Source organism: Pseudophryne corroboree, chromosome 1, assembly GCF_028390025.1.
Source record: "Pseudophryne corroboree isolate aPseCor3 chromosome 1, aPseCor3.hap2, whole genome shotgun sequence".
NCBI classification, from domain to species: Eukaryota; Metazoa; Chordata; class Amphibia; order Anura; family Myobatrachidae; genus Pseudophryne; species Pseudophryne corroboree.
In genome coordinates, this window is record NC_086444.1 from 389,414,290 (window position 1) to 389,702,647 (window position 288,358).

At 42.4% G+C, this 288,358-nt stretch overlaps 1 pseudogene; it reads left to right on the forward strand.

Annotated features, from left to right (window-relative positions):
* The first annotated feature begins 245,768 nt into the window (after positions 1 to 245,768).
* LOC134938991 (5S ribosomal RNA) lies at positions 245,769 to 245,888 on the forward strand (annotated as a pseudogene).
* The last annotated feature ends 42,470 nt before the right edge of the window (positions 245,889 to 288,358 follow it).

Here is a 288,358-nt window from a genome sequence, read left to right on the forward strand (position 1 = left end):
TTATCCTGTATGAGGGCCTGTATAAGCACCACCCCTTGTCTAAGGGATTGATTTCCCAACTTTATGCCCTGCTTCTAGACGCCACCCTTCCCTCTTTGAGGCCCCATCAAGTTGCATGATAACAGGATCCAGGCCTCCAGATGATGAGACCTGGGACGACAAGAGAATGGGGACCGCTAAAAGCTTTATTGCAACCAAATTAAAAGAGACATACAGAATTTACTATTGTTGGTATTATAGCCCTGAGTGACTTAATAGTCACTTGATTGCTGGTGGGGGTGTGGCTGCAGGGTTACTATTATTCATATATGGTGGACCTGCCTGAATATTGTCTCCTTCTGGGACTTGGTGCATGGCCTCCGGGCTTTAGAAAATTTTCCAGAACTGGCTGCACTTGCTTTGGCAGTGTCAAAATCCCTGATTGCTTTAAAAGGTACACTATTGTCCCGGGCTCCAGGAAACCCTCTATCACGAACCTGAACAACTACAAGCCAATAGCACTGTCATATGTGGTCATGAAAACGTTTGAGCATCTGGTTTTGAATCACCTGAAAACTGTGACTGGCCCCCAACTGCTCTCCCTACAGTTTGCCTATTGATCAAATCGGTGTGTCGAGGATGCAGTTAACCAGGGCCTGCACTACATTCTACAGCACCTAGACATTCCCGGTACCTATGCGTGGTCCTGTTTGTCGATTTCAGCTCGGCCTTCAATACAATCATCCCCAGCATCCTCCACCCCAAATTACTTTGTGTAGGGGTCCCAGAAGCTACCTGTTCCTGGATAGTAGACTTCCTTTATGCCCTCCTTCTAGATGCCACCCTTCCCTCTGTTAGGCCCCATCAAGTTGCATGATAACAGGATCCAGGCCTCCAGATGATGAGGCCTGGGATGACAAGAGATTGGGGACTGCTAAAAGCTTTATTGCAACCAAATTAAAAGAGACATACACAATTTATTATTGTTGGTATTATAGCCCTGAGAGACTTAATAGTCACTTGATTGCTGGTGGGGGTTTGGCTGCAGGGGTACTATGATTCATATATGGTGGACCTGCCCGAATATTGTCTCCTTCTGGTACTTGGTGCATGGCCTCCTGAATTCCCTCCTAAAGGCTCTGGTATCAAAAGATTCCTGGATATTTTTGATGTGCTATTCCCCTCCAGGCCTTAGCAAATTTTCCAGAATTGGCTGCACTTGTTTTGGCAGTGGCAAAATCCCTTCCTGCCTCAGAAGGTAAAAGATTGCTCTAAATTAGAAGAAGACCTCTTCCCGCCTTTTTCTCTGTACTTAAGACCCAGACTTGTCATGTTGCAGCCATGGAGGAGATAACACATTACCTGAATGATTGAGGACATGTTTTTACCCAAGTTTGGGCTCCCTGGTTGTTTGAGGAGCCCCCCATCCCCTTCCTCTTGAGTTCTTACCTCAAGCGTGGACCCATTGGTGGTGACTGACATTCCCTCTTCACTTCTTTGTTTGCAACTTCTATGTTGCTGTTCTTTGTTTATTTTTTTTATGCTAGCTGTATATTAATCCCTATGGCCCCCCTCCCCTTAACCCCTTTTATTCTCCTCTCTCTTCTGTTAACTATTTGACTTTTTGTTTTCATTTTGCTTATTACTGTTTTAAAAAAATCTAACCCATTTTTTGGATAAACTATCCACCGCTAAATGATTGTTATTCAGGTCACATTCCAAAAGTAGTACAAATTCATACATTAGTATAAAGGTGCAAGCAATTTCTAAGTATTTGAATGTTAGTTTAATTATCATGAAATGGAAGCTACAACAAATTACCCAGATGCTGCCAAAAAAGGTAAAATCACATCAGAAGCATCACAAAAAGTTTTAGAGTGACCCAGTTGCAAAATTGTTTAATCTTCAAATGAGACCATGAGAAGGATTTTTTTACCAAAGTTCGAAGCAATATTTGTATAAAAAATGTAAAACTATCCATACCAAAGGTAACATTTGGGGCTGTGTTTCATCAAGTGGAACTGGGCATATTGTTACAATAGAAGGAAGAATAGAATAGCATTTGTGTTTGCAAAACAGATAATGTAGAGTATATTTTTTAAGATAGAATGCAGAGATATGTCATTTCATCTTAAAATTAACTTAAATTGGTTAAAACAAATAATTAGTTACTGTATATAGTTAAACAGAATTGTTCCTTTTTTACAATAAAATGTTATAACCTCAGTCTCCACTACACGTTTTAGCTGACCCCTTCCCCTATTCACTGTTCCATTCCCCCCACACTTTGTTTTGGCTCCTACACAACTCCCCATCACTTCACCCTGAGCCCCCAGCCCCCCCAACCCTCCCCTTTTGCTTCATACTTATACTTAGTTGGGCAGCTAGTGGTCCTCTACTAAGGTTGCACCTACTCCCTTGCAGTGTTAGCCATTGGGGTGTGTGCCAAGAATTTCACCGCCCCTGCATGGAAGAGATGGGACAGACCTTCTTCAATTATATAAATTATAAGCATTGAACGGTATCTAAATGCATGGCAAAGGTGATACTATTAGATGATGATGATGATGATGATGATGACGATGATGATGAAGATTAGCATTGCCATACATTGAAAGGGCACCAACAAAAATGACATATAATGAAATAAAAGCTGTCCAACTGAGCATACAATCTAAGAGATGTGGGGTACTCCTGATACATGGGGTAGTAAAATAATTCTTCATGGATATATTATCTATATATATATATATATATATATATATATATAGGCACTGTGTGAGTTACTGGCTCCAAACATTTCATGGTTACAGCTACAGTGTTAATTCAGGCAATTGGTGATTGCAGATATAGTGGATGATTTATCAAGCAGTGAAAATATTGCTGCTACTGACAACTTCTGCACTGGCACACTTCTCCACTACTTTCACAGCTTGATGCATTGATCCCAAAGTACTAGTTCTCAGTTCCAAAAAGTTAATGATAAGAACTATACACAGTGGCAAATGCAAGATTACTAGACAGGGGTTTCCAACTGCTTGATAGCATGCATCATACAAAGTGCAATGTACTTTATGTCATAATTCCCACATACACAGGGTTCGCGAACACATTAAGCCATTAAATGTGTCAGTAGGGACATACTGCCTGAGCTGAATGCTTTATATCAGATGCGCACACCAATACAGAGCATTGAAGCATGGCAGGGATAGCGCCAGAAGAAAATAGAAACTGCCCTCGACATATATGTACACATTACAGTATTAATAATTAACCCTATAGAAGGTCTACAGCAGAGAACCCCTAACAGTGCATGGTTTACAGATCTCCTAGTTGGTGCACACATGTGTATTAATTACTGGCAGACACATTTAAAAAGATACTGTGAAAAGAAGCTGATTTGATTCTGCACTGGTTGTAATGATTTAGGAATAAGTAGTATAAACTAGAGATGTGCGGGTTCGGTTTAACTCGGATTTACTCGGGGCTCGAAACGGCATCTTATTGGATCACGGATGTCACGCGTTTTGGATAGCCAATAAGCAAAACCCGAAATACCCAAGTAAATCCGAGTAAAACCGAACCCGCACATCTCTAGTATAAACTAACATTTGTAGCGTAAAAATGGCACCAATCCCTACATTCCCACTGTTGGTGGTGCACCTAGAAGTCAGTAATTACTGTATGCAAAGATCAAAGAAAAAAATAAAGAGGACTCCTTTTTTGGGTGCACTCTTTTGAAAAAACAATATGATATATCTAGTTGAGAATGTTAATACATAACTTTTACTAGTCATTAAAAATAATGTCTGCTAACGAACAAAAAATGAATAAAAACTAATCGGCAGTTAGCGAAATAATTATTTTACAATAAAATATATCATATTCTTATTATGTATTTATTATTTATTTATTAACACAGTTTCTTATATAGCACAGCAAATTCTGTTGCGCTTTACAATTGGAAATAACAATGATATAACAATACTGGGTAATGACAAACAGTCATAGAGGTAGGAAGGCCCTGCTCGCAAGCTTACAATCTATATGGAAATATAGGCATGGATACACAAGGATAGGTGCTATCTATTGCATAGTTGTCCACTAGATTGCAAAGGTTCTTGGTGGGCTGTATGATATGGTCATACAGCAATGATGAACCAGGGTTGAGAGGAATGATGAGAAGACATGCGAGGATATGTGTGGACTGTGCAGAGTGGATGCAATTTGATAGGAAGGTTTATGAAAGTTATGTGGGCGTTTCTGGAATTTGATACACTTGTCTGAAGAGGTGAGTTTTCAGGGAATACTTGAATGTTTGGAGACTAGAGGAGAGTCGTATTGTACGTGGTAGGGCATTCCGATTAAAGTCCTGCAATCATGAGTGGGAGCTAGTAATGAGTGTGGACGAGAGATGCAGATCTTGTGAAGAGTGAAAAGATTGGGTTCGGAGATATTTTGAGATAAGCAAAGTGATGTACGTTGGTGTAGTTTGGTTAATGGCCTTGTGTGTGAGTAAAAGTATTAACCAATGGAGGGACTGACAGAGTGGATCTGCAGACAATGAACATCTAGCTAGGAAGATTAGCTTTGCAGCTTCATTCGGAATGGATTGTAGTGGTGAGAGTCTCGTTTTGGGAAGACCAGTCAGGAGACTATTGCAATAATCAATGTGGGAGATAATGAAAGCATGGATTAGAGTTTTAGCAGTGTTTGTGTAAGGTATGGTCATATTTTGGATATGTTTTTAGATGCATGTAACATGATTTTGAGACAGATTGAATGTGGGGAACAAAGGACAGATCAGAGTCAAGGATGACACGTAGGCAGCGAGCTTGTGGGGTAGGCTAGATTATCGAGTTTTCAACAGTGATAGAGATATCAGGTTGGTACCTACTATTGGGCGGTGGAAATATAATTAACTCTGTCTTTGAAATATTAAGTTTGAGGTGGCGAGATGACATCCAAGATGAAATGGCAGATAGGCCTTCAGTGACATGGCCCAGTACAGATAGGGACAAATCTGGGGAGGATAGGTAGATTTGAGTATCACACGCTTATGCCCCTCATTATGTAATAATCAGAAGGAAGATCTAAATAGATCATTTACCATACCCTGTGCTGTCATAGTAAGCATTAGTGCACAGTGTGTAACACTCATATACTCCCAAACGAAAATGCAGCTGATGAACGTAGCCTAATGTTGACAGCAGATTCACTCTTTGGTTCTATTCTTTTTTCTATTATTATCCACTCTAGGCTACGTTCATCAGCTGCATTTTTTGTTTGGGAGTATATGAGTGTTACACACTGTGCACTAATGCTTACTATGACAGCACATCTGATATGAAATATAGCATTTGCAGAGTATCGTAAAAGGATCTATTTAGATCTTCCCCCTAATGAGGGGCATTAGAATCTGATATATTTTATTCTAAAATAATTCTTTCGCTAACTGCCTGATTTGTTTTTATTCATTTTTTGTTCGTTAGGAGATATTATTTCAAATGACTAGTAAAAGTTATGTTTTAACATTCTCAACTAGACATATCATATTGTTTTTTCAAAAGAGAGTGCCAAAAAAGGAGTCTTCTTTCTCTTTTTGTTTGACATTTAAAAAGACCCAGTGTTGCTAATTATTTTATTTGTAATACTGAGGAGATCTTTAAGACTTGCAGCTATAGCAAAATTGTATTATATATAATCCAGGCAAACGGAGCCCCCCCCCCCTCCCCCTTCCCCCTGCATTTGCCTGCCTATGATACAGTACAAGTTCCCGGCTATAAAGAGTTGATGATTATTGACACTCTGTTTCTTGGTTTAAATGAATTGCTGACTACAGGACACTGTAGATTACATCACTGATTTTCAAACTCAGTGCTAAAAGCTCCTTTACAGTCCGGGTATTTAACGCTATCCATTCTTTAATACAGAATGTTAAATTGAAATGACAAAGATTTTAATCCACCTGTGCTCAAGCATGGATATCTTTAAAACTAGAACTCTTATCATGGTTTTAGGACCTCATTTGGGAAACACTGGTTTACATAAATAACTTTTCTAAATACTTATAAAAATGTAGATGGTATAGTGGACTATAAATGTATTTAAATTCTAACAAATTCACCTTGTTTGTTACTTGTGAACATTTAAAGAGGATATTCAGCATGTGTAACAATTTGTTAAAAATACACTTATGTGGTGGATGTTGGCAGCTGAGGATGACCATACGGAGGGAAAAAATGATATAATTAATAAAATAATCCTTTAAGAGTTAATTATTTATTTATTATTTATTACCAGTTATTTATATAGCGCACACATATTCCGCTGCGCTTTACAGAGAATACTTGTCCATGCACATCCTCAGTCCCTGCCCAAGTGGAGCTTACAATCTATATACTGTATTTATACATTTTAAAAAACAATGAAGAAATAGCTATAGAATAAATGTGTTTTGTGTTTATATTCTCTGTAATATCATAAAATTATGATATAAATATGTTGATTTATTATTATTTGAATTAAACAACAATGTTAACATTATTATCCCGTTGGAGTTTCAGGTGCAATATTAAATTGTAGACCTTAAATGTTGTAAGAGAAATAAAGATTATCGTACTTGGTTAGGATACAATGAGCTATTTTGAGATTGTTGAACAGTCACAGAAAGCATATTTCAATATGCTGGGATGCATTGAGGAATGCTTTCTACAATTCAGTATGCTCATCTGTTGGGAATGAATGCACGGTCTACACTTCACAAAGATACGCTTGAATGAGGAAAAGAGCACCACATGACTGTAGGAACTGCCAAGGGAAATATAAGACAGAGCGGTCAGAGGTCAGTGCTTCTTGTTCCAGAAATGTTGTTTGTTTGTATGTATGCTTTACAGAAGAACAAAGAGTTTCCCCTGTGATTCCAAATAGTAAATCAAACAAATACACAATTATCATTTATTTAATATACTGTAAGTAGTTGCTTAATTATACTCTATAAAGTTTTTCACTAATACTGTGTACAGTATATTACATTTAAAAATTGGTCTCCACCACACCGCATCAGGCACTGGTAAATTATAACTTCCCATTTTCAAAAAATTATACATTTGCCAACTGGTCACTAAACAAATCTAGAAGGGGACTCTAATAATAATCTAAATGAAAAGCACTACAATATGAACCTATTATTTATAAAAGGTGACACTAATAATAGAGCAAACTTGCTCTTCAAGTTTTCTTAGTCTAAAATTCTCTCACATTGTTTTATTTTATTTCAGATTATGGTACATGCAATAGGGAATAACACAAATATTATATCTGAGTTATTACAATTTCTTATAGTCTAATATAATTTGCAGGATTATAGAGATTCAGAATTAAAATTCATATGCAAGCTATCTTTATGGGCTATGTTACACAGTGACAGTTGAAAATATCAGCAGCCAGAAGAAGACCCTTTTACTGAACATATAAACTCTTCTTTTTGAACTTTGCTCCTTTATTTTACTTGCCATTTGTTTTTGTGTATTCACTTTGCGCCACCTTTGTAAGGATCTATTTGACTGACTGCATTGAGAAGGAATCTTGTTCTGAATTTCAGCTCACTGAAGCTTAGAAATTGTTTTCAACAGTAACTTGAAGTTAATTTCAAAAGTGTAATCTACAATCTATTTTTACCCACTACCTATTTATATAGGCTTCCAAAATATGCATGATTTCACTTTCATTGCCCACCAATTTGGAATATGTAACCAGCAGTAATGTAATTTTGGATAATGTAGTTTGGGATTGCAATGAATTCTTAATTTAAATCTGGTAGATTTAAATGAACAATGAATTGAAAGTGCATAGCCATATGTTCATTTTGGATTATGAGCATCATTGCTTATTATATTTTGCAGAACATTATTTACATTTATAAATGTATTGATCACTTGTCGGGGGTGGTTATGAAATCAAGAACCTGATTTGTATTTACGGTACTGTACGTCTTTTTTTTTTGCATATGAATGTTGATTGTGGTAAATATGTGTTGCATATGCTGTAATTTTTTTAAGCAAACAGAAATGTAACATTTTCAGAGGATTCAGTGATCTGTTAACCCTTTTGATAAGGCTGATCATATTCCAACATCAACATAAGTAAAAAAAAATTATGAAAATTATACCTTATTTATTTCAGAAGGCTTTCCCTGTGCGATGGGAAAGGAGGTGGGCCAGCCGGACCTGGGACCCCTCCAACAGGCCCGGGTAAAGAGAATCCTTCCTCTTGAAACCATGGAGCACTGGAGCAGGATACTAGGAAACAATAGTGGAGCAGATACTAAACCAGGAACCATGGTACTGCATCTTAGAGAGTGATGCTGTTCAGGCAATGAGCATTCAGTAGTTGCTGACTTGAATACAGTAGGGTGCCCTTAGTACTGGTAGGCTGGCTGAAATATGTGACTCGAGTTGGTTTTCCAGCATGTGACACTATCCAAGATGGCAGAACAGCAGGAACTACAAGTTTACAGATGAATGACTACAGATCTCAGGAATGTCATAGGCAGCCTGTGATGTTATAGATAGCAATAAGGTGACAACATCATACCCCATAATGGGAACCCTGAATATGACACAAACTGGTCTTGCCTTTTAAATGATTGACCCTTTAAAACATCAGGCAGACTCACCAGAAACTTATTACCTTGCACAGGCTATTATATTTACTCCATAGGCACTAGACTTCTCCATCTCTAGATTTATTAACACTGGGCACCAGGATAATAAAAAGTAGGCACTTATAGCACATTCCCATTTACAGGCTCTACTCTGGCTTGAGTACTGCAGAATGCTATAGTCTGATGAATACATGTAACAATAACTGTGGGCCACTTAATCTGAACTAGGAAACTACTGTTACCCTTAAATGCCAGGAGGGGGTCCATTTGAATTATATCTGCAGTGTTGAGGGCTCTTCTCTGGTGGCCAGCCAGTCCTTGCTCCCATACAGTATCTTACCTCAATAAAAAAATATTACAGATTCACCCCTTTTTTTGATGTGTAATTAAGGGCCTCTTCATGAGACCATTTCTCAGGGTTGGCTCTTTTGTAATAACTTGCCACTATTTCTTACTTGTTTATATAACCACTTTTGTACCAGTATGGAATTGTGGATTCAAGACCAGACCATCTAGTTTTTGTCTCTTTTAGGTTAAGTTTCTTTTCTGCAAGTCAATTAGCTTTTTACCTTCATTAAGCAGTGACAAATAGTTTCACTGGAGTAGCCCATTTCATGGAAACAATTATTTATCTCATCCAGTTGCATGTTAGCCTTTGTCATATCTTTAATAATTCTCAGTATCCTGAAAAGATTTTTTCAGGTATTTATTTCAGATAATTTCCAATAAAGTGTGGTATTCAGTCTCATCCCTAAATTTGATACTTTCACATCCAAGTAGTAAATAGTGGTTGTATCCATCTTATAGGTAAAGCTGATAGGGAAGTCAATATCATTCAGAGCTTGCACCATATTAAGAAAATCTTCCTTTGTCCTACCCTATAGAAGGAACACATCATCTATATGTCTCCTAAAGTACAAGATGAGGGTACCATATGTGGGCATAATATGTCTTGCTTCATAATACACCATATACAGATTTACATATGTCAGTACTATATTTGATCCTATTACCATGCCTACATCCTGCATGTAGCAATTGTCATTAAATCTGAAGCAGTTACATGTGAGCACCAATTCTAGAACCTCTACAGGCAGACCAGTGTATGAAATTGCAATTATTCATTTATTTATCTTAGGTAAAAAGTACTGCAAATAAATGGGCACATAGGGTAGTCCCTAGTTAAGAAATACATTTTTTTTCAATCTATGCAGATTCATAACCTCTAGGTAAAGCATCATCTACAGTATAACAATTATATATGAGAGCGCATAATAAATTAAAATTAATTATATGTTTAATTCATACATAACATGATACATAAATGTAAAAATTGGTTATTAATCACCACCCATGGAGAGTACACAGTTCTTTGTAGGTTTACAATACGTGGGAAGAACCACTCATACAATGAACATTAGATTTCTGGAACACAGACGTAACATGTTAAAGGGTTCTTGTCAGCACAACATATCTCAACATGTACATACCAGACATTAGGGGAATGTCAATGCCCTGCACCTTTGGGGCATAAAAAACATTAAGGTGACAACTAGAGGAGGTGATAAATGTAATACTCTTTGTAAAAGGGAAGCATTTTGGATTTTTTCACTGGGTACTCCTTTTCCTGTGGGATTAAATTAATCCATTGATCTTAATAATATTTAATAATGTCAATATATATCATCTTACTGAGGTCCCCTCTCCTCTTCTTGCTGTCATCCTTTTTCTGGTTGCACAGCATTGATCCTTTCAGATTTCTATTATGCTCGGTTATATTCCTTTGTGGTTTAATCTTTAATATTACATTTAATTTATAACCATAATATAGGTGGTTCTTTATCTATTTCGAATAACTGATGTCCACCATTAATATGTGTTGCCTCTATTTTAGTGCCTGCTTCCTAGTACATGGATTGTGCCAATTGTCTTACATGGCCTGATTTTTGGTAGTCGCTTTAGAGCCTTATATTAGAAATCAAGTTCATCTTTTCAATTTCTGCTCAATCAGTGATCCATTGTGTGCGGTCGGTCTGGACCCATGAGCATGCATGTGTGTGTTCTGATAGATATATATATATATATATATATATATATCTATCTATCACATACACAAAAAAGAAAAATATACCCTTCATGTGCTGAAAGCTAGCAGCCCAACTGAAAGAACCCCTGTTAGTCACCAAGAGAATAGATCATCCAAAAATAATTGAATCAGTTGAATAAAAACGTTTTTAATCAATGGTTATACAATTGTATATAACATGACATAGTAATGTTAAAAAATAATATATAGCAAAAATTGAACACACACCAAATGCTTAGTTGACACAGCGTAAATATCACCCTCACCTTGGCAGGGGTGAGCTCTAGGGTGGATATTCTTGGAGAGGGATAGTGTACAATAATTAATAAACCCTATGCATTTTGTCCAAGTGATTTCTAAATAAAAAATAGGGGCTTATTTAGTCGATTTTAAGTGAAGGGAATGGAGTAATAGTAATCCAAACACATTTTTAAGTGGAAGATGTGGAGTGAGAGTCAAAGAATTTAGGTACATACCTTAAAAAATCAGGCTCTATCCCTCAGAAAAGGCCATCAACTTGAGCCTAGCTCGTTAGACAACGACATGCCATGTGTATCAAAAAGAGTTGGTTCTAATGGTTCAAAATTAGTTTAATTAGGCATGTGCTTACGTTAAAAGATAAATCAATAATAACAATAATTTGAGTGGTACTACCTAAAATAAAGGTTCAGCTGATTCTAGATAAAAGACAATCAGTGCTTTATTGAGCCCGCAAGGGGCGTTATAACACATAAAGTATGTGATAAAAAGAAAGTTATAACCACATTATTATGAAAAGTGCTGAAAATATTTCTTATGGGGATAAAGGTTGGATTTCTTAAACCTACCTTTATAGATGGATGAAGGATCCTCAATAGTTGAAAACAATTGGGTTCAGGAATAAATCTAAGTATAAGTAATCTGAAACCTTCTGGTCTCTAGAACAAATGGAGAGAGGAATGTAAGAATATAGGCGCAAGGTTTATCAATATATCATAAACTAGTGTGTATATTAAATACAGATGATTACATACATACCACAATTTGATAAAATGAATAGTGTAGAAAGCCACAAAAGAGTTGGTGATATGTATTGGAATCCAGCCACATACACCTTAACTGTCAAAAATGATATTTTTTCAGTTATACAAAATACAGATACAATTACACAATGCTAGAAAAAGGGCATTTCCAACCCATAAGTCTACAATTTATCTGCAATTGTTGCAGCATTATTTAAAATTATACAATACTTGATAACCATGGTAATTTAAACTGACATAGTGAGCTCAAAGGTAACTAGGTCTGAGATTGAGTGGGGAAGCAGGAGATGATAGAGAAAGCCAAACTACTTGCTAGATAGTACTTTTGTTCATCTAGACCAGTAAACCGTTTGATTGCAGCAACCAGGAAGGGAGACAGGATCTAAGGGCTCAAGAGGCTCCTTATAACAGTCCCAGGGTGTTACATCACTTCCTGTTCATTAAATTTATAAAGTTTATTTTTAGACGGAAATGTGTCCCTCCAATTTCTATGATCAGTCTTATAAAATGTGGGACAGAACTTACTTTAAAGTTGCAAATCTATAATGTACAAATTGTGACTGTTATTGATTCTAATTACAATAATACACATAATGCCTTTCTTTACTCTATCAGCGGGTACTTACAGAGAATGCCAAGGCCCCACTAATACGTGTCTCAGTGCTTCCTGTTTGCGTTCCAGCCACGGTGGATGCGTGCATTTCGGCTGCGGTGGAAGGCATGCATCATAACTGGAAGCTTCACTCAATATTGAAGCAAGCAGGAAGCATGGGACCACGCTTCATGTAAGTAATCCAGCCACGATGGGCACGTGCGCTCCAACCACGGTGGAACACACATGTCATAACCAGAAACATCACTCAATAGTGTGTATTCCCGAAATTGCCTGTATACAAGCTTTATTTGGACAGAACCCTGTCCTATACTGTGGAATGCCTGCTTTCTGAATGTGTTTCACAATACCCTATAAAGCTTTGTGTTTAAAAAAAGGGGGACATATACTTCCTGTGTGTGATCCGCTGCCTAGCAACCATATCCAATGTCCACATTAAAAGCATGCTTTAATACCTTTTTGTTATTATGATTGAATGGGTTTTAGATTTTAAATTTACAATTAGAAACCATAACAATAATACACTCCACTGCTTGACATCCCTAAAATGAATTTTTGACTTTATCACTGGGGGTAATGTGTTCCATTGTTTCTGTTGCTTAGCAACCATGTTGCCAATCTCCATACTTAGAATCTTTAACAAAGTAACATTTGGATATGTTTTTATTTGTTTATTTTAATTTACATTTATTTAATAGAGATAGTTTACCTTTGGAAAAACCTCCAGATAGGTGAAGAATATAATACTCCCCGGCCCGGCTCCAGAGATTCCTTTGTAGCCTGAGCCAGGCACTACTGGCAATGGGTATTTCTGAATAAGTTATTCTAACTGACCATTTACACACCAGATTTTATGGTGTTGGCAAATGTGTATTAAGAGGCCCTTCCCAGGAACTTGATCTCACCCCTAATTTTACACTTCCAAAACATTCTAAATAAAAAAAAGAGGATGTACAAGTAATACAGGTGGTATAAAATCGGGCCCAACAATATAAAAAATATACAAAGAGGCAAAGTTACCATACCGATCCATATTAAACGATCCACAAATCGCATACAGAGATAAATTTACATCACAATTTCATAACGATTTTTGTTACACTATAAGAAGGAGACAATATCGATGTTTTCATTTAAACCTTTGGGAGAAAGGGTATCCAATGTGAAAATCCAAAAGGATTCTCTATTGGACAGAGCTAATTCCCTATCCCCTTCTCTAGGATTAGGTTTACTTTGTTCAATAATCGTAAATGAGAAGTTGTTGACTTCAGATTTCTGACACTCTGCAAAATATCTGGGTACAGTAGGGTATGGGTCTCAACTTTGTTTTTAATATTTTGTAGATGCTCCTGTATGTGAAATTTCACATTTATTTTAGTTTTCCCGATATATGACAATTTACACCCTCAGGTGATTTTATACACTACAAAGTTTGAATTACAGTTGACATCTATTAATTTAAAGGTATAGCCGTTGTCTAAATTGAACATAAAAGATGGTTTCTCCATGTATCTAAAACATATACATTTATTGCAGGAGCGGCAACCTACTTTTGGTTTCAGAAAGGACTCTACTGTATTATGTTCTGCTTGCCCTGATTTAGGCTTCAATCTACTCGTTGCTAGAATGCTCTTTAGGTTACTAGCTCTTATAAATACTATCTGTGGTTTTAGGGGTAAGTTAGGACCCAAAATAGGATCATTAAGTAGGATATTTCAGTGTCGTTTAATGACTTTTTTTATCCTCAGATTATCCTTGTTATACTGTGTAATGAAGGGCCTGCTCCGACTCCTTAATTGGTCTAGGAGTCGGAGTCAAAAGGTCCTCCCTATTTTTAATTGAGGCTTTAGTTAGTGCTTTATCGATCTTTGCTGAATTGTAACCCCTTGCAAAAAAATTATCTTGTAGTACTGATGCCTGAGAATTAATGTTTTCCACATTGCTACAATTTTAATGTAATCACAAAACTGTGCATAGGGGACACTGTTCAGCCAGGTGCGATGATGGCAGCTTGTAGAGGGTATAAATCTGTTTGCATCAACCTCCTTGAAAAGCTTGAGGTTCTAACCTAATCCAATTGGCTGGGAGGAGGATTCTTGCCCACTTGGACTGTTACCTGCACGGCGGGGGAAAGGTACGACCCTCTTAATTCACTTTTAAGCCCCATTGGTACCAGACTTTTTGGACTGTATTTTGATGGTCCTGCAGGTTCCCCTGCCCGGCAGCTCCCCTTCCTCATGGCCAACACTCCCCCTGTGTGTAAATCTTTTACTTGTTTTTATCCAATAAATCCCTTTTTTATATATAGGTGGCTATATAAGAATGCTGTTTGGATAAAGATACCTTGATGTGCAGACGGAATACGCTTCTACCAGTGAGTACCGTTACGCAGCTCAGCTCACAAAGATACCTTGATGTGTTTTTACCTCTATCTTTTATTGTAAGTTAGGTACGCTAACAAATTCAGCACGTGCATGCAAAAGAAACCTTTATATGTTTTAAACCTCGCTCACTTTTTGTAAGTGAGGTATGATTACCTTACCTGAAATCTATCTATACATTCATTATTACAAAACGTCCACTGTATTCATCTTAAGATTTCCTACTCAAAAAACCCTTTAATTTGTGTTTTTCATACCATCACGTCGTATGACCCCACTGTTTTCTGGAGGAAAAACATCTCTCTTTTAAGAACCAGGATTTTATCAAAAATCACTCAGATAAGTATCCATTTTTCATCACTTTAAACCATAATCTCCCAACTAAATCATCAGTTCCACTCCCCCACCCCCTTTCCAGCGCCAACTCCCTGCACCCGCACACCTCTTTTAATCCAATTGGGTGCTCTCCAATTTCAAATCCAAATAATAAATAGTTGTCTCATTAATTTAAAGGTACATTTCAAATTAAAAGTGTTTTTGTGAATGTCTTCCATAAAGAGTTCAATATCAGAGCTGTCTCCATTCCATATAAAGATTAAATCGTCTATATACCTGCGATCAAACTTTATATGTTTAGATCTAAACTTAAGGCCTGTACACACTGGCTGATATATCGGCCGTTCTCTTGAACGGCCGATATATCATGGGTCCGTCGGCCAGTGTGTATGGCCAATACATCTGTGAACTCCGTCGTTCACAGACGTATCGCGTAGCCCCGCAGCACAGCCGATGGCCAATATATCTACCGATATATTGGCGCATTGCTGCGGTGGCCGGCGGTGATTGACAGCTAAACTGCGCCGGCATGTGTACACGCCCGCCCAGTTCATGACGTCAGTCCCCGATGGATCGGGCAGTGTGTATGCTCAACACACTGCCCGATCCGTCCATAGATATATCTGCCGCTCAATTGATCGGCAGATATATCTTCCAGTGTGTACCCACCTTTAGAGCCATAAAAGAATGATTCCTCCCACTCTCCCATCAGCAGGTCCACGTATGATGGGGCACACTTAGTCCCCATAGCCGTTCCCTGCTGCTGGAGATAGAAGACCACTTCAAACAGGAAAAAGTTATGTTGTAAAATAAACTTTATACTGTTTAGGATGAAGGAAATTTCCGCACGGGACTTGCTGCTGTCAAGATGTAATACTTTACATACTGCCTCCAAACCCACATCATGTGGGATGGAAGAGTATAAAGCCTGTACATAACTGGTTAGCCATTTATCACCTTGTATCCATATGTAATCTTTAAGTTATTGTAATAAACTAATGGAATCTCTCAAGTATGAAGGTTATCTTTTGACATATGGTTGTAATTTTAAATCTATGAAATGGGAAAGGTTGGCCATTAAGGAATCAACTCCTGAAATTATTGGCCTCTCAGGTGAACAGTTTCTGTCTTTATGAACTTTGGGGAGGTGGTAAAAAATGGCTATCGTGGGATGCTTGACAAAAAGATAATCATATTCACTTCCACAAATGACATTCTGTTGTTTTGCATCATAAAGTAAAACTTGAAGTTCATCCTGAAAGACCGAAGGGGGTTACTGACAGTTTCTTATAAATTGTGAATTTAGAATATTATAGGCTTCAGCTAGATAAGAAGATCTATCCTGATTAACTACTGCTCCACCTTTGTTGGCACTTCTAATAATGAGGTTGTCATATCTTTTTAGTAGTTTAAGAACTCTCTTCTATAGAGGATCAATATTGTTATTATATTTATTATTATTATGTATTATTTTTTTCCTAAAGTCTTCTTACCGAATTGTAGAAAATATCCACAAAGCTTCCTCTTGACTCAACTGGATAGAATTTTGAAGGAGGTGCCACTAAAGGTTAAGTGTTGCCAGAAACTGTGGGATCGGATTTTTCAAAAAGTGTCACTGAAATGTAAGGTTTCTCACAAACTTATTTAAATCAATAAACAGGTCAAAGTTATTTACTGTATGTGCTGATGCGGGGCAAATTTCAAACCCTTATCTAAAACTTTGATCTGTGAGTTGGATAATTCTCTCTCTGTGAGATTGATGATGGCTGTTTCAGACTGTCCTGTTGATGAAACAGTGGTCTCCTTTTTGGGGGGGATTTTTCTCCCCCCTCTCTTTCCTCGTCTACGTGTAAACCCTCTTTTAGCCATGTGGGGATTCTGGATTGGTTCTAAAAAATGTTGATGTTGGCGTCTAAAGGGAGGAGATGGTGATCTGAACACCTCTTATCTATTTTGATATTTTCAAACTTAGTTATCGTTACTTCCAATTTTCCCAATTCCTCCTCCAGTTTAGTTAATTCTTTCTTAAGTTCTGTAATTAGTAGTCCCCTCTCCTCCTCTTGCTGTCACCCTTTTTTCTGGTTGCGCAGCATTGATCCTTTCAGATTTCTATTATGCTTGGTTATATTCCTTTGTGGTTTAATCTTTAATATTACATTTAATGTATAACCACAATATAGGTGGTTCTTTATCTATTTTGAATAACTGATTTACACCATTAATATGTGTTGCCTCTATTTTAGTGCCTGCTTCCTAGTACATGGATTGTGCCTATTGTCTTACATGGACTGATTCTTGGTAGTTGCTTTAGAGCCTTATATTAGAAATCAAGTTCATCTTTTCAATTTCTGATCAGTCAGTGATCCATTGTGTGTGGTCGCTCTGGACCAATGAGCATGCATGTGTGTGTTCCGATATATATATATATATATATATATATATATATAAGTTTTTCAATTAGCTACTCAAGTCCACCTGATTCTTCCTCCTTAGTCCACCTGGTCCTCTCTTCTTTCCTTATCTTTTATAAGATTCTTATTAAAACCTTTATCTGTATCATCTATATATGGGTAATTTTGTGAACACCTAATACTATTATATAAAATTATCATTCTCTGCATTGATTTCATTTATTGAGTCACAGTATATGCATATGGGTACATATTTACAGTGAGGTTTATGAATACAGGCTGTGCTTGTACATCTATGATGCCACTAATTGGGTATAGTTTGTATTCATGAAATCACATATATATATACATTTCATAATTGTAAAAACCAATAATTACAAGCATAAAATAAATAAATAAAATAGAAATAAACATAAATAGAAATAAAAATATAAATGAAAATGAAGTGTATTCCAAGCTGGGATCGAACCTGGGTCCCATTGTATACCTGTTCCATGCATTAGTCTGGTGAGCCACAGCTCCTATCTATTGATATTGGTGATTATACTGATCTATGAAGCAGGTCTAGCACTCCAAATTATACTTCTGAGCCCTTATGATTCCGCTATTGTACCAAAATGATGGTTTATTATTTTTATTTTTATTTGTATCCTTTGTATATTGTATTTAAGTCCAACATTAGTGGAACAATCATTATGTTATATTGTATTTAAAATGTTAAATAGTAATGTTTGTACTGCTGTTTTTTTTCTAAAGATGAATATTGAGCCCTAGTTTTAATTATGGTTGCACACCTGGAGTACATAATTAATGAACTCTGTGGATTGGTCGGTGGACCCTTTAAATATCTATCCTTCTTGAGATTCAATAATTCATACCTTCTGCAGAAACCGCTTCACCTTAAACAGCGTAGAAACGTGTAAAGGGCGTTTCCCATGGAGTCAATGATTGTTATCTGAAACACGCCAGCATTTATGCACCACAGCCTACCTTCTCCGATTTCCAGTAGCTGCAGTTTGCACCGCTCTTGTGCCTTCACCCTGCTTGTCCTGTACCACCTATCTGCTGCATTGGATTTAGCAGTTGCTTTACACCAGGGGTGGTGAAGCTTTTTTCTACCAAGGGCCATTTGGATATTTATAAAATCCTTCGGGGGCCATACAAAAATTATCAACTTAAAAATGAGCCTGTCCCCAGTAGATATGCCTCAGTAGATATGCCCCCAGTCAGTAGTTATGCCCCCAGTCAGTAGTTATGCCCCCAGTAAATATACCCCCAGTCAGTTATTATGCCCCAGTGGATATGCCCCCAGTAAATATGCCCCCAGTCACTTATGCCCCATTAGATATGCCCCGTCACTTGTTATGACCCATTAGATATGCCACCAGTCAGTTGTTGTACCCTATTAGATATGCCCCCTAGTAGCGATGCTTACACACACACACACATACATTAAAAGAAAAAAAAAACACAATACTCACCAGCCCCGCTCCTGCTTCTGGACCGTTGCCCTCCACCTGGCCATTCGCTCCTCAGAACTATGGGAGAGAAGTCATGACATCTCTCCCATAACACTGCACAGCAGCACACGCATACTGCCAGAGCCGGAAGCCGGAGCTCAGGAGTGAGCTCCTGCCTCCGGCTGCTACTGAGGGTAAGAAGCCAGGTGCCCACTAGTAACAAAATCTCAGCGGGCGCCCGGCTAGGTGAGCCTGGCTGGGCCGGATCAAGTGGGTCTGCGGGCCTTATACGGCCCTCGGGCCTGAGGTTCCCCACCTCTGCTTTACACTGATGAACACCACTGATCTGCCTTTTGTAGTTTTAGAAAGGAACCCCTACAGCGGTTAGCATAGACTTGCAACTACTGGGTGAAGCTGTTACAGTGTCCAAATTGTTACACTGTGTGACTTTGTGTTACATTAATTGCTGTGGCCTATAATAGACCTTATACTGGATATACAGATATACTATGCCTGGGCAATTTGCATGGCTCCATCTGTGCCTTGGCGCACCCACCTGGGCATGCCTATCGCTGTGTCTGGGGCATGCGTGTGTCCATTATGTGCGTGCGCCCCATTCACTAGAATGGGAGCGTTTCTGTGCACTCCCGGCTTGACTAGGCAGACGGATCGCCTAGTCACACTGGGAGTGCACGTATGCGATGGAGACGCACTGGACAAGTGTGGCTTTATCTGTGTCAGGTCTGAGTTTGTGTCTGTTCCCGAAGGGATCACTAGCGGGTCAGTGGTGGTGCGAGGAATCGAGGAGGCTGAAGTAAGTTCCTGTGCATGTGCGCAAATGGTATTTATTGAGTACACACAGGAAATATAAGTAACTGGAGCAATGTAAATGTAAATGTATGATTCAGCAGGGAAGCTGATAGAGTCTCTGAAATAAACAGTCACTTAGAGATAGTTCAGTCTGGGTACCAATGGTAACTGGGAGCAACCGATGACCGGTCTGGGACTGACAGTGACTTGGAGTTACCAGTGATCTTTCTGAGAACCAATGGAGACTAGGAGCAAATGATGGTCAGCCTGAGAATCGATGATGAACAGGAACAGATGACTATCGGCCTAGGAACCGATGGTGAACAAGAACAGATGACTATCAGCCTAGGAACCGATGATGAACAAGAACAAATGACTATCGGCCTGGGAACCAATGGTGAACAGGAACAGATTGCTATTGGCTTGGGAACCGATGGTGACAACTTGGAATAAACAATGGTTTGCCTGGAAGCTGATGATGACTTGAAACAGCGCTTACACAGATACTTGGCAATATTGATGATCGGCCTGGAAAATGATAGTAACTTGAAACAGGATTTGTAAAGGCAATTGGTAATGCAGATGATCGGCCTGTAAACCGATAGTAACTTGAAACAGGATTTGTATATGTAATGCAGATCATCGGCCTGGAAACCGATAGAAACTTGAAACATAATTTGTATATGTAATGCAGATGATCGTCCTAGAAACTGATAAGAACTTGAAACAGAGGTACACAGTCAATAGGCAATGCTTGAATACAACAACAGAACCAGGTTAGGTTATTGCATGAGACAGCTTTAACTTTAAGCTGGATGCTTCTTAAGTGCAGGTTGAATAGCACAGTGCTGATGCAGAGTAATAACAAACAGGTGAGAGTGATATGCAGCACCTGGAGAGAGTCTCTTTCTGCAAGTGATTGTAGGAGCAGTGTAACTGAAGCTGAAGACAAACTGGAAGGCTGGTACCTGTAGTTCCACGGAGCACTGATACAGGAGACTGCTAATGAATGCTGGATCAGAATGCAGATGGAGCTGCAACTGAACTGGATGGCTGGTGCCTGTAGTTCCACGGACCACTGACACAGGGGAATCTCTGGAGACAGGCGCCAGGAGACTCTTGTTCAGAGGATGTGAAGCGTTGTTCAAGCCATGATACTGAGCAGGAACTCTGGCTATATACCCCCTGGTCAGCAGGGCTTGGAGAATCAAGTCATGTGAGCGCTCCAGTGCTCAGGAGTGGACAGCACAAAGTCAGCTGACTGCAGGTGTCATGGTGGCACCCATACTTCGGAGATGGTCGGAATACATCGGGGGACACGCTGTATGGTAAGCGGGGTACACATTGGAGAGAGTCTCTGCACATTGCAGGCAATCATGGAACATGCTGCCAGGCTGAGGATGTGACCTCTGGAGACCCAGCACATCAGAGCTCCGGTAAGTGACATGAAGCAAATGCAGATTCCAGACAATCTGTACATATTCACAATTAACACTTCTCCTCCGTAACTACATAGAACTGTGTAATCTCCATGGGTGCTGATTAGTAACCAATTTTTACATTTTTGTATCATGTTATGTATGAATTAAACATATATTTAATTTTAATTTGGTATGCGCTCTCATATATAATTGTTATAGTGTTCTTTAGTGTGTTGATAATTCCTATCACATGTTGGGAGCTGCATACATTTATTATATATTTATAAGTGCTCATTTTATAAGTACTTTTATATTACTTGTATGTTAGTTGTGCCCAATAAGTATTTAATTGATCATCTACAGTGCCTTGTTTTTTAATCCATGGTAAGGGATCTCCACTTGCTCTTACATATGTATTAGTATTGTATCAGAGATCAGAAATATTACTAACATACAGTACACTTACCTGGACTGCTTTTTTTTTTTTTTTTTTTTTACAGTTTTTTTCCTAATTTTCTTTGTCTTGTGTTTTAATCCCTTTTATTTCCAGTAATAAAGCTCTTCTCATACTTTTTTGCTTCTGCTTTTCCCCTGTTTGTTTTTCTGTTCCTTCCAGGGTGCAGTCAGAGGCTGTCTTTCCATGGCCTTGCCTATATAGGAATATTATATTGAAAGAGGCTTCAATCACTAGTTACTCAACTATATTTTAATATCAATACATAAGGGAGCCTTCTATTAGGAATGAGGCATACATGTATTCTATTTTTAATATTATATCTAGGGGAGTCACTGGGGACACCAGAAATCTCTAGTGGGGGGTCCTGGGTATTACTGTGGCTAACTGCAGTGTGGCCATGTCACTAATATTTCTACTGCCACTGCTGACCTTGCTTGTTGTGCACTGCCTCTAGCTGTCAGCTGTGGCTCATTGAGTACAGTGGCTGCTGCACAAAAGCAGTCTCCAGTGGTTATACAGCCGGCTATGCACAACAGTATCACAAACTGTTCTGTTATTTTGGACCTATGGGGCTTCTGTAGACCTGTGGGACATAAAATAACAAAAATATGTAGTATGAGATGATGCCAAATGCCAGCACTTGGATCTTGACAGCATCAACCACTGGACCATCAGAGCTATTACTGCTGAATGTATATGGTTGGGATCCCATCTGTTGGGATCCCGGCAGTTGAAATACTGATGCAGAATCCTAACAGCCGTCAGAACACTAACACCAGAATCCCGACCAAGTCAGCATCCCAATGCCAGGATACTGTTGGCTGAGATGCTGAAGGTAAGCAAAGCTGGGATTGTTAGGATTTGGCTGTGTGTTAGGTTTAGGGATCACCCAGGAGGTTGGGGTTAGGATACGGAAAGGGGGAGTTAGGGTTAGGCACCATCGGGGGGGGGGGGAGGGTTAGGTTTAGGCACTAAGGTGGGAGGGTTAGAGTTAGGCTGTGGAAAGTGAGGGGTTAGGTTTAGGTACTAAGGGGGGGATTAGGGTTAGGCACTAAGGGGGAGGTTAGGGATATGCTGTGGTAAGAGAGGGTTATGTGAAGTAGGGGAGTTTGAACGCTAACCTCACCCCTGTCAGGATCATGACCATTGGGATGCCGGTGCCGGCATCCCGTCCGCAAGGATCACATACCGGTCCCCTGCGGAGAAGGCAGCTAGGGACACTAGGTGGTGGTGTGGACCGGGGGAACATCTGGCACCCAGCACCCTGGCCTAGGCCTCCCCTGCTTCATGTTGTCACCATGTGTATGTTTCTGTCACAATCAGCACTTTTGTAAAGTACAAATAAATAAATAAATACTGAAACTGAATTTGAAGCTAAATCTATGCCTTTTTGTTAGATTTTAAGAGAAAATTAATCTGGAATATACATTATTTTTAAAATAAAACAATTGTTCACATTTACATATATTTGTAAAGGTTTCCATGCTGTTAATATACAGATGTATCTTCATACATCTTTGCTGTAGTCATGCCAAACAGCCCCTTTTGGCACACCAGGTCACATGACAATCTTTTAGCATCAGGTGACATATTTGCTTCTCTTTAACAGAAAATGCATCTTAGTAGCAACACAATGTGACTAAGATGCACAAGGAGACTGTGCTGCCTAATTTGATATATGAAACTTGTATATCTGTGTGTGACTGAGTCTCTGAATCTGTATATGAAGTGCTACAATGTAGCAGCAGCAGCTTTTTTCCAATACAAGTTGTTTTGCTCCACCACAGAATCAATCACACACAATACAAGTGTCATATATCAAATTGATCAGCACAGTCCCCTCGTGTGTCCTAGTCACATTGCGGTGCGACTAAGATGCATTTACGGCAAAAAAAAATGCCTGACATTAGCAGAGTTGCACGCGACATGGCAGCTTACTAATGCCAGGCATCTCGAGCTGCATGGAGTATTAAGGCTAGATGTATGAGGACGCGTCTGTAAAAATGTTTAATGTTTCTTTGTCAAACAAAATCAGGAATTAATGTGTCATACTGAAATTGTTAAACAGGAAGCCACAGATTGCGTTAATCAGGCTAAATTAATTAATTGCTTTTATTACCCTGAGTTCTCTTCTAGGTTTTAATATTTTAGGATTCAGCTAGAAATCAAATACTTTTACAAAGCATTTAGCCAAATACAGAAACTAATTTGACCCTTCATTTGCATAATAAATGTAAGCAGGTGGTGCATGAATTATAAAATATTAGGTCAATTTAGTTCATGAAAGCAATTAATCTGTGTTTTGTGTACAAAAGCATTGCACATATGAGGATTTGGTCCACTAGATTCAGAGAAAAATCTAATACACATTTATTTTCAGCAATATTTGAATGGTGATTGCTGCTCTATGCTAAATTTATAAGGCAGGTTTTATTTCAGAGTTAGTAGTCCTTTCACTGTGTGCAAGGGATTTACCTGTCATTTAATGTCCATGCATAAATTGTTAAATTACCTTTAAAAATAACTGCTGCCATTGTGTACTCTTGTAACGTATACAATTATGATTTATACATATTTCAATAAACTGTTAACATTAATTCTCTAGGGACCTTTAGGATATAAGAACAACTGCTTATACCTGAGAAATTGATGTACTTTCAGATAAACATTTCTCTTGAGTTCCAATGAGGTGTATATTGAAGTTGATATAGATTTTGGTCAGGATAAATCTCTGTAGGAGGCACAACTTGTTGGCTTCCAGCTGATTGCAACTTCTCTGTATGTTTTTTGCTATTGCTTCACAAAATTGACATTATTTTTATCTTTCCCATTTTTTACTGACCCCAGCTACTGCAATACTACCTAACCTTAAGCTGGCAGGGGTGCAGGCAAATTCCATCATTTAGACAGATACAATACACAAGTACAGATTTTCTTGCAGAACTTGCTGTCAAATCCCCAGTAGGTCACTTTTCCATTGTACTATTTTTAACCACTACCTGTATTAGGCACTTCTAAACCATTTTCTGCATTGTTCCAAAATGTATTCCCATTTAAGCACCAGGCAGTCTTTTCAGATGACACATTTGAGTAGTAGATGAATAGCTTTATGGGTAAAGTACTGTATGAGTAATTCTTTCTTAATGTTAGGATATTATAAATAAAAGGATGGGTTAGATTCATATAGGAGTATTTTCTTTTAGCACAGAAATAATATTAATGTACTTCAGTTTTTCTTTCATGTTAAAATGCTGTATCATTTGAACTATTTTAACACTATGTATTTATAATAAATATAATACTGATTATTTGCAATATACTGTATGATTGCTGTCCATTATATCAATAGAAACAGTTTATAGATGATATAATAATATCATCATGTGTGTGTGTGTGTGTGTGTATATATATATATATATATATATATATATATATCATAAGAAATAAAAACTATACATCAATATATACACAGAATATGGCATAGCATATATTTTGTGGTGGCATTAAGAAAACATAAAGTCTTAGGATATTCTTATATTATTTTCCAAAGTCCTTTTGGTACAGTACATAAGGGGCTCATTAGAAACTTGTTCCAGGGGGTTATGTCCATATAAAAGAAGCAACATTCATTTGAAACATATACTGTACCACTAAGGTGGATGACATGCACATTTCTATAAGGAGATGTTTTGTATAATTCTTTCCGACAGTATAACACCAAGCAGTTAATGTGCATACGGAGAGACCAGTGTTCAGTATCCTGCAACACTATAAATGTGATGGTGCCTTTTTTTTCTCTATCTCATTATTTATTATTATTCATGAAGGAAAAACAAACATGAAATGACTAGGTAGTGATCACATGCGTGCATGCAAACCAGTATCAACAATACGGACATGAACAAGCAGTGTGTAAGCAGCATGAAGTGCTTCACTCATCAACAATTGTCAGTGCAACATGAGATTCATAATTAGATCATTTCAATGCAGCATAAATAACCAAATACTGTACCTGTGTATTAGAAAGAAGAAATACAGGGAAAAGAAGAAAAGAAGAAAAAGTTGTAGATAGGAAGTAGGACATTAGGAGATTGAGAAGGGGACATAGTAGGGGAGCGATCATGAGTCATCATCATGGGTTTTGGACGTTATTGTGAGGGTTGAAGTCACATAGGTTTTATAATCAGAGGACTCCTTAAATGCAAGCCATTCCAACCAGGTGGTGACAAATCGGGAGGTGGACATTTGTGGGTAAACTCCTCCATGGCCATGTAAAAATCAACCCTATGAAAACCAATGGAATATTAAAGGTTGCAGTTTAGATCTCCAGAAACAAGGTACTGTAGCCCTAGACACATTCACAGGATGCCTTAGCAGTGAACTTTTATATTGGGAGAGGGTTACATTCATCAAGCTGAGAATCCAGAATTCAGGAGTCTCAGGGACCGGATACCCAGTTATTTAATGAGTGATCTTCTGGACCTGATGCCAGAAGTCAGTCAGTACACGACAATGCTACCATATATGAATGGGGGTACCAAGCCAATGTCCAAATCGCCAACATAGAGCGGACACAGTCGGAAACATCTGGTGGATCCATTCAGGGCAGAGAGACCATCTAGATAGAATTTTATACTGGGCTTCTGAGCCCTGAATGGAAGGAGAGCTACCAAATGTGTAGCGGTGTATACGAGACCATTGGTCATCAGAGAGCTCTTTTTTTTGAGGTCTCTATGCCAGCCGATCACAAAGGAGGGAGCTGAGAGTGAGAGACTAGTTAAGCACTTTTGATATAACTGGGAGATGTCCATGCACAGAGTCAGACAAACAGAGGGTCTCAAAGGAGGTTGGGTGCCACCCACCATTGCAGGCAGGCAAAGAAGCTACATAATGCCAAAGCTGCATGTAGATGCAAAAATTACTATACTGTAGATCATAAGTTTGTGTCAGCTCTGTGAGAGAACTGAAACCAGTGGGGCTAACCAGGTGGACCAACCTAAAGATACCGGCTGCAGCCCTGGTAGATAAGAGGCCTTGGGAGAAATTATTCAGAGGCAGATCTGGGTGGTGTAAGAAAGGCATAAGCAAGAAGGGTCTTGGGCTAAAGACCAGTAAATTTCAGAATTTATTCCGGCAGTGTAATATGGGGTCCAAGGTGGAGTGTCGGAATTGTGGGATTTTACAACGCCATGGGAGAACATGTTAAGGGTACTCATGGTGGATCCTGCAATCAATGGCCATTGTTTGCTGGTGGGGTACAAGGACATCTAAACTACCCTAGCTAAATGTACAGCATGGTAATAACTAAGGAAGTGTAGAAGTTGGGTGATGGTGCCTTACCACTAAAGTGAATGTATGTGTACTGTACTGTCCTTCTAAGTTTAGTATGGACTGTTAGTAGCAAATATGCAATGGTTTTGAGCAATCTTTAATCCTATGCTACTACTGTTCACTTCTCATATTCAGTGTCGAACTGGTCCAGTGTTTCTCAAGGAAATAAATTGTGGCTGTATATCACTTTGCTCAATCAAAGGTGTCCTCTTGTGTGGGTCCTTGATGTCTGTACTAGTAAGAACTGCTGTATTGATGTTGGTACAGAAATGTAACACTTATGTGTATACTGAGAGACTGAGAGAGTATTTATACTGTTGGTCCACTCCCAGTGCAGGATGAATTGGTGTCAGGGACATGGAGCAGGTGTGAGGATGGAGTATATAAAGCAGATGCTGGTCTTCATTTGCATATGATTTGATCAAGTGATTACAAAGTTCATCAGGGTTAAAGTTCAATGGCTGTATGAACTTTGTATTTCACTTGCAAAAACATATGCAGACATATTATTATTATTATTATTATTATTATTATTATTATTAGTGACAGATTTAACCATCTATATTTGCTAATATTGTCAATTTTCTTTTTTAGGTAGTGAGTTCCCAAATCATTCAAAATAACAAAGTTATATTTTAGAAGCTTTAGCAAGTCCTCCATGAAACTTACAGTATTGTAATAAATATATATATTAGAGATGTGCACCGGACATTTTTCGGGTTTTGTGTTTTGGTTTTGGATTCTGTTCCGCGGCCGTGTTTTTTTTTTATTCGGACGCGTTTTGGCAAAACCTCCCTTAAAATTTTTTGTCGGATTCGGGTGTGTTTTAGATTCGGGTGTTTTTTTTCAAAACCCCCTCAAAAACAGCTTAAATCATAGAATTTGGGGGTAATTTTGATCCTATAGTATTATTAACCTCAATAACCATAATTTTCACTTATTTCCAGTCTATTCTGAACACCTCACACCTCACAATATTATTTATAGTCCTAAAATTTGCACCGAGGTCGCTGGATGATTAAGCTAAGCGACCCATGTGGCCGGCACAAACACCTGGCCCATCTAGGATTGGCACTGCAGTGTCAGACAAGATGGCACTTATAAAAATTGGCCCCAAACATCACATGATGCAAAGATAAATAAAAAAATAGGTGCAAGATGGAATTGTACTTGGGCCCTCCCACCCACCCTTATGTTGTATAAACAGGACATGCACACTTTAACAAACCCATAATTTCAGCCACAAGGTCTGCCACACGACTGTGGCTGAAAAGACTGGTTGGTTTGGGCCCCCACCAAAAAAAGTAGCAATAAATCTCTCCTTGCTCAATTGGCTCTACAGAGGCAAGATGTCAACCTCATCATCATCCTCCAATTCCTCACACCTTTCACTGTGTACATCCCCCTCCTCACAGAGTATTAATTCGTCCCCACTGAAATCCACCATCACAGGTCCCTGTGTATTTTCTGGAGGCAATTGCTGGTAAATGTCTCCATGGAGGAATTGATTATAATTCATTTTGATGAACATCATCTTCTCCACATTTTGTGGAAGTAACCTCGTACGCCAATCGCTGACAAGGTGACTGGCTGCACTAAACACTGTTTTGGAGTACACATTGGAGGGGGGGCAACTTAGGTAAAATAAAGCAAGTTTGTGCAAGGGCCTCCAAACTGCCTCTTTTTCCTGCCAGTATACGTACGGACTGTCTGACGTGCCTACTTGGATGCGGAGACTTATATAATTCTCCACCATTCTTTCAATGGTGACAGAATCATATGCAGTGACAGTAGACGACATGTCAGTAATCGTTGGCAGGTCCTTCAGGCCAGACCAGATGTCAGCACTCGCTCCTGACTGCCCTACATCACTGCCAGCGGGTGGGCTCGAAATTCTTATCCTTTTCCTCGCAGCCCCAGTTGTGGGAGAATGTGAAGGAGGAGCTGTTGACAGGTCACGTTCCGCTTGACTTGACAATTTTCTCACCAGCAGGTCTTTGAACCTCTGCAGACTTGTGTCTGCCGGAAAGAGAGATACAACGTAGGCTTTAAACTTAGGATCGAGCACGGTGGCCAAAATGTAGTGCTCTGATTTCAACAGATTGACCACTCCTGAATCCTGGTTAAGCGAATTAAGGGCTCCATCCACAAGTTCCACATGCCTAGCGGAATCGCTCCACTTTAGCTCCTCCTTCAATCTCTCCAGCTGTTTCTGCAAAAGCCTGATAAAGAGAATGACCTGACTCAGGCTGGCAGTGTCTGAACTGACTTCACGTGTGGCAAGTTCAAAGGGTTGCAGAACCTTAAACAATGTTGAAATCATTCTCCACTGCGCTTGAGTCAGGTGCATTCCCCCTCCTTTACCTATATCATAGGCAGATGTATGGGCTTGAATGGCCTTTTGCTGCTCCTCCATCCTCTGAAGCATATAGAGGGTTGAATTCCACCTCATTACCACCTCTTGCTTCAGCTGATGGAGCGGCAGGTTCAGGAGTGTTTGCTGGTGCTCCAGTCTTCGGCAGGCGGTGGCTGAATGCCGAAAGTGGCCCGCAATTCTTCGGGCCACCGACAGCATCTCTTGCACGCCCCTGTCATTTTTAAAAAAATTCTTCACCACCAAATTAATTGTATGTGCAAAACATGGGATGTGCTGGAATTTGCCCACATGTAACGCACGCACAATATTGGTGGCGTTGTTCGATGTCACAAATCCCCAGGAGAGTCCAATTGGGGTAAGCCAATCTGCGATGATGTTCCTCAGTTTCGTAAGAGGTTGTCAGCTGTGTGCCTCTTATGGAAAGAGGTGATACAAAGCGTAGCCTGCCTAGGAACGAGTTGGTGTTTGCAAGATGCTGCTACTGGTGCCGCTGCTGCTGTTGTTGCTGCGGGAGGCAATACATCTACCCAGTGGGCTGTCACAGTCATATAGTCCTGAGTCTGCCCTGCTCCACTTGTCCACATGTCCGTGGTTAAGTGGACATTGGGTTCAACTGAATTTTTTAGGACACTGGTGACTTTTTCTGACGTCTGTGTACATTCTCGGTATCGCCTGCCTAGAGAAGTGGAACCTAGATGGGATTTGGTACCAGGGACACACTACCTCAAGAAATTCTCTAAGTCCCTGGGAATTAACGGTGGATACCAGACACACGTCTAACACCAACACAGCTGCCAAGGCATGAGTTATCCGCTTTGCGACAGGATGACTGCTGTGATATTTCATCTTCCTGCAAAGGACTGTTGGACAGTCAATTGCTTACTGGAATTAGTACAAGTGGTCTTCCGACTACCCCTCTGGGATGACGATCGACTCCCAGCTGCAACAACAGCATCACCAGCAGCAGTAGGCGTTACACTCAAGGATCCATCGGAGGAATCCCAGTCAGGAGAGGACTCGTCAGACTTGCCAGTGACATGGCCTGCAGGACTATTGGCGTTACTGTCTAAGGAGGATATTGACACTGAGGGAGTTGGTAGTGTGGTTTGCAGGAGCTTGGGTACAAGAGGAAGAAGGGATTTAGTGGTCAGTGGACTGCTTCCGCTGTCACCCAAAGTTTTTGAACTTGTCAATGACTTCTGATGAATGCACTCCAGGTGACGTATAAGGGAGGATGTTCCTAGGTGGTTAACGTCCTTACCCCTTCTTATTACAGCTTGACAAAGGCAACACATGGCTTGACACCTAATGTCTGCATTTCTGTTAAAATAATTCCACACTGAAGAGGTGATTTTTTTTTGTAATTTGACCAGGCATGTCAATGACCATATTGATCCCATGGATAACAGGTGTCTCCCCGGGAGCCTGACTTAAACAAACCACCTCACCATCAGAATTCTCCTTGTCAATTTCCTCCTCAGCGCCAGCAACACCCATATTCTCATACTGGTGTACTTCAACAGTGACATCTTCAATTTGACTATCAGGAACTGGACTGTGGGTGCTCCTTCCAGCACTTGCAGGAGGCGTGCAAATGGTGAAAGGAGCCACCTCTTCCCGTCCATTGTTGGGAAGGTCAGGCATTGCAACCGCCGACACAATTAGACTCTTCTTGGGGATTTGTGATTTAGAAGAACGCACAATTCTTTGTTGTGCTTTTGCCATCTTAACTCTTTTCAGTTTTCTAGCGGGAGGATGAGTACTTCCATCCTCAGGTGAAGCTGAACCTTTAACCATGAACATAGGCCAGGGCCCCAGCCGTTCCTTGCCACTCCGTGTCGTAAATGGCATACTGGCAAGTTTACGCTTCTCCTCAGACGCTTTTAATTTAGATTTTTGGGTCATTTTACTGAACTTTTGTTTTTTGGATTTTACATGCTCTCTACTATGACATTGGGCATCGGCCTTGGCAGACGATGTTGATGGCATTTCATCGTCTCGGCCATGACTAGTGGCAGCAGCTTCAGCACGAGGTGGAAGTGGATCTTGATCTTTCCCTATTTTACCCTCCACATTTTTGTTCTCCATTTTTTAATGTGTGGGATTATATGCCAGTAATATTATTATATCAATAGCAATGGACTACTGTACTGTAAAACTATATACTGTTGGTCACCAAAATGCTGCTCTGTACTACTATATATACCGCTCAAAACAATGCAGCACAGATATGGATACTTGCAGTGACACGGAGCTGCAAGATACAGCAATGGACTACTGTACTGTACAACTATATACTGTTGGGCACCAAAATGCTGCACTTTACTACTATATTTACTGCTCACAACAATGCAACACATTTATGGATACTTGCAGTGACACAGAGCTGCAAGATGCAGCAATGGCCTACTGTACTGTACAACTACATACTGATGGTCACCAAAATGCTGCACTGTACTACTATATATACTGCTCACAACAATGCAGCACAGATATGGATACTTGCAATGACACAGAGCTGCAAGATACAGTAATGGACTACTGTACTGTACAACTATATACTGTTGGTCACCAAAATGCTGCACTGTACTACTATATATACTGCTCACAACAATGCAGCACAGATATGGATACTTGCAATGACACGGAGCTGCAAGATACAGCAATGGACTACTGTACTGTACAACTATATACTGTTGGTCACCAAAATGCTGCACTGTACTACTATATATATACTGCTCACAACAATGCAGCACAGATATGGATTCTTGCAGTGACACGGAGCTGCAAGATACAGAAATGGCCTACTGTACTGTACAACTATATACTGTTGGTCACCAAAATGCTGCACTGTACTACTATATATACTGCTCACAACAATGCAGCACAGATATGGATACTTGCAGTGACACGGAGCTGCAAGATACAGCAATGGACTACTGTACTCTACAACTGTATACTGTTAGTCACCAAAATGCTGCACTGTGCTACTATATATACTGCTCACAACAATGCAGCACAGATAAGGATACTTGCAGTGACACAGAGCTGCAAGATACAGCAATGGACTACTGTACTGTACAACTATATACTGTTGGTCACCAAAATGCTGCACTGTACTACTATATATACTGCTCACAACAATGTAGCATAGATATGGATACTTGCAGTAACACAGAGCTGCAAGACACAGCAATGGACTACTGTACTGTACAAATATATACTGTTGGTCACCAAAATGCTGCACTGTGCTACTATATATACTGATCACAACAATGCAGCACAGATCTAGATAATTGAAGTGACACGGAGCTGCAAGATACAGCAATGGACAATGTACTGTACTACTATACTGGTGGTCACCAAAATGCTGCACTGTACTACTATATATAATATATATATATATATATATATATATATATATAATATACTGGTCACACAACAATGCAGCAGATATTGAGCACTGATGATCAGGATACTGTCTAGTACTGAGTCTGACACGGAGCTGCAAGATACAGCAATGGCCTACTGTACTGTACTACCTTATTTATATACTGTTTGTCCCCACAATGCAGCACACTGAGCACAGATATTTGCAGCACACTGAGCACAGATATTTGCAGCACACAGAGCACAGATTTGGAGCTTTTCAGGCAGAGAACGTAGATATTTGGAGCACACTGAGCACAGATATGGAGCTCTTCAGGCAGAGAACGTAGATATTCGCAGCACACTGAGCACAGATATTTGCAGCACATTGAGCACAGATATTTGCAGCACACTGAGCACAGATACAGAGCTTTTCAGGGAGAGAACGTAGCCACATCCTCTCCGTTCAATCTCCAATGCACGAGTGAAAATGGTGGCGACGCGCGGCTCTTTATATGGAATATGAATCTCGCGAGAATCCGACAGCGGGATGATGACGTTCGGCCTCGTTCGGGTTAACCGAGCAGGGCGGGAACATCCGAGGCTGCCTCAGACCCGTGTAAAATAGGTGAAGTTCGGGGGGGGGGGTTGGATCTCGACGAACCGAACCCGCTCATCTCTAATATATATATATACATATATATATATATATACATATACTGTCACTACAACACTTTGTTATATGCAATACATCACTTTGTTATATGCAAGCCTCCAGTGCCGTTTGTCATGGACTTTAATTTATATATATATATTGGAAAAAGTGGATGAGATCCAAGCGACCTTAGGTGGTATAAAATCTAAGTGACTATGCAGAAGATTTCTCAAAACAGAGAGATTTATTACAAAGAACGTTTAGGACAATTGTACATATAAAAAAAGGATTTAAACATAAAAATATACCATATAAGAATGTTTTAAAAACTGTTTTCAAATTGTTTAAAAAACATTCTAAAAGGCATGTAAAAGACAAGGTACAATAGTGCTAAAAATATTTTTTTTGCTAAAAATGAGTAATAAAAGAGGCTAAAATTATACAGAAAAATTCATATATATAAAAATTCGGTATAGCAAAAAAAAAGGCAGCTTATCTGAGGATATCAATAGTAGCAGGAATCACCCAACGCGTTTCGTCTGGTCTGACTTCATCAAGGGCTAGCCCTTGATGAAGTCAGACCAGACGAAACGCGTTGGGTGATTCCTGCTACTATTGATATCCTCAGATAAGCTGCCTTTTTTTTTGCTATGCCGAATTTTTATATATATGAATTTTTCTGTATAATTTTAGCCTCTTTTATTACTCATTTTTAGCAAAAAAATATTTTTAGCACTATTGTACCTTGTCTTTTACATGCCTTTTAGAATGTTTTTTAAACAATTTGAAAACAGTTTTTAAAACATTCTTATATGGTATATTTTTATGTTTAAATACTTTTTTTATATATGTACAATTGTCCTAAACGTTCTTTGTAATAAATCTCTCTGTTTTGAGAAATCTTCTGCATAGTCACTTAGATTTTATACCACCTAAGGTCGCTTGGATCTCATCCACTTTTTCCAATTTTTACTCTTACTGCACACGTACAAGTGCGGGTCGTATTTAAGATCTAGCAGACGCCCCATATATAGAGAGGAGTGGTTTATAGTGACTAGATGTGTTTTTTTGGGGCACATCCATAAAAGACATACTAAGTATTTCTGCTGTATCTCTGGCGCTGTTGGTTCACACTATACACACATTATATATATATATATATATATATATAGTATTGCAGTTGGCGGCACTCACGGCTCCATCAAAGGATGACACAGACGCAGTCTGAACAGACTGTTCAGACCACATATGTGTCATCCTTTGATGGAGCCGTGAGTGCTGCCGACTGCTATACTATATGCCTGGTTAGTATTTGGTTACCTGTGGAGGGCACCGGTCGTTTCATGCATTTTATGTAAATCTGTGCTGCTCTCACTGCTATGGTGTATGTATATATATATATATATATATATATATATATATATTTCCAAATATAAAACCACAGCACTCGCCACCCCAGAAGCAGGGTGCAGTGTCTGCACTCACCACTCATAGGGTGGGGTGCATGTAGACCATGGGCAACCTACTTAAATATATACAAACAGAAATAAATGATGGGGGTTTAGTTAGTGACTTGGCCAATGCATGGAAGCCTGTGTCAGCTGTTCCTTAGAAATTTATCACCCAGTGTCAGGTGACTAGTGTAACTTTAAAAGCCGTGCATTGGCCAATTCACTAACTAAACCCCCATCATTTATTTATTAATGTTGTGAGGATAAGTGAGCTTGCTATGGTGAGTGCTGAATTTTCTGTTTGTATATATTTAAGTAGGTGGCCATGGGCTACATGCACCCCACCCTATGAGTGGTGAGTGCAGACACTGCACTTCGCTTCTGGGGTGGCGAGTGCTGTGGTTTTATATTTGGTTGTATATTGCAGGGTTAATCTTTGGTTAACTCTTTTATAAACTGTGGCCACAAGCTTTTTCATGCATCCCTATGTAAACTCAATTGTCCTAAACCGGTGTCAGCTGTTCCTTAGTAATTTATCAGCCAGTGTCAGGTGACTAGTGTGCCTTTAAAAGCCATAAGGTATGTGGTAGGTGCACATTAAATCTATATATATTTATCTATAAAAGCTGTGTCTGGAACCTGATTAAGCACCTACACATTGCACCAATAAACCTCCGCAACCGAGCTAATTACCCCATATCACTACAGAAAATATATATATATTAGAGATGAGCGGGTTTGGTTCTCAGCGAACCGAACCCGCCTGAATGTCACCACCCGAGCCCAGATCCGAGTCAGGCTCGGGTTTTTCCGCATGATTCGGAAACCAGAACGATGCAAAATGTCATCATCCTGGTGTCGGGTTCTCACGGGGTTTGGATTCCATATAAGTTGCCGCCATTTTCACTCCGGCATTGGAGAGTGTAGAGAGAGGACGTGTCTCCATCCTCAGTGTCCTGCATCAATTCAGTGTTAGTGTCTTGTGCTGCATCAGGCCAGTCACAGTGGTTGTGTCCTCTGCTGCCATATGTCCAGTGCTGCTGTATAAGTCCAGTCCAGTGGTACTGTGTTGTGCTGCATCAATCCAGTGGTGGTGTCTTGTGCTGCATCAGTCCAGTCACAGTGGTGGTGTCCTCTGCTGCCATATGTCCAGTGCTGCTGTATAAGTTCAGTCCAGTGGTGCTGTGTTGTGCTGCATCTGTTCAGTGGTGGTGTATTGTGTGTGTGTGTGTGTGTGTGTGTGTGTGTGTGTGTGTATATGTATTTATATATATACTGTATATAACAGATGTTAAATAGGCACTCCTTTAAAAATTCAATGACCAAGTTGCCATCCCAATAAATTACATATGTCCTGGGGGTTCTCTGGGTGAAGGCTGGCCTGTCCACCAAAAACTGACAGGAACCAGGCGGCACTCAATGGATTTGCATACAAGAAATATATTTAAATAAAAGAAGGCATAGTGAAACACCAACATTTCAACGCCATGCAGGGCATTTTTCTCAAGGAGCTATGTAGTGCTATGCACTGATCTATGCAAGATACATCACTGGCGTGAGTTGTGGCGTTTCAACACAGCACATGGCATTTTTCTCAAGGTGCTATGAGAAAAATTTCCTACATTGCGTTGAAACATTGGTGTTTCACTATGCCTTCATTTATTTAAATTTATTACATTTATATTTCTTGTTTAAAAATCCATTGAGTGCCACCTGGTTCCTGCCAACTTTTGGGGGACAAGCCAGGCCAGGTTTAAGAAGTTTCCGGTAATGTGTTTGATGAAGTGTTGAGCTTGCTATGATTGCCTATCCAGATACAAATCATGACTTTGATGTACCTTACCTAGAGCAGTATGACCTGTATATGTTGGTTGTTGCTGAAGATGGTACAGGTTCACATAACTGTTCAAGATTAGTTCCCAATGCGGCCCTGTGAACCTGTTGCATTTATCTTCAAACCAGAAATAACTTAGGATGAATTCAATGGTGTTGATGATGAAATTTTTCTGCTTTTCTGTTTCTTAGAATTTCCACTTCTGTATAGAAGATTTTTATGACTGAATGAAATCCTGCTGTATGTGCTGTGAAAGAGAATAAGGATGTAACATTGCATGTCATCAAAGTATAGTTGCAATTCCATTTAAAATTTTGTAAAGTTTTGATAATTTGAGTGGTGCGTTTAATGTAGATTTTCTGTTTGCTCCCCAATGGCTACAGAAAAGTATTGCTATATTTGAATTAGAGAATAGCGGGTTCGGTTCTCTGAGAACCGAACCCTACTGAACATCATGTCCCAAACCCGGATCCGAGTCCGGCTCGGGACTTCCCACCAGACTCGGAAACAAGAACGAGGCAAAATGTCATCATCCCGCTGTCGGATTCTCGCAGGTTTTGGATTCCATATAAGGAGCTGCGCATTGTCGCCATTTTCACTCCTGTCTTGGAGAGCTTAGCGAGAGTACATGTCTCCTCAGTGTGCGGGAAAGTGGTGTGGCGTGTGGGGTGGTGACCTGCTCTTATGTGTCATTCCAGTGCTGTGTTGTGCTGCATCAGTCCAGTGGTGGTGTCTTGTGCTGTCATAAGTCCACTGGTGGTGTCCTGTGCTGCCATAAGTCCAGTGCAGTGGTGGTGTTCTGTGCTGCTATAAGTCCAGTGCTGTTGATGTATAAGTACAAAGGTACTGCCGTATAATTCCAGTCCAGTGGTGCAGCCGTATAAGTCATGGGGTACTGCCGTATAAGTCCAGGGGTACTGCCGTATAAGTCCAGGGGTACTGCTTTATAAGTCCAGTCCAGTGGTGTAGCCGTATAAGTCCAGGGGTACTGCCGTATAAGTCCATGGGTAATGCCATATAAGTCCTTTTCAGTGGTGCAGCCATATAAGTTCAGGGGTACTGCCGTATAAGTTCAGGGGTACTTCTGTATAAGTCCAGGGGTACTGCTGTATAATTCCAGTACAGCGGTGCAGCCATATAAGTCCAGGGGTACTGCCGTATAAGTCCAGGGGTACTGCCGTATAAGTCAATTTCAGTGGTGCAGCCATATAAGTTCAGGGGTACTGCCGTATAAGTTCAGGGGTACTTCTGAATAAGTTCATGGGTACTGCCATATAAGTACAGGGGTACTGCCGTATAAGTTCAGTGGTACTGCCGTATAAATCCAGTTATTGGGTACTGCCGTATATGTCCAGGGGTACTGCCATATAAGTCCATGGGTACTGCCGTATAAGTCCATTCCAGTGGTGCAGCTGTATAAGTACAGGGGTACTGCCGTATAAGTCCAGTGGTACTGCCGTATATATCCAGTTCAGGGGTACTGCTGTATAAATCCAGTGGTACTGCCGTATAAGTCCATGGGTACTGCCGTATAAGTCCATTCCAGTGGTGCAGCTGTATAAGTTAAGGGTTACTGCCGTATAAGTACAGGGGTACTGCTGTATTAGTCCAGTGGTACTGCCGTATAAGTCCAGTCCAGTGGTGCAGCTGTATATGTCCAGGGGTACTGCCGTATAAGTACACCAATATTGTGCGTGTATTACATCTGGGCAAATTCCAGCACGTCCCATGTTTTGCACATACAGTTATTTGGTGGTGCAGATTTTTTTGAAAAATGGCGGGGGCATGCAGGAGATGCTGTTGGTGGCTCGAAAAATTGCGAACCACTTTCAACATTCAGCCACTGCGTGACACTCCTAGATGGGCCAGGTGTTGGTGCTGCACACTTGTGTCACTTAGCAAAGTCATCCAGCTACCTCATTGCACCTCTTTTTCTTCTTTGCATGATGTGCTGTTTGGGGCCTATTTTTTAAAATTGACATCCTGTCTGCCACTGCAGTGCCACTCCTAGATGGGTCAGGTGTTTGTGCTGCACACTTGTGTTGCTTAGCTTAGCCATCCAGCTACCTCATTGCACCTCTTTTTCTTCTTTGCATGATGAGCTGTTGTGCTTCTGGCCTAAAAACAATATTGTGAGGTGTGAGGTGTTCAGAATAGACTAGGAATGAGTGGAAATGAATGTTATTGATGTTAATAATACTGTAGGATCAAAATTACCCCCAAATTCGGTGATTTTAGCTGTTTTTGTGTATTTAAAAAATCATCCAGCTCCAAAACCAAAACCCGAAAGGGTGGTTTTGGCAAAACCAATCCAGATCTAAAACACGAGTAAGGATCTAGATCCAAAACCAAAACACAAAACACGAAAAGTGCCTGCCGCACATCTCTAATTTGATGAAACTTTATATAGAGTTTTACCATGCATAATGGGTCCTTCTGCATAGACATCATCAACACATACAACCCTAAGAAAATATGCTTGCAATGTTCATGACAATCAGAAACCTCCAGAATACATTATGTGTTTGGCACTGTATATTGTCATACGTATAAAAGGCAGTGTAAATAACATTTACTTGACATACAGTAGGACCACTGTTACACACAGTCTATAATTATTGCCAGATGCTTTCATAAAGCATATCAGCACTCACAAATTGGGAACGGAGTGCTTACACAACCTACTGTGTCAAGAACAAAAACAGAATGTACACATCAGGTTTTCCGAGGAGATTATACTCAAGTATTAAGTGTCTATGTGTCAATAGCGTAAAATGTTATTGTACCTAATAATTACTGTATGTCATTTTTCTCCCAGATTAAGTTCTCAGCACTAGAAGGAGGTTACTGAAAGGGTATAAATATCAAAACAAATAATTAGCTTGTAATTTTCTGTAGGGTCTCGGAGGGTATAATAAATTGTTTATTCTTGTCAATAGAAATCTAATAAATTGCAAAATGATACCAGTTAATGACTTTTCATGGACACGTCCAATGAATTTAAACTGCTCTCAATCTCAAAACTAAAGATTTTGCGAAATAATATTTTTATATATTTAACACTTTTTTGCACATAGATTTGATTCCAAGCCAAATTTGCATATTATGTGCAATCTTTTCACATTAATAACCAAAATTATGCGTACATACATATAAATATTTTTGCATATTTTTGACTTGTGTCTCTCTATGCCTGGAGAATTAAACAGGAGAGAAAGGTAGAACAAGCACAAGGAGAATATAGTAAGAACATGTGTCATGATCTGATGCAGTACCACTTTTCTACAAGTGGTGCTGCTCTCCCCAGTAGTACAACTGATCAAGTTTTAGGGGGTAATTCTGAGTTGATCGCAGCAGCAAGTTTGTTAGCAATTGGGCAAAACCATGGTGGTCATTCCGAGTTGTTCGCTCGCAAGCTGCTTTTAGCAGCTTTGCACACGCTAAGCCGCCGCCTACTGGGAGTGAATCTTAGCTTATCAAAATTGCGAACGAAAGATTAGCAAAATAGCGAATAGACACTTCTTAGCAGTTTCTGAGTAGCTCCACACTTACTCGGCATCTGCGATCAGTTCAGTGCTTGTCGTTCCTGGTTTGACGTCACAAACACACCCAGCGTTCTCCCAGACACTCCTCCGTTTCTCCAGCCACTCCCGCGTTTTTCACAGAAACGGTAGCGTTTTTTCGCACACACCCATAAAACGGACTGTTTCCGCCCAGAAACACCCACTTCCTGTCAATCACATTACGATCACCAGAACGAAGAAAAAACCTTGTAATGCCGTGAGTAAAATACCTAACTGCATAGCAAATTTACTTGGCGCAGTCGCACTGCGGGCATTGCGCATTAGCGACTAATCGCTCCGTTGCGAGAAAAAAATACAGAGCGAACAACTCGGAATGACCCCACATGTGCGCTGCAGGGGGGGGGGCAGATATAACATTTGCTGAGAGAGTTAGATTTGGGTGGGTTATTTTGTTTCTGTGCAGGGTAAATACTGGCTGCTTTATTTTTACACTGCAATTTAGATTTCAGTTTGAATTCACCCCACCCAAATCTAACTCTCTCTCCACATGTTACATCTGCCCCTCCATCAGTGCACATGGTTTTGCCCAACTGCTAACAAATTTTCTGCTGCGATCAACTCAGAATTAGGTCCTTAGTCCATCTGTTCTGATTATGTGAGCCTGCAGCCTAGTTTGATTATCTAATCCAGCAGCTACCATATGAGCGATCCCTGAGACTGTCCTACTTAGTACTAATGCTCATTCCTGTATAAGATGGTTCATCAAGTCAGAAGCCTATGTCTGTTCTCCAAGTCTGGTATCCTGTGCCTGATTGCTATTGCATCTGTTCCTGTATTCTACAGCAGGGTCAGACTGGCCCACTGGGGTACAGGGGAAACCACCAGTGGGCCCCACTGCCTGGAGGCCCACTCATTCCTTTAGGGATTAGGTTCCAGACTGTGCACTTGTATTATACATGGTATATATGTTGCACTACACTGCACAAGTCTATTGTGTATTTCAAGCCTCTGTGGGGGTTGGCCACACCCCTTTGTTGGCTGACCACACCCCTAAGTATTGGCCCCTATCACTGCATTCCCTCGATGGGCCCTTCATGCCCCAGTCCGACTCTGTTCTACAGTACCTGCACGTTCTGTCCTGCTCTGGTACACACAGATGCATCCTTCCTCATCTAGCCTCCGTACGTAATGAGATGTGGCACACAGGGTGCATTAGAGACGTCAGTTCATGTGCCAGCGCTGATCATCTTTTTCCCCAAAAAAATGCATCTTATTGGCATAGCAGATAATCAGACTGTGCTGATTAAAATTATATGTGGCATGTGTATATTCTATGTGCAAATGCAACTAGCTGCATATGAAATGCTAAATTACAGTGTTTTCCAATAAAATATGTAACTTAGCATTTCGTATGCAGATTCTGTCACATAAAGAATATACTCATGCTGCAGATCATTTTAATCACTCAAATAAGATGCATTTCCAGGGAAAAAGATGCACATAAAGATGCTTGACATTAGTATATGTGCTCGGGGCTAGGAGTAACTAGAAGGGCTGTTTAATGTGACTGGGAATAGATGTGCTGGTTGCCTTACCTAACACTGTGAGTTTTACAGTCTGCCGCAGATGCATACAGTACCTCCCAATTGTCCCGATTCGGACACTGTCCCGCTGACCAACCCGCGGGTCGCAGGGTCCAGCGGGTGGGTGGGTGGGGGGAGTTGGGAGATCCTGTGATCACTGCTGCTCTGCAAGCCTCCTTCTGATGAGACCCGCCCCTTCTGATGAGGCCCCACGCCTTTCCACCCGCGGCCACGCCTCTGGCATGGCAGATCCCTATTTCACAAATTCAAATGTTGGGAGGTATGCATATGTTACATTAGAGATGAGCGGGTTCGGTTCCTCGGAATCCGAACCCCCCCGAACTTCACCCATTTTACACGGGTCCGAGGCATACTCGGATTCTCCCGTATGGCTCGGTTAATCCGAGCGCGCCCGAACGTCATCATCCCGCTGTCGGATTCTTGCGAGATTCGGATTCTATATAAGGAGCCGCGCGTCGCCGCCATTTTCACTCGTGCATTGGAAATGTTAGGGAGAGGACGTGGCTGGCGTCCTCTCCGTTTATTAATGTTGCTGCAAATATTTGTGTTTATTGCTTAATTGTGGGGACTGGGGAGCAGCTGTATTAAATAGGAGGAGTACAGTGCAGAGTTTTGCTGATCAGTGACCACCAGTTTTATCCGTTCTCTGCCTGAAAAACGCTCCATATCTGTGCTCAGTGTGCTGCATATATCTCTGCTCACATTGCTTTATTATGGGGACTGGGGACCAGCAGCATTATATAGGAGGAGTACAGTGCAGAGTTTTGCTGACCAGTGACCACCAGTAATATACGTTGTCTGCCTGAAAAACGCTCCATATCTGTGCTCAGTGTGCTGCATGTACTGTATCTGTGCTCACACTGCTTTATTGTGGGGGCTGGGGACCAGCAGTATTATAAAGGAGGAGTACAGTACAGAGTTTTGCTGACCAGTGACCACCAGTATTATACGTTGTCTGCCTGAAAAACGCTCCATATCTGTGCTCAGTGTGCTGCATATATCTGTGCTCACACTGCTTTATTGTGGGGACTGGGTTCCAGCAGTATTATATAGGATGAGTACAGTTCAGAGTTTTGCTGACAGTGACCACCAGTATATATAGCAGTACGGTACGGAAGGCCACTGCTCTACCTACCTCTGTGTCGTCAAGTATACTATCCATCTAGATTCTATACCTGTGGTGCATTTTAGTTTTGCAGTTTGCTGACAGTGACCACCAGTATATATAGCAGTATGGTACGGAAGGCCACTGCTCTACCTACCTTTGTGTCGTCAAGTATACTATCCATCTAGATTCTATACCTGTGGTGCATTTTAGTTTTGCAGTTTGCTGTCAGTGACCACCAGTATATATAGCAGTAGGCCATTGCTATTGATGCTGGCATATAATTCCACACATTAAAAAATGGAGATCAAAAATGTGGAGGTTAAAATAGGGAAAGATCAAGATCCACTTCCACCTCGTGCTGAAGCTGCTGCCACTAGTCATGGCCGAGACAATGAAATGCCATCAATGTCGTCTGCCAAGGCCAATGCCCAATATCATAGTAGAGAGCATGTAAAATCCAAAAAATAAAATTCAGTAAAATGACCCAACAATCAAAATTTAAAGCGTCTGATGAGAAGCGTAAACTTGCCAATATGCCATTTACGACACAGAGTGGCAAGGATGTTCATGGCTATGTTCATTGCTAGTGGTTCAGATTCACATGAGGATGGAAGCACTCATCCTCTCGCTAGAAAAATGAAAACACTTAAGCTGGCAAAAGCACAGCAAAGAACTGTGCGTTCTTCTAAATCACAAATCCCCAAGGAGAGTCCAATTGTGTCGGTTGCGATGCCTGACCTTCCCAACACTGGACGGGAAGAGCTTGCGCCTTCCACCATTTGCATGCCCCCTGCAAGTGCTGGAAGAAGCACCCGCAGTCCAGTTCCTGACAGTCAAATTGAAGATGTCACTGTTGAAGTACACCAGGATGAGGATATGGGTGTTGCTGGCGCTGGGGAGGAAATTGACAAGGAGGATTCTGATGGTGAGGTGGTCTGTTTAAGTCAGGCACCAGGGGAGACACCTGTTGTCCGTGGGACGAATATGGCCATTGACATGCCTGGTCAAAATACAAAAAAAATCACCTCTTCGGTGTGGAATTATTTCAACACAAATGCGGACAACAGGTGTCAAGCCGTGTGTTGCCTTTGTCAAGCTGTAATAAGTAGGGGTAAGGATGTTAACCACCTAGGAACATCCTCCCTTATAAGTCACCTGGACCGCATTCATCAGAAGTCAGTGACAAGTTCAAAAACTTTGGATGACAGCGGAAGCAGTCCACTGACCACTAAATCCCTTCCTCTTGTAACCAAGCTCCTGCAAACCACACCACCAACTCCCTCAGTGTCAATTTCCACCTTACACAGGAAAGCCAATAGTCCTGCAGGCCATGTCACTGGCAAGTCTGACGAGTCCTCTCCTGCCTTGGATTCCTCCGATGCATCCTTGAGTGTAACGCCTACTGCTGTTGGCGCTGCTGTTGTAGCTGCTGGGAGTCGATCGTCATCCCAGAGGGGAAGTCGGAAGACCACTTGTACTACTTCCAGTAAGCAATTGACTGTCCAACAGTCCTTTGCGAGGAAGATGAAATATCACAGCAGTCATCCTGCTGCAAAGCGGATAACTCAGGTCTTCTCAGCCTGGGTGGTGAGAAACGTGTGTCCGGTATCCACCGTTTATTCACAGGCAACTAGAGACTTGATTGAGGTACTGTGTCCCCGGTACCAAATACCATCTAGGTTCCATTTTTCTAGGCAGGCGATACTGAAAATGTACACAGACGTCAGAAAAAGAGTCACCAGTGTCCTAAAAAATGCAGTTGTACCCAATGTCCACTTAACCACGGACATGTGGACAAGTGGAGCAGGGCAGACTCAGGAGTATATGACTGTGACAGCCAACTGGGTAGATGTATTGCCTCCCGCAGCAAGAACAGCAGTGGTGGCACCAGTACCAGCATCTCGCAAATGCCATCTCGTTCCTAGGCAGGCTACGCTTTGTATCACCGCTTTCCATAAGAGGCACACAGCTGACAACCTCTTACGGAAACTGAGGAACATCATCGCAGAATGGCTTACCCCAATTGGACTCTCCTGGGGATTTGTGACATCGGACAACGCCAGCAATATTGTGTGTGCATTACATCTGGGCAAATTCCAGCACGTCCCATGTTTTGCACATACATTGAATTTGGTGGTGCAGAATTATTTAAAAAACGACAGGGGCGTGCAAGAGATGCTGTCGGTGGCCCGAAGAATTGCGGGCCACTTTCGGCATTCAGCCACCGCGTGCCGAAGACTGGAGCACCAGCAAACAGTCCTGAACCTGCCCTGCCATCATCTGAAGCAAGAGGTGGTAACGAGGTGGAATTCAACCCTCTATATGCTTCAGAGGATGGAGGAGCAGCAAAAGGTCATTCAAGCCTATACATCTGCCCACGATATAGGCAAAGGAGGGGGAATGCACCTGACTCAGGCGCAGTGGAGAATGATTTCAACGTTGTGCAAGGTTCTGCAACCCTTTGAACTTGCCACACGTGAAGTCAGTTCAGACACTGCCAGCCTGAGTCAGGTCATTCCCCTCATCAGGCTTTTGCAGAAGAAGCTGGAGACATTGAAGGAGGAGCTAAAACAGAGCGATTCCGCTAGGCATGTGGGACTTGTGGATGGAGCCCTTAATTCGCTTAACCAGGATTCAGGGGTGGTCAATCTGTTGAAATCAGAGCACTACATTTTGGCCACCGTGCTCGATCCTAGATTTAAAACCTACGTTGTATCTCTCTTTCCAGCAGACACAAGTCTGCAGAGGTTTAAAGACCTGCTGGTGAGAAAATTGTCAAGTCAAGCGGAACGTGACCCGTCAACAGCTCCTCCTTCACATTCTCCCGCAACTGGGGGTGCGAGGAAAAGGCTAAGAATTCCGAGCCCACCGGCGGTGATGCAGTGCAGTCTGGAGCGAGTGCTGACATCTGGTCTGGACTGAAGGACCTGCCAACGATTACTGACATGTCGTCTACTGTCACTGCATATGATTCTGTCACCATTGAAAGAATGGTGGAGGATTATATGAGTGACCGCTTCCAAGTAGGCACGTCAGACAGTCCATACATATACTGGCAGGAAAAAGAGGCAATTTGGAGGCCCTTGCACAAACTGGCTTTATTCTACCTAAGTTGCCCTCCCTCCAGTGTGTACTCCGAAAGAGTGTTTAGTGCAGCCACTCACCTTGTCAGCAATCGGCGTATGAGGTTACTTCCAGATATTGTGGAGAAGATGATGTTCATCAAAATTAATTATAATCAATTCCTCCGTGGAGACATTCACCAGCAGTTGCCTCCAGAAAGTACACAGGGATCTGAGATGGTGGATTCCAGTGGGGACGAATTAATAATCTGTGAGGAGGGGGATGTACACAGTGAAAGGGGTGAGGAATCGGAGGATGATGATGAGGTGGACATTTTGCCTCTGTAGAGCCAGTTTGTGCAAGTAGAGATTGATTGCTTCTTTTTTGGTGGGGGCCCAAACCAACCAGTCATTTCAGTCACAGTCGTGTGGCAGACCCTGTCGCTGAAATGATGGGTTTGTTAAAGTGTGCATGTCCTGTTTATACAACATAAGGGTGGGTGGGAGGGCCCAAGGACAATTCCATTTTGCACCTCCTTTTTCTTTCATTTTTCTTTGCATCATGTGCTGTTTGGGGACTATTTTTTTAAGTGCCATCCTGTCTGACACTGCAGTGCCACTCCTAGATGGGCCAGGTGTTTGTGTCAGCCACTTGTGTCGCTTAGCTTAGTCACACAGCGACCTTGGTGCGCCTCTTTTTTTCTTTGCATCATGTGCTGTTTAGGGACAATTTTTTTGAAGTGCCATCCTGTCTGACACTGCAGTGCCACTCCTAGATGGGCCAGGTGTTTGTGTCGGCCACTTGTGTCGCTTAACTTAGTCACACAGCGACCTTGGTGCGCCTCTTTGTTTCTTTGCATCATGTGCTGTTTGGGGACTATTTTTTTGTAGTGCCATCCTGCCTGACACTGCAGTGATACTCCTAGATGGGCCAGGTGTTTGTGTCGGCCACTTGTGTCGCTTAGCTTAGCCATCCAGCGACCTCGGTGCAAATTTTAGGACTAAAAATAATATTGTGAGGTGTGAGGTGTTCAGAATAGACTGAAAATGAGTGGAAATTATGGTTATTGAGGTTAATAATACTATGGGATCAAAATGACCCCCAAATTCTATGATTTAAGCTGTTTTTGAGGGTTTTTTATAATAAAAACACCCGAATCCAAAACACACCCGAATCCGATAAAAAAATTTCAGGGAGGTTTTGGCAAAACGCGTCCAAATCCAAAACACGGCAGTGGATCCGAATCCAAAACCAAAACACAAAACCCAAAAAATTTCCGGTGCACATCTCTATGTTACATTCAACATTACATGTATGTTTATATTTGCTCCCCTCTCTGTACAATGTGTGCTTGTGGTCTGCACTGCATCCCATGGGTAGCAGCTGCCACTGATCTTGGTACATACTGGTAAGCTATAATTTGTTCAGTTTCAAGACTTCTGGTTCAAACCTACAGTACATTCTGACATGTGTTCAAATATTTTGTTTAAACTAACATCATCACACCTCTGTTTACCTGCAATAACAGTGCACTCCTGGACAATGGGCCTGACTCCGAGATAAATGCAATGCCGGTGTTCCATGCAACTGAGTGATTTTCAGCAGACTGTGCATGTGTCACAATTGCATTGTACATGCATTAAGGTGCAACTGCAATCCCACTTTCAAAGAAGAATTCATTGCAAAGTAATTGGCAGGAAGTGACCATTTGGAGGTTTTAATGGGTAGTGGTTGGCCATTTTAAGGGCATAAATCTGCTGCCAGTTGCAGCTCTTAGGTACAGAAACATGGTGCCTACGTCACTACTGCCGTGGCAAGTCTGCGTACCCATAGGGTTACCCTTAAGCGAATGTTCCTTGTTCTTGTGTATAGACTGCAAATGTGAACGCAGTAGCAAATGAGTTGTGAAAGCTCTGGTGGGTGTCTCTTTTTATTTCTGGGTGGCAACTTTACTTGTGAATATCGGGGGTCATTCCGAGTTGATTGCTTGCTAGCAGTTTTTAGCAGCCGTACAAACACATTGTCGCCGCCCACCGGGGAGTGTATTTTCGCTTTGCAGAAGTGCGTATGCCTGTGCAGCAGATCGCCTGCAAAAACATTTTGTGCAAAACAAGACCAGCCGTGTAGTTACATATCCTGTGCGTTGATTCTACTGACGGAGGGACGGATTTTGACGTCACACACCCGCCCAGCGAACGCCCAGCCACGCCTGCATTTTCCCCGACACGCCTGCATTTTTCTAAGCACTCCCTGAAAACGGTCAGTTGACACCCAGAAATGCCCTCTTTCTGTCAATCACCTTGCGGCCGTCTGTGTGATTGGAATCGTCGCTAGAACCAGTGCAAAACCACAATGGACTTTGTACCCGTACAACGCGCGTGTGCATTGCGGCGCATATGCATGCACAAATTAGCCATTTTTTACACTGATCGCTATGCAGCGAACAATGGCAGCTAGAAATCAACTCAGAATGACCCCCATCAGCAGTTGCAAAGCCGAGAACATTGCACTTATTGGCAGAAGCATGTGCTGTCTGCTAATAATCGATTAGTTGCGACACATCTGAATCAGGACCAATATCACTATTTGCATTTCTTATTTACCTGAATTAAGCAGTACACTCCTGAACAATGGCCCTCATTCCGAGTTGATCGCTCGTTATTTTTCATCGCATCGCAGTGAAATTTCGCTTAGTGCGCATGCGCAATAGTCGCACTGCGACTGCGCCAAGTAACTTTGCTATGAAGATAGGATTTTTACTCATGGCTTTTTCTTCGCTCCGGCGATCGTAGTGTGATTGACAGGAAATGGGTGTTACTGGGCGGAAACACGGCGTTTTAGGGGCGTGTGGATGAAAACGCTACCGTTTCCGGAAAAAACGCAGGAGTGGCCGGAGAAACGGGGGAGTGTCTGAGCGAACGCTGGGTGTGTTTCTGACGTCAATCCAGGAACGACAAGCACTGAACTGATCGCACAGGCAGAGAAAGTGTGGAGCTACTCTAAAACTGCTAAGTAGTTTTTGATCGCAATAATGCGAATACATCGGTCGCAATTTTAGGATGCTAAGATACACTCCCAGTAGGCGTAGGCTTAGCGTGTGTAACTCTGCTAAATTCGCCTTGCGACCGATCAACTCGGAATGAGGGCCAATAACCCTATTTTGTGTACATTCCTGTTTTTACCTACTTTAAGCATTGCACCCCGTACAATATCATTGTTGCAATTCCTATTTACCTGCATTCACCAGTATATTCCTGAGCATGGTTATTACTAGTATTCCAAATTTACTGTCATTTAGTTAACCTGTGTCTACAGCATGCGACCACTAGCTTGCTTGCATTGTATCCTGTATGTGTTATAATAAACCTGACTAGGTGGTACATTAGTGGTATTATAGCATTCTGGTAAATGCACACAGGCAGGGTCATATTGGGATAGAAAACCAGCTCGGGAAATCTATGGAACAGCCCTAATAGGGGTGCGGTCTGATGATGGGGTGGGGTCTGCTGAGGAGGCAGGATCTCTCCTTATAGGGACCGATTGTACGCAATTGTGGCCTTCCTTGAGTCAGTTGCTGCAGTTGTGTCTGAGACCAGGGGCGGATTAGGAACTAAAAATGGCCCTGTAAAATTTTGTAGAAGTGGCCCGACATGGGCAGCACAAGAGATATAACATACTGTGTAGCCATGGCAGTATCACTGGATGGCAGAGTTGCCGTACTGCAGAGATGGAATAACACAATGAATGGGGACACTGCACTGCAGTGTACTGAGTGTGGTGGGCTGCCTGGGGCCACATGACAACACACAGAACAGGCACCACAGACACGTCAGCCTACCAGGAATTTTCATGGTGAGCTCTATGGCCAATCCATCCCTGCAGACAGTACAATACTTAGTAAACCGTGACAGAATGCTAATGTAATTACTGTACTACAAAAATAAGAGGTTTAAACATCAGCAAATACACCTGCCACATTGTGTATTTTTTGTGGATGCTTGAATCCTGGAGTAGAAATTATCACCTCTGATCTTTTGTGGGATTTAAAAAATTAAATAGATACTTTTATAAAAGCATGCACCCCCAAAAGTGATTTTAGCATCAGCAATTATGTGGTGGAAGTTGAGTACAAAAATAAATTTTACCCAATGTGCAAAGTGATTTAAGAGTCAAAACATACAGTATGTACTTATAAATGACAGTTAAAAGGAAGGTGCAAAAAAATCCAATGAAAAACCACCCAAATAATCGACCTTTGCCAGGGGAGTTGATGTGAAGCACTGTACACATCAGTATGATCTGTGCAGGCTCTGTTGTTTCAAAAAAGCTTTACAAGTCTTAAAATGTAGTGTGGGGGTCCCAGCCATCACCAGCCATGGGCCTAGTATTGAAAAATAGAGGTGTTATGGGCTCCCCCCTTTTTTTCAATGACCAGAACTAGGTTAAACCCTATTTACCTAGGGAGTTTAGCTCTGGGCCATTGTGGCAGGAGGACCCTACATAATTTTTTTAGACCTTTTTACGTTTTCATAAAACAGAAAAGCCTGCATAGATATGTATGATACAGTATGTGCTTAAATACACCACAGATTAATGGCGGATTGTCATCAGGTTTACAGTAAAATAGAGATGTGAATTCCAATGAAGGCAGATGAAAAATGACAGTCAAAACCACTGCAAAATATATATACTTTATGGTAAGAACTTACCGTTGATAACGGTATTTCTCCTAAGTCCACAAAATCCACAGGATAACATTGGGATATGATGAAGCGACAGTGGATTTACACCAATCGGTCAAAGCTTTTTGGCCTCCCAGCAAGCAACGGCCCGTCCATATTTCCCCACTTCCTGGCTCAGGGAAATCAGTTTTATTCCCAAAGCTCAAGGCAGGAGCATGATAGATAGCCGTAATCAAGCAAGAAGAACACACATGCACTTCCGTACAAGAAATAAGAGGTTAGTGAGTAAAAGGATCCTCAAATCAGGTGTGTCATGGTGGGATCCCTGTGGATCCTGTGGACTTAGGAGAAATACCGTTATGAACGGTATGTTCTTACCATAACGTATATTTCTCCGGCAGGGTCCACAGGTTATCCACAGATTAACATTGGGATTTCCCAAAGCAATTTATAGATGGGGACGCGTCTGATTGGACAGGAGAATCCTTCGCCTAAATTCAGCATCATGAGAGACAAGGGTATCCATGGCATAATGTCTAATGAATGTGTTAATGGAAGACCATGTGGCTGCCTTACATATCTGTTCTGCGGAAGCACCACGTTGTGCTGCCCATGATGGACCTACCTTACGAGTAGAGTGAGCAGAGACATTAGCCGGAACAGGGAGATCAGCTTGTGAATATGCTTCTGAAATCATCATCTGAAGCCACCTTGCCAGTGTCTGCTTATCAGCAGGCCATCCTCTCTTCTGAAATCTGTAGAGAATGGAGAGAGAATTTGTCTTTCTGATGGCACTGGTATGATCCCCTTAGATCCTTAAGGCATTGACCACGTCCAGAGATGCATCTCCCGCAGAAAGGCCTGGCTCCTGGAATGCGAGGACTACAATTTCATCGTTAAGGTGTAATTTAGACACCACCTTGGGAAGATACCCAAATTAAGTTCTAAGAACTGCTCTATCTGGATAAAAGATCAGATATAGAGGACGACATAACAATGCCCCTAAATCTGGTACTCTTCTAGCTGTCGCCACGGCCAATAGAAAGAGAACTTTAGCTGTCAACCATTTAAGATCCACTTTATTAAGTGGTTCAAATGGGGCAACTTGAAGGGCCTTTAGGAATAAACTTAAATCCCAAAGGCACTGTAGGAGGAACAAAAGGAGGTTGAATGCGCAGCATTCCCTGGAAAAAAGTATGCACATCCTGTAAATTGGCAATTTTCTTTTGGAACCATACAGTCAAAGCTGACACTTGCACTCTCAAGGAAGCCACCTTCAAACCATTATCCATTCCTGCCGAAAGTAATGCTAAGACCCTGAAAACAGAAAGACCTAGGCTCCATTTTCCATTCACTGCACCAATGAATATATGTTTGCCATATTCGGTGCGAAATGTGAGCTGAGGAAGGATTCCTTGCTCTAATCATTGTTTGATATATCTGTTTTTAGAATCCTCTTAACTTTATGATAGAGTTTTCAAGGGGTGTGGTATGGAAGGTAGATAGTAACTAGGTCAACAGTGTCTAGGTCGACCACTGTTGATCGACAGTAACTATGTCGACAGGGTCTTTAGGTCGACATGGTCTAGGTCGACAGGTCAAAAGGTTGACATGAGTTTTTTATGATTTTTTTGGTGTTGTTTTCTTCATAGAGTGACCGGGAACCCCAATTAGTGCACCGTGTCCACTCGCTCTGCTACCGCTTCACTCGGCACAGATTACTATTCCAATCGTAGTCCACATGGATCGTTAAGTATGAAAAGGTTAAAAAAAAGAAAAAATCATGAAAAACTCATGTAGACCTTTTGACCTGTTGACCTAGAACATGTCGACCTAGAGACCCTGTTGACCTAGAAACCCTGTTGACCTACTTACTGTCGACCAATAGTGTTAACCTAGTTACTGTTGACCTAGAGACCAGATCCCGGTTTCAAGAGCCACGCCGTCAAAGACAGTTGATCCAGATGTCTGTGATAACAAGGACCCTCCATCAGCAGATATGGACATTGAGGGAGCAGGGGTGGAGCATCCATCGACATTCTGTGCAGATCTGTGTACCAATATCTTCTGGGCCAAACCAGAGCTATTAGTATCATGGCACCCTTTCCTTGCTTTATCTTTCTCACCACCCTGAGTAATAAGGTGATTTGAGGAAACACATAGGCCAGATGAAAGTCCCATCTCACCAACAGGGCATCCACAAAGATCGCTCAGGGATCTTTTGTTCTTGACCCGTATGCAAGAACATTGTTGTTCTGATGGGACGCCATGAGATCTATCTCTGGTAACCCCAACTTGTCTACTAGAGTTTGGAAGACCTCCGTGTGTAGAGCTCATTTGCTTGCCTGAATGTTGTGTCGACTGAGAAAATCCTGGAACGAATACAGTGGACAAGGCTGAATGAGGAATTTCTACCCACTTTAGTGTGTGACTTACCTTCTTCATAGCTTTTTGGATGTGAGTTCCTCCCTGATGGTTGAGGTATGCTTCTGTTGTTGCATTGTCTGAGCGGATCTGAACCGGTTTTCCCCAAAGTATGTCCTTTTCCTGAATCAGTGCCAAGTATATGTCCCGAAGTTCCAATATATTTATTGGCAGGCTACCTTTTTCCTTGGTCCATTGCCCCTGGAAATTAAACCTTCCTGACACTGCTCCCCAGCCCTGGAGACTGGCATCCGTTGTCATAATTTTCCAATCTGATATCCAAAAGGTTCTCCCCTTGTCCAGATGGGATGTCTGTAGCCACTAAGCAGATGACCTTCTTACTTCCATTGTAAGGACCATAGTCTGAGTTTTTATTATCTGATGCAACCCATTCCATTTGGCAAGGATCAGATGCTGCAGAGGCCTCGAGTGGAACTGTGCATACTCCACCATGGCGAATGTTAACACCATCAATCCCATCACACGCATTGCTGCATGAATGGATACCTTTTGACTGTGTAGCAACTCCTGAATCCTTGACTGAACTTTGGATATCTCATTTAGAGGTAACATTACTCTCTGGAGGCTTGAATCCACTACAGCCCCCAAGTGAGTCATCCGCTGAGAGATGATTTTGCCCAATTTATAAGCCACCCGTGCCTTTGCAGACATGTTATTGTCTGTTCCAGATGACATAGAGTAGGAGCAATTCTTGCGACTGTGCCAGGATTAAAAGATCATCGAGGTATGGAAAAATTCTTATCACCTGCTGGCGGAGATAAGCTGCCAATACCACCATAATTTTGGTAAATACTCAGAGGGCTGTGCCTAACCCAAAAGGTTGGACCTGGAACTGAAAATGCTGTTGGAGGATAGCGAACCTTAGATAGCACTGATGGGACAGTGCTATAGGAACATATAGCTAAGCATCCTGGATATCCAGGGATACCATATAATATCCTGGCTCCATGGCCAAAATGATAGAACATAAAGTCTCCATATGTAACCAAGGTAGCAAAATGTACTTGTTCAGCACTTTGAGATTGAGTATGGGCCGGAATGACCCATTTGGCTTCTGAACTAGAAAAATCCCTCACTGTGCGGGAGGAACTGTAATGATTACTCCTGACTGAAGCAATTTCTGAACTGCCTCTTGCAAAGCCCTGGCCTTTGTCTCTACCCAAGATGGGCTGCTACAAAAAAAACTTTGAGGAGGGTGCTTCTTGAAGGCAAAAGCATAATCCAGAGATTCTGTTTCCTGTAACCAGACATCTGTTGTAGACTGCTGCCAGATCAGTGCAAACTGAAGAAGTCACCCCCCCACCTTGGGATCCCCCAGGTGGAGGCCCGCACCATCAGGCTGATGGCTTATTTTCTGTTTTACCAACAACAATGGTCCTCTGGTAGCCCAATGCTTTTTAGTCTTACCAGAGTTGTTGTATTGGGGCTGCCTGCCATTACTTTTTCCTTTAGCTTTTACTTGAGACCAAAAGGGCAGAAAAGCTGGAACTTTAGGTTTGAATTTGTATGTGGAAGGAAACTTTACCTTCTTGGAGTCTGCTTCTGACTCCAAAATATCTGTCAACTCTTTACCAAAAAGAATATCGCCAGAAAAATGGAAAAGTTTCCAAAACCTTCTTAGATTCTGAATCAGCTTTCCACATACGTAGCCAAACTTCTCTGCAAGCAGCTATTGTTGAAGCTAATGCCCTGGAGGCAATAGTACCTATATCCAATGCTGCTTCTCCCAAGAACATTGCAGCCTGTTTTATATGTGCTATATGGGATTTTTGCTCTCTAGATGCCATTGAAAAATCCTGCTCCAATGCATCAGCCCAGGCAGCCACTTCCTTTGCCATCCAAGCTGAAGCCATGGCTGGTCTTACGACTGCCTCAGACAGGGAAAAAATGGTTTTCAAAAAAACCATCCACTCTCCTATATGTGACATCATTTATTATTATTATCCTTTATTTATATGGCGCCACAAGGGTTCCACAGCGCCCAATTACAGAGTACATAAACAAATAATCAAGCAGGAAAACAGAAACTTACCGTTGACGACAATATAGGACAAGTACAGGGTAAATAAACATAGCTACATCAGCAGATGACACTGGAATAAGTATCAGGTGGCAGAAGACTGCTGGATTTGGTGCAGTTGAATATTATTAGAGCAAGAAAAGGATAAGCACATGAGGGAAGAGGGCCCTGCTCGTGAGAGCTTACATTCTAAAGGGGAGGGGTAGACAGACAGGGGTGATACAGATGGGGTACATAGAGAGCATGGAACAGAGGTTTGGGATGAGATTTGGCTGGGTTTTGAGAAGAAGTGGGTCTTGAGAGCCCGTTTGAAGTTTTGTAGAGAGGTGGAGAGTCTGAGGGGGAGAGGTAGGGAATTCAAGAGAAGTGGTGCAGCACATGAAAAATCTTGGAGGTAGGAGTGGGAGGAAGTAATCCGTAGGCAGGAGAGTCGGCGTGCATTAGCAGAGACAAGAGGACCTGTGGGAGTGTAAAGGGATATAAGGTCAGAGATGTAGATGGGAGAGGAGTGGGTGAGGGCTTTGTAAGCAAGTGTGAGAAGCTTGAAATGGATTCTGAAAGGGAAGGGGAGCCAATGAAGGTCTAGTAAGAGAGGAGAGGTGGACGTAGTGCGTTTGGTGAGGAAAATGAGCCGGGCAGCAGCATTGAGGATAGATTGGAGTGGAGAGAGGTATTTGTCAGGAATGCTAGTCAGGAGGAGATTACAGTAGTCCAGTCTGGAGATGACCAGTGAGTGGATAAAAGTCTTAGTAGCATCCTGGGTCAGAAAGGGTCTGATCCTGGAAATATTTTTTAGATGAAAACGGCAGGTTTGTGAGAGGTGCTGAATGTGTGGTTTGAAGGAGAGGGAGGAGTCAAGGATTACTCCAAGACAGCGCACTTGGAGGCTAGAGGAGATAGTAGTGCCATCAATAGATAATGAGATTGTAGGAGGTGAGGTTATGCGGGAGGGAGGGAAGATGATCAGCTTGGTCTTAGACATGTTAAGTTTAAGAAAGCGCTGGGACATCCAGGAAGAGGTAGCAGAGAGACAGTTGGAGATATGAGTGAGGAGAGCAGGGAAGAGGTCTGGAGAGGAAAGATAGATTTGAGTGTCATCAGCATAGAAATGATATTGGAAACCAAAAGAACTAATGAGCTTACCTAGTGAGGATGTATAGAGAGAGAAGAGGACCAAGGACAGAACCTTAGGGTACCCCTAAAGTTAGTGGAAGTGAGGGGGAGGTGGAGTCATGAGAGGAGACAGAGAATGAATGGTCAGAAAGGTAGGAAGACAGCCAAGAGAGGGCAGTGTCACGCAGACCAATGGAGTGAAGGATTTGCAGTAGGAGAGGATGGTCCACAGTGTCAAAAGCAGCAGAGAGATCAAGTAGAATAAGTATAGAGTAGTGTCCCTTAGATTTAGCAACATGGAGGTCATTGCATACTTTTGTAAGGGCAGTTTCAGTGGAGTGGAGAGGACGGAAGCCAGACTGGAATGGGTCAAGCAGTGAGTGTGAGGAAAGAAAGGAAGTAAGGCGGTTGTAGACAATACGCTCAAGGAGTTTGGAGGCAAAAGAGAGGAGAGAGATGGGTCGGTAGTTGGAGAGAGTGTTTGGATCAAGGGTAGGTTTTGTAAGAATAGGAGGGATGAGTGCATGCTTGAAGGCAGAGGGGACAGTGCCTGATGAGAGGGAGAGATTGAGAAGATGGGAAAGATGGGAACAAGCAGAAGGAGAGAGGTAGCAGAGGAGGCGAGAGGGGAAAGGGTCAAGTGGGGAGGTGGTGAGGGGACAGGAACGAATGAGGGCCATGACTTCCTCTCCAGATGCATGGGAGAAAGAAGTCAGAGTTGGTGCGAGGGATGGGGAGGGTTGGTAAGGGATGGGAGAAGGCTGGTTCCTAATGGTCTGTTGTGATGTGATGTCCTGACGTATGGAGTCAATTTTGGATGTGAAGTACGTGGCAAAGTCAAAAGCAGAGAGTGAGGAAGGGAGACAAGGTGGAGGTGGGCAGAGGAGTGAGTTGAGAGTGGCAAAGAGGCACCGGGGGTTGGAAGACTGGGAGGAGATGAGGTTCTTGAAGTATGACTGTTTAGCAAGAGACAGGGCAGCACTGAAGTATGAGAGCATAAGTTTGAAATGGAGGAAGTCCTCCTTAGAGCGTGATTTCTTCCAGTGTCGCTCAGCAGTACGTGAGCATTTTTGCAGATATCTGGTGCATTTGGTGTGCCAGGGTTGAGGTGTTAATTTGCGAGGGTGAATAGTGGTTGGTGGAGCAACAGAGTCAAGAGAAGAAGTAAGGGATGCATTGTATGTGGAAGTGGCTTGTTCAGGGCATGAGTGAGAGAGAATAGGAGAGAGAAGTGAGTCAAACAGGGAGGAAAGGAATGTGGTGTCAATAGCTTCAATGTTACGCTTAGTGATGGTAGCCTTAGGAGGTAGAGATGGGGTAGTCGAGAGAGATAGGTTAAACGAAAGCAGGTGGTGGTCAGAGAGTGGAAATGGGGAGTTTGAAAAATCAGAAATATCACAGCGGTGAGTGAAGACCAGATCCAGTGAGCTCCCATTCACATGGGAGGGTGAGGAGGTCCACTGGGAGAGACCAAGTGAAGAGGTGAGGTTAAGGAGTTTAGAGGTCGCGGATTGTGTGGGGATGTCAATAGGGATGTTGAAATCGCCTAGGATAATGGAGGGAATGTCAGAAGAGAGGAAGTGAGGAAGCCAGGAAGCAAAGTTGTCGATAAATTTGGAAGCAGTGCCAGGGGGGGGGCGGTAAATGACAGCTACTCTAAGATGTACTGGTTGGAAGAGGCGTATGGCATGGACCTCAAATGTAGAGAATGTATGGGATGGTTCTGGTGGTATGAGTTGGTAGGAGTAACTAGAAGGTAAAAGGACCCCAACACCACCCCCATGGCGACCCCCAGGTCGGGGTGTGTGTGTGAATGTGAGGCCCCCAGCAGAGAGAGCAGCAGGAGAAGTAATGTCAGAGGGCGTAATGCAAGTTTCAGTAATGGCTAGTATGTGTAGGGAGTTGGAAGTGAAAAGGTCATGAGTGGGGACCAGTTTGTTACAAACAGATCTGGCATTCCAGAGGGCACAGGAAAGGGGGTATGAGTTTGTGGGAGAGATGTGAATGAGATTATCAGGGTTGCTGTAGCGATGAGGTGAGATTAACTTTGAGGGCAGGGATGAAGAGAGAGTAGTGATGGTACGGGTGCCTGAGCTAGGGGGGGAAACTGCAGGAGGTGGGCAGGGAGGGAGGTCAGTGTGATGTGAATGGGGGTGTGGGGAGGTGACAGGGAAGGGAGAGAGGGAGCAGGGCTGAGTTGTGGGGTAGCAGGACCATGGAGCAGAGGTGAATGAAAGTGGGGTAACAGGAAAGGAGGTGGAAGGAAACAGAGGGATGGAGGGGAGACAGAGGAGGGGAGAGAGGAGGAGGTGTAAGAGACTAGGGGGGAAGGATAAAGATACATTATTAGGTAGACACTGAGTGATGTGGGGAGCATAAGAAAGCCTTGACATAGTGTTAAGTAGGTAAATAGCTTGAGAGAAAGTGGAAGTAGGAGTGGAGGCTGTAAGGGAATCCGAGCAGAATAATTGCAGAAATGCAGATGAGAAAAGCAGTGTAGGCTCAATGGGTGTAGATTTAGTATGAAATGAGTCAAAAGCGTAGATAAAGTGGGTGCAGAAATGTATTTGGAGTGTAAGAAATGAAAGGATTGTGAGAGGTTTAAGAAGCGATGGTAATTATGTTAGATGTTTTAAGTGTTTGCAGGTAAAATTGCATTGGTGCAGCTGTGCTTCAAAAAACAAAATTACAATAATACAGATACAAGCATTTGTAGGTGAAATGGATGGTTTTTGAATTGACCAAGTAAGGTAGTTCCGTGCTATTTAATCAGATGCAACAATCAGAAGGTGTGTGATTTGAGAAGTGACTCACATTTGTTATTAGTTCTTCAGTTTTCTTTGTTTTGTTAGATTGGTGTGTTTCTGTTTTCCTTCAATTAACGCTGATGGAACGCTGCTGTTATGTGATAATTTTATCACGCTTTGATAAAAATGCACGCTTAGATATTAAATGCACAGCCAAACGGCTTTGCACAGCCTACACCATTGAACTTAAGAAGAAGACTACTACAAGTGAAACCAATAATTGAAATCTGTAGCCACATCTCACCCCCTCAAATGCCAAGCAATAAATTACCTTACAAAAACAACCAGGCATTCCACAAACATTAAACTGGGTCTATATCCTTCAAAACTAAAAAAAAAAAACTACTTCAGAATCACATACTATGCAATAATGTTTCAGTTCTAGTTACCTATCAGAAAAAGCTTTGCATATACAGATATAGTACAGCAGAATATGTTGGTGGTTGTAGTCAATTGTAATTACCTATCAGAATTAGCTTTGCATATACAGATATAGTACAGCAGAATATGTTGGTGGTTGTAGTCAATTGTAATTACCTGTAGGTGACAAGAAGAGATGAAACATCAATTCACAATCGATATCAGCTGAAGATAAAGTAACGCCGATGGAACGCTGCTGTTATGTGACAATTTTATCACGCTTTGATAAAAATGCACGCTTAGATATTAAATGCACAGCCAAACGGCTTTGCACAGCCTACACCATTGAACTTGAGAAGAAGACTACTACAAGTGAAACCAATAATTGAAATCTGTAGCCACACCCCACCCCCTCAAATGCCAAGCAATAAATTACCTTACAAAAACATCCAGGCATTCCACAAACATTAAACTGGGTCTATATCCTTCAAAACTAAAAAAAAAAAAACTACTTCAGAATCACATACTATGCAATAATGTTTCAGTTCTAGTTACCTATCAGAATTAGCTTTGCATATACAGATATAGTACAGCAGAATATGTTGGTGGTTGTAGTCAATTGTAATTACCTATCAGAATTAGCTTTGCATATACAGATATAGTACAGCAGAATATGTTGGTGGTTGTAGTCAATTGTAATTACCTATCAGAATTAGCTTTGCATATACAGATATAGTACAGCAGAATATGTTGGTGGTTGTAGTCAATTGTAATTACCTGTAGGTGACAAGAAGAGAAGAAACGTCAATTCACAATCGATATCAGCTGAAGATAAATTAATGCCGATGGAACGCTGCTGTTATGTGACATTTTTATCACGCTTTGATAAAAATGCACGCTTAGATATTAAATGTACAGCCAAACGGCTTTGCACAGCCTACACCATTGAACTTAAGAAGAAGACTACTACAAGTGAAACCAATAATTGAAATCTGTAGCCACACCCCTCCCCCTCAAATGCCAAGCAATAAATTACCTTACAAAAACAACCAGGCATACCACAAACATTAAACTGGGTCTATATCCTTCAAAATTAAAGAAAAAAAAAAGCTACTTCAGAATCACATACTATATACAGATATAGTACAGCAGAATATGTTGGTGGTTGTAGTCAATTGTAATTACCTGTAGGTGACAAGAAGAGAAGAAACGTCAATTCACAATCGATATCAGCTGAAGATAAATTAATGCCGATGGAACGCTGCTGTTATGTGACATTTTTATCACGCTTTGATAAAAATGCACGCTTAGATATTAAATGTACAGCCAAACGGCTTTGCACAGCCTACACCATTGAACTTAAGAAGAAGACTACTACAAGTGAAACCAATAATTGAAATCTGTAGCCACACCCCACCCCCTCAAATGCCAAGCAATAAATTACCTTACAAAAACAACCAGGCATACCACAAACATTAAACTGGGTCTATATCCTTCAAAATAAAAAAATAAAAAAAAGCTACTTCAGAATCACATACTATGCAATAATGTTTCAGTTCTAGTTACCTATCAGAATTAGCTTTGCATATACAGATATAGTAGAGCAGAATTTGTTGGTGGTTGTAGTCAATTGTAATTACCTATCAAAATTAGCTTTGCATATACAGATATAGTACAGCAGAATATGTTGGTGGTTGTAGTCAATTGTAATTACCTATCAGAATTAGCTTTGCATATACAGATATAGTACAGCAGAATATGTTGGTGGTTGTAGTTAATTGTAATTACCTATCAGAATTAGCTTTGCATATACAGATATAGTACAGCAGAATATGTTGGTGGTTGTAGTCAATTGTAATTACCTATCAGAATTAGCTTTGCATATACAGATATAGTACATCAGAATATGTTGGTGGTTGTAATCAATTGTAATTACCTGTGGGTGACAAGAAGAGAAGAAACGTCAATTCGCAATCAATATCAGCTGAAGATAAATTAAAGCTGATGGAACGCTGCTGTTATGTGACAATTTTATCATGCTTTGATAAAAATGCACGCTTAGATATTATATGCACAGCCAAACGGCTTTGCACAGCCTACACCATTGAACTTAAGATCATTGAATTTAATGACGTTGAAGGTAGAGGTAATGTATATTATCGCACTAATCAAATCACATGCTTATCTACCTTGGGAGCCACCTCCCTTTTTAAACAATCCCCAGCTGGAAGAGGATAATTAGAATTCCATTTCCTAGGAATTCTAAACTTCTTATTTGGTATAGCCCAAGCCTCTTCCATGATTTCCGTCAGCTGATCTGACCCCGAAAACTCTGTCTTAACTGTTTTGGGACATTTAAACACAGGTACCTTGGTTTTTAACAAAGGCTCTGCTGAATCCTCTAAGGATAGAATGGCTTTCATTGCTTTAATTAACTCAGCTATATCCACTGAGCTGAGACCTTCCTCCTCCTCTTCATATGCCAAACCAGAGTTTATTGAGCTTTCATCCTCCGATTAATCCTCATCTGAAACATGTGTAGCCTGTGAGGATGAAGATTTACTTACCACTGCTTATCAGCTTGTTTATTTTGAGAGGCTGCTGCTGAAAGTTATAAATCATAGGTGAGAAGCTGCATGTAAAGGTTAATTGTGTAACCTATCCCTGATACAGGAGTTGGGCTTGTCTGTGCAAACATAGCCCAAGGTGGATTAACCTGCACCTGAATCTGCCTTGTATTTTTCAAAATGCCATGGTGAAATCTAAAACAATTTGCACACAAACCATCCTGAACCAGATCCTGAGAGGTTAACCCAGCTTTGCAAGACAAACATGATATGAGTGTTGGTGTTGCTGTGAGTGTATCTTCCTCACCTTTGCCACTCTTAGACATGATAAATAATCAACACTTCCACAGTGTCCTACACAATTTGTGACTGTAATCAGTTTAAGCTTTTTAAAGTGACATACAATCTGACTGTAACCAGCATTGAGGATCGGAATAAAAAAAACTGAGAGATTATATAGTAAAGTTAGCAATCACACTAGCAGTCAGTCACATGTTGTACATTAGTATAATAAGCAATATGAGCACATCATCAACCTCAAATATATTTCAAGTATGTAGGAGAACATACTGTATTACTGAATCATGTTTAAACAGATCTACCATATTCAGACACATAGCAAAAGAATCAACAGTAATAGTATACAGACTCTTATGCAATAGGCACTTATCTAAATATTTATACTGAAAAGGTAGATAGAGACTTAGTGCTGTATTACACATACTCAGTTGAGTGGGATACAGTGAGACCCAGCCCGCTTCCAGGACCGATCAATATGTTTGCAAACGCTGAGTGGATCCAGACACTACACTGATGCTCCATGAACCTATAGTGAACACAGACACTCAGTGAACACAGACGCACCAGTCACACAGCCACCTATGCTGCAACTGGGTCCTGTTCGTATACAACGTCTCAGACGGAAGCTGGAAAACAGTTCATGGCGGGAGACTTGGAGGAAACAAGTCCTGAACCGGGGGAAGGGGGTGACCAGGAGAGCGTCTGACTCCCCATTGCTGACATCAACCCTAGGGATCTCAGCCTCATACTATTCCTGGAGCCTATGATCCCTAAGGCCTAGCGCTGGTGCACCCAAGGTGGAAGCCGTGGCAGCGACTGTTTGGTAGTCTCCTCCCCAAAACAGTGTGGCTGTGTCCGTATACCCCTTCTAAGCAGAACTGATGCCTTACCTTACCCCCGTGCTCCGGCCACAGCCTGGTAACGTCTGCTGGACCTGCTAGTATATCCAACACAGACAGCCGCCGAAATAGCACTGTACTCGTGGGTAAGCATTGTCATGACCCGGCAGAGAGTTGTTGGAGTGACTCTTTCTAAGGTACGTATAAGACGCTTTTTAGAAAGATCACTCAAGAAAAAATAATAATACTATAAAAATAAAATAAGAAAGCTTAGGGCTGCTAAAAACCAGCAGCCCTCTGACCATGGTCCAGCTCCTGCCACACCAAATAAAAAACTGATTTGCCTGAGCCAGAAGACAGGCATATATGGACGGGCCCATTGCATGCTGGGAGGCAAAAAAGCTTTGACTGATTGGTGCAAATCCGCTGTCGCTTCATTATTTCCCAATGTTATCCTGTGGTTAACCTGTGGACCCTGCCGGAGAAAAATACTTTTTTTTAATGCTGTAATCCAAATTCATTTTTGTTGGTTTCAAATTGACAGCTAAACCAAAACTTAGTAAATTTACCCCTAAGAATGTACCTTTAGAATTCTAGCACATTTCTAAAAAATGAGAAAAATAATGTCACTGCAATTTAGGAGTCATGAGGATATGCAATGTTTAATAAACCTCATTCTGATGTTTATTGTAATATGTATGTAATTTTTTTCTTCATCTGCATTTGAAAATATTATTTTGCCTACACTTTAAAAAGTATACTTTCTAAAGGTTTATTCCTATATATGTATGCTTCACTGAGTCAGTTTTGCTAATTCAATAAAAACAAGGGGGCTAATTCAGACCTGATCGCTGCTGTGCATTTTTGCACAGCAGGTGATTAGGCCTGAACTGCATATGCACCGGTGCCGTAGTGCGCCAGAGCATGCCAGAGATGCTATCGGCATCTCAGCCCAGTGATCGCCTCTGCCTGATTGACAGGCAGAGTCGTTCGCTGAGCGGAAGGGGCCAGGCCGGCGGCATTTGGCTGCCATTTTGGCGGCGCAGTCTGGGCAAAACAGGCATGCCCGGACCATGCAGGGGGCAGACCGTGGTAGCTGCGTGACATCACACGCAGCCGCTGTGACCCGGAGAGCGATGGGTAGCTCCCTGCCAGCGCGCAGGAGCTGCACAAGTAGGGAGCTACTCTTCAGTAGTGATGTGCACCGGACATTTTTTGGGTTTTGTGTTTTGGTTTTGGATTTGGTTCCGCGGCCGTGTTTTGGATTCGGACGCGTTTTGGCAAGACCTCCCTGAAATTTTTTTGTTGGATTCGGGTGTGTTTTGGATTCAGGTGTTTTTTTTACAAAAAACCCTCAAAAACAGCTTAAATCATAGAATTTGGGGGTCATTTTGATCCCATAGTATTATTGACCTCAATAACCATAATTTCCACTCATTTCCAGTCTATTCTGAACACCTCACACCTCACAATATTATTTTTAGTCCTAAAATTTGCACCGAGGTCGCTGAATGACTAAGCTAAGCGACCCAAGTGGCCGACACAAACACCTGGCCCATCTAGGAGAGGCACTGCAGTGTCAGACAGGATGGAACTTAAAAAAATAGTACCAAAACAGCACATGATGCAAAGAAAAAAAAGAGGTGCACCAAGGTCGCTGTGTGACTAAGCTAAGCGACCCAAGTGGCCGACACAAACACCTGGCCCATCTAGGAGTGGCACTGCAGTGTCAGACAGGATGCCAGATTTAAAAAATAATCCCCAAACAGCACATGATGCAAAGAAAAAAAGAGATGCAATGAGGTAGCTGTGTGGATAAGCTAAGCGACCCAAGTGGCCAACAAAAACACCTGGCCCATCTAGGAGAGGCACTGCAGTGTCAGACAGGATGGAACTTAAAAAAATAGTACCCAAACAGCACATGATGCAAAGAAAAAAAAGAGGTGCACCAAGGTCGCTGTGTAAAAAAAGAACAAACGGCTGCGCTGAATATCAGGAACGAAACATAATGTACAGAGAGCCAACGTAAAAAATAACAATGTTTATTAATAAAACATATAAAAAGATTAATTATCAAATAACCGGTGAATAATATATATAAATATATATAAGAACAATCACTAGATGTGAACTAGTGGTATATTGTAATAACTCAGCTTATTGGGGTGAAAAGTTCCGTGATTCACTTGTTAGATAGTTGATAAATACCAGGTGTGTTGGTAGGATCCTAATGAATTAAAAGTCCCTCAGTTGAAATTGATATTCAATACCTTTCCAAAATGGGCTGGTAAGAGCCGAGCGTCCTCGGCTTCAATGTCCTGCAATGCCCATATACGCTGTGCAGCGGAAAGGAATGGACCGTCTCTCTCACAACCCGGTCGTGGCGGCGTGTGCGCTGAAGCCGCTGATGTCGGATGCTGTAGACGGAGGGTGCAGCGGGGACCAAGGAACACCTGGAAGATTTCACCTGAGCTGAGTGTGGATAGTGGCGGGTCCTGACGCGTTTCGTCACGTTCACGTGACTTTCTCAAAGGTAGATACCTGCCTCCTAGGTCATCCGGTATTTAAAGGCTGAGTTGATTAGTGTGGACAGGTGAATGTCATCAGCAATGTTAAAAGCAATAAAAATGCATAAAACGAAGGCTCTCATGTACTAACCCATAACATTATATATAGTTGGCAGAAATGACTAGAGAAAGATACATTTATAATAGACTTATTGGTGTCAGAGAAAGGTGTAAATTTAATGTGGTTATACTTTATATTGTAGTAAATAGTAAGCCATTGCAGATCATGGTTTCAGTTCAGGTGTCATGACAGGTGTATTGATTCACCACAAATTAGATCACCTAATAGCTTCACCTATAATGAGTAGCAGACATTTAACACAAGGTTCACTGGACAAATGTTATTATCCGTGTATATACTAGTGGTGCCGTTTTAGGTTAAGAGAAGTTTAATCAAAGGGAAAAAAAGTATATCTATTTATATAAATCACCTCTGCATAAAAAATCGGACCAAGAGGGAAAACTTTTTAAATGTTGGTATAGACATGATTCGAACTCTAGGATTCAAAACTAATGCTGGTCTGTCCTCTAACCTGATGCGCCACTGAGTCTGATGATTATATAGAGGACAGACTGAGAGATAAACACAGTAATTAGCTTGTTTCAATATATTGTAACAAGGGTAAGAGTAGTCTAACAAATGGATATCTCATATAGAAGGACATATTCCTAATTCTATAGATGAATCTGATTAGTGATTAGAACATCCTTTGTATGCAACATCGTTATTAGATATAATAAAAATATCTTCTTTGTTGTGTTATGATAAAACTAAAAAATAAAAGATAAATAAAACAAAAACAAAAAAAGGAAAAAATATATAAACATATAAACAAAAAATGGGAAAAAAAGAAGAACAGTCCTACATATGATGATGATAATGTATTGCAGATGGACTTCCTTCATCAACCTCTAGATATTTCAGGGAATCATCACCAGTCAGATGATACCAAAGTATGTATTCATAATACAGATGTTTTATTTCATTTAAATATGCACTATAGGGTTGGGAAAGGGGGGGGAGGGGGGGGGAGATAGTTTCTATACTTGGAATTATTGGACAATCTGCACAGATGTTACTCAGATGTAATATAAGGAGAGTCGGAATAGAAATGAATTTTCATGAAAGATCAAATTCTATACTTTCATTGAGCCCTTCCGGTGTAAGTGTTCTTAATTTATGTATCCAATAATTTTCCCTAAGACATAGTTTTCTATATCTATCTCCCCCCCGTATTGTGGGTTTAATGGTCTCTATACCCACTAGTTGGATGTCATCCGGATCTTTATGATGCTTTTCTAAAAAATGTCTGGAGACACTATGAAATATTAGGCCCTTTTGGATGTTACGTCTATGCTCAAGAAACCTCGTCCTGAGTTTACGAGTTGTTCTACCTACATACATTAAATTACATTTACAAACCAATATATAAATCACAAAGGAACTATTGCAATTGATATGAGAACATATCTCAAATTCAGATGAATCTGAGGCACCAAAGCTTTTTGTATTATTCTGAATATATGAACATGTGATACATTTTTTAGCACCACATTTGAAACACCCTACTATTTTCGGGAGCCACTGTATATTGCCAGCTGATGTTGAACTCTCATTATGTGAGTCTTCTATCAACAAAGAGGCTTGGAGCTAGTTGTTGTTGTAAATTATTTGATTTTCTAAATATCACTGAGGGGGTATCTTTAAGTTCAGATCGAAGGATCTTATCTGTAAGGAGAATAGAGTGATTATTGTAGATGATGTTTCTAATCTTAGAAGAAGCACAGTTGAACTGTGACATGAAATGTGGCTGGTCTTGTGCAAATTTACATATGTGGGTTTTTGTTTTCAGAAGATCCCTTCTATCTAAAGCATCCGTTCTCTCCCGTGCTGTTTCAATCAATCTTGCTGGATAGCCACGATTATAGAAGGATTTAGATAATTCATCCGCTTGTAATTGAAAGTCCACTCTATTGCTGCAATTACGTTTTATGCGTCTAAATTGTCCATAAGGGACATTGTTCAACCATGATTTGTGGTGTGAACTACTATAATGGATAAAGTTTAAAGTGTCTACCTCCTTGCGAAACGTTTTTGTGGATATTTTGCCCTCAATAATATCAAGTGAAATATCCAAAAAAGTGATGGATGATTGGTGCGCAGTACCAGTGAAAATTAAATTATAACTGTTGTTATTCAAAGAAGTGATGAGATCAGAAGATGAGGATATGTCACCATCAAGGATAAAAAACATGTCATCTATGTAACGGCCATAGTAGACGAGGTCCGCGCCGCAGCTCCGCCCCCACACATGCTCCTCCTCGAAGGCACCCATGTATAGGTTAGCGAAGCTCGGCGCGAACCTCGTCCCCATGGCCGTCCCAAGTATCTGTAAATAATATTCCTTATTAAATACAAAAAAATTGTGAGATAATATAAAATTGATTGAGTCCAGTATGAATTTTTGTAACTCTGAATCAATCGTACTAGTTTTAGAGAGAGATTCTGCTATCGTAGATAGACCTCTCTTATGCGGAATATTAGAGTATAATGCCTGCACATCGCAGGTCATAAAGAAATAGGAGCTTTTCCAATTAATGTTTGAAATATCATTTAGAAAACATGTAGTATCCCTGATGTGAGAGCGTAAAGAGGAGGCGAGTGGCTGTAAAAAATAATCAACAAAGTGTGATAAATTAGAAGTGAGGGACCCAACACCAGAAATAATTGGCCGACCAGGGGGTGCAGTGAGGGATTTGTGAATTTTGGGTAAATGATAATAAGTGGGAGTGACAGGGTGTGTGGGAATCAGATATCTAGATTCTTCCTTGGATATGGTGCCTTTATCCAAGGCATCTTTAACTATAATAGTTAGTGATCTATGAAAATCATGTGCAGGATTGGATGATAATTTAACATATGTATTCCTATCATTAAGTTGTCTGAAAGCCTCTGTCAGATAATCCTCAGTGTTTTGAATGACAATGCCTCCTCCCTTGTCTGCCGACTTAATGACAAGGGAGGGATCATTGGCAAGTTTTTGTAAAGCCAATCTCTCCTGAACTGTTAGATTATGTCTATATTTGAATCTTTTTGATTCTTTCTTACATAGACTATTAAAGTCATCCAATGTTTTCTTGTAGAATATATCAATGGCTGGGCTCCTATAATGTAGTGGGTAGAATTGCGATTTATTTCTAAATTTAAGATTACGTTCATTGGTACGACTTTGATTATAGATCTGTACCCCAGAATCTACAGTATTGTTTTCAAGAAGTAGGGATTCCAGCATATCTATGCCTACTCTATCTTGATCATCTAACAGAATCGGTGTGCCATCAAGTTTACGTTTAGTCAAATTCTTAGTTGCAAAGTACCTTTTGCGTGCTAAAGTGCGTGTATAGGTATTGAGTTCCACAAATAAATTAAAAAATGTAGGTGGTTTAGAAGGGGCAAATTTAAGGCCCTTAGCTAAAAGTGTAGACTCTGCTGGAGAAATGTGGGTGGAGGACAAATTATAGATATTGGTCTGATTTATAGTCTCATGTCTCGCTTTTTTTCTTTGTAACCTCCTGCCTCCTCTGCATCCTCTCTGCCTTCTTCCCTTGGTCTTTTTGGGGAGTCTATTCTTAATATGTCGTAGTGATTGTGCATATGATATGGGAGTTTTTGTTTTAGAATCCTCTGATCCCTCTCTAAAAAATTACTAGAGTTAGGGAGACTGGTTTCACAGGAGGGATTGATGTGTGTAGTGTTCTTTGGTCTCACTGAGGGATCTGTCCCGGACATATTACTAGAAGGGATCTGTCCAGGATCCTGTCTATTGATATTTGGAGGGTATGAGTATTTATCTGTCTGATACTGCTGAGTTGGGTTTAACCCTTTCTTAGCATTATTTTTAAAGTTATTATGATAACTCCTATCTCTTTTCAATCTTTGATTTGAAAAGCTCCTGGATCTCCCCCTAATAAAAGAATGAGTTCTCTTATTAAAACTCCGGACTTTGTCCTGATTGTAGTCCTCAGTGTCTCTCGTAAATTTCCTATTTTTCCCATCTATCACCTCCTTCTCATATAACTCAATTTTATGATTTAATTTGGAGTCATTATGTTGAAATTGAGGATGATCAGAATATATACTTAAACGTTTCCTTGTTTCCTCAATTTCCTGCGATAGTATGAGGGTCTTCTCTCTGCGATAATTAATCAGAAGTTCCATTAGTGAATAGGAACAGTCATCTAATAAGGAGTCCCATTTGGTTTTTAATGAGGGATCATCCACAAAGGATAACGTTTTGAATATCCTCAGACCTCTGGGGATTTTTTTATTCTTAATGTATTTCTGTAACGTAATCATATACCACCAGTGGCGGGTTTCAGTTTTCATCAGATCCTCCAATTTATAAAAGAGAATGTTAAATTCCTTCTCATAATCATTCTGAGTTACAGAGGGGGAGGTGATTGTGGGATCTTCATTGAAATTAGCCTCATAACACCGTCTCCTCCTAGCACATTCAGATAAACAAGTCAGATCTGCCATAATCAACACTAACTATTATTATCTAGGATTTATTAAATACCGATTCAAAGATAAGAGAAAACAATGGATGATAGGGCAGCTAGCAGGATATCCACAGATATCTACAATAGAAGACCAAAACAAAAAACTGCAACAAACGAGCGCCTAATCATCAAAATAAAAAGTGAAAACCAATACGTGTTTCATAGAATTAAATAATCACAATTTTATGTTCCCGATAGTCTGCGCTTGCCGGAATACTATGTGTAGTATTGTGGTGATAGCATAGAAAAAGAACAAACGGCTGCGCTGAATATCAGGAACGAAACATAATGTACAGAGAGCCAACGTAAAAAATAACAATGTTTATTAATAAAAGGTCGCTGTGTGACTAAGCTAAGCGACCCAAGTGGCCGACACAAACACCTGGCCCTTCTAGGAGAGGCACTGCAGTGTCAGACAGTATGGAACTTAAAAAAATAGTACCCAAACAGCACATGATGCAAAGAAAAAAAAGAGGTGCACCAAGGTCGCTGTGTGACTAAGCTAAGCGACCCAAGTGGCCGACACAAACACCTGGCCCATCTAGGAGAGGCACTGCAGTGTCAGACAGGATGGAACTTAAAAAAATAGTACCCAAACAGCACATGATGCAAAGAAAAAAAAGAGGTGCACCAAGGTCGCTGTGTGACTAAGCTAAGCGACCCAAGTGGCCGACACAAACACCTGGCCCATCTAGGAGTGGCACTGCAGTGTCAGACAGGATGCCAGATTTAAAAAATAATCCCCAAACAGCACATGATGCAAAGAAAAAAAGAGGTGCAATGAGGTAGCTGTGTGAATAAGCTAAGCGACCCAAGTTGCCGACAAAAACACCTGGCCCATCTAGGAGTGGCACTGCAGTGTCAGACAGGATGGCACTTAAAAAAATAGTCCCCAAACAGCACATGATGCAAAGAAAAAAAGAGGTGCACCAAGGTCGCTGTGTGACTAAGCTAAGCGACCCAAGTGGCCGACACAAACATCTGGCCCATCTAGGAGTGGCACTGCAGTGTCAGACAGGATGGCAGATTTAAAAAATAGTCCCCAAACAGCACATGATGAAAAGAAAAAAAGAGGTGCACCAAGGTCGCTGTGTGACTAAGCTAAGCGACCCTAGTGGCCGGCACAAACACCTGGCACTGCAGTGTCAGACAGGATGGCAGATTTAAAAAATAGTCCACAAACAGCACATGATGCAAAGAAAAAAAGAGGTGCACCAAGGTCGCTGGATGGCTAAGCTAAGCGACCCAAGTGGCCGACACAAACACCTGGCCCATCTAGGAGTGGCACTGCAGTTTTCTAACGAGAGGATGAGTGCTTCCATCCTCATGTGAATCTGAACCACTAGCCATGAACATAGGCCAGGGCCTCAGCCGTTCCTTGCCACTCCGTGTCGTAAATGGCATATTGGCAAGTTTACGCTTCTCATCAGATGCTTTTAATTTTGATTTTTGGGTCATTTTACTGAACTTTTGTTTTTTGGATTTTACATGCTCTGTACTATGACATTGGGCATCGGCCTTGGCAGACGACATTGATGGCATTTCAACGTCTCGGTCATGACTAGTGGCAGCAGCTTCAGCACGAGGTGGAAGTGGATCTTGATCTTTCCCTATTTTACCCTCCACATTTTTGTTCTCCATTTTTTAATGTGTGGAATTATATGCCAGTAATATATCAATAGCAATGGCCTACTGTACCGTACTGCTATATATTATATACTGGTGGTCAGCAAAATGATGCACTGTCCTCCTACTATATATACTGCGCACAACAACTAAAATGCACCACAGGTATGGATGGATAGTATACTTGACGACACAGAGGTAGGTAGAGCAGTGGACTACAGTACCGTACTGCTATATATTATATACTGGTGGTCAGCAAAATTATGCACTGTCCTCCTACTATATATACTGCGCAAAACTTATATGCACCACAGGTATGGATGGATAGTATACTTGATGACACAGAGGTAGGTAGAGCAGTGGACTACTGTACCGTACTGCTATATATTATATACTGGTGGTCAGCAAAATTATGCACTGTCCTCCTACTACTGCGCAAAACTTAAATGCACGACAGGTATGGATGAATAGTATACCTGACGACACAGAGGTAGGTAGAGCAGTGGACTACTGTATCGTACTGCTATATATTATATACTGGTGGTCAGCAAAATTATGCACTGTCTTCCTACTACTGCGCAAAACTTAAATGCATCACAGGTATGGATGGATAGTATACTTGACGAAACAGAGGTACGTAGAGCACTGGACTACAGTACCGTACTGCTATATATTATATACTGGTGGTCAGCAAAATTATGCACTGTCCTCCTACTATATATACTGCGTAAAACTTAAATGCACCACAGGTATGGATGGATAGTATACTTGATGACACAGAGGTAAGTAGAGCAGTGGACTACTGTACCATACTGCTATATATTATATACTGGTGGTCAGCAAAATTCTGCACTATCCTCCTACTACTGTATATAAACTGCGCACAACAACTAAAATGCACCATAGGTATGGATGGATAGTATACTTGACGACACAGAGGTAGGTAGAGCAGTGGACTACTGCACCGTACTGCTATATATTATATACTGGTGGTCAGAAAAATTATGCACTGTCCTCCTACTATATATACTGCGAACAACAACTAAAATGCACCACAGATATGGATGGATAGTATACTTGACGACACAGAGGTAGGTAGAGCAGTGGACTACTGTACCGTACTGCTATATATTATATACTGGTGGTCAGCAAAATTATGCACTGTACTCCTACTACTGCGCAAAACTTAAATGCACCACAGGTATAGATGGATAGTATACTTGACGACACAGAGGTAGGTAGAGCAGTGGACTACTGTATCATACTGCTATATATTATATACTGGTGGTCAGCAAAATTATGCACTTTCCTCCTACTACTGCGCAAAACTTAAATGCACCACAGGTATGGATGGATAGTAAACTTGACGACACAGAGGTAGGTAGAGTAGTGGACAACTGTATCGTACTGCTATATATTATATAATGGTGCTCAGCAAAATTATGCACTGTCCTCGTACTACTGCGCAAAACTTAAATACATCACAGGTATGGATGGATAGTATACTTGACGAAACAGAGGTACGTAGAGCTGTGGACTCCAGTACCATACTGCTATATATTATATACTGGTGGTCAGCAAAATTATGCACTGTCCTCCTACTCTATATATTGCGCACAACAACTAAAATGCACCACAGGTATGGATGGATAATATACTTGACGACACAGAGGTAGGTAGAGCTGTGGACTACTGTACCGTACTGCTATATATTATATACTGGTGGTCAGCAAAATTCTGCACTGTCCTCCTACTATATATACTGCGCACAACAACTAAAATGCACCACAGGTATGGATGGATAGTATACTTGACGACACAGAGGTAGAGCAGTGGACTACTGTACCGTACTGCTATATATTATATACTGGTGGTCAGCAAAATTATGCACTGTCCTCCTACTACTGCGCAAAACTTAAATGCACCACAGGTATGGATGGAGAGTATACTTGACGACACAGAGGTAGGTAGAGCAGTGGACTCCAGTACCATACTGCTATATATTATATACTGGTGGTCAGCAAAATTATGCAATGTCCTCCTACTACTGCGCAAAACTTAAATGCACTACAGGTATGGATGGATAGTATAGTTGACGAAATAGAGGTAGGTAGAGCAGTGGACTCCAGTACCATACTGCTATATATTATATACTGGTGGTCAGCAAAATTATTCACTGTCGTCGTACTACTGCGCAAATCTTAAATGCATCACAGGTATGGATGGATAGTATACTTGACGAAACAGAGGTACATAGAGCAGTGGACTACAGTATCGTACTGCTATATATTATATACTGGTGGTCAGCAAAATTATGCACTGTCCTCCTACTATATATACTGCGTAAAACTTAGATGCACCACAGGTATGGATGGATAGTATACTTGATGACACAGAGGTAGGTAGAGCAGTGGACTACTGTACCGTACTGCTATATATTATAACTGGTGGTCAGAAAAATTATGCACTGTCCTCCTACTATATATACTGCGCACAACAACTAAAATGCACCACAGGTATGGATGGATAGTATACTTGACGACACAGAGGTAGGTAGAGCAGTGGACTACTGTACCGTACTGCTATATATTATATACTGGTGGTCAGAAAAATTATGCACTGTCCTCCTACTATAAATACTGCGCACAACAACTAAAATGCACCACAGGTATGGATGGATAGTATACTTGACGACACAGAGGTAGGTAGAGCAGTGGACTACTTTACCGTACTGCTATATATTATATACTGGTGGTCAGCAAAATTATGCACTGTCCTCCTACTACTGCGCAAAACTTAAATGCACCACAGATATGGATGGAGAGTATACTTGACGACACAGAGGTAGGTAGAGTTGTGGACTACTGTATCGTACTGCATTATATTATATACTGGTGGTCAGCAAAATTATGCACTGTCCTCCTACTACTGCGCAAAACTTAAATGCACCACAGGTATGGATGGATAGTATAGTTGACGAAACAGAGGTAGGTAGAGCTGTGGACTCCATTACCGTACTGCTATATATTATATACTGGTGGTCAAAAAAATTATGCACTGTCCTCCTACTATATATACTGCACAAAACTTAAATGCACCACAGGTATGGATGAATAGTATACTTGATGACACAGAGGTAGGTAGAGCAGTGGACTACAGTACCGTACTGCTATATATTATATACTGGTGGTCAGCAAGATTATGCACTGTCCTCCTACTATATATACTGCGCACAACAACTAAAATGCACCACAGGTATGGATGGATAGTATACTTGACGACACAGAGGTAGGTAGAGCAGTGGACTACTGTACCGTACTGCTGTATATTATATACTGGTGGTCAGCAAAATTATTCACTGTCCTCCTACTACTGCGCAAAACTTAAATGCACCACAGGTATGGATGGATAGTATACTTGACGACACAGAGGTGGGTAGAGCAGTCGACTACTGTACCGTACTGCTATATATTATATATTGGTGGTCAGCAAAATTATGCACTGTCCTCCTACTACTGCGCAAAACTTAAATGCACCACAGGTATGGATGGATAGTATACTTGACGACACAGAGGTAGGTAGAGCAGTGGACTACTGTAACGTACTGCTATATATTATATACTGGTGGTCAGCAAAATTATGCACTGTCCTCCTACTATATTACTGCGCACAACAACTAAAATGCACCACAGGTATGGATGGATAGTATAGTTGACGACACATAGGTATGTAGAGCAGTGGACTACTGTACCGTTCTGCTATATATTATATACTGGTGGTCAGCAAAATTATGCACTGTCCTCCTACTACTGCGCACAACTAAAATGCACCACAGGTATGGATGGATAGTATACTTGACGACACAGAGGTAGGTAGAGCAGTGGACTACTGTACCGTTCTGATATAATACTGGTGGTCACTGGTCAGCAAAATTCTGCACTGTCCTCCTACTATATACTACAATGCAGCACAGATATTGAGCGTTTTTCAGGCAGAGAACGTAGATATTTTCAGCACACTGAGCACAGATATTTGCAAGCACACTGAGCACAGATATTTGCAGCACACTGAGCACAGATATTTGCAGCACACTGAACACAACTGAGAGAACGCTGCACACGTCCTCTCCCTATCATCTCCAATGCACGAGTGAAAATGGCGGCGACGCGCGGCTCCTTATATAGAATACGAATTTCACGAGAATCCGACAGCAGGATAATGACGTTCGGGCGCGCTCGGGTTAACCGAGCAAGGCGGGAAGATTCGAGTCCGCCTCGGAACCGTGTAAAATGGGTGAAGTTCGGGGGGGTTTGGATTCCAAGGAACCGAACCCGTTCATCACTACTCTTCAGGTACAAAAGCATCGCCGGTGTGCGATGCTTTTGTATCTGTGCGGCGGGGGGAGGGCCAGACATGCAGGGCGGACTATCCATGTGCTGGGCATCCCCCCACCTGTCAGGGTGGCTGATCGTAGCTGTGCAAAATTTTGCTCGGCTATGATCAGGTCTGAATTAGGCCCAATGTGAAGAGGACCGGTACAACAAGGTCTGTCTGCTCATGTATGACATGTGGGTGTGAGAGTTCATTAACACAAAATCACCAGGTTTTGTTTAAAAATTACAAAAATTTACCAAGTGATATCACACTCATGATCAATACTAAATATTCTTTTGTAACTAATATTTAATTCAAGAGCTGACATTTTGGAGGGTATCTAATTAGCACTAATGCCGTTTTGGCCAATAAAAATGGACAGTTATCGTAATTAATGACTGATGGTCCTATTGCAGGCCATTTTCATCAGCCGAAAACGGTCTCGGATTGCGCAAAAACACATACGATCGGGGATTAGTTCCGACCCCATGTGTTATCACTGCAACAGCTGCTCGCTTATCAAGGAATATGCTTTGGGTGCTTCGAGAGGGAGTAGCACACCGCATTGGGGCTAATAGGATAACCCCCGGCGATACAATTACCTGCAGTCATAATTGGATACCCCCTTACTGTCTATATGCAATCACGACCTAAGTTATCAGATGTACTATAAACCAGAGGTTACCAAAATTATTTGGTCTACCACCACCTCTTTAGAAATCTGCCTTCTTTAAGCAAACAAACAGAAAGATGCAGTGACAAATTTGCGTTCTTTTATGTATCTATGTTTCTACCAAAGTCCTAAAACATAGTAAAGAAAGATGTTGAAAATAAGACACCTTGAAGCTTGAAATGATAATAGAATTTTTAAAATTGACCATAGTAACATTTGTTTTGCACACAGTAAATTAAGATAATAAGGTATAATAATAAAATAAAAATCACAAATAACATTAAAAATAATCCTAATGAGAAGGATGAACCTGGTGCATTGCTACCAATTTATTAATGTTCAGCTTTATTTTTGTCAGCAGCATTCTTAAATCACCGCAATTACAGTAGCTATTTGCAATTGGTTTCTTTTTTTTTGTTAACTACTGAGTGTGACTGCATTGAACCCACATTCCACTGAATATGATGAAGTAAATGCAATTAAAAACTTCTGTACTACATACAAATGGGCACCAGTGAATGCTTGCAACAGTTACACACAAGCAAGCATTTCTCAAGACAAAAACTTACCTTATACCTCCCAACTGTCCCGATTTATGTGGGACAGTCACGGTTTTTTTGTCACCATCTCACTGTCCCACCAGAGAGCCGCAATATCCCGTGATGTTGCGGGGGCAGTTGGGAGGCCCTCTGTAACCCACTACTCTGTTTGCCAGAGCAGCAGTAAATACACGTAGTGCGTACAGCATCTTTGCACTGAGGACAGAGGGGCTGGAGGCATGAATTTGCGACTGCATCATTCTCGTGTAGCCATGCCCCTTTTAATGAAGACATGTCCCCTTTTTAGCTGTGTGCGCTCAGTAGTCCCATCTTGGTTATCTTAAATGTTGGGAGGTATGTTACCTTAAAATTATTACTCTCATCACTCTTATTATTACTCTTCAGCACTCATCTTAGAATATCCATCCTTCTTGGCAGACTCCTATTCATTGACAGCCACATTGTTAACAGCCACAGCGCTTTAGTGAGGAGGGGAGCTGGCTGGGTTGTGTTATGTGGAGTAGAACCCTTAGGCTGTTGCATTGACTCTGTCACATAGTGCAGCTGAAGGCCAACGATCTTAGGTGGCCCAATATGCCACCCACCAAGGTGGTAGATACTTCTTGGCAAAGCCCGCTCCTGCAATAGAGGGAGGAGGAGCAGAGTGGAACAGCGCAGTACCACTCTCAGCATGTAGTGAATGGTGCAGATATTATGGCGTGCCTGTGTACACTCGGCAACCCCCTCCATGCGCCATGTGAGAGGAGGGAATGAAGCCTAGCCAATTTCACCCCCCGGGGTACTAATCACAATATTAAGACCTTCTTGGGGTTAGTACAGGATACATGGGAGCCCATGTGGTCAGCATTCAGTGGTTACGATAATTTAAAAATAGAACAGAGATTGGCTATTGAATTTAAAAATAAAAACTAAATTGTAATATGTTACTCTGACAAGTGCAGGGCAGTGGTGGTCCTTCTTTACTCTGATTATGATAATGATGTACGTAACCAGATAGACAATTCTAAGACATTATCGCAAGATTACTATTTACTTGATTAAACAAAAGGTTGATTCGTTTTTTGAACAAGTGATTAATGCAGGCTGCATTGATGAAAAATTGTAAACACTTTTGCTGGTTGTGTACCCCATTTGTCTTATATTGTACACCATTTCCGAAAATACCTAAAAGGTTGCACAGGCCTACTTGTCATGATTGGACGCCATTCTGACGCCAGCATGTGCATAACTGCAAATAATATTGTATTGATCAATCTCTGCAAAAGTCCTGTGTGTGTTTATGTATAAATCCTGTGTGAAAAGGTCATAGGAGACTTCGGCCTGATCTGCCACTGCTCCCATGCTGATCTTAAAGAGGGAGGTGTCGTGTTCCAGGCTATTTCAAGTAGGAATAGGCCTGTTAATAAGTAGTGTGTGTTAGGCGCCGGGGTCCGCTCGTCGGTGCGGCCCGGCGCCTAGCAACCAGGGACGCCGTGCGCGTACAGCCGCCGGCTCCCTGGCAACGCTAGAAGCCGGGCGCACGGAGCCGCACGGACCCTAGCAACGGGGACGCCACTTACGGACTGCATTTCCCCGTTGCTGGGTTCAATTTAATTAATAGATATCTGTTTTCCTGGCCATGCAGCTTGGCAGCTGTATGGCATCTAATCCAATCAGCCTCCAAACAGCTGATTGGAGGACTCCCTGTTAAATACACTTCCTGGGCTTCTCACAGACGCCGGTAATAGCTTCCTGCATGCTGAATCTGTTTGCTGTGAGTGTTTCCAGTCCTGCTTTATCCGGTCGTTCCTGTTCTCAGTTGTCCTGTACTCGGAAGTCGTCATCTGTTCCTGGAGTCCTGACTGAGCACCTTTTGAACATCCAGTGGTGTTCGTGAGTCACGGCGTAGCCGTGTGTTGCGGCTTGGGCCGCTTTATTATTTGTCATTTATTATTTGTGTTTCGGAGCTTTTGCGGAGGATTCCGCTCCCACAGATCCACTCTGGTATCCAGCGGTGCTGGGTAGGAGTACGGACTAGTGGATTTTGGTTGTCCTTTTCCCTGGCGGGTTACCGCACATACCTCAGGTTTAGTCAGTTAGTTTGTAGCCCCTGGCCTGGCTGTTTAGTCAGAGGGCCCCTTGTTATCACCCTGTCTCGGATTTCCCTTTGTCTCCCATTAAGACCTGAGGGGGCATCGGAGTTGGGTAGACATAATCCGCCCTTCAAACGCGGCTGCCATGGGCTCAAGCAACCATAGTCTCGCAGGGGATTTCTGACAACACGGGCGAGACAACGGAGTTAGGGCGCCAGGGGCTACTTTCTATTCCCGCTCCCTTCCCCAGCATTCCGTTCCAGTGCTCCGGTCTTGCAATAGGACCACCTCAGACCAGAGTACTGGAATCATAACATTATTACCGGCCAAACCAAAACTTAAAATTAAACAGGGTTTGATTTTTTCCCTTATTCAGTTTTTTAAGAATTGTCGGCCCCATGAATCCCACTGGTTTAGGGCCAAATCCTGGCCAGCTTCTAGTTAGCCAGATTCAAGAACTTACTCAAATGGTTCAGGATCTTTCCCTTCGGGTGAAGTCGCAGGAAGATCTTTTACGAACTTTCCCGAGGGTAGTCCCTGAACCAAAAATGCACTTGCCTGACCGTTTTTCTGGTGATAGGAAGCAGTTTTTTTAATTTTAAAGAGTCCTGTAAACTTTATTTTCGTTTAAGACCAATCTCCTCAGGTACTGAATCTCAGCGGGTCGGAATTATTATTTCTTTGCTCCAGGGGGATCCCCAGACCTGGGCTTTTGGTTTAAAAGCAGAGGATCCGGCATTGTTGTCAGTAGACGCCTTTCTGGGGTCTTTAGGGCTTTTGTATGATGACCCTGATAGGGAGGCATCCGCCGAGAGTCAGTTACGCGCTCTCAGACAAGGTAGAGATCCTGCAGAGGTTTATTGTACAGAGTTTCGCCGTTGGTCGAACGACTGTGGCTGGAATGACCCAGCTCTGCGCAGTCAGTTTCGCCTCGGCTTATCTGAGTCTATAAAAGACAGTCTCCTTCAGTATCCCGCTCCTGAGACGCTCGATAAACTCATGGAGCTTTCTATTAAGATTGATCGTCGTCTCAGAGAGCGGAGGGCTGAAAAAGGAGCACCTGTCAGGTCTACTCCTTGTGTATTTTCCATTCCTGAAGACATAGAGGAGCCCATGCAGATGGGTCTCTCCAGGCTGTCTCCAGAAGAAAGAGCCAGAAGGCAAAACTCTGGTCTTTGTTTGTACTGTGGGGGTAAGGGACATTTTTCCCGTAATTGTCAGAACAAGTCGGGAAACGCCTCGACCAAGTGAATTGTGAGGGGGTTCACTTTGGTCTGCAGCTTATCTCCTCGAGTAACTCCCTGTTAGTCCCAGCTAAAGTTTCCTTTGGCAGCCTCAGTTCTTCGGTGTCGGCTTTTGTTGACAGTGGAGCTGCAGGGAACTTTATGGACTTAACGTGGGCCAAGGCCTTAGGTATTCCTCAGTTAACCTTGGGTAGGTGTATCACCATGCATGGTTTAGATGGGAGTCCCTTGTCCAATGGGGTTATTTCCCTCTGTACACCCCCTGTACTACTTACGGTAGGAGCTCTTCATTCCGAAAAGATTGAGTTTTTCCTTACCCATTGCCCAGCAGTTCCAGTGGTTCTGGGTCACCCTTGGCTGGCCTTTCATAATCCCATCATTGATTGGCAGTCGGGGGAGATCTCACAATGGGGTACCATCTGTAATAAGGAATGTATTACGTTTCCCGTCAGAATAGCTGCTGCCATTCCTGAACCCATTCCCGTGGAATACCAGGACTTTGTTGATGTATTTTCCAAGGGCAATGCGGACATTCTGCCTCCCCATCGGCCTTATGATTGTGCTATTGAGCTAATTCCTGGTGCCACATTGCCAAAGGGAAGGTTATATGCATTGTCCGGACCAGAAACTGCGGCCATGAATGAGTATGTTAAGGAGAGCCTAGGGAAAGGATTTATCAGGCCATCTAAATCCCCTTTAAGTGCAGGCTTCTTCTTTGTGGAGAAGAAAGATGGATCACTCAGACCTTGCATTGACTTTAGAGCTCTGAATAAGATCTCAATTAAAAATACTTACCCTCTGCCGCTGATTTCTGTCCTCTTTGACCAGCTGCGTTCGGCTGTGATTTTTTCTAAGATTGACCTGAGGGGAGCGTATAACCTCATCCGAATCAAGTCAGGAGATGAGTGGAAAACGGCGTTCAGTACTCAGTCGGGTCACTACGAGTATCTGGTGATGCCGTTCGGCTTGTCTAATGCTCCGGCAGTTTTCCAGGATCTCATTAACGATGTGCTCCGTGATTTTCTTGGAAGATTCGTGGTCGTTTACTTAGACGATATCCTGATCTATTCTGACTCTATAGAACAACATGTTACCCAGGTGCGTCAGGTTCTTCAAAAATTACGTGAAAATCACCTTTATGCCAAGCTGGAGAAGTGTGAGTTTCATGTCACGGAGGTATCCTTTTTAGGGTACATTATTTCCCCTCGGGGATTCTGTATGGAACCAAAGAAGCTCCAAGCCATCCTTAGTTGGGCGCAACCCACCAACTTAAAAGCAATTCAGCGCTTTTTAGGGTTTGCGAATTATTATAGAAGATTTATTCATTCTTTTTCCGACCTGGTTGCTCCCATTGTGGCACTGACTAGGAAGGGAGCGGATCCTACCAACTGGTCACGTGAAGCTGAGTTATCATTTCAGGCCTTGAAACAAGCTTTCGTCTCAGCCCCAGTCCTCAGACATCCCAACCCAGAATTGCCCTTCATTGTTGAGGTTGATGCCTCGGAGGTTGGAGTGGGGGCTATCCTATCTCAGAAGGATCCGGACTCTCTAGAATTACATCCTTGTGCCTTTATGTCCAGGAAATTCTCTTCCGCTGAATCCAACTACGATGTTGGTAACCGGGAGTTACTGGCTATTAAATGGGCTTTCGAGGAGTGGAGGCATTGGCTTGAGGGAGCAACACATACCATTTCAGTATTGACTGACCACAAAAATCTTCAGTACATCGAATCAGCTAAACGGCTGAATGCCCGGCAGGCTCGCTGGGCTTTATTTTTTACTCGTTTCAAGTTTATTATCACCTTCAGGCCAGGTTCCAAGAATACCAAGGCGGATGCCCTGTCACGCAGTTTTCTTCCAGTTCATAATAACAGTCCTGTTACTCCCATACTTCCGTCTTCAGTCATTTGGGCAGGCCTCACACAAGATTTATTTACCCAGTTAAAGCAGCTTCAACATCAAGCTCCTGGAAATACTCCTGCTGGTCGTCTTTATGTCCCTGAGTTTTTGAGAGCTACTGTTTTGACTGAGTTTCATGATAGCAAAGTTGCCGGGCATCCGGGGACCTCTAAGACTTTGGAATTAGTCTCCCGCTCAGTATGGTGGCCTGGTCTTTCTAAAGACATTAAGGAGTTTGTTTTTTCTTGTCAGGTCTGTGCACAGCATAAAGTTCCCCGTTCCTTACCCATCGGGCAACTTATGCCCTTAAATGTTCCTCTCAGGCCATGGTCTCATATTTCCATGGATTTTGTGGTAGACCTCCCTCTGTCAGCCGGATTCCGAGTCATATGGGTGGTAGTGGACCGTTTTAGCAAGATGGCCCATTTCATTGCTCTTCCCCGACTGCCATCTGCCCAGGAATTGGCAGTTTTGTTTCTCCGCCATGTTTTCAGACTTCATGGGTTACCCACTGATATTGTTTCTGATCGGGGTCCACAATTCATTGCACAATTTTGGAAGTCTTTTTGTGCCTCATTAAAGATGAAATTGTCTTTAACGTCCGGCTACCATCCCCAATCCAACGGGCAGACCGAGCGAGTTAATCAATCATTAAAACAGTATTTGCGTTTGTACTCAGCCAAACTCCAGAATGATTGGTCCGAGTTTCTTCCTTTGGCGGAGTTTGCTTACAACAATTCTTGTCATTCCTCCACTAATGTGTCTCCATTCTTTTCAGTTTTTGGTTTTCACCCCAGAGCTAATTCTTTTTTTCAACATTCCTCTGTCTCCTCGCTAACCTTAACCTCTCATCTCAGACTCATTTGGAGAAAAGTGCACCTTGCTCTCAGAAAAGCGGCATTTCGAGAGAAAAATTTTTCTGACAGGCTCCGGCGGCCTTGCACTTTTAAGGTGGGAGATAGGGTATGGTTGTCGACTCGTAACATTAAACTTTGACAAACCTCAGCTAGATTGGGCCCCAAATTTATTGGACCATTTTATATTATTAAAAAAATCAATCCAGTTGCTTTCCGGTTACGTTTACCAAGAGCTCTCCGGATCGGAAATACGTTCCATTGCTCCTTGTTGAAACCATACGTTTCTTCCAGTAGATTTCCTCGGAAGATCTCTCAGGGGAAATCACCAGTAGATGTACAGGGTCATCAGGAGTTCTTGGTGGAGAAGGTTCTCGATTCCAAATTGTCCCGGGGTCGGCTTTATTTTCTGGTGCACTGGAGAGGCTATTTTCCAGAGGAAAGGTCTTGGGTCCTGGATAAGGATCTCCATGCCCCGAGGCTCAAGAGGGCATTTTTTCGGGAATTTCCTCGGAAACCTGGCTTTAGGGGTTCCTTGACCCCTCCTCAAGGGGGGGGGTACTGTTAGGCGCCGGGGTCCGCTCGTCGGTGCGGCCCGGCGCCTAGCAACCAGGGACGCCGTGCGCGTACAGCTGCCGGCTCCCTGGCAACGCTAGACGCCGGGCGCATGGAGCCGCACGGACCCTAGCAACGGGGACGCCACTTACGGACTGCGTTTCCCCGTTGCTGGGTTCAATTTAATTAATAGATATCTGTTTTCCTGGCCATGCAGCTTGGCAGCTGTATGGCATCTAATCCAATCAGCCTCCAAACAGCTGATTGGAGGACTCCCTGTTAAATACACTTCCTGGGCTTCTCACAGACGCCGGTAATAGCTTCCTGCATGCTGAATCTGTTTGCTGTGAGTGTTTCCAGTCCTGCTGTATCCGGTCGTTCCTGTTCTCAGTTGTCCTGTACTCGGAAGTCGTCATCTGTTCCTGGAGTCCTGACTGAGCACCTTTTGAACATCCAGTGGTGTTCGTGAGTCACGGCGTAGCCGTGTGTTGCGGCTTGGGCCGCTTTATTATTTGTCATTTATTATTTGTGTTTCGGAGCTTTTGCGGAGGATTCCGCTCCCACAGATCCACTCTGGTATCCAGCGGTGCTGGGTAGGAGTACGGACTAGTGGATTTTGGTTGTCCTTTTCCCTGGCGGGTTACCGCACATACCTCAGGATTAGTCAGTTAGTTTGTAGCCCCTGGCCTGGTTGTTTAGTCAGAGGGCCCCTTGTTATCACCCTGTCTCGGATTTCCCTTTGTCTCCCATTAAGACCTGAGGGGGCATCGGAGTTGGGCAGACATAATCCGCCCTTCAAACGCGGCTGCCATGGGCTCAAGCAACCATAGTCTCGCAGGGGATTTCTGACAACACGGGCGAGACAACGGAGTTAGGGCGCCAGGGGCTACTTTCTATTCCCGCTCCCTTCCCCAGCATTCCGTTCCAGTGCTCCGGTCCTTGCAATAGGACCACCTCAGACCAGGGTGCTGGAATCATAACAGTGTGATATCCATATAGATGATACCAGGATTTCCAAGTAACGTATCAATGGATGTGATGCCAATGCATCTGGGTTATATCGAAATGGGCATGATTGAAATTTATATTATTCCAATTGCATGTCAAATGGTTGAAGCATGATTGATTTGCTGGCATTTCATTGTAGCCACAGAACTCAGAGACACACTGACTGACTTAGGCGTGAAATTCCTCGTGACCAGAACTAGTTTAATTACCCCAGAACCAGAGTTAGGGCCGGAAAGATGTTAAGCCCTTCCTGGTCTGTGTCCTCTTAGAACTAGCCATTTGTTTACACAAGAACCATGGCCAGAGCTTCAAACAAGCAATTAAAAGATAAGGCAGTTTGGACTGCTAGTACTTCTAAGAGACCCCACAGTATAAGTTTTAACAGTGTCTTAGCATGATTGATAAATCTTATTGCCTAGCTTCAAAAGAAAGGGGAAGAGTAATTAGCCAGCCCCTGTGTATATGATGAAGAGACCCCATGTTACAGTTAAATTTACACAATTAACTCTGATCTGGAAAAGGTTAAAATGAACTCTCCAGGGGGGGAGGGGGGTGCTGAATGGGCAACCTGAGTTTTAAATAGGAGAAACACAGGCTGCAAAGTGTCCATTATCAAAGAAGCGAGTCAGGAGGAGAAGCGTTCTGGCTCTGCAATGTTCCGATATATCTGAAGAGGCTTCACTTCCTCCCATCGTCCCATGCTCCATGTGCTAGGATCGGTGGGTTTTTCATCTCCCTATTTTTATTTTCTTGAAGTTGTCTTTTCTGCTGTGACTTTGACTTTTTATCATTATATTCTTGTAACTTTCTTTTTTCTGTAACATAAGCTTTGAAGTGTTTTACTTGAATTAAATAATCAATTTTAGATCTGGTTTCTGTTGTGTATCCAGCCCAACTCTCTGAAAGAGGCGTTACCAAAATATTAATAATTCTAGGTGCGGGAAAAAGCAATAAGTTTGCCTTGGGTCATACCCTAAGCGTTTGTACTTTGGCTGGTGGCAGTGATTGTGTGAAATTAACGCATGCGCTCAGGTATCCAGTAGCGGTGTCATGTGGCAGGGATTAGCAGATTGGCGTATCTGTGGAATCACCGTGCCTAGGATCGTGACACTCCTGGTAGACCAATCATATCAGCCAGGGTCTTGCAATCGATATCACAGCTGGTTGATCATATTCTGCAACCTGTGTTTGTGAATTTCCCTAGTTATGTGAAAGATTCAGCACACATTTTGTCTCTGGTCTGGTCCTTGTCTGAAATTCCAGACTTTCTGTTACTTGCCACAATGGATATTTCTTTATTGTACGTTGTGATACCTCATGAATTGGGTATAGTGGCTGTATGAAAATGACTTATTAAAGGGCTGTATAATTGTTCACCTGTTGTTTGTATATGTGCAATTATTGAATTGATTTTCACTAATAATAATGTCTGCTATGGTGATGGGTACTACTGTGTATGAATTATGCTGGGGCTGCAATGGCTTCAAATTTGATATCATCATACACCAATATCTTTATGGCTGAAAGTAAGAGCACATATTTCACAGATACGGTTCCAGCTGTACATTGATGACATCTGTCTTCTGTGGATTAATACCAAAGAAGCATTTGAACAAATGGTTGCAGATTTAAATGAACTGGATACACAAATTCAGTTAACATCACCCATACTCATGGAGAATACACTATATAAAAAAAACACTGTCCGTGATACCACACTGTGTGCCAAAAGTCATCATCCAGCAGCGCTCAAAGATGGACTGCCCATTTCACAGTTCCGACAAGTGTTGCATATTGATAGTGATACTGAACAAGCTAATACAGTATACAACTGAATAAGGTGGCGTTAAGGTTCAAAGAAAGAGGGCAGTGACCAGCAGTGAAAAAAGTGAGGACAATCACCAGCAGTGAGAAATGCCTCAGCAGGGCTAGATCTAAAGTTGGCAACATAAGGAGAAGAGAATTATGGATGATAATGTGATCATTACTACCACTCATGACACTAACTCAACCCATTTCAGTGGGGCCATTCACAAACATTGGAATGTAGTAGGCTCTGACTCCAAACCCTATGATTTCACATACTGTAATATGGGACCTAATTTACAAGACCTCTTGATGAGACATATGCTAACTTTCAACCAAAGGTGGGATACACGTGGATGTGATGAACTAAGAATGGTTGTTTTTAATGTACCGGATGTAATACTTGCTAAGTAATGATTACTGGAACACATTAAAGACATCCACAATTGAGATCAAAGATTGATATTAAGCATCACATGAAATGTACTACATAAGTTGTAGTTTATCTATTACATTGACTATGTGGACTGGCATATGTAGGGAAAACTAGCAGCATGTTAACCACAGATCTTCGATCAGATGGGCACTATTGGATGGAACATAGAACAAGCCTGTGGCACGTGACTTTATATTTGCTAAGCATGACCTTATAAGTCTGTTTTACATGATAATTGACCATAGGGTAAATTTACTAAGATTCGTAATTTCCGAAAAAAGGTCAAAGTTCAATCACGAATGACATCGACAGTGTAAAACTGCAACTTTTTGAATTGATTACGATGGATTTACTAAGCTGTCGTATTCGGGTTTTTCTTTTCTTCCGATGTCGATGTCATTCGTGGTTTTTTACCTATTTTTACGGCAGTGATTAGCAAAACACTGCCGAATTTTTTTACAATCAATCTCGGCCGGATCTGTGTGATCCGTGCTGGGGTTTTTTTTTTTTTTTTTTAAATGAAACACTGTAAAATAATAAAAAAAAATGCGTGGGGTCCCCCCTCCTAAGCATAACCAGCCTCGGGCTCTTTGAGCCGATCCTGGTTGCAGAAATATGGGGAAAAAAATGACAGGGGTTCCCCCATATTTAAGCAACCAGCATCGGGCTCTGCGCCTGGTCCTGGTCCCAAAAATACGGGGGACAAAAAGAGTAGGGGTCCCCCGTATTTTTAAAACCAGCACCGGGCTCCACTAGCTGGACAGATAATGCCACAGCCGGGGGTCACTTTTATATAGTGCCCTGCGGCCGTGGCATCAAAAATCCAACTAGTGACCCCTGGCCGGGGTACCCTGGGGGAGTGGGGACCCCTTCAATCAAGGGGTCCCCCCCCCAGCCACCCAAGGGCCAGGGGTGAAGCCCGAGGCTGTCCCCCACCCATCCAATGGGCTGCGGATGGGAGGGCTGATAGCCTTTGTTGTAAAAGAAAAGATATTGTTTTTAGTAGCAGTACTACAAGTCCCAGCAAGCCTCCCCCGCATGCTGGTACTTGGAGAACCACAAGTACCAGCATGCGACGGAAAAACGGGCCCGTATATGGGTCGGTAGCATTGACCCAATTTTTAGAGATATCTATACTGTAGTACATATACAGTATGTATTATTGGTGGGTTATACTGTATTTTGCCTACCTCTGGGATACAGTCGAGATTATAACTTAATATTTTATTAATACCCACTTTTAAATGCCACTGTATAATTTAGGGCATTTAATATTAGTAAACTAAGATTTTGCAGAATTAGACAATGAGAGAATGATAGAAGAATACTGACACTTGTATCGGATTTGCTGTATGGATGTGATGCCTGTGGTGGCTGTTTTTTTTTTTTTTTTTACCTCTAACAGCTTTAGTGTATTTGGTAAGCTATTTATACTTACCAAATTTATACTGAGTTGCCAGACAGGTACAGTAAATTACATTTGGAATGGTGGTGCATAGTTCATAGTTAAGACCCCTGTGGAAGGTCAAAACATAGATCTGTGTGTTGACAAGGCGTAGCCCATGAAGCAGTGACGTTGCCATGAAGTACATCATGTGTTGTGCGCTGGCTTGGTGGGTATATAAGGTATGCGATAGGCCATCTGCACACATATCACAGTTTGTGAACTTTTCGTGTGCTGCTGTGGTGAAGGTGTATCGTGACTGGACAAATAGCACCATTGCGAATAAGCAACGTGGAGCTCCATGTGCCATTGATGTGAGAGGTGAATGTCAGCTATGAAGGTGTGTGAGGGCCGACTGACACACTACACTGGAGCAGCTCATCATCAAAAAAACCTGGGGCCTACCAGACAAGTGTCTAAAGCAACAGTTTGACAATGTACTGTATATTATATAAACCCTTATGATGAAATAAACCTTTGAAACGTTGGTATACTTATCTGCTGGTTGCTGTCATTCATTATCTGAATGCCACCATCTCTGTTTGCTGTGTTGGAGTCCTCGCTGTGGAAGTACCTACCGAGAGCACCGGGCTGATTTACAGTATATACTGACATGTGTGCTGTCTAAATAGACTAGGTACAGTATATATATATATATATATATATATATATATATTAGAGATGAGCAGGATCGGTTCTCAGAGAACCGAACCCAACCAGACTTCACTACCCGAGCCCAGATCCGAGTCAGGCTCGGGTTTTCCCGCCTGACTCGGAAACCAGAACGAGGCAAAGCGTCATCATCCAGCTGTTGAATTCTCGTGGGGTTTGAATTCCATATAAGTCGCTGTGCGTCACCGCCATTTCCAATCTGGCATGGGAGAGTGTAGACAGAGGAAGTGTCTCCGTCCTCAGTGTTCTGCATCAGTTCAGTTAGAGCCTTGTGCTGCATCAGTCCAGTCACAGTGGTTGTGTTTTCTGCTACCATATGCCTAGTGCTGCTGTATAAGTCCAGTGCAGTGGTGCTGTGTTGTGCTGCATCATTCCAGTAGTGGTGTCTTGTGCTGCATCAGTTCAGTCACAGTGGCGGTGTCCTCTGCTGCCATATGTCCAGTGATGCTGTATAAGTCCAGTCCATTGAAGTGGTGCTGTGTTGTCCTGAATCAGTCCAGAGGTGGTGTCCCTGTGCTGCTGTATATGTCCAGTGGTACTGCCGTATATGTCCATTGATACTGCCGTATACATGTCCAGCGATACTGCCGTATAAATCCAGTGATCCTGTCGTATAATTCCAGTGATCCTGCCATATAATTCCAGTGGAACTAGCGTATACGTCCATTGATCCTGCCGTATAATTCCAGTGGTACTCGCGTATAAATCCAGTGATCCTGCCATATAATTCCAGTGATCCTGTCATGTAATTCCAGTGGTTCTGGCGTATTAGTCCGATCCAGTGATACTGCCATATATGTACAGTGGTACTGCCATATAATTCCAGTGTTTCTGTCGTATAATTCCAGTGATCCTGCCATATAATTCTAGTGGTACTGGCGTATAAATCCAGTGGTACTGGCGTATAAATCCGGTCCAGTGATACTGCTGATTATGTCCAGTGGTACTGCCGTATCAGTCCAGTGGTACTGCCGTATAATTCCAGTGATCCTGCCGTATAATTCTAGTGGTACTGGCATATAAATCCAGTGGTACTGGTGTATAAATCCAGTCCAGTGATACTGCCGATTATGTCCAGTGGTACTGCTGTATAAATCCAGTGGTAATGCCGTATAATTCCAGTGATCCTGCTGTATAATTGCTGTGATCCTGCTGTATAATTGCAGTGATCCTGCCGTATAAGTCCAAAAATCCTGACGTATAATTCCAGTGGTAATGGCGTATAAGTCCAGTCCAGTGATACTGCCGTATATGTCCAGTAGTACTGCCGTACAAGTCCAGTGGTACTGCTGTATAATTCTAGTGATACTGCCGTATAATTCCAGTGGTATTGGTGTATAAGTCCAGTGATCCTGCCGTATAATTCCAGTGATCCTGCCGTATAATTGCAGTGAACCTGCCGTATAAGTCCAGTGATCCTGCTGTATAATTCCAGTGATACTGGCATATAAATCTAGTCCAGTGATACTGCCGTATATGTCCAGTGGTACTGCCGTCTAAGTCCAGTGGTACTGCCGTATAATTCCAGTGATCCTGCCGTATAATTTAAGTGATCCTGCCATATAATTCCAGTGGTACTGGCTTATAGGCCCAGTCCAGTGATACTACCATTAATGACCAGTGATCCTGCCACATAATTCCTGTGGTACTGGCATATAAATCCAGTCCAGTGATACTGCTGTATATGTCCAGTGGTACTGCCGTATATGTCTAAGGATACTAGTGATGAGCGGGTTCGGTTCCTCGGAAACCGAACCACCCCGAACTTCACCCATTTTGCACGGGTCCGAGGCATACTCGGATTCTCCCGTATGGCTCGGTTAACCCGAGCGCGCCCGAACATCATCATCCCGCTGTCGGATTCTCGCGAGATTCGGATTCTATATAAGCAGCCGCGCGTCGCCGCCATTTTCACTCATGCATTGGAAATGTTAGGGAGAGGACGTGGCTGGCGTCCTCTCCATTTATTAATCTTGAATTCTTGATGCAAAAATATTTGTGCTTATTGCTTAATTGTGGGGACTGGGGAGCAGCTGTATTATATAGGAGGAGTACAGTGCAGAGTTTTGCTGACAGTGACCACCAGTATACGTTGTCTGCCTGAAAAACACTCCATATCTGTGCTCAGTGTGCTGCATATATCTGTGCTCACACTGCTTAATTGTGGGGACTGGGGAGCAGCTGTATTATATAGGAGGAGTACAGTGCAGAGTTTTGCTGACAGTGACCACCAGTATACGTTGTCTGCCTGAAAAACACTCCATATCTGTGCTCAGTGTGCTGCATATATCTATGCTCACACTGCTTTATTGTGGGGACTGGGGACCACCAGTATATTATATAGGAGGAGTACAGTGCATAGTTTTGCTGACCAGTGACCACCAGTATACGTTGTCTGCCTGAAAAACACTCCATATCTATGCTCAGTGTGCTGCATATATCTGTGCTCACACTGCTTTATTGTGGGGACTGGGGACCAGCAGTATTATTAGGAGGAGTATAGTGCAGAGTTTTGCTGACAGTGACCACCAGTATATATAGCAGTACGGTACGGAAGGCCACTGCTCTACCTACCTCTGTGTCATCAAGTATACTATCCATCTAGATTCTATACCTGTGGTGCATTTTAGTTTTGCAGTTTGCTGACAGTGACCACTAGTATATATAGCAGTACGGTACGGAAGGCCACTGCTCTACCTACCTCTGTGTCGTCAAGTATACTATCCATCTAGATTCTATACCTGTGGTGCATTTTAGTTCTGCAGTTTGCTGACAGTGACCACCAGTATATATAGCAGTACGGTACGGTAGGCCACTGCTCTACCTACCTCTGTGTCGTCAAGTATACTATTCATCCATACCTGTGGTGCATTTCAGTTGTGCGCAGTATATATATTAGTAGGCCATTGCTATTGATACTGGCATATAATTCCACACATTAAAAAATGGAGAACAAAAATGTGGAGGTTAAAATAGGGAAAGATCAAGATCCACTTCCACCTCGTGCTGAAGCTCCTGCCACTAGTCATGGCCGAGACGATGAAATGCCATCAACGTCGTCTGCCAAGGCCGATGCCCAATGTCATAGTAGAGAGCATGTAAAATCCAAAAATCAAAAGTTCATTAAAATGACCCAAAAATCAAAATTGAAAGCGTTTGATGAGAAGCGTAAACTTGCCAATATGCCATTTACGACACGGAGTGGCAAGGAACGGCTGAGGCCCTGGCCTATGTTCATGGCTAGTGGTTCAGATTCACATGAGGATGGAAGCACTCATCCTCTCACTAGAAAAATGAAAAGACTTAAGCTGGCAAAAGCACAGCAAAGAACTGTGCATTCTTCTAAATCACAAATCCCCAAGGAGAGTCCAATTGTGTCGGTTGCGATGCCTGACCTTCCCAACACTTGACGGGAAGAGCTTGCACCTTCCACCATTTGCACGCCCCCTGCAAGTGCTGGAAGGAGCACCCGCAGTCCAGTTCCTGATAGTCAAATTGAAGATGTCACTGTTGAAGTACACAAGGATGAGGATATGGGTGTTGCTGGCGCTGGGGAGGAAATTGACAAGGAGGATTCTGATGGTAAGGTGTTTTGTTTAAGCCAGGCACTCGGGGAGACAACTATTGTCCATGGGACGAATATGGCCATTGACATGCCTGGTCAAAAAAAAAGAAAAAGAAATCACCTCTTCGGTGTGGAATTATTTCAACAGAATGCTGACAACTGGTGTCAAGCCATGTGTTGCCTTTGTCAAGCTGTAATAAGTAGGGGTAAGGACGTTAACCACCTAGGAACATCCTCCCTTATACGTCACCTGGACCGCATTCATCAGAAGTCAGTGACAAGTTCAAAAACTTTGGATGACAGCGGAAGCAGTCCACTGACCACTAAATCCCTTCCTCTTCTAACCAAGCTCCTGCAAACCACACCACCAACTCCCTTAGTGTCAATTTCCTCCTTAGACAGTAAAGCCAATAGTCCTGCAGGCCATGTCACTGTCAAGTCTGACGAGTCCTCTCCTGCCTGGGATTCCTCCGATGCATCCTTGAGTGTAACACCTACTGCTGCTGGCGCTGCACCACCTGAGATGGTGGATTCCAGTGGGGATAAATTAATAATCTGTGAGGAGTGGGATGTACACAGTGAAAGGGGTGAGGAATCGGAGGATGATGATGAGGTGGACATCATGCCTCTGATGAGCCAGTTTGTGCAAGGAGAGATTGATTGTTTCTTTTTTGGTGGGGGCCCAAACCAACCAGTCATTTCAGTCACATTCGTGTGGCAGACTCTGTCGCTGAAATGATGGGTTCGTTAAAGTGTGCATGTCCTGTTTATACAACATAAGGGTGGGTGGGAGGGCTGGGTGGGAGGGCCCAAGGACAATTCCATCTTACACCTCTTTTTTCTTTCATTTTTCTTTGCATCATGTGCTGTTTGGGGACAATTTTTTTGAAGTGCCATCCTGCCTGACACTGCAGTGCCACTCCTAGATGGGCCAGGTGTTTGTGTCGGCCACTTGTGTCGCTTAGCTTAGTCACACAGCGACCTTGGTGCACCTCTTTTTTTCTTTGCATCATGTGCTGTTTGGGGACAATTTTTTTGAAGTGCCATCCTGCCTGACATTGCAATGCCACTCCTAGATGGGCCAGGTGTTTGTGTCGGCCACTTGTGTCGCTTAGCTTAGTCACACAGCGACCTTGGTGCGCCTCTTTTTTTCTTTGCATCATGTGCTGTTTGGGGACTTTTTTTTTGAAGTGCCATCCTGTCTGACACTGCAGTGCCACTCCTAGATGGGCCAGGTGTTTGTGTCGGCCACTTGTGTCGCTTAGCTTAGTCACACAGCGACCTTGGTGCGCCTCTTTTTTTCTTTGCATCATGTGCTGTTTGGGGACTTTTTTTTTGAAGTGCCATCCTGTCTGACACTGCAGTGCCACTCCTAGATGGGCCAGGTGTTTGTGTCGGCCACTTGTGTCGCTTAGCTTAGTCACACAGCGACCTTGGTGCGCCTCTTTTTTTCTTTGCATCATGTGCTGTTTGGGGACTTTTTGTTTGAAGTGCCATCCTGTCTGACACTGCAGTGCCACTCCTAGATGGGCCAGGTGTTTGTGTCGGCCACTTGTGTCGCTTAGCTTAGTCACACAGCGACCTTGGTGCGCCTCTTTTTTTCTTTGCATCATGTGCTGTTTGGGGACTTTTTTTTTTAAGTGCCATCCTGCCTGACACTGCAGTGCCACTCCTAGATGGGCCAGGTCTTTGTGTCGGCCACTTGTGTCACTTAGCTTAGCCATCCAGCGACCTCGGTGCAAATTTTAGGACTAAAAATAATATTGTGAGGTATGAGGTGTTCAGAATAGACTGGAAATGAGTTGAAATTATGGTTATTGAGGTCAATAATACTATGGGATCAAAATGACCCCCAAATTCTATGATTTAAGCTGTTTTTGAGGGTTTTTTGTAAAAAAAAACACCCGAATCCAAAACACACCCGAATCCAACAAAAACATTTCAGGGAGGTCTTGCCAAAACGCGTCCGAATCCAAAACACGGCCATGGAACCAAATCCAAAACCAAAACACAAAACCCGAAAAATGTCCGGTGCACATCACTAAGGGATACTGCCACATATGTCCAGCGGTACTGCTGTATAAATCCAGTGTTCCTGCTGTATAATTCCAGTGATCCTGCTGTATAATTCATGTGGTACTGGTGTATTAATCCAGTGATCCTGCCGTATAATTCCATATAAATCCATATAATTCCATATAAATCCAGTTCAGTGGTGCTGCCATATAAATTCAGTGGTGCTGTCCTGTGCTGTATATTATTCACTCCAAATAAAGGGGTTATTAATATTTAATCCAAATAATTTTCACAGGGTTTGCCCTGTGTGGTGTAGAGGTACGCGCTTTCTGTACCGCATATTGTTATATAACTCCAGAAAAATAATGGAGAACAAAAATTTCGAGGATAAAATAGGGAAAGATCAATAACCTCTTCCTCCTAGTGCTGAAGCTGCTGCCAATAGTCATGACATAGATGATGAAATCCCATCAACGTCATCTGCCAAGGCCGATGCCCAATGAGGTAGTAGAGGGCATGTAAATACCAAAAGCCAACGTTCAGTAAAAGATTCAAAAAAAGAAATTTAAATGGTCTGAGGAGAAACATAAACTTGCCAATATGCCATTTACGACACGGTGTGGCAAAGAACAGCGAAGGCCCTGGCCTATGTTCATTACTAGTGGTTCAGCTTCACATGACGATGGAAGCCCTCATCCTCCCGCTAAAAAAATGATAAGAGCAAAGAAATGTGCGTTCTAAGATGGTATCACATATCCCCAAGGAGAGTCCAAGTGCGTCGGCTGTTGCGATGCCTGACCTTCCCAACACTGGACAGGAAGAGGTGGCTCCTTCCATCATTTGCCCGCCCTCTGCATGTGCTGGAAGTAGCACCCACGGTCCAGTTTCTGATATTCAAATTGAAGATATCACTATTGAAGTACACCAGGATGAGGATATGGGTGTTGCTGGCGCTGAGGAGGAAGTTGACCATGAGGATTCTGATGGTGATGTGGTTTGTTTAAATCAGGAACTGGGGTAGACAGCTGGTGTCCATGGGATAAATTAGCCCATTGTGATGCCTGGGCAAAATACCAAAAAAGCCACCTCTTCGGTGTGGAATTATTTCTCCACAAATCCAGACAACAGGTGTCAAGCCGCGTGTTGCCTCTGTAAATTTGTATTTTGTAGGGGTAAGGATGTTAACCACCTAGGAACATCCTCCCTAATACGTCACCTACTGCGCATTCATCAGAAGTCAGTGTCAGGTTGTGAAACTTTGGGTAAGAGTGTAAGCAGTCCACTGACACCTAAATCCCTTCTTCCTCTTGTACCCAAGCTCCTGCAAGCAACACCACCAACTCCCTCAACGTCAACTTCCTCCTCAGTCAGGAACGTCAGTAATCCTGCAGGCCATGTCACTGGCAAGAGTGAGGAGTACTCTCCTAACCGGGATTCCTCTGGAGGATCCTTGAGTGGTCCGCCTGCTGTTGCTGCTGCTGTTGTTGCTGCTGCAAGTCGATCGTCATCCCAGAGGGGAAGACGGAAGACCACTTGTACTACTTCAACTAAGCAATTGACTGACTAACAGTCCTTTGTGAGGAAGATGAAATATGAGAGCAGTCACCCTTTTGCAAAGCGAATAACTGAGGCCTTGACAGCTATGTTGGTGTTAAACGTGTTTCCGGTATCCGCCATTAGTTCAGTGGGACTTAGAGAATCGTTTGAGGTACTGTGTCCCGTTATCAAATCCCATCTAGGTTCCACTTCACTAGGCAGGCAATACCAAGAATGTACAGAGATGTCAGAAAAAGTGTCCTCAGTGTCCTAAAAAATGCCGTTGTACCAACTGTCCATTTAACCACGGACATGTGGACAAGTGGAACAGGGCAGACTAAGGACTATATGACTGTGACAGCCCACTGGGTAGATGTATTGCCTCCCGCAGCAACAACAGCAGCAGCACCAGTAGCAGCATCTTGCAAACGCCAACTTATTCCTAGGCAGGATACGCTATGTATCACTGCTTTCCGTAAGAGGTACACTGCTGACAATCTCTTATGGAAACTGAGGGACATCATTGCACAATGGCTTACCCCAATTAGACTCTCCTGGGGATTTGTGATATCGGACAATGCCACCAATATTGTACGTGCATTACATCTGCCCAAATTCCAGCACGTCCCATGTTTTGCACATACAATTAATTTGGTGGTGCAGAATTTTTTGAAAAATGACAGGGGTGTGCAGGAGATGCTGTCGGTGGCCCAAAAAATAGCGGGCCATTTTCAGCATTCAGACACCACGTGCCGAAGGCTGGAGTGCCATCAAACACTCCTGAACCTGCCCTGACATCAACTGAAGCAAGAGGTGGTAACGAAGTGGAATTCAACACTCTATATGCTTCAGAGAATAGAGGAGCAGCAAAAGGCCATTCAAGCCTATACATCCACCTACGATATAGTCAAAGCAGGGGAATGCACCTGACTCAAGTGCAGTGGAGAATGATTTCCGTCTTGTGCAAGGTTCTCCAACCCTTCGAACTTGCCACACGTGAAGTCAGTTCAGACACTGCTAACTTGATTCAGGTCATTCCCCTCATCAGGCTTTTGCAGAAGCAGCTGGAGAAATTGAAGGAGGAGCTAAGACGGAGCAATTCCGCAAAGTATTTGGGACTTGTGGATGGAACCCTTCATTCGTTTTGACAGGATTCAAGGCTGGTCAATCTGTTGAAATCAGAGCACTACATTTCGGCCACAGTGCTCAATCCTAGGTTTAAAGCCTATGTTGTTTCTCTCTTTCTGGCAGACACAAGTCTGCAGAGGTTCAAAGACCTGCTGGTGAGAAAATTGTCAACTCAAGTGGAACATAACCCATCAACAGCTCCTCCTTTGTTTTCTCCTGCAACTGGGGCTGCGAGGAAAAGGATAAGAGTTCCTAGCCCACCCGCTGGCGGTGATGCAGGGAAGTCAGGAGTGAGTGCTGACATCTGGTCTGGACTAAAGGACCTGCCTAAGATTACTGACATGTCTACTGTCACTGCATATGATTCTGTCACCATTGAAAGAATGGTGGAGGATTATATGAGTGACAGCATCCAAGTAGGCATGTCAGATTGTCGTACAGTCGTATACTGGCAGGAAAAAGAGACAATTTGGATGCCCTTGCACAAACTGACTTTATTTTACCTAAGTTGCCCCCCCCCCCCCTCCAGTGTGTACTCCAAAAGAGTGTTTAGTGCAGCCGGTAACTTTGTCAGCGATCGGCGTAGGAGGTTAATTCCACAAAATGTGGAGAAGATGATGTTCATCAAAATGAATTATAATTTCCTCGGGGAAGACCTTTACCAGCAATTGCCTCCAGAAAGTACACAGGGACCTGTGATGGTGGATTCCATTGTGGATGAATTAATACTCTGTGAGGAGGAGGATGTACACAATAAAAGGGGTGAGGTATCGGAGGATGAGGATGAGGTCGACATCTTGCCTCTGTAGAGCCAGTTTGTGCAAGGAGAGATTGATTGCTTTTTTTTTGGTGGGGGCCCAAACAAACCAGTCATTTCAGCCACAGTTGTGTGGCAGACTCTGTCGCTGAAATGATTGGTTTGTTAAAGTGTGCATGTCCTGTTTATACAACATAAGGGTGGGTGGGAGGGCCCAAGGACAATTCCATCTTGCACCTCTTTTTCTTTCATGTGCTGTTTAGGGCCTAGTTTTTTTAAGTGCCACCCTGTATGCCACTGCAGTGCCACTCCTAGATGGGCCAGGTGTTTGAGCCGCACACTTGTGTCGCTTAGCTTAGTCATACAGCTACCTCATTGCCCCTCTTTTACTTCTTTGCACGATGTGCTGTTTGGGGCCTAGTTTTTTTAAGTGCCATCCTGTCTGCAACTTCAGTGACACTCCTACATGGGCCAGGTGTTTGTGCCGCACACTTGTGTAGCTTAGCTTAGTCATACAGCCACCTCGGCACAAACTTTTGGCCTAGAAACAATATTGTGAGATGTAATGTGTTCATAATAGACTGTAAATGAATGTTATTGAGGTTAATAATACCGTAGGATCAAAATTACCCCCAAATACTGTGATTTTAGCTATTTTTATGTTTTTTTCAAAAATCATCCAGATGCAAAACCAAAACACAGTTTTTGTTTTGGCAAAACCAATCTAAAACTAAAACATGAGTGGGGAATTAGAACCAAAACCAAAACACAAAACACGAAAAGTGCCCGCTGCACATCTCAACAATAGATTCCCTGTCAGGCCTTCATTAAACCATGCTTTGGGCCAGGGGGATGCACACCACCTGCCCTCCAAGTAAGCCCCAAAACCCAAAGAACCAGCCGCATCAGTGAACAACTGCATTTCAATGTTGGGTCTGGGTTCAATCTGCCAAATGCGAATACCTTTGAAATCTGACAAAAACTTTTCCCAAATATGCAAATCTCTACAAATTTCTTTAGATAAACAAATAAAATGGCCTGGCCTCTTAAAACCGGCTGTTGCTCTTTCTAATGTCCTGCAAAAAAACTTGCCCATAAGGATAACCCTGCAAGCAAAATTAAGCAAACTCTATGATGATTGAGTCTGCTTCAACGTCACTTTACCATTAGCCAATGCCACCATTATATCCTCTCTTAAACGCCCTACTTTCTCCATATGCAAATGACAGCAACCCATAACCGTATCAATTTCAATAACTAAGAAGGTCAAAACCGATAAACGGCTAACTGTCTTTTCATCAGCCACCGGAACCCAAAACTCGGAAAACAATGACAAGGTATTCAGTAAAATATTACCACAACTATCAGACTCAGCTGGGCCCATGAACAAAAAACATCCAAGTAGTGGATTATTCCAGACTTGCCTCAATATTTTGCAATACACCAATTTCAAAATATGAACAAGATATAGAACAACCCATAGGAAGACATATGTTCACATAAAAACCATCTGCACGTCAAAAACCCTAATAGCGGACAAATTCCAGATCAATAGGCAACAGATGGAAAGCCAACTCTATGTCGATCTTACTCATCAAGGCTCCTCTACCAAATGACATAACCTTTGCCAATGCATCCTCAAAAGACTGATAAACTACATATACATATACTTGATTATGTTCATATGCTCCTATGGACTTGTCTCCAAGTAACAAGCTGCAAAACCAACATACCTTTTTGCTAATTCTAACATGACTTGTACGCCTCCTCACCTATACCCGATTACTTTTTGGCTGCAGCTAATGCCTTCTTAGCTTTGCTCATTAACGCAAACGTGTTAACATACCTGCCCTTTCATATGCGATCTTTCATTCTGGGCTGAACTTCCCTTAAAACAGCTGTGTTAGCACATTGCAGCGAATCCTCAGGACTCTCCTCCGAAGACTTGCTAGAATTGCTGTGTTAGCGCTTCCTTTTATGTTTCTTCATACAGCCACTGCAATCACTATCCTCCAAATCTGAGGACTTCGAGGAAGATGTGGATGAACCACTCTCCTTCCTACACCTGCGCCTACACTTACGTTTATCCATAGCTTTCTGCTTGCATGATTTCTCTGTAACCAATGAGTTATTAAAGGAGCTGGCTACCGCACCCTCCTGATGTGCCTCAAGATCATAATCAGATTCACCAAAACGCCTTCTGCCATCATCCTGAGCGGACTTGACCACAGCCGTCGAATCTTCTGAATTCTCCTGTAGATCAGGAACAATCACAGACTCTGCAGGAGAAATGCAAGAGGACACATCCACTAAACACTCATCAAGAACCTCTTGACCATCCTTTTTCCTGCACTTGAGACAGCAGCCACTGTTTCCCTCACACTATTCACATTAGCCCCTGTGGTCATATGCCCCCTCAAATCTTTCCCCCCTGTACTGCTGGCTGCAAGAATGGGGACGAGTGCTGATATCATTGAGGTGTATATAGACGCCACCTCAGATGAATTGCAGCCAGCAGCTTTGCGCCCCCTAGCCTAGCGACCGCATCCTGAACGCACAGCATCTGTCCCCTCAGAAACAACACTTCTGCCCCTCACACTTCAGTTCAAAGGCTCAACACTCAGCAGTGCACCAGCCTTAGCTCGGCCATATGTAACTGCGCACTGACCCATGCCCCTTGTACCTTCATTGCAACCTCTTAGACTAGCCTTTTCCCTACTACCAACTCCATGCAATGCTTCCGATCCTTGCACCACTATTTGATTACATGCCCCCCCGAGCTTCCCATCCAGACTGCTCACCTCTAGAAAGTCCGGACCTGCCACGAGCACCTCTGGCCGCCACTGTCCCCCATGGGCCCGCAGGGTGACTAAGATGAACCTATGGAACATGCAATCATGAGGTGACCCCTCTTGTGGCTAATGCACCACGGATCACCAAACTCCATGAATCAGCCAAAGCGCCAATACTGCAAGACATTACACTGTCCGGTTGTTCTTTAACTGCAGTAACACTCTCTCCGCTATGTCTGCCACCTGAGCGTGTCACAGACATATTGGTCACCCGACCCCTGTGTGAAGCAGCACCGCCCGTCACCAAAGCTCTGTCTGGAGGTTGAGCCCAACCCCTGGCGGTGATCCTACCACCCTTATTAGATACACTCAGCCTTTTTCCCTGCACAGTCCTACCCTGCGACAATGGCTCCGCAGTACCCATTCCCCAATTTTCCATAAACCGGAGAGGGGGACCCGCAACACAGCTGGGCCTCGGCATGTTAAGCAAAGAACAGATTAGATAAAGGAAAGATTAGAGGAGAAGGAGGAAAATAGAAAAAAACTAAAGTATGAAAGGAAATTGAAAAGACAATACAATAAATTCACAATTGTAAGCAATTCAGACAGCACAAACATAGAGCACTTCACTGTTCAATTTTCCTGAGGAAAAGATGGAGCATCTAATCAATCCTCGCCTCATAAGTACTAAGCCCCTCCCATCGCCTGATCCATCTGCATGCTCATAGGTCAACCTGTTACCATAATAACACTTACACCTGTTGCCGCTGCTTCATGCAGCATACTATTCAAAATGTTATATCACTATGGACACACTATGGACATATGAAATGTCCTCCATTCTCCTTCTCTTGAAGTTTACAATTAATATGCAGATGTAGCTACGCTAATCGTGGCTTCGCCAACACAATACCTGCAGATGAGGCACACCTAGTCATACCTGTGCCTGGCAGCGCTTAGCTGCGCCAGTTGCCGCTCAATGCATTCTCAGTGAGTTGTTGGCGCACCAGGCGTGCATGTAATCACAGCCAATGAAGCGCAATCGCACCTAGCTGTAGCCACGAAGAGCATTACTACATCTGTATCTAAAATTGCTATTCTGCATTTCATATTTTTTTTGCTTTTGAGTAACCTTATTTGAGCTGTTTTATTTATACTGTATATATACATATACATACTGTATATATGTACGCACACACACAATTCCTTTTTAGTACATTATAAACATAATTTTTTAATTAAACTTTTCTTAAGCCTTTTAAAAACCACAATACGGTAGCAAATTAAAAGATGTGGTCTAAACTCCTAATTGATTCTATTCCCTCAACAGCACTTAAAAGAGCTATTAATTAGTTCTAATGAGATAGATGGTAACAGTAACTAATTATGTGAAGAAAATGGGCCTTATAAAATGGTCTGATAGCTACTTCGTATTCCTATACAAATACACACAAAACATATTGTCTGAAGAATCGAGAACAGTATATTTTATTACCCTGTTCATTCTGCAGAATAGGTGACAATAAATCATCCTTTAACTGTAATTAAATATTTTTTTCAAGTTATTAAAAGTAGGTATCAAGACTGAATTGCCATCAGCTAAATATTCTATAGGTTGTTTTAAGCTATATCCTTGACCCCGTCATAATTATTTTGCTTAGGTCATTAAACAAAGATCTTTTACTAAGGTCCTTCCTGGTTGCTGACAAGCTTTGTAAATATATTTTATTGACTAGGCATGAGGAAGGAGTCCCTAAGCGGGTTTCCTGAATTTAAATTAGGTTATTGAAGTTTTTGCAATCAATATGATAGTTAACAGTGAATCACTGAATAAATAATGTACAGAAAAATTATTGAAATGTTTAATTTATTATTTACTATATTGGGATCCATGTGAAACAATATGTGCTTCAAAAACTTTTACATAGTGAGAATAAATAAATATATATATATATATATATATATATATATATATATGGGACAATTGTACAGTACTCCAAGGAACTCACTCAGGCAACCTTAGTATATTCCTTGCAGTGCTGTACCATTGTTCTACATATATACTGTGGATTATTGTATATATAAACATATCCAAGATAGGCGGCACTTGGAGACTGAATTATCATTAAACAACTAAGTATATTCAACATTTTGGGGACATGCTCCCCTTGATGAAAATAAAAATAAGTGGTACAAACAGTAAAATTTAAATGCACTTACCCTATCCCCCATCTGTGATTGTCACAGCCACACTGCCCTCCGCTCCACCCAACTCACTTCCTGGGACGGTTCACACTTCCTGTGGAAGTGATGTCACCTGCCCTGCTATGTCACAATTGAACAATATAAACAAAACAAACTACTAAAGCAACCCCACAGGCTGTCATATCTGTTAAACATTTTTAAACATTGAAAAACAAGAAAAAATATAAACTGTGCAAAAATCTTTCAATGTGTGGCAGTGAATGCAATGTAAACACCAGAAAAGCACAAGTGAAAATGAAATGAAAATGTTACAAAAATATATAAAGTATATGTGTGTGTGTATATATATATATATATATATATAGAGAGAGAGAGAGAGAGATAGAGAGAAAGAGAGAATGTGGCACTCAGGATATTAAAAGAAGTCACAGCACACCCACATTGTCTGTGACTTCTTTTAATATCCTAAGTGCCGCATTCTCTATCGGCTACATTCTTCTCTATGAGGGCACCGGGAGCAGCTGACTATCGTTATATGGAGTGCCGGTCCCACAATTGTGGATATATATATTTTCAACAAATTCTTCATTATCTCTTAATTCAGATAAGATTTAGACCAGAAAAAAACATTTTGATTAATCTGTTGTTAGCCAAAGTCAGTAGCGATAGGAAGATAGCCATTGCCTTTGCTTCCTCAGGAATCATTGTAACTTTACTTGATGGTGGCAAGATGGCTCAATCTGCCTTTAAGTTGCCTCTCAATCTGAACCACTGTAGTCAGAGCTCTGCAACATCTCTAAACAAAGTGACATGGTTCAGGTAGTTCGAGAGGTCAAGCTCATCGTGTGGGACGAGTGCACCATGGGCAAAAAGGGGGGCATTGAGGCTCTTAACTGGATGCTTCAAGACATCAGGAGCTGTACCCATCTGATGGGTGGGGTGATAGTGCTGCTGTCCATAGACTTTGGACAGACCTTACCTAACGAGGTCAAGGCATGTCTCAAGTCATCCTACTTATCGCCAAGAGTCAACATCCATTCCTTGACGGTCAACATCTGAGTGCACCTTAAAGGCAACTTGAAAACAGAGGAGTTTTCTGAAATACTACTGAAAATAGGGGATAGCAAGTTGCTAGAGGAGGGGGTAAGAGTCTGTCTTTCAGAAAACCTCTGTGATTTAGTCAGACTTGAATGCTTTGACTGAGAGGATCTATCCGGCCTTGAATGAGAATAAAGCTAAAAGTGTCTCTTGGCTGTGGGAGAGAGCTATTCTCACTCCAACAAATGACTCAGCAGTTAACATCAACAGCACTCTGTTGAAGAAGTTGGCTACTAATATGGTTAGGTATGAGTTGGTTGATTCTGTGGTGGAGGCGGAGGACACCATTCATTATCCTTTAGAGTTTTTGAATACTCTGAACCCACCCGAAATACCACTTTATGTACTCTGTCTCAAGGTTGATTCCCCCATAATGCTTTTACGCAACTTCAATCCACCCAAACTGTACAATGTTACCAGGTTGCAGGTGAAGACACTGCACAAACATGTAACTGAAGTGATAATATTCACAGGCATTGGCCAGAGAAACTGTCTTTATTATAAGAATTCCTCTGATCTCCTCACAGTACCATTTCCAGTTCAAATGGCTGCAGTTCCTGGTAAAGGTCTGTTACACCATGACAATTAACAAAGCTCTGGGCAGAATTTGAAAGTGGTTGGGGTGAATCTGAGGAGTGACTGCTTCTCCCAATGCCATTTGTATGTTGCTTGTTCCAGAGTCAGCTCTTCTGACAGCCTGGCCAGTCTCCACCCTGAAGAAAAGACTAAAAATGTAGGCTACCATGAAGTCCTTCATAATGAAAGTTAAACGCACAGAGATAATTAAAATTCTTAGCGAATAATGCGTATATACACTTTAGATTCTATTTCAGAGATGTGGCTTGTGGACAAATCAAAAATAAGTTGCGTCTCCCCCTTGGTGGTTTGGTGCCTGAATTTTCTCCTCGACTGACGCCTTTTTTACCCCTTCGTCTCGTTGGGGCATTTCTCTTCCAGCCGCTATCGCCTGGGTACGTACCCCTAAAGGGATCTCCCTCCTGCTCTGTGGGGTGCCCTGAGCAATCTCCTCTGTCTCGCTGGCTGATGTGCTAGAGTATTGCGGGCGTTGGACCCTCCGCCTGTACGATGCCGATTGTCCGCTACGAGGTTGTGTAGCCTGGTTTCCCAACCACGAATAAACCTTATGTTGATCGTAATCTTGCTGGACTCGCACTCTCTTTTGTTTCTTGATCTTGATCAAGTTTACTTTATACTGTTCAACATCATCAGAGAGCTTGCTCAGCCAGTCTGATCGACACTTGATCAGTATTTGCTGTCACTTATATAACCATACAATGCACAGAGACTTGATTGGTTGTTTCAATATTGTTTGACTGTCTCCATGGTTACCTTTTCCCAGCCCCAGAGTGCCAGCCAGACGGACCGGAGCCGCATCATTTCCTGTGGGCGGAGTGACATCAGGACCGGAACCCGGGCAGCGTGGCTGGAGGCGGCAATGTGGACCTCTGCTTACTAAGGTATTTATACACTGTATTTTGCACTGTTTTGTATCCTGACGAAGGGGCTGCGACCCCAAAACATTGAATCTACAGTAATAAAGCACGTTTTATTCACTATACTGTACAAGTCCTCCAGTGCCGCCCGCATTGCTATTGCTATATATATATATATATATATATATATATACATGGATTGTCCTGCACTCACATCTCAAAACTTTTGATGAACAAGCGGGTGCTCCTAATGGGCAATATAGGTCCACTAATAATATGCAAACAAATCCCACAACGTGGACGTGCACTCTCGCAATAATGGAGTCATTCAATATGTAAAAATCAATCGTCACCAAGGCTTTATTCGTGTCAACGTTTCGGTCCGTGACCGGACCTTTCTCAAGACAGGTGACACATCAGTTCAGTCGAGTCGGCAGTAAATACAAATACATCTGAAAGGACAATGTTCATAATTACGATCACAAGCCTCACCGGTCCCTGGAAAGCCCAGCACCAACAGGAAAAACACCACCAACAAAGATAGATGCATAGTACAAAAAGAATATCCCCAGTGTGCTAAAGAACAAATTAACAGACTCTCACTCTCCCGTACCTGTGACGTTCAATGCATCGTCAACAGATACCTTGTCATTGTTCACTATAATCGGCTGTTATAGAGGATTCACAGTCTATCAGGCTGTTATACAAAAAAAGGGGGGACATGGAGTCATATAAACTAGCAATCACCACAGTAATAGGCACAGCCAGTTATAATGGCAATCACCCCCACACAGTGCAAGATACCTGTATACGGGACAACCTCAAGTACTGATGCAGCCACTGGTGTAATGCACACACATTTTATTTTATGCTGCCAGAAGAAAAATATATAATCCATTATCAATAAAGCGCATAAAAACCTTAAGCATGCAATAAAATATCCAAAAATGTTACTTACTCAGTGTGGAAGAAGCTGTGCATGTGGCTGCATAGCTCTCCTGTCCACTGAGTGTAAGTTAAATACTGCGCCGGCCGGAAGTGCCCGCGAAACCGGAAGTCTGCCACAAACTGTACTATACCAAACCACAAGGCATACACTACACATACCACAAGAGCCTAAAGCAGGGGGTTTAGCAGTGTGTAAAACACTGCAACCGCACACAAGTCCCCAAGTCCTGCCGCGGCCGCAATTCACCACATGCGGTCCACGGACCGGAAGTGACGCCGGTTTGCATTCCACCGTCCAGGAAATAGCGCTGGACCACAAAACCGCAACTATACAACACATATACTGTGAAGAATTTTAACCAAATTACACAATGCCTAACAAAACACTGCATAGACACTACTAATTGGCCTATACTATTATACAGTGAAAGGAGAGAGAGTCCACATTTCAATTTAAAACTAACCGATGAACCGCCCCCCTTGTACCAGTAGCCCAAATATCCACTGAACAGAAAGGGGCACAAATCATCATAAACAATACCAACAATGTTCTCATCATACATGCCATAAATGGCAACGCTCACAAATCTAAGAGGCGTACATAGTATACATAAAAACTATGACTAATGAAAAAACCTGTTTAGATACATGTGCACATACATACAGACAATGTTGGTATGTACACATATATTAAATCTACATCTTCAGGTGCCAGGTGAACCAGAGACCGGTAAGTTCACAGGAGGCGTGGACTCTGCCACAAACAGTAAATGGTAAGATCTGAAACAAATCAACCAATACAGCACTCAAACTACTAATTGATATGTACATAAATCTAGAGAGAAATAACACAATGATAATCAGCAACACCAAGATCTACAAAGGTTGCTACACAGTAACCCGGAACCATACACAGACCTCCAACAATCACCCCTACTGAACCCAGGGATGAAATACTGACGCCACACTCATAGCGGTCTACAGAAACAAATTGAGAGGATTGCCCTCATTAAGGCCTCTCGGGGTAATTGTGTCTAGTGTTTGGATCCAGTAGCTTTCACGCCGTTTCAACGCTAAGGTCCTATCACCACCCGTTGGTTTGGGTGGAATCCAATCAATCAGTCTACACTTCAGGCTAGCCACCTGATGACTAGCTTGTAAGAAATGGCGAGCCACTGGCTTATCAGTATTTCCGGTCAATAATGCCGTGTGGATCGAGGACCTGTGATTAGCCATACGATCACGAAATGCCCATGTGGTCAGTCCTACATAACATAGTCCACATGGGCATTTGAGGATATAGATCACATAGTCGAGACGGCAGTGTAGATGGTAATTAATTTTAATGGTTCTCCCTGTGTGTGGATGATTGAAAGTCGCACCAGTCAACATAGATCGACACGTGGTGCAGCTTCCACAAGAAAAACAGCCAGGTTTGGCCTGCATCAAAGAGGAGGTGGTTTTGGTTGTAGACTCAATCGGGAACAGGGTCGGACGCATCAGTAGCTGTTTCAGGTTAGCCCCTCTCCTATAGGCCATCATGGGTGCTTTAACCTGTGTAAAAGGTAAGTCCTTATCTGTCGAGAGAATTGGCCAATGGCGGCGTACCGCTTTACTAATCTTCGAGGAGCTCCCATCATATTGAGTACAGAAAATCATCCTATTGTCCGTCTTCTTTTTAGGGATGGTTCCAGAGAATATACCCGTTGCTTTATCAAGACATTTCTTAAGTGTCATGGCAGAATATCCTCTCTCTAGGAAATGAGAATTGATCTCAGTACATTGTTCATGTCTACGATCTACTTAAGAATTAATCCTCATAGCCCTCAAGTACTGGGAGATAGGCAAGCTATCTTTTAAGGCTGGAGGATGGTTACTAGAGGCTAATAATAGGGAGTTACGATCAGTGGATTTGCGATAGAGTGTAGTCAATAGTCTAGAGCCCGAAACTATTACAGTGACGTCCAAAAAATTAATCTCAGATCCAGAGCAGGTGGCTGTAAAGCGAATAGGGCTAGAAAGAGTGTTAAGTTCCGCCACCATGCTATCAAACTCCTCCTTTGTTCCCTACCAAAATCAAAAAGATGTCATCAATGAATCTACGAAAAAATGTGATCTTATGCCCAAAGCGAGGTTGCATATAGGTTTTCTCATACCATGCCATAAAAAGATTGGCATACGATGGGGCCAAATTTGACCCCATCGCAGTGCCAGATAACTGCAGGAAAAAAATCATATTTATACATGAAGTGGTTATTCGTGAGAACCAATTCAATGAGATCAAGAAGAAACTCAGTGGGAAATTCACTACATGGTGTCAACTCAAAAGCTTGTCTTAATGTCTCTAGACATTCTTTATGGGGTATCACCATATAAAGCGAAGATACATCCATAGTTGCCAAGAGAGAACCCCTGGTCACCTGGATGTCAGTCAAACTCTGCAGAAAGTGACTAGTGTCACGTAGATAGCTCGGTATAAGTTGAACTAATGGCTGTAGAACACTATCTAAAAATCGCGCTAATGGCTGAAGTAGGGAGCCTTCAGCGGCGATGATCGGTCGTCCTGGGGGTTGTGCCAATGACTTATGAATCTTCGGTAGAAGATATATAACCGGGCATCTCAGGTTTTCAACCGTCAAAAATGTTCTAAGGTCGTCAGTGATCCAACGATGTTCATAACCTAACTTAATAATCCTATCTACCTTAGCCTTAATCCGTGGTACAGGGTTGCAATTCAATCTCGCATAAGTAGATCTATCAGATAATTGTCTAGTCACCTCATGGTCGTAGTCCTCCCAATCTTGGACAACGACCGCACCACCCTTGTCGGCTGGTCTGATGACTAGATGTTGGGCATCTCGTAGTTGTTTCAAAGCTATACGTTCTGGAGCAGATAAATTGTCGTATGTACGCCTAGTAGGCGTCCTCTTAGTTTCTTGCTGTACTAGACGTAAAAATGTCCGTATACTAGAATTGGAGGACGGTGGATCGAAATTGGATTTAGTCTTAAATGGGACTCTGGATGTATTAGATAGTTTATCAGCAAAAAACTCACGTAATCGGAGTGATCTCCCAAACGTATACTGATCAATGGTTTGTTGGAAAGAGTCAGGTGCACATGTGGGAACGAATGAGAGCCCCCTGGAGAGCAATTTCAATTGTGCTTCATCAAGAGTGGTGTTAGAAAGATTAAACACCATATCTAGTTGCGCCTGCGCCTACCCCTTCGTCGGTTGGTACCCCCTTCTCCTCGCATGCGGTAGGTGCCACTTCTTAACATACGGCAGTGTATAGTATGGCGATCTGTGCCTTGTTCTAAAAAATTATTGTTGTCAGAATGACCCTCAGGGTAATCTGTATCCGATGTGGATAGTGAGGAGCCATAGTCTCTAGGATAAGGAGTGGCTCGCTGTCTCCTACCGAGGCGCCCCTGTCTCTCATGGGAAGAGTTCCCTAACAGCCACCTATAAACTGCATGGTTCTGATAATCATTACCAACTGTGGCTAATTTCTTCCTTTTAAATGATATTAACTCCTTACGGTATGAGTCAATCGGGGTGGTCAATCGTTCATTCCAGTTCTGAGACTTATCATCCCTAAGTGATACCGTTAGAGTCGTGATAGTTGTCTCAGACTCTATCTGCACTTTCTTCAACTCTTGTCCTACTTCCTCAACCACCAATGCTATCAGGTCTAACGAGCATTTATTAAGGACACCGCACCAGCAGCTACAGAACACAGGATTATTACGACCTAATGTCGGTATGTTGGTAATACGAAATCCTCGTGGGATTTGTTTTTTCCTTAAATATTCGGACAAGAACTGGTGGTGCAGGGTTAAATCAACCTCCCTCTGCCTGTGTTTCAATATTTTATAATAAATATCGGCTGGTGTTTCGGCCGGAAGAGACTCAAAGTCGAGTTTATCGAACAACAATTTCTCTCTTCATCAGTAAAGGAGACAGTGCCTGCCTCAGCCTGGGCCAAGCCGATTATAGTGAACTATGACAAGGTATCTGTTGACGATGCATTGAACGTCACAGGTACGGGAGAGTAAGAGTCTGTTAATATGTTCTTTAGCACACTGGGGATATTCTTTTTGTACTATGCATCTATCTTTGTTGGTGGCGTTTTTCCTGTTGGTGCTGGGCTTTCCAGGGACCGGTGAGGCTTGTGATCGTAATTATGAACATTGTCCTTTCAGATGTATTTGTATTTATTGCCGACTCGACTGAACTGATGTGTCACCTGTCTTGAGAAAGGTCCGGTCACGGACCGAAACATTGACACGAATAAAGCCTTGGTGACGATTGATTTTTACATATTGAATGACTCCATTATTGCGAGAGTGCACCTCCACGTTGTGGGATTTGTTTGTATATATATATATATATATATATATATATATATGATAGGGAAATGAGGCGGCATTCAAACAGACTTTACGAAAGAAGCAAGTTCGTCAGTTTAAGACACCGACATGTTTTGGGGATATAACCCCGTCCTCAGGGCCTTAACAATCCAAACTGAGCCACAGTGAAAACATTTATACATAAACACTAACAGATAATCATTGCATTATGCTACTCACCTGCACCACGGCGCCAGAATGTCCGTCTGGACGCCCTGCAGCGCTTCCGCGTCGCCTTCCCGTGACCTCATAGGGCTGCGTCGCAGGTCCGTCACCATGGAAACCATGGAATACACTTGTTCCACTGCGCCACCACCAGACAGGGGATTCAGCTGTGGTCTCGTGTTACCGGCCCGTGACGTCATCCCATGCCGCATCGCAGCGCGGTTGCCAAGGCAACCGCCTAACCCTGCTAAAATCAAAACAAAAGCAAACAAGTGAATAATGTACATAGTTACATAGACAACAAACAAATTGTCATACAAACTTTAAGGTGCTTGGAGGTGCTATATCAACAGCAATACCTAACTAAGGCAATATGGTGAGGGCTACAAAACAATTAATGTTAAAAGCAAATTAATTTGTTAGATTTGTTAGCTTTGTCTATAGACTTATGTTATTCCACCTTTGGGCTTTTGGCCATCTGTGATTGCTACACGTCCCGAGCCTGGATCCGAGTCCGGCTCGGGTTTTCCTGCCAGACTCAGAAACCAGAACGAGGCAAAACATCATCATCCCGCTTTCTTGCAGGTTTTTGATTACATATAAGGAGCCGTGCGCTGCCGCCATTTTAACTTCAGTCTTGGACAGTGTAGTGAGAGGATGTGTCTCCTCAGTGTTGAGAAAGTGGTGTGGCACATGGGGTGGTGACTTTCTCCTTTGTGTCATTCCAGTGCTGTCTTGTGCTGCATATGCCCATTGGTAGTGTCTTGTGCTGCATCAATCCAGTCACAGTGGTGGTGTCCTGTGCTGCCATAAGTCCAGTGCTGCTGTATAAGTCCAGTCCAGTGGGGCTGTCTTGTGCTGCATCAGTCCAGTGGTGGTGTCCTGTGCTGCCAGTGGTGGTGTCCTGTACTGCCATAAGTCCAGTGATGCTGCTGTATAATTACAGTCCAGTGGTGCTGTGTTGTGCTGCAACAGTCCAGTGGTGGTGTCCTCTGCTGCCATAAGTCCAGTAGTGCTGCCGTATAAGTTCAGTCCAGTGGTGCTGCCATATATGTCCAGTCCAGTTGTGCTGCCGTATAAGTCCAGCCAATGGTGCTGCCGTATAAGTACAGTCCAGTGGTGCTTCCATATAAGTCCAGCAGTACTGCCATATAAGTCCTGGGGTACTGCCGTATAAGTCCAATCCAGTGTTGCTGCCGTATAAGTCTAGTGGTACTGCTGTATAAGTCCAGTCCCGTGGTGCTGCCATATAAGTCCAGTGATTCTGCTGTATAAGTCCAGTCAAGTGGTGCTGCCATATAAGTCCAGTGGTACTGCCGTATAAGTCATGGGGTACTGCCATATAAGTCCAGTCTAGTGGTGCTCCTGTATAAGTTCAGTGGTGCTGCCATATAAGTCCAGGTGTACTGTCATAAAAGTCCAGTCCAGTGGTGCTGACGTATAAGTCCAGTGGTGCTACCATATAAGTCCAGTGTTGCTGCCGTATAAGTCCAGGGGTTCTGCCATATAAGTCAACCAATATTGTGCGTGCATTACATCTGGGCAAATTCCAGCACGTCCCATGTTTTGCATATACAATTAATTTGGTGGTGCAGAATTTGTTGAAAAATGACAGGGGCATGCAGGAGATGCTGTCGGTGGGCCGAACACTTGCACGCCACCTTCGACATTCAGCCACTGTGTGCCACTCATTGCACCTCATTGTTACCTCTTTTTATTCTTTGCAATATAAGCTGTTTGGGGACAAGTTTTTATACGTGCCATCCTGTTTGACACTGCAGTGCCACTCCTAAATGGGCCATGTGTTTGTGCCGCCCACTTGGGTCACTTAGCTCAGTCATCCACTTTTTGCTACTATTGGTTGTAGAAATTTTTCTACATAACCAGATAGGTTGGCCGTCAAGGATCCCACCCCTGCCACGATTGGTCATCCTGGGGGGTTACTGTTGTGCTTATGTATCTTCGGGAGGTGGTTAAAGACAGGGATAGTGGGGCTGTTGATGTTCAGAAAATCGTACTCTTTTTTGTTTAGAATTCCTGTACTTCTTACTTTTCCAAGGAGTGTTTTTAATTCTTCCATATATTTGGGAGTCGGGTCCTACTTGAGGAGTTGGTACATCGACTCATCTTTCAGTTGTCTTTGAGCTTCTTGGTCATTTTTCTCACGGTCCAGGATAACTATTCCTCCTCCCTTATCTGCAGGTTTTATGATTATTTTGTTCCTATTTTTAAATGCGTGCAGAGCCAGTTTTTCTTTGTTTGTGAAGTTGTTCCTCCTTCTTGGTATTTTCCCTTTGATCTTTTCAATATCTGCTTCGACCAGTTTCTGGAATGTCCTGATTTGTGCACCTTTGCAATGCTTTGGGTAAAAGGATGACTTTTCACGAAGTGTCGTATGTGTGAATGGATCTTCTTGCGGAATTTCCTTAGTTGGTAATTCTTGTTCTTTACCCTTAAAGAACTTTTTTAAAGAGAGTTTGCGGAGAAATTAATGCAGGTCAATAAAGGTGTTGAACCTATCTAGTTTGTTAAAAGGGGCATATTTCAGACCTTTGTTCAGTATAATAATTTCTATTTCACTTTATTTTGGACAGCAATTATGTTCTCCACTTCTAGAGCCTATGGCTGTAACAGTCATCCAGTATAGAGTCTAGTCAGTATCCCAATAAAGTGGGATTCGACTTATACCCACTAGTAGTAAACCCTCCCTTCTGGATCTGGAATGTTTAAGATGGGACTTCATATAATAAAACTGGTTCCCCTTACAAATGTGACCCCCACACGCCAAATAGCAACACAGGAAGTAATAGGGTCTTTGCCCGGAATAAAATGTAAAATTTAAAATTTAAGGTCTGAATTTGGCATTCTGACATGAACACCCTCAAATTTATAGGGCAAAAAAAATATGGACAAATACCATCAAAAGTGTATGCAAACCCCACACTGGAGATATGAGACATTATACACATAGTGAAGTTTAAGTCATCTGCCTAGTATACCTAGGGCCGGTATTACAATAGAGACACCAACAACAAAAAGTACTGACGACAAATAAATGGGTCTGTTCTGTCAAAAACGTATACAAACTCCATTGTGGAGCAGAGACACATGTACCTCATAAAACATATGACAGTCTTTGTATGATTGAGGCACGAGGCACATAATACCCCACAACTAAGAAAGAATATCCTTTTTTCTTTAAGAATGGCATTTCCCGGGGGGCGTGGTTTAGTAGCCTGTGTGGAGAGACGTGTCGTCCAGGGGCTCCTGCTATACCCTCACATAAAACTGATTTTATACCCCCCAGCCGCGCTCCAATCCTTCACAATCAATCCACCCCTCCCTACCTCCAGGAGTGTAGTGACCGCGGAGCCGGGAGAGGCTCTAGGCCTCTCTGCGGGTTGCGGCCTGCCTCCTCCACATGGACCGGGACCTCAATTTTCGTGTCTGACCGCCGGAAGTACTGTCGGATCCCGCCGGCCCGCCGGACCCAGCAACACCCGGACTAATCCTCGCCGCACCGGCCGCCAGTAGAGCTGCCTTACTCCTCCTGATTCGGCCTCTCGCAGCCGTCGCGGCTCTCCCCGTTCCCCTGACGGGACGGGTGGCCGCCATCTCGATCCCGGAAGCCTCCTCCACTGCATCGTCTCCTGGTGCCGCGCCTCGGATGCTGCAGGAAATCAGCGGCTCTGTCTCTGGGGCATACTTGCCTACCTGACCCTCTCCATGAGGGAGAAAATGCTCTGTTCCTGGACTTTCCTGGTAATGTATGATTGCCATCACCTGTGGTGAAACACCTTTCTTATCAATTACCTAGCTCACCACAGGTGATGGCAATCATACATTACCAGGAGAGTCCAGGAACAGAGCATTTTCTCCCTCATGGAGAGGGTCAGGTAGGCAAGTATGCTCTGGGGGGACCCGGGAGTGTGCCCCGAAGCCCACTCACAGTGATCCGCAACGGGACCCGGCGGAGCCTGTGGCCTGGTCCCGGGGTGACAACGGGAGTGGGTAAGCTTTGCGGCGATCACCTGGTGCCCTCAGCATTCCCCAGCCACTGGCCCGTGATCTGCCTTGCCTACCCCAGCCAGCGGGCACCAATAAGAAGTGCTATATAAGGCTTCCCAGGCAGCCCAGGGACACCAGACTCCCCCTGTCTGTGCCACCTACGGACTTGGAGCAGGTGGTGTTGATACCTGCTGCGCCTGGGAGACATCAGCCCGGAGGTGGTGAATACTGGAGGGCAGGCATCGAGCTCCTGGTGCTTTCCACTTTCCTCCCTGTGCTGTATACTGATTGCTGGGTCCTCTCCTATAACGTGGGCTGAATGCTGCTGGTCCCTCTGGTTTTGCTACTATTCAGGACCCCTCTGCTGCCTGCTGAGGTGCAGCTCTGCCAGCACTAACTACCCTTTCCCTTCATAGCCCCACTGCTCTGCCGTGGCCCCCGTGGACCAATTGTTGCTTCTACTGTGTCGTCTCCCATATCTCATGCTGACACTATAGAACTCTGCTGGCATAATTTCAGTGATCTCCTGTAGGCTCTTCTCCTTGGAGTCCTATAGGGCTGTAACATCTCCTCTCCTTATGTGAATTCCTTTATGATGCCCGGGGACCTGGGGACCCGTCCTGTGTTTCATTTACAGTCAATCTGATTTACAGCAGCCTGTTTAATTGGTGTATTTCTCTACATTCTACGTCCTTAGTTACTCGGCCCCTTCAAGTGTTATAGGCCCGCTCTCTTGGTCTCTCCATATATTTCTTCACGCTCACTATGTCTAAAGTTAAGCAGGCGACCCAATCCCCTTCGGCTCCCTTCTTCGCCCCTAAGAACAAACCGACCGCACCGTCTCCCGACCCTAGCTCCTTATCCGGCTCACCTCCGCCTGCGGAAGTTGAAATTGACCCAAATATACAGGCGGTCATGACTAATCTCCTAGAGGGAGTCAAAACAGCCTTTGCGCAAGAACTTTCTAAGGCTATCAATGACTTTAAATCGGAACTATCTTCTTTTGGCGCCAGGACGGATACCCTGGAATCCAAAACAGACAGTCTCTGCCATTCCCAGATTACCCTTGACAAAGAACTCTCATGTCTGCACAGTGAGGTCGAATCCCTTATAGAGAAACAAGAGGACGCAGAGAATCGCTCCCGCCGGTATAATTTGAGGATACGCAATGTGGCCGAAACCATTTCTACTTCTGAAATACAGTCCTTTCTTGGTGGTCTTTTCCGACACATTCTTCCTGACCTGTCTCCTACTGATTATTTGATGGACAGAGCCCACCGGTCCCTTAGGGCGAAACCCTCATCTGCTCAGCCTCCCCGTGACGTCATTGTCCGGCTGCACTATTATCGTACTAAGGAACAATTGCTTCAAGCCACCAGAGATACCCAAGTCATTACTTTCCAAGGTATGGATCTCCAGCTATTTCAGGATCTGGCCCCCTCCACTATCCAGAAACGTAGGGACCTCCAACCTAGTACTCGCCTCCTGCATCAACACAATATCAGATACCGTTGGGGCTTCCCTTTCCAACTTCAAGTATTCGCTGCCAACTCCTCATATTCTGTGAAGTCCATAGCCCAAGGCCAGGATCTCCTGGCGAAACTGATTTGCTGCCTGGGTCTTTGTCTCTGCCCCCTGTTTCACCCAAGCCCCTGCGGTCCTGTCCCCCTGATCCGGAATGGTCCACTGTCACGAGACGTCAGGATCGTGGACGCGATGCTGCTCCTCCGTGAGATTGTTGATCCCAGACCTCATGCCTCTGCTTACGGGATGCTCCCGCCTGTGACCCCCCCTGGGCGTTATCCTGGATGACCATGGGCTTATGGCCATGAAGCTGAATTTTTTTGTTTGTTGTTCTATGTTTTGTTTTGTTTTTTTCCCTCTGGTCCCGTCCAGGCCTTCTTGAACTTTAAATCCTTTATCAATGTCTCAACTCCCAGTGGGATTTTTGTTGTTATATATAACTGTGTTGACATGTATGCTCACCAAATAAGCTGTTTTTCTCTCTTTCTCTTCTGCTGCTGTTCTTACTAGGACCCCAGGTCCCTGAGTGGGACGTCTCGTCCCCCACCTTTCTATGTCCCGCCCCCCATGCACCCTGTACTTACTGTACATTCTTTTCTATATTGTACTTATTGTATTGAACCCACAACGGGTTCCTAGGTTTAAGGGTTTACGCCCAATTGGGCTTCTTCCCCCCTTCCTCTGTTTTTTCCTTTTTTGTGGCTACTCTCCTTTCTTTCCATTTGTATCTTTTTGTCCTATGTCTGATAGATTTACTCAGTGTTTTTGCACTTTCACTTTCTCATCTGCCTTTTCTTTTGAAGCGACTATATCCCTGCCGCCATGACCCTTAAGTTACTATCCATCAATGTCAATGGTCTTAACTCCCCGCACAAACGCATAGTTACCCTGGAGGCCTGCCGGAGGGAGAAGGCGGATATAGTGTTTTTACAGGAGACTCGCCTCACGGGAACCCACACTCAATTGCAGGGGAAACAATTCTCTCAAACTTTTTTTGCTTCTGCGGACTGCAAGAAACGAGGCGTTGCCATACTTATTCATGCTAGGACTCCTTTCTTGCACTCTGCTACCTACTCTGACCCAGAGGGTCGCTTTCTTATTGTGTCCGGCTCGCTTCGATCGCAGACTGTCACTCTTGTTTCAGTATACGCACCGAATCAGGCTCAGGGCCCTTTTTTCTCTAGGCTGTTCAAGTGCATTGAGCGACATGCGCAAGGGCATCTCATTATAGCAGGGGACTTTAATGTTGTCCTTAACCCGAGCCTTGATAGGTCCTCGTCCTCCTCGCTTCAACGGTTGCTTCCCCTCTCCAAAGACGCAGTGACTTTATCCTCCTTACTTAAGCAATATAATCTTTATAACTCCTGGCGTCCTAAAAATTCAACAGCCCGTGACTATACTCATTACTCCCCACCGCATAATACATACTTCCGTATTGACTTGATTTTTGTCTCCCACTCACTAACCCCCCTGACTACTCAAGCCGGCATTACCCCCCTTTCCTGGACAGACCATGCGGGAGTCTCTATCCTCCTTGACCTCCTCAGACAGTATCCCCGACCCCGTAGGTGGCGCCTTGATGACTCACTTTTGTTGTATCCGACTGCCTTCTCTATGATTAAACAGGCTATTTCTGATTATTCTCTGACTAACTCTACCCCAGATGTATCTCCTGGTGTCATTTGGGAGGCCCACAAGGCTACCATTAGTGGCCTTCTTATTAGCTCTGCTTCTGCTATGCGTAGACGTGCTATCGAAGAAGTAACCTCTTTAGAGCTTCGGCTTGCTGCTCTTCTTGATAGTCATAAATGCAATCCTACTCCAACCCTGTTGACTGAGATTACGTCCATCAAAGACCAACTTAACACCCTTCTCTCTAAAAGGGCGGCTGTCACTCTTCAGAGACTCCAGCAGCGTTTCTGCGATAAAGCCGATAAAGCTGATTCTATGCTGGCCAGAAAGCTCAGGAAAAAACGCTCCCTTAACTTAATTGAAAAGATTCGGTCTCCCTGTACTAACTCCACCACTTACGACCCGGTCAAAATTGTCCACGAATTTAGGAAGTTCTATTCCTCCCTATACAATCTCCCTGCTACCAGTGCTGACCATCCCTCTCAGTTTGACAGCTTGGACTCCTACTTGGCATCCTCTTCTCTTCCTAAACTTTCCACAGAACAACTTTCCTCCCTTAATAGTAGTATTTCACAGACCCGAAATCCGGGCTGCCATTAAATCCCTGAAAAACTCCTCTGCCCCTGGCCCAGACGGTTTCTCGGCTCAATATTATAAAAAAATACACTGACATCCTTACTCCCTACCTAGCGGAATTTTTTAATAAGGTACTGGACGGGGCATCCTTTGACTGCGCTACGACCATAGCTAACATAACTGTAATTCCGAAACCCGGGAAGGACCTTTCACTTTGTTCTAACTATAGACCAATTTCCCTTCTCAACGTTGATCTAAAATTATATGCTAAAATCTTAGCTAATAGATTGAATCCCCTTCTGCCCATTTTTATTCACCCCGACCAGGTGGGATTTATCCTGGGCAGACAGGCCCCGGATAACACCAGGAGAACCATCGACCTGATACACTCCATTAATAGCGGGAAAATCCCCTCCTTGATTATGTCCTTAGACGCCGAAAAGGCTTTCGACCGCATATCTTGGCTATTCATGTTTGGTGTTCTCGGGTCGATGGGTTTCTCTGGCAAGTTTCTGCAGGGTATAGCGGCTCTTTACCGCTCACCTTCGGCCACAGTTTCTGCAAACGGTCTGACCTCGACTCCTTTTGATATTTCTAATGGCACGCGTCAAGGATGCCCCCTTTCTCCACTGATTTTTGCTCTGGTTATTGAGCCCATGGCCGCCAGGCTTCGTGCTAATTCCGAAATATCTGGGGTCCGTGTCGGTGCCACTGAACATAAGTTGGCACTGTACGCTGATGATGTGTTACTGACACTCTCCAATCCCCTCTCCTCTCTCCCACCCGTTTTAGCTGAATTGGATTTATATAGCCACTTCTCTGGGTACAAGATTAATTTAGATAAGACGGAAGTCCTCGATTTTTGCTTGTCGCAATCGGACAAGTTGTCCCTAACGAACCTTTTCCCATTTAATTGGCATCTCCAGAAGATACAATATTTGGGCGTTTTTATAACCAAGAGATACCATCAGCTTTTCCAGGCCAACTTCCCTAGCCTTCTTTCCCAAATTAAAATAGATTTGGAATCATGGTCCCTCCAACCTATTTCTTGGATAGGCCGTATTAACATAATACGTATTAACGTATTAACACCGCTGTCCCTAAACTCCTTTACCTTTTCCAAACACTCCCTATCCGTATCCCACCCTATGTTTTAAAATTTCTTCAGTATCATACTTCTAAGTTTATATGGGCAGGAAAAAGGCCTCGGGTGTGCTTATGCACTCTCCAAAGGCCAAATCGGGGAGGGGGTCTGGGTATCCCCAATTTTAAACTCTATTATCTCTCTGTGCAGCTCGCTCAGTGTATGTTATGGAACCATTTTAATTCTTCCAGAGTGTGGGTTCGCCTTGAGACTGAGTCTCTGGGACTACTTTCCCCAGCTTCCCTGCTGCCCGTCGCCCAAGGAAGGTCTATGATCATCTCATAGTTTCCCACTCCTTATCGATTTGGGACTGGTCCATTCACAAGTTTGGTCTGTCTCCTCCGCCTGTCCCGGTCATTCCCTTGTTTAACTCTAAGGATTTCTCACCCGGTCTGAATCCCAAGACATTTTCCCCATGGTTAGACTGGGGCATCAGGTTCTTCAATGATATATCGCATGACCATACATTCCCTCCTTTTTCCAGCATTCAAACTAAATTTGGAATCCCTTCCAAGAATTTTTTCCAATACCTACAGTTGCGAAATTTTCATTGTACCATTAAGCACCGTCTCGTTTCCCGCCCCCTGACTTCTTTTGAGTCGCTCTCCCTCCGCCAGTCCTCCACATCTGGTCTCATTTCCTCCCTATACTTGGACCTGTCATCTTCCTCTATGCCCACGCGGGACTCCTTTGAGATGGCTTGGGAACGGGACTTGGGTGAGTCCTTAGCCCATGAAGATTGGGATGTTATTAGAGAGGGAGCAAGGTCAAGCTCAATATGTGTCAGAATAAAAGAAAACGTCTATAAGATTCTTTATAGATGGTACTTGGTCCCCTGTAGAATAGCTAAAATATTCCCTGATGCCTCTAATCAGTGCTGGCGAGGCTGCGGGTTGGAGGGTTCATTTCTTCACATCTGGTGGAGTTGCACCAAGCTCTCCACTTTCTGGTCGGATATTAGGAACCTTCTCTCCTCACTTCTACAAATATCGCTTCCCTTAGATCCTAAATATTTCCTTTTACCATTGCCATTCCCAGATGCTACCTACCACCAGAATAAACTCATTAGACATGTCCTTTCGGCAGCCACTTGTCAACTCGCTGCTGACTGGAAACAACCCCTCCCGCCCACTATTACCTCAGTTATCTCTAGAGTTTGGTCAGTCCATCGCATGGATTTTATGACCAGTGTTATCAAACATTGTTCTAAATCCTTTGATAAAACATGGGGCCCCTGGATGTCCTTCTTTAAGGCTAACTCTCCCTTCACCTAACTCCCATTTCTCTTCCCCCTCCCTCCCCCCCCCCTTTTTTTTCTATCCTTTTCTCTTCTCTTCTTTCTTACTTGTTTTATGTCTCTCTCTTTTTCCTCTCTCTTGACGGTTCTAGCCACGCCGTCTCCTCTTCTTTTCCTACATTTTCTTTTTTCTTCTCCTGCAATCTATAGTTTTATGATGTTTATGTTCCCTTGCTTCAGGACTCCTTTCCTTTGCTAATGTAAATGAAAAATTAGATCTAGCGGTGCACATGTGACATGTTATTGGCCAATCTAGCCTGTATGTCTCTCATTCATATGACTCTGCTGGTTTCAGACTTAATGCCTTGATATGTCTTGTATGCTTTGTGTTTTTCTGTTGGGATGTGTTCCGCTTTATCCTTCAATAAATATATTCTTCAAAAAAAAAAAAGAATGGCATTTCCCTAACTTGACCATTAAGGTTGAATAAGAATAAGGCACCACATGGTCCTGAGCACTTTATTATACCATACACTGTTAAATGTTTATTGTTGTCTCTTCACTATATTTACAACTAAGAGCAGTATCCACATGAATAAATCCACTGTACCACCATATGATCCATGAAATAATACTCTGAAAAACTGTAAAAAAAGAAAAGACTCTATGCACAAAAGAAAATGATGCACAGCTGCCTTTGGAACGCACATCAAGGAAGTAACCACGACCGTGGAACACATGGAAAGAAACAGGAAGTAGCAAGCAGTGGAATGCACAGAGCCCTTATAAAGAGATAGGCTGGCAACGGATCAAGTTATCTGCAATCCTGACAAAACCCTACCACAGGCAAAACGCGTTGACCACAGATCACATCGACCCCGAGCAGTGCCGTTTAGTGCTAAGAGCGGTGTCAGGAATCTGCATTCTCTGTCGCATCACTACTGTGGAACTACAGGTTCCAGCAGTTCAGTTCTGTTCCAGTTCCAGTTTTCAGTCTACTGCAGCCTGGAGTACACAGTACTTTAGCTAACTCACAGCTGATCTGAACACCCAATCCAGCGGGGTGTGTTCTCACAGAGATGCAACATCCAATCATCACAGACCAAGGTGTATAAACTCCAGTTCCTGGCTCAGTCTCATCGCCTTGGACAACACGTCACATTCTGTGAACAGGCGTCTCCTGTTTGCAGTCCTCTGTCTGCAGAGATACCCCTGTGTATTGGACCTGTGGAACTACAGGTCCCAGCAGTTCCTGTTCCGTTCCAGATCCAGTTTCCAGTTCCAGGTTCCAGTCTGCAATCCATTGTTTCCAGCAATCTCCTATTTCTGGCATCTCCAAGTTGTATCCCTGTTCCAGTGTTCCTGTGGAACTACAAGTACCAGCATCCATTCCAGCTCTCCTGCGAGTCACATTCAGTGTGCAAGTTCCTGTGATCCTGTTTCCAATGGTTTCTTTGTTGTCATTCTTCAGTCTACAGTTTGCTATGAACTCCAGCCACAGTTTGCCACAACAACTTGCAGTAAGAGACTTTCTTCAGGTGTTCTTCGATTACTCAGCCTGTGCACCTGATTACCAGCATCTAGCATTGTGCATTGCATTCAGCACTTAACAACTTGCTGTGTTAGAACTGTCTCCTGCTAGGGCCTTGCTTGGCTTAAAGACGTGTGCTTCTACAGAGACTGTGTGCTTTGATTGCTATTTGTAATATATCGGAGTTTCATTTGCTGCATCTGATTTTATTATTGCCTTATCATTTATATCAAGTTACAAGTTCATCTTCATTGCTCATTTGTTACCAGTGACTTTTGAAATATTCATTTATCGGATTAAGTTATTATTCATTGTTCTTGTCATCTGTTATCCCTGTGTGATAATAAATATCAAGTGCACATGCACGGAACTTTTCGTCAGTCTCCCCGTTTCCTCTATCACTCCTACACTGACCCACTAGTGCCCCCTCCGGGGACAGACAAAGTTACAGAATCCTGACAGTTTGTCCAAGGCCCATGGACCCGGACGGTAGTCAGAGTGTGGGGTCAGGGTCACTCCAAAGTTCAGTGTCACGACTCAATGATCAAGAGTCAAGTATCAATGGACCTAACCCGGTTCCAGCCGTTGGTCCAAAGACTCCACTGGTTCCAGCCAGCCCAAGTAGCTCTGTTTCCAATGATGAGCTACCTCCTTCGGTTCCAGCCGATTCCACTAAGACTCCTCCTCCGGTTCCAGCCGGTTCAAGCTCTTCCGGACCCAATCCGGTCCCATCCGTCTGTCCGGATCAGCCTCCTTCGGTTCCAGCCGATTCCAGCATCCTCGGATCAAATCCGGTCCTATCCGTCAGTCCGAGGACTCCTCCGGTTCCAGCCGGTTCAAGCTTTTCTGGACCCAATCCGGTCCCATCCGTCTGTCCAGATCAGTCTCCTTCGGTTCCAGCCGATTCCAGTAAGCCTCCTTCGGTTCCAGCCGATTCCAGTAAGACTCCGCCGGTTCAAGTTCTTCCGGACCCAATCCGGTTCCATCCGTCAGTCCGGATCAGCCTCCTTTGGTTCCAGCCGATTCCAGTAAGCCTCCTTCGGTTCCAGCCGATTCCAGTAAGACTCCACCGGTTCCAGCCGATTCCAGTAAGCCTCCTTCGGTTCCAGCCGATTCCAGTAAGATTCCACTGGTTCCAGCCAGCCTGAGTGGCTCCAATGATGGGCTACCTCCTTCGGTTCCAGCCGATTCCAGTAAGACCGCACTGGTTCCAGCCAACCTGAGTGGCTCCAATGATGGGCTACCTCCTTCGGTTCCAGCCGATTCCAGTAAATTCTGTCTCAAATGACCATGAATGGTCAAGTTGTTCTGATGACAAAAGTCTTTCTTCTGAAGATGAAAGTTGGGAAGACTTTTGAGGACCTCTGCTTTTGTGTATTCCTAAGTTCTTTTTCAAGTTTCCTCCAAGTTCCAGTGTGGGTGTTCGGTGCCCACCCATAAAAGGGGGGGTACTGTCAGGAATCTGCATTCTCTGTCGCATCACTACTGTGGAACTACAGGTTCCAGCAGTTCAGTTCTGTTCCAGTTCCAGTTTTCAGTCTACTGCAGCCTGGAGTACACAGTACTTTAGCTAACTCACAGCTGATCTGAACACCCAATCCAGCGGGGGGTGTTCTCACAGAGATGCAACATCCAATCATCACAGACCAAGGTGTATAAACTCCAGTTCCTGGCTCAGTCTCATCGCCTTGGACAGCACGTCACATTCTGTGACCAGGCATCTCCTGTTTGCAGTCCTCTGTCTGCAGAGATACCCCTGTGTATTGGACCTGTGGAACTACAGGTCCCAGCAGTTCCTGTTCCGTTCCAGATCCAGTTTCCAGTTCCAGGTTCCAGTCTGCAATCCTTTGTTTCCAGCAATCTCCTATTTCTGGCATCTCCAAGTTGTTTCCCTGTTCCAGTGTTCCTGTGGAACTACAAGTACCAGCATCCATTCCAGCTCTCCTGTGAGTCACATTCAGTGTGCAAGTTCCTGTGTTCCTGTTTCCAATGGTTTCTTTTTTGTCATTCTTCAGTCTTCAGTTTGCTATGAACTCCAGCCACAGTTTGCCACAACAACTTGCAGTAAGAAACTTTCTTCAGGTGTTCTTCCATTACTCAGCCTGTGCACCTGATTACCAGCATCTAGCATTGAGCATTGCATTCAGCACTTAACAACTTGCTGTGTTAGAACTGTCTCCTGCTAGGGCCTTGCTTGGCTTAAAGACGTGTGCTTCTACAGAGACTGTGTGCTTTGATTGCTATTTGTTATATATCAGAGTTTCAATTGCTGCATCTGATTTCATTGTTGCCTTATCATTTATATCAAGTTACAAGTTCATCTTCATTGCTCATTTGTTACCAGTGACTTTTGAAATATTCATTTATCGGATTAAGTTATTATTCATTGTTCCTGTCATCCGTTATCCCTGTGTGATAATAAATATCCAGCGCACATGCGTGGAACTTTTCGTCAGTCTCCCTGTTTCCTCTATCTCTCCTACACTGACCCACTAGTGCCCCCTCCGGGGACAGACAAAGTTACAGAATCCTGACAAGCGGCCTGCATGGGAGACCCACCGGTGGACTATGTAGCTCACCTACCACAGGGACATCTGTTACCACTGAGACCTAGACCAGGAGAAGGATCACCTGCTAGAAAATAAGAGATACCCACCAGCTTATTGCATGCTGTGCACACCCCGCATTCGGGAAGGGGCTTTGTATAGAAGATCAGCACGCATCCTGTCTTATCAGTGTGGCCCATTCACAGCTCACAACAAGTGCTTATATAGACTATTTGGATTATAGAAACTTGCATCATTCGAATCCGTGAAAGTAAAACCTTATGGGTGGAGGGAGTAAGCTGCAAAAGTGCACCTGCTTCCTGGTGTTAGGTCAAAGTGACCGTGATTTTTATATTTTATTTTTAATTTTGACAATTGGTGCAGTGAAGTGCACTTTTGAATATACCATTCTAACAACAAACTTTGGTACATCAATTTTTGTGTTTTTTAAAAGAACCTTTTTTATTGTATGTGTGTTATGTAGTATGTCCTTTGTCTACATTTACCAGTAATAGGCTACATTCACTATTATTCACATTTTTTATATATACTAAGTGTGAACAATATATATACATATTTTCAGTAGAACCTACCAGATTGTATTATTATTTCTCACCATACTATAATCAAATGTAATAAAATCCTTGTAATTTAAATATATAGTTTCTCACTGGTTTGTCCTTAAGTCTGTGCTGGGGAATCCCCATTTTTATTCCACTCCTAGATGGGCCAGGTGTTTGTTCCGCCCACTTGGGTCACTTAGCTTAGTCATCCAGCGACATCATTGCACCTCTTTTTCTTCTTTGCCTTATGTGCTGTTTAGGCCTAGTTTTTAAAAGTGCCACCCTGTCTGACACTGCAGTGCCACTCCTAGACGGGCCAGGTGTTTGTGCTGCACACTCAGCTTAGTCATACAGCAACCTCGGTGAGATCTTTTTTTCTTTGCATCATGTGCTGTTTGGGGCCTAGTTTTTAAAAGTGACATCCTGTCTGCCACAGCAGTGCCACTCCTAGATAGGCCAGGTGTTCGTGCCGCCCACTTGTGTCACTTAGCTTAGTCATCCAGCGACCTCCTTGCACCTATTTTTCTTTTTTGCATGATGTGCTGTTTGGGGCCTACTTTTTAAACGTTCCATCCTGTCTGACACTGCAGTGCCACTCCTAGACGGGCCAGGTGTTTGTGCTGCACACTCAGCTTAGTCATACAGCAACCTCGGTGAGATCTTTTTTTCTTTGCATCATGTGCTGTTTGGGGCCTAGTTTTTAAAAGTGACATCCTGTCTGCCACAGCAGTGCCACTCCTAGATAGGCCAGGTGTTCGTGCCGCCCACTTGTGTCACTTAGCTTAGTCATCCAGCGACCTCCTTGCACCTATTTTTCTTTTTTGCATGATGTGCTGTTTGGGGCCTACTTTTTAAACGTTCCATCCTGTCTGACACTGCAGTGCCACTCCTAGATGGGCCAGGTGTTTGTGCTGCACACTTGTGTCGCTTAGCTTAGTCACTCAGCGACCTTGGTGCACCTATTTTTTTCTTTGCATTATGTGCTCTTTGGGGCCTAGTTTTTAAAAAGTGCCATCCTGTCTGCCACTGCAGTGCCACTCCTAGATGGGCCAGGTGTTTGTGCTGCCCACTTGTATCGCTTAGCTTAGTCATCCAGCTACCTCATTGCACCCAGCTACCTCATTGCACCTCTTTTTCTACTTTGCATGATGTGCTGCTTGGGGTAAAATTTTTAAAAGTGACATCCTGTCTGACACTGCAGTGCCACTCCTAGATGGGCCAGGTATATGTGCCGCTCACTTGTGTCGCTTAGCTTAGTCATCCAATGACCTTGGTGCAATCTTTTGGCCTAAAAACAATATTGTTAAGTGTGAGGTGTTCAGAAAAGACTGGAAATGAATGTTATTCAGGTTAATAATGATGGATCAAAATTACCCCCAAAATCTGTGATTTTAGCTGTTTTTATGCTTTTTTTCAAAAATCATCCAGATCCAAAACCAAAACTAAAACCTCAAAGGGTGGTTTTGGCAAAACCAATCAAGATCCATAACACGAGCGGGGATCAAGATCCAAAACCAAAACACAAAACACGAAAAGTGCCCACCGCACATCTCCAATATAAACATTGATTACTTCAATCAAAACCAGAAGTATTGTGCTTGAATGGCGAGAAAAGTTGGATGCAAGATAATTAATACATTATGACCCTCATTGCGAGTTGATCGCTCGCTGACGTTTTTCGCAGCGCAGCGATCAGGTGAAAAATCGACAATTATGCGCATGGTATGCAGCGCGCATTCGCTAAGTACTTTCACACAAAACTTTGTAGTTTTACAGAAGCTCGAGCAACGTTTTTCAGTTGCTCGAGTGTTCGTTGTTTTATTGACAGGAAGTGGGTGTTTCTGGGCGGCTACTCAGTGTTTTCAGGGAGTGTGCTAAAAAATGCAGGCGTGCCAGGCAAAAACGCAGGAGTGGCTGGATAAACGGGGGAGTGGCTGGCCGAACGCAGGGCATGTTTGTGACGTCAAACCAGGAACTAAACTGACTGCAGTGATCGCAAGATAGGAGTAGGTCTGGAGCTACTCAGAAACAGCATGAAAGTTTTTAGTAGCAATTCTGCTACTCTTTCGGTCGCACTTCTGCTAAGCTAAGATACACTCCCAGAGGGCAGCGGCTTAGCGTGTGCACTGCTGCTAAAAGCAGCTAGCGAGTGATCAACTCAGAATGAGGGCCCATGGGGGTAATTCTGAGTTGATCGCAGCAGCAAGTTTTACAGAGAGAGTTAGATTTGGGTGGGTTATTTCATTTCTGTGCAGGGTAAATACTGGCTGCTTTATTTTTACACTGCAATTTAGATTTCAGTTTGAATACACCCCACCCAAATCTATCTCTCTCTGCACATGTTATATCTGTCCCCCCTGCAGTGCACATGGATTTGCCCAACTGCTAACAAATTTGCTGCTACGATCAACTCAGAATTAGGCCCTATGGGGGGAATTCTGAGTTGATCGCAGCAGGATGGGTCGTCCTGAATTTGAGTCCTACAGTATGGATGCCTTTGGATGGACCCTTTGCTAAAGCTGCAGATAGCAGCGAAATACGTCAGGGAACTTTGCTTTAGACCACTGGACTCCTCCAAAGGCATCCATACTGTAGGACTCAAATTCAGTACGACCCATCCGCTGCTGAAAGTGAACCAGGATCCTTTACCTTTATGGTCCCGTAAGCTACCATCTATCAGGATTCTCCTAATTGGAACACAGCGTGTTGGTCTTTTCATTGTCATCTCCACAGACTGTGAACCAGAATCCATTCATTAATAAGGACCACAATTCCGGATCTCTGCATTGGAACACAGGTTGGGCGAAATTATCACATCAGTCCTGTCTTTGGACACAGACTTTATGTCCTAAATTCTAAATGGACTCTATTGCTGCCTAAGGAGTATATTTCATGTCCAATTGGTCTGTAATTGACTGAGTGAGATATTAATATAATTTTTTTCTCAATTATTGCTCAGTGTTTTAACACTTTTTAGTCATTAAATTTATTTTATTATAGCATCTTGTTTATAGCTCTGTATTTTGTTATATTATCTATTTTGTTTCCATTAAGGGGACTGACCCTCTCCTTTTTACAGAACCTAGAGATACCACTCATTTCCAGCGCCTTTTAATTATATACTTGTTATATAATATCCAATCGCTTCTAAACATCATGAAGAAGACCTGCTGGTGAGTTCTACGAGTCTTAATCTGGGGTCATTGTTCAGAAGATCTCTGAAGTCTCCTCAGAAAGAAGGTTCCTCAGTCGTAACATGGACCAGATTCTTATTTGGACGGATCTCTGTGCATAAGCATAAACTTTGAGTTTTGGCATACAGTACATGCACAGATGTGAGTGCACCTATTTTTGAGTTGGATAGAAGTTTGCTTTATCTGTACTCCCCTGAAATTGGACGTTTTGGGGCAGCAACAATGCAAACACATAGAACTGCCTTGACTTGTGGGAGTGCCAAAACGGCAATTCCTTCCACTAGCATGCAGGAGGGCCACCTTGCACAGGGGAAGGACCCCACATGCTGGGTCCTTCCCCCCGCTAAAATGTTAGTGCTTCGCTAAACAACGAAGTGCTTGCATGTTTAGGGTAGCCCCTGGCCTCCACAGCCTAGTTGCGAAGGCAGTCACCGGGCCGCCATGTTTTGGGTCATAGTAGCTGCGTGTGACATTTTTCCCTATATTCTGACTCCAATCACAATCCAATCAGGGTTGCTCAGGTCCCCCTTTCTCCCAGTTCCCTCAGCATATCTAGCACTTTAGGTGTACAAGGTTTGCATATTAGTAATAAAAACAAAATATCAAAATAAATAAATACATTATGATGTGAGAACACAATTTAAGCATTGCATTGTAAGCTCTGTCTTAACTTATTTGTAGCTTGTCCGAGTCTTTCCAACAATAAGATGTCTGGTGAACAAGACCCTCCACCAATATTCTTATATCCAACTAACAAGTCATTTGTTACTTTTGAGCTGGAATGTTCATTATTAGGAATAAGATTTTGTGTGGAATATCAGAAATGATATCCCAACCCATTAGGTATAAGCAAACCCTTAATCTTTGTAAACGATGGAATATAGATAAAGTTTTGGGGTGGGGGAATCAAAGTTTTATATTTCTTTATATTTCGTTTTAGGCAGGAATTATCTTTAGAATATTGTTTCAAATGAGTCAAAACTACACCTTGCGAAAAAATCAAAAGATTTATTAGGTGTGCTTGGCTAATATATTCCTTGTTGTCCTAGGTAGGCAGCTGATTCAAAATGCCTAAGGCTATTGCACGTATTATTCTCACTCGCATTACAGAACATTTTTATACTAATCTATTTTAAAAATTGCACTTGGGAATCAATTAGCTTCTTGCACAGATTAACTGTTTCTTTTTTGTTTTTTTTGCTGACATCATTCATCCAATGAACTATACAGGCATGAGAATGACCTACACCTACCCATGCCTATTCACAAATCTGTATTGTACTGTAGTTGTTTATTTCTTTTTTTATTACTAGTTATATAGTGCACACATATTCCTCAGCACTTTACTGAGAATATTGGCCATTCACATCAGTCCCTGCCCCAGTGGAGTTTACAATATATATTCCCTGTCACATGTACACACAGATACTTTCACACTAGGGTTCATTTTCTTGTGAGCCAATTATCCTTTCAGTATATTTTTGGATTGTGCATGCCTGGGGGAAACCCACGCAAGTACAGGGAGAATATACAAACTCTGCACAGTTAGGGCCATGGTGGGAATTGAACCCATGACCTCAGTGCTGTGAGGCAGTAATGCTAACCATTACACCATCTGTACAGTAGTTCTTCCTTATCTAGGCAAATTATTTTGCTACAGTATGCCAATGACTGTAAACCACCCTATTACTCCCACAACTTTCACATTAATAGACTATGCACATGCAAAAAACAGTCATTCACAAATATGGCTATTGCAAGGCAGACAACCAGAAAATAATAATCATAAATAATAATGTCAATATTCTGCCATGTCATACAGTATATATGAATGTATTCATCTGTCTTTAATGTTTTCTTAATTAAACTGTTACAGTAATCAGGCACTTTGAATCATAAAGCATACTGTATGGTGTGTGTTCCCCTTGTTAAATCAACGTATATTATTGCAGGAAATCATACACAGGTTTGTACATCTTTGTTACTAGATACAGTATCTGGCACTATCTGCAGTAATATAGGAAAATACGTTTCAAAGAAATCTATGATGTATAGGGGGAAATGTAATACGTTGTAAGAATCAGAAAGTGAGAGATTTTGGTCAAATTCTCCTGTTTTCTTTAAAGTGGCAATCATTTACATGGCAAAACCAGGCTGATTTTGCCATGTAAGTGATTGCCACTTTAAAAAAAAAGGAGAAAAATCTCTCACTTTCTGATTCTCACACCCTATTACATTTCCCCCATAGTCTGAAATGTGTATTATTCCACGCAAACACTAGGCAGTATCTAATTAGAATAAATTCTATATTTTATTTTAGAAAGTATTTTACTGCGAAACATATAACATTATGTACCTGACTGAGATTTACTGTACATCTATTTCAGTTTCCTACACATCCTTCAACTCATTATTAGAGATGAGCGGGTTCGGATCCCTGGGATCCGAACCCTACCGAACCTCCCTACCCGAGTCCGGATCCGAGTCAGGCTCGGTTTTCCCGCCTGATTTGGAGACCAGAACGAGGCAAAACGTCATCATTCCGCTGTCGGATTCTCGCGGGATTTGGATTCCATATAAGGAGCCGTGCATCGCGGCCATTTTCACTCCAGTCTCGGAGAGTGTATTGAGAGGACGTGTCCTCAGTGTCTGTGTGGGCTGGAAAGTGGGGTGGCGAGTCTTGTGCTGTGTTGTGCTGCTCAGTTCAGTCCAGTGTAGTCAGTGTATTGTGCTGCATCAGTCCAGCCAGTCACAGTGTTGGTGTCCTCTGCTGCTATATGTCCCCAGTGCTGCTGGCTGCTGTATAAGTCCCTTGCATTTTTGCTGTGTTGTCTTGCATCAGACCAGGGGTAGTGTCTCTCTTGTGCAGCATCAATCCAGTGACCAGTCACAGTGGTGGTGTCCTCTGCTGCCATATATCCAGTGTAGCTGTATAAGTCCCTTTCGGTGGTGCTGTGTTGTCTTGCATCAGACCAGAATTAGTGTCTTGTGCAGCATCAGTCCAGTGACCAGTCACAGTGGTGGTGTCCTCTGCTGCCATATATCCAGTGTAGCTGTATAAGTCCCTTTCAGTGGTGCTGTGTTGTCATGCATTAGACCAAGGGAAGTGTCTTGTGCAGCATCAGTCCAGTGACCAGTCACAGTGGTGGTGTCCTCTGCTGCCATATATCCAGTGTAGCTGTATAAGTCCCTTTCAGTGGTGATGTGTTGTCATGCATTAGACCAAGGGAAGTGTCTTGTGCAGCATCAGTTCAGTGACCAGTCCCAGTGGTGGTGTCCTCTGCTGCCAAATAATCAGTGTAGCTGTGTAAGTTCCTTTCAGTGGTGCTGTGTTGTCATGCATTAGACCAAGGGAAGTGTCTTGTGCAGCATCAGTCCAGTGACCAGTCCCAGTGGTGGTGTCCTCTGCTGCCATATATCCAGTGTAGCTGTATAAGTCCCTTTCAGTGGTGATGTGTTGTCATGCATTAGACCAAGGGAAGTGTCTTGTGCAGCATCAGTCCAGTGACCAGTCCCAGTGGTGGTGTCCTCTGCTGCCAAATAATCAGTGTAGCTGTGTAAGTTCCTTTCAGTGGTGCTGTGTTGTCATGCATTAGACCAGGGGAAGTGTCTTGTGCAGCATCAGTCCAGTGACCAGTCACATTGGTGGTGTCCTCTGCTGCCATATATCCAGTGTAGCTGTATAAGTCCCTTTCAGTGGTGATGTGTTGTCATGCATTAGACCAAGGGAAGTGTCTTGTGCAGCATCAGTCCAGTGACCAGTCCCAGTGGTGGTGTCCTCTGCTGCCAAATAATCAGTGTAGCTGTGTAAGTTCCTTTCAGTGGTGCTGTGTTGTCATGCATTAGACCAAGGGAAGTGTCTTGTGCAGCATCAGTCCAGTGACCAGTCCCAGTGGTGGTGTCCTCTGCTGCCATATATCCAGTGTAGCTGTATAAGTCCCTTTCAGTGGTGATGTGTTGTCATGCATTAGACCAAGGGAAGTGTCTTGTGCAGCATCAGTCCAGTGACCAGTCCCAGTGGTGGTGTCCTCTGCTGCCAAATAATCAGTGTAGCTGTGTAAGTTCCTTTTAGTGGTGCTGTGTTGTCCTGCATTAGACCAGGGGAAGTGTCTTGTGCAGCATCAGTCCAGTGACCAGTCACAGTGGTGGTGTCCTCTGCTGCCATATATCCAGTGTAGCTGTATAAGTCCCTTTCAGTGGTGCTGTGTTGTCATGCATTAGACCAAGGGAAGTGTCTTGTGCAGCATCAGTCCAGTGACCAACCACAGTGGTGGTGTCCTCTGCTGCCATACATCCAGTGTAGCTGTATAAGTCCCTTTCAGTGGTGCTGTGTTGTCCTGCATTAGACCAAGGGAAGTGTCTTGTGCAGCATTAGTTCAGTGACCAGTCCCAGTGGTGGTGTCCTCTGCTGCCATATATCCAGTGTAGCTGTATAAGTCCCTTACAGTGTTGTTGTGTTGTGCTGCATCAGACCAGGGTTAGTGTCCTGGCCATCAGTCATTCCAGTGACCAGGCAGTCACAGTGGTATACGCTCCTGCTATATGTCCACTGCTGCCATATAATAATAATAACAACAACAAGTCCCTTACAGTGTTGCTGTGTTGTGCTGCATCAGACCAATGGTAGTGTCCTGGCCATCAGTTATTCCAGTGACGAGGCAGATACAGTGGTATGCGCTGCTGCTATATGTCCACTACTGCTGTATAATAATAATAATAATAATAACAACAACAACAAGTCCCTTACAGTGTTGCTGTGTTGTGCTACATCAGACCAGTGGTAGTGTCCTGGCCATCAGTCATTCCAGTGACCAAACAGTCACAGTGGTATATGCTGCTGCTATATGTCCACTGCTGCTGTATAATAAAAATAATAATAATAACAACAACAACAACAACAACAACAAGTCCCTTACAGTGTTGCTGTGTTGTGCTGCATCAGACCAGTGGTAGTGTCCTGGCCATCAGTCATTCCAGTGACGAGGCAGTCACAGTGGTATACACTGCTGCTATATGTCCACTGCTGCTGTATAATAATAACAAAAACAACAAGCCCCTTACAGTGATGCTGTGTTGTGCTGCATCAGACCAGTGGTAGTGTCCTGGCCATCAGTCATTCCAGTCATTCTTGTGCTGCATATTGTTCATATATCTCCCAAAAATAATGGAGAACAAAAATTTGGAGGATTAAATAGGGAAAGATCAAAAACCACTTTCTCCTAGTGCTGAAGCTGCTGCCACTAGCCATGACATAGACGATGAAATTCCATCAACGTCAAATGCCAAGGCCGATGCCCAATGTGATAGTAGAGGGCAGGTCCAATCCAAAAAGCCAAAGTTCAGTAAAAAGAACCAAAAAAAGAAATATAAATCATCTGAGGAGACACGTAAACTTGCCAATATGCCATTTAAGACACGGAGTGGCAAGGAACAGCTGAGGCCCTGGCCTATGTTCATGGCTAGTGTTTCAGTTTCACATGACAATGGAAGCCCTCATCCTCCTGCTAGAAAAATTAAGAGTTAAGCTGGAAAGAACATATAACAAACAAAATAGCAGCGCTACAATCAACAATTTAGATATAGATTAAACCGAGCAATCCAAATCGGTTGGAACATATGGAGATGAATGGACTACAAATGGAAAGGTACCAAAATATTTAATGGCATATGAAAATAAGAATGCACAACAATGCTGATACAATGAATTAAAAATGGGTATTAAAATCAATAACCAGAATCACCAAGGGGCAACTGAGGTGAGTGTCCGTTCCTTAATTAGCGTGGACTTCAGATGAATAAAATCAGAATCAACAGTAGAACTGGTGGCACAGTCCTGATGGTGATAGTTACCACAATGATTACCGCTGGAGGGAAGGAGTCCTCTGGATAGCGTCCCTTTGTATGGGTGGAATCTCTGGGATCCTAAGTCCTCACCAGGTTGCGGAATCCTCAATGCTGAGTTGAAAATATGGTGTCACCGGTAGGCATGAGTTGTTTGCCTAGTCATCTGTGAATTGTAGTCAAAGTCCACTAAAGGTCCGGATGTAGCCCATGCAGCTTCCAATAGACAAGGTGATCTGGAATAAATCTGACGCGTTTTGCTGCAGAACCTGCAGCTTTTTCAAAGGTGATCTGGTCAGTCTAAAAGTTACCATATTTATACCCTAAAATGGCTGCTAATTGGTCCACACCTGGTCAGTCCATTCATCTCCAATTAATTGTTCCACTTTACAAAACATAAATATATTAGGCTCTTGAAGCATTAAAATTTAAACTCTTTAATAATGAAGAGTTAATTACACATTATTGTATATAAAGAGAAAAGGAATTCATAATAATTTTTTATATATACAAATCACATCCGGGTTACTATAGCCCTTGTAGTCACATGTGTGCCTTGGCTTCCATGTAGTGATTCAGTTCCGGGTCAATTAACAATGTTGCCTAGCAACCATAATAAACACTTTATCTTCTTTATCAATCTGGGTTCTTTAGTAGACATCTCCTCTTGGTTTTATCTTTCTTTAAATAATCACAATCCTTAATTCTTATTTACATTTTATAATTAAGCAGTTTTTATAATATAGTAATATCTGTGTGGATCATCTGATCAGTCCATACAGAAAACATGTCACTTCCGGTCGCGGAGAAAATCCCCGGTAAAAAGTTCCGGTATCTATGACAATAATTTACTGTTCGGCCCCCAGATCCCACCCCTGTCTCCCAGCACACATAAGCCAGGAGTACAGGGCACAACACGCGACATCTGTTCGCAGGAAGCGGCCGTGTCTGTGTCACAGATACAGGCACAGAACACGTCACTTCCGGTCGCGGCAAAAATCCCCGGTCCGTGTCCAGGCAACCATAAACAAATAGCTGTCTGGCTCACGGACCGCACTGAGGGAATCCCCATCTCACAGCATATATGATGCCGGAGAGGATGCAAAACACGTCACTTCCGGTTACGGAAGAAAGTCCCGGTCCGTGTCCAGGCAACCATAAACAATTGGCTGTCTGGCTCACGGGCCACACTGAGAACCCCTATCTCTTAGTGTATGTACCACTGTAGAGGGGAGGAAGAAAACAAGGGGGGGGGGTTTCTAGTGCTTGGTTTTGTTGATATAATTGTGGATGGATTCTTTTAATGAGAAATACATCACACCTATTCTTATTAGTGCTACTTAATCAATATCTAAGCTTTTTAATTTTCAAACTGCACCTTGCTTCACTCCCTCTCATAGAGAGGAAGAAGCCCGTTCTAAAACATATGGTCCATAATATATAACACTATTCATATTGGAACATATGATGCTGGTTCCTAATTTATCTTCTATGTTAGTAATCCCTTTTGATGAATCTCGATATGTCATATTGGTAATCTTATTTTTGTCATTCTAACATAATGATATACAATTTTAGTTTTAATAATTTTCCAAAGTTGTAGTTTGGAGAAATATAAGTATTCTATATGTATCAATTCATCACAGTATATTGCCATAAGGATATAATCCACGTGTATATATTGAGAATGCATAAATATCACATGGAAATAAATTATTCAATCGAAAAGGAATTAGTATTCTAAATTATCGTATTCAGTTCTACCGACTCATTAAGTCCATCTGGAAATATAGTATTAATTTTAAACATCCATAGGGCCTCTTGTTTGCACAGCTTTTTCTATCTATCACCTCCTCGTAGAGTTTTTGGAATATGTTCTATACCAAAAAGTTTTAAACCCGCTGGGTTCCCTTGATGGTATATGCTGAAGTGTTTTGATACACTATGTATCTGTACTTTTATTATATTTCTGCGATGTTCCAAAAATCGTGTTTTTAGAGTGCGTGTGGTGCGACCTATGTATTTTTTATTACAGCTGCAACTAAGTAAATAAATCACATAAGAGGTCTCACAGTTAATGAAGTGTTTAATTTCATAAAACTTTCCCGGATCATCTAGCTGGATCTTATGGATTTTGTTTTGGATGAATTCGCAAGTAATACATCTGTTTTTTCCACATGTATAACATCCCTTCGGTTTCTTTAACCAATTGACATTTTCAACATCTTCGTCGACACAAGGCATAGTTGGTTTTAGGTGACTTGGTGCTAACAAGTTTTTCAGGGATTGGTTCTTCGTAAAGATGAACCGTGGATTTTTTGGTAGAAAAGAGGAAAGATGGGTATCTTGTTTCAGAATATTGAAATTTTTGGAAACAATGTTCTTAATTTCCGAGTAACAATTATTATAAGTGGAAATAAAAGCTACTTCTTCCTGATTGAAGTCAGCTTTTTTATCTTTTTTGCTAGAGCATAACAATTGACTCCTCTCTAATTTTCTGATTTCGTCTAATGCATTTTTAAGGATTGGCTCTGGATAGCCTCTCATTGTGAAGGAGTCATACATCTGTTTTGCCTGTATTTCGAAGGAACTGTCTTCAGAGCAGTTCCTGCGAATACGTAAAAATTGACTTTTGGGGATGCTCCTCTTCCAGGGCATATGTTGAGCACTTTTAAAGTGTAGGTAGGCATCAGTGCCTACCTCCTTAGAAAAATTTGTGCTATGAATTTTTGATTCTTTTATCTCCAGGGAGATGTCTAAAAATGAAATAGACTGTGTCTGAAAAGAGTGAGTGAATACCAAATTATAATGATTAGAATTTAAGTGATCAACAAAATTTTGTGCTGAAAGGGGGTCCCCATCCAAAATAATAAAAAGATCATCAATATAACGGCCATAGAAAACCAGGCTCGCGCCGAAGTCGCCCCCCCCCACACGAGTCGGTCTTCGACCTCACCCATGTAGAGGTTGGCATAACAAAGGGACGCTATCCAGAGGACTCCTTCCCTCCAGCGGTAATCATTCTGGTAACTATCACCATCAGGACTGTGCCACCAGTTCTACTGTTGATTCTGATTTTATTCATCTGAAGTCCACACTAATTAAGGAACGGACACTCACCTCAGTAGCCCCTTGGTGATTCTGGTTATTGATTTTAATACCCATTTTTAATTCTTTGTATCAGCATTGTTGTGCATTCTTATTTTCATATGCCATTAAATATTTTGGTACCTTTCCATTTTCAGTCCATTCATCTCCATATGTTCCAACCGATTTGGATTGCTCGGTTTAATCTATATCTAAATTGTTGATTGTAGCGCTGCTATTTTGTTTGTTATATGTTGTTTTTATATTACAGGATTGACTAGACCTGTTTGTGTAGCAGCCGCTCAAAATTAGCACAGCAGCCCTTTTTGCGCCTGATTTAACCTTGGTTAAACCCCACTTTTTTGCTTCTACACATAGTCTGCATTCGGGCAGCATGGGCTGCTTTTCTAATTTTTCTGATAGACACAATAGAAGGCAGTCATATTTCTCAAAATGGGAGAACCCCTTGGAAAATAAGTCGAATAATTGTGACAGCCAATTGAGAGAGGAATTCTTAAAATTAGAAGACCTTTTGAAATCTGAGGCAAGGCACTGGTTGGATACTGTGAACATGCAGAAATACATTGACAAAAAGATTATCCCCAGAGGCCTAAGACTTTCAAAACCCTCCATCTTTCTTGATAACAGAGAATACCAAGATAAGTGGAATTCTCTATTAGATAAATGTTCCCTAAATCTTATGGAATTAGTAATAGATTTTAGAATGAATAAATTAAGGATCATTGAAACAGAGATAGAAACCCTTAAACAAAAATTAGAACCTTACAGCCATACAGCTGAATTTAAAGAAAGAGATGTAGCTACTACAGAAAGAGTGAATAAATTGGAACAGACTATTTTAGAAACTAAATGTAGAAAATTCCAAAGAGATATAGAAGACTACAATTCCAATAATGTGAGGGATTTTAGACAAAAAATAGATAGAAGACCCCCTAAGAGGTTCGATACAGACAAATCTCAATACCAGTTGAGGGCCCCCCAGAGGTTCCATCAACAGAATACTCCTAGGGACCGATCCCGTAATAGAAATAGACAGACTCTCCAATTTAGGGACACTACTGGTAATTCCCCAATAAGAAGAAATCCAGCTGAAAAAGAGGAATCTAGAACCACCGATAGAGATCCAGGTGCTAGACCCAAAACACATCCAGGAAATACATCACAATATGACACCCCCTTTTTTTAGAACAGCGCAAAAGGAGATTTCAGGACAGGGGCAGAGATCGACAGGGAGAACCATCAAAAAGAAGGAGAAATATCAGCATAGGGGAAGAAGAGGAGGAAGGAAGGAGGTACTAAAGAGATTGAAAAAACTAGAAATAGTTCATCTCAAAATGCAGTTTTTAACTTATCCTCTAAAAAATTAACAAATAATGAAATGCAAGTACTTAACAAGGGTCTGAAATTTTCCCCTTCGGTACCACCAAATATTTTCAACCCTTTTGTCGAACTAAACCGGTTCGTGAGGACCCTATGTCGAAAAAAATATTTCGCAAAACAAGCTCTTCAGAAAAATAAGGATGAAGTTTGCCCCATAATTCTAGATACAGAGGATAAAGTGGCTCTGGAAGCCCTAACAGATCTTTTGGAGGAAGGTGACACTGGCTCGCCTCCACAAAAGATAATGCTATATGACATAAAACAAGAGAGAAATAGATTCAAAAAGAGGTCGAAGTTTTACCCTATAAAATCTAAAGGATCTAGTATAGATTCTTTCTACAAAACAACCTTGGGAGATTTTAAAAACCTGTGTGCAAATTCTTGTAAGCTTGCAAAAAAAACCAAAAATCTGAACAAATGGGAAAATCAAGCAATATAGAAACTAATGAAGGATAGCTCCATAATCATCAAGCAAGCATATAAGGGGGGGGGGCTGGTAATACAGGATTAGACGGAATATATTAAGGAAGCTTCCAGACAGTTAAATAATGGGGAGTTCTATAAAATTCTGACCCATGACCCTTCTCAGGCCTTTCTGGTAGAACTTGAGGACCTTCTCGCCAGGGCAATGAATGACGACATTATCTCCAGGGAGGAATACCATTTTTTATTCTGCACACACCCGACAGTTCCCTTTTATTATCACCTTCCCAAAATACACAAATCCCTCACGTCACCTCCTGGGCGTCCCATTATTTCCGGTATAGACTCTCTCACGTCTAACCTTTCATTTTATGTTGATTCTTTTTTACAACCACGGGTGTCGACACTTAGGTAACATATTAAGGATACGACACATTTTCTCAATTTAATTAAGGACATCGAGTGGAAGGAGACATATGCGTTTCTCACACTCGATGTCCAAAGTCTGTACTCAAATATTCCACACGAATTGGGTGTTCGCACCATATCAAATAGATTATGTACAGATGGGGATCTTACTGAAAAACACCAAACATTTATAACAGATTCAATTTCCTTCATTTTACAACACAATTATTTTTTATTTCTAGACACTTTTTATCTACAGGTGATGGGGACGGCCATGGAAAACAGGTTCGCGCCGAGTTACGCCAACCTCTACATGGGTGAGGTCGAAGACCGACTCGTGTGTGGGGCGACTTCGGCGCGAGCCTGGTTTTCTATGGCCGTTATATTGATGATCTTTTTATTATTTGGGATGGGGACCCCCTGTCACGAACCGATCTCTCACCTTTGCGGGTTCTGGGGTTCATCCGTTGCCAGTGCGGTTGCTCGCGGTGCTGTGCGCCCGTGTGGGGACGCGGCGTGATCAGTGTCACAGGTAATGCAGAGTCTGGGAACTGTGAGTGCGGGGACCAAATGGCCTAAGGCACTGCGGTGTGTCTGCTGTATAGGAGGTGGCCATGTTGGAGACCAAATAGGTAATACAGAGCACTTGTGAAAACACCTGTGGGCAGGTGTAAGCCAATCCCGTGCTTGTGCTGCCTTTAAGTAGGCTGGGATTATGTTACTCTGGGCCAGTGCTTTGTTGTATCAACGCTGTGCTCTAGCTCTGAGCTCTCTCCGTGCATTCCTGTGTGATTCCCATGGTCCAGATATCGCCTCCGTTCCCAGAGGTCCGTCTGCAGCCTTCACTGCTAAAGATCCACCGGCTCCCCGCTGTGCTGTCAGTTAATCACGCACCTACTGGTAACAATTGGATTCCCAGAATCTTGCATGAGGAAACCCTGTCTGCCTGCTTTCAACCATACAGAGTTTGGAGGATTCCACTAACTTCAGCTGTTCATTTGTTCTGCTCTGCATTTAACCCGTTCATCACTTATATCATCTGCTACAGTCTCACAGTGATCTCCGGAACTCGCAAGTAACCCAATTTAGTACTTTTACTTTCTATGTTGCCATTACAAGGATAATTCTTCACAGTCTCTCAGTTACCTCTCAAAACTTCATTGCAAATCCTCACAGTTATTTCTTCATGTCTGCATTACCCAGTTAAACACATTCTACAGTTCAGCATCAAAGCTTGTTTATATTTGGACAAATCAACATTTATTCTCCAGCCTGTTTTAAACGCAATTCCATGAACATTTCTTTTATTTTTTCTTTAAAGATATATCCTGCATATTATTTCTATTATTCATGCAATACGTCAGTATATTATGGTGATTAATAACTTGCCATTTACCACTTTACTGAATTGTTATTTTCAATAAATATATGAAACGGAACTTTCTTCGTCATCCCTACTTTCTTCATACCCCAGCACCTACACCTGTGGTTGGTCCCGGGTTAACGGATTCACAAAAACACCCGGACCTGACAGTAAGCACTGGCCACATGGATCCGTCAAGTGACCAATTCGCAGGAGGCGGTGCTACGTCAGATATCCTTTCCCGTCTGGAAAACCAGGAGTCTATACAGACACAAATAGTGCAGTTTATGAAAACTATGGCAGACTGTTTAGAGACTCTTCATACGACTATTAAAACGTCTCAAGTCCAGATTCCAACTCCGGTTGTCCCAGTTACCACTACAGCTTCTCCTGTGACGCTGCCTACGTCCCGCTTGCAGTTACCCTCTCCGAGTAAGTTTGACGGAACTCCAAAACTTTGCAGAGGATTCCTGAATCAATGCGAGATCCAGTTCGAACTGTTGTCCGCCAGTTTCCCATCAGCTCGTTCTAAGGTCGCATATATTATTGCCCTCCTCTCCGGTCAGGCTCTGGAGTGGGCATCACCATTATGGGAAAGAGGTGATCCTATCCTCTCTAATTGCAAGGAGTTCGTATCATCCTTCCGGAGAATCTTTGACGAACCAGGTAGGACCACCTCAGCATCTTTGGAGATTCTCCGTCTACGTCAAGGTTTACGTCCTGTCAGTCAATATATTATTCAGTTTCGCACGTTGTCTTCAGAGTTAAACTGGAATGAGGAGGCCCTGATCGCCGCGTTTTGGAATGGACTTTCAGAGAGAATCAAGGATGATTTAACTATCCGGGATGTGCCTACTAAACTGGATGAATTGATTTCTCTCTGTAACAAACTTGACCTACGCTACAGGGAGCGAAGTTTAGAGAAATCCAGGGCAGAGCGATCCAGTCCACGTTATCATCCTAGGCCTCGACAAGATTCTTCATCACAGTCTCCGGTAACGACAGAAGAACCTATGCAGATTGGGCGCTCTCGCCTCACAGAGGAGGAACGACTTCATCGTCGTCAGGGTAACCTCTGCATGTACTGTGGGTCCTCCGAACATTTAGTTAAATTCTGCAAACTCCGACCGGGAAACTCTCGCTCCTAGCTTATTCAAGAGAGGTTAAGCTAGGAGTTACTTTAGAATCACGTTCTGGGGAAGAGCCGACCTTGTCTATTCAATTAGAAGTTCCAAGTTCTACAGTGAAAGTTTCAGCTCTCCTAGATTCCGGGGCAGCCGAGAACTTCATCTCCTCAGCCTTTGTCTTACGGTTTAAAGTTCAAACCATGCCTCTGGAAGCAGCAGTTGCTGTTACAGCAGTGGATGGAAGTCGAATGGTATAACTACTCATCGAACCGTATGTCTCAAGATGAAAGTTGGTGTGCTCCATTCCGAATACATCTCCTTCTACGTGATTCCCAAAGCCTCTCAAGATGTGATACTTGGTTTACCTTGGCTGCAGAAACATAATCCTCAACTTAATTGGCAAACCATGGAAGTCCTTTCGTGGGGTAAATCTTGTACCAAGGACTGTTTAGCCTCAATTGTACCTCTCCGGTCAATTAGCCTTCCCGACCTACCTCCGGTGTATCAATCCTTTGCGGATGTTTGCAGTAAACAAGCAGCAGACTCTCTACCTCCTCATCGCGAATGGGACTGCCCAATCGTCCTGGTTCCGGGTAAAACCCCTCCTAGGGGACGAATTTATCCACTATCCATCCTAGAGACGCAAGCTATGTCTGATTATATACAGGAAAATCTAACCAAAGGATTTATCAGACCATCTTCTTCACCTGCAGGAGCCAGATTCTTTTTCGTTAAGAAGAAGGACGGTGGGTTACGACCATGCATAGATTACCGTGGACTCAATGAGATCACTGTGAAAAACAAGTACCCATTACCCTTAATTCCAGAATTATTTGATCGGGTAAAGGGAGCTACTGTGTTTACAAAATTGGATCTCCGAGGGGCCTACAATTTAATCCGCATCCGGGCAGGGGACGAGTGGAAGACTGCTTTTAATACCCGGGATGGGCATTACAAATACCTTGTAATGCCTTTTGGTCTTTGTAATACACCTGCAGTTTTTCAAAGCTATGTGAATGAACTTTTTCGTGATCTTCTCTACAAGTGTCTAGTAGTGTACCTGGATGATATCCTAATATTCTCTAAAGATCTAAAGTCTCATCGTCACCAAGTTAAAGAGGTACTGACACGTTTGAGGAAAAATCAACTTTATTGTAAGTTAGAGAAGTGCACCTTTGAAGTATCTTCCATACCGTTCCTTGGTTACATCATTTCTGGATCAGAGCTATGTATGGATCCCGGTAAGGTACAAGCTATCCGAGATTGGTCCACTCCTACAACTCTCAAGGGGATTCAGCGATTTCTTGGCTTTGCTAATTTCTATAGGAGATTCATTAAGAATTATTCTTCGTTAGCTGCTCCCATCACAGCCCTAACTCGCAAGGGAGCAAATCCTACGAACTGGTCTTCTGAAGCAATCAAAGCCTTCTCTGATTTAAAGCAAGCCTTTGGGTCAGCACCCATTCTTCGACAGCCTGATTTGAATCGTCCCTTTCTACTAGAGGTGGATGCATCTACAGAAGCAGTAGGAGCTGTGTTGTCACAAGTCTTTGAAGATAAAAAGGTCCATCCCTGCGGATATTTCTCCCGTAAGTTCCTCCCGGCAGAACGTAATTATGCAATCGGTGAGCAAGAATTACTTGCCATCAAGTTGGCATTTGAGGAGTGGAGATACCTTCTAGAAGGAGCACAACATCGCATTACAGTTTATACTGATCATAAGAATCTTCTATATCTGCAGTCAGCTCAGTGCTTGAATCCACGACAAGCTAGATGGGCGCTTTTCTTCACACGATTCAATTTCAAGCTCACCTATCGACCAGGGTCTCAGAACAAAAAGGCAGATTCCCTTTCTCTGTCCTTTGCTTCTTCTGAATCAAATGATGCTACCACGAATCAAGCCATTGTGAATCCTACGTCCTTTTTAATGACTCGAACCTCTCCAGTTCCTCCGCCTGGCAAGACCTTTGTCGCCACAAATCTTCGTAAACGGCTGCTTACCTGGGCTCACTCCTCTTCCTTCATGGGTCATCCTCGGGTTCTAAAGACTCTCAAATTTATTCAACAGTCTTATTGGTGGCCACGTCTCAAAGCCGATGTCCAAGAGTTTATAGCAGCATGTCCTAAATGTGCCCAACATAAGAGTCCAAGAAGTTCTCCACCAGGTTTATTACATCCATTATCCATACCCAAACAACCATGGACTCATATCTCAATGGATTTCGTGACCGATCTACCTCCATCAAAAGGGCGAAATACCATTTGGGTGATAGTGGATCGATTTTCGAAAATGGCACATTTCATTCTATTAACTGGGTTACCATCAGCTCCTTTACTAGCCAGATTGTTCATCTCTGAAATCTTCAAGTTGCATGGCCTTCCTCGAGAGATCATCTCTGATCGGGGAACACAGTTTGTGGCCAAGTTTTGGAGGTCGCTTTGTTCATCTTTTTTTTTTTTTATAAATCTGTTTTATTGAGGTTTTACAATACAACAAAATGAAAGATCATCAGGTACAAATGACATATCAGAAGTAAAAGGCAGATGTCAAACATTCTGAAGGAGTAACAGGGGTGATAACAACAGATCATGTTTTTTGTAATATCTTATACAGTGTAGAGACCATCAAATCAGATACTTGACTTATCAAAGTAATTTGAACCTGGGAAGCGGCCACCCCTGATTTTCGACATTGGAACTGCCAGAGTTATTCCAGTTGACAGTATACCTGTTATTTCAGACAGATGTAGCTAAACACGTCTTGTGGGGGGGGGGGAGGGGGGTGACACACATATAGGGTAGGGAAGAAGACGGGAAATGAGGGGGGGGAGGAGATATAGGGTCTGGTGATCAGTCATGGCTGTGGAGACTGTATTGAAATTTGTCGGAGTAAGAACCATTCAGTTGATTCAAAGACCATGGATATGTGGGTTTGCGTGGGACAAGGAAGTGAAGCAATGTATGTTCCCCACTTAGCATAGAATTTAACAACATCTGTTTCTATATGAGTCAATGCGGATCTGCGATCGAAATATAGTATCTGCAGCATCTTCCTGTGTACTTCCGCTAGCGTAGGTTTAGATCTAGATATCCAGTGAGTGAGAATTACTTTTTTCGATACCGTGATTAGGATGGTCAGTAACGGTATGTGTTTTTGTTCCTGAGTGTCCAAATCCCACTGAGTGAAGTTAGCACATAGGCAAGCTAAGGGGTCTGGAAAAACTTGGGTATGTAGCAGAGAGTTAATGCAGTTGAGTACCTTACCCCAAAATGTTCTGATGTATCCACATTCCCAAAAATTGTGATAGAAAGTTGCTGAGTGATATCCACATTTGGGGCATTTTCCCGATATCAGGGGGTTAAATCTGGCGTGGTGAGTTTGAGGGACATACGCCCTCTGTAGGGTTCGGAGGTGAACTTCTTGTAGGTAAGCGGAGGAGAGGATCTTCATGGTTGAGTCATAATAGGTGCTTAGGGATGCAGTGTCGGGTAGGGAGGGAATATCTTTCTGCCACTGTAATAGTAATCGAGACCATCTGTGAGGTGTTTCTATGTCAGTAAGGAGATTGTATAGCATCCTAGTGCGCAAGGGTATCCGTTCACATAAGGTGATTACTGATTGCAGTGGGTCTGGGGGGCTGGCATTGGAGTGTGGCATGGAGGTGAGGTAGTGTCGAGCTTGTAAATACATATAAAATTGTGAGTGTGGGATGTTGTATTTCTCTTGGAGGGAAGAGAATGTAATAAAATGTCCTCCTGGGTCATACACTTTAGAGGAGTTTGCTAGCCCCTTGATTCTCCAGTGGTTAAAGATTGAGTTCGTGAAAGATGGAGGAAATGCAGGATTGCCCCAGAGAGGGATTTGTCGCGTGGACATATGGTTCCTGTGGAACAACTTATTTATTTTAATCCAGGCATAATATATATCATGAAATAGTGGGGAGCTAAGGATATGAGGAGGAATTGACTTTGGAGTAGAGTGTAGGAGTGCACTGGGAGAAAAAGGGAAAAACATGGCCTCATCCAAGGCTGGGTCTGTATAAGCATGTCCCTCTGTCAGCCAATCAGCAGTCCAACGGAAAAGGGCAGCTAGGGAGTATGAAAGAAAGTCAGGTAAACCTACCCCTCCTGCTCTGTGGGGGGCGGTCAGTTTTTTGAAGGCTATGAGGGGCCTCTTTCCCTTCCAGAGGAATTTAGTGAGAGTTTTGCGAATGTGGGCCAAGTCCTTTATTGAAAGGCGTATGGGTAACATCTGCATCAGGTAATATAGACGTGGGAAGAATATACTTTGTAAAACGGCCACTCGGCCCAAGAGTGAGAGGGGCAAAAGTTTCCATGCGTCAAGGGTGGTGGTAAGCTTATGTAGCATCGAAGTAAAGTTGACATTATATAAGGTGGTCATGTCAGATGGAATTTGTATCCCCAAGTATGTGATTTTGTCTAGGACCATCTTAAACGGTAATGTCATGTTAAGGGCAGATTGTGTGTCAGGTGTGTGAGGAGTCCCCAAGGGCATTAATTCCGATTTTGACACATTAATACGATAACCTGAGATTTTCCCAAAGGAGGAAATGAGGTGGAGAATCTCAGGAATGGAGACTTCAGGTCTTGAAATGAAAAGCAGCATGTCGTCTGCAAACAGTGCCACCTTCAGTTCCACATCCCGAATCTTGATCCCCTGGAATTTCCTAGAGGCTCGCAAGGCTATTGCCAGAGGCTCCAGAGCTATGTCAAACAATAAGGGGGACAATGGGCATCCCTGCCGTGTGCCCCTACCTATTGGGAAAGGTGCTGATAAGACTCCATTACAAGAAACCTGAGTTTGAGGGTTGTTATAAAGGAGCTTAATCCAGTCTATGAATGCCATCGAGAAGCCAAATCTTGTTAGGGAGTGGTATAAGTGAGGCCATTCAACCAGATCAAACGCCTTCTCTGCGTCGAGGGAGAGGATATAAGAAGGGTCAGGGGTTATAGGTTGTAAGGTGCGGGATGTCTGTATTGCTGCTAACACGCGTCTGACATTGATCTCTGAGTGTCTGCCCCATATGAAGCCCGTTTGATCTGGATGAATGATGTGAGGAAGGAGCATTTTCAAACGTTCAGCTAGAATTTTGGTTAGCAATTTGTAGTCAAGATTTAATAAGGAAATGGGGCGGTAGGATCCCGGGAGGGTGAGATCTCTGCCCGGCTTGGGTAAGACTTTAAGGATGGCTGAATTAAAGTGTGGCGGGAGTGTTTGCGATGAGAGCATATTGTTAAGCGCATGTAGTAACGGGGTCTCTAGTTTTGGTAAAAGTAATTTGTAGAAATCAGCTGAGAAGCCGTCAGGACCTGGGGCTTTATCACGTTTAAATTGACCTATAGTCTGGCGGATTTCCTCCAGTGTAATCGGGGATGTTAGAGACTGGCTTAGCTCCGGGGGCAATTCTGGCACCGGCAGGGATTCCCAGTTATTGGGAGGCTCTGATTCCGTAGTCAGGTCTGGGGGGGATGGGCGGGGAACTGTGGGGGAGTAGAGGTCAGTGTAGAAAGAACGCATGACTGCTGAGATTTCCGCATTGGTGGTAGTCAATGTACCCGTTTTTTTCATCAGGGGACGTGTGGTCAGGGGGGGGTGAGAACCGCGTAGGAGGTTGGAGAGTAGTTTACCCGTTTTGTTTCCAAATTTATGGAATCTAAAGCTGACATTGAACATATACTTGTCCCCAAGCGTCGTCATGAATTCATCAAAATGTGTTTTTGTCAAGAGGTAATTATGTTTGGTCGAATCATTTGGTGTGGATTTGAACTGCTGAAAGGCTGAGGTCAGGGCTGATTGGAACTTCAAATAATGTTCCGTGTGTTTCTTGCGTATGCCAGCTACATAAGACATTATTTCTCCCCTTAGTACAGATTTGGCTGTCAACCAAAATAGCATGGGATCTGAATCTGCATGTATTGCATTGTCAGAGGCATAAGTTTCCCAGGCCGCTTCGAGTCTGTTCCTAAATTTCATTGACTTGGACAGATAGGAAGGGAATTTCCAGAGTCTGGGGGAATCCTGCGTCTCCGAGATTTGTATTGAGGCCATTACAAGGGCATGGTCAGAGAGTGATATGGGGGCTATCAAAGCGTCCACTATGGAGGGAAAAAGGGTGTGAGATGTGAAAATATAATCAATTCGGGATAGGGTTTGATGGGCAGAGGATAGGCAGGTATACTCTCTGTCAGTGGGATGGAGAGCCCTCCAAACGTCCACTAATGAGAGTTTCTCTGCAAATGAAAGCATGTCTAATTTCGGGAGGGACAGGCCTTTAGGAGGTGGGGAGGATCTATCTAGTAGAAGAGATGTCACCAGGTTAAAGTCTCCGCATAGTATGATGGAGGAGGAAAGGTGTGGGGTCAGCAAGGCGATCAGAGATTGGAGGAATTTTTTGGTGTAGGTAGATGGTGCATATACATTGCAAAGTGTCAAGGGATGACCGTGGATCTTGAGGGTCAGCAATACTATTCTACCAGATTCATCAGAGCAAATTGTTAATTCTTCATAGGGAGTGTGTTTTTTGATCAGAATGACTACCCCTCTAGCTTTTGAGTTGTAGGAGCTGAAACCTAGAACAGACCAGCCTAAGGTGTTTAGTTTTGCGACTTCCTCGGGAACTAAGTGTGATTCTTGTAGGAATGCTAAATCAACATTTTGTTTGCTCAGATAAATAAGAATCTTTCTTCTTTTTGCTGGTGAATTGAACCCACCCACATTCCATGAGCCAATAGTCAAGGTAGGCATGGTTTGAGGAAGAGAGTCAATATACTGTCACCATCGTCCACGTCTAGGTAGATCGGGTAAATGTGATCAGACTTTGTGGAGGGGGAGGGGAGAGTTATGAGGAAAGAGGGGGAGGGAAGGGAGATGGGAGACAAACATAAGAAGCAACAGAGTAGTCCTAAACAGCGAGTCTTAAAAAACAATGGTGTAGGTGTTAAATGTTCTACACAGCAACAAGACTCGAGACTTCCCATAAAAGAAATGTGTAGGAAGAGAGAGGTAAACCACAGTAACGTAACAACCGGTAGTGGAACATGAGGTAGAAGCTCCGCCTACCCCACCGTCTCTAATCAAAAAATGAGGAAACTGTGTTTTTGCCCTGCATATACAGAGGTCATATCTTAATACTATTATAAATAAGGGGTGAAGGTGGCTTTAAGTTGCATTAGAGCATAATATAATAAACAAGCTATAAGTGCGGTGCTACCCTGTAAGTTTGGAAAAGTGCAGAGCATTATTACACTGTATCTTAGCAGCTGATCAGTGTGACAGGCATATTAATAAAACCAACCTGAAGACAGCACATTTCAACATCTTAAATCAACAATGGTAAGTATAGTAGTACTATCACATGAGCAGTGAAAAATGCAATATGAAATGTGCTGATACAGCGTAAACTTGTGGCGGAGGTATAACACAACATAACTTGGGTTAACAATGGTGTGTGGGGCCATTCAGATTCAAATTACAGCGGCACATACGTGTGATAGAGGAATATAACCTTCATTTGGACGTGGCGGCTGGGCGATCGGAGATGTCTGTATCCTGTGGATGAGAAAGTTCACCTAGGAAGGCATGAGCATCTGCTGGGGAAAGGAAGTCCTTATAGGAGGATCCATCATAGATGCATAAACGGGCTGGATAGAGCAAGCCAAATTTGCGGCCCTCTGCTACGAGTTGTGAGCAAATAGGCGAAAAGGCTTTCCGGGCCCTCGTCAGCTCCACAGAATAGTCCTGGAAAATAAAAAGTTTATGACCCTCCCATTGCAGATCTTTGATGCGTCGCGATGCCGACCAAAAGGCTGACTTGTGTAGGAAATTAAGGCATCGGAATAGCGTGACTCTCGGGCGAGGCTTATTTGGGGTGGGAGCCGGGCCCACTCGATGCGCTCTCTCAATCACCAGGTCCCGACATTCCTGTTCAATTCCTAGGAGAGTGGGAAGCGTGGTTCTGACAAAGTGTGCAAGAGCCGGGCCTTTTACAGATTCAGGTAGGCCCACAAGCCTGATATTATTTCTCCTCGATCTGTTTTCGATATCATCGAGCTTATTCCAAATGTGATAGTTGTCAGAAGTTAAAGATTTCACAACTTGCTGTATTTCCTCAACATTATGCATGGCAGCTCCTAATTGACTTTCAGTGCGAGTCACTCTGCTTTGCAGTTGCTGCAGTTGTTGGGTGATATCAGCTACTGCTTGAGTGAGGAGAGGAGTCATGGTGGACCGGATAGCGTCGACCACGTCGGCATACGATACCGGCGCGTCTGCATCGCGTTCCGATAAAGGCACCACCACTGCTGCCACCTTCTTTGGTGCTGGGGAGACAGTATCAGGGCCGACCTCCGGAGTCATTGTCCCCGCTGCGCGCCGTTTTTCCAGGCGCTGTGACTGCGCGCTCGATCTGGTCACTGGGGTCACAAAACGATCCATGGGGGCTGCGGATGTAAGGGGAAGTGCCAGGCTGGGCAAATAGAGGCTATTATGAGCCTTTAGAAGGTTTTTGTCAGTGGGTCGCGGCGGAGCTTCAGGGAGTGCTGCCTCACGCCATCAACCCGGAACCGGAAGTCCGCTTTGTTCATCTTTAAATGTCAAGTTGAATTTTACTTCTGCATATCATCCTCAGACAGATGGACAAACTGAGAGAGTCAACCAAGACCTTGAAACATTTCTCCGGCTATATATATCGTCTTCACAGGATGACTGGGTTGACTACCTTCCATTGGCAGGATTTGCTCATAATAATCTCTTCCATTCATCTTCAGAATCTACGCCCTTTTATATTAACTTCGGCTTTCATCCTCGTGTGCCAGAGTTCCATCCATTGCCAGCCCTAGAGGTTCCAGCGGCAGATCAAGAGCTTCAACGTCTATCTAGAATCTGGAGTTGTGTACGTAAGTCCTTGGTCAAAACTGCAGTGCCACTCCTAGATAGGCCAGGTTTTTGTGCTGCACACTTTTGTCGTTTAGCTTGTGCATCCAGCTACCTAACTGCACCTCTTAGCATAGTCATACAGCCACCTCGGTGCAACTTTTATGCCTAAAAACAATAATGTGAGGTGTTCAGAATAGATTGGAAATGAGTGGAAATGAATGTTATTGAGGTTAATAATGCCTTAGGAGCAAAATTACCGCCAAATTCTGTGATTTTAGCTGTATTTTTTTTTTTTTTTAAATCATCCAAATCCAAAACCAAAACACGAAAGGGTGGTTTTGCCAAAACCAAGCCAAAACCAAAACACAAAAGTAGAATTAGAGCCCAAACCAGAACACGAAAAGTGCCTGCCGCACATCTCTACTCATTATATTGTCATTATTACATCTACTTTCCTCACGTTACTCTGCCCAATACTGAAATATCCTATCAAAAGGGGTGTAGTACGGCAGACCGGCAGTCAGGAGACCGCCGTTCAGCTTACCGACGCCGGGATCCCGGTGCGGTCGCCACGGATTCTATTCCCACTCTATGGGTGTCGTGGACACCTACGAGTGGAAATAGTCCCTGTTGGTCGGCATGCCGACCATCGGGATAGTGAGCGGTCGGGATGGTGGAGGAGGTCATGTGACTGTCGGTCACCCGACCGCCGGTCACATGAATACCACCCTATCAAAAGCACTATACACATTTACTGTAACAATACTGTTTTGAAAATTAAAGTCGTGAATTTATGAAGTGATAGCAGCAATACAGTATCCCCTTAGATGGTGCCAAGAACCATCATCCCATGAATTAGTGACATCACCTTACTCTCTCTCTCTCTCTCTCTCTCTCTCTATCTATCTATATATATATATATATATTGAAGAGAGTTATTATTATTTGTACTGTATTATCTTTTCTAAATCAAGCAATAGGATACTTGTAGTAATCATAACTCTCAAGAAAACTACTGTTGCAAAAAAGTGGTGCAGTGCTATTTATCTAAGTTTCATTTGTTGTGCTTTCCTGTAATATGCAGTTTTTTTAAATCATAGGGTTTGGTTTTCTTGTGACAATGTAGATAAGGTTTATCTCAGCAACTGGGAAAGCCACAAACAGTACTGTATTACATTTCTTCAAATAAACTTGGACTTCTGTTAAACACTTGTTATCATCGCTACTCATCACATAGAAACCCAGATATATGATGCATACCGTATATTATTCACCAGACATTTGTCTACATAATATAAATACTAGTTTTGTTGCCACAGTTCCTATTAATCAAATTGCTCGTTGTTACATCTTTGCTTTTTATTTATAAGTTAAGAAGGTAAAGAGGCAAAAGTAAATTCTTTAAAATATAGGGGGTAATTCCAAGTTGATCGCAGCAGGAAATTTTTTAGCAGTTGGGCAAAACCATGTGCACTGCAGGGGGAGGCAGATATAACATATGCAGAGAGAGTTAGATTTGGGTGGGTTATTTTGTTTCTGTGCAGGGTAAATACTGGCTGCTTTATTTTTACACTGCAATTTAGATTGCAGATTGAACACACCACACCCAAATCTAACTCTCTCTGCACCTGCACATGTTATATCTGCCTCCCCCTGCAGTGCACATGGGTTTGCCCAACTGCTAAAAAATTTCCTGCTGCAATCAACTTGGAATTACCCCCATAGTACAGAAAAGACCACCACAAGCACAACCATACTGGGCGATATTGAGCTTAAAGTACTCTAGCTCACTTTTGCCATTTTGAGCTACAGTGCCTTGCTAATGTATCCCCCCTTTCTTGGCTTTTTACCTATTTTGTTACATTACAACCTTTAATTTAATAATTTTTTTCTGAATTTTATGTGATGGATATGCACAAAATAGTCTAAGTTGGTGAAGTGAAATGAGAAAAAATTATATAAAAATTTGAAAATTGGCATGTGCATATGTGTTCACTCTCTTTGCTATGAAGCCCCTCAAAAGTTCTGATGCAACCAATTACCTTCAGAAATCACATAATTTGTGAAATGAAGTGTGCAATCTAAGTGTCACATGATCTGTCAAAATAAACAAACCATTTCTGAAAGGCGCAGGGGCTGCAACACCACTAAGCAAGAGGTATCACACCATGAAGACCAAGGAGCTCTCCAAACAAGTCAGGGACAAAGTTGTTGAGAAGTACAAGTCGGGATTGGGTTCTAAAAAAAAAATCTAAATCTATGATGATCCCCCGGGGCACCATCATCTTCAAATGGAAAAAACATGGTACCACAACAAACCTGTCAAGAGAGGGCCGGCCACCAAAGCTCACAGACCAGGGCAATAAGGGCATTAATCAGAGAGGCAACACATAGACCAAAGGTAACCCCGAAGGAGCTGCAGAGTTCCACAGCAGAGACTGGTGTATCTGCTCATGTGACCACAATAAGCCATACACTCCATAGAGCTGGGCATTATGGAAGAGTGGTCAGAAAAAAGCCATTACTTAGTGTTAAAAATAAGTCGGCACGTTTTGAGTTTGCCAAAAGGCATGCGGACGACTTCCCAAATGTATGAAGGAAGTTGCTCTGGACAGATGAGACTAAAATGTAACCTTTCAGCCACCAAGGAACACGCTATGTCTAGCGCAAACCCAACGCATCCCATCACCCCAAGAACACCATCCCCACAGTGAAACATGGTGGTGGCAGCATCATGTTGTGGGGATGTTTTTTAGCAGCAGGGACTGGGAAACTGTTTCGAGTCGAGGGAAAAATGGATGGTGCTATGTACAGGGATATTCTTGAGCAAAACCTGTTTCAGGCTGCCTGTGACTTGAGACTGGTACCAAGGTTCACCTTCCAGCAGGACAATGACCCGAAGCATACTGCTAAAGTAACACTCGAGTGGTTTAAGGGGAAACATTTCAATGTGTTGGAATGGCCTAGTCAAAGCCCAGATCTCAATCCAATTGAGAATCTGTGGTCAGAATTGAAGATTGCTGTTCACAAGCGGAAGCCATCCAACATGAAGGAGCTGGAACAGTTTTGCCTTGCGGAATGGGCAAAAATCCCAGTGGCAAGATGTGGCAAGCCCATAGAGACTTATCCAAAGTGACTTGCAGCTGTAATTGCCACAAAAGGTGGCTCTACAAAGTACTGACTTTAGGGGGGTGAACAGTTATGCACGCTGAAGTTTTCTGTTATTTTTTCCTATTTGTTTTCTTCACAATAAAAAAAAAACATCTTCAAAGTTGTAGCCATGTTCTGTGAATGAAATTATGCAAACCTTCAAACAATCCATTTTAATTCCAGGTTGTGAGGCAACAAAACATGAAAAATGCAAAGGGGTGAATACTTTAGCAAGGCACTGTACTTTAAGCTCAAACTCGGCCAGTGTGTATGGCTGGGCGATGAGCGGTGAGCGCTGGTGCGCGCTTCCATATCTTCTCTGGCAGTCGCCGTCCGTCAGGCTGTTTGTACAGCCAAGTGAAGCACTTACCACAGTCTCCTACTGTGGAAAGTTCTCCACCCCACTTGAACATTGCTGGGCACAGGGAAAATAGCTCAGTGTGTATGCACTGAGCTATTTTCCTGTCAGCGATGTTCACGATCATCGCTCTGCATACATGCTTTTGGCCAGTGTGTATGCACATTTACTTTCATTCTAGAAAATACCTCTGCAATATGATCACTTTACATGAGCAAATACTATAGCATGGATTGTGGAGAGAGCTCAGAAAATACACGTGTATTGGTCATTTTAATTGGACTTTACTATAAGAATAGGTAGTGGGAAGAGTAACTATAAAGTATACTATATACAACATTCACTATGCATCAATTTTGACAGTCATTCTCATCTGCCATGAATACCCCTTTTCTGCTGCATCTCCAACAATAACCTGCTGTCAATCAGCAGCTGATGTAAAGCACTGCACAGATCACTATGATCTATACAGGCTTTGTTGCATTAAAAAAGCTTTAAAAGTATAAAAAAAAACTGTGGGTTCTCCCAACTCCCCCAATATGATAACCAGAGTGTAGGAGCCACAAACTGACCAATCAGCATAGCCTATAAACTTCTATGGAGAGTGTACTTGACTGACCTATTTGCGACGGGCTCCGCGAAAGCAGTAGCAGCAATTGTTTTGACAAGATTCAGCGTGCTACATGGACATGACCCCATACATTTATGAGTAACAAGTGCTATCATGACTGGGCATGCTTGCTGTGACCTGTAATCCACCTGTAAAGAACAATATTATTTTAACTTTCTTAATACTATAACCTTGTCAACTAAAGCCCCGCAGGGGGTGGAGAAGAGCCCTCCAACATGCGGTATACCAACTGTTGTAAATCTAGGGAATGATGAAACTGTGACATTGGCCCTCATTCCGAGTTGATCGCTCGCTGACGATTTTCGCAGCGCAGCGATCAAGTGAAAAAAACAGCAATTCTGCGCATGCGCATGGTACGCAGCGCACATGCGCTAAGTACTTTCACACAAAGCTTTGTAGATCGTAGTATGATTGACAGGAAGTGGGTGTTTCTGGGCGGCAACTCTGCATTTTCAGGGAGTGTGCTAAAAAACGCAGGCATGCCAGGCAAAAACGCAGGAGTGGCTGGAGAAACGGGAGAGTGGCTGGCCGAACGCAGGGTGTGTTTGTGACGTCAAACCAGGAACTAAACAGACTGCATTCATCGCAAGATAGGAGTAGGTCTGGAGCTACTCAGAAACGGCATGAAATTTTTCACACGCAATTCTGCTAATCTTTCGTTCGCACTTCTGCTAAGCTAAGATACACTCCCAGAGGGCAGCGGCCTAGCATGTGGAATGCTGCTAAAAGCAGCCAGCGAGCAATCAACTCTTAATGAGGGCCATTGTATGCTGGTATAAGTAGTTCTACAATAACTGGAGGGTTGCATGTTGTGCACCACTGATTTTTACTTTATTCAATCTCTTCTTCATTAGCTACAGTATATACAAAGAAAATAAAAAATAACAAATAATATCTCTTTTCCAGAGTACATACTGTACCAAGGGCCTAATTCAGGCCTGATCGCAGCAGCAACATTTTTCTCTAATGGGCTATGTGCAGTGCAGGTGGGGCAGATATAACATGTGTAGATTAGATTAGATTTGGGTGGGGTGTTGTCAAACTGATATCTAAATTGCAGTGTAAAAAGAAAGCAGCCAGTATTTACCCTGCACAGAAACAATATAACCCACCAAAATCTAACTCTTTCTGTACATGTTATATCTGCATTACCTGCAGTGCACATAGGGTGTCATTCCGACCCGATCGCTCGCTGCAGTTTATCGCAGCTCAGCGATCGGGTCGGAACTGCGCATGCGCTGGCGCCGGTGCATGGAAGCCATCTTTGCCTAGCTATCGCCTCTGAGGCAGAGGCGGTCGCTGGGCAGGAGGGAGCTGGATGGCGGCGTTAAGCCGCCGTTTAGGGGGCGCGGTCCTTCCAATGCAAGTGTGGCCGGACCGTTGAGGGGGGTGGTCCACGATGGCTGCATGATGTCACACGCAGCCGCTGCGGGCCGGGGAGCGATGAGTAGCTCCCGGCCAGCACGCTAAAGCTGCACTGGTCGGGAGCTACTCTTGAAGCGCAAAGGCATCTCCGCTGTGCGATGCCTTTGCCCTTCTGTGAAGGGGGGGGCGGCACTGACATGCGAGGCAGACTAGCCCTGTGCTGGGCGTCCTTCCGCATGTCAGTGTGAATGATCATAGCTGTGCTAAATTTAGCTACTTCAGAGTTGATCGCAGTGGCAAATATGCTAGCAGTTGGGCAAAACCAAGGGGGTCATTCTGAGTTGATCATAGCTATGCTAACTATAGCATAGCTACGATCATCTTCCCAGACATGCGGGGAGACGCACAGCACAGGGTTAGTCCACCCGCATGTCAGTCTGCCCCCCCCCAGCACAAGTACAAAAGCATTGCACAGTGGCGATGCTTTTGTACTTGAAGAGTAACTCCCAGCCAGCGCAGCTCCTGCGGCTGGCCGGGAGTTACTCGTCGCTGCACCCAGATCACAGCGGCTGCGTGTGACATCATGCAGCCCCTGCGCCACGCCCCCACATGGTCCGGCCACACCTGTATTGGCCGGACCGCGCCCTGAAAATGACGGCCAAATGCGCCATGCTGCCCCCTCCTGCCCAGCGACCGCTTCTACCTGGCAATCAGGCAGAGGCGATTGCTAGGTAAAAATGGCCTTCGGCCATCTAGCATGCGCTGGCGCACTGTGGCGCCGGCGCATGCACAGTTCCGACCCGACCGCTGCACTGCAAACAACTGCAGTGTACGATCAGGTCGGAATGACCCCCCCCATGTGCACTGCAGGTGGGACAGATATAATATTTGCAGTGAGAGTTAGATTTTGGTGGGTTATTTTGTTTCTGCTCAGGGTAAATATTGGCTGTTTCATTTTTACACTGCAATTTAGATTTTACTTTGAACACATCCCACCCAAATGTAACTCTCTTTGCACATGTTATATGTGCCCCCCTGCAATGCATATGGGGGGGTCATTCCGAGTTGATTGCTAGCTGCCGTTGTTCGCAGCGCAGCGATCAGGCTAAAAATTGGCACTTCTGCGCATGCGTATGCGGCTCAATGCCCACGCGTGACATACTTTCACAAAAGCCGATGCAGTTTCACACAAGGTCTAGCGACGCTTTTCATTTGCACTGCTGGCCGCAGAGTGATTGACGTGAAGTGGGTGTTTCTGGGTGGTAACTGACCATTTTCGGGGAGTGTGTGTAAAAATGCAGGCGTGTTAGATACAAACGCGGGCGTGCCTGGGGAAGCGCAGGCGTGGCTGGCCGAACACAGGGCGTGTTCGTGACGTCAAAACAGGAACTAAACAGTCTGAAGTGATCGCAAGCTAGGAGTAAGTCTCGAGCTGCTCAGAAACTGCACAATCCTTTTTTGTAGCAGCGGTGCGATCCTTTCATTCGCACTTCTGCTAAGCTAAGATACACTCCCAGAGGGCGGCGGCTTAGCATTTGCACGGATGCTAAAAGCAGCTAGTGAGCGAACAACTCGGAATGAGGGTCATGGTTTTGCCCAACTGCTAACAAATTTGCTGCTGTGATCAACTCTGAATTAACCCCATGGTTTTGTCCTTTAGAGAAAGAGTTTCCTGCTGCGATCAGGTCTGAATTAAGCCCCTAGATCAGGCCTGGCCAACCTGTTGCTCTCCAGCTGTTGTAAAACTACAATTCCCAGCATGCTTTGCCACAGTTTTGCTATTAGGGAATGCTAAAACTGTGGTAAAGCAAGCTGGGATGTGTAGTTTCACAACAGCTGGAGAGCCACAGGTTGGCCAGGCCTGCCCTAGATACAAAGGGGCATATTCAATTAGGTGTGAGAACAGCAACAAGCTCACAGTTGTGGGATTTTTCCTGCAGGTTCCAGACTTCTGCCATTCAATTGGTTGCAGGGTTTTTCAATTTTTGTGCATCAGGAGTTTTGATTTTTCTTGCAGCCCCAGAGCATGACCTATTTTTTCTAAAATCCAATGGCATATCTTTAATGGGTGCAGTGTGTGCGGTGCACACGAGCTCCTGGTTCCACAGTGGCCCCACACCGCACACACTGCACCCATTTCATCTCTACTTACCTTTCTGGTGTCCATCGGCCCCCTCCTCCTCCGTAGCAGGCAGTGCAGTTAGTGCTCTGAGCACTAGAGATATTCTGGCACTGTGCCAGAGTTTAAAGCGCTTGTGCAGGTCTCCGGAAAAATGGGCACTGCTCCATTTTCCTGGACACCAAGCGCTGTTGTCTCTGGCACTGTGCCAGAGTCTCTATAGTGCTCAGAGCACTAACTGCGCTGCCTGCTAAGGTGGAGGAGGGGGCCCAAACGCGAAGACTGCACACAGGTTCCTTCCTCTGTAGATACGCCCCTGCTAAAATCCATAGTTTTTATGGAAAAATTATTGCGAATTGCTGCGGCACCTTCCCCCCATGACTAGTTAAGCAATTGGAAGTTTCCAATTAGCTTAATTATTCTTTCAATACTTACCTTCCACAGCGCTGCCTCCTCAACTGGTTCTCTTTTTCTTCTCCAGTATCATAGCGAGAGCTCTTCCAGAGACCAGCCTGGCTCAGGACAGGTCCGTATCTCACTCTGCACCCCCCTTCCCTGCACAAACTACACTACTGCCATTAATCTCCACCACCTCTCCCCGCACACACTACACTACTGCCACTACCCTGCATCCACCCATCCCACACACTAGACTACAGTACCACTGCTACACTGCACCCCTCTCTCTGCACAGACTACACTACTCTACTCTTACTGTACCTTCACTGACTGACTTATTTCTTCATGCAGGATCTGGTCCAACAGTTGGACAATGCATCAGCCGGGCATAGATGACAGCAGAGCACCGGAGCAGGTGATTATTTCTTTATGCTTTCTCACACTGCAGGGTTTTCAAAGGAAAAAACCCTGAGTGCATTTTTTAAAATGAGATACCATGGGTATCGTGAGAATGCATATCCATGGTAATCCAAAATTGCGCGCAAGGTACTCAAGGTTTGTTTTTGGGTAAACTTTGCACCCAATTAAATATCCCCCAAAGCATCTGATTCTGAGTTTGGAGCAAAGCAAAAAAAAGCACCTGGGCAATACCATGTTGCACTCTAGGTGGGGAAGATATAACATGTGCAGAGAGCTTTAGTGAGGAATTCAAATGCTGGCGAAGGGAGTGAATTGCCATTGCCAAGGCATGTAAACACCGGCAAACAGCATGATTTGCTTGCACCCTTTGCCTGGCCGATTTGGACCCTTGTTCACTCAAGACTGCTCATGCAGGCCAATCTAGAACCAGCGATAGCGATGCGCGGGGCTGCGCATCGCTATCGCTGTTAGGGCTACACACGGAGCGATCTTGCTGAAAATCTAAGCAATCTAGTCAGATTGCTTAGATTATCGCTCCGTGTGTACCCCCCTTTAGACTTGAGAGTGTAAAATAGATCTGTCCTGCATTTGTGAGCTGCATGCACAAGCAGGCAGATTTAAGCTGCAATAAATAAATAACTACAGTACATTAAATGAATTTGCATCCCTTGCATTGGAACCAGGTTTGTCCAGATGCAAAGTAACATACATTTTTTTGCTTTGCTCCAATCTCAGAATCAGACCTACTTTCTGTTGTGTGCAGGGGCGTAGAGAGCCATGCCAGACCAAAGAAATAAATGGAGGCGTGGCCAAAAAAGGCAACGTGTCCACGCCACATAAAAATGATAGAATGTAAAAAATTAATAATTGCTGGGCCACGCGCCCTCCACATATTGCGCCATTCTAATCCAGGGGGGTGAGAGGAGAGCACACACTTCCTACCTTGCTTGTGGGAAGGGGGTGCCTCCTCCTCAGATGCCACCATTTTCCCAGTGATATTTGGGAAGATTTTGCATTTGCACTAGAGAACAGATACTCTGGCACAGTGTTCGCTTTCAATGTGCGGACACCATCTTCCCAATGATATCACTGGGAAGATGGCACCAACCATAAGTATAAGTATACCCAGGTGAGGGGGCAGCAGACCCAGACCCCTGCCTGGCCCCTTCTGCAGCTCAGACTCAGGTAATTAGTAGAGATGAGCGCCTGAAATTTTTCGGGTTTTGTGTTTTGGTTTTGGGTTCGGTTCCGCGGCCGTGTTTTGGGTTCGAACGCGTTTTGGCAAAACCTCACCGAATTTTTTTTGTCGGATTCGGGTGTGTTTTGGATTCGGGTGTTTTTTTCCAAAAACACTAAAAAACAGCTTAAATCATAGAATTTGGGGGTCATTTTGATCCCAAAGTATTATTAACCTCAAAAACCATAATTTACACTCATTTTCAGTCTATTCTGAATACCTCACACCTCACAATATTATTTTTAGTCCTAAAATTTGCACCGAGGTCGCTGTGTGAGTAAGATAAGCGACCCTAGTGGCCGACACAAACACCGGGCCCATCTAGGAGTGGCACTGCAGTGTCACGCAGGATGTCCCTTCCAAAAAACCCTCCCCAAACAGCACATGACGCAAAGAAAAAAAGAGGCGCAATGAGGTAGCTGTGTGAGTAAGATTAGCGACTCTAGTGGCCGACACAAACACCGGGCCCATCTAGGAGTGGCACTGCAGTGTCACGCAGGATGGCCCTTCCAAAAAACCCTCCCCAAACAGCACATGACGCAAAGAAAAAAAGAGGCGCAATGAGGTAGCTGTGTGAGTAAGATTAGCGACCCTAGTGGCCGACACAAACACCGGGCCCATCTAGGAGTGGCACTGCAGTGTCACGCAGGATGGCCCTTCCAAAAAACCCTCCCCAAACAGCACATGACGCAAAGAAAAAAAGAGGCGCAATGAGGTAGCTGACTGTGTGAGTAAGATTAGCGACCCTAGTGGCCGACACAAACACCGGGCCCATCTAGGAGTGGCACTGCAATGTCACGCAGGATGTCCCTTCCAAAAAACCCTCCCCAAACAGCACATGACGCAAAGAAAAAAAGAGGCGCAATGAGGTAGCTGTGTGAGTAAGATTAGCGACCCTAGTGGCCGACACAAACACCGGGCCCATCTAGGAGTGGCACTGCAGTGTCACACAGGATGGCCCTTCCAAAAAACCCTCCCCAAACAGCACATGACGCAAAGAAAAAAAGAGGCGCAATGAGGTAGCTGTGTGAGTAAGATTAGCGACCCTAGTGGCCGACACAAACACCGGGCACATCTAGGAGTGGCACTGCAGTGTCACGCAGGATGTCCCTTCCAAAAAACCCTCCCCAAACAGCACATGACGCAAAGAAAAAAAGAGGCGCAATGAGGTAGCTGACTGTGTGAGTAAGATTAGCGACCCTAGTGGCCGACACAAACACCGGGCCCATCTAGGAGTGGCACTGCAGTGTCACGCAGGATGTCCCTTCCAAAAAACCCTCCCCAAACAGCACATGACGCAAAGAAAAAAAGAGGCGCAATGAGGTAGCTGACTGTGTGAGTAAGATTAGCGACCCTAGTGGCCGACACAAACACCGGGCCCATCTAGGAGTGGCACTGCAGTGTCACGCAGGATGTCCCTTCCAAAAAACCCTCCCCAATCAGCACATGATGCAAAGAAAAAGAAAAGAAAAAAGAGGTGCAAGATGGAATTGTCCTTGGGCCCTCCCACCCACCCTTATGTTGTATAAACAAAACGGGACATGCACACTTTAACCAACCCATCATTTCAGTGACAGGGTCTGCCACACGACTGTGACTGATATGACGGGTTGGTTTGGACCCCCCCCAAAAAAGAAGCAATTAATCTCTCCTTGCACAAACTGGCTCTACAGAGGCAAGATGTCCACCTCATCTTCACCCTCCGATATATCACCGTGTACATCCCCCTCCTCACAGATTATCAATTCGTCCCCACTGGAATCCACCATCTCAGCTCCCTGTGTACTTTGTGGAGGCAATTGCTGCTGGTCAATGTCTCCGCGGAGGAATTGATTATAATTCATTTTAATGAACATCATCTTCTCCACATTTTCTGGATGTAACCTCGTACGCCGATTGCTGACAAGGTGAGCGGCGGCACTAAACACTCTTTCGGAGTACACACTTGTGGGAGGGCAACTTAGGTAGAATAAAGCCAGTTTGTGCAAGGGCCTCCAAATTGCCTCTTTTTCCTGCCAGTATAAGTACGGACTGTGTGACGTGCCTACTTGGATGCGGTCACTCATATAATCCTCCACCATTCTATCAATGTTGAGAGAATCATATGCAGTGACAGTAGACGACATGTCCGTAATCGTTGTCAGGTCCTTCAGTCCGGACCAGATGTCAGCATCAGCAGTCGCTCCAGACTGCCCTGCATCACCGCCAGCGGGTGGGCTCGGAATTCTGAGCCTTTTCCTCGCACCCCCAGTTGCGGGAGAATGTGAAGGAGGAGATGTTGACAGGTCGCGTTCCGCTTGACTTGACAATTTTGTCACCAGCAGGTCTTTCAACCCCAGCAGACCTGTGTCTGCCGGAAAGAGAGATCCAAGGTAGGCTTTAAATCTAGGATCGAGCACGGTGGCCAAAATGTAGTGCTCTGATTTCAACAGATTGACCACCAGTGAATCCTTGTTAAGCGAATTAAGGGCTGCATCCACAAGTCCCACATGCCTAGCGGAATCGCTCCCTTTTAGCTCCTTCTTCAATGCCTCCAGCTTCTTCTGCAAAAGCCTGATGAGGGGAATGACCTGACTCAGGCTGGCAGTGTCTGAACTGACTTCACGTGTGGCAAGTTCAAAGGGCATCAGAACCTTGCACAACGTTGAAATCATTCTCCACTGCGCTTGAGACAGGTGCATTCCATCTCCTATATCGTGCTCAATTGTATAGGCTTGAATGGCCTTTTGCTGCTCCTCCAACCTCTGAAGCATATAGAGGGTTGAATTCCACCTCGTTACCACTTCTTGCTTCAGATGATGGCAGGGCAGGTTCAGTAGTTTTTGGTGGTGCTCCAGTCTTCTGTACGTGGTGCCTGTACGCCGAAAGTGTCCCGCAATTTTTCTGGCCACCGACAGCATCTCTTGCACGCCCCTGTCGTTTTTTAAAAAATTCTGCACCACCAAATTCAAGGTATGTGCAAAACATGGGACGTGCTGGAATTTGCCCATATTTAATGCACACACAATATTGCTGGCGTTGTCCGATGCCACAAATCCACAGGAGAGTCCAATTGGGGTAAGCCATTCCGCGATGATCTTCCTCAGTTGCCGTAAGAGGTTTTCAGCTGTGTGCGTATTCTGGAAAGCGGTGATACAAAGCGTAGCCTGCCTAGGAAAGAGTTGGCGTTTGCGAGATGCTGCTACTGGTGCCGCCGCTGCTGTTCTTGCGGCGGGAGTCCATACATCTACCCAGTGGGCTGTCACAGTCATATAGTCCTGACCCTGCCCTGCTCCACTTGTCCACATGTCCGTGGTTAAGTGGACATTGGGTACAACTGCATTTTTTAGGACACTGGTGAGTCTTTTTCTGACGTCCGTGTATCGCCTGCCTACAGAAGTGGAACCTAGATGGTATTTGGTAACGGGGGCACACTGCCTCAATAAATTGTCTAGTTCCCTGTGAACTAACGGCGGATACCGGACGCACGTCTAACACCAACATAGTTGTCAAGGACTCAGTTATCCGCTTTGCAGTAGGATGACTGCTGTGATATTTCATCTTCCTCGCAAAGGACTGTTGAACAGTCAATTGCTTACTGGAAGTAGTACAAGTGGGCTTACGACTTCCCCTCTGGGATGACCATCGACTCCCAGCGGCAACAACAGCAGCGCCAGCAGCAGTAGGCGTTACACGCAAGGATGCATCGGAGGAATCCCAGGCAGGAGAGGACTCGTCAGAATTGCCAGTGACATGGCCTGCAGGACTATTGGCATTCCTGGGGAAGGAGGAAATTGACACTGAGGGAGTTGGTGGGGTGGTTTGCGTGAGCTTGGTTACAAGAGGAAGGGATTTACTGGTCAGTGGACTGCTTCCGCTGTCACCCAAAGTTTTTGAACTTGTCACTGACTTATTATGAATGCGCTGCAGGTGACGTATAAGGGAGGATGTTCCGAGGTGGTTAACGTCCTTACCCCTACTTATTACAGCTTGACAAAGGGAACACACGGCTTGACACCTGTTGTCCGCATTTCTGGTGAAATACCTCCACACCGAAGAGCTGATTTTTTTGGTATTTTCACCTGGCATGTCAACGGCCATATTCCTCCCACGGACAACAGGTGTCTCCCCGGGTGCCTGACTTAAACAAACCACCTCACCATCAGAATCCTCCTGGTCAATTTCCTCCCCAGCGCCAGCAACACCCATATCCTCCTCATCCTGGTGTACTTCAACACTGACATCTTCAATCTGACTATCAGGAACTGGACTGCGGGTGCTCCTTCCAGCACTTGCAGGGGGCATGCAAATGGTGGAAGGCGCATGCTCTTCACGTCCAGTGTTGGGAAGGTCAGGCATCGCAACCGACACAATTGGACTCTCCTTGTGGATTTGGGATTTCAAAGAACGCACAGTTCTTTGCGGTGCTTTTGCCAGCTTGAGTCTTTTCAGTTTTCTAGCGAGAGGCTGAGTGCTTCCATCCTCATGTGAAGCTGAACCACTAGCCATGAACATAGGCCAGGGCCTCAGCCGTTCCTTGCCACTCCGTGTGGTAAATGGCATATTGGCAAGTTTACGCTTCTCCTCCGACAATTTTATTTTAGGTTTTGGAGTCCTTTTTTTACTGATATTTGGTGTTTTGGTTTTGACATGCTCTGTACTATGCCATTGGGCATCGGCCTTGGCAGACGACGTTGCTGGCATTTCATCGTCTCGGCCATGACTAGTGGCAGCAGCTTCAGCACGAGGTGGAAGTGGATCTTGATCTTTCCCTAATTTTGGAACCTCAACATTTTTGTTCTCCATATTTTAATAGGCACAACTAAAAGGCACCTCAGGTAAACAATGGAGATGGATGGATTGGATACTAGTATACAATTATGGACGGGCTGCCGAGTGCCGACACAGAGGTAGCCACAGCCGTGAACTACCGCACTGTACTGTGTCTGCTGCTAATATATAGACTGGTTGATAAAGAGATAGTATACTCGTAACTAGTATGTATGTATAAAGAAAGAAAAAAAAACCACGGTTAGGTGGTATATACAATTATGGACGGGCTGCCGAGTGCCGACACAGAGGTAGCCACAGCCGTGAACTACCGCACTGTACTGTGTCTGCTGCTAATATATAGACTGGTTGATAAAGAGATAGTATACTCGTAACTAGTATGTATGTATAAAGAAAGAAAAAAAAACCACGGTTAGGTCACTGGTATATACAATTATGGACGGGCTGCCGAGTGCCGACACAGAGGTAGCCACAGCCGTGAACTACCGCACTGTACTGTGTCTGCTGCTAATATATAGACTGGTTGATAAAGAGATAGTATACTCGTAACTAGTATGTATGTATAAAGAAAGAAAAAAAAACCACGGTTAGGTGGTATATACAATTATGGACGGGCTGCCGAGTGCCGACACAGAGGTAGCCACAGCCGTGAACTACCGCACTGTACTGTGTCTGCTGCTAATATATAGACTGGTTGATAAAGAGATAGTATACTCGTAACTAGTATGTATGTATAAAGAAAGAAAAAAAAACCACGGTTAGGTGGTATATACAATTATGGACAGGCTGCCGAGTGCCGACACAGAGGTAGCCACAGCCGTGAACTACCGCACTGTACTGTGTCTGCTGCTAATATATAGACTGGTTGATAAAGAGATAGTATACTCGTAACTAGTATGTATGTATAAAGAAAGAAAAAAAACCACGGTTAGGTGGTATATACAATTATGGACGGGCTGCCGAGTGCCGACACAGAGGTAGCCACAGCCGTGAACTACCGCACTGTACTGTGTCTGCTGCTAATATATAGACTGGTTGATAAAGAGATAGTATACTCGTAACTAGTATGTATGTATAAAGAAAGAAAAAAAAACCACGGTTAGGTGGTATATACAATTATGGACGGGCTGCCGAGTGCCGACACAGAGGTAGCCACAGCCGTGAACTACCGCACTGTACTGTGTCTGCTGCTAATATATAGACTGGTTGATAAAGAGATAGTATACTCGTAACTAGTATGTATGTATAAAGAAAGAAAAAAAACCACGGTTAGGTGGTATATACAATTATGGACGGGCTGCCGAGTGCCGACACAGAGGTAGCCACAGCCGTGAACTACCGCACTGTACTGTGTCTGCTGCTAATATATAGACTGGTTGATAAAGAGATAGTATACTCGTAACTAGTATGTATGTATAAAGAAAGAAAAAAAAACCACGGTTAGGTGGTATATACAATTATGGACGGGCTGCCGAGTGCCGACACAGAGGTAGCCACAGCCGTGAACTACCGCACTGTACTGTGTCTGCTGCTAATATAGACTGGTTGATAAAGAGATAGTATACTACTAATATTATATACTGGTGGTCAGGTCACTGGTCACTAGTCACACTGGCAGTGGCACTCCTGCAGCAAAAGTGTGCACTGTTTAATTTTAATATAATATTATGTACTCCTGGCTCCTGCTATAACCTATAACTGGCACTGCAGTAGTGCTCCCCAGTCTCCCCCACAATTATAAGCTGTGTGAGCTGAGCAGTCAGACAGATATATAATATATATAGTAGAGATGAGCGGGTTCGGTTTCTTTGAATCCGAACCCGCACGAACTTCACTTTTTTTTCCACGGGTCCGAGCGACTCGGATCTTCCCGCCTTGCTCGGTTAACCCGAGCGCGCCCGAACGTCATCATGACGCTGTCGGATTCTCGCGAGGCTCGGATTCTATCGCGAGACTCGGATTCTATATAAGGAGCCGCGCGTCGCCGCCATTTTCACTCGTGCATTGAGATTGATAGGGAGAGGACGTGTCTGGCGTCCTCTCCATTAGAATAGAGATAGATAGATTAGATAGAGAGAGATTGTGCAGAGTCGCAGACAGAGTTAGTTTACCACAGTCAGTGACCAGTGCAGTTGCTAGTTAACTTTTATTTAATATAATATATCCGTTCACTTCTCTCTGCTATATCCGTTCTCTGCCTGAAAAAAAAAACGATACACAGCACAGTCAGTCACACAGTGTGACTCAGTCTGTGTGCACTCAGCTCAGCCCAGTGTGCTGCACAGTCATCAATGTATAAATTAAAAGCTTATAATTAATTGTGGGGGAGACTGGGGAGCACTGCAGGTTGTTAGCAGGAGCCAGGAGTACAATTATATTAATTAACAGTGCACACTTTTGCTGCAGGAGTGGTGACCAGTGCCTGACCACCAGTATAGTATTGTTGTATACTACTAATATCTCTTTAAATATCAACCAGTCTATATTAGCAGCAGACACAGTACAGTGCGGTAGTTCACGGCTGTGGCTACCTCTGTGTCGGCACACGGCAGGCAGTCCGTCCGACCAGAATTGTATTATTTATTATTATATACCTACCACCTAACCGTGGTTTTTTTTTCATTCTTTATACCGTCATAGTGTCATCCTAATTGTTACGAGTATACTACTATCTCTTTATCAACCAGTGTACAGTGCGGTAGTTCACGGCTGTGGCTACCTCTGTGTCGGCACACGGCAGGCAGTCCGTCCGACCAGAATTGTATTATTTATTATTATATACCTACCACCTAACCGTGGTTTTTTTTTCATTCTTTATACCGTCATAGTGTCATCCTAATTGTTACGAGTATACTACTATCTCTTTATCAACCAGTGTACAGTGCGGTAGTTCACGGCTGTGGCTACCTCTGTGTCGGCACACGGCAGGCAGTCCGTCCGACCAGAATTGTATTATTTATTATTATATACCTACCACCTAACCGTGGTTTTTTTTTCATTCTTTATACCGTCATAGTGTCATCCTAATTGTTACGAGTATACTACTATCTCTTTATCAACCAGTGTACAGTGCGGTAGTTCACGGCTGTGGCTACCTCTGTGTCGGCACACGGCAGGCAGTCCGTCCGACCAGAATTGTATTATTTATTATTATATACCTACCACCTAACCGTGGTTTTTTTTTCATTCTTTATACCGTCATAGTGTCATACTAGTTGTTACGAGTATACTACTATCTCTTTATCAACCAGTGTACAGTGCGGTAGTTCACGGCTGTGGCTACCTCTGTGTCGGCAGTCGGCAGGCAGTCCGTCCATCCATAATTGTATTATTATTATAATATATACCACCTAACCGTGGTTTTTTTTTCATCCTTTATACCGTCATAGTGTCATCCTAATTGTTACGAGTATACTACTATCTCTTTATCAACCAGTGTACAGTGCGGTAGTTCACGGCTGTGGCTACCTCTGTGTCGGCACACGGCAGGCAGTCCGTCCGACCAGAATTGTATTATTTATTATTATATACCTACCACCTAACCGTGGTTTTTTTTTCATTCTTTATACCGTCATAGTGTCATCCTAATTGTTACGAGTATACTACTATCTCTTTATCAACCAGTGTATAGTGCGGTAGTTCACGGCTGTGGCTACCTCTGTGTCGGCAGTCGGCAGGCAGTCCGTCCATCCATAATTGTATTATTATTATAATATATACCACCTAACCGTGGTTTTTTTTTCATTCTTTATACCGTCATAGTGTCATCCTAATTGTTACGAGTATACTACTATCTCTTTATCAACCAGTGTACAGTGCGGTAGTTCACGGCTGTGGCTACCTCTGTGTCGGCACACGGCAGGCAGTCCGTCCGACCAGAATTGTATTATTTATTATTATATACCTACCACCTAACCGTGGTTTTTTTTTCATTCTTTATACCGTCATAGTGTCATCCTAATTGTTACGAGTATACTACTATCTCTTTATCAACCAGTGTACAGTGCGGTAGTTCACGGCTGTGGCTACCTCTGTGTCGGCACACGGCAGGCAGTCCGTCCGACCAGAATTGTATTATTTATTATTATATACCTACCACCTAACCGTGGTTTTTTTTTCATTCTTTATACCGTCATAGTGTCATCCTAATTGTTACGAGTATACTACTATCTCTTTATCAACCAGTGTACAGTGCGGTAGTTCACGGCTGTGGCTACCTCTGTGTCGGCACACGGCAGGCAGTCCGTCCGACCAGAATTGTATTATTTATTATTATATACCTACCACCTAACCGTGGTTTTTTTTTCATTCTCTATACCGTCATAGTGTCATCCTAATTGTTACGAGTATACTACTATCTCTTTATCAACCAGTGTACAGTGCGGTAGTTCACGGCTGTGGCTACCTCTGTGTCGGCAGTCGGCAGGCAGTCCGTCCATCCATAATTGTATTATTATTATAATATATACCACCTAACCGTGGTTTTTTTTTCATTCTTTATACCGTCATAGTGTCATACTAGTTGTTACGAGTATACTACTATCTCTTTATCAACCAGTGTACAGTGCGGTAGTTCACGGCTGTGGCTACCTCTGTGTCGGCAGTCGGCAGGCAGTCCGTCCATCCATAATTGTATTATTATTATAATATATACCACCTAACTGTGGTTTTTTTTGCATTCTTTATACCGTCGTCATAGTGTCATACTAGTTGTTACGAGTATACTACTATCTCTTTATCAACCAGTGTACAGTGCGGTAGTTCACGGCTGTGGCTACCTCTGTGTCGGCAGTCGGCAGGCAGTCCGTCCATCCATAATTGTATTATTATTATAATATATACCACCTAACCGTGGTTTTTTTATACCACCTAACCGTGGCAGTCCGTCCATAATTGTATACTAGTATCCAATCCATCCATCTCCATTGTTTACCTGAGGTGCCTTTTAGTTCTGCCTATAAAATATGGAGAACAAAAAAGTTGAGGTTCCAAAATTAGGGAAAGATCAAGATCCACTTCCACCTCGTGCTGAAGCTGCTGCCACTAGTCATGGCCGAGACGATGAAATGCCAGCAACGTCGTCTGCCAAGGCCGATGCCCAATGTCATAGTACAGAGCATGTCAAATCCAAAACACCAAATATCAGAAAAAAAAGGACTCCAAAACCTAAAATAAAATTGTCGGAGGAGAAGCGTAAACTTGCCAATATGCCATTTACCACACGGAGTGGCAAGGAACGGCTGAGGCCCTGGCCTATGTTCATGGCTAGTGGTTCAGCTTCACATGAGGATGGAAGCACTCAGCCTCTCGCTAGAAAACTGAAAAGACTCAAGCTGGCAAAAGCACCGCAAAGAACTGTGCGTTCTTTGAAATCCCAAATCCACAAGGAGAGTCCAATTGTGTCGTTTGCGATGCCTGACCTTCCCAACACTGGACGTGAAGAGCATGCGCCGTCCACTATTTGCATGCCCCCTGCAAGTGCTGGAAGGAGCACCCGCAGTCCAGTTCCTGATAGTCAGATTGAAGATGTCAGTGTTGAAGTACACCAGGATGAGGAGGATATGGGTGTTGCTGGCGCTGGGGAGGAAATTGACCAGGAGGATTCTGATGGTGAGGTGGTTTGTTTAAGTCAGGCACCCGGGGAGACACCTGTTGTCCGTGGGAGGAATATGGCCGTTGACATGCCAGGTGAAAATACCAAAAAAATCAGCTCTTCGGTGTGGAGGTATTTCACCAGAAATGCGGACAACAGGTGTCAAGCCGTGTGTTCCCTTTGTCAAGCTGTAATAAGTAGGGGTAAGGACGTTAACCACCTCGGAACATCCTCCCTTATACGTCACCTGCAGCGCATTCATAATAAGTCAGTGACAAGTTCAAAAACTTTGGGTGACAGCGGAAGCAGTCCACTGACCAGTAAATCCCTTCCTCTTGTAACCAAGCTCACGCAAACCACCCCACCAACTCCCTCAGTGTCAATTTCCTCCTTCCCCAGGAATGCCAATAGTCCTGCAGGCCATGTCACTGGCAAGTCTGACGAGTCCTTTCCTGCCTGGGATTCCTCCGATGCATCCTTGCGTGTAACGCCTACTGCTGCTGGCGCTGCTGTTGTTGCCGCTGGGAGTCGATGGTCATCCCAGAGGGGAAGTCGTAAGCCCACTTGTACTACTTCCAGTAAGCAATTGACTGTTCAACAGTCCTTTGCGAGGAAGATGAAATATCACAGCAGTCATCCTACTGCAAAGCGGATAACTGAGTCCTTGACAACTATGTTGGTGTTAGACGTGCGTCCGGTATCCGCCGTTAGTTCACAGGGAACTAGACAATTTATTGAGGCAGTGTGCCCCCGTTACCAAATACCATCTAGGTTCCACTTCTCTAGGCAGGCGATACCGAGAATGTACACGGACGTCAGAAAAAGACTCACCAGTGTCCTAAAAAATGCAGTTGTACCCAATGTCCACTTAACCACGGACATGTGGACAAGTGGAGCAGGGCAGGGTCAGGACTATATGACTGTGACAGCCCACTGGGTAGATGTATGGACTCCCGCCGCAAGAACAGCAGCGGCGGCACCAGTAGCAGCATCTCGCAAACGCCAACTCTTTCCTAGGCAGGCTACGCTTTGTATCACCGCTTTCCAGAATACGCACACAGCTGAAAACCTCTTACGGCAACTGAGGAAGATCATCGCGGAATGGCTTACCCCAATTGGACTCTCCTGTGGATTTGTGGCATCGGACAACGCCAGCAATATTGTGTGTGCATTAAATATGGGCAAATTCCAGCACGTCCCATGTTTTGCACATACCTTGAATTTGGTGGTGCAGAATTTTTTAAAAAACGACAGGGGCGTGCAAGAGATGCTGTCGGTGGCCAGAAAAATTGCGGGACACTTTCGGCGTACAGGCACCACGTACAGAAGACTGGAGCACCACCAAAAACTACTGAACCTGCCCTGCCATCATCTGAAGCAAGAAGTGGTAACGAGGTGGAATTCAACCCTCTATATGCTTCAGAGGTTGGAGGAGCAGCAAAAGGCCATTCAAGCCTATACAATTGAGCACGATATAGGAGATGGAATGCACCTGTCTCAAGTGCAGTGGAGAATGATTTCAACGTTGTGCAAGGTTCTGATGCCCTTTGAACTTGCCACACGTGAAGTCAGTTCAGACACTGCCAGCCTGAGTCAGGTCATTCCCCTCATCAGGCTTTTGCAGAAGAAGCTGGAGGCATTGAAGAAGGAGCTAACACGGAGCGATTCCGCTAGGCATGTGGGACTTGTGGATGCAGCCCTTAATTCGCTTAACAAGGATTCACGGGTGGTCAATCTGTTGAAATCAGAGCACTACATTTTGGCCACCGTGCTCGATCCTAGATTTAAAGCCTACCTTGGATCTCTCTTTCCGGCAGACACAGGTCTGCTGGGGTTGAAAGACCTGCTGGTGACAAAATTGTCAAGTCAAGCGGAACGCGACCTGTCAACATCTCCTCCTTCACATTCTCCCGCAACTGGGGGTGCGAGGAAAAGGCTCAGAATTCCGAGCCCACCCGCTGGCGGTGATGCAGGGCAGTCTGGAGCGACTGCTGATGCTGACATCTGGTCCGGACTGAAGGACCTGACAACAATTACGGACATGTCGTCTACTGTCACTGCATATGATTCTCTCAACATTGATAGAATGGTGGAGGATTATATGAGTGACCGCATCCAAGTAGGCACGTCACACAGTCCGTACTTATACTGGCAGGAAAAAGAGGCAATTTGGAGGCCCTTGCACAAACTGGCTTTATTCTACCTAAGTTGCCCTCCCACAAGTGTGTACTCCGAAAGAGTGTTTAGTGCCGCCGCTCACCTTGTCAGCAATCGGCGTACGAGGTTACATCCAGAAAATGTGGAGAAGATGATGTTCATTAAAATGAATTATAATCAATTCCTCCGCGGAGACATTGACCAGCAGCAATTGCCTCCACAAAGTACACAGGGAGCTGAGATGGTGGATTCCAGTGGGGACGAATTGATAATCTGTGAGGAGGGGGATGTACACGGTGATATATCGGAGGGTGAAGATGAGGTGGACATCTTGCCTCTGTAGAGCCAGTTTGTGCAAGGAGAGATTAATTGCTTCTTTTTTGGGGGGGGGTCCAAACCAACCCGTCATATCAGTCACAGTCGTGTGGCAGACCCTGTCACTGAAATGATGGGTTGGTTAAAGTGTGCATGTCCTGTTTTGTTTATACAACATAAGGGTGGGTGGGAGGGCCCAAGGATAATTCCATCTTGCACCTCTTTTTTCTTTTCTTTTTCTTTGCATCATGTGCTGATTGGGGAGGGTTTTTTGGAAGGGACATCCTGCGTGACACTGCAGTGCCACTCCTAGATGGGCCCGGTGTTTGTGTCGGCCACTAGGGTCGCTAATCTTACTCACACAGCTACCTCATTGCGCCTCTTTTTTTCTTTGCGTCATGTGCTGTTTGGGGAGGGTTTTTTGGAAGGGACATCCTGCGTGACACTGCAGTGCCACTCCTAGATGTGCCCGGTGTTTGTGTCGGCCACTAGGGTCGCTAATCTTACTCACACAGTCAGCTACCTCATTGCGCCTCTTTTTTTCTTTGCGTCATGTGCTGTTTGGGGAGGGTTTTTTGGAAGGGCCATCCTGCGTGACACTGCAGTGCCACTCCTAGATGGGCCCGGTGTTTGTGTCGGCCACTAGGGTCGCTTATCTTACTCACACAGCGACCTCGGTGCAAATTTTAGGACTAAAAATAATATTGTGAGGTGTGATGTGTTCAGAATAGGCTGAAAATGAGTGTAAATTATGTTTTTTGAGGTTAATAATACTTTGGGATCAAAATGACCCCCAAATTCTATGATTTAAGCTGTTTTTTAGTGTTTTTTGAAAAAAACACCCGAATCCAAAACACACCCGAATCCGACAAAAAAAATTCGGTGAGGTTTTGCCAAAACGCGGTCGAACCCAAAACACGGCCGCGGAACCGAACCCAAAACCAAAACACAAAACCCGAAAAATTTCCGGCGCTCATCTCTAATATATAGATGATGCAGCACACTGGCCTGAGCCTGAGCAGTGCACACAGATATGGTATGTGACTGACTGAGTCACTGTGTGTATCGCTTTTTTCAGGCAGAGAACGGATATATTAAATAAACTGCACTGTGTGTCTGGTGGTCACTCACTATATAATATATTATGTACTCCTGGCTCCTGCTATAACCTATAACTGGCACTGCAGTAGTGCTCCCCAGTCTCCCCCACAATTATAAGCTGTGTGAGCTGAGCAGTCAGACAGATATATATAATATTATATATAGATAATAGATGATGCAGCACACTGGCCTGAGCCTGAGCAGTGCACACAGATATGGTATGTGACTGAGTCACTGTGTGCTGTGTATCGCTTTTTTCAGGCAGAGAACGGATTATAAATAAAAGTGGTGGTCAGTCACTGGTCACTATCAGCAAAACTCTGCACTGTACACTACTGAGTACTCCTAATGCTCCCCAAAATTAGTAAATCAAGTGTCTAAACGGAGAGGACGCCAGCCACGTCCTCTCCCTATCAATCTCAATGCACGTGTGAAAATGGCGGCGACGCGCGGCTCCTTATATAGAATCCGAGTCTCGCGATAGAATCCGAGCCTCGCGAGAATCCGACAGCGTCATGATGACGTTCGGGCGCGCTCGGGTTAACCGAGCAAGGCGGGAAGATCCGAGTCGCTCGGACCCGTGAAAAAAAACATGAAGTTCTGGCGGGTTCGGATTCAGAGAAACCGAACCCGCTCATCTCTAGTAATTAGCACCACTGGCTGTGTGCTTTATAAATCTAATTTATGTCTCTGTGTTTACAAAATATTTGTTCTCAAAATTCTTTCCTATCAAGTTTCAATGACCCCTCTATTTTTTTTTTTTTTTTTACATTTTGAAAATAAAAAATAGGAAGTACACTGTGTTTGGGAGTAGAAAGAGACAGTGGCTTTACAACAGGGGTATGAGGGGTGCGGCCAGCATCCAGGTGTCACCTGCCGAGGGGTAACACCAAAGTGCTGACTCCTGTTCAGTGAAAGGAGCTGGTTGCTGCACTGTGACATGACGTGTAGCACCTGGCTCCTGTCACTGTGCAGGAGTCAGCACTGCACTCACACTTGTCCACAGGGCAGCCCACATCTCTGGACCCACGGAGTGACTAAATGGGGGATCGGGCCACGAGGCCACGCCCTCTCACCCATGAGGTTATGCCTCCTTCGCCATGCATACTGTATTAACCCTCACACCAGGTGTCACCACCTCTAGTGACGCCTCTGGAAAGAGTGTAAGCAAATAAAAAATCAGAACATCAAATGGTTTGTTTTACAATGCACGTACTGTGCTACAGTATGCATCATTATCAAATGCATTAAAATGCATAAGGTTGATTACTGGCTGAATATACTTAATCATGCTCTGTTAAGGAAATGAGTTGAACATTCCATATTCTGATTGGTGAACTTGTAATATCTAACCAATGGCTATGTGTTGCTGTTGTGTTGCTGTTATGTTGTTGTGGTTATAATTTTCCTTTTAAAAGTAATAGAAACAACAATTTTTGAAACACCATTGTGAAATGTTTATGCCAGTTTATTTTCAGTCTATGTACAGACAGTAGACTCAACACATCTTTTGCAGATTATTCCCATTGAGATTCATGAATATCAAAGACAGAGGACCTTATTCGGTTCAGTAGCAGATTTTGTTAAATAGCATAATCTGCTACTGCTTGCTATCACATGCTGGGGGATGCCCAGCACGCTAATCACAGGATCGAATCACAGGACAGGAAACCGAGGTTGACCCGCTGTATATGCAGCATGGCTGAGTATGCAGATGGATCGCTGCTATGTTTCACGTCGCAGCAGGCACCACTAAAGCAATCAAGACATGGCTGCATTGTCCATACCACTCCCCACTAACGCCACATCGCTGCCCCCTCGCTGAACGCTGCTGTTAATCAAATTGCGATTGCATCCTTCGAATGAATCGAAATGCGTAAGTCTGCACAAGTGTGCTATGGACAGAATAAGTAGAACAAATTTGCATAACGAAGAACGACCGGGATGTCCATCACTTGTCTTAGTTTTGGGAGGTTTTCATCCATACGCCCTATACTCCGGACCTAGGGGGTCATTCCGAGTTGTTAGCTCGGTAAATTTCTTCGCATCGCAGCAATTTTCCGCTTAGTGCACATGCGCAATGCACTGCGACTGCGCCAAGTACATTTGCTATGCAGTTAGGAATTTTACTCACGTTTTTTTCTTCGTTCTGGTGATCGTAATGTGATTGATAGGAAGTGGGTGTTTCTGGGCGGAAACTGTACGTTTTATGGGTGTGTGTGAAAAAACGCTACCGTTTCTGGGAAAAACGCGGGAGTGGCTGGAGAAACGGAGGAGTGGTTGGGCGAACGCTGGGTGTGTTTGTGACGTCAAACCAGGAACGACAAGCACTGAACTGATCGCACTGGCAGAGTAAGTCTCGAGTTACTCAGAAACTGCACAGAGATGTCTTATCGCAATATTGCAAATCTTTTGTTCGCAATTTTAAGTAGCTAAGATTCACTCCCAGTAGGCGGCGGCTTAGCGTGTGCAATGCTGCTAAAAGCAGCTTGCGAGCGAACAACTCGGAATGACCCCCCTTGTTCCCAATGTTCACGTTTTTTCTAAGCTCAGAACATTATGGAAGTGATGATGAGTTCAAGCTTGCAGTCATCAGCTGGTTACATGGACTGTAGGAAATTGAGTACAAGGGAATTCTAAAGCTTGTGGACAGATAAGACAAATGCTTACATGAAGCAGGTAATTATGTGCAAAAATAGACAATATACTGTACTCTGTGTTTAACAACAAACTGTATTTTCTGAACTACCCTCATATTAAAAGTATAGTTGACACTCAGAAAAGGAGAAACTTTTACGAAATAACATGTGTTTCTATGATATTCAAAATGCAATTTAAATAAATGGCTAGGATGATGGTGCTGAAGCCACACCAATCCCAATTGTGGATTCACTGTGTATCTTATAGGCACTTACTTTACATGATCATATATCTCTGTAAATATATATATTTATATATATATATATATATATATATATATATGTGTGTGTATATATATATATATATATATATATATATATATATATTAGAGATGTGCGGCTGGCACTTTTCGTGTTTTGTGTTTTGGTTTTGGTTCTAATTCCACTTTTGTGTTTTGGTTTTGGCTTGGTTTTGCCAAAACTACCCTTTCGTGCTTTGGTTTTGGTTTTTGGTTTTGGATCTGGATGATTTTTAATAAAAACAGGTAAAATCACAGAATTTGGGGGTCATTTTTGATCCTATGGTATAACCACTATAACATTAATTTCCAGTCTATTCTGAACACCTCACACCTCACAAAATTGTTTTTAGTCCAAAAGGTTGCACCGAGGTGGCTGTATGACTAAGCTAAGCGACAAAAATGTGCGGCACAAACACCTGGCCCATCTAGGAGTGGCACTGCAGTGGCAGACAGGATGGCAGATTTAATAACTAGGCCCCAAACAGCACATGATGCAAAGAAGAAAAAGAGGTGCAATGAGGTAGCTGGATGACTAAGCTAAGCGACACAAGTGTGCGGCACAAACACCTGGCCCATCTAGGAGTGGCACTGCAGTTGCAGACAGGATGGAACTTAAAAAAACTAGGCCCTAAACAGCACATGATGCAAAGAAGAAAAAGAGGTGCAAGATGGAATTGTGCTTGGGCCCTTCCACCCACCCTTATGTTGTATAAACAGGACATGCACACTTTAACAAACCAATCATTTCAGCGACATGGTCTGCCACACGACTGTGGCTGAAATGACGGGTTTGTTTGGGCCCCCACCAAAAAAGAAGCAATCAATCTCTCCTTGCACAAACTGGCTCTGCAGAGGCAAGATCTCGACCTCATCCTCATCCTCTGATTCCTCACCCTTTTCACCCCGTACATCCTCCTCACAGAGTATTAATTTGTCCCCACTGGAATCCACCATCACAGGTCCCTGTGTACTTTCTGGAGGCAATTGCTGGTAAAGGTCTTCCCGGAGGAATTTATAATTCATTTTGATGAACATCATATATTCCACATTTTGTGGAAGTAACCTCCTACGCCAATCGCTGACAAGGTAACCGGCTGCACTAAACACTCTTTCGAAGTACACACTGGAGGGGGGGCAACTTAGGTAAAATAAAGCCAGTTTGTGCAAGGGCATATAAATTGCCTCTTTTTCCTGACAGTATACATACGGACTGTCTGACATGCCTACTTGGATGCTGTCACTCATATAATCCTCCACCATTCTTTCAATGGTAACAGAATCATATGCAGTGATAGTAGACATGACAGTAATCGTTGACAGGTCCTTCAGTCCGGACCAGATGTCAGCTTTTGCTCCTGACTGCCCTGCATCACCGCAAGCGGGTGGGCTAGGAAATCTTATCCTTTTCCATGCAGCTCCAGTGGTGGGAGAAATTGAAGGAGGAGCTGTTGACGGGTACGTTCCGCTTAAGTTGACAATGTATTCACCAGCAGGTCTTTACACCTCTGCACACTTGTGTCTGCTGGAAAGAGAGATGCAACGTAGGATTTAAACCTAGGATCGAGCACAGTGGACAAAATGTAGTGCTCTAATTTTAACAGATTGACCACCCTTGAATCCTGGCAAAGTGAATGAAGGGCTCCATCCACAAGTCCCACATACTTTGCGGAATCACACTGCTTTAGCTCCTCCTTCAATTTCTCCAGCTGCTTCTGCAAAAGCCTGATGAGGGGAAAGACCTGACAGTGTCTGAACTGACTTAACGTGTGACAAGTTCGAAGGGTTGGAGAACCTTACACAAGACGGAAATCATTCTCCACTGCGCTTGAGTCAGGTGCATTATCCCTCCTTTGCCTATATCATAGGTGGATGTATAGGCTTGAATGGCCTTTTGCTGCTCCTCCATCCTCTGAAGCATATAGAGTGTTGAATTCCACCTCGTTACCACCTCTGGCTTCAGTTGATGGCAGGGCAGGTTTAGGTTTGTTTGCTGGTGCTCCAGTCTTCGGCACACGCTGGCTGAATGCCGAAAGTGGCCCGCAATTTTTCGGGCCACCGACAGCATCTCCTGCATGCCCCTGTCATTTTTTAAAATATTCTGCACCACCAAATTATTTGTTTGTGCAAAACATGGGATGTGCTGGAATTTGCCCAGATATAATGCACGCACAATATTGGTGGCGTTGTCCAAATTCAAAAATCCCCAGGAGAGTCCAATTGGGGTAAACCATTCTGCAATGATGTTCATCAGTTTCCGTAAGAGGTTGTCAGCTGTGTGTCTCTTACGGAAAGCGGTGATACATAGCGTAGCCTGCCTAGGAATAAGTTCACGTTTGCGAGATGCTGCTACTGGTGCCAGTGCTGTTTTTGCTGCGGGAGGCCATATATCTCTCCAGTGGGCTGTTACAGTCATATAGTCCTTAGTCTGCCCTGTTCCACTTGTCCACATGTTCATGGTTAAGTGGACACTGGATACAACCACATTTTTGTAGGACACTGGTACCTCTTTTTCTGACATCTGTGTACATTCTCGGTATCGCCTGCATACAGAAGTGGAACCTAGATGGGATTTGATACCAGGGACACAGTACCTCAAACAGTTCTCTAAGTCCCACTGAACTAATGGCGGATACCGGACGCACGTCTAACACCAACATAGCTGCCTCAGTTATCTGCTTTGCAAAAGGATGACTGCTGTCATATTTCATCTTCCTCACAAAGGACTGTTGGACAGTCAATTGCTTACTGGAAGTAGTACAAGTGGTCTTCTGACTTCCCCTCTGGGATGACGATTGACTACCAGCAGCAACAACAGCAGTGGCAGCAACAGCAGGCGTACCACTCAAGGATCCTCCAGAGGAATCCTGGTTAGGAGAGGAATCCTCAGTCTTGACATGGCCTCCAGGACTACTGATGTTCCTGACTGAGGAGGAAGCTGATGTTGAGGGAGTTGGTGGTGTGGCTAACAGGAACTTGGGCACAGGAGGAAGAAGGTATTTAGGTGTCAGTGGACTGTTTACACTCTTACCCAAAGTTTCACAGCTCGACACGGACTTATGATGAATGTGCAGCAGGTGACGTATTAGGGAGGATGTTCCTAGGTGTTTAAAATCCTTACCATTACTTATTACAGAATGACAGAGGCAACAGATGGCTTGACACCTGTTGTCTGGATTTGTGGAGAAATAATTCCACACCGAAGAGGTGGCTTTTTTGGTAGTTTGCCCAGGCATCACAATGGGGTTCTTCATCCCACGGACAACAGGTGTCTCCCCCAGTGCCTGATTTAAACAAACAACATCCCCATCAGAATCCTCATCGTCAATTTCCTCCTCAGCACTAGCAACACCCATATCCTCATCCTGGTTTACTTCAACAGTGACATCTTCAATTTCAATATCAGGAACTGGACTTTGGGTGCTCATTCCAGCACTTGCAGGGGGCATGCAAATGGTGGAAGGAGTCACCTCTTCCCATCCAGTGTTGGGAAGGTCAGGCATCGCAACCACCGACACACTTGGACTCTCCTTGGGGATTTGTGATACCATCTCAGAATGTACAGTTCTTTTCTGTGCTCTTTCCAGCTTAACTCTTTTAATTTTTCTGGCGGGAGGATGAGGGCTTCCATCGTCATGTGAAGCTGAACCACTAGTCATAAACATAGGCCAGGGCTTCAGCAGTTTCTTGCCACTCCGTGTCATAAATGGCATATTGGCAAGTTTACATTTCTCCTCAGACCATTTAAATTTCTTTTTTGGGATCTTTTTACTGAACTTTGGCTTTTTGGATTTTACATGCCCTCTACTATCACAATGGGCATCGGCCTTGGCAGATGACGTTGATGGCATTTCATCATCTATGTCATGGCTAGTGGCATGAGCTTCAGCACTAGGAGGAAGTGGTTATTGATATTTTCCTATTTTATCCTCCAAATGTTTGTTCTCCGTTATTTTTCTGGAGTTATATAACACAATATGCAGCAGAAGAGAGCGTACCCCTACACCTCATAGGGCAAACCCTGTAAAAATTATTTGGATTAAATATTAATAACCCCTTTATGTGGAGTAAATAATATACAGCCCAGGACAGCACCACTGAATTTAAATGGTAGCACCACTTGACTGTATTTATGCTGAATTATATGAATTTATACAGCAGAATAACTGGAATTATATGGCAGTGTTCCGAGAATTAAATGACAATATCACAGGAATTATAAAGCAATATCATAGGATTTTGACGCCAGTATTCCAAGAATTATACAGCAATATCAAAGGAATTATATGCCAGTATCACAGGAATCATACGCCAGTATCAAGGGAATTAAATTGCAGTATCACAGGAATTATACGCCAGTGTTCCGAGAATTATACGGCAATATCACAGGAATTATATGACAGTATCACAGGAATTATACGCCAGTATCACTGGAATTATATGGCAGTATCACAGGAATTATATGGCAGTATTCCGAGAATTATATGGCAATATCACAGGAATTATACACCAGAATCAAAGGAATTATACAATAGTATCAAGGGAATTATATGGCAGTATCACAGGAATTATACGTCAGTATTCCGAGAGTTATATGGCAATGTCACAGGAATTATAAGACAGTATTCCGAGAATTATATGTCAATATCACAGGAATTATACGGCAATGTCACAGGAATTATAAGCCAGTATCACAGGAATTACACGCCAATATTTTGGTAATTATATGGCAGTATCACTGGAATTATACGCCAGTATTCCGAGAATTATACGCAAATATCACATGAGTTATACGCCAGTATCACAGGAATTATACGCCAGTATCACGGGAATTATATTGCAGTAACACTGGATATTTGGCAGCAGAAGACACCACCACTGTGACTGGTCACTGGACTGATGCTGCACAAGAAACTTCCCCTGGTCTAATGCAGGACAACAGAGCACAACTGAAAGGGATTTATACAGCTACACTGGCTATATGGCAGCAGAGGACACCACCACTGTGACTGGTCACTGGACTGATGCTGCACAAGACACTTCCCCTGGTCTAATGTAAGATAACACAGCACCACTGAAAGGGACTTATACAGCTACACTGGATATATAGCAGAATCATAGGAATTATACGCCAGTATTCTGAGAATTATACGGCAATGTCACAGGAGTTATACGCCAGTATTCCGAGAATTATAAGGCAATATAACAGGAATTATATGGCAATGTCACAGGAATTATACGCCAGTTTCACGAGAATTATATGGCAGTATCACAGGAATTAAAGGCAATATTCTGGGAATTATTTGACAGCATCAAAGGAATTATGCGCCAGTATTCCGAGAATTATACGGCAATATCACATGAAATATACAGCAATATCATAGGAATTATACGCCAGTATTCCGAAAATAATATAGCAATATCACAAGAATTATACGCCATTAGCACAGGAATTATACGGCAGTATCACTGGAAGTATATGGCAGTATCACAGGAATTATATGCCATTTTTCCGAGAATTGTACGGCAAAATAACAGGAATTATATGGCAATATCATAGGAATTATATTGCAGTATTCCGAGAATTATAAGGCAATGTCTCAGGAATTATACGCCAGTATTCCAAAAATTATACGGCAATGTCAAAGGAATTATATGACAGTATTCCATGAATTATGTTGCAGTATCACAGGAATTATACGGCAATATCATAGGAATTATACGCCAGTATTCCGAGAATTATACGGCAATGTCACAGAAATTATACACCAGTATCACGGGAATTATATGGTAGTAGCAAAGGAATTATATGCCAGTATTCCGAGAATTATACGGCAATGACACAGGAATTATATGCCAGTATTCCAAATAGTATACGGCAATATCACAGAAATTATATGGCAATATCATAGGAATTATACAGCAATATCAGAGGAATTATACGCCAGTATTCCGAGAATTATATGCAAGTATCACGGGAATTATATGACTGTTTCACAGGAATTATACGCCAGTATTCCGAGAATTATACGGCAATATCACAGGAATTATGCAGCAATATCAGAGGAATTATACGCCAGTATTCCGAGAATTATACGCAAGTATCACAGGATTTATATGACAGTTTCACAGGAATTATACGCCAGTATTCTGAGAATTATACGGTAATGTCACAGGAATTATACGCCAGTATTCCAAGAATTATACGGCAATATCACAGAAATTATATGACAATATCACAGCAATTATACAGCAATATCAGAGGAAATATACGCCAGTATTCCGAGAATTATATGCAAGTATCACGGGAATTATATGACAGTTTCACAGGAATTATACGGCAGTATTCTGAGAATTATACAGCAATATCACAGGAATTATACAGCAATATCAGAAGAATTATACGCCAGTTTTTTGAGAATTATACGCAAGTATCACAGGATTTATATGACAGTATCACAGGAATTATACACCAGTATTCTGAGAATTATACGGCAATGTCACAGGAATTATACGCCAGTATTCCGAGATTTATACGGCAATGTCACAGGAATTATACACTAGTATTCAGAGAATTATATGGCAATATCACAGGAATTATACAGCAATATCATAGAAATTATACGGCAGTATTTCAAGAATTATATTGCAATATCACAGAAATTATATGACAATATCACAGGAATAATACTGCAATATCAGAGGAAATATACGCCAGCATTCCGAAAATTATATGCAAATATCACGGGAATTATATGACAATTTCACAGGAATTGTACGCCAGTGTTCCTAGAATTATACGGCAATATCACAGGAATTATACAGCAATATCAGAGGAATTATACGCCAGTATTCTGAGAAATCTACGCAAGTATCACAGGATTTATATGAATGTATCACAGGAACTATACGCCAGTATTATGAGAATTATACGTCAATGTCACAGGAATTATACGCCAGTATTCCGAGAATTATACGGCAATGTCACAGGAATTCTACACTAGTATTCCGAGAATTATTTGGCAATATCACAGGAATTATACAGCAATATCATAGGAATTATACGCCAGTATTAAAAGAATTATACGGCAATGTCACACGAATTATACGCCAGTATTACCGGAATTATATTGTAGTATCACAGAAATTATACGCCAGTATTCAGAGAATTATACGGCAATGTCGATGGAGTTATGACAATTATACTGAAATGTCAAAGGAATTATACGGGAATGTCACACAAATTATATGCCAGTATCACGGGAATTATATGGCAGTATCACGTGAATTATATGGCAGTAACACTGGATATTTGGCAGCAGAGGACACCACGACTGTGACTGGTCACTGGACTGATGCTGCACAAGACACTTCCCTTGGTCTAATGCAGTACAACACAGCACCACTGAAAGGGACTTATACAGCTACACTGGATATATGGCAGCACCATGGGAATTATAAGGCAGTATCACAGTAATTATACACCAGTAATCCGAGAATCATATGGCAATATCACATAAATTATATGGCATTATCATAGGAATTATACAGCAATATCAGAGGAATTATACGCCAGTTTTCCGAGAATTATACGAAAGTATCATGGGAATTATATGACAGTATCAAAGGAATTATACAGCAATATCAGAGGAATTACATGCCAGTATTCCGAGAATTATACTCAAGTATCACGGGAATTATATGACAGTATCACAGGAATTATACAACAGTATTTTGAGAATTATACGGCAATGTCACAGGAATTATACGCCAGAATTCTAAGAATTATACGGCAATATCACAGGAATTATATGGCAATATCATAGGAATTATATGCCAGTTTTCCGACAAACATACGGCAATGACACAGGATTTATACACCAGTATTCTGAGAATGATGTTGCAATATCACAGGAATTATACGGCAATATCATAGAAATTATACGCCAGTGTTCCGAGAATTATACGGCAACGTCACAGGAATTATACGTCAGTATCACGGGAATTATATGGCAGTATCACAGGAATTATTTGCCAGTATTCTCAGAATTATACGGCAATGTCACTGGAATTATATGCCAGTATTCCGAGAATTATACGGCAATTTCACAGGAATTATATGTCAATATCGTAGGAATTATACGCTAGTATTCTGAGAATTATATGGCAATGTCACAGGAATTATAGGACAGTATTCCGACATTTATACGGCAATGTTACAGGAATTATACAGCAATGTCACAGAAATTATACGCAAGTATCACAGGAATTATATGCCAGTAGCACGGGAATTATATGGCAGTAACACTGGATATTTGGCAGAAGAGGTCACTACCACTGTGACTGGTCACTGGACTGATGCTGCACAAGACACTTCCCCTGGTCTAATGAAGGACAACACAGCACCACTGAAAGGGACTTATACAGCTACACTGGATATATGGCAGCAGAGGACACCACCACTGAGACTGGTCACTGGACTGATGCTGCACAAGACACTTCCCCTAGTCTAATGCAGGACAACACAGCACTACTGAAAGGGATTTATACAGCTACACTGGATATATGGCAGCATCACCGAAATAATATGGCAGTATCACAGGAATTATACGCCAGTATTCCAAGAATTATGTGGCAATATCACAGGAATTATACGGCAATATCATAGGAATTATACGCCAGTATTCCGAGAATTATACGGCAATGTCACAGGAATTATACGCCTGTATTCTGAGATTTATACATCAATGTCACAGGAATTATACGCCAGTATCACGGTAATTATACGGCAGTAACATTGGATATTTGCAGCAGAGGACACTACCACTGTGACTGGTCACTGGACTGATGCTGCAAAAGACACTTCCCCTGGTCTAATGCAGGACAACACAGCACCACTAAAAGGGACTTATACAGCTACACTGGATATATGCAGCTTCATGGGAATTATATGGCAGTATCACAGGAATTATTTGCCAGTATTCTCAGAATTATACGGCAATGTCACTGGAATTATATGCCAGTATTCCGAGAATTAAACTGCAATTTCTCAGGAATTATATGTCAATATCGTAGGAATTATACGCTAGTATTCTGAGAATTATATGGCAATGTCACAGGAATTATAGGCCAGTATTCCGACATTTATACGGCAATGTTACAGGAATTATACAGCAATGTCACAGAAATTATACGCAAGTATCACAGGAATTATATGCCAGTAGCACGGGAATTATATGGCAGTAACACTGGATATTTGGCAGAATAGGTCACCACCACTGTGACTGGTCACTGGACTGATGCTGCACAAGACACTTCCCCTGGTCTAATGAAGGACAACACAGCACCACTGAAAGGGACTTATACAGCTACACTGGATATATGGCAGCAGAGGACACCACCACTGAGACTGGTCACTGGACTGATGCTGCACAAGACACTTCCCCTAGTCTAATGCAGGACAACACAGCACCACTGAAAGGGACTTATACAGCTACACTGGATATATGGCAGCATCACCGGAATAATATGGCAGTATCACAGGAATTATACGCCAGTATTCCAAGAATTATGTGGCAATATCACAGGAATTATACGGCAAAATCATAGGAATTGTACGCCAGTATTCCGAGAATTATACGGCAATGTCAGAGGAATTATACGCCTGTATTCTGAGATTTATACATCAATGTCACAGGAATTATACGCCAGTATCACGGTAATTATACGGCAGTAACATTGGATATTTGCAGCAGAGGACACTACCACTGTGACTGGTCACTGGACTGATGCTGCAAAAGACACTTCCCCTGGTCTAATGCAGGACAACACAGCACCACTAAAAGGGACTTATACAGCTACACTGGATATATGCAGCATCATGGGAATTATTTGGCAGTATCACAGTAATTATATGCCAGTATTCCGAGAATTATATAGCAATATCACATAAATTATATGGCAATATCATAGGAATTATACAGCAATATCAGAGGAATTATACGCCAGTATTCCGAGAATTATACGAAAGTACCACGGGAATTATATGACAGTATGACAGGATTTATACAGCAATATCAGAGGAATTACACGCCAGTATTCCGAGAATTATACGCAAGTATCACGGGAATTATATGACAGTATCAAAGGAATTATACGCCATTATTCTGAGAATTATACGGCAATGTCACAGGAATTATACGCCAGTATTCCAAGAATTATACGGCAATATCACAGGAATTATATGGCAATATCATAGGAATTATACGCCAGTATACCGAGAATTAAACTGCAATGTCACAGGGATTATACGCCAGTATTCCGAGAATTATGTTGCAATATCACAGGAATTATACGGCAATATCATAGGAATTATACGTCAGTATTCCGAGAATTATATGACAGTGTCACAGGAATTATACGCCAGTATCACGGGAATTATATGGCAGTATCACAGAAATTATTCGCCAGTATTCTGAGAATTATACGGCAATGTCACTGGAATTATATGGCAGTATTCCGAGAATTATACAGCAATTTCACAGGAATTATATGTCAATATCATAGGAATTATATGTTGTATTCCGAGAATTATATGGCAATGTCACAGGAATTATACGTCAGTATTTTGAGATTTATACGGCAATGTCACAGGAATTATACGCCAGTATCACAGGAATTATATGGCAGTATCACGGGAATTATATGGCAGTAACACTGGAAATGTGTCAGAAGAGGACACCACCACTGTGACTGGTCACTGGACTGATGCTGCACAAGACACTTCCCCTGGTATAATGAAGGACAACACAGCACCACTGAAAGGGACTTATACAGCTACACTGGATATATGGCAGCAGAGGACACCAACACTGTGACTGGTCACTGGACTGATGCTGCACAAGACACTACTTCTGCTCTGATGCAAGACAACACAGCACTACCGAAAGGGATTTATACAGCTACACTGGATATATGGCAGCATCACGGGAATTATATGGCAGTATCACAGGAATTATACGCCAGTATTCCGAGAATTATATAGCAATATCACAGAAATTATATGGCAATATCATAGGAATTATACAGCAATATCACAGGAATTATAAAACAATATCATATGAATTATATGCCAGTATTCCGAGAATTATACGGCAATATCACAGTATTTATACGCCAGTATTCCGAGAATTATATGGCAATATCAAAGGAATTATATGACAGTATGACAGGAATTATATGCCAGTATTCCAAGAATTATACGGCAATATCACAGGAATTTTACAGCAATATCAGAGGATTTATACGCCAGTATTCCGAAAATTATACGCAAGCATCACGGGAATTATATGACAGTATCACAGGAATTATACGCCAGTATTCAGAGAATTATACGGCAATGTCACAGGAATTATATGCCAGTATTCTGAGAATTATACGGCAATATCACAGGAATTATATGGCAATATCAGAGGAATTATACGCCAGTATTCCGAGAATTATACGGCAATGTCACAGGAATTATATGGCAGTATTCCGAGAATTATACGGCAATATCACAGGAATTATACAGCAGTATCAGAGGAATTATACACCAGTATTCCAAGAATTATACGGCAATATCACAGAAATTATATGACAATATCACAGGAATTATACAGCAATATCAGAGGAAATATATGCCAGTATTCCGAGAATTATATGCAAGTATTACGGGAATGATATGACAGTTTCACAGGAATTATACGCCAGTGTTCCGATAATTATACGGCAATATCACAGGAATTATACAGCAATATCAGAGGAATTATACGCCAGTATTCTGAGAATTCTACGCAAGTATCACATGATTTATATGACAGTATCTCAGGAACTATACGCCAGTATTATGAGAATTATACGGCAATGTCACAGGAATTATACGCCAGTATTCCGAGAATTATACGGCAATGTCACAGGAATTCTACACTAGTATTCCGAGAATTATTTGGCAATATCACAGGAATTGTACAGCAATATCATAGGAATTATACGCCAGTATTAAAAGAATTATACGGCAATGTCACAGGAATTATACGCCAGTATCACCAGAATTATATTGCAGTATCACAGAAATTATACGCCAGTATTCCGAGAATTATACGGCAATGTCGATGTAGTTATGACAATTATACTGCAATGTCACAGGAATTATACGGGAATGTCACACAAATTATACTCCAGTATCACGGGAATTATATGCCAGTATCACGGGAATTATACGGCAGTAACACTGGATATTTGGCATCAGAGGACACCACCACTGTAACTGGTCACTGGACTGATGCTGCACAAGACACTTCCCTTGGTCTAATGCAGTACAACACAGCACCACTGAAAGGGACTTATACAGCTACACTGGATATATGGCAGCACCATGGGAATTATAAGGCAGTATCACAGTAATTATACACCAGTAATCCGAGAATCATATGGCAATATCACATAAATTATATGGCAATATCATAGGAATTATACAGCAATATCAGAGGAATTATACGCCAGTATTCCGAGAATTATACGAAAGTATCACGGGAATTATATGACAGTATCACAGGAATTATACAGCAATATCAGAGGAATTACATGCCAGTATTCCGAGAATTATACTCAAGTATCACGGGAATTATATGGCAGTATCACAGGAATTATTCGCCAGTATTCTGAGAATTATACGGCAATGTCACTGGAATTATATGGCAGTATTTAGAGAATTATACAGCAATTTCACAGGAATTATATGTCAATATCATAGGAATTATATGCTAGTATTCCGAGAATTATATGGCAATGTCACAGGAATTATACGCCAGTATTCCGATATTTATACGGCAATGTCACAGGAATTAAAGGCCAGTATCATGGGAATTATATGGCAGTAACACTGGAAATGTGTCAGAAGAGGACACCACCACTGTGACTGGTCACTGGACTGATGCAGCACAAGACACTTCCCCTGGTCTAATGAAGGACAACACAGCACCACTGAAAGGGACTTATACAGCTACACTGGATATATGGCAGCAGAGGACACCACCACTGTGACTGGTCACTGGACTGATGCTGCACAAGACACTACTTCTGGTCTGATGCAAGACAACACAGCACCACCAAAAGGGACTTATACAGCTACACTGGATATATGGCAGCATCACGGGAATTATATGGCAGTTTCACAGGAATTATACGCCAGTGTTTCCGAGAATTATATAGCAATATCACAGAAATTATATGGCAATATCATAAGAATTATACAGCAATATCACAGGAATTATAAAACAATATCATATGAATTATATGCCAGTATTCCGAGAATTATACGGCAATATCACAGTATTTATACGCCAGTATTCCGAGAATTATATGGCAATATCAAAGGAATTATATGACAGTATGACAGGAATTATATGCCAGTATTCCAAGAATTATACGGCAATATCACAGGAATTTTACAGCAATATCAGAGGATTTATACGCCAGTATTCCTAAAATTATACGCAAGCATCACGGGAATTATATGACAGTATCACAGGAATTATACGACAGTATTCAGAGAATTATATGGCAATGTCACAGGAATTATATGCCAGTATTCTGAGAATTATACGGCAATATCACAGGAATTATATGGCAATATCAGAGGAATTATACGCCAGTATTCCGAGAATTATACGGCAATGTCACAGGAATTATATGGCAGTATTCCGAGAATTATACGGCAATATCACAGGAATTATACAGCAATATCAGAGGAATTATACACCAGTATTCCAAGAATTATACGGCAATATCACAGAAATTATATGACAATATCACAGGAATTATACAGCAATATCAGAGGAAATATACGCCAGTATTCCGAGAATTATATGCAAGTATTACGGGAATGATATGACAGTTTCACAGGAATTATACGCCAGTGTTCCGATAATTATACGGCAATATCACAGGAATTATACAGCAATATCAGAGGAATTATACGCCAGTATTCTGAGAATTCTACGCAAGTATCACATGATTTATATGACAGTATCTCAGGAACTATACGCCAGTATTTTGAGAATTATACGGCAATGTCACAGGAATTATACGCCAGTATTCCGAGAATTATACGGCAATGTCACAGGAATTCTACACTAGTATTCTGAGAATGATTTGGCAATATCACAGGAATTGTACAGCAATATCATAGGAATTATACGCCAGTATTAAAAGAATTATACGGCAATGTCACAGGAATTATACGCCAGTATCACCGGAATTATATTGCAGTATCACATAAATTATACGCCAGTATTCCGAGAATTATACGGCAATGTCGATGTAGTTATGACAATTATACTGCAATGTCACAGGAATTATACGGGAATGTCACACAAATTATACTCCAGTATCACGGGAATTATATGCCAGTATCACGGGAATTATACGGCAGTAACACTGGATATTTGGCATCAGAGGACACCACCACTGTGACTGGTCACTGGACTGATGCTGCACAAGACACTTCCCTTGGTCTAATGCAGTACAACACAGCACCACTGAAAGGGACTTATACAGCTACACTGGATATATGGCAGCACCATGGGAATTATAAGGCAGTATCACAGTAATTATATGCCAGTAATCCGAGAATCATATGGCAATATCACAGAAATTATATGGCAATATCATAGGAATTATACAGCAATATCAGAGGAATTATACGCCAGTATTCCGAGAATTATACGAAAGTATCACGTGAATTATATGACAGTATCACAGGAATTATACAGCAATATCAGAGGAATTACATGCCAGTATTCCGAGAATTATACTCAAGTATCACGGGAATTATATGGAAGTATCACAGGAATTATTCGCCAGTATTCTGAGAATTATACGTCAATGTCACTCTAATTATATGGCAGTATTTAGAGAATTATACAGCAATTTCACAGGAATTATATGTCAATATCATAGGAATTATATGCTAGTATTCCGAGAATTATATGGCAATGTCACAGGAATTATACGCCAGTATTCCGAGATTTATACAGCAATGTCACAGGAATTATAGGCCAGTATCACGGGAATTATACGCCAGTATCACGGGAATTATATGGCAGTAACACTGGAAATGTGTCAGAAGAGGACACCACCACTGTGACTGGTCACTGGACTGATGCAGCACAAGACACTTCCCCTGGTCTAATGAAGGACAACACAGCACCACTGAAAGGGACTTATACAGCTACACTGGATATATGGCAGCAGAGGATACCACCACTGTGACTGGTCACTGGACTGATGCTGCACAAGACACTACTTCTGGTCTGATGCAAGACAACACAGCACCACCGAAAGGGACTTATACAGCTACACTGGATATATGGCAGCATCACGGGAATTATATGGCAGTATCACAGGAATTATACGCCAATATTTCCGAGAACTATATAGCAATATCACAGAAATTATATGGCAATATCATAAGAATTATACAGCAATATCACAGGAATTATAAAACAATATCATATGAATTATATGCCAGTATTCCGATAATTATACGTCAATGTCACAGTATTTATACGCCAGTATTCCGAGAATTATATGGCAATATCAAAGGAATTATATGACAGTATGACAGGAATTATATGCCAGTATTCCAAGAATTATACGGCAATATCACAGGAATTTTACAGCAATATCAGAGGATTTATACGCCAGTATTCCGAAAATTATACGCAAGTATCACGGGAATTATATGACAGTATCACAGGAATTATACGCCAGTATTCAGAGAATTATATGGCAATGTCACAGGAATTATATGCCAGTATTCTGAGAATTATACGGCAATATCACAGGAATTATATGGCAATATCAGAGGAATTATACGCCAGTATTCCGAGAATTATACGGCAATGTCACAGGAATTATATGGCAGTATTCCGAGAATTATACGGCAATATCACAGGAATTATACAGCAATATCAGAAGAATTATACACCAGTATTCCAAGAATTATACGGCAATATCACAGAAATTATATGACAATATCACAGGAATTATACAGCAATATCAGAGGAAATATACGCCAGTATTCCGAGAATTATATGCAAGTATTACGGGAATGATATGACAGTTTCACAGGAATTATACGCCAGTGTTCCGATAATTATACGGCAATATCACAGGAATTATACAGCAATATCAGAGGAATTATACGCCAGTATTCTGAGAATTCTACGCAAGTATCACATGATTTATATGACAGTATCTCATTAACTATACGCCAGTATTTTGAGAATTATACGGCAATGTCACAGGAATTATACGCCAGTATTCCGAGAATTATACGGCAATGTCACAGGAATTCTACACTAGTATTCTGAGAATGATTTGGCAATATCACAGGAATTGTACAGCAATATCATAGGAATTATACGCCAGTATTAAAAGAATTATACGGCAATGTCACAGGAATTATACGCCAGTATCACCGGAATTATATTGCAGTATCACATAAATTATACGCCAGTATTCCGAGAATTATACGGCAATGTCGATGTAGTTATGACAATTATACTGCAATGTCACAGGAATTATACGGGAATGTCACACAAATTATACTCCAGTATCACGGGAATTATATGCCAGTATCACGGGAATTATACGGCAGTAACACTGGATATTTGGCATCAGAGGACACCACCACTGTGACTGGTCACTGGACTGATGCTGCACAAGACACTTCCCTTGGTCTAATGCAGTACAACACAGCACCACTGAAAGGGACTTATACAGCTACACTGGATATATGGCAGCACCATGGGAATTATAAGGCAGTATCACAGTAATTATATGCCAGTAATCCGAGAATCATATGGCAATATCACAGAAATTATATGGCAATATCATAGGAATTATACAGCAATATCAGAGGAATTATACGCCAGTATTCCGAGAATTATACGAAAGTATCACGTGAATTATATGACAGTATCACAGGAATTATACAGCAATATCAGAGGAATTACATTCCAGTATTCCGAGAATTATACTCAAGTATCACGGGAATTATATGGAAGTATCACAGGAATTATTCGCCAGTATTCTGAGAATTATACGTCAATGTCACTCTAATTATATGGCAGTATTTAGAGAATTATACAGCAATTTCACAGGAATTATATGTCAATATCATAGGAATTATATGCTAGTATTCCGAGAATTATATGGCAATGTCACAGGAATTATACGCCAGTATTCCGAGATTTATACAGCAATGTCACAGGAATTATAGGCCAGTATCACGGGAATTATACGCCAGTATCACGGGAATTATATGGCAGTAACACTGGAAATGTGTCAGAAGAGGACACCACCACTGTGACTGGTCACTGGACTGATGCAGCACAAGACACTTCCCCTGGTCTAATGAAGGACAACACAGCACCACTGAAAGGGACTTATACAGCTACACTGGATATATGGCAGCAGAGGATACCACCACTGTGACTGGTCACTGGACTGATGCTGCACAAGACACTACTTCTGGTCTGATGCAAGACAACACAGCACCACCGAAAGGGACTTATACAGCTACACTGGATATATGGCAGCATCACGGGAATTATATGGCAGTATCACAGGAATTATACGCCAATATTTCCGAGAACTATATAGCAATATCACAGAAATTATATGGCAATATCATAAGAATTATACAGCAATATCACAGGAATTATAAAACAATATCATATGAATTATATGCCAGTATTCCGATAATTATACGTCAATGTCACAGTATTTATACGCCAGTATTCCGAGAATTATATGGCAATATCAAAGGAATTATATGACAGTATGACAGGAATTATATGCCAGTATTCCAAGAATTATACGCCAATATCACAGGAATTTTACAGCAATATCAGAGGATTTATACGCCAGTATTCCGAAAATTATACGCAAGTATCACGGGAATTATATGACAGTATCACAGGAATTATACGCCAGTATTCAGAGAATTATATGGCAATGTCACAGGAATTATATGCCAGTATTCTGAGAATTATACGGCAATATCACAGGAATTATATGGCAATATCAGAGGAATTATACGCCAGTATTCCGAGAATTATACGGCAATGTCACAGGAATTATATGGCAGTATTCCGAGAATTATACGGCAATATCACAGGAATTATACAGCAATATCAGAAGAATTATACACCAGTATTCCAAGAATTATACGGCAATATCACAGAAATTATATGACAATATCACAGGAATTATACAGCAATATCAGAGGAAATATACGCCAGTATTCCGAGAATTATATGCAAGTATTACGGGAATTATATGACAGTTTCACAGGAATTATACGCCAGTGTTCCGAGAATTATACGGCAATATCACAGGAATTATACAGCAATATCAGAGGAATTATACGCCAGTATCACATGATTTATATGACAGTATCTCAGGAACTATACGCCAGTTTTATGAGAATTATACGGCAATGTCACAGGAATTATACGCCAGTATTCCGAGAATTATACGGCAATGTCACAGGAATTCTACACTAGTTTTCCGAGAATTATTTGGCAATATCACAGGAATTGTACAGCAATATCATAGGAATTATACGCCAGTATTAAAAGAATTATACGGCAATGTCACAGGAATTATACGCCAGTATCACCAGAATTATATTGCAGTATCACAGAAATTATACGCCAGTATTCCGAGAATTATACGGCAATGTCGATGTAGTTATGACAATTATACTGCAATGTCACAGGAATTATACGGGAATGTCACACAAATTATACGCCAGTATCACGGGAATTATATGCCAGTATCACGGGAATTATACGGCAGTAACACTGGATATTTGGCATCAGAGGACACCACCACTGTGACTGGTCACTGGACTGATGCTGCACAAGACACTTCCCTTGGTCTAATGCAGTACAACACAGCACCACTGAAAGGGACTTATACAGCTACACTGGATATATGGCAGCACCATGGGAATTATAAGGCAGTATCAAAGTAATTATACGCCAGTAATCCGAGAATCATATGGCAATATCACAGAAATTATATGGCAATATCATAGGAATTATACAGCAATATCAGAGGAATTATACGCCAGTATTCCGAGAATTATACGAAAATATCACGGGAATTATATGACAGTATCACAGGAATTATACAGCAATATCAGAGGAATTACATGCCAGTATTCCGAGAATTATACTCAAGTATCACGGGAATTATATGGCAGTATCACAGGAATTATCCGCCAGTATTCTGAGAATTATACGGCAATGTCACTGGAATTATATGGCAGTATTCAGAGAATTATACAGCAATTTCACAGGAATTATATGTCAATATCATAGGAATTATATGCTAGTATTCAGAGAATTATATGGCAATGTCACAGGAATTATACGCCAGTATTCCGAGATTTATACGGCAATGTCACAGGAATTATAGGCCAGTATCACGGGAATTATACGCCAGTATCATGGGAATTATATGGCAGTAACACTGGAAATGTGTCAGAAGAGGACACCACCACTGTGACTGGTCACTGGACTGATGCAGCACAAGACACTTCCCCTGGTCTAATGAAGGACAACACAGCACCACTGAAAGGGACTTATACAGCTACACTGGATATATGGCAGCAGAGGACACCACCACTGTGACTGGTCACTGGACTGATGCTGCACAAGACACTACTTCTGGTCTGATGCAAGACAACACAGCACCACCGAAAGGGACTTATACAGCTACACTGGATATATGGCAGCATCACGGGAATTATATGGCAGTATCACAGGAATTATAAGCCAGTGTTTCCGAGAATTATATAGCAATATCACAGAAATTATATGGCAATATCATAAGAATTATACAGCAATATCACAGGAATTATAAAACAATATCATATGAATTATATGCCAGTATTCCGAGAATTATACGGCAATATCACAGTATTTATACGCCAGTATTCCGAGAATTATATGGCAATATCAAAGGAATTATATGACAGTATGACAGGAATTATATGCCAGTATTCCAAGAATTATACGGCAATATCACAGGAATTTTACAGCAATATCAGAGGATTTATACGCCAGTATTCCGAAAATTATACGCAAGCATCACGGGAATTATATGACAGTATCACAGGAATTATACGCCAGTATTCAGAGAATTATATGGCAATGTCACAGGAATTATATGCCAGTATTCTGAGAATTATACGGCAATATCACAGGAATTATATGGCAATATCAGAGGAATTATACGCCAGTATTCCGAGAATTATACGGCAATGTCACAGGAATTATATGGCAGTATTCCGAGAATTATACGGCAATATCACAGGAATTATACAGCAATATCAGAGGAATTATACACCAGTATTCCAAGAATTATACGGCAATATCACAGAAATTATATGACAATATCACAGGAATTATACAGCAATATCAGAGGAAATATACGCCAGTATTCCGAGAATTATATGCAAGTATTACGGGAATGATATGACAGTTTCACAGGAATTATACGCCAGTGTTCCGATAATTATACGGCAATATCACAGGAATTATACAGCAATATCAGAGGAATTATACGCCAGTATTCTGAGAATTCTACGCAAGTATCACATGATTTATATGACAGTATCTCATTAACTATACGCCAGTATTTTGAGAATTATACGGCAATGTCACAGGAATTATACGCCAGTATTCCGAGAATTATACGGCAATGTCACAGGAATTCTACACTAGTATTCTGAGAATGATTTGGCAATATCACAGGAATTGTACAGCAATATCATAGGAATTATACGCCAGTATTAAAAGAATTATACGGCAATGTCACAGGAATTATACGCCAGTATCACCGGAATTATATTGCAGTATCACATAAATTATACGCCAGTATTCCGAGAATTATACGGCAATGTCGATGTAGTTATGACAATTATACTGCAATGTCACAGGAATTATACGGGAATGTCACACAAATTATACTCCAGTATCACGGGAATTATATGCCAGTATCACGGGAATTATACGGCAGTAACACTGGATATTTGGCATCAGAGGACACCACCACTGTGACTGGTCACTGGACTGATGCTGCACAAGACACTTCCCTTGGTCTAATGCAGTACAACACAGCACCACTGAAAGGGACTTATACAGCTACACTGGATATATGGCAGCACCATGGGAATTATAAGGCAGTATCACAGTAATTATATGCCAGTAATCCGAGAATCATATGGCAATATCACAGAAATTATATGGCAATATCATAGGAATTATACAGCAATATCAGAGGAATTATACGCCAGTATTCCGAGAATTATACGAAAGTATCACGTGAATTATATGACAGTATCACAGGAATTATACAGCAATATCAGAGGAATTACATGCCAGTATTCCGAGAATTATACTCAAGTATCACGGGAATTATATGGAAGTATCACAGGAATTATTCGCCAGTATTCTGAGAATTATACGTCAATGTCACTCTAATTATATGGCAGTATTTAGAGAATTATACAGCAATTTCACAGGAATTATATGTCAATATCATAGGAATTATATGCTAGTATTCCGAGAATTATATGGCAATGTCACAGGAATTATACGCCAGTATTCCGAGATTTATACAGCAATGTCACAGGAATTATAGGCCAGTATCACGGGAATTATACGCCAGTATCACGGGAATTATATGGCAGTAACACTGGAAATGTGTCAGAAGAGGACACCACCACTGTGACTGGTCACTGGACTGATGCAGCACAAGACACTTCCCCTGGTCTAATGAAGGACAACACAGCACCACTGAAAGGGACTTATACAGCTACACTGGATATATGGCAGCAGAGGATACCACCACTGTGACTGGTCACTGGACTGATGCTGCACAAGACACTACTTCTGGTCTGATGCAAGACAACACAGCACCACCGAAAGGGACTTATACAGCTACACTGGATATATGGCAGCATCACGGGAATTATATGGCAGTATCACAGGAATTATACGCCAATATTTCCGAGAACTATATAGCAATATCACAGAAATTATATGGCAATATCATAAGAATTATACAGCAATATCACAGGAATTATAAAACAATATCATATGAATTATATGCCAGTATTCCGATAATTATACGTCAATGTCACAGTATTTATACGCCAGTATTCCGAGAATTATATGGCAATATCAAAGGAATTATATGACAGTATGACAGGAATTATATGCCAGTATTCCAAGAATTATACGGCAATATCACAGGAATTTTACAGCAATATCTGAGGATTTATACGCCAGTATTCCGAAAATTATACGCAAGTATCACGGGAATTATATGACAGTATCACAGGAATTATACGCCAGTATTCAGAGAATTATATGGCAATGTCACAGGAATTATATGCCAGTATTCTGAGAATTATACGGCAATATCACAGGAATTATATGGCAATATCAGAGGAATTATACGCCAGTATTCCGAGAATTATACGGCAATGTCACAGGAATTATATGGCAGTATTCCGAGAATTATACGGCAATATCACAGGAATTATACAGCAATATCAGAAGAATTATACACCAGTATTCCAAGAATTATACGGCAATATCACAGAAATTATATGACAATATCACAGGAATTATACAGCAATATCAGAGGAAATATACGCCAGTATTCCGAGAATTATATGCAAGTATTACGGGAATGATATGACAGTTTCACAGGAATTATACGCCAGTGTTCCGAGAATTATACGGCAATATCACAGGAATTATACAGCAATATCAGAGGAATTATACGCCAGTATCACATGATTTATATGACAGTATCTCAGGAACTATACGCCAGTTTTATGAGAATTATACGGCAATGTCACAGGAATTATACGCCAGTATTCCGAGAATTATACGGCAATGTCACAGGAATTCTACACTAGTTTTCCGAGAATTATTTGGCAATATCACAGGAATTGTACAGCAATATCATAGGAATTATACGCCAGTATTAAAAGAATTATACGGCAATGTCACAGGAATTATACGCCAGTATCACCAGAATTATATTGCAGTATCACAGAAATTATACGCCAGTATTCCGAGAATTATACGGCAATGTCGATGTAGTTATGACAATTATACTGCAATGTCACAGGAATTATACGGGAATGTCACACAAATTATACGCCAGTATCACGGGAATTATATGCCAGTATCACGGGAATTATACGGCAGTAACACTGGATATTTGGCATCAGAGGACACCACCACTGTGACTGGTCACTGGACTGATGCTGCACAAGACACTTCCCTTGGTCTAATGCAGTACAACACAGCACCACTGAAAGGGACTTATACAGCTACACTGGATATATGGCAGCACCATGGGAATTATAAGGCAGTATCAAAGTAATTATACGCCAGTAATCCGAGAATCATATGGCAATATCACAGAAATTATATGGCAATATCATAGGAATTATACAGCAATATCAGAGGAATTATACGCCAGTATTCCGAGAATTATACGAAAATATCACGGGAATTATATGACAGTATCACAGGAATTATACAGCAATATCAGAGGAATTACATGCCAGTATTCCGAGAATTATACTCAAGTATCACGGGAATTATATGGCAGTATCACAGGAATTATTCGCCAGTATTCTGAGAATTATACGGCAATGTCACTGGAATTATATGGCAGTATTCAGAGAATTATACAGCAATTTCACAGGAATTATATGTCAATATCATAGGAATTATATGCTAGTATTCAGAGAATTATATGGCAATGTCACAGGAATTATACGCCAGTATTCCGAGATTTATACGGCAATGTCACAGGAATTATAGGCCAGTATCACGGGAATTATACGCCAGTATCATGGGAATTATATGGCAGTAACACTGGAAATGTGTCAGAAGAGGACACCACCACTGTGACTGGTCACTGGACTGATGCAGCACAAGACACTTCCCCTGGTCTAATGAAGGACAACACAGCACCACTGAAAGGGACTTATACAGCTACACTGGATATATGGCAGCAGAGGACACCACCACTGTGACTGGTCACTGGACTGATGCTGCACAAGACACTACTTCTGGTCTGATGCAAGACAACACAGCACCACCGAAAGGGACTTATACAGCTACACTGGATATATGGCAGCATCACGGGAATTATATGGCAGTATCACAGGAATTATAAGCCAGTGTTTCCGAGAATTATATAGCAATATCACAGAAATTATATGGCAATATCATAAGAATTATACAGCAATATCACAGGAATTATAAAACAATATCATATGAATTATATGCCAGTATTCCGAGAATTATACGGCAATATCACAGTATTTATACGCCAGTATTCCGAGAATTATATGGCAATATCAAAGGAATTATATGACAGTATGACAGGAATTATATGCCAGTATTCCAAGAATTATACGGCAATATCACAGGAATTTTACAGCAATATCAGAGGATTTATACGCCAGTATTCCGAAAATTATACGCAAGCATCACGGGAATTATATGACAGTATCACAGGAATTATACGCCAGTATTCAGAGAATTATATGGCAATGTCACAGGAATTATATGCCAGTATTCTGAGAATTATACGGCAATATCACAGGAATTATATGGCAATATCAGAGGAATTATACGCCAGTATTCCGAGAATTATACGGCAATGTCACAGGAATTATATGGCAGTATTCCGAGAATTATACGGCAATATCACAGGAATTATACAGCAATATCAGAAGAATTATACACCAGTATTCCAAGAATTATACGGCAATATCACAGAAATTATATGACAATATCACAGGAATTATACAGCAATATCAGAGGAAATATACGCCAGTATTCCGAGAATTATATGCAAGTATTACGGGAATTATATGACAGTTTCACAGGAATTATACGCCAGTGTTCCGAGAATTATACGGCAATATCACAGGAATTATACAGCAATATCAGAGGAATTATACGCCAGTATTCTGAGAATTCTACGCAAGTATCACATGATTTATATGACAGTATCTCATTAACTATACGCCAGTATTTTGAGAATTATACGGCAATGTCACAGGAATTATACGCCAGTATTCCGAGAATTATACGGCAATGTCACAGGAATTCTACACTAGTATTCTGAGAATGATTTGGCAATATCACAGGAATTGTACAGCAATATCATAGGAATTATACGCCAGTATTAAAAGAATTATACGGCAATGTCACAGGAATTATACGCCAGTATCACCGGAATTATATTGCAGTATCACATAAATTATACGCCAGTATTCCGAGAATTATACGGCAATGTCGATGTAGTTATGACAATTATACTGCAATGTCACAGGAATTATACGGGAATGTCACACAAATTATACTCCAGTATCACGGGAATTATATGCCAGTATCACGGGAATTATACGGCAGTAACACTGGATATTTGGCATCAGAGGACACCACCACTGTGACTGGTCACTGGACTGATGCTGCACAAGACACTTCCCTTGGTCTAATGCAGTACAACACAGCACCACTGAAAGGGACTTATACAGCTACACTGGATATATGGCAGCACCATGGGAATTATAAGGCAGTATCACAGTAATTATATGCCAGTAATCCGAGAATCATATGGCAATATCACAGAAATTATATGGCAATATCATAGGAATTATACAGCAATATCAGAGGAATTATACGCCAGTATTCCGAGAATTATACGAAAGTATCACGTGAATTATATGACAGTATCACAGGAATTATACAGCAATATCAGAGGAATTACATGCCAGTATTCCGAGAATTATACTCAAGTATCACGGGAATTATATGGAAGTATCACAGGAATTATTCGCCAGTATTCTGAGAATTATACGTCAATGTCACTCTAATTATATGGCAGTATTTAGAGAATTATACAGCAATTTCACAGGAATTATATGTCAATATCATAGGAATTATATGCTAGTATTCCGAGAATTATATGGCAATGTCACAGGAATTATACGCCAGTATTCCGAGATTTATACAGCAATGTCACAGGAATTATAGGCCAGTATCACGGGAATTATACGCCAGTATCACGGGAATTATATGGCAGTAACACTGGAAATGTGTCAGAAGAGGACACCACCACTGTGACTGGTCACTGGACTGATGCAGCACAAGACACTTCCCCTGGTCTAATGAAGGACAACACAGCACCACTGAAAGGGACTTATACAGCTACACTGGATATATGGCAGCAGAGGATACCACCACTGTGACTGGTCACTGGACTGATGCTGCACAAGACACTACTTCTGGTCTGATGCAAGACAACACAGCACCACCGAAAGGGACTTATACAGCTACACTGGATATATGGCAGCATCACAGGAATTATATGGCAGTATCACAGGAATTATACGCCAGTATTTCCGAGAACTATATAGCAATATCACAGAAATTATATGGCAATATAAGAATTATACAGCAATATCACAGGAATTATAAAACAATATCATATGAATTATATGCCAGTATTCCGATAATTATACGTCAATGTCACAGTATTTATACGCCAGTATTCCGAGAATTATATGGCAATATCAAAGGAATTATATGACAGTATGACAGGAATTATATGCCAGTATTCCAAGAATTATACGGCAATATCACAGGAATTTTACAGCAATATCAGAGGATTTATACGCCAGTATTCCGAAAATTATACGCAAGTATCACGGGAATTATATGACAGTATCACAGGAATTATACGCCAGTATTCAGAGAATTATATGGCAATGTCACAGGAATTATATGCCAGTATTCTGAGAATTATACGGCAATATCACAGGAATTATATGGCAATATCAGAGGAATTATACGCCAGTATTCCGAGAATTATACGGCAATGTCACAGGAATTATATGCCAGTATTCCGAGAATTATACGGCAATATCACAGGAATTATACAGCAATATCAGAAGAATTATACACCAGTATTCCAAGAATTATACGGCAATATCACAGAAATTATATGACAATATCACAGGAATTATACAGCAATATCAGAGGAAATATACGCCAGTATTCCGAGAATTATATGCAAGTATTACGGGAATTATATGACAGTTTCACAGGAATTATACGCCAGTGTTCCGAGAATTATACGGCAATATCACAGGAATTATACAGCAATATCAGAGGAATTATACGCCAGTATTCTGAGAATTCTACGCAAGTATCACATGATTTATATGACAGTATCTCAGGAACTATACGCCAGTTTTATGAGAATTATACGGCAATGTCACAGGAATTATACGCCAGTATTCCGAGAATTATACGGCAATGTCACAGGAATTCTACACTAGTATTCCGAGAATTATTTGGCAATATCACAGGAATTGTACAGCAATATCATAGGAATTATACGCCAGTATTAAAAGAATTATACGGCAATGTCACAGGAATTATACGCCAGTATCACCAGAATTATATTGCAGTATCACAGAAATTATACGCCAGTATTCTGAGAATTATACGGCAATGTCGATGTAGTTATGACAATTATACTGCAATGTCACAGGAATTATGCGGGAATGTCACACAAATTATACGCCAGTATCACGGGAATTATATGCCAGTATCACGGGAATTATACGGCAGTAACACTGGATATTTGGCATCAGAGGACACCACCACTGTGACTGGTCACTGGACTGATGCTGCACAAGACACTTCCCTTGGTCTAATGCAGTACAACACAGCACCACTGAAAGGGACTTATACAGCTACACTGGATATATGGCAGCACCATGGGAATTATAAGGCAGTACCAAAGTAATTATACGCCAGTAATCCGAGAATCATATGGCAATATCACAGAAATTATATGGCAATATCATAGGAATTATACAGCAATATCAGAGGAATTATACGCCAGTATTCCGAGAATTATACAAAAATATCACGGGAATTATATGACAGTATCACAGGAATTATACAGCAATATCAGAGGAATTACATGCCAGTATTCCGAGAATTATACTCAAGTATCACGGGAATTATATGGCAGTATCACAGGAATTATTCGCCAGTATTCTAAGAATTATACGGCAATGTCACTGGAATTTTATTGCAGTATTCAGAGAATTATACAGCAATTTCACAGGAATTATATGTCAATATCATAGGAATTATATGCTAGTATTCCGAGAATTATATGGCAATGTCACAGGAATTATACGCCAGTATTCCGAGATGTATACGGCAATGTCACAGGAATTATACGCCAGTATCCCGGGAATTATACGCCAGTATCACCGGAATTATATGGCAGTTACACTGGAAATGTGTCAGAAGAGGACACCACCACTGTGACTGGTCACTGGACTGATGCAGCACAAGACACTTCCCCTGGTCTAATGAAGGACAACACAGCACCACTGAAAGGGATTTATACAGCTACACTGGATATATGGCAGCAGAGGTCACCACCACTGTGACTGGTCACTGGACTGATGCTAAAAAAGACACTACTTCTGGTCTGATGCAAGACAACACAGCACCACCGAATGGGACTTATACAGCTACACTGGATATATGGCGGCAGAGGACACCACCACTGTGACTGGTCACTGGACTGATGCTGCACAAGACACTTCCCCTGGTCTAATGCAGGACAACACAGCACCACTGAAAGGGACTTATACAGCTACACTGGACATATGGCAGCATCACGGGAATTATATGACAGTATCACAGGAATTATACGCCAGTATTCCGAGAATTATATGGCAATATCACAGAAATTATATGGCAATATCATAGGAATTATACAGCAATATCAAAAGGAATTATACACCAGTATTCCGAGAATTATGTGGCAATATCACAGGAATTATATGAGTTTCACAGGAATTATACGCCAGTATTCCGAGAATTATACGGCAATATCACAGGAATTATACAGCAATATCAGATGAATTATACACCAGTATTCCAAAAATTATACGCAAGTATCACGGGAATTATATGACAGTATCACAGGAATTATACGCCAGTATTCATAGAATTATAGGGCAATGTCACAGGAATTATATGACAGTATTCCGCGAATTATACAGCAATATCACAGGAATTCTATGGCAATATCATAGGAATTATACGCCAGTATTCCGAGAATTATACGGCAATGTCACAGGAATTATACACCAGTATTGCGAGAATTATGTTGCAATATCACAGGAATTATACGGCAATATCATAGGAATTATACGCCAGTATTCCGAGAATTATACGACAATGTCACAGGAATTATACGCCAGTATCCCGGGAATTATATGGCAGTATCACAGGAATTATACGCCAGTATCACATGAATTATACAGCAGTAACACTGGATATTTGGCAGCAGAGGACACAACCACTGTGACTAGTCACTGGACTGATGCTGCACAAGACACTTCCCCTGGTCTAATGCAGGACAACACAGCACCACTGAAAGGGACTAATACAGCTACGCTGGATATTTGGCAGCAGAGGACACCACCACTGTGACTGGTCACCGGACTTACGCTGCACAAGACACTACCCCTGGTCTGATGCAAGACAACACAGCACCACCGAAAGGGACTTATACAGCTACACTGGATATTTGGCAGCAGAGGACACCACCACTGTGACTGGTCACTGGACTGAAGCTGCACAAGACACTTCCCCTGGTCTAATGCAGGACAACACAGCACCACTGAAAGGGACTTGTACAGCTACACTGGATATATGGCAGCAGAGGACACCACCATTGTGACTGGTCACTAGACTAATGCTGCACAATACACTACCCCTCGTCTGATGCAAGACAACACAGCAAAATTGCAAGGGACTTATACGGCAGCTAGCAGCACTGGGGACATATAGCAGCAGAGAACACCAACACTGTGACTGGCTGGACTGATGCAGCATAAGACACTGACTACACTATTCTGGACTGACCAGCACAACACAGCGCAAGACTCGCCACCCAACTTTCCCGCTCCCACACAGACACTGAGGACAGAGACATGTCCTCTCACTACACTCTCCGAGACTGGAGTGAAAATGGCCGAGACGCGCAGCTATTTATATGGAATCCAAATCCCGCAAGAATCTGACAGCGGGATGATGACTTTTTGCCTCGTTCGGGTTTCCGAATCAGGTGGGAAAACCCGAGCCTGGCTTAGATCTGGACTCGAATGGTGAAGTTCGGTATGGTTCAGTTCTCTGAGATCCGAACCCGCTCATCTCTAATATATATATATGTCCGCGTATGGTCCGGCTCTCCATATACAAATATTACAAGCCCGGGTGCCCCCACACTGTTCGTAACAATGCTATTTCCACATGCGGCACTCCTTGGTATAAATATCATTAACCTCGTGGTCTAGTTTTATAACGTTTCAGTGCCACCTTTATTGAATCGGGACTTTCATCAGACAATAAAAAATACACAAGTCTCGTACCTAAATTAGTGATCCCTTCACCTGGACGCCAATCACCGGAAGCCAGGATGTCCCACCCATCCGGCGTTTCGTCATCAGTGATGTCATTCATGCCTCACATGGGCGGGCGGTATGTCCATCACCACCCACAGTGCTCTACAAACAAATACATTAGCAAAACACGTATAACGTTTGATACATACAGAACAAACATTTAAAAACACTCACAGTCAATGCCTATTTGTTATGTGTCTAACTACCATGAATATTACATATCAATGCTATTGGTAATATACTGCAGTTATCACATAATTGCAGCTCGCAAATCTATAGGTATATATTACTAGCACACAGTTACACTTAATTAGTCATTACAGTATGTCGTTATTGCAAAACTAATAACTTAAAGGAACCAGTTAAGACTGGTTAAGTCCCTTGGGGCTAAGTGTGTGATGTCTGAATATCCACTCAGACTCGTGCTGAAGTAATTTGAATGATCTATTAGCACCCCTCACCATTGGGGGAATATAATCGATCATTCTGTATCGCAAGGTGCTCAATGGGTGAGCTGACTAACAGAAATGACGTGTCACTGGTTGTTCGCTATCGCCTTTGTTAATGGCGGCTTTTATAGTACTACGATGAGCAGCCATACGCTCCCTGAAAGATCTCTCCGTTTTCCCTATATATGATTTACCACAAGGGCAAATGATTTTGTATACAATGAACTTAGTATTACACGTCAGCGTATGTCAAATATTATACTTTTGTCCTGATCCCGGATGATAAAACATATCTCCAGTGATCATGAATTGGCAGGTGGTACATGCACACCTTATACAGCCCATTTTCTTCTTAAGGAAATTACCATTAGTCATAGGTTTGGACCTTACATCTGTCCTAACCAAAATGTCCCATATATTTAGACTCCTTGTGTAGCAACTCATGAGTCTAGTGTCCCTTAGCCTTAGGTCTTCATCTGATTGTATCATGGGCCAGAGGTTTTTAGAAACTCTGCTGATACCATTACTATGTTGATTAAATTCCTGTACCCATGGGATCATATTGGTCTCTGATTTATGCTTATTTTGTGTTAATAGCATATCTCTATCAAGTTTAAGTACCTTTTCTTTGGCCTCCAATAAATGTTCTAGATGATAACCCCTCATGAGGAATTTACTGATCATAGTATTCATTTGCTCCTCCGCTTGTTGCGGGTCAGATGTAATACGTTTAACGCAGAGAAATTGGGAGAACGGGAGTCCCTGTTTAAGGGGTTCCAGATGAAAACTTTTATCATGCAACAGGTTATTTACCATGCAACAGATTTTTTCTGTCAGTTATTTTCGAAAAGAGTGATGGCACAATCTTACCACCCTGTTTTTCGATCATAACATCCAAGTATGGACTTCTGTCTTACTAATAGTGTAAGTCAATTTAACCGGGTGCTCTTGCTCATTGTGCGGTTCTATTACTGATATAAAAGATTCCTTGGACCCCCACCAAAATATCAAAAGGTCATCAATGAATCTAGTATAGAACAGCACATTACTTGCTACCTGTATCTCCGTATTTGCAAAAAAGATGTCGGCCTTTACCTGGAACATATAGATATTTGCGTACAACGCGACCACACTGGCCCCCATAGCACAACCTACACATTGCGGGTAGTAATGCCCATCAAACATGAAAAAGTTTCTTGTTAATACCAGTTGTAACAAATCTAACACAAAATTCAGTTCAGGACCACAATATAGTGGATTATCAGTGAGGAATCGCCTCACTGCAGCTATACCATCTTCATGGGGAGTTATAGTGTAGGTGCTGCATACATCTACACTACATAGCCAAACATCTTCGTCTATATCCACCAACTCATTTAGTTTACCAAGTAGAGTTGTTGTATCCAACAGATAATTAGGGTGCTCTTGGATGAAAGGTTGTAGCAGCGCGTCAATATACACTGATGTTGGTTGAAACAGGGACTGGACAGCCGCAATAACAGGGCAGCCTGGTGGGCTCGCCATAGATTTATGAATTTTAGGGGTTGTGTACATTATCGGTACCCTAGGGTGTTCTGGTACCAACGCCTCACTCCATTTTGTTGTTCTAATTCTGCTGTCCAGTGCCTGTGTCAACGCATATTTAAGCTCTGTTTTAAATACATTAGTGGGATCTCTATCCAAACGTCTATATGTGTCCTTATCTCCAAGTTGTCGTTTAATCTCCTCTATGTATTTATCCAGATCTTGTATGACCAGAGCACCTCCCTTGTCGGCTGGTCTTAATACAAGGGCTTCATTATTAGGTAATCTAAGTAACACTTGATATTCATCACGCTGTAAATTATGTCGTATTGGGGATAGACTCAATATTTGTGTATTGACCTCACTGCCAAGCATCCTCATGAATATCCTAATTGTAGGGTTAGAAGATTGCGGATCAAAGGTGTATCTAGGCTGTCCTGATATTCTGTGCTGGCTTTGGAAAAGTATTCTTTGATTTTTAATTGGTGACATAATCGGTGCTGCTCCACTTGCCACTGGAATGGTTTTAATGTATTAGTCAGTACGTATGAAAGCCCAAGGGAAAGTACTTTGGTTTCTAAAGGTGTAAGTTCATATGAGGATAAATTTGCAACTGTTCTAGCGGGATGGTTTTGTGCCTACTACTTTGTCTGTGCAACTGCCCTCCATGCCTACTGAATTGCCAGGTCCTCTTCCTCTGGCCTCAGTGTATCTCGCTCTGGTCATCACACCTAAAGGGCCAAATGTACGTTTAGATCTTTGCTTGGATTGTGGTCTATCTGAGTCCGTAGTGGATGAGTTGAACTCCGTATTAGAGCCAGATGTAGAGTCCCTTCCACGGCCCCTACGAAAGAATGGTTTTCTATTGTACATATTTCTAGGGCCGCTGGTCCACTGATAGACCGTATTATTATCATAATCGGCGTCGACCTTATTCTTTTTTCTTTTTTACATTTAATAATGTCTTGCTTAAAGACCAGCATCTGTGCAGATAATTTATCATACCAGTTCACAGTAGTGTCATTTAGCAGAGCAGCCTTATGTATTGCCTCATAAGCCGTAATTATTTATTTAACAAAATTTATTTCTTTTGTTGATTGCTCTATAATCAACAATATTAAATCCATAGAACACTTGTTAGAAATATCCACCATCTTTTGCAAAACGTAGCATCATGTTTCCCTATCGTAGGGCCATTTTTCACTCTGAGCCCTCAAGGGATTTTATTTGCCCTGTGGTAGTCAGTCACTTAATAAAATGCAATGGTAATAATATTCCTTTTCCTTTTTATTTAATTTGAGGAGGTCTCTATAGACATCTTCCAAAGGTGTGATTTCAAGCTCACTGGTAAGCTCCTCATTATATAGTATGGCCTCAGACTTGGATTCAGAATAGCTGAAGACGTCTCCAATGGCATAGGTTATATGCGTATAGCCAGTTGCACCTCCTTCATTTTCTGTATTAGCCATAATAGTATCCGATATGTGTGTGTCACACTAGACTCACTATATCATAGGACTCTCAGTATTATGAACATTTGGGCCTTAACTGGTTCCTTTAAGTTATTAGTTATTGCCATAACGACATAATGACTAATTAAGTGTAACTGTGCGCTAGTAATATATACCTATAGATTTGCAAGCTGCAATTATGTGATTACTGCAATATATTACCCATAGCAATGATATGTAATATTCATGGTTGTTAGACACATAACAAATGGGCATTGACTGTGAGTGTTTTTAAATGTTTGTTCTGTATGTATCAAACGTTATACGTGTTTTGCTACTGTATTTGTTTTGAGCACTGTGGGTGGTGATGGACATACCAGCCCGCCCATGTGAGGCGTGTATGGGAATGGCATCACTGATGACAAGACACCGAATGGGCAGGACATCCTGGCTTCTGGCAATTGGCGTCCAGGTGAAGGGATCACTTATTTAGGTAAGAGACTTGTGTATTTTTTATTGTCTGATGAAAGCGCCAATTCAATAAAGGTGGCACTGAAACGTTATAGAACTAGCCCACGAGAATCATGATATTAATGCCAAGGAGTGCCGCACGTGGAAATAGCACACACACACACACACACATATATATACAGGTTGAGTATCCCATATCCAAATATTCCGAAATATGGAATATTCCGAAATACGGACTTTTCTGAGTGAGAGTGAGATAGTGAAACCTTTGATTTTTGATGGCTCAATGTACACAAACTTTGTTTAATACACAAAGTTATTATAAATATTGTATTAAATGACCTTCAGGCTGTGTGTATAAGGTGTATATGAAACATAAATGAATTGTGTGAATGTACACACACTTTGTTTAATGCACAAAGTTATACAAAATATTGGCTAAAATGACCTTCAGGCTGTGTGTATGAGGTGTATATGTAACACAAATGCATTCTGTGCTTAGACTTGGGTCCCATCACCATGATATCTCATTATGGTATGCAATTATTCCAAAATACGGAAAAATCCGATATCCAAAATACCTCTGGTCCCAAGCATTTTGGATAAGGGATACTCAACCTGTATATATATATATATATATATATGCAAGCAAATGCCCAGCACTCTACCTCTCAGCATTTATCCTCCTTGTTGCCGTCCCGGATAATAACACAAATGGTTGGTATTGGCGGCACTCTCAGGATTTCTTTCAGATAATAAATATACTGAGACAGTATTGCATTCAACGTTTCAATTTAGTAAATAAATTGTCGTCAGGACAAAAGATAAAATCAAGTGCTCACCTTATGTAGCCTCACCCAGTGTTCAGTACGAGCCGTCGTGTCCCGCGCTGGTCTCAGCTGACATCAGCAGAGAGTGCCCGTCACAGGCCTCCTGACGTCAGGTTGCCAGGGAACGGGAAGCATCGCAGTCAGTGTGTCTAATCCCATCACCACACATGCTGCAGTAAAAACGTAGTAACATCAAAGCATGAAAAATATTTTATCTGGCCAAATTGTTATATACAATGTATCAAGCAATGTAGTATCAAGCGATGTAACAAGGAAGCCCATAATCTCCAGGCAATATGCACCAGTATCATCATCCAGGCATTACCATAAAGTAAACATATATTACATATTTTTTTAGAGTCTAACCTCAGGTAATATTTGTAATAAATTTTAGATAAAACAGTTAAAGCTAAGATGATCATTGAGTCCAAAGGGTTTGACCATATTAAGCTCATATATCCAGCGTGTTTCACGCTGTAGGAGTTCCTTTGCTCGAACTCCTCCCCTGGGACTCTCTGGGACATAATCAATCATTTTATATTGAAGTGTGGAGAGATTATGTTTACATTCCTTGAAATGTTTGGCAACAGACTGGTCACTTTGCTTTCCTTCCAATGCCTGGCATATTGCACTTCTATGCTGTGCCATGCATTCACAAAGAGTACACATTGTCTTTCTTCTATATAGCAATCCACAAGGACAGCATGTAAAATAAATAACAAATCGACTAGTGCAGGTAAAGATATGATGAATTTTAATCTTCTTTCCTGTTCTTGGGTGTGTGAATACATCTCCGGTTTCTAGAAAACTGCAAGTAGTACATCCCAGGCAGCGATAATTTCCAGGTTTTCTGGATAAAAAAAAGTTGTTTGTTTACTGTTATTGATTGTTGTCAAATTAGTGATGTCCATGTGAACCACCCAATCACAGATATTTTTTGCTCTTTTAAAACAGGGCAAAAATTTGGTATCATGAAGTAAAGGTAGATTTTTTTCACTCTTAATTATAGGCCAGTGTGTCTTTGCCACCTTCACGATTTCTGAGCTAGACGTGGAAAACTCATTGATCCATGTTATCCTCTTGTCTTGAGTATCAGTGCTTTGTTTCTTTTTAAGAAGCTCAGATCTGGGTACACTCATAGCTCTATTCCGTGCTCTTTGTAAACTGTCAGATGTATATTCCTTTTGTAAAAATCGTCTTGTCATCAGGTTTAGTTGCTCACATTCATCATTTGCATTATCACAGATCCTCCTCACTCTTAAATATTGAGAGTAGGGTAAGCCGTCTCTTAGCGCTCTTGGGTGGTGACTAGATGCAGTAAGAAGGGAGTTACAGTCAGTAGGTTTGTTATATACTGTAGTATTACATTTTCCTTCCTTATTTTTAACATATACGTCCAGAAAATGTATGCTGTCATCACTAATTTCAAAAGTACATTTGATATTAAGGTCCATTAAATTAATGTCAGCCATCATTTCAATAAATTAAATTTTCTAACCATACCATAGCAGGAATATATCATCTATAAATCTACAGAAAAACTGTATTTTTGCAGACAATTGTGGATTGCTAAAAAATGAATCTTTCTCTACCGAAAACATAAACGCATTCGCAAACGCTTGGGCCACGCAGGACCCCATCACACAGCCAAGGAGTTGTATAAAGATCTCTTCATTAAATAAAAAATTATTCCTATTGAGTACTAATCATAAGAGTTCAAGGAACAATTCTAAATCCGGTCCTGTGTATATGTTGTTATTGATAAGCAGCCTTCATGTTTCCGCAATGCCTCTACTGTGTGGTATGTTAGTATACAAACTAACTATATCTACAGTGCACATCCAACATCCATCTAATGGATAGGTAAATTTATTTAATTTGTTCAAAAACATTGTTGTATCTTGTAAATAGGTTTATTCCGCTTGGATAAATGGTTGCAAATAAAAGTCCAAAAAATGTTATACATCATAAAATTATGAATCCCTTGCTGAGATAATAAGTCTCCCCGGAGGTGTTACAGGATCTATATGAAGTTTCGGCAGTAAGTAAGATACTGGTATACGTGGGGACACTTTTAAAAGGGAAGCAGCCACATTTGTAGAGATATTGTTATCTTCCAACGCTTTATTTAATGTATCCTCCAATTCCTTACAGAAGATGTCCGTAGAATCATTATCCAATCTCTGGTATACTGTGATGTCATTTAATTGGCGATAAGCCTCTGTCATATAATCATCAATATTTAATATTACAATCCCGCTTTCCTTGTCAGTGGGGCGGATCACAATATCGGTATATTTGGATACATTTCTTAATGCCGTCTGTTCCAATCTTGTAAGATTACAGGGAGAGCTAAAATGTAGCTTAGATTGTTCATCAATAGTGGTCGATATTACATTTGTAAATGACTTAATTGTAGGATTAGTTGAGGGCAGGTAAAACAACAACAACAACTTAATTTTGATGGGGCAACTTTAAGCTGTCATAAACTGTTGTTCCTTTTTATTTCCAAAATATTCTTTAAGTCTCAATTGACGGTTAAAGCGATAAAAGTCCACCTTAGCCTTGTTTTAGAACTTTCACTTCATCACTAGTTAGAACCCTATTAGACAGATTGAAGATCACTTTTTCATCTTGGTATTCCCTCTTCCTCTGCCTTTGGCATTGTCTCCCCCTCCTTGTTAGTGTTCTCCTCTGCCATCTTGTTTTACCCTCATTATTGGAAAACCAAAACAGTATAACTCCAGATATAGACGACATCGATGGTTTCCATTGGAAACAGACACAGAAAGTGGACAGAACACGGCCAATAGTGAGGGTGAAGGATCTGTTGCCAGTGGAGAGAATATTACATCTCGACCACCTTTAGGGGTGAATACTCGGGCAAAATGAGATGGTAGAGGAGAACGCCAACCAAACATTTCAAGGAATGTAAACATAATCTCTCCACACTTCGTTATAAAATGATTTATTATGTCCCAGAGAGTCCCAGGGGAGGAGATCAAGCAAAGGAACTCCTACAGCGTGAAACACGCTGGATATATGAGCTTAATTCAGTCAAATGCTTTGGACTCAATGATCAGCTTAGCTTTAACTGTTTTATCTAAAATGTATTACAAATACTACCTGAGGTTAGATGCTAAAAAAATATGTAGCATATGTTTACTTTATGGTAATGTCTGCATGATGATACTGGTGCATATTGCCTGGAGATTATGGGCTTGCTTGTTGCATCGCTTGATACTACATTGCTTGATACATTGTATATAACAATTTGGCCAGATAATATCTTTTTCATGCTTTGATGTTATTACGTTTTTACTGCAACATGTGTGGTGACGGGATTAGACATGCTGACCGCGAAGCTTCCTGTTACCTGGCAACGTCAGGAGGCCTATGACGGGTGCTCTCTGCTGACGTTGGCTGAGACCAGCACGGTGGATGGCCCTGCAGGTCTAAGCAACATCATAATAATGCAGGCACAGCCCAGCCCAGCCCAAGGTTGTTATCATCATTTCAGATCGTTGACTCTTTTATCAAGACATAACACACAATAAATGTTAAACAACAAATACCTGTGTACTCACCACATGTGAATCAGTCTCCCACCATCGCCGCACATTCAGGGAACCATGTGACATTATAGGCAGTTGCTGGGACCTGTCACGGGGGGCATGGTGTTAAGACTGAGGTGTGTGGTGACTCCAAGTCATGAGATAACGAGTCAGTGGTGCTTTTAAACAATAGCCTAGATGTTCATATAAAAGTCCTTTTCATAGGTTTATTGACAAGAAATATTATAGCCATGCAAAATGAAAAAAAAAAAACAATGGTGAACAGGTTGGGGTGCTCTTGGTGTCACAAATAGCGAGATCCGGTGTGTTACAGGAGTCCGGAGGGCGCAAGCGGCGGCAAACTGTAGCTCCTGCAGCAAGACGGAATCTGGTCAGGAAGTAAGGCTGGATTAAGATCTCTGGAAGTTTTATCAGCTGCTGGGATGAGTTTTGAGGCACAGAACTGCAAAGAAACTGGGACACAGCTCTTTAAGGTAGACGGTGCACTAGCACTTGCTGCTTGAGCAGAGGCCAGCAAAATACCCCCTGATGACTCCTGATTGGCCAGTGGCAGCAGTAATAAACAGATGATTGGAGCAAACAAGTCATCTGAGGAAAATCTAAAATGGCGGCTGTGGCACTTCCGGTTTTCAAAATGTGCATTCTTCTGAGTCCAGAGACCTCTGACAGCCTGACAGCCACTCTTGCCTGTCGCCAGTGCCCCATGCCACCTCCAGATGGCCCCCGCCAGAGCGTGCAAACTGGTAAGTACAGACAAGGGAGCGTCCCTGCAACCTGGACTGTGATACGTGGTTTGTGATGTGTACACCATCACCATAGTGACAAACTACAGGCTGCCACAAATCATCCTATTATTGTAATGAAACAATATTGAACACAAAGACAATTATATTACTACATGCGAAGGATGTACCATCACCGTGGTGACAAGTAAATTGGGGGAGAAACAGCGCAAGTATAAATATCTATCTGAAACTGCAGCAGATCATCCTATTAATGTAAAAACACAATACTAAACACAAGGACCTAATACTTTTCAAAAGCACAGCTACAAATATACTGTAGGCATGCAGGGATGTCGATTCTTGTATAGATCAAACAGATATATGTGCAGATAATTATAAAAACAAGCATTAATACCATGCCATATGTTAGAAATGTTTGTGTACAGTTGTTGATTTTGAATAGTTATATAGGCGCACAACCCAGTTACTTAACCAGTGGTGTTGGCTTATTGATACCAGGTACAGCCATACCTACTGTTACATGTATACTGGTTATGGAGTGGAGCTGGAGTGGATTGGGGTTTCATTCAGCTCACCAGTGAGTGCGTACTGTAATCGGGTAGCTGTACAGGGATGCTGTAACAGCTTTATGACAAGTGTCACTTCCCACCATTTCACTACACAGTCTTATACATTAAAGAAATAAGAAATAAGATGGACCCGCACTTTCACAATAGTCATTTTGGTGGCATTCTTGGAATAGGGGATGAAGCCTCCGTAGAGGACAGGAAGACTAGAGTCTCTGCAGTAGCACACTTTTCTTTCAACACCCACCTCCACCAATGTATCCCTTTTCTCCACACAGCACAGAACTGTGTCATTGTATGCCTGTATGCCTGTCATCCACCTGTCACCCACTGTCTCTCCCTGTTATCTGTTACCTCTCCCTGTCACTCTGTGCCACTCTCTGCCACCCACTGCTTCTCCCTGTCACCGACCGGCATGTGGCATGTTCTGAACTTGGGGTGTGTCAGAGGTGCGGGGTGGGGGGGGGGGCGGCAGTGCATATTTTCGCACCTGGGTCCACCACTCTCTAGTTCCACAATTGGTAAGTATAATTGAACACATAAGGGCATTGATCCACTGGGGTTGGTATCAGGATCCCTACATTTGGGATGCTGGCTGTCAGAATACCGACAGTGGCATCCTGGTGCACATGTGCCAAATACCTGTTTGGTAAGTATACTTACACTAACCACCTACCCCCTAACCCTCCCTTCCGCAGCCTGACCCTAACTTTCCCTCTCACCCCACAGCCTAACCCTCATCCTCCTTGGTCGTGCCTAACTCTTATCCTCCCTCCCCGCAGCCTAAACCTTATCCTCCCTGGTGGTGCCTAACCATAATCCACCTTCTCCACATCTTAACCCTAACCTCCCCTCCCCCAGAGCTTAACCCTAACCATCCCCTCACAGCCTAAACCTAACCACCCCTCCAGCCTAAACTTAACCCACCTTGGTTACAATCAAGATGCCAGCATCCTGATCGCCAATATTCTGACCGGATCCCGATCCACTGCACTCACTACTCCTATATCTTGGATGCATGCGGTACCTGACCATATTGTTTAAATAAAATTCATGGAAGTTCTTCTGTCACCATATATATTAAAGACACTCCAATATTTATTCTCTCTACTTTATAACAATGAAATGTTAGTTTCAATTGTTGCAACATGTGTTGAGAAAGCGAGAGAGAGAGAGAGATGATTTCAAACACAATACATTCCATCATACAATTAATATGCCTGAATAGTTAAATTCTGGAAACAAATGAAAGCACTTCTTTTTTCTAAATCTCTGTAGAATTGTACTCAAGGGAGACAGCCAATCAGATAGCTGCCTCCAAGTGGAAAGCATTTATGTCACCCATCATGTTGTGAGTATACTCAGTAGGCAGACAGCTATTGCATGATGGACAAGGTCAGATACCAGGATCTGTTTTGAAAGGAGATGTTTAGATCAACATCTGTGCATGTCTGTGTAAGCTGACAATGCTGATAAAATCTTAGTGAAATAAATATACAACACACGTCCCTCGCACAAGAAATGTTTACAATTGCGGTTGTGTACATTTTCATTTCTCTGTGGATAAAGTTAGAAATTAAATTGCCATTTGGATGACTGTTGGCTTTCACACATTTGATTTAAGACAGGCTAGTATGATGTTACTTTGAACTTGACAATGTTTATTATGTAGTTCAGTGCATTATGCTTTCCTCTGAAGCAGAAGATGACATCAAATTTCCAGTAAGTAGTAATGCATGTGTTTATCATGTAAACACTGAGGAATATCTTTTTTCGGATTGTATTTATTGTTTTATGTAGTTATAGAGAAAAAACAAACCTTTTTTTATTAGTTAAACCTGTACATTTTATCCTTCTATGGTTAATTTTTACTGTTCACTTTTACTATTTACGCTGTTAGTTCCACATTTGTAATTTGAAATTAGGCAAAAATAACAACTGGAATTTGATTTCAGTAAAAGGACTCCTTGGCTGTTTCTCATTTGTTCATTCGTTCAACTGATCCAATATATGATGAACTAGAGTACACCAGATATGTTTTGGCACCCAAAGCAAAGTTGGGAAATCTGTCACCACCCACATATCACTAAGAAAGTTGAAAAGAAAACAAAAAAGAATATATTCTTACAGTAAATAAGCAATAAAGCAGAAAAGAGAGAAGTAAAGAATAAAAGTGTAAACAATCAGTAGGAGAAGGGAGAAAAAGAAAGATACAGAATAGACTCCAATCCATGCATCTATCATCTATATGCCATATAGCACACAAAGCCCAGCGCTCTTCTCCGAGAGGAGTATTGTCTTCTTCTTTAAATTTTGCATCTTATTTATATCACAGAAGACTTTTACTGCACCAGAATTCATTTTAAACACTTACAAAGATGCAGATCAAGCACAATGTGTCACATTCTGGTCATTCAGAACTGTGCACTTACCTCTTCGCCGCCTCACTCTGCTGTCCTGGGGTTTCTACAGGCTCTGTCTCTTCCAGTGGTCCTCACAGCCTTCTGCCAGTCAATCTCCATGCCAGAGCTACCTCCAGAATCATTGATTGGTCGAAGCCATGTTGGATTCAGTCACCTGACTCCTCACAGCCAATCAGAGTGCTGCTCCCAGTCTGCTGACTGAAGCATCCAATGGGAGACCAGCACTCCCTTTAGGAAGACTTTATATGGAGTAACAAGTTGCCAGTGCAACGTCATTGTTTTCTCAGATGGTTACCTGGTCTCCAGCAGAATGCAGCCTAAACAGTGTTCCTTCTCAGACAGTACAGCCTGCAGTCTGGCTCCAGTTCAGCTTAAGGATTCCAGTTCCAGCCCAGTTATATTTCGGCCTCAGTCCAACCCAGCATACCTGTCTCAGTCCAGTAATTATCTGGCTCCAGTCCAGTCATCTTTCAGTTCTCTCCAGCATCATTCTGTTTAATAAAGTGTATCCTCTGGTGCCAGTTCAGTCCCTACTACTGTCACCAGTCCCAGTACTTTATATACAGGGTCGGTATGAATTACTAATGGCCGGGATGCCAGCCGTCAGTATACTGTCTAATACCCACCCATACTGCTCTCTTGAGACCAGGACATTTATAATTTTATCAAAATAATGTTACACTTATGTTCCCCCTTCCATTGATTACCTGCAAATGTGTTCTTACAATGTTTTTTTCCAATCAGCACACTTTCACTTCACTGTGTGCTACTCCTGTAATGAGTACCTCCACTGATTACACTCTCTGCTGGTAGTGACCTACACAGTGCTTCACAGATGGTGGTCTCAGATGGTTCTTTTGCGGGCAGGATGTTCTTCATGTGGATCTTTCCATTAAGGGTATATCATACTACTACACAAGTGTCAGTTTTCCCATATACGTACTGGGTCATTTTATGGCTCAGCTCCCACAATGTAACCTTCACAGTGTGCCAAACATGACTTCCTCATCTGGTACTCTTGTGGATGGGATGAAAAATACATGGACCTGATGGTTTTGTTGGGACCCTACTCTTAGCATTAGGACGCTACAATCACCCCATTTTCTGTCATATCGGCTAGAGGTAGACTATTCAACGCAGGGAAATCCTACACAGTGCGCCGAAGGTGGCTACCTTACCTGGTACGTTGTGAGGGTAGATTACACAACCCTTGGAAGTTATTAACCAAAATGCCTGAAACAACCTTGATTTGCGCTCAAGGTTTTCTTTTCATGTCTGTGTGGCTAGTTTATTGCTGTATTACTGAAATCTTCTGTATTATGGGGCCAATTCAGCTTCAGTTGTAAAAGTATTGAAATCACTATTTGGCAATTGTAGCACTTCTGCACATGTGCAAATGCCGCTGCACACATGCATGAGTACTTAAACTGTGATCGCATGTGATAGCAGTCTAAGTCCCGGCAGGGTGTGAGAACGGGACGTCAATGTAGTGCTTTGCAAATGTCGACGCGCCATTTGGGGTAAGAGCAGAGTCGTGTCCAGACCATTTGTGGGGTGTGCCGTGACAGCTTCTTGACGTCACATGCAGCCGATGTGACCAGAAACATGGCTGCCCGGTGACTGCCTGTGCAGCTAGGTTGTATAAGGCAGGGGACAACCCTTAAGATGCAAGCACATCACTTTATAGTGATGCACTCACATTTTAGTGCATGTGGGGGGAGAGACCAGGCATGTGGGGCAGCCTTGCCCTGTGCTGGGTGGCCCCCCGCATTATAGAACCATAAGTTTTAGCTTTGCGATATCTTGCAAAACTACAACTCATGCTGAATCAGGCCCTATGGGGGTCATTCTGAGTTGATCGTAGCTGTGCCAAATTTAGCACAGCCACGATCATTCACACTGACAAGTGGGGGGATGCCCAGCACAGGGCTATCCCACCCTGCATGTCAGTGCCACCCCCCCTCCGCAGAAGTGCCTTTGCACTTCAAGAGTAGCTCCCGGCCAGTGCAGCTTAAGCATGCTGGCCATCGCTCCCCGGCCCACAGCGGCTGCGTGTGATGTCACGCAGCCGCTGCAGCCCGCCCCCCGTTCAGTCCAGCTACGCCTGCGTTGGTCACTTCCACAAAATGGCAGCCAAGCTCTGCTGTTCCGCCCCCTCCTGCCCAGTGATCACCTCTGCAATTCAATCAGGCAGAGGTGATCACAGCCCTGCTACGGCCTTCAGCCGTCTGGCATGCACCGGCGCACTACGGCACCGGCGCATGCGCAGTAGAGACCTGTTCGCTCGGCTGCGATAGACAGCAGCAAGCGAACGGGTCAGAATGACCCCTTATGTGCATTGTTTTTGATGTTTGTAAAGCACCTTGTATCCTGTTGGAGAAAGAACACTATATAAATAAAAGTATTATCATTATCATTATTATTATTATTATTATTATTATTATTAATAATAATAATAATAATGATAATAATAGTAATAATCATAATTACATAATACTTACAAATTATTCAGTTACTATGGACCATACTATCTACCTAAATTACATGGGCACCTTTTACAATTTTTTTTTACTGCTCAGCATAGCTCTTTAGTAAAACAAATATGTATCAATCAGTATTGCATTTCATAAAGAAAGTATATATATATATATATGTGTGTGTGTGTGTGTGTATATATATATATATATATATATGTATATATAACATTTATAAAATTTTATTTTCTCACCCTGCAATACTGTATGACCTCTTCTGTCAGACTTGTTATGGGACTTGTTTGGCTTATGTACTGTATCTAAATCAATTTCTTAAAAGTTAATAAAAACAAGGCTAAACACTTGCCATATTTTTTTGGCAACTGGCCATTTATGCACTAAGCTTAATGGCTACTTCTATTAATCTGTGGAACCACTTTATAGATACACTTAATGTTATGTGTTTAAGGTTACAGATCAATGAACCCACAAAACCAGAAATGATGGAGACAAAATCCTTCTACAGACACAGATACAGTAACTATTGAAGAATACAAATACTATGCATTAAATACAGGGTGTGTATTAGAGACTGACTAGCAAACAAAAAAAGGTGAGCAATTTATTTTGTTATCTAGAAAGCCTCCAAGTGTCAACAAGCATTTAGAAGAGCATTAAATGCAGATTTGTAATTTAATTATAAAAAAGCTATACATATATAACTTTTAACACTTGGCTTGTCACTTAAAAATAATCTTAAATAAAATAATACAACTAATGAATTATTCCAAATCTACTACAGATGTAATTGTGTTTATGATATTTATAATAAGACATTATAGGTAGTTTTCAAATGATATATCACGCCCAATCTCCTTTTTAAAATGATCCCTGTTAATGCGCATATCACGCTCATAGTAATCAGGTTTAGCTGTGTAGAGGGTTGTGTGCCTTGCTACCCCGGGGGTAGCAAGCTGAAATGAGGATACCACACCCCAGAGGGCAGAAACAGAACAGGTGTGGAAGGGAGTGAAAATAATTTAATACCGCCCCATAAGTATTGTTTTTTGTATAGATAACATACAGGTATATACCATTTGTAGAACTATGTTAAACACAAATATTGCACAAAGTTTTGATTAAATTGTCTCCATAAAATAATGAATATGCTTCATTTATATAATGCCAATGTGGATACAAGAAATTATTTTATGCAAATGCAGTACTTGGATTCCTATGTGCTGTTCATGTCTAACAACCCTGTATTTGGATGAATGTTACACAACAATCCTGCTCAAACCAGGTGACAGTATTGTACTGTACATACAGAAGTATAGAGAAATGGTTTAGCAGCAAAATATTTAATACGATATGCAAGGCAAAGGCAGAGGCAAGTCCAGTTCCAACGTCTGGCAACACGGCTATCCAAAGTGCAGGGAAAAGGCAGAGATGCTGCTATCAGGCGCAAAGTTATGTTGCATGTGTCTGTAGAAAGACTAATCATCACCAAACAATTAGTGAAGGGTGAGATGCCCATAAACACTGCCTGGCAGCTTGATGTTAGAGCCGTTGTGTGTCTATGCTATGGCACAGGTGCCCAAACTTCTGACTCTTCCAAACTCTGGAACCCACAAAGCCTCTGCACAGGTGCCTAACCTCTATTATTTAGCACTGCCACAGTGGCAGTAAAATGTGAGTGCATACAGGGGTTGAACATATGATGGGTTGTGGAGTGTATCATATGCGCATCTATACTTATGACTCAGAAGGTGGAACTTGGTTGGGCAAGAGCATTCTCAAATAGGCAAAATTGGATGTAAGTGAAAATGTGGCACCCTGGAACTTGGTGGGTGCCCCTTTAAGAACTTTTGTTAGAGCTCCGCAGCAGCAGGAGAAGTGCCAGGGCAGAAGGAGTTAACTGCAGCCCTGGGTTTGGTCCCATGGCCTCAGTAGGGAAAGCTAATTGGCTAGAGGCTGCCGGAAGAAGCAGGGAGTGCTGGGAAGAAGAAGTTGGTGATTGTTGTGTGTGCTGGAGATGGAGGAATGGAGCAGAGCAGGAGCTGTAGTTTGGAGACAGATGCAGGATGCTTGGCGGCAAGAGCAGCACTGTTAAGGAGAGCATTGGGTGTTGCCGGGGAGTGTTGCTGGAGAGCAAATGCCACAGCCAGAGGACCAGACACTGCCAGGCCTGGTGAGAGGCTCAGTCGCTGCAGCCATCTTGAGAGAAAATGAGTAGCCTTTACAGCAGCAACAGCCAGCTTGAAATTCCATTCCCTGGGTCTGAGTGAGTACTGTTTGAAACTGACAGCAAGCCACAGACAAGTGTACTTTTAATTAGTGATGAGCGGGTTTGGTTTCTCGGAAACCGAACCCCCCCGAACTTCACCCTTTTTACCCGGGTCCGAGCCATACTCGTATTCTCCCGTATGGCTCGGGTAACCCGAGCGCGCCCGAACGTCATCATCCCGCTGTCGGATTCTCGCGAGATTCGGATTCTATATAAGCAGCCGCACGTCGCCGCCATTTTCACTCGTGCATTGGAAATGTTAGGGAGAGGACGTGGCTGGCGTCCTCTCCGTTATTGTTGAACTTGATTGTGCTGTGCACTATTGCTTAATTGTGGGGAGGGCTGGGGAGCAGCTGTATATAGGAGGAGTACAGTGCAGAGTTTTGCTGATCAGTGACCACCAGTTATCCGTTCTCTGCCTGAAAAAAACGCTCCATATCTGTGCTCACAGTTTGCTGCATATATCTGTGCTCACACTGCTTAATTGTGGGGACTGGGGAGCAGCTGTATTATATAGCAGGAGTACAGTGCAGAGTTTTGCTGACAGTGACCACCAGTATACGTTGTCTGCCTGAAAAACATTCCATATCTGTGCTCAGTGTGCTGCTTTATTGTGGGGACTGGGGACCACCAGTATAAAATTATATAGGATGAGTACAGTGCATAGTTGTGCTGACCAGTGACCACCAGTATATAATATATAGCATTACGGTACAGTAGGCCACTGCTGTACCTACCTCTGTGTCATCATTAAGTATACTATCCATCTACATTCTATACCTGTGGTGCATTTTAGTTTTGCAGTTTGCTGACACAGTGACCACCAGTAAACTATATATAGCAGTACGGAAGGCCACTGCTGTACCTACCTCTGTATCGTCATTAAGTATACTATCCATCTACATTCTATACCTGTGGTGCATTTTAGTTTTGCAGTTTGCTGACACAGTGACCACCAGTACACTATATATAGCAGTACGGAAGGCCACTGCTGTACCTACCTCTGTGTCGTCATTCATTAGGTATACTATCCATCTACATTCTATACCTGTGGTGCATTTTAGTTTTGCAGTTTGCTGACACAGTGACCACCAGTATACTATAGCAGTATGGAAGGCCACTGCTGTACCTACCTCTGTGTCGTCATTCATTAAGTATACTATCCATCTACATTCTATTCCTGTGGTGCATTTTAGTTTTGCAGTTTGCTGACACAGTGACCACCAGTATACTATATATAGCAGTACGGTACGGAAGGCCACTGCTGTACCTACCTCTGTGTCGTCATTCATTAAGTATACTATTCATCTACATTCTATACCTGTGGTGCATTTTAGTTTTGCAGTTTGCTGACACAGTGACCACCAGTATACTATATATAGCAGTACGGAAGGCCACTGCTGTACCTACCTCTGTGTCGTCATTCATTAAGTATACTATCCATCTACATTCTATACCTCTGGTGCATTTTAGTTTTGCAGTTTGCTGACACAGTGACCACCAGTATACTATAGCAGTACGGAAGGCCACTGCTGTACCTACCTCTGTGTCGCCATTCATTAAGTATACTATCCATCTACATTCTATACCTGTGGTGCATTTTAGTTTTGCAGTTTGCTGACACAGTGACCACCAGTATACTATATATAGCAGTACGGTACGGAAGGCCACTGCTGTACCTACCTCTGTGTCGTCATTCATTAAGTATACTATCCATCTACATTCTATACCTGTGGTGCATTTTAGTTTTGCAGTTTGCTGACACAGTGACCACCAGTATACTATATATAGCAGTACGGAAGGCCACTGCTGTACCTACCTCTGTGTCGTCATTCATTAAGTATACTATCCATCTACATTCTATACCTGTGGTGCATTTTAGTTTTGCAGTTTGCTGACACAGTGACCACAAGTATACTATATATAGCAGTACGGTACGGAAGGCCACTGCTGTACCTACCTCTGTGTCGTCATTCATTAAGTATACTATCCATCTACATTCTATACCTGTGGTGCATTTTAGTTTTGCAGTTTGCTGACACAGTGACCACCAGTATACTATAGCAGTACGGAAGGCCACTGCTGTACCTACCTCTGTGTCGTCATTCATTAAGTATACTATCCATCTACATTCTATACCTGTGGTGCATTTTAGTTTTGCAGTTTGCTGACACAGTGACCACCAGTATACTATATATAGCAGTACGGAAGGCCACTGCTGTACCTACCTCTGTGTCGTCATTCATTAAGTATACTATCCATCTACATTCTATACCTGTGGTGCATTTTAGTTTTGCAGTTTGCTGACACAGTGACCACCAGTATACTATATATAGCAGTACGGAAGGCCACTGCTGTACCTACCTCTGTGTCGTCATTCATTAAGTATACTATCCATCTACATTCTATACCTGTGGTGCATTTTGGTTTTGCAGTTTGCTGACACAGTGACCATCAGTATACTATAGCAGTACGGAAGGCCACTGCTGTACCTACCTCTGTGTCATCATTCATTAAGTATACTATCCATCTACATTCTATACCTGTGGTGCATTTTAGTTTTGCAGTTTGCTGACACAGTGACTACCAGTATACTATATATAGCAGTACGGTACGGAAGGCCACTGCTGTACCTATCTCTGTGTCGTCATTCATTAAGTATACTATCCATCTACATTATATACCTGTGGTGCATTTTACTTTTGCAGTTTGCTGACACAGTGACCACCAGTATACTATATATAGCAATACGGAAGGCCACTGCTGTACCTACCTCTGTGTCGTCATTCATTAAGTATACTATCCATCTACATTCTATACCTGTGGTGCATTTTAGTTTTGCAGTTTGCTGACACAGTGACCACCAGTATACTATAGCAGTATAGAAGGCCACTGCTGTACCTACCTCTGTGTCGTCATTCATTAAGTATACTATCCATCTACATTCTATACCTGTGGCGCATTTTAGTTTTGCAGTTTGCTGACACGGTGACCACCAGTATACTATATATAGCAGTACGGAAGGCCACTGCTGTACCTACCTCTGTGTCGTCATTCACTAAGTATACTATCCATCTACATTCTATACCTGTGGTGCATTTTAGTTTTGCAGTTTGCTGACACAGTGACCACCAGTATACTATAGCAGTACGGAAGGCCACTGCTGTACCTACCTCTGTGTCGTCATTCTTTAAGTATACTATCCATCTACATTCTATACCTGTGGTGCATTTTAGTTTTGCAGTTTGCTGACACAGTGACCACCAGTATACTATAGCAGTACGGAAGGCCACTGCTGTACCTACCTCTGTGTCGTCATTCATTAAGTATACTATCCATCTACATTCTATACCTGTGGTGCATTTTAGTTTTGCAGTTTGCTGACACAGTGACCACCAGTATACTATATATAGCAGTACGGAAGGCCACTGCTGTACCTACCTCTGTGTCGTCATTCATTAAGTATACTATCCATCTACATTCTATACCTGTGGTGCATTTTAGTTTTGCAGTTTGCTGACACAGTGACCACCAGTATACTATATATAGCAGTACGGAAGGCCACTGCTGTACCTACCTCTGTGTCGTCATTCATTAAGTATACTATCCATCTACATTCTATACCTGTGGTGCATTTTGGTTTTGCAGTTTGCTGACACAGTGACCACCAGTATACTATAGCAGTACGGAAGGCCACTGCTGTACCTACCTCTGTGTCATCATTCATTAAGTATACTATCCATCTACATTCTATACCTGTTGTGCATTTTAGTTTTGCAGTTTGCTGACACAGTGACTACCAGTATACTATATATAGCAGTACGGTACGGACGGCCACTGCTGTACCTATCTCTGTGTCGTCATTCATTAAGTATACTATCCATCTACATTATATACCTGTGGTGCATTTTAGTTTTGCAGTTTGCTGACACAGTGACCACCAGTATACTATATATAGCAATACGGAAGGCCACTGCTGTACCTACCTCTGTGTCGTCATTCATTAAGTATACTATCCATCTACATTCTATACCTGTGGTGCATTTTAGTTTTGCAGTTTGCTGACACAGTGACCACCAGTATACTATAGCAGTATAGAAGGCCACTGCTGTACCTACCTCTGTGTCGTCATTCATTAAGTATACTATCCATCTACATTCTATACCTGTGGCGCATTTTAGTTTTGCAGTTTGCTGACACGGTGACCACCAGTATACTATATATAGCAGTACGGAAGGCCACTGCTGTACCTACCTCTGTGTCGTCATTCATTAAGTATACTATCCATCTACATTCTATACCTGTGGTGCATTTTAGTTTTGCAGTTTGCTGACACAGTGACCACCAGTATACTATAGCAGTACGGAAGGCCACTGCTGTACCTACCTCTGTGTCGTCATTCATTAAGTATACTATCCATCTACATTCTATACCTGTGGCGCATTTTAGTTTTGCAGTTTGCTGACACGGTGACCACCAGTATACTATATATAGCAGTACAGAAGGCCACTGCTGTACCTACCTCTGTGTCGTCATTCATTAAGTATACTATCCATCTACATTCTATACCTGTGGTGCATTTTAGTTTTGCAGTTTGCTGACACAGTGACCACCAGTATACTATAGCAGTACGGAAAGCCACTGCTGTACCTACCTCTGTGTCGTCATTCATTAAGTATACTATCCATCTCTTTTATCCGCCTCTTTTTTTCTTTGAATCATGTGCTGTTTGGGGACTATTTTTTTGAAGTGCCATCCTGTCTGACACTGCAGTGCCACTCCTAGATGGGCCAGGTGTTTGTGTCGGCGACTTTTGTCGCTTAGCTTAGTCTCACAGCGACCTTGGTGCGCCTCTTTTTTTCTTTGCATCATGTGCTGTTTGGGGACTATTTTTTTGAAGTGCCATCCTGCCTGACACTGCAGTGCCACTCCTAGATGGGCCAGGTGTTTGTGTCGGCCACTTGTGTCGCTTAGCTTAGTCTCACAGCGACCTTGGTGCGCCTCTTTTTTTCTTTGCATCATGTGCTGTTTGGGGACAATTTTTTTGAAGTGCCATCCTGCCTGACACTGCAATGCCACTCCTAGATGGGCCAGGTGTTTGTGTCGGCCACTTGTGTCGCTTAGCTTAGTCTCACAGCGACCTTGGTGCGCCTCTTTATTTCTTTGCATCATGTGCTGTTTGGGGACAATTTTTTGAAGTGCCATCCTGCCTGACACTGCCGTGTCACTCCTAGATGGGACAGGTGTTTGTGTCGGCCACTTGTGTCGCTTAGCTTAGTCTCACAGCGACCTTGGTGCGCCTCTTTTTTTCTTTGCATCATGTGCTGTTTGGGGACAATTTTTTTGAAGTGCCATCCTGTCTGACACTGCAGTGCCACTCCTAGATGGGACAGGTGTTTGTGTCGGCCACTTGGGTCGCTTAGCTTAGCCATCCAGCGACCTTGGTGCACCTCTTTTTTTCTTTGCATCATGTGCTGTTTGGGGACTATTTTTTTGAAGTGCCATCCTGTCTGACACTGCAGTGCCACTTCTAGATGGGCCAGGTGTTTGTGTCAGCCACTTGTGTCACTTAGCTTAGCCATCCAGCGACCTCGGTGCAAATTTTAGGACTAAAAATAATATTGTGAGGTGTTCAGAATAGACTGGAAATGAGTGGAAATTATGGTTATTGAGGTTAATAAAACTATGGGATCAAAATGACCCCCAAATTCTATGATTTAAGCTGTTTTTTAGGGTTTTTTGTAAAAAAACACCCGAATCCAAAACACACCCGAATCCGACAAAAACATTTCGGTGAGGTTTTGCCAAAACACGTCCGAATCCAAAACACGGCCGCGGAACCGAATCCAAAACCAAAACCCAAAACCCGAAAAATGTCCGGTGCACATCACTACTTTTAATCCTCCACCACCTTTGTAACACAGGTGGTGGAGGATGAAAAGTACACTTGTCTGTGGCTTGCTGTCAGTTTCAAACAGTACTCACTCAGACCCAGGGAATGGAATTTCAAGCTGTGTTACAAACTAGCCAGTGATTAAGAAGGGTGCAACCAGCAGTGCTATATTGTACCAGCTAAGACCCTTAGAAGCAGGGCTTCACCAGGACTGAGTTTAAGACAAGTTATAGAGAAATGTTTGTGCTCCAGAGCAGAGTTTACATGCAAGGATAAGAGACATATCTGTGCTAAAGGACTGAGGGCCTAATTCAGACCTGATTGCAGCAGCATAAATTTTCTATAATGGGCAAAACCATGTGCACTGGAGGTGGGGAAGATATAACATGTGGAGAGAGAGTTAGATTTGGGTGGGGTGTGTTCAAACTGAAATCGAAATTGCAGTGTAAAAATATAGCAGCCATATTTACTCTGCACAGAAACAAAATAACCCACCCAAATCTAACTCTCTTTGCAAATGTTATATCTGTCCCACCTGCAGTGCACATGGTTTTGCCCATTAGAGAAAGATTTTGCTGCTGTGATCAGGACTGAATTAGGCCCTGAGTTTTAGTAAAGCAAACAGATAGTTATTGCTGAAAGGACTGAGCTAATTATGCAAGTGTTCATCAAGTCCTGCAACTGAAAGAGACTGAGTTTGTTCCATACAAAAGTTCCTTTATTGTGACATTAGTGCATTTGTCAAGGGAACATTGCTATTCCTTCACTAAGTACATCCTCTTTGAAATAAAGAACTGAGTTGTATTGACATTTCCCATCCCAGTTTCCCCTCAATAACTTTGTGCCCATATTCCCCAATGACACGCTATGGCACAGCAAAATTTAACAAAAACTCAAATGCTAGTTATTGGTGAAGAAACTTGTTACCTTGGCTAGAGATTTAGAACGTCAGTATTTAGGATAACTGAACGTATTCTCTTTATTCTTCTTGTGATCACATTATAGAATGGAATACACAGTGTCTGATTTGGTTTTCCTGATTCCAATAATTTTATGTTAATTTTGTGATTGCAATTGTTGCTCATCCGGATTCTACTTATTCTTCTTCGTGATTCTAATAACTTGTGTTTTGCAAAATTGGATGATTTTTTTGGGTTGTGGACTGTAGAGAATTGTATATTTGTGTTTCTCTTGTATGCCAAAGTCTTATTTTTGTTATTTACAACCCAAGTGTCCTTTAAGTAACCAATCACTCCAATTCCAGAGTACATTGTAGATGAATAAAACTACTTCCTGTTGCAATTGCTGACTCACTTCTGGTTTGTATCAATCTTTCCTACCTCTCTGAGTATGGTACTATGAGACAAGGTATGGGTAATGATATTTCATGGAAAAGGTCCATCACGTAGCCACCCAACACCTGTGATACCTCTCTCAACCACTGAGATATACCCTGCCAACTCAGAGAGTGTTACAAAAACACACCTTCTTTTAAGAATATCTTTACTTTTGGTATACAAAAGATGAAAGGACATGTTGATGATGATGACTGGCAGTGAACCAGCCTTTTATGCAACATGAAAGATGCAGTCATATCCAGAGATTCATACAACTGTGCACATTGGATCACCACTGGCCGGCTTCGTGATCCATTGGGCTGCACAAGCTGGTTGCCACAAATCCAACAAAGAAGCCAAGAAATATCCATCTTCCAAGAAAGATCCTGGCATCATCACCTCTATTTTAGGAAATGGTGGCCATTGCCACTCCATCCCCACTCCCAAATGGCAGCAGACTGTCATTCAGTGACAGTCTGCAGCGATATTGCAACTGACATTGCTGACCCATGTGGTATGAATCCTACACCTGTGCAAAGTATCAAACATCAGTACTTTGGGGGTTATTCTGAGTTGTTCGTTCACTAGCTTCTTTTAGCTGCCATGCAAACACATAGTCGCCGCCCACGGGGGAGTGTATTTTCGCTTTGCAAGTGTGTCAATGCCTTTGCAGCCGAGTGCAGCAAAAACATTTTGTGTAGTTTCAGAGTAGCTCTGGACTTACTCAGCCCTTGCGATCACTTTAGTCTTTTTGGTGCCAGAATTGACATCAGACACCCACCCAGCAAATGCCTGGACACGCTTGCGTCTTCCCAAACACTCCCAGAAAACGTCCAGTTGACACCCATAAGCGCCCTCTTTCTGTCAATCACCTTGCGTTCGGCTGTGCGAATGGAATCTTTGCTAAACCCATCGCCCAGCACCGATCCTCTTTGTACCCGTACATATGCATGCGCAGTTTTGCCATTTTTTTTACCTGATCGCTGCACTGTGAAAATCAGCAGTGAGCAATCAACTCGGAATGACCCCCTTTGTTCTTTGTGCAGCATCCATGTGAAAAAGGCCCAATATGAGCGATACAAGTAGGTAGGATTCCATTCTTTAGGTTATTGATTAGTTTCTGAGTTAAAAACAATTTTCTCAAAGAGTCAGCCCATCTATCTCATAGCCATAAATTAAATTCACATTCCCAGAGGTACCATTACTCAACAGACATCTTCATTGAGACTCACAGTGGAAGTCTTGCAGTCTAAGTACCTGTCCTTCTTTATTATAGCTAATTTTTGCAGTCCACTTGCTCTTGGGTATTCTAGGCTCCAGCTAGTGGCATTACAAGGGAGGTGTTGGCCACACCCAGATGTCAATCTGCATCTCCCAGTTCCCCAGAGTGCAGAAAATGGGGTCTGGGATGCAAAGCTACGCCCCTCCCATGAGACCATGCCCCCTTTTTGCTGTACAAAAAGTGTCACAATGGTAAATGATGCCTCTGGCTCCAGTAACACAATCCGCACATTGGTTGGTCTGTAACCTAAGTGCTTGCCTGGAGTTCAGCTTATGCAGGAAGATGCCTCCAATAATTTCTACCTCATCAGGTTATCAATGACCTAAGGTCTCAATAACCATTTGATGGTCATCTGCATAACTGCAAATTCTTCTCCCATAAGGCACTACCAACAGAGAAGAATTACATCATAGGGGATAAAAAGCTGCTCTCTATGAAGCTAGCAGTTGAGGAATGGCATTTTTTGCAAGAAGCACAGTATCCAATTACAATTTATACAGACCACAAAAATCTGCTGTATCTTAAATCAGCTCAATGTATCCTTATTCTTCTCAATATTCAACATTCAAGTTTCAGTGATCCTTATTCTTCTCAATATTCAACATTCAAGTATCCTTCTGCTCGTGTTCCAGAAACTGTAAGATCAATGCCCTATAATGGTTCATGCAGAGGATGATAGCTCCCTAGCCACTGAAAAGCATCCTATTCTTAACTTTCTGTGTAAAGAAGCTGTTACTCAAGTCTCCATGTCTCCTCGGGGAAAAACATTTGATCCTGAAAATCTGCTTAAAAAGTTTTTGTGATTGGCCCATGGATCTTATTTCACTGGTCATGCTGCAGTTAGAAAGCTATTGAAACTAGTAAAGCAATTGGTTATATATCTTCCAGGATGTAAAGCAGTTTGTAGTGGCCTGCCCCAAGTGTGCCCATTCTCCAGACAATCTCCTGTGGGGTAACTCTTCCCAAATACTCCTTAGACTTACATTTCAATGGATTTTATCATTTATCTACCTCCCTTCAACAAAAATATTACCATTTGGGTCATTGTAAGTTGGTTTTCAATTATGGATTACTACGTTCAACTTCCCTCTGCACCAGTACTGGCACAAATGTTTGCCTTCATGGGTGTTTTACTGAAATCGTTCTGACTATGGAGCTTAGTTTGTTGTCATATTCTGCCACTTTTTGTGTAAGACCTAGATTAAACTCAGTTTTTCATCTGTTTATCATCTGCAATCTAATAGCCAGACAGAGCTGGTGAATCAGGATTTGGATTCTCTTTATGGCTCAACTTCACAGGACAACAAGTTGGATCTGGTTAGATCTGCTCCCTTGGGCAGAAATTGCTCATAATAACCATTACCAAGAACTACCTGCTTCCATTCTTCACTGTGTATGGTCTGTAATCTTGGGTACTAGCTTTTGCTCCATTGCCTTCAACCTCTGTTTCAGCCTCAGAATCATTTCTTCAAAACGTCTCCAAGAATTAGCAACAAGTACAGGCCTCTCTTATTAATGCATTGCAGTGCTATAAATCCAAGCTGCAGATCCAAGATAAAATCCAAGAAGCACAGAGCCCTCTGTATTCTGTAACTTGAAGGTAGGTTCTGGTTATCCACTAGGAATTTGTGGCTCAGAGTTACAGCTATTAAATTCACCAACTGTTTCATTGGTCCGTTCCAAATTTTGCTGGCGATAAAGCCTACAAACTGCAGTTGTCTCCATATCTTCAAATACCGAACTCCTTCAATATTTTTTTAGCTTAAGCCCTTGGTAATCAACTGGTTTTACTCATCCAATCAGGAAGCTCCTAAAAATAAGACTCAATGCGGAGTAGAATATGAGATTAAGACTTCTGTCATAGACAACTTTAATACCTCATTGATTGAAAATACCCAGAAGAGAGAGTATGGATTATAGCCTCTATGTTAGAATTTTGATTTTAGTTCCAGCTGAAATTTCCCTCAAACCACATAAGTGTCCAGTGACAACTTGAAGAATTTGGGGGAGTTCTCTCACGCATTGGTTACCTGATTCAGGAGTGCCATCTGGTTCCTTCCAAGGTAAATTAGAGATGTGTGGGCTCAGATTTACTTAGTTGTTAATGCCAAATTAGTGCTAGTTTGGATTTACTCTGACTTTTCTTACTGGCTGACCAAAACACATGACAGCCGGATAGACAATAAGATGCCATGTTGAGATCCAAGTAAATCCAGGTAAACCCGAACCCGCACATCGCTAAGCTAATGGTGGCATCACTGAATGTGTGTCAACTCCGCTGCACACAGGGTCAGCATCCTACTCATTGTGACTCTCACATCTGCATTACATGGGCAAAGCCAACTTGGAGCTGCTCACTTAATTGCCTGCAACCAACCAACCAAATTCCAGCTACCTGAGCCACATGCCCACTCAGCATTTTGGCACTAAGAGTGCCCTATTTAAACCTGGATTTACACTATGTCCAATGCCAGAACAAATGTTCTCCATAGAGACTTTCATTGTGGCTCAGTTTGCCTGTGGAAAAGAATATAAGTGGTGGAGGGCTCTGCTCATTAGAGCTTACTTTCTATAGCAACGCACATACATACACAGACACACTTATATATTTACAGGTGTAGTCAGCCTCATCTTTGTTGCAATGCATATGCACATGGGTGCGACTATTTGCACCCGTGATTAATATTATCTCTATGGGCCCCACGAGTGACAACTGTAAATGCACATGCTCGGTGTAAGGACATTGCTATCCATGGCAAAGTAAATGTTCATACACATGATGAGATATTGACTATCTCCGATTTTGACTTTGCGATTTCCCCTGAACTCCCCGGAGCCCTGAACCACTGATATTGACTAGCTTTACTTGAGATTTTGACTAAGTGCTAATTTTATCTATACTATGTACTAGATTGTACACAATATTGTCAAGATGGACTTTCCTGCACAGTCTATCTTTTCTTGCGATACCGAACCCATGGAAGAGCGCATCGGTATTGCAAGTAGAGATGAGCGCCGGAAATTTTTCGGTTTTTGTGTTTTGGTTTTGGGTTCGGTTCCGCGGCCGTGTTTTGGGTTCGACCGCGTTTTGGCAAAACCTCACCGAATTTTTTTTGTCGGATTCGGGTGTGTTTTGGATTCGGGTGTTTTTTTCAAAAAACCCTAAAAAACAGCTTAAATCATAGAATTTGGGGGTCATTTTGATCCCAAAGTATTATTAACCTCAATAACCATAATTTACACTCATTTTCAGTCTATTCTGAATACCTCACACCTCACAATATTATTTTTAGTCCTAAAATTTGCACCGAGGTCGCTGTGTGAGTAAGATAAGCGACCCTAGTGGCCGACACAAACACCGGGCCCATCTAGGAGTGGCACTGCAGTGTCACGCAGGATGTCCCTTCCAAAAAACCCTTCCCAAACAGCACATGACGCAAAGAAAAAAAGAGGCGCAATGAGGTAGCTGACTGTGTGAGTAAGATAAGCGACCCTAGTGGCCGACACAAACACCGGGCCCATCTAGGAGTGGCACTGCAGTGTCACGCAGGATGGCCCTTCCAAAAAACCCTCCCCAAACAGCACATGACGCAAATAAAAAAAGAGGCGCAATGAGGTAGCTGACTGTGTGAGTAAGATAAGCGACCCTAGTGGCCGACACAAACACCGGGCCCATCTAGGAGTGGCACTGCAGTGTCACGCAGGATGTCCCTTCCAAAAAAACCTCCCCAAACAGCACATGACGCAAAGAAAAAAAGAGGCGCAATGAGGTAGCTGACTGTGTGAGTAAGATAAGCGACCCTAGTGGCCGACACAAACACCGGGCCCATCTAGGAGTGGCACTGCAGTGTCACGCAGGATGGCCCTTCCAAAAAACCCTCCCCAAACAGCACATGACGCAAAGAAAAAAAGAGGCGCAATGAGGTAGCTGACTGTGTGAGTAAGATAAGCGACCCTAGTGGCCGACACAAACACCGGGCTCATCTAGGAGTGGCACTGCAGTGTCACGCAGGATGTCCCTTCCAAAAAACCCTCCCCAAACAGCACATGACGCAAAGAAATAAAGAGGCGCAATGAGGTAGCTGACTGTGTGAGTAAGATAAGCGACCCTAGTGGCCGACACAAACACCGGGCCCATCTAGGAGTGGCACTGCAGTGTCACGCAGGATGGCCCTTCCAAAAAACCCTCCCCAAACAGCACATGACGCAAAGAAAAAAAGAGGCGCAATGAGGTAGCTGACTGTGTGAGTAAGATAAGCGACCCTAGTGGCCGACACAAACACCGGGCTCATCTAGGAGTGGCACTGCAGTGTCACGCAGGATGGCCCTTCCAAAAAACCCTCCCCAAACAGCACATGACGCAAAGAAAAAAAGAGGCGCAATGAGGTAGCTGACTGTGTGAGTAAGATAAGCGACCCTAGTGGCCGACACAAACACCGGGCCCATCTAGGAGTGGCACTGCAGTGTCACGCAGGATGTCCATTCCAAAAAACCCTCCCCAAACAGCACATGACGCAAAGAAAAAAAGAGGCGCAATGAGGTAGCTGACTGTGTGAGTAAGATAAGCGACCCTAGTGGCCGACACAAACACCGGGCCCATCTAGGAGTGGCACTGCAGTGTCACGCAGGATGGCCCTTCCAAAAAACCCTCCCCAAACAGCACATGACGCAAAGAAAAAAAGAGGCGCAATGAGGTAGCTGACTGTGTGAGTAAGATAAGCGACCCTAGTGGCCGACACAAACACCGGGCCCATCTAGGAGTGGCACTGCAGTGTCACGCAGGATGTCCCTTCCAAAAAACCCTCCCCAAACAGCACATGACGCAAAGAAATAAAGAGGCGCAATGAGGTAGCTGACTGTGTGAGTAAGATAAGCGACCCTAGTGGCCGACACAAACACCGGGCCCATCTAGGAGTGGCACTGCAGTGTCACGCAGGATGGCCCTTCCAAAAAACCCTCCCCAAACAGCACATGACGCAAAGAAAAAAAGAGGCGCAATGAGGTAGCTGACTGTGTGAGTAAGATAAGCGACCCTAGTGGCCGACACAAACACCGGGCCCATCTAGGAGTGGCACTGCAGTGTCACGCAGGATGTCCATTCCAAAAAACCCTCCCCAAACAGCACATGACGCAAAGAAAAAAAGAGGCGCAATGAGGTAGCTGACTGTGTGAGTAAGATAAGCGACCCTAGTGGCCGACACAAACACCGGGCCCATCTAGGAGTGGCACTGCAGTGTCACGCAGGATGGCCCTTCCAAAAAACCCTCCCCAAACAGCACATGACGCAAAGAAAAAAAGAGGCGCAATGAGGTAGCTGACTGTGTGAGTAAGATAAGCGACCCTAGTGGCCGACACAAACACCGGGCCCATCTAGGAGTGGCACTGCAGTGTCACGCAGGATGTCCCTTCCAAAAAACCCTCCCTAAACAGCACATGACGCAAAGAAATAAAGAGGCGCAATGAGGTAGCTGACTGTGTGAGTAAGATAAGCGACCCTAGTGGCCGACACAAACACCGGGCCCATCTAGGAGTGGCACTGCAGTGTCACGCAGGATGGCCCTTCCAAAAAACCCTCCCCAAACAGCACATGACGCAAAGAAAAAAAGAGGCGCAATGAGGTAGCTGACTGTGTGAGTAAGATAAGCGACCCTAGTGGCCGACACAAACACCGGGCCCATCTAGGAGTGGCACTGCAGTGTCACGCAGGATGTCCCTTCCAAAAAACCCTCCCCAAACAGCACATGACGCAAAGAAAAAAAGAGGCGCAATGAGGTAGCTGACTGTGTGAGTAAGATAAGCGACCCTAGTGGCCGACACAAACACCGGGCCCATCTAGGAGTGGCACTGCAGTGTCACGCAGGATGGCCCTTCCAAAAAACCCTCCCCAAACAGCACATGACGCAAAGAAAAAAAGAGGCGCAATGAGGTAGCTGACTGTGTGAGTAAGATAAGCGACCCTAGTGGCCGACACAAACACCGGGCCCATCTAGGAGTGGCACTGCAGTGTCACGCAGGATGGCCCTTCCAAAAAACCCTCCCCAAACAGCACATGACGCAAAGAAAAAAAGAGGCGCAATGAGGTAGCTGACTGTGTGAGTAAGATAAGCGACCCTAGTGGCCGACACAAACACCGGGCCCATCTAGGAGTGTCACTGCAGTGTCACGCAGGATGGCCCTTCCAAAAAACCCTCCCCAAACAGCACATGACGCAAAGAAAAATAAAAGAAAAAAGAGGTGCAAGATGGAATTGTCCTTGGGCCCTCCCACCCACCCTTATGTTGTATAAACAGGACATGCACACTTTAACCAACCCATCATTTCAGTGACAGGGTCTGCCACACGACTGTGACTGATATGACGGGTTGGTTTGGACCCCCCCCAAAAAAGAAGCAATTATTCTCTCCTTGCACAAACTGGCTCTACAGAGGCAAGATGTCCACCTCATCATCATCCTCCGATATATCACCGTGTACATCCCCCTCCTCACAGATTATCAATTCGTTCCCACTGGAATCCACCATCTCAGCTCCCTGTGTACTTTGTGGAGGCAATTGCTGCTGGTCAATGTCTCCGCGGAGGAATTGATTATAATTCATTTTAATGAACATCATCTTCTCCACATTTTCTAGATATAACCTCGTATGCCGATTGCTGACAAGGTGAGCGGCGGCACTAAACACTCTTTCGGAGTACACACTTGTGGGAGGGCAACTTAGGTAGAATAAAGCCAGTTTGTGCAAGGGCCTCCAAATTGCCTCTTTTTCCTGCCAGTATAAGTATGGACTGTGTGACGTGCCTACTTGGATGCGGTCACTCATATAATCCTCCACCATTCTTTCAATGTTGAGAGAATCATATGCAGTGACAGTAGACGACATGTCCGTAATCGTTGTCAGGTCCTTCAGTCCGGACCAGATGTCAGCATCAGCAGTCGCTCCAGACTGCCCTGCATCACCGCCAGCGGGTGGGCTCGGAATTCTGAGCCTTTTCCTCGCACCCCCAGTTGCGGGAGAATGTGAAGGAGGAGATGTTGACAGGTCGCGTTCCGCTTGACTTGACAATTTTCTCACCAGCAGGTCTTTCAACCCCAGCAGACTTGTGTCTGCCGGAAAGAGAGATCCAAGGTAGGCTTTAAATCTAGGATCGAGCATGGTGGCCAAAATGTAGTGCTCTGATTTCAACAGATTGACCACCCGTGAATCCTTGTTAAGCGAATTAAGGGCTCCATCCACAAGTCCCACATGCCTAGCGGAATCGCTCCGTGTTAGCTCCTCCTTCAATGTCTCCAGCTTCTTCTGCAAAAGCCTGATGAGGGGAATGACCTGACTCAGGCTGGCAGTGTCTGAACTGACTTCACGTGTGGCAAGTTCAAAGGGCATCAGAACCTTGCACAACGTTGAAATCATTCTCCACTGCGCTTGAGACAGGTGCATTCCACCTCCTATATCGTGCTCAATTGTATAGGCTTGAATGGCCTTTTGCTGCTCCTCCAACCTCTGAAGCATATAGAAGGTTGAATTCCACCTCGTTACCACTTCTTGCTTCAGATGATGGCAGGGCAGGTTCAGTAGTTTTTGGTGGTGCTCCAGTCTTCTGTACGTGGTGCCTGTACGCCGAAAGTGTCCCGCAATTCTTCTGGCCACCGACAGCATCTCTTGCACGCCCCTGTCATTTTTTAAAAAATTCTGCACCACCAAATTCAAGGTATGTGCAAAACATGGGACGTGCTGGAATTTGCCCATATTTAATGCACACACAATATTGCTGGCGTTGTCCGATGCCACAAATCCACAGGAGAGTCCAATTGGGGTAAGCCATTCCGCGATGATCTTCCTCAGTTGCCGTAAGAGGTTTTCAGCTGTGTGCGTATTCTGGAAACCGGTGATACAAAGCGTAGCCTGCCTAGGAAAGAGTTGGCGTTTGCGAGATGCTGCTACTGGTGCCGCCGCTGCTGTTCTTGCGGCGGGAGTCCATACATCTACCCAGTGGGCTGTCACAGTCATATAGTCCTGACCCTGCCCTGCTCCACTTGTCCACATGTCCGTGGTTAAGTGGACATTGGGTACAGCTGCATTTTTTAGGACACTGGTGACTCTTTTTCTGAGGTCTGTGTACATTTTCGGTATCGCCTGCCTAGAGAAATGGAACCTAGATGGTATTTGGTACCGGGGACACAGTACCTCCAACAAGTCTCTAGTTGGCTCTGCAGTAATGATGGATACCGGAACCACGTTTCTCACCACCCAGGATGCCAAGGCCTCAGTTATCCGCTTTGCTGTAGGATGACTGCTGTGATATTTCATCTTCCTCGCAAAGGACTGTTGGACAGTCAATTGCTTGGTGGAAGTAGTAAAAGTGGTCTTACGACTTCCCCTCTGGGATGACCATCGACTCCCAGCAGCAACAACAGCAGCGCCAGCAGCAGTAGGCGTTACACGCAAGGATGCATCGGAGGAATCCCAGGCAGGAGAGGAATCGTCAGAATTGCCAGTGACATGGCCTGCAGGACTATTGGCATTCCTGGGGAAGGAGGAAATTGACACTGAGGGAGTTGGTGGGGTGGTTTCCGTGAGCTTGGTTACAAGAGGAAGGGATTTACTGGTCAGTGGACTGCTTCCGCTGTCACCCAAAGTTTTTGAACTTGTCACTGACTTATTATGAATGCGCTGCAGGTGACGTATAAGGGAGGATGTTCCGAGGTGATTAACGTCCTTACCCCTACTTATTACAGCTTGACAAAGGGAACACACGGCTTGACACCTGTTGTCCGCATTTCTGTTGAAATAGTTCCACACCGAAGAGCTGATTTTTTTGGTATTTTCACCAGGCATGTCAACGGCCATATTCCTCCCACGGACAACAGGTGTCTCCCCGGGTGCCTGACTTAAACAAACCACCTCACCATCAGAATCCTCCTGGTCAATTTCCTCCCCAGCGCCAGCAACACCCATATCCTCCTCATCCTGGTGTACTTCAACACTGACATCTTCAATCTGACTATCAGGAACTGGACTGCGGGTGCTCCTTCCAGCACTTGCAGGGGGCGTGCAAATGGTGGAAGGTGCATGCTCTTCACGTCCAGTGTTGGGAAGGTCAGGCATCGCAACCGACACAATTGGACTCTCCTTGTGGATTTGGGATTTCGAAGAACGCACAGTTCTTTGCGGTGCTACTGCTTTTGCCAGCTTGAGTCTTTTCATTTTTCTAGCGAGAGGCTGAGTGCCTCCATCCTCATGTGAAGCTGAACCACTAGCCATGAACATAGGCCAGGGCCTCAGCCGTTCCTTGCCACTCCGTGTGGTAAATGGCATATTGGCAAGTTTACGCTTCTCCTCCGACAATTTTATTTTAGGTTTTGGAGTCCTTTTTTTACTGATATTTGGTGTTTTGGATTTGACATGCTCTGTACTATGATGTTGGGCATCGGCCTTGGCAGACGACGTTGCTGGCATTTCATCGTCTCGGCCATGACTAGTGGCAGCAGCTTCAGCACGAGGTGGAAGTGGATCTTGATCTTTCCCTAATTTTGGAACCTCAACATTTTTGTTCTCCATATTTTAATAGGCACAACTAAAAGGCACCTCAGGTAAACAATGGAGATGGATGGATACTAGTATACAATTATGGATGGACTGCCGAGTGCCGACACAGAGGTAGCTACAGCCGTGGACTATTGTACTGTACTGTGTCTGCTGCTAATATAGACTGGATGATAATGAGATGTAGTATGTATGTATAAAGAAGAAAGAAAAAAAAACCACGGGTAGGTGGTATACAATTATGGACGGACTGCCGAGTGCCGACACAGAGGTAGCTACAGCCGTGGACTACCGTACTGTGTCTGCTGCTAATATAGACTGGTTGATAAAGAGATGTAGTATGTATGTATAAAGAAGAAAGAAAAAAAAACCACGGGTAGGTGGTATACAATTATGGATGGACTGCCGAGTGCCGACACAGAGGTAGCTACAGCCGTGGACTACCGTACTGTGTCTGCTGCTAATATAGACTGGTTGATAAAGAGATGTAGTATGTATGTATAAAGAAGAAAGAAAAAAAAACCACGGGTAGGTGGTATACAATTATGGATGGACTGCCGAGTGCCAACACAGAGGTAGCTACAGCCGTGGACTACCGTACTGTACTGTGTCTGCTGCTAATATAGACTGGATGATAATGAGATGTAGTATGTATAAAGAAGAAAGAAAAAAAAACCACGGGTAGGTGGTATACAATTATGGATGGACTGCCGAGTAATAAGTCACACACACCACCCGAAATCGGGAGGTGGTCATATGCTGACGGGTGTCATAAATACTTTATAGCATACTTAACATACAGACATACATACTGAGAGGGATAAACCCACATGTCTTCACTTTGTATGCCTAGATAACTGACCATAAATGTGTCTAATTACTGAGTGTCTATAGAGATCAGTGACACAGACACAAGTTTGACACAATTATTTTGTATAACTAAAACATCATATTAGTCAACAATAGAATGGACCTGTGAGTTGCCACTCACAAGAACGGCCACTCTAATTGCCGTGATTTGTAATAGATGTATTTGATCATGAATGGCCAGTTTGAATGTCGTTACTGATAAACAAAGTATTTGACCACATTATCAGATGGAGGTATTTAGACTGTCTGCAAAAGTGTATCTTTCTGTGTGATACAATCAGAAACAGATGCAGGTGTTATTTGAATCTGTGCAGCACTTGGTGACAGAAAATTGGCTGCTCTTAACGTTTAATGAGAGTTATATGTCATAGTATATTGATACACTATAGACTCACGGCCTTAACTAAAACTGTCAATCCTTAGCACATTTTCTCAAAGAGTGTGTCGTCTGTTGTGGACCTACCAAAGTATAGGTTCTGCAAGGCATTGCAACAGAATCTTACAAGTAGGCACAGCACCCAGACTGCTCTGATCTTCTTTCTTCAGACCTTATGCTTGTGTCTCACTCTCTCATTCTCCACCCTATGCCTAATGGTATGATGGATGAAAAGCAGAGGTGAGAAACGGTGACAGCAAATTGGTCTTATCTGTTATAACACTACCTGCCCCAAACACACAGAAAGTACCACCAAAAAATTTTTTGGCTTGCTCCGAATACTGAATTATTGAGTCCTCCTTCATATATGAGGAACATCATTTACCAATATCCTATTAAGACAAGCCCAATAGGTGGAGGGATGTCATAAGGACTATCTTGCGGCCATACTCCTTTGAATAAGCCCAAATCCTTCCGAACTTGGAAGCCAAGCATTGGAAGGCCGGACCAGTACCAGGATAGGAGACTACCTGGGAACATCTTGGTGCTGCAAGATAATCTGTCCATATAGACACATACCAACCCTCGAGGGCACTTAATTGTGATCACCCACAAAGAATGGGGAAAAGCTTTTTTGGAATCGGAATGAACCAATGATTTAATTCCCTGCGTCTACCACTTTTTCCCATGTGATACATGCAGGCTGAATGAGGGTTCATATATAAAGTTTTCCCAGTCATTAATGGTAGAAGGGAGGACCCTTCCTCAGCACATAATTAATATACAGCAAACATCAGTTCACTACTATTGATTACTTATCCAGTATTTAACAATAGGATAAGTTTATATTCCATATAAATTCGCATAGCTATTATTCATTCTCAGAAGGAACTTCGCTAACTCTAAAAAACACGGAATTTAATTTGATTTATTCAAATCTTTTCAGTGTACTGAGGTACAATATATCTATCTTCCTGAGTAAGAGTGCTTCCCAAACAGAGTCATCTGTTTCTTCTCTTGGTATTAATGTATGTATAAAGAAGAAAGAAAAAAAAACCACGGGTAGGTGGTATACAATTATGGATGGACTGCCGAGTGCCGACACAGAGGTAGCTACAGCCGTGGACTACCGTACTGTGTCTGCTGCTAATATAGACTGGTTGATAATGAGATGTAGTATGTATAAAGAAGAAAGAAAAAAAAACCACGGGTAGGTGGTATACAATTATGGACGGACTGCCGAGTGCCGACACAGAGGTAGCTACAGCCGTCGACTACCGTACTGTACTGTGTCTGCTGCTAATATAGACTGGATGATAATGAGATGTAGTATGTATAAAGAAGAAAGAAAAAAAAAAACACGGGTAGGTGGTATACAATTATGGATGGACTGCCGAGTGCCGACACAGAGGTAGCTACAGCCGTGGACTACCGTACTGTGTCTGCTGCTAATATAGACTGGTTGATAAAGAGATGTAGTATGTATGTATAAAGAAGAAAGAAAAAAAAACCACGGGTAGGTGGTATACAATTATGGACGGACTGCCGAGTGCCGACACAGAGGTAGCTACAGCCGTGGACTACCGTACTGTGTCTGCTGCTAATATAGACTGGTTGATAAAGAGATGTAGTATGTATGTATAAAGAAGAAAGAAAAAAAACCACGGGTAGGTGGTATACAATTATGGATGGACTGCCGAGTGCCGACACAGAGGTAGCTACAGCCGTGGACTACCGTACTGTGTCTGCTGCTAATATAGACTGGTTGATAAAGAGATGTAGTATGTATGTATAAAGAAGAAAGAAAAAAAAACCACGGGTAGGTGGTATACAATTATGGATGGGCTGCCGAGTGCCGACACAGAGGTAGCTACAGCCGTGGACTACCGTACTGTGTCTGCTGCTAATATAGACCGGTTGATAATGAGATGTAGTATGTATAAAGAAGAAAGAAAAAAAAACCACGGGTAGGTGGTATACAATTATGGACGGACTGCCGAGTGCCGACACAGAGGTAGCTACAGCCGTGGACTACCGTACTATACTGTGTCTGCTGCTAATATAGACTGGATGATAATGAGATGTAGTATGTATAAAGAAGAAAGAAAAAAAAAAACACGGGTAGGTGGTATACAATTATGGATGGACTGCCGAGTGCCGACACAGAGGTAGCTACAGCCGTGAACTACCGTACTGTGTCTGCTGCGACTGGATGATAAATAATGATATAAAAAATATATATATATCACTACTGCAGCCGGACAGGTATATATTATATAATGACGGACCTGCTGGACACTGTCTGTCAGCAGAATGAGTTTTTTATTTTATAGAATAAAAAAACACCACACAAGTCACACGACGTGTGTTTAACTTTTACAGGCAGACATTCACAATACAATATAGTATACTATATACTGGTGGTCAGGTCACTGGTCAGTCACACTGGCAGTGGCACTCCTGCAGAAAAAAAGTGTGCACTGTTTAATTTTAATATGTACTCCTGGCTCCTGCTATAACCTAACTGCTCCCCAGTCTCCCCCACAATTAAGCTGTGTGAGCACAGTCAGATATTATACATAGATGATGCAGCAGCACACTGGGCTGAGCACAGATATGGTATGTGACTGAGTCACTGTGTATCGTTTTTTCAGGCAGAGAACGGATTATATTAAATAATATAAAACTGCACTGGTGGTCACTGGTCAGTCACTAGTATAACTAACTAATACTATCAGCAAAATTCTGCACTCTCTGTCTGAGTACTCCTCCTAAGCTCCAGTAAATGAAGTGTCACTGTCTCACTCTGTCACTAGTATAACTAACTAATACTATCAGCAAAATTCTGCACTCTCTGTCTGAGTACTCCTCCTAAGCTCCAGTAAATGAAGTGTCACTGTCTCACTCTCACTCTCCTATCTATTTCTTCTCTAAACGGAGAGGACGCCAGCCACGTCCTCTCACTATCAATCTCAATGCACGTGTAAAATGGCGGCGACGCGCGGCTCCTTATATAGAATCTGAGTCTCGCAATAGAATCCGAGCCTCGCGAGAATCCGACAGCGTCATGATGACGTTCGGGCGCGCTCGGGTTAACCGAGCAAGGCGGGAAGATCCGAGTCGCTCGGATCCGTGTAAAAAAAGCTGAAGTTCGGGCGGGTTCGGATTCCGAGGAACCGAACCCGCTCATCTCTAATTGCAAGCTGTGTACACAAGGTGCAATTTGCACTAACTTCCCTTATGATTTTAACGATATAGTTAAAAACGTAAGGTTACATCGCACCGTGTGTATGCACCCTGACAGCGGTTGCGAATAGTCACAGCCTGGATAAAGCTGGCTACATCTTTATGTACATACCAGCAATGTGCGGTTAGGGTAGGCAGGGGAGGCAGAGTTTTTACTATAAAAAGCATAAGAATAATAATAAAAAGATATTTTAAAAAAATGCTAAATAAACTTTTGAAAGCAGTAATTTATTTCACAGTTATGTGTTCACTTTTATGAACAATTCAATTGCAGTGAATTGTAAAAGCATACTATAAATCATTCTCTACTACACTGTACTGTTTTATTTGTTCAGGAAAGGAAGAATGAATCTGGTTGTGGGTTCATAGATTTCAGATTATATATAATTTAAAAAATAAACATACTGTATCACTTCAAGAAAATAATGCCAGTAAGAACATCATGCAAAAAAATTGTGGAAATGTTTTAGTTTCTATAGAGAAGTTAGTTTGAAAGATGCAAAGGAAATTACATTAGCCAGCAGAATAGATCAATAGATCACATCAGTATACAGTACTGTACACAATATTTAATTTATTCTGCTCAGCAGCATCCTGTGCGTGCTGAAGTGACTATTAATACAGGTCAATGGTGATTTAGAAAACGTGTTGTTGTATGTGTATTTTTTTTTAAAACAATCTCACTTAAGGGATTTCTCTGGGCTCTGTGGAGTAACTGCTAGGTGTATCAATTGATACACTTCAACTTAAACCTTAAATGCAAGCTTCAACCATAGCACTCAATGTATTTCTTCCTTTCTGTTCCAAGTGTGATTATTTCATACAATAGAACTTTATTATACTACAATCCAGCTAATATCACTGTGATACTTCAGAATCTAAGTACTTTGAGAGATGATGAGTTCTTTGCCACTGGCACTACTTCAAAAAGACCGGTGAACTAAATTGAATTTTTAAAGCTGTGCTTGGGCTTGTTTAATGAATCTGTTAGCAGCTGATGTCTGCTTAAAACTTCTGTGAATACTTGCATGTGTTACAATATCAGCTAATAAAACATACAGGCTGAAGCAAATGCAGAGAATGTTATCATTCTAATCAATCCATTTCTATTTTTATTAATCTTTGCTATTGAAAATATTTGACAGTCAAAATAATGTAGATATGCAGTCATTAAGTCAACAGTCATAATGTTGACCCCAGAATGTTGACAGACAGTTGTTACTGTATATCAGCATGGATAAGGTTTGAACATCAAATAACGCACCATCCAATCATTACAGGTTTGAAAAATGACAGTTAGGAGCTGATTGGCTGATGTGTTATCACCTTCCAATTATCACTTCATTATCACTGCTTTATCACTTCTCCAGGCTTAATACATCTGCCCCATATCTGTAAAATGTTCACATGGACAGAATGTTGATATATGCACGATCGAGTCACATTATTATGACCACCTCCTACATTTGACGTTGGCATCGCGTAGCCTATTATGTACTTCACATTTCATGCACTAGCTTGGTGGGTATAAAAGGTGTGCGATAGGCCGTCTGCACACATATCACGGATGGAATGCCACCTGTCAATTTCCCCACAATGGCATCGTGGCACCCAGAATGTGGGCAGCAGGGTGAGTGCTAAGAGTCCCCTTGTGGATTTGCTGTACTCGCCACAGGATCTATTACCACTCTGTGGGTGTCATGGACCCCCACAATTGTAATAGTCCTGTTGCGCTGGTATTCCGCCTGTCAGCTCTGTCACCTGTTGTGATTCCGGCGTTGGTATCCAGTTCAAATGAATTTGGACAGCTGGGAAATTAAGGGCATCCCTGTGAAACTACATGTCCTAATGTTTTTGTGTTAATTTTACTCACTAGGCAGCTGTGGTGAGTGTAGTGACATTGCTGGGGGACTGTCCAGAAGTTGTAGTGGTGGCCTGGATGACATCTCTGAGATGCAGCATCATGGTGGAGACACAATTGGCCTGCTTGTGACTGCCAACTTCCGTTTCTGTGTTGACGACATGTGTGTTGGCCTGCCTGACACATCCTACTTATTGTTTCCTTGGAGGAGACACGTGTGTGGATGGACAAAATAATAATTTTTTTTTTGCTCACTGAAAATAGATATGTAACATTTGATCAAAACTCAATTATTTTTTGCAAACATTTTAATAAATATGTAATATTTGTAAGTTCCTTTAAAATACATTGACACAATGCCAGTATATCAGTGACAATTTTACAATGGCAAGCAACTTTGAGTATTTTTAAGAAAATAAAAACAAATATTGTTGACTTAACTGTTGTTTGCTGTACTTATTTTTTTGGATAAAGAATTACTTTTTTCAAAAACATGTTTGATGTCATTTCACGCAACAACACAAAACTACAAATGTGAAGAATCTAGCAAAGTATTGGACAACTACATGTCCAAAAATAAACAACATACAATGCATATTTAAACACAGGACAGATGCAAAATAAAATCTGCATACTCTCAATTTATGTTTAATTAAAAAAACCATAAGCCAACATCAAAATACAAATACATTTACTCACTTTACCATACTGAAATGAAGACAAACAACACAAAAAATGAAAAGAGGTGATGTTGGTATACTAAAAACAAAGTACAGTAAAGCTAAATTGGAGCTAAAGGGGTGACAGTACATACAGTAGTTGAAGGCACTAAAAGAAACTTCAAAGAAAAAAAACCTACAATATGTGGCACAAAAACCTAATGGCAACATAGATGTCAGTCTTGTGAGCAGACCCACAATAAGGCACACAGGCTCATGGCCTATACAATGATCAATACAGTATTGGCATGTAGGCATTAGGTAACAATACATTACAACAGTAATGTCACTCAAATTGTTAATGCTTCACCAACCCCCCGCCCCCCCCCAAAAAAAACAAAACAAAACACAAAATAATACAAAAGCACTTTGGAAACAATATAGCAATGGCACACATACCCAGTAACTTTTTGCCTTCAAAAATAAATTAAAGAAATATGTCCCAAAAGCATGCAGGATTATGATTCAGAAAATCAAATAAAAAAAGCATAGTATACAGTATATTTAAATATGTTTACATATTACAACACCCCCAAAATGGAGTAAAAACAAACACACACACTTACCACCCTTCTTGGGCTGATCAGAATCCACAACATAAATTGCCCTCACCACTTCTGGAGGGATAAGGATCCCCATGGGCTCTTCATATTACAGATATGATGCCACAAATGGATGGCTACCTCCTGTTTGGTGTGATGACATGGCCTCCTTGGCCATTTTTGCCTTGACACGGTGCTTGATATCATAAAACCTTTTTCTGCACGTGTCCTCTGTGTGCTTGGCAAAGCCCTTACTGTTTACAGAAGCCACAACTTTCTTCCACAAAATTAATTTTTTTGCAGGTCGACACCTTTGCAAATTGTGGCCTGAATAGCTGGAGATGGTGCTTCATAATCTCCTGAACAAAAACCACGTTTTCAGCAAAGGTGAATGTTATATTTCCACTTGTCTTGGTTGTGGTGTGTGGTGGCAGAGCTACATCACTCTCAGTAGAAGAATCTGCAGCCTCCTCTGCCACCTCTTCCACCTCACTAACCTCCTCCACCTCACTAACATCCCCACTCTCATTAACCGCTTCCACATCACTCAGCTCACCCCTCTCACAAACCTCCTCCATCACACTCACCTCAGACTGGGACATACTTGACACAAACAACTCCGAACACTAAAAAATAAAGACACACTAAAAACACTCATCCACTACCTCTACACAGCACACACCACACACACAAAAACATTGACAAGAGACTTGAAAAAAAAAATTACAAGGACAGAAAAACTGACAAACTACTAAATTACAAGACTACAAGAATGACAAGACAACTTACAAACACAGTACATCACTCAGAAATCGCTGAATAAACTCCAAACAACTTTGACACTCCTGCATACTGAACACAACCAATCATGCATGAGTGATGAAAACGAAAGTATAGGTTTTAATGCAGCTGTGATTGAAAAAAACACTGCTGCAAATGAAAAAACACAAATCATGCGGCAAAGCACTCATGTTCGTCAGGAATAACACAATGCAAGCAGAAATATACCTTTAGGTATACGAATAACATCGACATTGGAAAGCTCGAAACACACAAACACTGTAACTTAGTAAATTACCGATTTTGGTTGCAAAAAGATGCAAAAAAACACAGTCAATGTTATCCACAATTGATCTCTGCAAAATTTGATAGAAACACAAATCTTAGTAAATTTAAGCCATTGTGGACATTTCAGCAATGCCAGCATTACAGTACCTCAGTGTTAACATAGTTGAATGCCGAATGCGGTCTGTCAATATTATGAACATATTGACATTTTCATTGTTGACATAATGATCATGTCAACATTTAATCATTGGTTTACTATACCACACCCTGCAAAATAATCTAAAAATAATATAACTAGAGCTTTTTTATATTTTGCAGAGGTTAAAATTTTACAGTTTACATTTTGTTTCTTTATTTGTTGTCAATTTTTAAACTACGCGGTAGCACGTGTTAACATATTCTGCTTTGTAGGCACACAGTCTATATTATCCAAACACAGAAGAAATTAAGAAAAATTATTTGTATTTCATGATAAAAAGAGAAATACAATATAATCTGAGATTTGTAATTAATATAAATATAAAGAATACTGGAAAAAAAATTGTAGAAATAAATAGATACAGTATCTAATTTACTCAAAAATACACCACATTGAACTATAAGATTTTCTAGCTTTGTTAGACATACAGTATATAGAAAAATCAAAATAATATTGTGTTGGGCTTATTAAGAGATTTTTTAAGTTTGTCAGCCACATTATTTGCAGCTGTTACATTAGATACATTTCATATTTCAAAGATGTTCAGGTACAATCTACATTGCTGTTTTTTATTTATATGTGTGTTAGCAAAACAATCTGGATGTAAACTCTAAAAGCATAATGTTATCTAAGAGTGAAATCAGTTCAATAGGGTTGACACTTGGGGAAACAATTCAGTTGTTTTTGTACTCAAATCTCATCATTAATTCTTACAAACCTGCTCCCTCCCTTCTTCCATATATCATCAATAACACTCATGTAGCTCTATGTTACAAAATATCAAACTGTGTTTAAAAAATAATTCTTGGGAGTCAATTTAATGACACGCAAGCTTTGTGAAATGTGTGCTGCATACATAACAGAAAATATGGTACTGTAGCTCATTTCTGCTTATGCCTTCTGAAGATGCATCTGTTTATAAAGCATACCCCTCCACCAGATAAGCATGCACCATATATCTCACCCTACCCTTCTGCCTTGGTTATCTCTTCCTCTCTTACCACCTGCCCTTAGGTCTACATTCACCAGCTCTTGCCTCATGTCAACTGTCACCCACTTCTCCTTAGAATGTAAGCTGCTAAGAGCAAGGTCCTCCTACCTCCTGTTCTCACAGCTCCCTTCTCTTACCCATCAACTACAGCCTGCCACCCTCTCTGTGGCATTATAGTATGGTACTGTACTCGATAGTTGCTGCCCATCTCTTGCAGCTGCTCTAACCTTACAGTAGCACCTTCACTAAGGGATTCAGTACCCAACCTACATGGAATACTCCCTCGCATCCTTTGTTTCCAAGCTGTATTGTGTACTGAACTGTGGTTTTGTTACCTGTGTACAGGGGTGTATCTTCCTATTGGCCAGGATGGCACTTGCCAGGGGCACCAGGCAAGAGGGGGGCGCCACCCGGCAGTGCCACCCACGCCAGGGGGTAGAATGACAAAGTACTTGTCACCGAGTACATCCCTTAGCAGTGCTCATCCACTGCCGGACTCTCAGAAGCGTATTGCACTCTGACACTCTCTGTGACTACGGTCACAATTATAATGAATATAGCCGGGGAGTGGGCCACTTCCAGGTATGGGGAGGGGCGAGGCACCTCCTCTTCCTCATCCGCTCCCCTTCTCATTGGTCCCACGCGGTCTGTCACCAAACAGCAGCGACTACAATCAGCACCAGTCAGCAGTGCAGCCTAAGCATACCTGTACATTTTCTGTGGTACCATAGCTGCACTGCATGGTCTATCCTGGCAGTCTGGATAACAGGTTACAAAGAGCTCTGTATGGAGAGGTATCTAGACCAGTGACTGCCTGTCCAGCTGTGTTGAGACTATGGGCTAGATGCATCATCGCTTGGAAAGTGATAAAATGGAGAGTGAAAAAGTACCAGCCAATCACCTCCTAACTGCCATATTTCAAACACAGCCTGTGACATGGTAGTTAGGAGGTGATTGGCTGATACTTTTTCACTCTCCATTTTATCACTTTCCAAGCGATGATGCATCTGGCCCTCTAAGTTCCAGCACATCTCATCAACTGGATTTACTGGGACATGTAGTGTCATCACACCTAGAGAGGGTTATTTACTGTATCTGTGCATATATACCCTCAGTGTCCCTGCCTGCACCCTCCTTATAATTCCCTCTCAGTGTCCCTGCCTGCACCATCCCTGTAACTGCCCCCTCAGTGACCCTGCTCATACACTCCTGTAATTCCCTCTGTGTCCCTGCCTGCACCCTTCCCATAATTACCCCTCAGTATCCATGCCCGTACCCTCCCCGTAATTCCCTCTCAGTGCGCCCTACCCGCACCCTAACCGTAATTCCCCCTCAGTGTCCCTGCCTGCACACTTCTCGTAATTCCCCCTTAGTTTCCCTGCCTGCACCCTCCTTGCAATTCCATCTCAGTGTCCCTGCCCGCACCCTCCTCGTAATTCCTCCTCAGTGTCCCCACCTGCACCCTCCCTGTAATTCACCCTCAGTGTCCTTGACCTCAGCCTCCCTGTAGCCCCTCCCTCTTATTTTTCATACCCGAACCCTCCCTGTAATTCCCCCTAGTGTCCCTGACCTCAGCCTCCCTGTAGCCCCTCCCTCTCATTTTCCATACCCGACCCCTCCCTGTAATTCCCCCTTAGTGTCCCTGACCTCAGCCTCCCTGTAGCCCCTCCCTCTCATTTTCCATACCCGAACCCTCCCTGTAATTCCCCCTTAGTGTCCCTGACCTCAGCCTCCCTGTAGCCCCTCCCTCTCATTTTCCATACCCAAACCCTCCCAGTAATTCCCCCTTAGTGTCCCTGACCTCAGCCTCCCTGTGACTCTCCCCTCAGTGTCCCTGCCCGCACCCTCCTGTAATTCCACCTCAGTGTCCGTGCCAGTACCTTCCCCGTTATTCCCCCTCAGTGTCCCTGCCCACACACTCCTGTAATTCCCCCTCAGTGTCCCTGCCCACACCCTCCCTGTAATTGCCCTTCGGTGTTCCTGACCTCAGCCTCCCTGTAAACCCTTCACCTCATTGTCCCTTCCCGTACCCTTACTGTAATTCTCCCTCAGTGTCCCTGACCTCAGCCTATCTGTAACTCCCCCCTCTGTGTCCCTGGGTGGGGGAGGTGTGGGGGTGCCAGTTCCTTACTTTGCCATGGGCGCTCAGACCCCTAGATACACCCCTTCCTGTGTACTAATATTTTGTGTTCACCCTGTACTGTCCTATTGTTTGCCGTTTGTACAGTACTGTGGACCACTTATATCACCTCATAAATAAAGTGTAGTAATAATAATAATAATAATAATGCCTCAGTGGGCTGTGAGTAGAAATGAGTGAGAAGCACAACCCACAAAATCATTCCTTGGTAATTGAATTGACCCCTTGGACATCAGAACCTATTTTGGACATGACTCATATCTTTATAGTACTAGATATATTCAGTTACTCTGAAAGCAATCAATTACAGACATTTTCTCCATTTTTACAATATGTTAACATTTTCATAACTGGTGGCCTTGTAAGTTTATCATACCATTTAGTAGAAACGGTGTTTCTGAATTTCTGTTGTTCATTCTTTTGGGCATAACCATGAAGCCTACAAAATAAGAAATGCTCCCCCACTATTATCCACTTCCTAGCCCAGTTGCTTTTTTGTTATGACACCTCTGAGCATCTGGACAAGTGACCACACTGCCGCAAGTTATCTGTAAGAAATGTTTGTCTTGCTACTAAACAGCAGGTTGACAATTATAAATGTACTCATTCTATTCATGTGATAGGCCAACCTTTCAGTGTATTGAATCATTCTTCTGGTTTTGTACCATGTTTTGGGACCCTGACCTATCTCTATATTGCTGCCTACTCTGACATCTTTATTTAGACATTGCAGGTAGAAATCCAAAGATCAGTCAATTACATTTAAATTTGGACCTCGATTACACTTTGGATCACTGCCAGACCTTACATCTGTTTGGATTAGGACTCTCTTCTGTAGATATTGTCAGCAAGGAACAAGGAATGGCATGAAAGGGAGCCCAACAAGAAATTAACCTCAGGAAAGACATTTAAGGTTCTGAGGGGGAAATTCAATGGAGATCAATAGAACACTGGTGCTGATATGGTAACAGTGACTGGTGTCTAAAGATACAAAATAATAATTACAATAACTCATAAAGTGCAAGCTGTTAACAGTTTAACTAGCCAAAGTTATCACCAAGGTAGCATAAATCTTCATTCAATTCTTAGCGATGGTGAAAAATGTAGTGCAACAAACTCTACTTTATTTATAGGTGAAAGCATGATTTCTCTTGCAAACATTAAACAGACTATAGAAAAATGTATGTTGGGGGAGGGTGTTCCAGTTGCCAAGAAATCCCCCCCCCCCCCCTCCTCACAGCGTGAAGGGCCACTACATTCAGTACAAAGGAGGTCAGTCCTACCCATTTGCACGCAGCAGTTTTTCACTGCGGTGTGAACGGGTGTGGAATGTGCATGCGCGGCGGCCGCTGTGCGCGTGCGCGACATTGCCTGGAGACAGGGGTCGCCGGGTTACGTTGCGGCTACCAACGGAAGCAGTCGCAGCGGCGACCGCTAAGAAGATTGACAGGAAGGAGGCCTGGATGGGCGGATCCGGACCATTGGAGAATGTTTCGGGGAGTGGTGAGTAAAACGCAGGCGTGTCCAGGACAATGGAGGGTAGAGGTGTGACGTCAAAGCCGGGCCCATCATCGCTGGATCCATCGCACAGGGTAAGTATGTTCAGGGCTGGTCTTCTTCTGCTTGATTATTTTTTACCTTAGCAGGGCTGCACAAGCCATCGCAGTCCTGCTAAGCTAAAATACACTCCCCCATAGGTGTGGACTATTGATCGCAGCAGCAGCTAAAAGTTGCTGGCTGCGATCAACTCGGAATGACCACCAAAGTGCAGAATGGGGTTGCTGCATAGCCCAGTGGCTGCAGATTTTCCTACCAAGTCTTCTATGCATGTGCACATCTGTGGAACTGAGTGCTCAATCATCACACCAGATAGAGAATTTGGTAAGTGGCTTACAATGATCATTAGACTTGCATATGTCTGAATTATTGTATTATATAAACTGCACTTTCTAAAATCAAACATTTTTGGAAACTCTCCTCCAGAAATCTTGTGTTTGCCCCTGAAGACTGTTCCATATTGAGCTACCTAGGCAATAAAAAAATAGTGAAACCTTTGGATTTCTGAATAAATTGATCCTAAAATGTGATCTGATCTTCATCTACAGTAAGTCACATAAACAGACGAACACTCTGCTTAAACTAATAACAAACAATGACACATTTTGATGTCTTGATTGAATGCACTCTGTAAACTTTCACAGAGCATGGTGAAAATAGCATATAAATCCTTTGATTTAGTTACTAGTAGAACCACCTGTAGCAGAAATAAAATCATTCAAACCAAACATTTTCTGTAACTGCAGATCAGACCTGCACAATGGTCAGGAGAAAATTCGGACCATTCCTGCTTACAAAATGCTTTCAGTTTAGCAATATTCTTTGTGTGTCTGCGGTGAACTGTTATGTTCAGGTCATGCCAAAGCATATCAATCAGGGTGAGGTCAGGACTCTGACTGGGCCAATCCAGATGGCAAATTTTCTTCTGTTAACGCTAACCTATGAAATTATGTTTTTCTGTCAATTACAGCAAGTGATCAAGGCCCTAAGGCAAAAGAGCATCTGCAACCCCTCCACCATACTTTACAATTGGGATTATCATCTATTAGCAGATGAGAAACAGTAGCTTCTTCCTTGGGTGTCCTTTCTTGTTCATTGTTTTACATATTGCTTTAAATACATGTACTGGTGAGATATATTTGTAAATTTAAGAGTAGTTTTTATAGGGCAGAGCATCTCTAATCAATACCACCAATCTTGTCTCATTGGCATCAGGTTTGCAAACTTTTAATCACAATTAATTTTGAAATAGTCATTACCCTAAGGGTTCACATACTTTTTATAAACTGTACTCTTATCATTAAAAATATATATTCAGTCTGGACAATAAAGTATTTATTTATTTATTTATTATTTTATTAACAGTTACTTATATTTCATCAGCATATTCCATTAAGCTTTACAATTGGTAACAAACAGTGATAAACTAAGAATAGTTTAAAACAGACAAAGAGACAAGCTCATAATCTATAGGGAAATAGGCATTGATACACAAGGATACATTCTATATATTGCAGATTGCAAAAGTTTTTGATGGGCTGTATGATCCAGTCATACATCGATGTTGGTCTAGGTTGACGAGGATGTGAAAGTGAAGAAAGAAAAATATTTAAAACTATGTGTGGATTGTATGGAAGGGAAGTCATTGGATAGGGTAGCTTATTGTATGAAGGTTATGTGGGTCATTCAAGCTTGTTTAAAGGAGATCAAGTCAGCTTGCCAGTGAAAGAGATTCTGGCAGTCAGAATACCAACATTGAAATCCCAACACTAGTTAGAAGACCGATGCCAGAATCCTGACATCAATCACAATGCTGGTGACAGAATCCCAACTGTCAGCATCCTGAACATAAGTATGCTGGGGCTGTTTAGAGTTAGGCTGCAGTTGGGGTGGGAGGTTTAGGCAGTACAGGGGATTTTAGAGTTAGGCTGTGGGGAGTTGAAGAGGTTAGGGTAGGCTGCGGGGATGGAGGGATAGGGATAGGCACTAAGCGAGGAGCATTAGGGTTAGGCTGTGGGGTAGGGTTAGGCTGCGGGGAGAGAGGGTTAGGGGAGTAGAGGGGGATGTTTAGTATACTTACCTAACAGGTGTTGAATTTCTGCATGTCTGGATGCTACCGCCAGCATTCTGACTGACAGCATCCCAAGCACCGGGATCCTGATACCATCCAATCTGAAGATGTAAGATTTCAGGGAACGCTTGAAGGATTAAAGACTAGAAGAAAGTGTCATTGTGTGTGGGATGACATTCCACAAAGTGATTTCAACCCGAAAAAAGTCCTGTAACCATGAATTGGAGCATGTAATGTTCTGCATGAGAGATGCAGATCCTGTGTAGAGCAGAGTTGAGGGATATTTTGAGATAAGTGAAGAGATGTAGTGTTGTGATAAGTGTTGGTGTAGTTTGGTTAATAGGTTATGTGTCAGTAAAAGTATTTTGTATTGAATACAGTAGCAAACAGGTAATCAATGGAAAGACTGACAATTTATGTGTTAATACTTTAGTCTTATGACTTACATAAGGACCAATTTATGCAGGAATTCTTGTAATATCAAATGGTTCACATACATTATCTTGCCAGTACATTTACAAATTATCATTATTTAATTATTTTCTGCTTCTGTACATACTGCTGCATATACAGTATGTTGTCCCTCTTGCAGTTAATACATTAAGTTACCCCTGATATTTAAAGGTGCTACACTCCTTTAGCATAAAAAGATTGTACTAGCATAAAATAATATACTATATTTGAGAGTGTATCCATGCATACATATCAACATGTGTATTAACTAGTCATAAAGAACATACAGTAATTTATACTGTATATTATTATTATTATTATTATTATTATTATTATTATTATTATTCCTTTGTTATGTAAGTAATACAAGTTATATTGACATATCTCTCGTATTTTCCCAAATTCCTTTTTTTATATACTGTTCTATAAACAGGTAAAATAAGAACAGCCTATTTCAAATGTAACTGCATATTGAGAGCTGGCTAAAGTAGTATTTCTAATGCATTTCTAACCATTAGATTATTATGTGTTTAGAAAAAACTATCAGTAAATAATTTAGAATAGTATATTATATCTTGGCACTGAAGACCTATAATCAAAATATCATCAAAGGCCAGCTCCTCCATTATCTTAATTCAGTTTTTATAATCTGAAATAGATAACAATAAAATTACACATGTCAGCTATATTTGTTAGATTGTGCTATTTCTTATATTTATCTATCCAAATAATTTATTCAAGAGAGACGCTTCCAAAGTAATTATTAAAAATAATAAACAAATTGTACTAGTACAGTGTGTGTGTTTTATTGAATTCATATTGTAAAACCCACTGCACAATTTGTGCCTATGACAATTTAAGCAAACAGTATATACAAGTGTCATACTTGACTCAGAACTGTCTTTTTCTCCCCACATTCAATCAGTCTCAAAATCATGTTATATGCATGTAAAAAACATATCCAAAATATGATCAAACCTTACACAAGTCACTGCAAAAACTCTAATCCATACTCTCATTATCTCCCACATTGATTATTGCAATAGTCTTCTTACTGGTCTTACCAAAAAGAGACTCTCCCCATTACAATCCATTCTGAATGCAGCTGTGAGGCTAATCTTCCTTTCTAGTTGTTCATCGGCTGCAGATCCACTCTGTCACTCCCTCCATTGGTTACCTGTATTCTACCATATTCAATATAAAATACTTTTACTCACAGACAAGGCCATTAACCAAACTACACTAATGTACATCTCTTTGTTTATCTCAAAATATCTCCCAACCCAACCTCTCCATTCTTCACAAGATCTACGTCTCTCATTCACACTCACTACTTGCTCCAATGCACGATTGCAGGACTTTCTTTGGGCTGCACCCACTCTGTGGAATGCCATACCATGCACAATAAGACTCTCCCTTAGTCTCCAAAACTTCAAGCGTTCCCTGAAACCTCACCTCTTCAGGTTATCTTATCACATTCCAGTACCACTCACTCAACCTTCATAAGCTTTCCTATCATATTATATCCCCACTGTACAGTCCACAGATATCCTCCACATATTTTCTCTTTCTTCACCTTCCCTTCCTTCTGACCATGGTTCATCATTGCTGTAATGAGATATCATGCAGCCCACCTAGAACTTTTGCAATCCGGTGGAAAAATATGCAATAGATAGTGCCTATCCTTGTGTATATCAATGCCTATTTCCCTATAGATTGCAAGCAGGGACTTCCTACCTCTATGACTGTTTATTACCCAGTTTTGTTTTATCATTGTGTCCAATTGTAAAGCATAACAGAATTTGCTGCACTATATAAAAAACTGTTAATAATTATATAAAATAAGTATACAGGTCCTGAGCTGAAGTGCTTGGATGCCATTTTTTTGTGGGTGGAAGGGTATATAATTATTGGATTTCTTGGCTAAAGGGACTTATAGGAGATACCTGTATTTATAAAACCATGAAGAAACTACAGTATATTGCTATCTACTGGAGGAATTACAACAGGAACACTGAAGGCCATGAAAATGAGTTCCACCAGATAGGACAGCCACAGTAGGCAATATTGAGTGGAACACCAAACATAAATCATTGACTGTAGTATATGGTGACCTTTAGAGACACACCTGCTGTAGATTCAGATTATGTACTTATTACATGATTTGCTAAGTCTTAACATGTAGCAGAATGAAGACTGTGCTAGGAGTTAAATACTATAAAAAAAACTGTATCCTATTTTTATCTGTCAAATGATATAACAGGCTTCATATGGTTAAGGGTTACAGATTACTTTTTACTTACAGATTCACTGATTAATAGATCTATTCAAGCTGCAATGAGAATAGGTTGCCTGCAGTATTTGTGTTTGGCTCAAGCTCAGCCACGTGAATAGTCAAAGAAAGCCTCCAGTAGAGGGGACAATTGAGAGAGGATGAGGTATATCACATAATATAAAGTTGTGGTTTATTGTGATGAAGACATAGATAAAAAATATCTCAGTTAGTATATCCCCATGAGTCTTGGTTCCAGTGAAATGGACTTACAAGTATGATTTATACCTATATTTCTAGAGGGTATTTACTTTTAAGGAAGGTTATGGTTCCCTTATTATAATCTGGTAGCTTTATATTTTGCTATACTCTAAGAGATAACTTGCTACTCACTTGCACTTTGAAATTGCAGTATAATAGTACATGTGCTGGAAAAATACTGCACTGTCTACCCCCAAAAAATACTTGGCCAGCAAAATATCAATATAGACTCCAAAACAGATTGGTGAGCTTAGCCCCCCAAGTGCTGTCTCACATCAATAATCAACCTTTTGAGGTCCTTTTAGAGGGTGTGTCACAATCCTACAGTATTGAAAGTAGTGGCAAAAATATCTCAATAAAGTCCCTTTAAAGATCATATTCAGTATTATTTTCTGGATCTCAGTAAGAAAAGTTATCCCTACATTTTATTACCATGATTCTCCAGATACTGAATTAAGTTGTTGGAGTTCATGGAGGTTCACAGTTGACTACACATATATATGACCCTCATACATTCCAATCAAAGTAGACACTAATGTAGAGAATGGTCATGGAGACTACACGCGAGACATAATAGTGTCCGAGATTGCCGGAGATGCGGGATGCCTGCCAAACTCAGACTTTTTTTTTTAAAGAGGCAATTATTTACAAGGTAAAAATAGTCTGAGTTCAGCTGGCAACTTGCACTTCCTGCAAACACAGCCTCTACTAAATTTCGCCTCATAGCTATAATTAAAAATATGAGCTATCTGCTCATGGAGACTTACAGACACTGGAGTAGTAGTGGATTTGATGAGCTCTAGGAAATGTGTTATCTCAATACCTTTAAAAAAGAAAAATTCCTGACTAGCACACACATTCACATATTGGTGGAGTTTTGGAATGCCTGTGGCTAAGTCTGTATTTTTGGAAATGGATTTTAGCAGTGACAACTACCTTATTTACTACAACCGAATTAATAAACTTAAGAAAATATGACTTTCATATGTCATCTAGAGATTTACTAGTTTGAAAAGATGCAAACGGGAGTCTGGATCCCAATCTACTTTCCAAGAATATTCACTGATTGGTGGAGACATGAACTACAAATATGGTCCTTATAGTGTGCTGGGGGAATTCTGTGTTGTTTTTCTTGTCTATATTAGCACCTCACTTGCAAGCACATGTATTGGCCAATACATTAATTTAAGCAACTTGCCAATTTTGAGTATCACTTTTCTGAGAGGCATGTATGGGATCAGTAGTTGGAGGGCATGCTGGTCCTTGTAGTGCCATTTGGAGGATCGTGGGGTGTCTCCAGCTGAGTTAGCTTTCGATTTGGGAATATATAAATGTATGTGCTAATATCATGTAGCAATGTATGACTTAAAGTGGGTACTGTTATCATGTAGTTTTAGGACCACAATATCAGAGATGCTGTGAAGTGGTTTGTGGCTTTATCATGTCCTTGCAACTATGTGTAACCAAGATCTCTGCATTTCTACTATCATATAGGATGTAAATATCATTTACTTGTCCATTATAGTGTGTATGTGGAATTTTTTGTTGTTTTCTGTTGTCTTGATTAGCCTCTCCCTTGCAGGCACCTGTAATGAATCAATAAATTAGTTTAAGCAACTTACCATTTTTGTGTATCAAATGTCAATTTTGACAGCATTAAATTGAGTGTATGATCAACAAAACTGACAAATGAAAGCAACTGACCATGCCAAATTTAAGCTGTGACTAACTGACCTATGGTAGATCAATGAAGTTTAATATACAGTATATTTTGGAGGTCTCATCAGGACATGTCTACTGCACTACTCAAACTTTCAAAGCCTGTTACTAAACTTGACAGTGGTTTTCCACACACAACAAACCCCCGAAAACTTTGCCACTGAAGAAGAGATCCAGAAGCAGTTAGCTTTAGTACAGTCCTTCTGTGTCAATTAAACCTTTGGAGGCACATCTGAGTATAACGTAGCTTTACAAAAACTGCAAAAAAGCCATGGGGACTGCATTTTAGCACTACAAAAAACTTACATTTGATTCGATATCAGGAGCAAAAATTGGGGTTGTCCCAAATGTGCATTGTGAGCAGGTGTCTGGTGTCTGATGTATACTATTAACAAGTACACAAGCTTGAGTTATTGGCATTGATGCATAATCATCTCTATGTTGTTATTTTTTGCTCATGGTTAACAAGTTCTTACTTACAACAAGATCATCACAAAACTTAATGCTGTTTAATAGCTGTGAATGATGTCAGCCTCAAGACACGCCAAGCAAACCCAACACTGATGTCATCTCTATCATGATTACCTTGTCAAATTAGAGAGATGATAAAGGTTGGGTGGAAATACAATGTAATTAAAATTAACCTCACTCTTAGAGTTGGTTACCATGCGCTTAATTGGAGCTGGTTCTTCAAGCAGCTGTGTGAAAATTGGATAGTCACTCTAAAACTAGCATAACACAGAAACAAAGAAACAGTGCTAACAAAATGGCATAAGAAGACAGGTGTATATGATAAAACAGAGTTTATTTAATAATTCCCAAAAAATTAGTGGTAATTACTATTACCCTACACAATTGCACAATTGAAGTGCAGTAAAAATAGTTGAGCTATTTATATAAAAACAGTCTCTGTTATCAACTTGGACGTATATAGACAATAGCAATAATATCCAGTGGTAAGTGGACCGTAGTAGTAGTTAGCCTTTTGCTGATGAGATTGTCTATTCCACAATAGTTACAAATCCTGAAGATAATTCAATTCCCTTAACGATGGTCCAAATGGCAATGGCTCCAGCGCACAAGTGAGGGAGTTTTGGTAAATATTTCACAAGGGTGGCAAACCAATAGGTCCCAGGCTCTGTAGGTCCACAGTCCGATTGTCTGGATGTCACAAACAAGTCTTTTTAGGTCCAAGGTAATGATCCTTATGTGATTTGCTGTCACCAGGGACAGCTTTGTCAAACGTAATGCTCCTTCCTCCGTTTGTCCCTTTTATAGAGATAGTAATCACATGTCATCACAACACCTGTCTGCAATCATCATAATTCTGTATATACAAAATTTGTTAAAATTCCATTTATAAAATACCTATAGTGTATTGATGCAAACCTATTTGTTTTCAATTCATTCTTTAATAGAAACGAGTGATAGCAATACTTAAAAAATAAAGAACCTTTTAATATGTATATAATCATGTGACTCATCTCTTAGTCACTAGATAAATTCAGCATTATAGGGCTGATGGTCTCCTTTGTCTCCCACTGTATTTCCTATATAGCGCCCACTCTAGTGTCCGGGATTTGTCCGGTCAAATGACGCACTAGTCATCCGTCACATGACCGGCACTATTTATGCCGTATTTACATTTAAGCGTTTGGCCGCGGTCACTTGGTTGTGGGATCGCAGCTCACATGACCTATAGCTAGCCAAAGTGCTGTCATAATACTACTAAGTCTCCTATTGGTCCTGCGGTGCATGTCCCGGCCACATGTTCCCCAGAGCTCTGGATTCTGTTGCCATAGCAACCCATATTTTCTAAACTTTCTTAAACTTTTTAATCATAGCTAAGCGTAATCAATATCTAGTATGGTGTATATATAGCAGTAAATACAACAGGTAAGTATAAACAGAACTCAGAGTCACATAACATAATAAATCCTCATTAGCATACAGAACATAACGTGAATCCCATTGGTCCTAGCCCATGATTTTTACATTTAGAATTCTATTGTTATAATAAACTGTATATATTAATTTACTTAATCCTTATTTTGATCGTTCATGTAATGACGGACATTTTAAGGATCATTCAATTCCCATAGGACATCAATGATGGACCTAAGATAACAGGTGTATGGGGATATAGCACCGAATATCAATGATCACTCAAAAGTCATGCACATATGAATAAAATTGGAGCATCCCATATTAACGTTATTATATAAAGCAATATCAGGCACTTCTACATAATCAACCTAAAAATTCTTAATTATTTTATTTGTGACCCACATTTAGTATTTGGCACCTATCCTTAATTCAATCAGATACATTTATAGTGTGTCTACAATTAGTTGGTGAGGACATGAATATTATAGCACCACATTTAGTTCCATCCCCTCATTTAATCCATGAGGATGGAGTGTATTCATTTTAAAGATCCAGTAGATTTCTTGCCTATGTAGTCTTTTAAACCTATCATTTCCTCGCTTGGTTACTGGAATATGTTCAAAACAAATCAAGTTTAATGAGCTGGGATCACTTTGATGATATTCAACAAAGCATCTAGAAACACAGTGATCTAATTTTTTATTTATGATATTTTATCTATGTTCTAAAAACCTCAATTTAATTTTTCGTGTGGTCCTTCCTACATAACATAAATTACATTGACACTGTAGTAAATAAATTGCCCAGCTGGTCTCACAATTAGGACAATAAATGAGTAATCTGTCCGATGAAGCAAACATTTTATATTTTATGTTTTGTTCAGAACATATCCGCATGTAGTTCATTTTGGTCTATTATATTTAAAAAAAAACCTTGTGTTCTGACTGGTAACATGTTTCTCCTTTATTAAATTCATCTTGCATTTAATTTTTTTTTAAACTTGGGGCTAGTTTATCTTTTATGGTTCTATTCTTCTTAAAGATAATCCGCTGGGTATCTGGAATTAATTCTCTCAATATTGGATCCTGTTTCTGTATTGAGTTTTTAATTTCAACCGATCTATTTAGAAATGTATAGAACCTCAATTGAATCTAGATCTTCTCCATTCCTAATTTTTGTTTTGGGTTTCAATAAACCACTGGATATTATTGCTATTGTCCATATATGTCCAAGTTGATAACAGAGACTGATTTTTTTTATAGAAATAGCTCCACTATTTTTATTGTTTTTCAACTGTGCCATTGTGTTGGGTAATAGTAATTACCACTACTTTTATGTGAATTATTAAATATATTATATATTTTTTTTATCACATACACCTGTCTGCCTATGCCATTTTGTTAGTGCTGTTTCTCTGTTTCTGTGTTATGGGTGGAAATACAGTACAAGTTCCAAAATTCAGAAATGTGTTCTAGAGGAGTAAATAGTTAAGGGCAGCATTGACTAATAAACAGTCACTGGGACCACAAGAAAAAGCCAGCACTTAATTTCCACATACCTTACCTCAATTAGTTAAAAAGAAATGTTGATCCAATAGAAATAAGAAGATCCCCTAATAAGGATCTTACAAGGATTGTTTTACTTCTTGTGGTGCCTGTAATGTCTCCTCAGGAATTATCTATCTTAGGGGGTAATTCAGATCTGACCGCTGCTGTGCATTTTTGCACAGCGGAAGATCAGATCCAAATTGAGCATGCGTAAGCACCGCACTGCACCGGCGCGTCGCACGGCTGCAAATGGGATGGCCGGTCAGCGACGGGTTTGTGCGAAGGATCCATTCTCACGGGCATTCACAAGGAGATTGACAGGAAGAGGGCGTTTGTGGGTGTCAACTGACCGTTTTTCAGGAGTGTTTGGAAAAACGCAGGCATGTCCAAGCATTTGAAGGGAGAGTGTATTACGTCAAATCCAGTCCCAAACAGGCTGATGTGATCACAGTGGCTAAGTAAGTCCTGGGCTGTGCAGAGACTGCACAAAATCCGTTTGTGCAGCTCTGCTACACATGCGTTCGCACAATTGCACAGCTAAAATACACTCCCCCTGCAGGCGGGCGACTATCTGATCGCAGGGCTTCAAAAATCACTTCCCAGCGATCAGATCTGAATTACCCCATTAATCCTTTCTGCTTGTCTCTGTATCTCTGTTGCTGGTCACTGTCTTTTTTTCTCCCCACTCCTATATTTCTCTCTCAGCTGCTTATCTCTGCTCAGTGACATCCTGCAGCTCTCCTCTCTTCACAGCTCCAATTGTGACAACTCCATCTTTTTTACAACAAATGTATTTAATGGCATTGCAGTCTACACCTCTTTCCAAAACCACTACTATCAGGTGTCACAGATTAATGACAAAGCAAGAACCACAAATAGTTTTTTTCAATGCACAAATTTGCTTTTAATTCAGTTTGAAATTTAAATAAAAAACAGTTTTAGTCATTTTTTATTAACAAATGAATGATATTTTTTGACAAATCAATGTCTTCTGAGAAAAAATATATACATTTTGGGGGTACTGCATAGAAAAATGACTGACATTAGTTTTCAGCAATGTGGTAAGAAAAACGCCAATGGTGTAGTAATAAAGCACATTTTTGCATACGTAATATAGGATGATGTAACTGCAGCATTAGAGACATTTTTGTAGTTTTATTGATGCCTAACATCTAATGCGTTTATTGCACATAAAATTAATGGTTTACAAAATTGGTACAAGTTGGGGGTAAATGTCTATGACTTGAACTTAACATAAGTCAGATGCATTTGCTATTGTGTCTGACCAGAATGCATCTCAACCTCTGCATATGCGCAGAAATACATTATTTTGTGTGCTGCTTATTCATTTGTAAATTACTCCCATAGTAACATAGTTACTGAGGTTGAAAAAAGACAATTTGTCCATTGAGTTCAACCTGTTAGTAATCTCCTACAGCATAATATTTTTAAGACTAATTTTGACTATGGTGAATGTTTAGCCATTATGTCACTTCCTATTTTTTTTATTTAATTTTATTACTATAGTGCATAATTTACCAACCATAACCCTGTATATCCTTATCCATTAGAAATTTATCTAGCCCATTCTTAAAATTAGTGACCAAGTCCACCATTACTACTCTCTCAGGCAGGGAATTCCAAATACATATTGTCCTTACTGTGAAGAAACCTTTCCGTCTCAGTGTGCAAACTCTCATCTCCTGTAACCTAAGCAGTTGTCCACGTGTCCTTTGTGATGATCTTACCAAAAACAAATCTCCCGCTAGCTCTGTGTATTGACCCTTTATATATCTGTAAATGTTAATCATGTCCCCTCTTAATCTCCTCTTTTCCAGTGTAAACATGCCCAGCCTATTCTAGCATTCTACCGTCTCTATCCCCTTAATCAATTTGGTCACCTGTTTCTGAACCTTTTCTAGTTCCAGGATATCCTTTTTGTAGTATGGTGCCCATAGTTGTGCACCATATTCGAGATGTGGCCTCACTGGTGATTTATATAATGGGAGTATAACACTCTCATCCCTTGAATCAATTCCTCACTTTATGCATGCTAATACCTTGTTTGCCTTTTTTTCTGCATACCTACTTTGGGTACTACTGCTAAGTTTGTTACCTATGTGAAAACCTAAATCTTTTTCCAGTACAGAATCCCCTAGTTTTCCCTATTTAGTATGTAGGTAGTGTTTCTGCTCTTGCTACCAAAGTGCATTACCTTACATTTGTCCATATCGAACCTCATTCTCCATTTTGCTGCCCATTTTTCCATTTTAAATAAGTAGTTTTGAAGGATCTTAGCATCCCACTCCAAATGTATAACCTTACATAGTTTGGTGTTGTCTGCAAAAATTGACACTGCACTCTCTAGACCTACTGCTATTTTATTTATGAAGATGTTTAATAATAGTGGTCCAAGTACAGACTCTTGTGGCACACCACTTAGTACTTCAGTCCACTTCAAAAACATTCCATTTACCACCACATGCTGTGTTGGGCGTCCATCTCTGCATTTGCTCCATTATGAAGGAAATTCTTAGCAACCCCAACATTTAGTGTTAAGCATTGTCTTTCCTTAGACTAAGTTTACAGGAATATACAAATTGAAAAACATACTTAAAATTACGTACTGTATATTCAAATCTTGTGCTATTTTATTAATATTTAAAGTAGTGTATTTGATGTTATCATCAGCATTAATAATGGGGGGGGGTCAAAGCTTAGATAGAGATTAAGTGAAAGTAGATAAAGTACCAACCAATTTGCTCCTGTCATTTATCAAATACAGCCTATAAAATGGTAGTTATAAGCTGGAACTTTATCTCTCTCCACTTTATCTATCTCCAAGGATTGATATATCTCCTCCTATGTCACTTAATTGTACAATTTACACCAACTTAAAGGGATGCATTCAACACAGTATGCCAATAGTGACAATAGTGAAATATCAACAAGGATAAAATGTTATTAATTAATTTATTTATTTTTTCATCTATTTTGGGGTCTTAACACAGTTCTGTTTAAGATGTTTAATAACACTTTAATTGTCCTTGATGAACATAAATTCTTAAAATAATTTCCTAAGGATGGGAGCTTGAGATAGTCCTTACACCAGGGTTCACCCAGAAATAAAGTCATAAGATCCTGTATACTTCACTAATAGTAGGTTTATTTCATAAAAAAAAGTTTTTAATTATCGCACAGCACATGCAGAATGGCTTATATTGCTCGATGTTTAAAAACTTGACATCCTGGGGGGGTGAGATCTTGGACAACAAGTTCACGCATTTTCAGTCACATTTACTTAAATCACCCACTAGATGTCCTTTTAACAGTATTGCTTTAACCAAATCTCTCCCTCAGATATACCTATTATTGACAATATCAACCTTTTAGATCACAATATTAGTTAAGTACGAGACTCCAAACATATTTTAATGGCACCAAAACTTACTTGGTATCCAATCTGTGTTCCTTCACTTAGTAGGGCAGCCATATTTTGGAAGCAGTTCTACCTACATACAGTATACATATATTTAATAAGAATTTATCATGCTATAAACCAGTAATAAAATATAATTTAAAAAATACCTTATGATAAGTGGACAATATTTGACAAAAACTGGTAATAATCCCATATATTCTATGTTATATTATAAATGTATAATATTTTTTTTTTACTATGAAGTAAGTGGGTATTACTCCCACATAATTCCTATTCCTCTAATAAATTTGCAAACGGCATTACTTCCTCAATCCAAACAGTACAATTGTTCCCTGTATATGTTCTCTGTTCCCTTGTCAGGCAATGATTGACCCATATCTCATAGAGCTCACTTTTATCCTTGTATTCTGTTAGATCTTGTCCTCGTTGAATCCCTTATCTTTTTTGTTATTTTATCTAGGTTCCCATACAGTAAGTGTATTTCAACTGCACTAATTACCCACAACGTTGCCTTTCAGTGTTTATAGCTCAATGCATTTTTATTGCAAAGGAACCCCATTTTTAGTCTGATTTTTCTGTTAAAAAAGAACGAGAGACTGTATAGGATAGAGTGAATATAAGCACCCTGTTTGTTATGTAGCTAAGCTAGTTGGATCTGGTTTTGTGTTGATATTTTCTAATAGGTTGTTGATGTATGTCAATCAAACATTATCCAAAAGGAGTAGTTAGGTAGGCGGGTTAGATTAGTTTATTTAAGTGATGGCAGAGGATTCAAATTCCTCTTGCCATTTTGTGATCCCTGGGGCTGGTAAAGTATTCGGTATCACTCCATAGGTGTTTCATAAACTGTTTTAATTGTTTTAAGAAAAGTTTAATCCTTCATAATAGTATTACAATTAACTTAGTTAAATCATATATTATTCTGGTGGCTTATATATTTGAAGTGTATTTAGTAAAAGAAAAATTTGTGAGGTGATTTTGGGGGTTAGGTTTGAGTAAGATTTTCTGCTGCCACTAAGTCTCCCAAGGATATTAATATGCCCGCCCCCGCCGCAGTGCGCCCCCTCCCCGCCGCTTGGTTGAGGTATCCAGACCTCTTTCTGCCGCCGCTGCCTCTCCGGCGGTGAGGCGTTTCACTGTAAGGGTAGCCGGTCACGCGGCTCCCAGCGCTCGCGCGGCCAGGACGGAGGTAGCGGTGACGAGTCACCCGCCTCCCTCTCTGTCTCCTTCAGTGCTGCGGGCTAGGCTGTCGGGAGCGACAGCCAGCCCTGCGAGCACACCCCGCCGGCCATCCCCAGTATTAAGCAGCGGGTCCAGTGCATCGGCACCCGCTGCTGGAAGCCCCGTCCCCGTTTCCATGGTGGCGGACCCGGTGGCCGTTAGCCCCTCTACCACAGCTTTAGGAGCTGGGGAGGGGAGTGCAGCTGCTGGGACGGGCGGACAACCATTAGAGCCCCAAGGGAGAGGCAGCATATTAGCCTCTCCCATAGGGGGCAAAAATAATAATATAATGAATGTGGGGGGGGGCAGCAGGGGGTATAAGGAGCTCCCCAGGACCTGCAGTGGCAGGTTTAGATAGGACAAGGGGATTGATTGCAATCCCCCCCTCCCCCTTTTTCCCATCAAGTTAATTTCCAGGCAAGTGGTAATTTTCAATCCCAGCAAGGGTCATGGTCCCCGTATTTCAGTCAAGGGGCCCAGCAAAATGTCGTGCATCTGCCTTCAACAAGGCAACAGCATTTCTTTAACCCTCAATATAACCAGCAGTTAAGTCATTTATATCAGCCGTTTGCTTTTCCGCAGTTTATGCAGTTTTCGAGCCCCCCGCAGGCAGGCCCTCAATACGGGCATTGGTTGCAGCCTGCGCCTAATCAGTTTATGGGTGTTCATCAGATAGGGCTGCCGCCTCTGCCCCAAGTTCCTCCACCAGCTAGACCCCATCACCAAGGCAGTCAGAGAGTCAGCCAAACGTGCAATCTCAAGCGCGGGCAACGTCGGTAGCAGCAGATGGGTCAGACGGGGCGGGGCAAGCAGGAAGTAACGCTGTTTTAATGAGTCCGCAGGTGTTAACATCTCACACAGCTTCGTTAGATTCGCCAGCAGTCGTTGGGATTTCGCAGGATCAACAATCATCAAGTCAAGCTGCGGCGGGCGCGTCGCACAACGTGGGACAGGAGGTTGCGGGAGACGCAGGCGAAGGTCCTTCTACATCAGGAGCTGGTAAGATAATTACAGAAATTCAGCTTAGCGCAAAATCTTCGCATTCTGACGAATCATCGGATACGTCTAGCTCGCTGGAGAATCCGCGTAAATTTATGTGGACATTCGTCCAGCATCTTAGGGGAAAGCGTAAGGGTTCAAAGGGAGGGCGCAGTTTGGCGGGCAGTTCGGCTCCAGATGCGTCAGGCGATAGTGTGCATTGTGCAAATACGGCAATATTGAGGGGAGTAAGGTCTAAGGTGAGGGAGCGTATAAAGAAAGGACGCTTCATAGATATGTTCGCAATTACACACGACGCTAAAAAGGCTCTAGATACAGCAAAGGCCGGGGGGCTGGTTGCAGAAGAGGCAAGGAGGAGTTATCCCAATTGGCTTACGGGGATGTATATTTTTGCGGCTTGTTATATAGAATCTCGTCCATCAGAGTTTATCAACGTAATTAAATATCTGCATCTTATACATAAGTTTCTGACGGCTAGGCATAATGTTTGGCGTCAGTACGATTAATTATTTAGGAAGAAGCAAGACGGTCAGAAATTGCTAAGTTTAGGTTTTAAAGATGTAGAGGTATGGTTGGAGGTAACTCATAGTAATAGGTCTTTCGCGGAGTCGATGGGTCGGAGATAGCCCTTTCAGTTTAGACCAGGCTTTAACACAGCAGGAAGAGGAAAATGTTACGCGTTCAATAACGCGCAATGCAGTAGGGGAACAACATGTAGATATAGACATATCTGCATGCTGTGCGGCGGAGGTCACGCAGCAAAAGATTGCAGCAGGCCCGCAACTCAATCAGTGGGTAGAGGGGAGCAGAGGGCCGCTAATAGGTAAAGCAGAGTCCCCAGTAGATGTAGTAGTTTTAGAGCGATGGTTGGGCCGCTATCCTCTCAGGGAGGAGGCGGCATTTTTGCTGCAAGGTTTTAAGTTCGGTTTTAAATTGCCAATAGTTAGGCCAGTATTAGTTTTAGCCAGAAAGAATCTTAAATCAACTAGAGATTATCCAGAAATAGTAAGAGCCAAAATTGCTGCTGAAGTTAGTTTGGGGCGTATGTGTGGACCTTTTAAAAGTCTGCCTTTAGCTGATTATTGTGTTTCACCATTGGGGGTAGTTCCAAAGAAGGAGCCGGGTAAATTTCGGATAATTCAGCACCTTTCCTATCCGGAGGGAGGCTCAATAAACGAGGCTCTGGACCCTTCTTTGTGTAGCGTTAAGTATCAGTCTTTTGAGGAAGCCGTTGCTATGGTTCAAGGTTTTGGTGTAGGAGCTATGTTAGCAAAAGTGGATATAGAATCGGCTTTTAGATTGTTGCCGCTACATCCTGATTCATTTAAATATATGGGTTTCAAGCTTGAAGGTCAATTTTATGTGGACAGGTGTTTGCCGATGGGCTGTTCAATTTCGTGTTCTTACTTTGAATGTTTTAGTTCATTTTTATAGTGGTGTGTAAAGGCCGGCACAGGTCAGACAGGAGTCGCTCATTATTTGGATGATTTCTTGTTAGCAGGCCCTGCGAGTAGCTCGGCATGTCATGAATTGCTGTTTTCGGTTCAAGCTCTTTTTTCAGTAATGGGTGTACCCGTAGCTAAGGAAAAAACAGAGCGGCCTGTGACCCGTTTGTCTTATCTGGGTATAGAAATTGATACTGAAGCAGGCCTTTGTAGATTGCCAGCGGAAAAAGTGAATGGTTTAAGGAGTTTATTGGAGAGTTTTATTTCTGCAAAAAAGATGACCCTGAAACAGGTCCAATCACTTCTGGGGTTATTAAATTTTTCTTGTAGGGTCATTCCGATGGGAAGGGTTTTTAGTCGTAGGTTAGAAAGATCCACTGCAGGGGTTAAGAAATCGCACCATTTTATACGCATTTTATCGGAGTTGAAAGAAGATTGTAAGGTTTGGTTAGAATTTTTGAGAGATTTTAATGGGGTTTGTATTTGGCTGCAAGAAGAAGTAAACAACAGAGATTTACAATTTTTCACAGATGCATCAGGGTCCCTAGGCTTCGGTGCATATTTTGAAGGTGAATGGTGTGCGGAAGCTTGGCCTGAAGAATGGCGTGTGAAAGGGCTTACTAATAACATGCTTCTACTTGAGCTTTTTCCAATCATTGTCGCGGTTGAGATCTGGGGCTATAAGCTCGGTAATCAAAGGGTTTTGTTTTGGTGCGATAATCTAGGGGTAGTTCAAGCGATCAACTATCAAAAGTCTTCATGTTCTCATGCATTGAAGTTGTTAAGGCATTTAACTCTTAGGTGTATGCAGAAGAATATAGAGTTAAGTGCTAGGCATGTGCCTGGGGTGAGGAACGAGGTAGCGGATGCTTTGTCCCGTTTTCAATGGGATAGATTTAGAGCATTAGCTCCAGCGGCTAGATTGGAGGGTTTGTCATGTCCTGAATTTGTATGGCAGATCATCAAACCGGCATGAAAGCATTAGCATTGAAGGCATTGGCACCTGGGTCGTTGAGATCGTATTCTGCAGCATGGAATGATTGGCAGGCGTACATGAATTCGGAAGGTAGTGGTAAGAGTGTACAGGATGCTATGTTAGCGTTTGTATGGTTAGGACATGAAAAGGGTTGTTCTAAAGCGGCTATGTCGGGAGCTTTAGCAGGAATTTCGTATTTTTCACGTTTAGAGGGGTTGATCGACCCAACTAAATCTTTTATGTTATCAAAGGCGATGAAGGGGTGGTCTAAAGAGCAGGCAAATATAAGAGATGAGCGTAGGCCAATTGACATTGAGCTTTTGAGAGATCTAATTATTGCTGTTCTTTCGGGTATTGCGATAGGAGAGTTCGAGGTTAACCTTTTTAGTTTGGCATTTGCAATGGCCTTTTTTTGTGCCCTAAGAGTAGGTGAGCTAGTTGCAAAAAACAAGGGTTCAGTTGATACGGGTATATTGTTGAGTAATGTAGTGGTTAGGAGCGATAAGCTTCTTATCAAGATACACCGGTCCAAAACGGATCAGTTGGGAAGGGGTAAATGGATTTCTGTTCCTATGCATTTGGAGCTGAGCATCTGCCCAGTAAGATTAGCTGAGGCCTACGGTCAAATTCGTCCGAAAGGGGGGGATCAGTGGTTGGTACATAGAGATCGGAATCCTTTATCTAAATTTCAATTCACAAGTATTTTTAATAAGTCTTTAATAGCATTAGAGCATTACGGGACGCATTCTTTCAGGATAGGAGCAGCGACTTGCGCAGCAGCGGCAGGCTCTTCCAAGGAAGAGATTAAGAGGTTGGGAAGGTGGAAGTAAGATGCTTACAAGCGCTATGTTAGAGGGGATAAGTTGCATTAATAGACGCATCCTGCGAGTTTATTTAGGAAACCCAGGGCCATAAGCTACCCGCCGTTAAAGGGGGATTGGAGTTCTTTTCACCTTTTCCCTCACAAAATTTTTTGAGGTTTGGTGTCGTTCACCTCCATCTGGGTCGCCGAAATAACTAAGTTTTATACCTCCCTGTTTTTTTAAAAGGTTGTGGAATCATAATTTAAATAAAATTTTATTTGTTTTGCTGTTTTTTCTGCAGGTTTTTTGACATTGTCAAGCCGGGTGTGGATTGTGGGTCATTCATATGTCTATTGGGCCAGCAGGCACAAGGCATCTAAGTCGTTCCCTTTTAAAGTGAGGTGGATAGGTCTACGGGGAATGAGATGGAGCAATTTATTGAGTGTGCTCTGGGATTGCGAAAAGAAGTGGGGTGCCCCTGATTGCTTGTTGATACATTTAGGAGGCAATGATTTAGCTACTTGTAAGGGTATAGAGTTAATTAACAACATAAAGAAAGATTTTCAAATAATTGCGGAACATTGGCCGTTGGTTAAGGTGGTGTGGTCAGAAGTAGTACCGCATAGATTTTGGAGGGGCACCCAAGGGGGAGCGGCATTAGATAAAGTAAGAAGGAAGCTCAATGCCGCAACCTCCAGATTGGTTATTAGTTTAAAGGGGAAAGTGGTTAAGCACCCAGATTTGCGTTACGAGAGGGTAGATTTGTACAGATTAGATGCAGTGCATTTATCTGAGGCTGGTTTGGAGTTGTTTGTCACAGCATTATTGAAAGGTTTAAATGAATTTTGAAGGTAGGCTGTTGGTGGCGGTTTCGTAGTCTGGAGTCTCCGAATGTGGCGGAAAGCAGTGCTATTCGGTGGCTCAATTTAGTGCAGCAGAGCTTGGCTAGCATTTCCCCTTTGAGAAAGGCGAGTCGGTCACTACCTCAGGGGAGGACCAGGTCACCATCTTAAGGAGGGACCAGCACTGTGCTAATTAAGGGGAGATGGTTCTACCCAGGACGGATTGCGCAAGGGGCGGAAACTCCGCCCCATTTATTTAAAGATTCAAAAGTTTTAAGCCATGGCCGAGTTGGCACTGCTTTTTTTTTGTGCTGTATATCACTCTTGCCTGCACCAATCACTTATGCGCCTCTGTAACTAATGTGTTATTTTTTTTATACTTTAGCCGATATGGTTCTTATTTCTTTAAACTAAGTTTATATAATGTGTTTGCTTTTTTGTTACCATAACAACTGTTACATAATTTCTGGCATGATTACTGGAGAAGAGTTTCTCCATCTTCTCTGCCGCACCACTCCATCGCTGGACCTCAATATCATAGATCCCCTGATATACGCGCACGCAGGAAGGGTTCCAAGTACCTAGAATCCCCCCCTGGCCGCCGATCCATCGGCGCTACTCACCAATTTTTTTTTCGTCTGTACATTAAGTTGGGGCTCAGGCACCTGTAACGCAGTGCAGAAGCTCCCTCCTCCTTGCACTAACAGTGAGAAGGCTGCTGGCTGAGACAGAGAGACCCTGGGGAGGCGGGAGCGGAGGAGGTGAATAGTGGAGGTAGTCTCAGAGTTGGGACTGGCAGCAGCAGGTGGAAGGAGGGAGGAAGCGCTACACAAATCGGTACTGCTACTGGGACGCAAGTGTTTATGAAGAAAATGGTAAGATTACATACAATAATAGTATAGTGATATACAGGTGACCTGCAGCCTGGCACACTCAGGAGACACAGCAGGGACAGGGTGCAGAGTGTGGTACCAGAGGCATTAGGAGTACAGTGAGGAGAGGGCTATGCCTATGTAGAGCAGACCAGGTCACCAGGATAGCCTTCATTTGGGGGAGGGGGACAAGAGTTCAGTGAGGAGGAGGCTATGCCTATGCTGGCAGCTACAGGTAGAGGAGACAGGATAGCCTGAGGAGGGTTGGTGGTGGGCTGTGCTTCCTAGGAGTAGCATTCAGCATGGCTGTAACTTAGTTCCTGAAGTCTGTTGCCAGAAATTCCCCACAGTCACCTCCATGCAGCCTGGTACACTGCCGTGATTTGTGCTTTATGCTGCAGGACCTGGCTCCTGTTGGGGTTAGGAAGATCTGCCTCTGGATCCTTCTATTTCTCCCTTTCTCTCTCTCTCTTGCGACTCTCTGTCCCTGACCCCCTCTCACTATCCCTGACACTCTCTCACTGTCTCTTCTCTTTTTCTCATTCTCAGACACTCTCTCCTCTCTCTGCCTCTCTCTTCTCCTGACACCCTCTTTCACCCTTCTCTCTCCATCCCTGACAACCTCTCTCTCATGCCTCCCCTATCCCTGACACATTCTCACTCGTCCCCCCTGTGTCTCTCTCTCTCTCTCTCTCTCTCTTTGTCCCTGACACCCTCTATCTCTCACCCTGCATCTCTCTCTATCCATGACACTCTCTTACACTCCCCCTCTTTCATCCCCTCACTTTCTCTAACCCTCCCCTTCCCCACCCCTTTACAGAGTGGGAGACATTTCCCCATTCACTACACTGGCTCTGAATGTTTACATAAGATTAGTGTAGGAGGAGAGAAGTGCTGATCTGTATAATAATTTAAAGAGGGTTTGCACTGTTTTATTTTTTTCTGAATCAATAAATTTGTGTACTGTTTTATATATGTGAGTGTATTGTGTTGGATGACAAACAAGACACCAATGTGTAGGTTTGGGAGAATTTGTATTAACGATGTTAATACAGACAACTGGTTGATAATTAAATGGGTATGGGTATATTAAGTGTAGTGGATGGAGCCAAGGTGGGAAATGGACAGTAGGGATGGTGTAATGGTTAGCATTACTGCCCCACAGCACTTAGGTCATGGATTTGATTCCCATCATGGGAACTGTGTGGAGTGTGTATATTCTCCCCGTACATGCGTGAATTTCCTCCGGGTACTCAATTTTCCTCCCACAATTAAAAAGTATCCTGACAGGTTAATTAGCGCGACAAAAATGAACACTAGTTTGTAAGTGTGTGCTTATACATGGGCGGACTAGATGGGCAAAGTGGTTCTTATCTGCCATCACATTCTATATACATACATACACTGCATGTACAGTGTGCAGGCTACTCAAGTACAAAATAACTATATGTATGTATATACATATCTATACATACATACATGTATGGAAACCCCCCATGAAAATCCTGCATTTGCCACTGCCTGAGGTCAATTTTGGAGAACAGGGTTCAGTCAGGTTATCTGCCTCCAACAAGTTTTGCATGAATAACGGTTTAAGATTCCATTATGTACTATGCAGGACTTATATTTGTTCATTCCAAGGAGAATTCAATCCATCTTACATGCCAACGGCATGCCTACATCTTATATAATAAATCATGTAAATCCTTTTATGTAATAAAATCATTATTTTTCTAGGTGTTTCCAGATTTTTCCCAAACCCTTGTATGAGTACAGTCAGTAGTGGCTCTTGCCACAGGCAAGCAGGACTTTTGCCCAGGGTGCCGCTGTCCTAAGTGCGCCGCAGCTGTGGCAAGAGCCGCTACTAGCTGGGGTGGCGGCGGTGGTTAGGAAAATGTCCTCTCCGTGAAGGGAAGCTAGTGAGGTAGCATCTAGTTTCCCTTCGAGAAGAGAACCTTTACCCCCTACTGATGCTTGCCATGTGGTGCGCCTAATGTCATCGTGCACCGCACGGCAGTTTTGAACAGCCATAGACGCTAGAGGTCATAATTGATCTCTTGTGTCTGTGCGCTCCTATGGGAGAGACGTCATGACATCTCTCCCATAGATCGAAGGAGCTGCACCAGCGGCCGGAGACAGAGAGCAGCAGTGGTCGGGGAAACAGGAAACGGGCTGGTGAATATTCTTTATGTTTTTTTACTAGGGGCACAGCTACTGGTGGGCACAACTAATTGGTGGCACAAATAATGGGGGCAAAAATACTGGGGGCACAGCTGCAGAGGGCACAGCAGCTACTGGGGGCAGAACAGCTACAGGGGGCACAACTCTACAGAGGGCAAAACAACAGGGAGTAAAAATGACCATGCCCCTTCCCTATGAGGCCACACCCCTATTTTTGACGCGCACCTGCGGCATGCACTAACCCTATTTTGCCTGTCGGGGTGGGGGCGCCAAAGGAAACTTTTGCCCTGGGCGCCACAAGGTCTAGAACCGGCCCTGAGTACAGTCTATATATCTATGAATATAAAGATATGAATTCTAGATACACACACACACATATATATACTGTATATCTATTTACAGTGTTAATTGTCATTCATGAAAATAATTATTGCTGGGGTGCCCTCCTTTGTTTGTATAAAACTGCAGTTGGCCTACCTGTATGTGTGGCACGCACCGTGCTGATACAAGAAAAACGCAGGTGGCACTCCATGGACTTTTAAAAAAAATGTGTATTAGTGAACAATGAACATAGGGTCCAACCTTTCAACACCACACAGGGTGTTTTTTTCAAGGACAAGTGCTGTAGAACAAAGTGTGTGCAGTGCTTACCTTAAATAAGAAGCAGCAGTTCTCACTGGGACACTACAAACATAATAGCAACAGTGATATTAATGCTCATAGACAGTGCATCCTGTGAAATGATACATTGTTAAAGTTGTTACAAACTATTAGGGGAAACAAAATACTTAGATTCCAACTGCATGTTAAATAACAGCAAAAAATTGAGATGACTAGAAAGTGAAATGTAAAAATAAAACATTAAAAAGTGAAAAATTAAAAAATGCTGGCAGAGTATACATAGGTATAGTACAGGGGTCAGGGAAATTTTTTACTTTTTACCCCAAAATATATTTAGATACGCTGATTATACCCCATTGATTTGAAAGGATGGAAATCATATATTATTGTGCATATATACTGGTTATCACTGTTTGTAAAGGCATTTCTGTTTTGTGTGTGTGTGTGTGTGTGTGTGTGTGTGTGTGTGTGTGTGTGTGTGTGTGTGTATGTGTGTGTGTGTGTATATATATATATGTATATATATATATATATATATATATGTAGAATTTCGGCGGCACTCAGGAGAATAAAACACACAGACGCAGCCACTTAGGCTTGCTCTAAGTGGCTGCGTCTGTGTGTTTTATTCTCCCGAGTGCCGCCGGAATTCTACATATATTCAGCAGCTTTGCTGCATTTTGCAGAAGGCAACGGGGACAGATATTCTTATATTTAGTGAGTGCCAAATCCTACAGAAATTATATATATATATATATATATATATATATATAGTTTCAAAGAAAGAGGACGGCACTCACAGGATTTTGATTATGACGTTTTGTAATCCAAAAAAGTGTCAAAGCATTATCAACGTTTCGGTGTCACAGCACCGTCTTCAGGATGTATAACCATAAATACAAGTGACCAAGACAAGTACAAAGAGCCACTTACCACACTTATAAAGGGACCAAAATACCAGAAACCACCCTCACCTGTGCAGGAGTCCGTCCCGTCCGCTGGAGAGGTGAGACGCACCGCAATGACGTCACCTACTGGTGCGCCAGAGTCACTACCAAGGCTACCAAGGCAACAGGACGCCTCCACCCCTGTTGCTGAGACACACCACGCATCGCAGCCCAGAGGGGATAGCTAATCCTGCCGTCTGCAGCAAGACAGGGACGGGATCCCAAAGTATGAAAACAATAAGAAAAATACATGTAATGAGAATACATGTAGGGAGAGGTTAAAAACGCAATGTGTGTCACACTGCTTACATGATAGGCTGCTGAGCAGACAGTAAAGCTTACATATACAACACATGATTACTGCACAAAAGAACAAAATCGGAGAAACAACAAAATACTAATTAACTACTAATCAGCACAAACTGTTCCAACAGATCTTTTCATTCAGCCCACGGGGAGCCACAGTGTCCAAATGGACTATCCACCGGGCCTCCATGATCAATAACGTCTGATTCCTATCCCCCCCTCGTTTCAATTCGGGGAGGTGATCTATGATCATATATTTCAAACTGGCAAGACTGTGATTCCTGTTGGCAAAGTGTTGAGCTACCGGCTGTTCACTTTTGCCTGAATTTAGAGCAGCCCGGATTGCTGAACGATGTTGGTTGGCACGTTCCTTAAAGGGGCGAATGGTTTTGCCCATGTAGTAAAAGCCGCAAGGGCATCTGATGATATAGACCACATACGCTGTAGTACATGTAACTGCATGTTTGATGGGTATATACTTCCCACTATGAGGGTGTCTAAATGATGCCCCTGTGTCCATATGGTTACAAGTAGCACAATTGATACAGCGATGGCAACCTGCCTTGCGGGTGATTGTCCCCCTGGAGCTGTGACGTCTAAAGTTAGAAATGTCCGTACGGACTACCCAGTCTCTGATGTTTCTCCCTCGGCGATAACAAGCCATAGGTGTCCCAGACTGCACTCCACGTAACTCGCTGTCTGTGCTAATAATTGGCCATAATGCCTTGGTTGCCTGTTTGGTAATAGTACTGCTAGTAGTATAATCAGTTGTCCACATAATCCTATCAGCATGTTTGTTCTTATTTTTGCGAGATTCAGAATTGAATAGAGTCTCTCTAGGGATCGACAGAACTTTATTTTTGTGCTGCAATAATAATTGTTCTGGATAACCACGACTCAAAAACTTTAATATCATGGCGTCCAACTGTGTTTCCAACATCTTTCTGTCGTTGTTGATCCTAGCTACCCTCAACATTTGAGAATACGGTAACCTGGATTTCAAAGCAGTAGGGTGGTGACTTGAGAATCTCAATAAGGTGTTGCGATCAGTAGGTTTGGAATACACAGAGGAAATAAGTCGTCCATCCTGGTTGATGAGCTTGACGTCTAAATATTCAATTTCATTGAAACTAGTTTTGTATGTAAACTTAATTGGACCAGGTAATGTATTAATATGCTCAATGGCATTACTAAATTCTTCTTCAGTGCCTGACCAAAAAATAATAAGATCATCTATATACCGCAAAAACAACTTAACATGCCGAAAAAACTCTGCATTACTGTAAAATAATTTCTTTTCCTGAATAAACATAAAAATGTTTGCATATGTAGGTGAAACGTTGGAACCCATTGAACAACCGGCTTTTTGGATGTAATACTGACCTTCAAACAAAAAATAATTGCGATGTAAGACTAGTGAAAGCAAACCGAGTGTGAATGATATGCTAGGTCCCTTATAAATGGTACTAAGTTGTAAAAACGTTTCCATAGCCGCAAGGCCTTCATCATGAGGGATAGATGTATATAAGCTTTGTACGTCTAACGTACATATCAAGAGATTAAATGATTTCTCCACAAACGGTTGGATGGCTTTAAGGAATGCAGAAGTATCCTTCAGATATGAACTCTCCTCTACGATGCAAGGCTGTAGCAGAGCATCAAGATATTGTGAAATAGGTTGATACAATGATCCCCGAGCTGACACAATTGGACGTCCCGGAGGACGAACCGGATCTTTGTGGATCTTTGGAAGTGAATACAGAACAGGAGTGATAGGATGCTTCTGAATCAAGGCTGTACACACACGGTCAGAGATGGTACCTTCTTGTTTGGCTGTTAATAAGATGGCATCCAATTCCTTCTTGAATTCTAAAGTGGGATCTCTGGGTAATTTTCGATACACCTCAGTATCCCCAAGTTGGCTCATCATTTCGGTACGGTAGTCAAAAGTGTTCATAATGACAATGCCCCCGCCCTTATCCGCTGGGCGGATTACAATGTCGTCTGATTTTCCCAGACCTGTGAGTGCCAATCTCTCTCCCCTTGTGAGATGAAATCTAGTTGTTTTATTCTCTGAATTATATTTCTGTATGGAGTCATCGAGTAACCGCGTGAAACACTTTAACGAGGGATTGTGTATCGGGGGATCAAAGGTTGACTTGATCTTACCCCTGCAGAATTTTTCAACAGCATCAACTTCTCCCGAAGATGCAGTGTTTGCTGCAAAGTACTCACGTAGTCTAAGGTTTCTGCCAAACCTATGTAAATCCCAACTCCAATCAAAATCAGAATGACTATTGGTGGGAACAAAAGTCAAACCCTTACTCAATACAGAAAGTTCATCAGGAGTGAGGACTCGGTCTGATAAATTGAAAATTACTTGTTCTTCTTCAACGGCGGTCTGCCTACCCCTCTTCTTTTGGCCACCTCTCCTCGTGCGCTGTCGCTTGGATCTCCAATACGTGTGCGTATGCCTAAAGGGACCGGTTGTGATCCAGCTTCTTCTCCCTCCGAGATAACAAAGTCACTATCACTTTGTGACGTAATTGCTTCACTGGGTTGTTTCCACCTACGTTGTGGTTTGTAATTACGTGTGTATTGTTTCTGATTTCTAAACTGACCACCGTTTGTCCAGTGGTACACATGATTATCTTCATAATCTTGTATCACCTTCAAACGTTTCATTTTTTTAAATTTGATCAAATCTTGTCGGTACTTATTACATTGGGTTTTTAATCTGGTAAGCCACTCATTAGAAGTATCTGTTTGAAGCAAGTTCAGCTTTAAACTAGAGATGAGCGGGTTCGGTTTCTCTGAATCCGAACCCGCCAGAACTTCATGTTTTTTTTCACGGGTCCGAGCGACTCGGATCTTCCCGCCTTGCTCGGTTAACCCGAGCGCGCCCGAACGTCATCATGACGCTGTCGGATTCTCGCGAGGCTCGGATTCTATCGCGAGACTCGGATTCTATATAAGGAGCCGCGCGTCGCCGCCATTTTCACACGTGCATTGAGATTGATAGGGAGAGGACGTGGCTGGCGTCCTCTCCGTTTAGAATTAGAATAGATTAGAGAGACACTTGATTTACTAATTTTTGGGAGCATTAGGAGTACTCAGTAGTGTACAGTGCAGAGTTTTGCTGATAGTGACCAGTGACCACCACTTTTATTTATAATCCGTTCTCTGCCTGAAAAAAGCGATACACAGCACACAGTGACTCAGTCACATACCATATCTGTGTGCACTGCTCAGGCTCAGGCCAGTGTGCTGCATCATCTATTATCTATATATAATATTATATATATCTGTCTGACTGCTCAGCTCACACAGCTTATAATTGTGGGGGAGACTGGGGAGCACTACTGCAGTGCCAGTTATAGGTTATAGCAGGAGCCAGGAGTACATAATATATTATATAGTGAGTGACCACCAGACACACAGTGCAGTTTATTTAATATATCCGTTCTCTGCCTGAAAAAAGCGATACACACAGTGACTCAGTCAGTCACATACCATATCTGTGTGCACTGCTCAGGCTCAGGCCAGTGTGCTGCATCATCTATATATATTATATATCTGTCTGACTGCTCAGCTCACACAGCTTATAATTGTGGGGGAGACTGGGGAGCACTACTGCAGTGCCAGTTATAGGTTATAGCAGGAGCCAGGAGTACATAATATTATATTAAAATTAAACAGTGCACACTTTTGCTGCAGGAGTGCCACTGCCAGTGTGACTAGTGACCAGTGACCTGACCACCAGTATATAATATTAGTAGTATACTATCTCTTTATCAACCAGTCTATATTAGCAGCAGACACAGTACAGTGCGGTAGTTCACGGCTGTGGCTACCTCTGTGTCGGCACTCGGCAGCCCGTCCATAATTGTATATACCAGTGACCTAACCGTGGTTTTTTTTTCTTTCTTTATACATACATACTAGTTACGAGTATACTATCTCTTTATCAACCAGTCTATATATTAGCAGCAGACACAGTACAGTGCGGTAGTTCACGGCTGTGGCTACCTCTGTGTCGGCACTCGGCAGCCCGTCCATAATTGTATATACCACCTAACCGTGGTTTTTTTTTCTTTCTTTATACATACATACTAGTTACGAGTATACTATCTCTTTATCAACCAGTCTATATATTAGCAGCAGACACAGTACAGTGCGGTAGTTCACGGCTGTGGCTACCTCTGTGTCGGCACTCGGCAGCCCGTCCATAATTGTATATACCACCTAACCGTGGTTTTTTTTTCTTTCTTTATACATACATACTAGTTACGAGTATACTATCTCTTTATCAACCAGTCTATATATTAGCAGCAGACACAGTACAGTGCGGTAGTTCACGGCTGTGGCTACCTCTGTGTCGGCACTCGGCAGCCCGTCCATAATTGTATATACCACCTAACCGTGGTTTTTTTTTCTTTCTTTATACATACATACTAGTTACGAGTATACTATCTCTTTATCAACCAGTCTATATATTAGCAGCAGACACAGTATAGTGCGGTAGTTCACGGCTGTGGCTACCTCTGTGTCGGCACTCGGCAGCCCGTCCATAATTGTATATACCACCTAACCGTGGTTTTTTTTTCTTTCTTTATACATACATACTAGTTACGAGTATACTATCTCTTTATCAACCAGTCTATATATTAGCAGCAGACACAGTACAGTGCGGTAGTTCACGGCTGTGGCTACCTCTGTGTCGGCACTCGGCAGCCCGTCCATAATTGTATATACCACCTAACCGTGGTTTTTTTTTCTTTCTTTATACATACATACTAGTTACGAGTATACTATCTCTTTATCAACCAGTCTATATATTAGCAGCAGACACAGTACAGTGCGGTAGTTCACGGCTGTGGCTACTTCTGTGTCGGCACTCGGCAGCCCGTCCATAATTGTATATACCACCTAACCGTGGTTTTTTTTCTTTCTTTATACATACATACTAGTTACGAGTATACTATCTCTTTATCAACCAGTCTATATATTAGCAGCAGACACAGTACAGTGCGGTAGTTCACGGCTGTGGCTACCTCTGTGTCGGCACTCGGCAGCCCGTCCATAATTGTATATACCACCTAACCGTGGTTTTTTTTTCTTTCTTTATACATACATACTAGTTACGAGTATACTATCTCTTTATCAACCAGTCTATATATTAGCAGCAGACACAGTACAGTGCGGTAGTTCACGGCTGTGGCTACCTCTGTGTCGGCACTCGGCAGCCCGTCCATAATTGTATATACCACCTAACCGTGGTTTTTTTTTCTTTCTTTATACATACATACTAGTTACGAGTATACTATCTCTTTATCAACCAGTCTATATATTAGCAGCAGACACAGTACAGTGCGGTAGTTCACGGCTGTGGCTACCTCTGTGTCGGCACTCGGCAGCCCGTCCATAATTGTATACTAGTATCCAATCCATCCATCTCCATTGTTTACCTGAGGTGCCTTTTAGTTGTGCCTATTAAAATATGGAGAATATGGAGAATTGTCAGCAATCGGCGTACGAGGTTACATCCAGAAAATGTGGAGAAGATGGTGTTCATTAAAATGAATTATAATCAATTCCTCCGCGGAGACATTGACCAGCAGCAATTGCCTCCACAAAGTACACAGGGAGCTGAGATGGTGGATTCCAGTGGGGACGAATTGATAATCTGTGAGGAGGGGGATGTACGCGGTGATATATCGGAGGGTGAAGATGAGGTGGACATCTTGCCTCTGTAGAGCCAGTTTGTGCAAGGAGAGATTAATTGCTTCTTTTTTGGGGGGGGTCCAAACCAACCCGTCATATCAGTCACAGTCGTGT